Source organism: Callionymus lyra, chromosome 5, assembly GCF_982586985.1.
Source record: "Callionymus lyra chromosome 5, fCalLyr1.hap1.1, whole genome shotgun sequence".
In the NCBI taxonomy this organism is placed as follows: Eukaryota; Metazoa; Chordata; class Actinopteri; order Syngnathiformes; family Callionymidae; genus Callionymus; species Callionymus lyra.
This window is the reverse complement of record NC_141822.1, coordinates 33,730,879-34,019,236: the sequence shown is the minus strand read 5'-3', so window position 1 is coordinate 34,019,236 and position 288,358 is coordinate 33,730,879. Positions and strand designations below refer to the sequence as shown.

Here is a 288,358-nt window from a genome sequence, read left to right as displayed (position 1 = left end):
TCCTGTCTCCACTGGGCCATTCGCACAGAGTATGCATTATTAGGTGGGTGATCCAAAGATTGACGGGCAGTGCTCAGAGAGTTCCAACCGTTCAGTAAGTTTCTGCAACATCCCATTGTGCTTCCAAGGTCACACTTGGCTTGTTAATGTCTGGTTTATGGCTGTAAGCTGCAGGAGGGTGTCTGAAGCCGTGTATTTCAGAGGATATTGTCACAATGATTTGTGTGTGGTGGCCTTTCTGACGCCACCATAGCCTGGCTCCCGCTTTTGCCTGCCCCATTTTTGTCTGCATCCCCTATCTCTGAAAAATAGAATTACTGTATATTTTGTGATAAGGTTAAAATGTACAAGGGCAATAATTTACCTTGATTGCACCGTAGACTAACAAAGTGTAAACTACTTGTGCATGCACACTTGTCTTAATGTGGTCTGATGGAGACTCTGTCCCATGACATACAAAGAAGAACTTCTAACTTTTAGGTGACACATTGTTTTGGATGTGCGTGTAATGAGAAGAATGTTTGATCATTATCAAAGCCAAATAAAATACAATTACAAATACAAAAGGTCTCAAACAGGATACAAGTCAAGGAACTCCCCCCAAGTACAGGAGTTTTGTTAGAGGTAACCCAAGAAAAATCAGCTATATCTAATGAAGGCTTAGTCTGTTTTCTCATTTTAAAAATAGTCTCAAGTTACAACTTCCCTTAACTTCCCTGGCAGATTGTTTATGAAAGTGGCCTAAACCCTCTTTAAATCAATAATAAATAAATAAAAAAGACGAACAATAGATCTGTCTTACTTTTAGAGACGATTCTGAGTCAGCTCAAATTCCTCTTGTTTTAGGGTTTATTGACAAAATGTTTAAAGATCAAAAGTTTAACCCTTTAATGAAATAGTTTTGATTTTATGATAGATAGATGGATAGATGGATAGATAGATAGTTGGATTGATGAATAGATAGACAGATGGATCAAACCACCAAAATGCTGTCCTCTGTGTTTGATTGTTAATTTTATTAAATAGTAATGGAGACATGAGGAAAAATGTATATCCAAAAAATGACCAAAAAAATGTTCGACAGTCATTGTCAAATGTAACTTCTGTTAATTGATCTTAATCCGAACACATTTGCCAATTTTTAATGTAATTATTACATCAGGATAAGATCTTTATAGGAAGTGTATCCCAATCTTAATGCAGCGTAATAGGTATCTAGGTAATTAACTGTGATAACAAAATTAATAAATAACCATTATCAGAAGCCCAACTTTTAGTTTCAACCTGAACACTACATCCACTGGGTTGACTCTGTCTTCCCCTATGCTAACTAGCACCATCAGGGATGTTGTGTTCTAATTGTCGTCGATATCTGCCACTGTTGTCCTACATAATTATTTGGATCATCAGTGCAACGATACTAGCTTGTGTTCCAACCTCTCCTGGCAAATACCATAGCCCTTAATGTTAGCCTGAGGGTATTGAAATAAATAATGTAGTGGACGAGCAGTTTGTCGAGCAGGTAAAGGACAGGAGTGATTGGATATTTATGCCACAAATCATAAGGTCAGTCAAGGCCTCTGCAGAATTCACACAGGATGAATAATCAGGAGATGAGAAGCCATTTCCCTGTGACATCCTTCCACTATTCTTAATGTTAACATATATGAGCCAGAAACACAAAGCATACAGAGGGGACTAAATCAAATTGCGGTTTGGCTAAAAATAGTAGCAGCACGAGTGGGGCAGATGTGGAGTTTCATTTCCAGCTGATAATGAGTTTGACTATCTAATCTAACCTCTTTTCATCCCACAGTGATTGACAACTCACTGCAAAGGGTGAAGAAAAATTGAGGAGGAAAATAAAATACAAACTTGGTATAGGGAATTCCAAGTTTGTTTTTAGGGTCAACACCCCATCTACATGCAGAGTTATTCAGCAGGTTCATTTTTTTCCTCACAAAATGGGCCATAAAAGCCATTACCGACCGTCTTCAAGAGGGATGAAATTGGTAGAGTAGGAGAGTAAACACAAAACCATCATTAAAGTATCTCTTAAAAAACATTCTTTGAACAGTTGTTAAAGTTTGATTACAATTGAAAATTACATAAAATTGTATGTGTAAGGTTTAATAAGGTGTGTAAATGTAGTAATGCGTTTTAATAGTAAGAGCCGGAGACTAAACTAAACTACACTCTGTTGTATGCAAACATTTATTTATGCTTTCACCTCCAGACTGGGAAAAGTATCCCGTCACAATTGTTCAAGATGATTACATTTCTACTTCAGAGTCAGTGAAACTCTCAACATTCTCATATATATAATGGGTTCATTTTAGTTCTCTGCAGCTCTCAGATCATCATCACATTTTCATTTTCATCCTCATCTCAAATAAAGTAAAAAGATAAATATAACCGTGGTAAAGTTAGTTTGATATTGGATATTTGCCCTGGAACCAGTAGTCTTTGACCGCTTCATTCCCGAAGTTAGCTCACAGATCACAGCTGGTCGAATTTCTAAGCGCCTCCATTGCTCTGTTAGAGATCTGATAGGACTGTTTATCATCTGATAGTACAGTCAAGTAAAGATGATCAACGGCATCAGTCACCTTCAGCTCTTTGTCAGAGTGGAACTGCTAACAGAATACAATTTAAAAAAATCAGACAGAATTCATTAAATCCTTTTTCTTATCATACACACCTTTTTATGATCAGCTTTTTTGGCGTGGATCATGAATCCAGAGTAGTTTTTTAGTAGCACAGACTTTTATAGGCAAATATGCCCTGGATTTGCTCTAGTTTCACGAATGAAACCCACTGACTCAGCTTTACAGGAAAATGACAAGTTTATTCTTGCTAAATGGAAATATAGCATCAGTCTTTTAATTTAAAAAGTTAATTCATGTACTGACTAACTGTATCAAACACAGCAGTTAGGTGGAGTGTGAGAACATAGTATCCCACACAATCACAAGATTAGAAATTCAAACCAGTTAAAAAAATGAGTTTCAAATAAAAAGACTGAATCTTAGAAATTGGCTTATATCCAATTCAAAGTGATCTAGACCAAGTTTATTGATCAATGCGTTTTAATGCTCTTTGGGCCAGACTAGTATTTGCAATTTGGACAATCAAATGTCCAAGCATAGGAAACAACTCCTCTTTTAAGAGACACAAGGGGATCCAGCCGATTTCATATCTGATTCTGTAAATGATTTAGTCACAGGTTCGATCTCTACTGTCACTAATCAACATAATGAACCAGCTTTAAGACCATAAATCATACATACTATTCATTCCCTTTCAAATGTTGTTTACATAATAGAGCCATATTTGGAGTATTTACAATTTCCAAATAGTGGCCTACTGCTCAGTGACTAGTGTGTATAATGAAGATGGATTGTGTCTGGATCCCGCACACAGTTGAGCAGATGGACTCCTCCATAAATCCTGTCTGCTAGTCTCCTACCCTGTTCCTGAGCCAAGTGGTGTGCTGCAAGGTGTGTGTGCTGTATGTAACATATCAACATATTGTGTCATTGTGTTATAGTGTTGTTATAGAAATCTCTGTGGCAACGCTGCAGAATATATATATATTATTTCGGCATTGGATGAGTTTTTGTAGCTGCTGCTTTCTGCTTGTTTCTTGCACACTGAAGCTGCACCTTGGAGTCCGTATGAAACAATAGAAGACAGGTTTTATGTTCCTTCATCACATTTTCGGTCTGGCTTCAATTCTCTGCTGGTGTTTTCAGAAGATACTGTCCAGTAACTGTGCAGTTAAGGATTTGACATTTTCCCTTAATTCATTGGATCTTCTTTCGTGTGGCAAATCAAACACATCATTTATATTAAAATTTGTGTTTGAATATATTTTGGACGAACTATACGCCTTAAGATCAAATAGATGAATAAACTGGACAAAGTTATTTGATAAGTTATTTAAGAGAAGCTGCAGTAACAAGAAATACACGTTCATTTGAATTTAAAGTTTGATTGAACTTAAAATACAGGGAAATTAATATTTGTATGATATGATTTTTGATTACTGTTGTATACTTATAATTATGAAATAATGTATAATTTTAGTAATTAGTTATTATTGTAAGTTGTTTCAAGGTGTTCTTTCATCGTTGAAAATTGTAAAATGAGCATTTTTTCTCATGCAACAAGAAGAATATTTGATTTCCTAAATGTCCCAAAAAAAAGCAATACATTTTTTATTCAACCATGATCTTGTTCTTGTAGCAGAGTTAGAAGGACTTTGAGTGCAAACTGAAGTTCTTTTCTGTCCTTTCCATTTTTTCCCCCATTTTTCTTTTATCACTTTTACTCAGACATGATTGATTATGCCATGATAACTTTTAATCAGATTTTATGAGCACACGTCCACATCTTTTGACTTAAAAGTCCTTTAAAACTGACTTCATGCCTTTTCCCCCTTTTTCTTTTCCCTAATCGTCAATCATAAGAGTTTTATGTCAATATCTCACATCTTGCTCACAGTGCTTTGGTATTACAATAGTAGCTTACATTTTCAGCAGGGAATTTATAAAATGTGTTTGCAAGACTTTAACTTCAACCGAAACTGTAAATTTCCAAGTTGTTTACCAAAAAAAAGGACATAAATGATTGTATGTTGTTTCTAATGAAACAACATATTCTTAAAAAAAAAATGTTTTTTTTTAAAAACCTACTAAATTATAATTTTATTATAATTTTTATTTTCAAATTTGACATGAATACGCATTTTGTAACCTTTAAAAATGTTTGTGAAATATTAAGTTGGCGTACAAGTTGTTATTTTATAATTTAAATGCACTGCATTCAATTAAGACACAAGTATTACATCATTATATTTTTTTTCATGGCCCAAGGACATTAAGTGACAAAATGTGTCACAAGAATGAATCAGTTTCAAATTTGCAATTCTAAAAAATTGCGAAACTTTGTATTTAGTTGCATCACAAAAACTGTTTGTGCAATGAGAATTGGAAAAAAAAATGCAGTTAAAGTGCAATTAGAAAAATGATTTATATTTACATTTTGTTTTTTGAGCGTTAAAATAAGATTGTGCAAAGATAATTGTCAGAAATTTGCATGTGAAAAAAAATAGTTTTCTTTTTCCAAAGAAATTTTGTTTGATAATGTTGATACGGATCAACCTTGTGAGACTTTTTTCTCTTTCAAAATGTGGTATTCGATTTGAATTTGATCAATCTATATTATACATGAATTTCTTAATTTTTATAGAGATTTTCATAATATTTTTAAATGATATAATTAAATTTTCTTTAAAAAAAAATTCTTTTAAGCTTTTCCTTGATTTTCTGAGTGTTAACTTGACCTTTTAAGTTTATATTTTATTGAGTTTTGTTATGATTGTTTAAGCGCTTTGTGACCCTGGTCTGGAAAAGCCTACAAATATAAATTACTTAGTTACTAACTTACATTCAATGTCCACGGTTGTTTGTTTTGGTGTGAATTTTTGGTTTAACATTTTACTTTTTGGTTTGATTTGGTTTGAATTAATGAAGCATTAATGATTTTAGTTCAGATTTTATGGAGGTCAGTGAAGGCACCACAAGTCTTGGTTCTTGAATAAGAACACGGAGAGGTGTTGTTATTTTTGACGTTGGCTATTGCCAACAGCAGTCTGTAAATCAATCAATAAAGTTAGTCAACGTCACACTGTCTCTCTGCGAAACGCTACACTTCAGTTTTCTTACAGTTACAGTTTTTTCAACATTTTTTTTTTTTGACAGCTTTATATTATACTTTTGTATTATATCTATATATTTTTTTGTTTATAATGGGTTATAGAATAGAATGTTCACACTTGAGTGGGTGAGTGAGAAAAAAAAAAAAATCATGACTGCTGCCACACGTTGTCATTGAGCCACAGATAAATATAACAGAAAAATATGGATAGGCATTCTCCCCTCATAAACTCTTAATGGGAAGAGCGAGTCTCCCTTGGCTTTCAAAAGGAGCAAAAAGGGCATACCTGGACGCAGAAACAGTGAAGCTCACAGCTGCAGTATTAACTGTCCACAGTGAGCAGTTAAGACTCAAAGGCCAGCAAGGAACAGCTTGTCTGAGTGAGGTCACTTGATGAACAGGCAGAACATGCACACGGTTGCTTGGGAGACGCACAGGAGCAGGAGCAACACTGCTGTCACCTTCTTCTTCTCCTCTTCTCCTCCTTCCTATTTGTACTCTGTTGAAAACAAAAACAACTTATTTGTTATATGTATATAAAGTCTTTGCGTCACCTCTGAAATTCAAGATTTACAATAATTTCACTTCTTCTCAATATTTTTTTTTTCTGCAATGGTATTTCTTTGTTCTTCTTCCTTTACTTCCTTACTCCTATCCGATACCCCTTTACTATAGATTTTACTTCTTAAAGATATGGGACATTTAACTTGCACACAAGATCAAGATCCCATCTTTTATCGTCAGGAGGCCAAGCCACCGGAGAAAGTTATTTGGGTGTTAGGGCTCTGTGACCAACAGGATGAGCTCATAGCCAAGCCTTGTTACCTCCCATATGAAGATATTATACTTGTTCAGTTAAATCTCAGAATGTGTCAAAGAACCACACTTCCCAGAGTGCGCCAGCAGCAGCAAACCAGCTGCTTTAGAAAATAAAATGTTATTTGAGTCTTGAAAATTAAAGGTAAAATATTCAAAAGAATAGTACAAAATTAAATAGCAGAGCTTTGTGAAAAAGGTTTTGGAAAATTCATGAAATTCGATTTAGTGCTTATTAATTCATTTTAAATATTTGATTAAGTGTTTAAATTAATTTAAAATATTCAAATGTTTAAATAAATTTAAAATGTTTGAATCTTTAAGTTAATTTAAAAGTTTAATTGTTTGAATGAATTCAAAAGTGTATTTCAAATAATGGTTGGTTCTCTAATTGTTTTTTCTCTTGTTTTTCATTTTTGTATTTAGTCATTTCTTATGTTTGTTTCTGCTTAACATTTTTCTCCCTTTCTTATTCCCTTTGCAGTTCTCTTGCCACCCTCATATATTTGCCCCCACTCTCTTCTCATTCCCTCTCTCTTTACTTAAGGATCTACTCAATCTTTTACAGTAGAGTTGTATGGAAGAAATATTCTACTCCACATTTTGTGTAAATAGAGTGTTCCAAGAAACTTTCTTCAACGTTTAAAACGTTCCTTCCTACCCTTTCAACCTTTTTTCTCTCTTTCCATAATGCATTGCAATAGCATGTTGTATTTATATACCATTCAATTCTCTCTGTGTGTTTTCAGGAGATACTGAGGAGTAACTGGGCAGTTAAGGATTTGACATTTTCCCTTAATTCATTGGATCCTCTTTCGTGTGGCAAATCAAGCACATATTTTATATTTATTTTCAAATTTGTGTTTGAATATATTTTGGAAGAACTATACACCTTAAAATCAAATAGATTAATAAACTGGACAAAGTTATTTGATAAGTTTTTTAATATAAGTTGCCATAACGGGAAATACACGTTCATAGAATTTTTAATTTTGATTGAACTTAAAATACAGGAAAATTAAAAATGGTATGACATTTTATGAAATAATGTAAAATATAGGTAGTTAGTTATTATTGTTAAGTTGTTTTTAAGGTATTCTTTAATCGTGAAAATTGTAAAATAGGCTTTTTTTTCTCATGTAATATATTAGCAAGAATTTAATTTCCTAAATGTCCTAAAAAAAATGCAATACATTTTGTATTCAGCCATGATCTTGTTCGTGTAGCAGAGTTTTAAGGACTTGTGTCAACTGAAGTTCTTTTCTGTCCTTTTAAATTTTTTACATTTTTCAACCCCTTTCCTAAAGTAATTAATAACAGTAATGCTAATTTAACATTTTCTGCAGTAGTTCTTACTATTAGAAATTAATTTTCTGGAAATGTGATTCTTCTAGTAAAAAGTTTTGTCTTTTGTCTCCTGAAAGAAACCAATTTTTCCATGCAAAACAGACTAATCCTGTAAACCAATCCCTCAGTTATGGAGGTTCTTTGGGGTGTGGTTTGTGAAGCACTTTGCATTATGAACTTCCGCAGTAACTGTAAATGACTGAGAAAATAAATAAGTAAATAAATGAAAGGTCAACGATAAAACAAGAGGATGACTTGTGCCTGACAGGGAATGGACAAAAGTCAAGCCAGGCATATTTTTCAGCCTCACTCGCAGGCTGTTGCATTTTCCTGCAGCTAAGAATATGCAAACAGGCAACAGCATCCTGGAGTTTTCTGATGACACTGCAGTGACAGGATGCATCACTGTGGGGTACGCAGCAGCATACAGGACAGAGGTTGATAGTCTAGTGTCATGGTGCGAGGACAGATAGTGGTAATAGTGGACATGAGGAAGGAAAGGAGACCTCATGAACAATTACTGTATTTACAGTGGATGCTAAAGGAATTTTGCATGTCTGCAATTTCTACAGCTGTAAATGCCTGCAAAGAGTAGAGAGAGGATCACCAGGTCTCCACTGCCATCTCTGCATGGTATCTACCACCACATAGTCAACAGGAGAGCTGCCACCATCATAAAGGACAAAACCGGCCCACAACATGGACTGTCTACACTCCTGCCCACAGGAGGTAAAGGAGTGTGAAAAGCAGGACGACCACTTTAAGAACTCTTTCTACCCCTCTACCATCAGAATCCGCAATAGTTGAACAGACCACACTAATGTCCTCTGTTTACAACACACAGTCTGTGTATATGTATGCACATATTTTTTGTCTTTATGTGTATATTCATATACCGTTTCCTTTTCTATTTTCTTGTTTACTTGCTGGTATTTTTAATTGTACAGGGAAACATGTTTCTTTACTGTGCATATCACAGAAGCAACAGCAACGTTTTCTGTTCCCCATGGTCAAACAGCAGAGACTCTATTGTGTAAAAAGACAGAAATAATGCAAAATGCTCATCAAAACAGGAGCAGCAGAAAATCAGCTGAACAATTGTTGTTATTATGGTTTTTCATTGAAATGGCTACACGCCTCTTTATTTGTGTTTCTGGACCTCAAGAAAGTTGTTAGATTAAAAATGATTATACACTATACGTATACGCCATACTTGAATTAATGCTAAAAGATAATCAAAATATAAAGTATAAATTACTAGCTTCATCAAAGAGCTTAAACGTTTGAATACACCTTCACAACCAACATTTCACTCCAGACTGATACACTGTTTCAAGAAAAGCTTGGAGCAGTCTGCCCGTTTCACACCTGGGGGCGTGAAACAAAGAGCAAGGCAGTACACACCCAAAAAAGGGGGGCTGGAAGACAAAGGCATCCGCCCACGCAACAGGGAAGCAAGGAAGTTACTCTCCAGGTGACCCAAGACATGAACAAACTCAAAAGAACCACTGCCCCGGAAGAGACGACCCCCTGGACAGGAAACTTTACCTTAAATATAGCTAGGCTCTATAGTACTAGTCTATCGTCTTTCCCGGAGCTATTGACCTGAAGAGCTGCCGGCAATGAGCGTGGCCGATCGATCGTAAAAGTTTGTATCTCTGTTTGACTTGAAGCAGTGAATAAACGACCCGCTACACTCTGAATTGATCCTTTTTTCTCCATAAAGCAAAGTTTCAAGACCCGGAGGTGACGTCATGTTGGAGCGATGGAAACGGACTCCAGTTTTAACCGTTTTAAAGCATTTGATACAGTAATTATCTATTCTTCTTACCAAGCTTTCAAAATGTAACTTCTCCCAAAACGCAGTGAGAATGATTGAATCATATCTGCATAATCAAATGCAATCTGTATCAGTTAACAACTGCAGATGTGACTCTCTTAAGGCCTTGGCACACTGTTGGGCACCTGTGCCACTGGGCAGTCCTGTGTGGTCTGACGTAGTCTGGCCCTGTCCCTCTAAAAAAACAAAAAAAATAGGGCTCATACACACAAAGGGACTATCAGCAAAAGTGTACATTCTGCGCATGTGCAACAGTGGGCGACGATGCACCATGTTGATGTCAGAAAACCGGAAATTTTCTTACACTACTCCAGAACGGTCGGTGTTTTCACCCGTTGATTGAAAGATAAAATTAAAATACAATGGATAACGACACGAAAATGAAGCAACTGGCATTGTCATGACTTCTTGTTGTGGAAGACAGACGTCGCAAAAAAAATGACTGGATCTCACAGCGGTAGCTCTGAGGGCTTTTCCTTATGTAACGAGCAAGATATAGGGAAATAATTTTGATTATCTAGAATGATCTGTAATGAACTATAGTCAATGGAAACCGTCTTTGAGAGCTAATCCCCCCCCAGGATCTGTGTCAACATTCTTCCTCGTTAAGAAAACACCAGACCAGTTGAGATTGGCATTTCACAAACTTTGCCTGAGTAATCACAGCAGGAAGGGTGATAGTTCAAGGCAATGAGTTCCATAAGCCCGAGTTCCCAAAGCAAGAAGTGTAAGAAGTTTGACGAATGGTCAAGCTAAACCTTCAGTGCGGAGGATTTCAAAACTTCATGCGAGATTCTGACCAACCAGAATCAGATAAGAGTAACTTTATGGCTTCCTCCAGATGCAGAGTCTGTAAAAATGCTATTCACCACTGATACCATTAACAGATGTCTTCACAGGCAAAATGTTTGTGTGTGTGTGTCTTGAATAATATTAATTGAAATGTTTATTACCTGCTTAAAGAAATATACTTGTGAATAAAGTGAATGGAGCTACGTGCAAGCTTTGAAGTTATCAAAATGAAGTAAGAAATCACATATGAAATATAATAATTGAATTAATCATTATCAAAACCTTCATTTTGTTAATACTTATCCTAAAATTGTCATGTTTGGTGTTATTTTAATGTCCGCGCTCCGTGGGAAAAGAATCTAGAAAGAACAAATCGATTTAAAGCATTTTTAATGTACATTTGATTTTTCTTGTGTGACGAGAAGAAAAGACCACTGGGAAGGTGAGAAGGTGAAGGAGGAGGGGGGTGTCAGTCTGAAGGATCCTTTTCCCGCAGAAGAAACGGCAACCAATCATAACGGTTTGCCCCTTTTTTTACGATCGTTGAGTTTCAGCATAAGAACTGTGTTCAACTTAGAGAAAAGATAGAATGCTGATAGACTACTGATAGAAACCAGCATCCTTCCAGACTCCGCAAAGTTTTCGTGAGACTTTTTCAATCTGGACCAGACCGGTCCGATTGTTCTAATATTCGCAGCACGTCTCCCCGACTGTGAATCTCCATCGAGAAGCAAGCAACCCGTGAATCATCCTTACCTCCCGTAAGAAGCAAGTGTTCCTGACCTAAAAGACTTTCCCTCAGCGAAGTGAACATTCCAGGCGTTCAGGACCGAACGCAATCGCTTGGTGGAGGAGGCAAACGGTCTCAAGAACTTTTTCAACAGGTTTGAGCAGGCCACCTGACCCTCACTGCAGCCTGCTTCAAAACCTGCCCCACCTTCCTCTGCCTCCTTTAGCTCCACATAACCACTTCCCAGCATCACCTCACTCCAGGTACGCGATGTACTTCGTAAGATTCGTCCAGGAGAGGCTGCAGGTCCTGACAAGATGTCTGCTCGGCTGCTACACACATGCGCTGCTGAACTAGCTGAGCCGCTCCAGCATGTCTTCAACCTCAGTCTACGGCTGGGGCAAGTACCAACCCTGTGGAACACTTCCTGTATCATTCCAGTCCATAAAAAGATCCGGCCGAGCGAGCGGCTTGTCCTCAAACATCTCAGGCCACAAGTCCAGCACGCACAAGACCCCTTGCAGTTTGCCTACCGGCCCGCGGATGGTGTAGAAGATGCCATCCTTCACTTCCTGCATTGGACATACTCCCACCTAGATAAAGAGAGCGGCTCATTAAGGATCCTGTTCCTGGACTTTTCTAGTGCCTTTAACACCATCCAGCCCACTCTGCTGCCGGATCAACTGACAATGATGCATGTGGACCCTGGCCTGGTCTCCTGGATCTCAGACTATCTAACTGATCGACCACAGCATGTAAGGCTGAAGGACATCACGTCTGACACTGTGGTGTGCAGCACAGGATCATCTTAGGGGACAGTACTGGCCCCTCTCCTCTTCACCATATACACTTCAGACTTACAACTCCGAGCTGAGTCTCGTCCAGAAGTATGCTGACAACACTGCCATTGTTGGATGTATCAGGGACAACAGCGAGGTCGAGTACAGGAGTCTAAATCGTGACTTTTTGGACTGTAGTGAGAGGAACCACTTGCAGCTTAACACCTCAAAGACCAAAAAGCTGGTCTTGGACTTTGGGAGGTCCAGGACAAAGCCATGTCCAGTGTCCATCAGAGGCAACGAGGTGGGGATAGTCCACAACTATAAGTACCTCGGTGTTTGGATGGACTGTAAACTTGACTGGTCCTGCAACAGACTGTACTTTCTGCGACGGCTCCGATCATTTAACATCTGCAGGAAAATCCCCTGCATTTTCTACTAGTATATGGTGGCCAATGTCCTGTTTTATGCCGTGGTGTGTCGGGGTGGGAATGTGTCCAGGAGGAGTGTCAACAGGTTGGACAGGTTGATCAGTCTGGCTCTGTGGTTGGCATGAAGCTAGACTCACTGGTGACAGTTGCTGAGAGGAGATCACTCGACAAACTACATTCCTTGTAGCTCCATCCCAGATGCAACACTAATAGACTCAGCGAACCATTAATTCCTCATGCTATTAGGCTGTTTTATTAAGTTCGGGGGCAGGAGTAGAGCGAACAGATGATTCTATTCTATGTTAATCTTTGTATCCTTTGTCTTTGTTATTTTTCTTTGTTATATATGAACTTTATCTGTAGATTTAGATTCTGTGGTCTTGCACTTTCTCTTTATTGCACTTTGTTCTATCGTCTGTGTTGCTGTGTGCTGGAAAAACAACATCTCGAAGCGGACTTCCAGAGGGATCACTATTGTCTGTCTGTCTGTCTGTCTGTCTGTCTGTCTGTCTGTCTGTCTGTCTGTCTGTCTGTCTATCTAATGGAGAAAAAAATACAAATTGTCAGCAAATGTAAGTATCTTGGAATAATAATAGATTCAGAGCTTTTCTTTTTTTTAACAAAGTATTTTTATTGATTTTTTTCAAAGGATAACAAAATTGGAGATGCAAAGCACAATATAAACACTGGACAAGTTCAGCATGTTCAGACATAGTCAGCCTTGCAAATAAAAAAAAATTGATACAGACAAAACATATATCCAAAAGAAAGTAGAAAATAAAATAAAATAAAATAAATAATAATAATAATCAGTGTCGGACCTGCAGCTCAAACACCCGAACTCTCTCCTGCTCATTAACGGGGATTTCAACCATGCCTCACTTTCCTCCATTCTTCCCACCTTCACACAATACGTGAAGTGCCACACCCGGGAGGACAAGACTCTGGACCTTTTATATGCAAATGTAAAAGGTGCCTACACCTCCACCGCCCTGCCCCCCCTCGGCCGCTCTGATCACAACCTGATACGTCTGCGACCTGAATACACTCCCATGGTGAGGAGACAGCCTGCACAGAAAAGAACTGTTAAGATGTGGAATGATGAAGCCAAGGAGAGGCTGAGAGACTGCTTTGAGTCTACGGACTGGAGCGTGTTCTCTCATGGTGATGACATCGACACCTTCAATGACCATTCCACGGATTACATTAAGTTCTGTGAGGGCAACGTCACGCCGACCCGCAAGGTGCGGTGCTTTGCCAACACCAAGCCATGGGTGACCCCTCAACTTCAAGTTCTGCTGAACAAGAAGAAGAGGGTGTTTGCTTCAGGGAGCAGAGAGGAGCTTAAAGAGGTCCAGTGAGAGCTCAAGAAGGCGATCAGGATGGCCAAGGACGAATACAAGAGGAAACTGGAGGAGCAACTGGCGCAGGGCAACACAAGGGGTGTGTGGAAAGGCCTGAAGAACATCTCAGGTCATGGCCAGAGTGGAGCCAGAGCCACAGCAGGGGGAGACCAAAGATGGGCCACTGAACTGAACCAGTATTTCAACCGGTTTGATCAGGGCCCCCCTCCCCCCTCCACCTCTGCCCCCCACTCTTCACAAAGCTGTTTTTCCCCTGCTTCAGCCCCCTCCCCCCAACTGTTCTCACCTCCAAGCCACCTTTCTCCCCCCCAACAAGCCCTACTGCCTCAGCTGCCCAACCCCCCACAGCCACCTCTCTCTGTTACATCTGAACAGGTGAGGAGAGAATTAAGGCGACTGAAGATCAGGAAAGCTGCTGGACCAGATGGACTCAGCCCCAGACTGCTCAGGGACTGTGCTGATCAACTTTGTGAGTTGGTCACACACATCTTCAACCTGAGCCTCAAACTGGAGAAGGTCCCGGTCCAGTGGAAGACCTCCTGTGTGGTTCCGGTTCCCAAGGCGGTACACGCGAAGGAGCCGAGCCACTTCAGACCAGTCGCCCTGACCTCCCATCTGATGAAGACCTTGGAGAGGCTGGTACTCCGCGAGCTACGCACGGCGGTGAGCTCTGCATTGGATCCGCTGCAGTTCGCCTACAGGCCAAAGATGGGGGTGGACGACGCCGTCATCTACCTGCAGCACCGGGCACTGTCTCATCTGGAAGCCGCCGGTAGCACTGTGAGAGTCATGTTTTTTGACTTCTCAAGTGCTTTCAACACCATCCAGCCGGCGCTGCTAAGGAAGAAGATGGAGGACGCAGGAGTTGGGACACAGCTGGCAGCATGGACGATGGACTACCTCACCAACAGGCCGCAGTATGTGAGGCTGCAGGACTGCAGGTCTGAGGTGACCATCTGCAGCACCGGGGTGCCTCAAGGGACAGTGCTGTCACCTTTCCTTTTTTCCCTCTACACGGCGGACTTTACCTATGACTCCAGCAGCTGTCACCTCCAGAAGTTTTCTGACGACTCGGCCATTGTGGGCTGCGTGTCTGGGGGGGGCGAGCTGGAGTACAGGTCAGTCATCAAGGACTTTGTTGACTGGTGTGAGAGCAACTACCTCTGCTTAAACACCGGTAAGACAAGGGAGATGGTGATTGACTTCAGGAAAAAGTCTCCACCACATCAACCGGTGAGCATCCAGGGCTCGGACATTGAGCTGGTGGACAGCTTCAAATACCTGGGTGTTCACCTCAACAATAAACTGAACTGGTCCACACACATCAACGCCGTGTACAAGAAGGGCCGAAGTCGCCTCCACCTCCTGGGGAGACTGAGGTCCTTCGGAGTGTGCAGACCACTTTTAAGGACCTTTTATGACTCTGTGGTAGCCTCTGCTATCCACTACGCTGTGGTCTGCTGGGGAGCAGGCAGCACGGACCGGGACAGGAAGAGACTGAACAGGCTGGTCACGAGGGCCGGCTCTGTCCTGGGCCGCTCGCTGGACTCGGTGGAGGAGGTGGGAGAGAGGAGGACACTCTCCAGACTATCCTCCATCAGGGACAACACTCTTCACCCACTGCACCTGACCTTGGAGGAGCTGGCCAGCTCCTTCAGTGGCAGGCTCAGGCACCCCCAGTGTAGGACGGAGCGTTATAGAAGGTCCTTCAACCCAACTGGTGTCAGGATATTTAACTCTCTACTTTAAATATCCTGATGCTAATCCGTAGTGTGTTTTTCTTCTCGTGTGTTTTTTATTTTATTTTTTTCCGTTTTTATTTCTATTTTATTTTATTTTTATTCTATTTTATTTTGTTAATAGTGTCAATTTCTAATTTTTTAAATAATTTGTATATTTTTAAGATCGTTTTTATTTTATTTTGTATTATCTCTTTTATTATTTCTTTCCTTGCACTTTATCTTTTTCCAACTGCGCTGTTGTGAAAGTGTGTTTCCCCTCTGGGGATGAATAAAGCTTTTCTATTTCTATATTTCTATTTCTAATAATAACAAAGCAATAAAATTACAAGACCCAAACAATAAAAAACAAAAATAAACAAAATCCACTTATAAAACCAGTACCGCCCACCCTCTCTCAGGCCAACAGTCCACACTACGCTGTAACACAGTCAAAAGAACATTGGAGCTCTACAAAGTCTGTGAATCATGAGCTGGTCAGGCTTCACACGACAATGCACATAAACACAGAGGAAATAGAAGAGCAGAAACAGAAACAGACACACAGCCATGTTGTTCATCGACAGGTCGAAAAAAGGTCCTGAAGTATTCAAAGAGACTTTAAGGAGTGAAAGAATGAAATGAAAGGTTCCCAGACATTATTGAACTTTGTTTTTGAAAAGACTGACATACAAATTTTTTCAATACTCAAACATGACATCACATCATTCAACCATTGAGACATGGTGGGGGGGGGCAGCATCTTCCCATCTCAACAGGATAGCACGGCGAGCAAGAAGGAGAGTAAAGGAGAAAGTCCTACTCGTGGCTGAGTTAAGATTTTCACAATCTTCACCAGTGGTACCAAAGAGAGCTAAGAGAGGGTTAGGCTCAATGTTCCTCTTCGTCACTGTAGATAAAGTTTGAAACACACTCCTCCAAAATACCTCCAGATGTGGGCATGACCAGAACATGTGGATGAGAGTGCCCTCTGCCCCTCCACACCTGTTACACAGTGGGCTTAAGCTTGGATAAATTTGGGAGAGCCTGGCTTTGGAAATGTGGACTCTATGCACAACCTTAAACTGTAACAGGCAATGACGAGCGCAGAAGGACGTCTTATTGACAAGCAACAGAATGTTCCTCCATTTTTCGTCGGGTAGAGAGATGTTTAGGTCCTGTTCCCAGGCATGCTTAATTTTTTCAATTGGAGCCTGTCTCGTGGCCAACAGTTTGTCATAAATTACAGATGTAAGGTGTTTAGATGAGGGTTGAAGGGCCAATACCTCATCCATCAAATTAATTTCCGGTTTACTTTGAAAGTTTGGAATTGCTGATTTCAGAAAATGTCTAATTTGGAAGTATCGAAAGAGATGTGATTTGGGAAGGTTATATTTTTTAGATAGTTGCTCAAAGGTGCTGAAAGTGTTGTCGATGAAAAGATTCTTGAATTTATGAAGGCCCTTTCTATTCCATTCTTGATAAGCCTTATCCAAGATGGAGGGCTGAAAGTTATGGTTATTTGTAATTGTGCCAGATAGGGAAAAGCTGTGTAATTGAAAGAATTTCCTGAATTGACGCCATATTCTTACCGTGTGACAGACGGTTGTATTGTCAGATATTTTGCTCGGAGGGAACGGGAGAGCTGATGTCAGTAAGGCGGGTAAGGAAATATCTTTGGCAGAGTTCATCTCCATTTGAACCCACATGGGGCAGTTAGTTTTGTACCTATAGTGTAATAGATGTGTTATACAGCGAAGATTAGCAGCCCAATAGTAGAACAGAAAATTTGGTAACCCCATGCCCCCATTATGTTTGGATTTCTGAAGGTGGACTTTGCCTATTCTTGGTGGTTTACCCTTCCATATGTATGATGAGATGACAGAATCTAACATGTTAAAGAAGTGTTTTGGTATAAATACTGGCAAGGCTTGGAAAAGATAAAGGAACTTGGGGAGAATATTCATTTTTATTGAGTTTATTCTCCCAATCAGGGATGTAGATAAGGGGGACCAGTGCGCAAATTGTTGTTTTACCTGATTTAATAGTTTCATTATGTTCTGTTCAAAAAGGTGCTTATGTTTCCTTGTGATTTTTACGCCAAGATATGTAAAATGATTGTTGACTATTTTGAAGGGGAGATTGCTTGTGATAGTTTGCTCTCCGTTAATAAGGAGAAGTTCACTTTTGTGCAAGTTGAGTTTGTAACCTGAAAAGCTTCCGAACTGGGTTAGAAGTGACAGCAATGAGGGTATGGACGAGTTCAAGTCTGATAGGTAAAGCAGAAGGTCATCTGCGTAAAGGGAGAGCTTGTGTTCGACGCCATTCCTACTTATACCTGTGATATTACTGCAGCTACGCAAAGCTATAGCTAGTGGTTCTATTGCCAAATCAAATAACAAGGGGCTTAAAGGGCAGCCTTGTCTAGTTCCTCGTTTGAGATTGAAGGGTTTAGATCTCTGTGTGTTGGTTAGAATTGAGGCGGTGGGACTTGTATAAAGTAATTTTATCCAGGAAATAATAGTTGAACCAAATCCAAACCTTTCCAATATTTTGAATAGATACTGCCATTCCACACGGTCGAATGCCTTTTCTGCATCCAGGGAGAGAATGCATTCAGTATCAGCGACAGAGGGGGAGTACAGTATGTTAAATAGTTTGCATGTGTTGAAATAAGAGTGTCTGTTTTTGATAAACCCAGTTTGGTCTTCAGAAATGACGGTGGGGAGAATGTTTTCTAATTGTTGAGCCAAAATCTTTGCTAGAATTTTCGCATCAACATTTATCAAGGAGATTGGTCTGTACGATGAGCATTGCATTGGATCTTTGTCTTTTTTCGGGATAAGATTGATATACGCTTCATAATAAGAGGCCGGTAGTTTGTTGAGCTTAAAAGAGTCAGATAGTACCAAACTTAATTGTGGTGTAATAAGTGAGGAGAATGTTTTATAAAATTCTACGGGGAATCCATCAGGACCTGGACTTTTTCCTGTTTGTAAAGAAGAGATGGCCGCTGTTATTTCACTATCAGTAATTGGTTTCTCTAATATCGTTCTGTCTTCATGTGATATGGTTGGAATATTGATCTTAGAGAGGAAATCATTAATTGAGTTGTCATCACTGGGATATTCAGATGTGTACAAATGTGAGTAGAATTTTCTGAATTCATCATTGATATCAGTTGGGTTTAAGGTGACATCTTTAGATGTTCTAATTTTAGTGATATGTTGTCTCGCGCTGAACCCTCTTAGCTGACTAGCCAGTAATTTCCCAGTTCTGTCGCCATGTATGTATAACATACTTTTGTTTTTAAGAAGCTGCCTCTCAACTTGATGGGTTGTGTGAAGATCGTAATTTGTTTGGTATTCTACACGTTTTTTATATAATACAGGGTTTTTTGTTTGCGAGTACTGCAGATCCAATTCCTTTATCTTAGTGCTGAGCTCATGTCGCTCCCTTTGTGACGTCTTTCTCATATTCGCTGAGAAAGATATAATTTGTCCTCTCAGGTATGCTTTCAGGGTATCCCAAATTATTAGGCTGGATGGTCCGGATGAGGAGTTAATCTCAAAGAATAGTTTTATGTGTTCCTGAATAAAGTTAGTAAAATTATCATCTGAGAGTAAGTTGGAGTTTAACCTCCAGTGGTTCCTTATTTGAGGGAGACATGGTAAAGTCATGCACAATACCACAGGTGCGTGGTCAGATATTATGATGGTTTCATAATCGCATGAAACGGCGAAGTGTGTCAATGTGTTGTCTACTAGGAAGTAATCGATCCTGGAATATGTGTGATGCACATGTGAGAAAAAAGAATAGTCTTTTTTAGTAGGGTGCAAAAATCGCCACATATCGACTATTCCATACTTGGATAGAAAAGACTTGATGACTGAAGCAGACCTTCTCATGTTGACCGGGGTTTGAGAGGATCTGTCCAAGACAGGATCAAGCCATGTGTTGAGATCACCTCCGAGTATTAATGAGTATTTGTTCAGATCCGGCAGAGAAGAAAATACATTTTTAAAAAAGCCTGCATCATCAGTGTTCGGAGCATATATGCTAGCTAACATAACATTGGTGTTATATAATTTACCTGTGACAATAACGTAACGCCCGTTTCTGTCTGCTATTGTGTTATGATGTTCAAATTGGATGTTTTGATGGAGAAGAATTGAGACCCCTCGAGCCTTTCCCTGGAAAGTAGAATGAAAGTGCTGCCCCCTCCATCCACTCATCAAACGCAGATTGTCACATTCTCTGATGTGTGTCTCTTGTAAAAATACCACCGAACTCTTCATTTGTTTGATATATGTAAACACTTTTCTTCTTTTAACCGGGTGGTTTAAGCCTTTAACATTCCAGCTCAACATGTGTAAGGAGTTATCCATGATCCAAAATTGGAAGAGTAGGATGAGAATGAGTAATGTTAAATAAGCTCCAGATGTAAAAACAATAATTTAAGATGACAGTTGACTCTTCGAAACATACAAAAACACTAAGACTGTTGACCATGAGCCCTCCCTTTAAAATCCCACCCTGAAGAAAGCTGCAAAAAAAAATAGCAGCAGGCTCTTCTTGAACGCACACATAACACCCCAAAAACCTTCCTCTAAAATAACTTCTAAATCCTCTGCTCCATTTCTTATTGATTGTCATTGAATGCACTTTTTTTCAATAAGGTATATTGTTAGAACTTAGAACACAACATTGTTGATACCAAAAAAAAAATACTCACAGAGTGATATCAAGTGGCTGAATGATGTCACTACACCAGCATTATAACTGTCTTTGTTGCGTGGCTAGAGTTCTGTCCACATATTTCTTAGCTTCATCCGCCGACCCGAACCGTTTTCTCTCACCTTCGGGAAGAGTGATGGAAAGTCGAGCAGGGAACCACAGCGACGGTCTTAGTCCACGGTTGTAAAGCTCGGCCATCACCTCCTTGTACTCCGCACGAAGGCTCAGGACTTCGGGAGTGTAGTCCTCCACCACTCGTATCTGTTGTCCGCGGTACTCCAATTTCCCCCTACGGCGAGCCTCGCGGACCAGTAGCTCTTTCACCTGGTACCGGTGGAGGCGGACGATGACGTGTCGAGGCTTCAACGCGGTGGTCAGTTTCGCCGTAGAGACGCGGTGGGCTCGGTCTATCTCCGGGGTAGCAGGTAGCACGTCCGGCCCAAACACCTCGGACAGGAACTCTTTGAAGAACTCGGTGGGACCTGCGGCCCTCAAGGTCGACAACTTTAGCGGTTAGCTTGTTGTTAGCTTCCCGGCTACCACAGACGTTCTCCAGGTCAGCGACACGTTGGCTTAAGTCCTCTGTTGCAAGTTCGACTGACGAGAGCCACTGGCCGTGGTTGTCCAGTGTAGACTGTATTTGGCCCAACTGTGACTCGAGCGCGTTGAAAGAGGCTTTGAATTCGGCCACAAGTGATTCCTTCAGCCTGTCCAGCATTTCGGCAATGGCGTCCATCGTCAAGTCTTCTTTCTTCGAATGTTTGCCTTTTGAAGCCATTTCAATAAAAATATGTTACGCCAGTTGTTTGGTCTGGTTTTTGTCTTTTTTGTTGCGTTCAGAGGTTGGTAAAAGTGCAAAAGTGTTCAAAAAGTTGTGGAGCGAAAGTTTCTGCCGCTACTCCATGCGCCGCCAAACAGGAAGTCCAGAGCTTTTATTTAAAGCCCATATTGGCAAATTGTTGAATCTGGTAAATATTTCTGTTCTAGAGGGAATGTCAACAAAACAGTCAGATAAATTCAAACTTTATTAAGTGTTCTGACAACTCCGTTCACTCCCATGGTAACAATGTTCAAATGATGTTTAAAAGGCTTCAAGCAGCAGCGTTGCTAGACTGGTGTTGTGAGCAGACAAATGTTGAGTGCGCAGCAGAGAAGTTGAGTCCGTGTAAGACAGCTAGAGCGCGTGTGTATGAAATGTTGAATGCATTTGTATGACTGGTTGAGCGCGCAGCAGTGATTTTGATGCAAAAAAAATGTTTTGAGTGTACAACAACCAATATACACTCGCTAAAACTGGTGGCAGTAATCTTACTCCATAAATGTCCGCCAATACGTGACGTGCTTCGTTAGTCCCACCCCGTGGTGACGCAATGATATAATCCCGCCCACGGCGTGTCGGCTCCGTCAGCGCAGAGTCATGAAAGTGTTTGTAAACAAGTCACCCAATGTTCATAAACTGTATAAGGCACTCTGGATTATGAAGTGCACTTTTTTGAGAAGTTTAAAGGCTTTTGAGTGTGCCTTATAGTGCGGAAAATGCGGTAATTCATATTAAATCATCGTTGCCTTGCATTAAAAACGATTCACTGCAACAACCCAATTTCCTCACTACAGGTCACGTTGACACTCACACTGAGAAAGACAAAGCAATCTCTCAAATGGTGCCAGAAAGTCTCTGGGAACCAAGGACACATCTGCTTAATTCAACTGATAAACAAATTCTAATCTAATTCCTAATCTAATTCCAAATGGCACCTCCATCTTAGAAGTCAAGTGTTAAGAGTGTCTGACAAATCATACATGCACTAATGACTGGAGGCGTTAACCTGAATTTTCACACTATAAAGATACGCCATTTTCGTTAGAACTTTGCATCTTGGCATTCGAAGACGTCTGTTACGATACGATCAGGGCAGGAGACCCATATGCGGAAGAGTCAATACATCCACAGAGGAATAGTTAAAAAAAAAAGTCTTTAATAAATTCAAAGCGGTCCGTAATAGGAATGAATAGGAACAAAAACAAAACAGGCACTCAGGACGAAGGCAGGGCACGGCTGGAGACTGGGGTCTCACCGGCAACTAAAAACCAAAAGACAAATGGACTCACGTGAGTAAAATAAAGCGCTGACAACGTCAGGAGGATCCACTGGATAATCAAAGTTCAGATCAAAGGCGAGGAGCGAGATCGAAGGGATAGCCAACCTGGTCTGGAAACGAAATACTCTGGCGAGTTCTTCCGGGTAGAGATGCTCCTTATCAATGGGAAGAACCCGCCACTCAATCATCCCCAGCCACGCACCTGCCAGCGTCTGTCAACGGAAAGTACAGGACACGAAAACGGAAAACCACCTTCAAAATAAAACAGGAAGAACATAAACTGGACAACGTCTCTACGATAGTCTGCTTGGTTAGCGTCCGTGAGTTTGTCTCTGACTTCTGCATATTACACTAAACAAGCATTTTCCCTTAAACTCATTCCTGTGTCTATGTCTTTCGTACCACCACCACTTACCAAGACTGGGGAGGGGCCGGTTCGTCGGAACAAAACCCCAACAGCTTGATGCCGTGACCCTTGGCGTAGTTTGAAGGCCTGTGTGATTCTGAGAACTTTGAGCTGATTGTGCTCCAGTCAAACAGAGGCGCCACTATACCTTACTTCAGGAATCAGGTGTGGACGTGTTTTGCTTATTTTTAAATAGATTTTTCTTCTGTTAAAGTTTTATTTTGAAGAATGGTTTGAAGAACGCTTTTGGTTGTATTGATAGGCAGAGGAGACGGGGTTACACGACCTGGTAACCCCTGGAATTCAGAGTAGGGGTGGAAGCAAAGTGGCTCCCCCTACAGGGCATCTGATATATTTCGAGATTCTTAACCAACATAGTTAGGATGCTTTGGCCTATGGTTGATTAATGTAAACATACTTTTTCAGTAAGCCAAGTAGCTATCATACATTTGAGGATATTTGGGATTTGAGGGGGTTCTCCCGTAGAACATATCTTGGTTTGGAGGCTCTGCCACCTGTGTGTGTAGGCCAGTGAGATTTCATTGTTTCTCTGTGTTGAGGGGCTCCACAGGTATTTGGCAGTGTAGTCAGGGCTAGTTAATCTTTGCGAACATCACGGTGATGAATAAATTCTCATTGGTGATTAGTTTAGAGTTTGTTCGATGGGTGTGGAAATAGTTGAAATAGTTGAGGGGTCTTCTATCTCTCGCAGGGTGTTGGAAGCGTATTGAGCAATCGAGTGGTCTCTACTCAATATTGTCTTTGACACTTTAGACACGACATGCTGGCCACGTAGCATAGTGTGTCTCTCTGTTGTTTTGATTTGGCCTCTTCACCCTTCATGTTAAAAATTAGACTTGTGAGACGTCATATCGACTTCTCTATTTGTGTTGTGTCCAAGATTGGGCTTCCTTCTTTTCCTCACTGAACCTCCCATTGTATTCTTATCTACTCTAAACGCACACACATTTTGTCCTCATCTTATCTCTCGTTTGTTTATGAAAAAATTAATATCAATAAAAGTTAATTTGTTTTTTGATCGTTCTTATTTTTTTATTTTTTTTATTTATTACATTTTCTCTTACTTATATCCATTAGTAATTTCTATTTTTCAATTTTTTTTATTGATTTCTATTATTTCTTGTTATCAGTATTATTGTCTTCAATTCTTCTTTATTTTCTTCCCTTCATTGTTTTTCTCTTAAGTATTTTAGGCGGGTTTGGTATAATTATATTTTGTCTTTATTAAGTAACATTCTTTGATGACAATATTGATTTTACAATTATTCCTGTTTCTTAATTAAGGTATATATTTGTCTAGCTAATACTGCTTATCTGAAACATGTTTGTCATTGACTGCTTGCATGTGTGTAGGTGTGTACGCTTTATTGATATATAGTTCCTGTTTTTGTCTATTCTTCTACTCTAAATTTCTTCTTTGGTGTTGTGTTTGCTGTGATGTCCCCTGCTGATTTTCTATTTTCAATAAGTCATACATTTACTATTGCTTTATTATTAGTAGTAAATTAGTGATTGGATTTTTTTTTTTTAATGTTTGGAGCAATATTAAGTCTGATTCATTATTTTTTTTAAATATATATATTTATTTATTTACATTTGTTCTTTACTTTCCTTTTTATTTATTTATTTTTCTCTCTTCTCTTCTACTTGCTACAGGTCAAAATTTTAATTTTGCAATTTTTTCTGGTTTGATATTTCCCTTCTTGAGGGTCCTTCAGTATTATTTTTAAAACTGGTTTGTCCAACAAGGAGCAATCTCAAGTCCACTTTGGTTGATGATTAAGTGGAAAGCTCGCACTCATCTTTACCTTCCTAATTTGCTGCAGCCGTTTATGGTGCAGTCATGATAAGAGGGACTTCTGTGGCAGGTGACAAGTCAAAGCTCCCCGAAAGGAAAGAAATAAGGGCGAAGAAATCCTCTACAATGGCTGCTCAAAATCCTGACCTCCATGAATAGGCTAAAGCTGCGATATCACAACACTGTTCCACAAATTTTGATACAGATTTGAGATCAGAGACAATGGTAAACCAATGTCCTCGGATAAACAATCAGAAGGTATCTGACATTTAAGCTTCACTTTCCAACATTGTTTCTGGGGGGCTTGATTTGGTTAGCACTAATGACAAAGGTCCAAACTTGAGACAGTGGTTGAATACTAAGACGCAGAGTTGACTGAGGAAATGTCAAATCATGATCTGATTATCCATACATGTGCCCGAATGTATGTCTTGCAGTACTTGTAGTTGTTTTGAGTATCACTGCGTGGCTCTGTTTAATGCTAACAGACGACAGTTTCCTGTCTGCTACACTTCTGGAAAACTTTCTGATTTGCCACGAAGCCAATGGAAGATCCTGGAGAGCAGATACATCGGTGTCTCCAGGTGTGGCAAGACTTAACTGGGGCTGATCCTTGTAATGATCAGTCCTCCCAAACAGTGTTCCGCATGAAATCTGTCAAGAAGGTTCTGGATTCAGTGATTAGACTTAATGGTTAACCTTATGATAACTGGGTTACTTACATCATTCATTTTTTGAGAATCCACAATAAGGAGGAAGCTAGGAAAAATAAGTCTTATTATGACATCCAGACGCAGTTAGCCAATTCCTAACTTAAAAACATGAAAAAAGACTCCTCTAAAAAGAAAAAGATGGCTCAGACTTCTGTTCCTAGCTCTGCCACTGATAACGCTTTTGAGGGCCCTATCATGGCTCAACAGTGGCCATCAGCTGGAGTGCGTGGGTGTGGCAGGGAAAGAGGACGAGGGTATAGAGACAAATGAAACATGCCAGTCATTAAAGGCTGCTTCGATAGTGGTGATCTCGATCACTGGGTGAATGATTGCTCTTACTTTGTACCACCTCAGTTGTTGGCATCTCTGGGACACCACAGGTCCTCCATTCCAGCAAACCTCCTCCTTGTGAACTATCTGGGATCAAGTTGATATACTTTATTGAATATTGTTTTGATTGTTTAAGTGCTTTGTGACCCTGGTCTGGAAAAGCGCTATACAAATAAAAATGACTTACTTACTTACTTACTTACTTACTTACTTACTATTGATTTCTTCTCAATGTCCAGTTGGCCTTTTTCACTTTTTATCACTCACTGGCACATCTTTGGTTTTTACGCCCTCTGGAACTTTGGTCCAGTTCCCAAAGGGTGACATTTACAATTGCAGCAATTATTCTGAGCTGTACAAACAAGAACTCAACCTCGCCCAACTCTCAACCAAGAATGAACTTCTGCGTGCTCCAGAGAGGGAGGCTGCTGTGTACTGGTTCAAAGCGATTGAACCACACAATGGTTTTTCTAAACTTGAAAAGACTTTTGATACCTGGATGACAAATGGCACGAGCTCGTCAGAATTATAAACTTGACTTTTGTCTGCAGTGACATTTTTTTATGGGACAGAATGGTGTGGCTGCTGAAGTTGAATTAAGAAATGAAAAAAGGTGTTCTCTGTGCTCTCTGACACCTCTGTCCTTCGTGTTGCTCTTGCTGTGGTTGCTGGAGGAGAAGCTAGGGCCCTGGGACACATAATTAAGAAATGCAAAGTTGCTTGCGATTTGACGAAAAAGCAGATATATCTCATTTTATTTTAACAAATTAAAACTGACTCTGTCTAGGGCTGCTGACTTGTCACCTCCAGACAATACTAAACTATCGCATCTTGATGTGAGTGAAATTGATAGACTTTAGACAAGATGATATTGTTCTTTGGGAATTAGACTTAAATAGTAAAAATAGTAAAAAAAAAAATAGAGACTGAAATACAGTAAGAGGGAGGATCAAAGAAAAAATATCTGATTAAGAAATAATTAGAAACACTGAGATAAATAAAACAAAAAGTTGAAGAGCCTTTTAGTCCCACTGCCTGAACCAAAGAAGCCACAACTGCATACGAATAAGAAAAATAAATGACATTCTTCTCTCTAGTTGAATAAACCAAGAGGAAATATGCTTGAAATGAATATTAATTAAAGGAAATAGTTAAGAATAAGCAAATGAGTAAACTAGATAATAATAGATACTGTTTTTCTGTTGTGGGTAAATTTGTAACATGTCAACACTCATTGATATTTTTATTTACTTTTATTTACTACGTATTGCTATACATACATATACTGTACATACCTTGAAATATATCAAAGAGAAAGGTTAAGGTAAATCTACCATGGTAATGTGTAACATACCTGCGATGTAAGTAAGTAATTAAGTAAGTAATATATTTGTAGAGCGCTTTTCCAGACCAGGGTCACAAAGCGCTTAAACAATCAAAACAATACTCAATAAAATATATACTTAAAAGGTCAAGAAAACACCGAGACAAACACAGGAGTCTCAAAAAATCAAGGAAAAGCCTGCACGAATCAAAGTGTCTTAAGATGTTTCTTGAAGGAGTCAGTAGACTTCTGTACCAGAGGAGAGAGATCCTTCCAGGCTGTTGCTCCAAAGCTTTAGAACCATCTTCCTCTCTCAGTGATATACATATTTCAATGGCAACAATAAGCATTTTTATATTTGATGCTCTTAACTGATGTCTGTGTATATTCTGTTTGTTCATGTGTGTTTTGATGGGCGGGAAAATCAGCGGGAAGTTTATAAATATGTTGATGGGAGGGGGAGCAAGGCAGCAGGAATAAATGTCGACAGTCTGTCTGCTACTACATACAGCTTTCCTGGCACCTGCTGAGCTCTGAGAGAGAGCAGGTGACAGTCTGCCCACAGCAAGATCTTCTTTCTCAGAAGGACGGGATCTGACTCCACCCTGGCGATTCAAATACAGCACTAGGACATTGAACTGTGACAGTTGGGGAGAGAGGTAAAGCACGACGTTTTAAAATATTTTCAACTCTAGCCAGTTGATGTGTAACGGGTCTGTTACAAACCCCACTGGTTTTTATCTGACCCAAGGTGCCTCCCAAACCTGTCAGGCTTGCGTCTCTGAATAACTGAGTGTAACGAGGATGCAACCTAATTGAACTTTTAGCCTGAGGTTAAGAATTCCAAAAAACTGTCCTGCAAAAACCCGGGCGGGAACTTTTTAACCTTGGTCCCGTTTGTGATCCAGTTTGACACGACCAAACCATCTCTGGAGCTCCCTCATTTGCAGCAAGCCCAGCTGCACCGCCATGCGAGCTGCTGCCACGAGCTCCAGGAGGGACTTAACAGCACCTGCTGATGCCACATGACATCGACCTTCCAGCAACTGTGTTGTCAGTCGGAGAATGGGCCAGGTACACGTGTCTGGGAGGCATGCGCATCCTTTCTCCATGTTCAGCGGAGGAAGGGTGAACCAACCCAGGTGAACCAACTGCTGGACTGGAGTCAGAGCGCCCTTTCTGAGGTTCACCATGAACCCAAGAGTGGCAATGTGGCTCAACACCTTCTGTGTGTGTGAGTGTGACTCTCTGCTCACCTGGCTAGGATCAAATATTCATCCAGATGGGTACTTCTTCTCATTGGTTTCAGTGCTGCCCCCACAGACTTAGTGAAGATCCTGGGCTCCAGAGAGTATCCGAACGGGAGTGGAGTGTATTGAAACATGTGATCTGTGAGAGCAAAACATTCCTATGTCTCTTGACTATCAGAACGTAAAAAGTACGGGTCGGTCAGATCGATAGATGTCATCCAGTCTTCTGGCTTTACACCTGTCAGCAGTCGTTTGACCATCAACATCAGAAATGGGCAGGTAGCTATAAACTTGTTCAAATAGCTAAGGTCCAAAATGGGCCTCCATCCTCCAGTCTTCTTAGGGACAAGGAAGTACCGGAAGTAAATCACCCACCCCCTCCCATATTAGTGCATATAATCTAGCTTGGAGAAATGCGTGAGCTCGCATGGAGAACCTCAGACAAGCGCCACGCATGAACTCCTTCCCCCCGGAATCTCCTTCAGCTCCCTGAGAACTCCTTGGTGTCATTGGAGCTGATGAAGACCCAAGATACGTGAAGGAATGTCCTGGACAATTTCCACGGAGCTGATGCGAGTTGAAAACAGATCATGCACGTGCTGACCTGCTAGTCTCTTGTGAGATCCGATCACCACGCATCTCTACAGATAATCAACCCAAGGGCTCAGAATGGCGAGAAAACCTGTGCGTAAAGGTGCCATGTTACATCCGTTCAATGGCGTTTCTCTGCCGCCAAACGTTACACTATCCACAGCCCGGTCTTTCTTGACATTGCTGTGGGAGAAGGAACAACCTCTGGTCAACATGCCCGGTCTATTTTCACTTACCCTATCAGCTGTCAAACTCTGTCGCACACCGGCACATATGTCAACACAGAAGTGAAAGTATACACAGCAGATTTAGCCGGACATCTGTAACTGAACGGGCAATAAAAGACAGTGATTGGGGTCTGTCCCTCATATGTGTGAACAGACCTATTAAAGAACAGACTAAGGTGTAAGACAACACTTTAAGACATTTTGTGAGAGAAAAAACCTTGCCTGCTCTGAGCGGCGGAACATGATCTCGACCTCGATCTGGTCTGCCCTGGCGGTGAAGTGAAGAGGAAAGATGTCGATTGGATAGCAAGAAACCGGCCCTGGTTTCCTTTTCTGCTCCAATCACTCCTTGCTCTGATCCGCACAGGGTGCTGGGATCCATTTCGCAACACCGCCAGTGGTCATCCTGATCTCAGAGGATGAGGCGGCATGGGTTGACAATCCTCGAACACTTCCCGTCGCCATCAAGTGCCTTGGGTAGTGCTCAGCAGGCCACACATCAGTGATCGTTTGATTTGGGCCTAGGCAAACGAAGGAGAGGATATGTGTGTGTCCCCTCTCCAGGGGGCATAGCACGTCAATATTAGTTACATCACATTCGGCATCATTACATTTCACTGTGATCTTTTCACTTTTATCAGGAGCTTTCTGCTGAGTTGAAAAGGATGAGGAAGTGCGGTGGGTATTCCCCACCCCTTATAGGAAGTGGGCTGCACCCAGTTGGGTGACGAGTTCATTGAGCTTTCTCATGGACGATGCAGGGCCTCGAGGATTTACCAATAGCGAAGCGGTTAAGAGGCGTAGCTTTAAAAGTAGTAGAACCTGAAGTAGAAGCTTTCACTCATTATCATATCATTATCATAACCTTTATTGTGTTTGTTTGGATTTTCTTTTTACAAAACATCACACAAAAGCTAAAGGCATCTTGGGGAAAGCCAGATGGATTTTAAACATATGTGTTCAAAATTAACAATAAAGCGACTTTAATCTGATAGTCATATATCAGACAGCACATACTTCCTAGTAGAGGGAATACATGACCCGAATAACAGTTCATGTTATATTAAATGCCATTTTTCACAGCCTGTAGCCTTCTTCCCCCTATATAACTGTAGTTTATTCCCTGCAATCAGCCCAGCGTACATACATTCACCCCAGTTGCTAATTGATGCAATTCATTCCAGCAATTCCCTTTGGACCGATCACCTGTTTTGTCCCTGTCCCTTCACATGACTTGCCCTCAGAAATGTCTCTAGATTTCGACCAGATCTCTGACCATGTCTGCTCGTCTGATCCCTGGCATACCACCTCACCATCTGCCACTGACTTTCAATGTTCAAATTGTAAGTCTTTTAATTATTTTTATTCAAATAAAAAGGAATTGCTCACAAAGAGAATATTATAAAGACATTCCTGACACCTGCAGAGGGATGGAAGAAACAAGAAAAGTGTTATATAAAGCACTTGTGACTCTGGAAAGTTATATATAAGTTAAGATGTCTATCATAATTGTATAATCCTCATTATTATCCTTTTAACAATGCAGAATACTAAATAAAGCAGATTAAACAATATATAAATAAAAATGTGTGTGTAAAACGTGAACGGTGGAAAATGTAAAGGATTTAGCCATTCATCAATATTTTAGTTATGATCTTGCGTACAATATTTAAACCTGCTCCTGAGCCTGTAAAAAGTTTGTGTTAATTAAAAGATTTCAGAAAAATGATGTTTATCAGTATCGAAAATTAACATTTTTTATTAATATTGCACATCACAAAAACATAAAATAAATAACTTTTTTCATTTAATTAAATTAGTGGACAATTAGCAGGTAAATAAAAATCATATTATGTTTATGATTGTGAATTATCAATGTATAGATCACATGATGATGTATCAATATCAAACTTTTTAACAGACACATGGACTAGTCACTCGGTCATCATCGGCCTCATTTTTAATAAGCGTCATCTCTCTTCCCTACAGCTTCTTCTCCAACTCATCTTTACTATCACTACAATCAACACCAACTCTCACCTTTAATCCCTCCATCACTCCTACACCACATCACACTGTCTCCCTGTCTCCTATATTTCCTGCACAACCTTCTACAATACTTCTTTGATACCTTTAAAACCCTTCTGGTACTCACTGACCAGTGTTGGGAAAGTAAGTGAATGTAACGCAGATGTTAGTAAATTATGGTTATATATACTACTGTGTATAAAATGTTACTTTCTGTATGGCATATAAACAATTCATTTAATAAAATTGCTACTGAGGGTGAGGACATACTCTGAATATGAACCACCACAAAGACATGTGTTAAAGATAAAGAAGTAACTTTGACCCCGTTCATACTAAGCCTATCGTAACCGTATGAACGCAAATCAACCTGTTTTAACCGGTTGAACAAAAACCACCACGGGAGTAGGTTTGGTAAGGGTTTTTTGGTCAGCCAAAGGCTTCAGTGTAGTCGGATATGTCAAGCGTGTTTAAACACAAGAGGTTTTAGCTTGTTGAACCCCGCTAATTATGCAGAGACTTTTCAACTGGTTACGATAGGCTTACGATAGTATGAACAGAGTTTTCAGTGTATCAAGTCTGAAGATGAGGAATAGATGAGGACAATTTACCAATCTTGTTAGCTACATTAGCAACTATCTTAGATATGTTTGTTGAGATATTTGTTTGAAGTCTTTCAGTTGATCAAATCAGTTTGATTTAATATAAAGCATTTCATGTTCTTGTTTTCCCATTATAATGTGACATATCATCTTTGTTTGGTCTGAAGTTTTACTTTTTTTCTAAGATCTTGATAGGAATTCTATAGGATAAGATGAAAATCTAAAAAGAAAAGCTTGTGTATATTATTATGTGAGTTTTTAGCTTGCTCCTACTCACTATCCACATTCACACCTTTTCCCCCATTCAAGTCATGATGAAGGTTTTAATAAATGTTACTAACTTTAGTTCTATTGATTTAATTTGTTGTATGTCAACAGTTACTATGTCACAATATTATGGTGCTATGAGCCATAAATGATGAATCATATTTGAATAATATGTTTATGTTGTGCACATTTTTAAAAACAAAATATTTTTAAGAAAGTAATGTAAACATTATATTTGAAACAAAAGTCTTTCAAATTAAAAACTGTAGAGAGGGCTCTTTCATCTACATTCGACAAACACATGCAAAACAAACATGTCTGAAAGTCACTCATTCATCATATTTCAAGAGAACGTCAACCTTACCTGGCTGTAGAGAAACAAGTCATCTCCGATTTCGACGTAAGCGCTGCATCTAGCCTGTTGCATTCTAGAAGACGAATAATTACTTTAATAACTTTATTTGACTTATTTTGTTAAATTACATCCAGATTTACGTTATTAAATAATTGATGACAAATCGTGGGGAAATGCTTTGTAATGAAACTCTGACTGGTTTAACAAAACGAAGATGATGTTAAAAGATCGGTGATGTAATTGTAATTACGCGTATATAAACTGCAACATTGAAACATGTTTCATGTTTTACTCAAACTCGTCTGAATATGTATTTTAAAGAGTTTAATCATTGATTAATTTACTGGCATTGCAGGCAGGCAGGCAGATAAACTTGACGTGTATCAAGGATTGGGTCAAGGACACCTTGTGAGTATCAATGTTAGGGATTTTAGCAAAGCGGTTTGTAAATAAAATGCGGTTGTCCCAGTTTGGGCCATAAATCACCAGCGGCAGCTGGGGGATGCGGCGGCCCCTCCAAAAAATATGTTTGGGGGACATACTTAGCTAATTCTTTTTAATTTAGCTAAGTATGCCAGCAAAACTTGCCCCTCGAAATGCAGGAAATAACGTTTCAGAGTGTCTATATTTCAAAATTTTGGGAGTTATGGGATTGTGTTGTATAGTTGTAGAAAGAAGTCAGTAGTTTACTTTTTCCACTTTATTCAATGCAGATGAATCAACAGCCAGAACCTAGTCTTTAGCAGTAGCATGTAGCATCACATTACAGTTTCTTCTTATTATACATCTAGTGTACTACTAGCACCTCTAGTATTCAGGTGGAAACACCACAGATTGTTAAATAAAATACCTGATAATATATCAACCATTCAAGTCAGAAATACATTTAGACAACACCCTGGCACCCTGAGAACAAGGTGGAGAAATGTCTGGAAAGAGTAGGCCCAAGGCCAGATTCAAAATGATAAAGAGATTTTATATATATATATATATATATATATATATATATATATATTTATGAACCAGTCTTTCTACAGTGAAGACGGTACCTATAATTTAACTCTACAGACTGTCATGCGAACAATTTTCCTCTCTGCTTGCTGCTCTCTGTGAGGTTCTCTACTGTAAGTGTTTAAGAGTCATCTCCTCAAACAGGTCCAATATATAGCTAATATCTTTGATAACCTGCTTTGAATATTTAGTAACATTAATGAAATTTATTTTTCAACATTGACTCAGCAAAATGCGCTTTATTTTCAGCATCCAAGAAACAGCCCCTTTAAGACGACTCCAGGATGAGATTTATTGAAAAGCTTGCATTCTTTTCATCTTCTGTTACAGTTCTACAGACCACACTACTCTTCACCTCTGGGTCTTCAAAAGGTAAGTTTCAGAACATTTTGGCCTTTGAAAATAAAAATGACATTCCACTTGCTGTTTTGTATTAAAGGGTGGGGGCCCCTGCTCTAAGTTGTCCCATGTTGGATTAGTGATGGGTTGATGACGCCAAAGGGAGCAGTATCCTTTACCAGAGCCCTCCTAATGGCACTCTTTCCTTTATAATGTGTTTATTTGAACACTTACATAACTGGATTCATGGATTCTCCTCTTTTCTTTCACTGTATCCTCCCTCACTCTTCTCTTCGCCCATCGTCCATCTGCATACCCCCCAACCCCCCACCCTTCCTCCCAGCCGTTCACAGCAGGAGGCTGTCAACAATGGGTCTAGTTCTGCTCGAGGTTTCTGCCTTCGAAAATAAAGTTTTTCCTCACCTAGCCACTACTCATTATTGAGGTGCTGGATCCGTTTTTCCTTTCTCCACTATAGTCTTACTTAAACTGTAAAGTGTTTTGCGATAACTTTGTTTTGATAAGACACTTAAGTCAAATTAATTTTAATTAAATTGAATTATGCAGTTCATCAGCTCTTTGCTAGTCGTGAGTGTGTTTATTAATGTATACAAAACACTCTCATAGTATGCTAGTATGTGGTACAGTAGTGATGTCAAGGTGTTAAGCTTTAAAGTCATTCAGGATTGTTCTTTGCATGCATGTTTGTGTTTTCATGACGACAGTATGATTCTTACTATTTCAAGAAATCATTCTTGCGACAACAAAAAAAAGGATTCAGTAAAAAACAGGATGTCTTTTCTTGACTTAAATCCTTAAGCATTCATTATTGAGAAGCCCTTTCTTTCTGACACAGCGTATATTTGGTCGTCTTTACTGCCACAGAAGGGGAACGTCGCCTGAAAAACCATGTTCCTTCTTCTGCTCTGAAGCAATGATCCATGTCACAAATGATTCATGTGGGTCTGACAAGTAATGTTTTATGCGGCTGTAATGAAACTTTCTGAAATGTCACAGACCAAGAGAGATTGGGCAGTACAGAGACTTGAAGGACATGATGGGAGATTAAGGAAAGGTGACTAGCAAATATATCTTTATTTATTATGCATCAACAATCACAAGTAATTTGGCAACATAAACAAATCCGTTGATTATGGAAAATTAGAAGCTTCTGTACTTTATTTTTAAAAAAAGCTCCATTGCAACATATTTCCACATCAGATGATCCACAACTTCCACTTCTTCTGAGGTCTGCATTCACATTTGTTTTCCTCACATCGATTTCCTCTCCACTTAATGTTCCACTTTCTGTCTGTAATCTGTCAAATTGTTGTAGCTGATACATCCAAAAACTGCTGATTCATTTGCAAACACTGCAAAATATGACTTTGAGTTCTTGGCAAATCTTGGCAAATCATTGTTGTATTAAAGGTGAAGATGAGTTGGATCCTGACTTACTGTGGTCTGCTAAATAAATAAAAATCCAGGACCCAGTTACCCAAAAAACATTCAGGCCACGTTTCTGCATCAGGGTGTTTTAAATCATGTTGTTCAGAGCATGTAAAGAACATGTGCAAGAGTATGTATGCTTCCAGTGGGCGAGGGGCAATTTGGACCGCTGAACATTCTGTCATGAGTTGAGGAATTCCTCCAGCATGCATAATGATGATTTAAACTTGCATAGCACGTTCTCGTTGGCCATGGCAATCACTTAAAGCTCTTGGTGACAAAATGACAATCGTTGTGAACGCCACATTTAGCCCTTTCTCTATGGAGCTCTTGGTAGCAGGGATGTTGGTTGAAAAAAGGTCTGTTTTTGCATGTGGGGGAGTTAATGGCACTTGTTCACAATGCATCTCTTTTTTTAGTCTCTGCACTTCATTCCTCTCCAAAATGTCATTCCTGAAATAAAGGACCTTGCTTTATCAGAGCATCAGTGCTCTAGGCAGTCTTTTTTTTAACCCTACATATTTGGGATTAACAAGAAATGGAGGTACAAATGACATTTTAGTCTAAAATGTGGAAAAATTATCTTGAGGGGCCCCTCTCATGTTGCAGCCAGCCCAGTCACTATCATTTTAGGCAGCAGACATAGGCCCACAGACATAAGTCCTTTTAACATATTATTTATTGTTATATTTATATATAATATGTATTATTATTCTTGTTGTTCTACTCATAACTTGCATATTACTGTACCATGAATTCATGTTTTCTTAGGTTTAGCTTGATAGCATCACTATTCAATAGCATGTTAGCTAAAACCGCTCATTATTGTATCATCTTGCTTTCATTCTTTTGTTCCACTGAACGGGGATGAGTTGTAACACGTTTTGACTGTAAAAGTTCCTCGGAATGATCACCGTTGACCATCGAAATCAGAAACAGAAAGATGCAGCGCACCAAAGAAATAACGATCATTTGACTTGAATAATATAGTGGACCAAAAGCGACACCATTTTATGAATAAATACATACTTTAAAATCTAATAATAACATTACATTTTTATTTCACAAGGCCAAATCCTGTGTACTTGGAGTCGGAGGGGGAGTACTGCAAAGAGACGATTTGCAACCAGCTATTCATTTTCCAGGTTCAGTCAGTAGTGACCTTAACTGCTTACGCAGTACTTGGAAAACCAAACCAAGATACCTCCATTCCAACCCCTGATTCAAGTACACATATACAATTACTACAATTTAAAAGCTTTTATAGTGTTTATGTCATTTTTTAACCTCCGGAAACTGCCTAAAAACTGCCCAGCACTATGGCCAGCATTATGGTGTTTACTGAACAACTTCACTTCCTAGGTGTGTTGTCCAAGTTAAAACATTTCATCTTGCATTTTAGGCTCAAGTGGAAGCTGCCTGGCCAACTCAGTCCAACTGAATAATGATGGTAGGTAGACAAACTTGGGTAACATTTGGATATGTGTCGTCTAGAGTTGTTGTTGTTATATAGGTTCATTATATTTTGTTATTTTTGAAAAAAAGATTTAAGTCTGATAAAAAAATTGTAATAATGTATTTCAAAACTTTACGTGCAATTTTATTCTGTGTTTTTAAAGTTCAGCTTACATCATTCATTCATCAGTACATCATTTTGGAATGGAACTGTCTTATCTAAATAATGGAACAGCCCTTTGACATTTTTGTTTTGTTTTTCAGTTTCTGCTTGCCAATTTGACACATTGATTCAATGTGAGAATTGATTGAAAATCTTTTCTTTTTTTTAATGTTGATCATAGCGAGCACTTTCACTGTACGTTTCAATATCAGATATCAATGTTGACAGTAACCATCAGCCTGACAATATATCAATGTTGATTCAATGTAATTTTGCTATCTGGGATGCCACCCATCATCTCTTAAATAAAAACATTTCATGTAGCAGGCCGTTGAAGACGGGTGCCACACACACCTACGACAACCAATAACAGACAGGCAAGAACACTACCCAGAAAATGTAACCTGCAGAACAGAACTATGGCAGTACCCCAAAAAGGTATTGCAATTGCCAAAGGTAGTGGAAAAAATATTTAGCATTTTAAATGTCATATGGCTTTTCTAGAACATAATCTTTGACTTGACCATAACCAATACGTTTTGTCAGTATTGGTATAATCACACATTGGTTACAGAACGTTATGACTTTTAAATGTCAAAGAATGAAAAAAAAAAGGTGGTCACTATCTCTCTCAGGAGGGACAACCCAGTGCATGCTGACGATTCTAACCAGAGCCTCCAGCCACTGTGAGGTCAGATAGAGGGCAGTACGTGGCCTCAGGGAGGCGATCACATCTTGATACAGTGTCCAAGAGCACCCTCAATGAGACTTTCTTCTGACATGGATAAGTGTACTCTTTCTTCATCTATTACTATATTTGAACTGACCCCAAACTTTTAATGTTGTGCACACCTTAAAGGTTACTTTAGTAAGTTATTGCTTACTTGATAATTGTTCAGACAGTGACCTACAGAAGGAAACAAAAGAGTATTATATTGATACCTGAGGTAATCCCAATTATAAACTCTGTTCACTAGTTAAAGTCATAAGAATAGATTCATAGTATTACCAATTGAATTTTTTAAAGTTGAATATGTAAAAAGAACAACTAGTGGAGATGCTTATGGGTTCACTGCTACAAAGATGAATTTAGTTTTCAAAACAGCTGAATTTAGCTCTTGGTCAAATTTCCTGGATAACTGTTCTCAAGTTGAGAGGAACCAGCCAGGGCTACTGAAAAACTCCCAACCTCCACTAAAGAAAAACAAATGTATTGGCTAAAGTGCCGACCTAAAAAAACAATAATAACAACTTCGGAAATCTTAACTAATTCTCATGGCATATATTTGTCAGGTACACATTCTCTTGTTCTGCATTATCTACTACTATTGCCCTGTGAAAAAAGACTGTTACCTAGACAACAAAAGTGTTTTTGTTAAACCGATTGCTTGGACAAATTCGTAGTCCATTCTTGTAACCCAGCAAACTGGGAATAATACTGCCTGGAACATGAAAAGTTGTTTATACAGGAGCTTAGCTTCTCCCACTGGCTTTCTGTGATAACCCAAGAGAAGACACGACTGCATTAAAGCCATAGTCCTATATTTATATTCTTAATTAAACCAACTTCCCGCATCATGCTTTTCAGAGCTAAATATTTAATAGACTATATGTCTCTTGTTATTTCAACTATGAAAGAAGCTGTATCTATCCAGAGCTTATCCAACCAAGCCAGTTAAAATGGGAGGTGAAGTTACACCTCAATCAATGGTGCTCCAACTATGAGCTTCTTGTGTAGTCAAAGGGAAGCTTTTCTCTTAGTGTTGTGTCTTTCATGTTAATTTGAACCAATCTTCACAATGACTGTGACTGAATGAGTCGTCTCGGCGATTGACTCATTCATTTTGCACTTACGTCGATAATGAGTTCTATCTATCAATGAGCAATGAACGAATGAGACCTGTTGAGTGGATTGATTTTAGCCTTTAGTGTTTTGATTATAATATTGTTTTAATTGTCATTTGGGACAGGATCAGTCTACGTGACTGCTGCTTTGCCGTACCTTCAGCTTCATCTGACCTGTTTTCAAGCTTTGCCAGCTTTTACTAGGGCCTGCTGGCAAACCTGCGTTGAGTGGGTGCTGAACCTGCAGGCCACAAAACATTTTTTTCGAGCCACCAGGTCACCTTGACCCAGAAATAAAAAAACGGTTAAATAATTGTTAAAATTCATGTGCAATTGAAGATAATATGTTTATATGTTTGGATATCATTTGTTTTGAGTGTACAAGGAAAAGTTTCCCTTCTGGATGTGGAAACGTATACATTTTTCTTCATGTTTTTTGTTCATTCTGTAATGTGAATTATTACCCTTTCCATTTTTTTATTGAATATATATTTTTCAATACATTGAGAATAATTTGTATCACACACTTGTACAATAATTAGAAGATTTAACTGAAAGCAAAATGACCAGAATTTGAATGAATTTTGCATTTTATTTTACCAACTAAGCTATGGGAAATGATTTCTTGGAGTCTGGTTTAAACCGTCTTCAAATTATTATCAGATAAACGATCACCATCCACTACAGACATTTTCATTGATGCATTTACGACCGAACTCAAAGATTGGTTGCACAGAAAAAAGAAAGATCCAGTCTCGGATTTGGTTTTGTCTTTATTTAAAGCGGATGACATTTGTGAGAAGGCAGTAGCAGTGAATTTTCACAAACCAGGGTCACAAAGCGTTTAATACAACAGCTTACATCAACGTACGATCAAGATATACATTGTTCAAGTTTTGCCATTCATGAACTCATGAGCCGCACTTTAATCTAGAATGTCATCCCTTAACTTCACGGTAAATTCCACACAAGTAATTTAGAAGTAGGAAATAAACTTCCAGGTTTCAAATTAAGAGCAATGCGTCAGCTCCGCTCTGCCTGCCTTATAATCCTTCATTATTAGGGTCATTCTCTTTACTGTTTAAAATGCACATTTGATATTCAGAAATGTATTCATTGTCACTAATTCATTATTTTATTCATGAAATTATTAAGAACAAATTTTATATCATCACTCAGTTTATAGGTTTTATATCATTTAAAAGGAAATTTTAAGATTGTGATCAATCAATACTTTCCATGAGTAACAATCATGTACTGTCATTGGTCTCTTCTTGAAGATATGGACTATCCCACACAATATCACATAATTTGAATGTAGAACTTGAAATTAATAATTCAATCATAATATTGTAGCTTGGACGCGTGTAATAAATGTCAAAGATGACTGGTTTATGATATAAATCCATAATTATCCCAAGTTAATATTGAATGGATGCGATACTGGTTTGATGTTAGTACGTCATGTTGCTCACAGTGGTACAAGGGGCCGCTCAGGGAGATGATTTGTTTGCCCCCAGATGCGAAAAAAAATTGAGAGAACATTGATTATAATCAGAGTTAAAATATGATAAACAGTTGCACACCGTATAGATGTGTGTGTATGTATAATTTGTAATAACATTATTTACAATGCTTAAAGTTAATTCATTTTTGCTTTTTTTCAAAATTCATTTTTCATTATATTGTTACTTTTTTGTCATAATTCAGAAAGGTAAATTAACTCATACAGTGAGATGAGAAGTTATATTAAACTGTAAGTAATAGTTGTATAAATGCTGTATTCATAATGATTTACATCTGCAACATTACTACTTTATAGACCTCATTAAAGATTGCCACACATGACAAGTAACAGCATTCTATAAACACTGGTATAGAAGGTGTTACCCTTCTTTCTTTAATAAGCAGAGTATTTTCCCTGCAGATAAGTAAAACAGAAACAGAGTGTTCTAAAAGGAAGTTTGCTGAGCAGCTTCATGTCCAAATGACAAAAGAGTGTGTCAAAAAGGTCTCTCTCAACACCAATGAAAATGTAAAAAATCATCTGTGTTGTTACATTTTGTCTTGTTGCCTTCTGTATTTTTCCTCCAAGATAGATTGCTTGTCACATAAGCAATGTTACTGGCGCACTGTCATTTAGAGAAGCTGCTGTCAAACCGGTTATCTTGTTTTTTGATTTAAGTGATTTGTAACATAAGCTTAGTAAAAGCTTTTTTTTTTTTTTTCTTTAAACACACAAGAATGCATTACTATCCTTTTCATCAGGATATTCAACATGCATCTGAATTAATTTATACTGTACTTGATCAATATATGATAATGAAAGTGACCCATTCTTTTTCGTGATGAATTCCTTAACGTGTCAACAATGATTTGTTATACTGGACAATTTCTCTTCTGTGCTCATTGACACTGGGTACTGAAACAGGAATTCATCTTCCTCTTCTGTGGAGGGTTAAAAGCAGACCGTCAGTTAGAGCCAGCATACATCAGAGTTGGCAAGAAGACAGCTGTATGTTTCATGTTAAACAAACTTTGGCCACCACTGGAAGTTACTATGCATGCTGAGTGGGTTGAATTCATATTATATATATGGTTTGTATCATCGTCTGTTTACCCTCATCAAGTCAAAACAAAGATTTACCCAAGGGGAAAAATGAACATGAACAAAAGAGGCAAGGTTTTATTTTCAGTCCATGAAAAAAAAAGATGGAAAACAAAAATATAAACCATGAAAAGTCTTTGTATAATAAATATGTATCAAAAATGTCGATGTTAAAATGTAATATTAAAAAATGTAGACTTAACATCTAAGAAACCGAGGACAAGCAATCGATCTGTGGCGGCAAATTGGAGTGAACCATGTTAAGCAAAGCTTCGATAAGTTTGTTTAGTTGTTTTTCATGTGTTCGTCGTAATGTTGATTATTAGAGATCACTTGACACATCACACATAAACCAGATTTAATTAGAAATGTCTTCACTCAGCTTAAAGGATGCGACTGATTGAACAATGAAAGTGTTTACTCTTAACTTTTTCAGCTAATTACAGCTGCTAATTACAGTCTCTTTAACTAGGATTTTTAGATGTATGCACTGACATATATAAAAGGAGTTATGGGTAGTGAGTGTGATGTATCTGTGTTTTTTCTGGTTTGACTTATTTATTCCTCTCTTTCGGTGGAATCATAGACCAATAATAAAGATAATAATAATAATAAATAATAAGGACAGCATCCTCGCAGTTTAATTGTTTAAAAGTGTGATGCCAGTCCTGACTTTTTTGTTCAAGTCCTCTGTATCGACTCCTACTTAGTGTGTGGGATTTACTAACAGACAATTCCTCTGTGAACAAAAACACGTTAATCCTGCTAATTGTAAAAATTAAAATAAATATTGATAATAAGCTCCATATCTTTTCATAAATGAACCCCTTTGCCATCAGTTTAGACATATACATGGTGTATTAGTAAAAGGGACAATAATAATAATTAAACATGTTAAATAGGCCTCTCTATTTGTGTCCTTTCCTTTAAAGGAAAAAAGAGAATTTTGTTCAACTTAATAACTTTTGTTGTGGTTGTCGTTTAACTCACTAAGTGTAGGCGTCATGTGTCTTATCATAGATTTGTTTGTCAGTTGGTAAATTTGTATTGTTTTTTTCCTTTCTAGGAGCAATTGCTGAATCACCTTTAGAACAACTTTGCTCTCGATTGGAGTATGTTCTGGGTTACCTGCCTCTGGCCTGGCTGTATACTGTATACTGCATATATATATATATTAGTACAATTATGTCAAATTTTCATCATACATGCATGAATGAAACTTGATCTAATTCTAAATGTAGTGGGTTATGCATAGATGTTAAAGAACTTCATGTTCTAAAATTGGTAGGGTTCAAATGTTGTCTTATTTACAGTATATTTGATTAAAATATTTAAAAACAATTTTTTAAATATCTATTTTATAATCAAACATTTTACAGGATTGAGCAGCTGCTACTGGTACCTACCATAAAGTCCTTTACTACCTTTAACAAGAGGGCTAACTGTACTGTTACTTCATGAATCTAAAATACTCTCCATGCCGTTCAATTCAGTGAACAAATTATTGCAGCTTGAGTAAAGTGATTGGAAAGTTTTGTGTTGATCTCATTTTTAGTTTTCATTTAACCTAAAATCCTCAAAATGACTTTCAATCAACTTAAAATTCCTGCATTAATTATTAATTCATAGCTTGTATATATTATATATTTATTTTTGGGAATTTAGAGTGTGTCTGACCTTGAGATGCTTGGTGTAGCTAGAACACAGTGTGTGACCGGGTTTCTGTTCAACTGAAGGCTGAGAAATAGGGACAGACAAAAATTGTGACAAAACCTTCCTACTGCATCTAGTATCTATTTTAACATCAAGACTAATTGGAGCCCCCAAACACTCAGGTTCTTCCGTGATGGCCAACTGGTCCTGAGCATAACTATTCAAACCCTAAACAAATGTGGTGATAAGGGCAGGCTCATTCCAAACACTCTGTGTGACTAATACCGGGAAATTAATTAAATATAGCTTAACAGATCTATTTCCCCATTTTAAAATGAGAGATGGAGAACAGGAGAGTTAGACTCCCACGAAGACGTGTCCCCATTCTCCTACTCTACCCCGGAAAAGATTAATTAGAAATGTAATTTCTAACCTGTAGAATATGATAAGGGCTTTCAGCAAAAAACAAGCAAACCCTTCATCTCCCTACAATATTCTGGAGTAGAAAAATCAGGCTCCTGATGCGCAGACTGTCAAGCTGCGTTGATGCATGCAGGTGAAGCTGGTGCATATGCGGAAGCGCCTGAGACTGAATACGGTGCGGAAGGGGCCACATTAAGAGCTACAACAGCAAGGCAGCCACTTTTAGCCACTTTGACAAGGACTCCACAACTGTCCTTTGACGCTTTTTCCACAGCGCACAGTCTCGTACCATATGATCTGAGAACTCTGAAGAGCTTGCGAGTACCACTGGGTCTGTGAGTATTCTGTCAAGAACGATTGACAAAAGACCCAGGAGGGGAAACAGTCAATGAAGTATCCCTTGAAGAAAAGTAAAAAAAAGTCTTTAATAATAATGTCCAAAATAGAAAATCACAAACGTATCCACACAGGAAATAAAAAATAAAAATAAAGGCAGACACTCAGAATGAAGACAGGGAAAAGCTGAGGATTGGGATCACACACCAGCAACTAAAAACAAAAAGACTCATGTGAGTAAATTAAAGAAAAAATGACACAGGAAGAATACAACTACAATCCAAGCAATCTCAAACTATAACAGGGTGAAACCAAACCCGGTCAGGAGATGCAATAATCTGCTGCTCCTTATCACTGAAAATAATCATATCCAGCTGTGGGAGCCTTAACAATGTATTGTTTTTATTGGGTGTTATAATTCAATCAAAGTAAATAAGAGTGTGTGCATATGACTTTGTTTAAATTTTAGTGTAACAAATGTTGACCTATATTTCTATTTCTATTTTAATGCTTTACTATATTAAAAACCATTGGTGGAAATATATTTTTTCAGTTCGTTTTAGATCAAGGTGCTCTCCTGGCCCACTTTTGATATAAAGACATGCCAGGATGAGAAGAACTTTCACGCATTGAAACCTGATTCTGTTTCTGCATGTGCTTGTTTGTCTCTGAAGATATTCTAGTAATGAATAATGCATCTTTTTTTAATCCAAAATAATCTTTTATCAGGAATTCTGCTCAGTAAAACTCAATAATTAGATTTGGTTGGCATCAAAATCCTTTTACAAAAAGATCAAGTGTCGTCTGTTTGAGGTTTAAAAAACATAAGTGCCAGCAAAAACAAAACATTCATGGTGAAGGTATAAATCCAAAGTAACTAACAAACAAACCCCCAAAACAGGTCACTACTTTCCCTACTGGGGTAAGAAGAATATCTGAAAGTATGATTCTGATGTTGAATTATCTAGTTAGCTAAACACTTTAGCAATCTACAAAGAAATAGGGCGTAAAATCCCTTTAGAAGATAAACCCAAATCTTGAGCGGCTGCCCAAAGCCACTCTTGGCAGCACTACAGTCTTAATTGGTATTTGGCTGAAAGTATTTATTAAGCCATAACCTGCTATCAACAGAAGTGTTTGGATGAAGAGCAGCCCATTCAGTAGACTGTAGATAGCAACTGAATGGTCTGCCCTGGGTCTGCAGTTAGAATAAGCCTATATTCCTAGCAGGAGAAGCCTCTTGACAACATTTTACACTTGGCAAAAAATATATTGCGTGCCTTGGGGGAATATTGTATGAGGACATTACATTTCTTTGCAATCCACTACCACAGCACTTAACTTTGAGCCATTAGCCACTGTATTCATCTTCATACCACCTTACATTGTGAAAAAACAAGAACAAATATAAAAAATAATGAGAAAAGATAGTGAACTACTGCTGAATTAAGGTGACATGTAATATAAACATCTTTATGCACTCCTTTTTCAATCTAGGCCATTATCCAAATCTCTGTCTCTCCTGACTCCGGTCTCCTACTTAGTACAATTTGTCCTCTTGGAAGGTGGTTTTAGTCATATTTTTCCAAGTAGTAAAAGCCTACTTCCGACCAAAAGACCATGAGCATCCATGTGAGTTGGGCCTTTAAACTAAATTAAATACAATTGAATGTTCTGGATCCAACATCAACAATCAAGTCTCATTAATTATTACAACCTTTTTTTTAGTTATTTTTAAAACATCAAATAACCTATTCCATTGACAAAAGCTAACCCACATCACATTCATATATTATTACAGTCAATGAGATTCATTGTTGAGACTACAGGGGAAGATGTATTTGATTCACACCATAAATTTAAACAATACACATGTAAGGTAAATCACAAAACTGATTTAAGATGAAATTCATTTAGGAAGGTTTCAGTGTTTCTTGTCACAAATATTTCACTTAGCTGGGACTTTATCAACATTTAATTCTCTTTACCTTTATATCCGCTTTTCTAGCGCCGTACCCTCCTCCTCATGCAATCACATGATCACAGCTCCTCTGTTGACCAATCGTCACTGACTTTCAAGTTTAAATATGTGTCACTTGCTGACAATTCTTCCTTGCAGATGCACAACACATCCCTCCTCCTCCTCATACTCCTCCAGTCTTCATGATTCAAGCTCTGATCCTTATCACTGCAGTCAGACCCCATTGTCTCAGAATCTGCTTGTCTCACTCTCCATGGTCTGTCTCCTCCCCAATGATCTCCCTCCGTCCCATGTGGTTGCAGCAAAAGGCTGTGGTTCGAGGTTTCAGGTCTCAGATAGCAGTTTAATTGCCACTGTAGCGCTTGTGATTTACTTTGACCAGTTTTCTCTATCTTATATCAGTGTTGGTTAAATCACAAATAACTTTATTTTACAAAATGATGATTGAAAATCATTACCAAGAAGCAGCAAACTTACTACCAGGGTCAAGACCACATTAAGGGGAATAATTCTCACATCTTTAACCACCATTCATCAAATTTGGTCTAACTGTCAGATTCCTTTGGAAGCTCATAACATAAAAACATTTTTCAAAATTCTGAACTGTGTCTAAATCTCTCCTGGTTTAACTATTTTGTCAGAGATCCAAGCATGCAATGATAATCTCCTGAAGCGAATAGGATTACTTGGAATACAATTAAAATTATAAAATCCCTCAGTCATGACAACAGCTGTAGGATAACAAAGGTCCTTGGGCTAACACACGTGTCAAAACATTTTGGAGGCTTTCGAAGATTTTCTGAAAGAAAATGTAATGAGCCAATCAGGGAATATCATATAGTGACAGCAAGATGATGTTGATGATAATGATGATTGTAATTGCCTCTTTTCAATTTCAAACATTTCTAAATATTCTTCCATCAAAGCACTACACGGTAATTGTTGCCGGAATGTAATTCGTTTTCTCCAAACATTTAAAAACATTTTACTGATGCAAAGTTTAGTTACCTTACAATCAGAAATGAGTAAGATGAGTCACCAATTTGGTTTTAAATTACCTCAAACTTTACATATATCAACATGTTATGTAAACTGGCTGCTTCTAATGTATTATTTATTTATTTTTCTATTTCCAGGTCTTGTGAGAACTATACCGTTTCTTATTTTTAAGTAATAATTATTTATGAAAATGAGAATACCATGGATATTTGTCAAATTCAATTAAGCTCAAGTCAGCCCAGTGGTTGCATACTGTACAGAAGTCTACACCATTCATAAGGCAATACAGAACACAAAATGTAATCATCTGTTCCCTTTTCCTGACATAACATTCCAGGGGAATTTGAAATAGCCAGCCATTTCAAACCCAGGGTTCAGGGGATTTCAGAATTAAGCAGCAATTTGTTTTGGGGCAGGCTGGACCATGTTTTGTCTGTCTGGAGTCTCTCAGGGGTCTCAATGGTGAATCCAATACAGCTGAATTGGGAGGTCAAGTTCTATCAAGAATGGGTGACAGCTGGACTCCACTCTACGGACAAGGTCAGGAACCGTAACCAGCCTGCCAATATGGCTGAAACCACAATGACAAATTTCAGGCAATTTGCCAGTTTCTGCAGAAAGTTTAAACAATTTTGAACCAACTCTCCACATTATCAAAGGCATTGTTAGTGGTAAGAAGAACACAGACGCAGAGAGGATCATGTACCAAAGCAAAGCAGATTTCTAGTGCTTTCAAGTCTCAAGCTGCTAAGGGTATTATTATAACAAAAAGTCCAATATACAGTAGTGTACACACTTCATGGTATGTGGATGACTGCAATAAGTTCTGAGCAGCTGAGAGTAGATAAAACCAGAGCAAACAGGATGTTGTACTTGTTTTTTAGTTCACATATAATACAATCACAATCAAGAAAAAAAAAAAAAAGTTTATTGTTGTTATTAACAATTATTCATTAAGAAAAAAAGAAAACAAAAACATTTTCACATGTCTTTGTTTTAGTCAATCTCATTTGCATTTGGCCTTTTGGATCAATGGGGCAACTGATAGGGGCAGCAGAACAATTTAGTTTGGCCTTTGCCAAGTTTCAACGAAGACAAATATTATTTAGATTACATTTTTTAATAGTTTTCAGGCAGACAGTTTATTTTGGGACATTAGCTCTCTCTTCTGCAAATACTCATATCAGATCAATGTGCAATTAATTTTTTTACTTAAGAATGATTTTTTGGGATCAACACATATAGGGCACATCGGAGGGCTTATGAATAATTCTAGGGTTTTAAGAAGCACTGTACTTTGTGGGACACATAGGGTGGTAATACCTCAGTCATCCATGTGGTATTGTAGAACAAGGATTGCATAATCCATATAAGAAGAATGTCTCTCAAGGTTGGTGGACCTTCCTTCTCCCACTTTATTTCACTTTCAATGCAGAACCACAATATACCCTAGAAATAAAACCTAAGTATACATGCTTAAGTGAAGAATAAGTGCCAAAATAATTCACTGTATTTACTGAATGTTTAAGTATGTCAGCTGGGGACTGTGTAATTAGTGGAACTGAGCTGTTTTGGCTGAGGTCAGCACTCGTGATTTGGCAATTATGTCCTCATTATCAATAAAACTACAATCTAAGCAATCTCAAATTACAATGGGGTGAAACCAAACCCGGTCAGGAGATGCAATAACATCAATGACAGTGTACTCTTTTGGGTGTATTGAATGAACAGAAATTTGAAGAGTCAATGCACATTGGCAATGTAAAAATATATTAATTTAACAAACATGCAACATTGCATCTTATTCTTATGCTGCTCACACTTCAACTAGTAATTATCTCAAGTCAAAATGTACTGTAAAAGGCAAGTTCGTATTTAATCAATTCATACGATATTTTTGTTCTTGGTCATTATTTTGTGACAGAAGTACGGATTGTTTAAAACAAATTGAGATGTATACCTTTATCATATAGTTCAGATCGTTTGTCAGGGTTTCATTGTCAAAAATGACAGGTTTGAGAAAATTGAATCAATAAATATCCCAAGTTCAAATCGATGACTGCCTCAGATGTCTTCTAGTGGATGTATACTACTATCCTATAAAGTATCACAACATTTGAATATGGGAATTTAGAGATATTAATCATTAAATTTGATAACATGTCAAATATGAATGGTTTGAGAGAATATAAATCAATAACTATCCAGAGTTCCAATCAATGACTGCTATGGATGTCTTCTAGAGGATGTACAGGAGGTTACAGTATTTACAGCATGGTTTATATTGTTCCAAAGACTTAAGAACATTTTTGTTTCAGACTAATAATATAATAATACTAATTATTACTAATAATAATAACTAAGACTAAGTGTATGTGTTCCTCGTCCATGACTCATATTTTGATTGTGTATGTTCATTGTCCCTTTTGACTTTTCGTCCACTATAACCGGACTAAAACTATCACATATAGATCTGACAAAAATTTGACTAAAACTAAGACTAAGACAAAATCTAAGATGGTTGTCGAACAGCGTTGACAACACTGTCTGGCAGTACTATGAGACCTATGATATTCTGAGTAACAGTGGGTGAATCTACATGCAGATTCAATTCAATTCAATTCACACATAAACTTACCAAGGGTTCATGAACCACACAGAAAATTCTGATCTAATCTAATATACTGTACGTGTGTATGACTATGAAAGCCATTCACTCATAAGGTGAGAACAGCTGATGGTAACCTATAATTAGCATAAATCCCCTGCCATGAATAGACAATGACCACCATATAAGACAAACACATGAGTATCAGAGAATCAAGGAAAATCCTGCAGGAATAAAATTGTCTTCAGATGTTTCTTAAAGGATTCAGTAGACTCCATCAAGCGCAGTGGGAGAGGGAGAAATGTGAGTTCTTCTACTAGAGCGGGTCAGAATTCTTCTGTCTTGTTAAGACATGAAAACAAACTGTTGCAATAGTCCAACACCACCAGACTGAATCGTTGATACAAGGCAGGATGGATCCATGCTTTTATGTTGTGGGAGCCAAATTATGACCCTATCATCTGAATGTCGTAGCAGAAATCGAGACTGGCAATCGAGACCATGCAACATTTTTCCAATCTTCTACTGTCCAATTCCAGTAAGCCTGTACAAATTGTAGCCTCAATTTCATGTTCTTAGCTGACAGGAGTGGCAAAGTATGTATGGTGATGACGTTCCACAGTTCTCGAGTCAACTGGAAGTGTCGACCGAGGCCTTTAGAACCATGTAGGCCGCTTTTAGATGAGTAAATGATTAATTAAGGTGTTATTTAATAAAACATCCTACTTTACAGCAGCTTCCTTCTAACTCTATTGTTTCCTCACCTAGTCTAGTGTCACAACGACCTACGTAGTTTCACACATCTGAAATCATTTTCCTTCGCATAAAGTGAAGATTGATGGCTTATTGGGTTATCTTGGAGTGGCTTTTGAAAGTGCAACAAATGACAGGAATGTCTTGCCCTCCTGCATTGTTGACATTTGGGACACCTATCCATTTCCCACTCGACTGTATGTGGGATTACAATGAGCCGGAATTAGCATTTGAAGATCTTCTTTGATGACCACCCCACGACCACCACTACCACACACACCTCAACATGGATCTCACTACAATATTATTTGGACACTGTTACATCTTAGACTTGTTTCATTGAATACCATTGAAAACGACAAAAAATTGTTGCTATACTTTTCAGGACAGTGCTATGCCAATCAAAAAATTCATTATTGTTGCAAACTAAAATTAGTTTTATGTTTAACTATCATTTCATCTTTGTCAGGCTTTTTGTTTTAAAGCAATGTTAGAAGGCGGGGTGTGTTCTTTTTGACATAGGTTCCTTGAAGGTGACAGAAGGATATATGCATTTATGCAACCAGCTCTTGCACCTCTGACAAAGGATGCTGTGAAGCCTTTTGTTCTCCATCCTCCTCCCAACGATGCACCACGTAAATGTTGTGTAGCAGTGCTTGTTTTGCCTGCAGTAAAGGTTTATAAATATATGTTATTTAAAAATATCTATTACATACTTAGAAAAAATCATTAGGAAGGTATTTGATTCATAATAGGACAACGCACAAAAATATTTCTATTGAAGAAATTCAGATGTGACAACTTTTGCCAATTTCCACCTGTAGTGCCTATGGTAAGGTAAGATCATGGGATAAGATAATAATATTAAAACTATTCAAATGTGACAGACCAAGTGATATGATTGCTATAATAACTAAAATAATAATAATTATAATTATATACAGTATATATATTATACATTTATACATTTTACTTTAATGTGTTCTTTGTGATTGATGAAAGTGTCTGGACAAGGTATAGTTTTCAGTAGCAAAAAGGCAACTATTCTTTTTTTTTCAACAGAAAAACTGCTCCTCTTGCCTGAACCAAATCAAACAGGATCATTTCCTTTGTTGTATCTTCCACGAAGCTGTAGGTATTGTATTTCGCAGAGTAGCCTTGGCTGTAAGAATTTGATAAAGGATTCAATTTGAATGAACGAGAGGCTTGATTGATTACTTACCTGTCTGATCTCCCATCTCAAGACACATGCACCCAAGTATGTCTCTGAAGCAGATGTGTCTTGATGGCCTTGTGTTGCTCCTGGTACTTTATATCAATGGCAGGATATGACTGTATAGAGTAAAATAGGTTATTTTCATTTAGCATTTGAAGGTCAGGGAGTTCAGATCGATCAGTGTATTTAACACCAGTAAAAAGTGTCAATGCAGAAAAGAGAATTGTTTAGGCTCTCATGGGAGGAGACACCAGGCTGGAAGATATTCTCTTCACAATAATTGCAGTTTTCTGGACTCACAGCTCAAATCTCATCCAGTGAAAGCTGGAACTTGTGAGCCTCAAATCATAATATTATATATTTCTTAGAACCTTTGGGCTAACCTTGTTTCACACAGGCAAAGAACATGGGGGTGTATGGTATATGTTGTGAAAATATTGTAGACAGGACATGTACCAGGTGCTTGCAAATCCAGAGCTGTATCAGTTGGACTTGACTATGAGCAAGACTAAACAACAGTGAGCACCATTTAAAAGGGGAATAAAACAACCTTCCCACGTTATTTTCCCCAAGAAGCATTGTCACAATACAGAAATAATCAACAAACAAACGGACATTTTCTTGCTGTTTGTGTCGTGTTGATATGTAATATAAGATGGAAAACTGTTGGAAAAAAAATTGTTTACAAGGGAAATATCCCTTTGTTTTAGCGGACGCTGGTAGGCCAACATCCTACATATGCCTTGTCAGTTTAAATATCTGACACAATAGGAACACCATAAAGCAATGAAGTATCTTGGATTATAACTTGTAACTTTGTTCGGAAAAGGGTTGGTTAAAGAAAACAAACTATCTTTTAATTCTGACATTATTATTAACTCTAACATTAGGTTGTGAAATGATTAAGACAGTTATGATTTCCCGCAAAAAACAACAATTTTTTTACCATTTTATTTAGTTTATTTTGCCCGAACGTTGTCTGACAAATATTTCAAAAGTACCTCTGAGATTATAATAAACATGTTGAAAGAGGATGACCTTTTTTAACCTCATTCAATCCAGAAAATCTTCTGTTTGAAATCAAATGTATATCTTAAGGTTCACATATGCTTTTGTTATTTTCCTTAAGATGTCATAACTGGATACAACTATCTCATGATCAAAAACTACCTATACTTAAGTTTAAAATAAAATATTTTAAACATCGTCCTACCATCATGTGATAGCACTTTTCTTCCACACTGGTTAAAAAAAAAAAAAATTGTATTGTCTTATCTGGTCATTATTAAGGAAAGATAAATCTCTTAAGAAGGGTTAAACACTGAAGTAGCAGTGCTTTAATGCTAAGGCTGACTTTAATTGTGTTCCATAAACCCAAGATTGTAGGGCTGGCCTGAGAGGAAGAGTTGTAAAAGGCAGACTCATAAGGCATTGTGAAGTTGTCAAAAAAAAAATCAAGTTCATTGTTCCAAAAAGTAGAAAATGTAATTGTGAATAAAAAAACAAAAAAACAATGTTTCAATTTTTTTTTTTACAAATATGGTTGAACCAGAATTAACTTAACAAATGCACCCTCCTGCACATCTTGTGTCCTCTCTCCCCCTCAGCACACTATCTACTGCCATTTTTATGACGCTAGGAGACCAGAATCCACCTGGACAAGACCAGCTCACAGGGGAAGTCGAATTACTTCCCTTAAAATATTATAATATATATACTATAGATGTATAAATGTAGACACATGCTTGCAACGTAAACATGTAATTCAACATTTTTTCACAGTACATTATTATATTTTTGAATATTTGTGGATATATATACAGGGTATATATATATTTTTGAGTTTGCAAAAATGCAATTCCATTTTAACATAGTGACGATCAGTTCTCTTAGTCCTCATCTAAAATGACACACTTAAAAACTTGCTCAAAGGCCAACATCCTACACAGACAGAAACTATTCCCGGTAAATATTGCAAGTTCCTTCAAGTGTAAAGTGGAAGACCTTGCGATATTTACCCTGAGTACTTTTTTTCTGTGAAGGATGTTGGCCTAGCAGCGTCCTCTGAAAACAAGCTTAAAACAGAATTTTTCCCTGTGGACATTCATTTTGTTATGTAAACGAAACAATCATTGTCTCACCACAGGAAAGATTAGGATATATAAGAATCTTCTTCTGTTTGAGCGCATACATGTCAGTGTGGCACTAGTGGTTGAAAACACGTGAGTGGTGAATTCATCGTGGCCCCTCTGTCTAGTTGACTGTGTTGTTTTGTAGTGAATCTTCTGGGTGTCTGAGCTGTCATCAGATTAGATTTCATTTTATATTATTTCCCATTTTATATTTCATTTCCGGCATGAAGGTGGAAAGTGTAGAGCACATAGCACCATGTGAATATAGTTTTGGGCCTTCTTGAGATGTACTGGAATTATTATTAGCTTCAATGCATGCATCTGTGATATCATTTGACTTTCCCAACTGCCCTCCGCCCTCCGCACTCCCTCTCACCATGTTCCCTCCTGTGGTGCTGCTAAGAATGTAGACAATTTCCTTCCATTTGGGCGCATACACGTCAGCGTGGCACCAGTGGTTGAAAACACTTGAGTGGTGAATTCATTGCAGTCCCTCTGTCAGACGATTCACTACAAAACAACAAAATCAACTTGTCTGTCTGTTTGTCTGTCTACCCCGTTACTGTCTTTACAGTTGTCGGCTGTCTTTCCAGCAGTTGCCATAATGTTCATGGTCATAAACTGGCCTATTCCTGGAGGTCCTTGGTGCAACTTTCATACATCATCAGTGTTGTATCCTGGGTTCTTAGGGTGTTTCGGGTCTCACAACAGACATCCTCAAGGTGACCCAGCCAGCATTGATCAGGCCCTAGCTTGTGTCTAAGTAGCTTGTATAGTCGTCGGATCCCCCCGCTTGATCCACAGTAATCTTGATGCCTTTTCTTCCGCGTCGCTGAAGTCTCTAAAGGCTTTTCTGTTTTGCATTCCCTTCACTCACAACATCTTGAGTGGCCTGATGAGAGACTGGCCAACAAACCCTCTGTACCCTACCTCGATTGGGTTGCATCGGGTACTCCATCACCTGTTTCAGCATTCTCCTGCCAGCTCCTCTTACTTGGCCCTCTTCCTCTCGGCCTCGCTTCAAAAGGCCTCCTCCATAAGGTCTTCCCAGGGGTCAGCTACAGAAACATATGTGGCAAATGCAGAAGAGATATACCATGGCCAGGATGGTGAGTTGGCTAAAATGTACTAAATCACTCACTGCCACTCTCTAACACTGTATCCGAATGTGTGTGTATACAGGTATATATAAATATATAAATATATACATATATATTTAACTATTTGTAAATAAGGTTTTTGTACTATGTTTTATCAATAAAACTCATGTGTGTTGAGCCCTTCCTTCTTGTTGATCCTCCCCCATAAGCTCTCTGGGCCCACTCCCTCTCACTATGTTCATTCCTGTGGTGCGACAGATAGACAGACAGACAAACAGACAGAAAGACTTGATGATTCCTTTGGAGATCTCCTTCAGGAAATTGTTTAGGGTCCTTTACATGGCTAGATGCAGGAGGAGCCCGGCCCGGATTCAATTCACAATGCCTAGACCATCCATGCTCCACAAGCCTCACCCCATGTCAAGCTCATGTGGCCTGCTGCCAACAAGGAAAGCGAGTGGCTCCAGTTTGATGATTACCTGGATCAAGTCCTTGAAGCTACTGCAAAATAAGATGTCGACCATAAGTTGCGTACGATGGCTGCAATGATAATCAGCATTGGTGCGGAAAGTTTTGGCATAAAGGAGCAACAGCAAACCAGAGGTCAAGGGGAGCCAAACAGAAGGGAGGTGAAGATTAGCCAGCCTCGACAGGACCTTAGACTGCTTGGGCGGCAGTTTAAGTAGGCAAGGTAGGAGGGGAAGGCCAGGTTGGCAGTGCTACGCAGCATCCTGAGGAAACAACTCTCCATCCTCCATCTGTGTGGCATAGGAGGAGCGGTAGGGAAAGAGCCAGGAAACGTGCAGCCTTCATCTCAAATCCCTATGGCTTCACCAAAAATATCCTGGAGCAGAAAAGTGGCCATCTTGCCTGTACTGAAGATGAGGTTAACCTCAGTGCCACCTACAGTGACAGTGCAAGAGAGGAACATCTTGGACCTTTTGCTAGAACCCACCTCAGCATTCAACATCCAGGAGCTTGTGTGGAGGTTGTCAAAGCTACTAGAACCAGTTCAGCCCCAGACTGTGCCATATGTTATTTACAAAAGATGCCCCTGACTCTTGAAGCGACTGTGGACAATCCTTAAAGTCAGCTGGTAAGGGGGGGAAGGTAGCACACCAGTGGAGACATGCAGTGGGGGTCTGGATTCCAAAGGAGGAGAGCTCAAGTACCATATTGACAGACCACATTGACAGACAAGTCACATAAGGCCAATTTCAACTGGAGTACGCGAGTTTCACTGTTGTGAGAACCAATACCACACATTCACTTGATTTTAAGATGTGTATCTCCAGTACCCAATTTGCATATGCAGGACAAATCACTGATGCATTTAATTTTTCATTCTTTGGCCGTGAGGTTAGAGAGACACAAGCACAGCATGAGATATCCACTTGCCAGATCCTCCACACGCAGATAGATGTTTATCTTTGTGGATAAAGTTTGGATTATGGAGTTTAACTACTTTAGTATTCTCCCTAAAACAGTTTTAACATGACATAGTAAAGGCTTCTGGAACTCAGGAAAAAGTTAGTATCTAAGAATGTATTACCAAGAACACAATAATAAAAAATGCAAAGGATTGCCTTGTAAAATTCTAACCATTCTTCATCCTAATGTAGCTCCTCTTTTTGACCACAATAATATGAAGTGCTGTGAAGCGGTGGACCCGAACACAGAATGAGGAAGAGTTATTTACAAAAACCAAAACCGAAACGGTCGGGGGAGAGGTGCAGGCTGCAAGTCTTATATTTAGTTATCCTGTTGTCGATTAATTTGTGTAATTTCTTTTTTTTCTTATACTGCAGGTGTCCGATAAATCTGTTTAACTATTCTCAACACAAAGTATTAAGAAATATTTTAATGATTCTGATAAAAAGGTGTGTCGTTGAAGGTGGTCATTTTCCTCTGTTACTGGAAAGAACATTTCCCCTGGAGTAATTCCAACCATTCATCTTCTTGATAGAAGACTAATAAAGTATGCTTGGAGAGTTCCATCTGCATATGGTAGCATTTAAAAACTACATTTTATGTGGTTATTTTCCATAAGTGATTGTTTTTCATTTGTCAGTCTGTCACCACAAACATATCAGAGATAAGGAGACAAATCATGCCAACAGTGTGCACTTTTAAGAGACATTCATGACTGTTTTGGTGTTATGTCAGAGTATGTTTCCCTTGTTGTGATTGATAGAGCACTGAAGCAATTACTGTTGTTGAAGTTGTGGCACAAAAAGCTGGCATCGATCAGTTAATGAGATGAGTTTTTTACACATTTAACCTGGTTAAACAATTGTCAGCATCATCCAATTATCTTAGCATAGGCAGTGCAATATATTCTAATAAGGGATTCGAGCATTCCACACTTTTTGTTAGTGAAAAATCGAATGAGTTGGAAACTATTTGAAGTTGCATATTTACTTGTTTACTGACTTGGCTCTTTATTTTAAATCAGTCTATTTGAAAGTAAGTAAGTGAGTAAGTAATTTGTATTTATATAGCGCTTTTCCAGACCAGGGTCACAAAGAAAGGGTCATTTATAAAATCAAGGAAAAGCCTGCACAAATAAAAATGTCTTAAGATGTTTCTTGAAGGAGTCAGTAGACTCCATCAAACGCAAAGAGAGAGAGGAAGATCGTTGTTGTTGTTTTTTTCCAGTAGCCAATACATACAGCAATTTTTTATAAAAAAAAAAAAATCAAAATAAAATAAGAACAAGAGAAATAAAGAAAAAGAACACAATTACAAGAACGGTGAGCCTTTGATCGGCTGCTTGAACGTAAGCTCCTGCAATAATTGCCAAAAACAGTCGTTTTAACGACTACTTGTCCGGATTTTATGCTCATATCACTTAAGATATGTATCAAGCATCTATGATCTATGATCGTGATGCTCTTTTCAACATCAGAGAGTCGATGGAGGACTTCACTCGCGACAGTTACCAACGTCCGGTGAACGTGTTTCCGGCTCCGCTTCTCATCGACTCGGACTCTGTGGAATATCGTTTGATCTCTCGGGTACCGGGCGATTTCCACAAGCGATCGAGTCGGGCTGGAGTACAGGTCAGGATGAGACGCGCAGTCGCGATCGCTCGGAACAACTCTATCGTCATCGAACGTCATCGATATTTGATCGACATTCCTCTCGCTGAAGAGAATGATGACACATCAGCGCTGCCGTCTGTCCAGACCTCAACGAAAGGTGGTAAGATTTTTTCATTTCCTCTCTTTAATTCGGCTTTTACTACGGAGTTGAAGGTCAGTGACAGCTGGTACCCACGTGACCGCTGTTCGCTTCAAAAGATCCCGCTCTGCGCGCCTGTCAGTGACGCGGCGTCGTCAGTTACGTCATCGGTGCTGAATGTGGGACTTCTTAATGTTCGCTCCATTACTAATAAATCCTTTATTCTTAATGATCTTTTCACAAGAGTTAATTTGGATTTATTATGTCTTTCTGAGACTTGGCAGAGAGAGGAAGAGTTTATTCATCTGAACGAACTCTGTCCAGTAGGGAGCGCTGTTCTGGGGAAGCCTCGCCTCTCTGGTTGTGGGGGAGGTCTTGCTACTGTTTTTAGGGAGAGTTGTTCTTGCAAAGTGATTCAGACACAGGAATTCACTTCTTTTGAATCTCAGATGATCTTGGTTGGTTCTACAAGACCTTTCTATTGTGTGTCAATCTACCGCCCGCCTGGTCTCCTGTTCTTGAAAGACTTTAGTGACTTCTTATCTTCCATTATTCAAATGGAATCTGTTCTTATTCTTGGAGACTTTAATCTTCATGTTGATGACGTCACATCTTGTTCTGCTAAAGAACTTTTAACTTTAACTGAAGCCTTTAATTTTGAGCAACATGTTTCTGAACCCACTCATCAAAAAGACCACATTTTAGACTTAGTTTTTACTCTTGGCCTGGACATTTCTAATGTATCTGTACATGATGTCCATCTGAGTGATCATTCTCTTGTCTTGTTTAACCTGGACTTCATCCCTGAACCTAAGCCTTTGAAAGTTAGGTCTCAGAGGCGTGTCATCTCAGCCGATACTGCAGACAGTTTTTCTGCTATGTTTGACGCTCTTTCCTTTGATGACTGCACAGACGTGGACAGTTTGATTCACTGTTTCACTGGTCATTGTGTTGAAATACTGGATCAAGTGGCACCTGTTAAATCGAACTTGAAAATTCAGAAAAAACGGTGCCCTTGGACTAATGTAGATCTCCTGAGTCTGAAGAGACTTTGTCGAAAGACTGAGCGTCTCTGGAAGTCTACTAAACTTGAGGTGCACAGACTTCACTTCAGGAATCTGTACTTCTTACAATAACTGCTAGATCTGATTACATCAGAAAACTGGTAGCAGCAAATAGGAAAAACCCCAAAGTTTTGTTTGACACGATTAATTCTCTTGTGTCTCCTGCTCCTCAAATCATGCCTGTCTTCTGTGAAGCTGACAGCAATGCATTGTTGAGATTTTTCATTGACAAAATTAAATTGATCAAAGAGAAAATCTCTCCCCCTTTGTTTGGAACCCCTACTGTCTCTGAGCCCATCTCCTCCTCTTGGTCCTCCTTCACTGCTGTATCTTTGGGTGATATTTCAGCACTAGCGAACAAGATGAAACCATCCTCTCACCCACGCTCAGATGACGTCCCTCCTTGTAGGATTTTTATCAAAGTATTTGATGTAATTGGCCCCTGGGTTACCAATATGGTGAACCTCTCCCTTTCCACAGGGGTTTTTCCCAATGCATTTAAACATGCCATTGTGGAGCCTCTGCTCAAAAAACCAGGCTTAGACCCAACTGACCTCAGTAATTTCAGGCCTATTTCTAAGCTCCCTTTCTTGTCCAAGATCTTGGAGAATGTGGTGTCTGAGCAGCTGTCTTTGTTCCTGGATCAGAGTGACATCCATGAGAAGTTTCAGTCTGGCTTCCGTAAACATCACTCTACGGAGACAGCTTTATTGAAAGTGTCCAGTGACATCATGATGTCGGCTGACTCGGGTAAATTCACTGTTCTGGTGCTCTTGGATCTGTCCTCAGCCTTTGACACAGTTGATCACCAGATCCTGCTGAGAAGACTAAGGGATGAAGTGGGACTGTCTGGGTCTGTGTTAGAATGGTTCTCATCTTACCTTTCTGGGCACAGTTTTAGTGTATCTGCCAATCAAATGAGGTCTGAATCGGCAGATCTGTTGTGTGGAGTCCCTCAAGGTTCTGTTCAGGGTCCTTTATTGTTTTTGCTGTACTTGATTCCCCTCGGTAAAATCATTCAGAGATTTCCAGATGTTTCTTATCACATTTTTGCTGATGACATCCAGCTCTACTGCTCTTTTAAGAAACACCTTAAGACGTTTCTATTTGTTCAGGCTTTTCCTTGAATTTCTCGAACTCCTGTGTTGTTCTCAGTATTATCTTGATCTTTAAAGTATGTACTTTTTTGAGTATTGTTTTGATTGTCTAAGCGCTTTGTGACCCTGGTCTCGAAAAGCGCTATATAAATAAATATTACTTACTTACTTACTTACTAATTACACAATCTAAGTCTAAAGTACGGTGTACATTTTAGGACATCGTCATGTATCAGACCAAACGGCTTCATCCTTCAGACGAAGCAGCCTCAGACAAACATCCGTCAGACGAAGCAGCCTTAGGCTTCATACAAAACAACATTAGATAGATAATTAAATAGATAATTTTATTTATCTGAGTTCGGAAATTCACAATTCAAGCAGAAGATTTACAGATGAACACATTTAAAAAAAAATAAAAAGCAAGAATACAAAGTTTTGCTAACTTTGGGAATGTACATAGTCAGGTATCAGACCAAACGGCCTCAGAAAAACCTCCGTCAGACGAAGCAGCCTCAGAATGAACAGCCTCAGACGAAGCAGCCTCAGAAAAACCTCCGTCAGACAAAACGGCGTCAGACAAAACGACCTCAGACGAAGCAGCCTCAGATGAAGCAGCCTCAGACAAACCTCCGTCAGATCGAACTTTGTCAACCTTCAAAATAAAAGTCCCCAGACAAAACTACATCAGATAGCGCCTGGAAAAAATAAGCTAACCATTTTATTGCAAATTGAACCGGAAGTGCATGTGATAACGACGTGATATTAGACAAATCGACATCAGATAGCATCTGGGAAAAAAATCACCGGACCATTTTATTTCGAATAAAACCGGAAATACATGTGACGTCACACGTCAACATGCCATCGGATTTTGTAGTATAGTTATCACATGAATTTTGGTTTTCATTCGAAATAAAATGATGCGTTTATTTTTTTTTCTATATGCTATCCGATGTCCTTTTGGCTGATATCACATCGTTATCGTGTGCATTTCTGGTTTCATTCGCAATAAAACGGTACGTTATTTTTTTCCCCAGATGCTATCTGATGTCGTTTTGTCTAATATCACGTCGTTATCACATGCATTTCCTGTTTTATTTGAAATAAAAAGGAGCGATTTTTTTTGTTTCTGATGTAGTTTTGTCTGGGGACTTTTATTTTGAAGGTTGACAAAGTTCGATCTGACGGAGGTTTGTCTGAGGCCGTTTTGTCTGAGGCTGCTTCGTCTGACGGATGAAGCCGTTTTGTCTGACACCTGACGATCTCCTAAAATGTACACCGTACTAAAGATAAAGACAAAGAACATAGATCAAAGAAAAACAACAAAGACAAAGGATACAAAGACTAACATAGAACAGAACATCCAGATACTCTCACTCCACTCCTGCCCCCGAACTCAGAATTGTACAATTTAATAGCCAGAGGAATGAATGAATCCTTGAGTCTATTTGTTTTGCACCTGGGAAGGAGCATTCTTGCACTCATTCTGCTTCTCTGCTCACTGATGACAGTGTTCAGAGGATGACTGTCATCATCCATGATGGACAGTATTTGTTCAATGATCTCCTCTCAGCAACTGTCACCAGTGAGTCCAGCTTCATTCCAACCACAGAGCCAGCCCTCCTGATCAACCTGTCCAACCTGTTGACACTCCTCTTGGACACATTTCCACCCCAACACACCACAGCATAGAACAGGACACTGGCCACCACAGACTGGTAGAACATGCAGAGGAGCTTCTTGCAGATGTTAAATGATCGAAGCCTCCTCAGAAAGTACAGTCTACTCTGAACTTTCTTATATACATGGTCTGTGTTGCAGGACCAGTCCAGTTTACTGTCCAGCCACACACCGAGGTACTTATAGTTGTCAACTATCTACACTATCTCCTGCAGCAGAGTGGGCTGGATAGTGTTGAAGGCACTAGAAAAGTTCAGGAACAGGATCCTCACCGAACCGCTTCCTTTATCCAGGTGGGAGTAGGTCCGATGCAGGAGGTGAAGGGTGGCATCCTCCACACCAACTGCTGGCCGGTAGTCAAACTGCAGGGGGTCTTGCGCGTGCTGGACTTGTGGCCTAAGATGTTTGAGGACCAGCCGCTCCAGTGTGTTCATCAGCTGCGAAGTCAGTCTGTAATCGTTCAGCACGCTCGGTCGGATCTTTTTTGGGACTGGAACAATACAGGAGGTCTTCAACAGAGTTGGTACTTTCCCCAGCCGTAGACTGAGGTTGAAGACATGCTGGAGTGGCTCAGCTAGTTCAGCAGCGCAGGTCTTTAGCAGTCGAGCAGACACCTTGTCAGGACCAGCAGCCTTCCCTGGATGAATCCTCCGAAGTACATCAGTACATCAGTACTTAATGTACATCATGTAAGGAGGAGCTTGACCATGAATAGCTCTGAAAGTAAGAACCAGAATTTTAAAGTTGATCTTGAAGAAACTGGAAGCCAGTGAATTGGAGAAATGTGAGTTCTTCTACTTGAGCAGTGCAGAATTCTCGCTGCAGAGTTCTAAATCAACTGCAGGCGAGACAGCTCCTTCTTGTTAAGACATGAAAACTGTTACAATAGTCTAAATGAGAAGACACAAACGCATTGATTACAAGCTCCAGATCATGTTGTGACAACATTTTCCTAAGTGTAGAGATTTTTCTCAGTTGAAGGAAACAGTTTCTGGTCAATTTTCTACAGTGTTGAACTAGAAACATGTCTTTGTCAAATACAAGGCTCAGTTTGACAGACTGACCTTAGTCACCCAAGTACTGACTTAACCCTGGAACCTTATCATAAGGAGCAATCACCAGAGTTTCAGTTTTAGAAAGCAGTGTTATTGCATCATTAACTGGATAATGTTCTCAATTCCAGGTATTTTTTTCTATTCTCAGTTCAGTTCAGTGGAAAGTGTATAGGTGTCCAATCTTTGGTTGTTTGAGATTTGTGATTATTTATCTCATCATATCCTTAAAAGCTGACTGTTAAACATTATAAGATGATACAGATGGTGCTAAACATCGATATTAAAATGTGCTTGTAGTTTGCTTTTGGTCTCTAACTATGAAATACTCATGAATTACAAACAGTAACAACACAAGCTTTTCCCTGATTTTCTGGGACTCCTGTGTTTGTCTTATGTGTCTCAGCCTTTTAAAGTATATATTTTAACTGTGAATTGCTTACTTACTTACTAAAAAAACCCAAATCAATCAAAGAATGTGTTATATTTTTTAAAGAATCCCAACAGCATCCACATAAACATTTGGACTACAAAAAGACAAAGCTGTTATCTACATTTTAACATTAAAACATAAAAATGACTGTCACACAAGTCACATCTATACTGTAAGCTAAATGTTTAAATGCATTTCTACAGCAAAAGGTTTTTGAAAACCTGGTTTAATCAAAGAGAACCAAAGTCAGTATTTTCACCTTCTTTACCAGTTTATGGTTATCGGACAAAGATAGTCTTAAATACATACGATGCTCAACACTGGCAACGGGCATGTCCTCAATACTTGTTGCTGATAAAGTGGTCAATAGAAGTATTTTAATTGTTTAACCAAGACACAACTTGTTACACACTACTAAAATTTCACAGTACACCATAGTGTGTTGCAATGTTCCCTCTTAAACTGTCATTTGGACCATCTTCATGCCACTGCTGCTTATTTACATTGTACCACAGTTCCTCTAATATGATGTTTTGCAACCTGAGGAAGCAGCCAAGCAAGTGATTCATTTGTGACTTGTTGAAAAAGTATGCCATCTCTCTTCAGCCCACTTGGACAAGTAAGTAACACAACAATGAATTATTTTCCCTCTTTACAGACAGATTGTTTGAAGAATAAGGTTCCAAGAAGACAACCATTTATTGATGTCTTTGGAGCAGTGCTGGACCCAAATGTCAGGCAGTTTGGAAGTATGTGTTGATGAATATAAAAATCTACATAATTATTTTCATGGCTGTGATTGCCTTAAACAGGAATAAGGAGGCTTTTTCCAATCTAAATGTGTGTTTGTTTTTTTCTGGGGATTGCACACATTTATGAACCGCGAGTAAATCCCTGTGCAGATTTGCTGATATAAATATATATTTTTATGTCAGTAGTGTTGTTGTGACAGGGACAGGAGAAGCAAAGGCCTGGAGGGAAGTTACATGTAGTTATTATTGTTGTAGTTGAACATTAAACAATAGCTCATGTTAGGCAGAAATAGTTTGACATGAAATTGGAGATGAAGTTACACATAAGTATAAGACAAAAAAAAAAAATGTTAGACACCAGAGACACCGACATGCCTCCAGTGGAAACTAACTCGGATGGCAAAAACATCCTAATACAATAATATAATATAATTGTTCCAAAAAAAACTTAAACATGTCTACGTTTTGAGTTTGTTAGTAGCAGAAGTTATTTGTCGAGGATTCAATAAAGGATGGACATAATAGTTTATGAAGGAAAATGAAGACGGAGACACCTGAGCTCCAGTCACGTTAAAATAGCTATAAAAAGTCTGTGACTGTATGGCTTTTATCCGCTACAGCCAGGTGTGCGACGAGTGCTTCTCTCCCCTCTCACATGAGATCTGAACCAGCTGATCCATAATCATGGCTCATGACCACCTGCCTGTTTCCTCAATTACACTGTTGAATAAGTACTTATTCAGTTTCATTATTGTTTAGCGGAGACTGACAGGTAATTTGAAACAGCTGACGGAAAGGCTGCTATGTTTTTGTATCGTCTGCTTTGCTGGTCTGACAGGTGTCAGGTGTCTGAGGATATAACTTTAATTATTTGATGATTACGTTCTGTAATGATAAGAGTATTTTATGTTTTTTAATTTACTGTTGTTATAATTAGGGCTATTGTTAGCATTAAAATGGTGTTCAGATTATCTGTTCTTGAATTATTGCCTCTTTTATATTAGTTCAGCTTTTTAGTTCAACCTTAATATATTTTTACCTTGTTTAGGGCTGAAAGCTGACAGTGGGGGTCCTGGTGCTCTGGTGGTGGTGTACCCTTCCTGTGTGCTATGTTACCCTGGGTTAAGCCTTTGATTTTTTCCATAAATGTATGAGTATCACAATTACCAAGGGTGGTGCATCTTTATTTTAATATAAACCCCCTCCTGGGTAAATGTATCCTCTAATGTTAAGAACCAGCCCTGTAAATTCACTCACACTTGTTTATTACCCTCTTATTAAAATAATAATAACACATTTTAAATGTCATATTTAAATAAAGTTTTGTATGTTTCTACTCGAACAACGCCTTCTGCTCTCTCTCTAGAACAAAGATGAGTGCTTTCATAAGAACCATACATATTTCTTGTCTGGCTGGTATAACAGCTAAGCTAACCTTTGACTATTCAGCAACCTGTGCCACCACATATTGACTGTTGCCATTTCGGAAGTGATACAGAAAGATTAAAACATAAATCCATGGTTGGTTTAACCCATAGTTGTTTTAACTGAATCGAGTTTGAATTTTAGCAGCTTCCTCAAAATAAATAATTATAAATATAAACATATATAAATACTGTAAATTAAATAAACAAAATTGGGAAGAGGAGGTGGACGTTAAAGTGTGCCTTGGGGAACGCCTGCTTGGGAGGTGGTAGATGATGTGATGGTCGTGGCAACTTTGACTTGTTGGAGTTTAGGGTTTTAATTCAGAAGTCTGTATTTGACTTGCTATTGCCATACTTTGTGGAATGCTTTTCAATGTTGAAGGATATTGCCAGGGTCATTTATGTTTTGTTGGTGTGTCTGTGGATCATGTCTGTTGAAAGCTGGAGGATGTTGTCTGCTGTGGCTCTTTTCCGGCCCTGACTTGCACCACCAGACTCAGGGACAGTTTCTTCACCAGTGGTGTTAGTGATATTGAATCTCTCTACTTTTCAACCTTCTACAGTGACTGCCACTTTAAATCACTATACTCCATCTCTTATCTTTGTGTTGTATTTACTGTTTTGATGCAGGAGTCTTGACAAAATGTTGTTATTGTGCATTCCCAGTGTTGTTAATTACAAGAAAACTTGAGTCCTAAATAAATATCAATCAATAAAAAAAAATCGAAATAAAACTGCAAGATGCTTGCTTGCTTACTTACAGATTTAGCATTGGGTAGACCGAAGACCTAGGAGCAGAACGGTCAATAAACAACCCGCAGAGGAAAGTTCCGAAACATCCCATAATAATTACTGTATGTCCAAAATAGAAATAGTTGAAATCCAAACTGATCCTCACAGGAGAAAAACAAAACGTCAGACACTCGGATTTGAGGCAGAGCAAGGCTAAGGATAAGGGTCTCGCTTCTAAAAATGGACCCACAACTTCAACGCTGACAACTTCAGGGACAGTCCACAGGGAGATAAGAAAATGATCCAAGATGACTTCAAGCTAGAATGGTAAGGCCAAACCACAGGAGACAATATGCAGTGTGTCTGCATATGGAAGAAAAACAACACAAACCCACAAGAACACTATCAAAGTAAAACCACAAAAAAGACAGATTTCAATCTATTCCTCTTGGTTGATGGGATAACAACAATAACTTGAATTTTATATGAGCCATTGAAGAAAAAAAAAAAAAGGTAGACCAGAGAATTTTCTTTTGGAGGAGTATTTTCCAGTTTCCAGGAGGAACTCTCATGAGATTTCAAAGCCATCTCATTTGCTCCTCTCAGCATGGATTATTGTTATCTGTCTTTTTAAAGGTTTTATGTTTATTGTCACTGAACGGCTCCAGCTACTAGGAATTTGCTTTGGTTGTTGTGCATTAAAAAAAAAAAATTGAAAACGAAACATGAAAATGTTTAATGTTAAGCAAAAATCAAACTGCAACTTAATTATTTACATGGGAGAGTAAAACTGAAAGTGTGTTACAATAATTTTGTTTTCATGAGTCTAATTGCTGAGGGGAGGAAACCGTTGTGGCAGGAAGTATTGGTTTGCATTGACTGTAGTCTCCTGCTCGAGGGGAGAGGTGCAAATATTCTGTAACCTGGGTGAGGCGGTTGGGCTCATAGGGGACCAATCATTGCATAGTTGTCAAGTTTAAATCTGCCTCCTCTGCTGTCAGTTCATTTTACAGGCACGCAACACAACAATCCTCCTACCCACACACCTCCATTTCTAGTCGCTCCAGTTCCCATTCCTCAGCTATGCAGTCCTCATCAAGATACAGCAGGCTCCACTGCAACCAGTGTCAAGACTCCACATCCAGGAGGTGGGTGATGTTATTCTTTACACTAACCTTCTCCCAATATCATCATCATCTCTGCTCATGCAGATTAACCACCAAAATCTGTTAACGTATAATATATCTTAAAATAGGTCCCCAAATCTAACCAGTCTATTCTTATTGTAATAATAATAATACACATATGGGAATACCTAGGAGAATTGTAGTAGGTGTAGGAGGACTATGTTCTGGCATCTGCTTGCAAATAAAACAGGAGCTACATCTTATTAGTGAAATAACGGGCAGCTGAGCGGCCTTTAGAAAGAAAAAGAATGTGAATGGGAAGTGACATTACAAAAAAAAACTCGTAGCACATTTTGAGAATTACTTTACTAGTGTCAGGAGCCGTGTTGCTAAAATAAATTAATCTTGATCTTGAAAGTAACTAAGTAAGATATAAAAACAATATAAAACAATGCCTATATAAATACATTTTAATAATCACTTAAACGTCTCACTTGAAAAGTAAGAGTGTTTCTTGGCTTCACAGCAAAAAACTAATTTAAATAAAACATAAAGACAGATTACACCTTCAAATAACATAAACACTTGTTTTTTAATAAAGACAAAAAATGTGCAGTATTTCTTGACATAATAAGATAATAAAGTCATATATGACCTCACTTTTTAAATTCAAACTGGCAAAACTGTCATTTTAATGCAGTATTTCATGGCTGAACTACTTTGACAAGGAAGAATTGTTGTAGTTAAGTAGTTATTACAAACTATCGCGTGAAAATTTTACAAGTGTATTGACGTCATATCAATGAAATGTGACAAACACCCGAACTATGTAGTTCACTTCATAGGGATATTATTCATGAATGCAAAAATTTGGTGCCCATCAGAGTTGTTGTTAACAAGTTGTTAAATCACATGTAAAAATAAAGGTGGTCCCTTCAACGGTGTCTCTCACTTGCCATCTGCATAAAGATCTGTGTATCTTTTCTGAACAAAACCATATATGATTTTCGGCTAAAATGTCAATACAGCAAGTAGCTATGTCTAGAAAGAGGTAAGATCTTTGTTCCAACACGTCAACCTTTTCCCCCTTAATGCGAATAGATCAAATTTGACAATATTCAGCCACTTTAACAGAAGAAACAACACAAGCACAGCGTGTACAACTCAACATTGTGTTGAAGGACCTAAACTTGAATTAGTGATTAGTGTGTTTCTACCTTGAAAACGCTCTTGCAATCTGCTCTAGCCCTCCGACGTCGTCACTCGCTAGGGTCTTCACACAAGAGTAGTGAAGGGTTGATGAGACCTCCCAAAATGAAGACACTGCATCCTGATACAGCATCAGCTGTGTGACGCAGTATCAGGATGCAGTGTCTTCATTTTGGGGGGCCACTAGATGGCACTCTCGGCATTATAATATTTGTCTCTGAACTATGCCTCATGCTGCAAACGTGATGTGTTCTGCATGTACTGTCACTCCCTTAGATGCGAGCCAACGACTTTGTATTAAGTAACTTCAAACTCAATACTTGGTTTTGAAGAAATTAAGTGTTAGATTAGTTGTTACAAAAAAAGAAATGGGGTTATACAAGGCTATAGTGCTGTCCTGCATTTAGGAACAATTGTAAAACGGACACAAGAGCAACAACAAGCAGAAGTCAATTAAATGTAGTGCAAAAAAAAAAAAAGAAGTACAGAATATGACCAGGAGATGGCGAAATGGGTCCAAACAAAAACAAAATCCTAAAGGGTCCAATTACAAATTTCTACATTAAAATAGGACAATTGCAGGTCAGACGAGCGAACAACAGCATAAAGCAAAGAGAAAAGTCGAGAACAAGTAAAACTCACCATAAGGGAAACTCCGGGGAACAGACAACTCCACACAAAGATTAATTTACTATTTCTTAATAGTTAAGTTGTTTGAAGCTTAACTAGGACTTTATATGACATGTATCAATGAATATGTGTGTCAACCAGGTAGTAGTTTTGGTGGCCTCAAAAGAAATGAATTTACCTTGATTATTTTTCACCAAATAATTTGGCCTGGTCTATCCTTCCAAATAAAAAACAAAGATTGTAGAGCAATATTATTCAGCTCCGTCAGAAAATTTTGTATATTTTCTCTCATCTTTTTCTTCTGTCTCTTAATGTTCAGAAGAAAAAGGTCAACTTTTGTGGATGTTCTTAGCAATAATGTCTTTACAAGAATTTTGTAAAAGTCATACTTTGGTGGAGTTTAAATTACGTGAATTAAAGTGTATTCTGGGAGGGCAGTTGGGGTACCAGGGAATGGCTGTACAATACTGTACAGAACAGAAAACCACAGGATTGTTTTATTTTCTAATTATCCTTTTAGAAACACACTGGCAATGCGAGCACACACACAGGATCTAATATCATTGTATCTCCAGATATAAGGACTTCTGACTTCTACACATCAAGAAGGGGAGGGTCAGGTTTGAAGGTTGGGGTCTGATGGAAGGTATTATCAGCTCCAGAAATTGATAAGAACGGCTTTGCTGAAGAAAAAAAACAAAAGGTCACTCGAGCTTAACAACTTCATGACTCGACACAGCCAGGCAGAAGGTCAATTTTGATTCCCTGAGAAAAATTCACTTTTACACTTAAAGAAATTAAGTTTTATATGGCTTTTGTTTTATTTTAGTCTAATGTTATATGGTGGAGAAATGAAATGCTATGTAATTCAAAACCAAAGATTCATGCACTTACCAATCCTCCACTTAGGTATTAATTTCAACAAAGGTAGAAACTGGCACATTTTTTTCTTTTTGGCTTTTTAAAAGGTTTGGCTTATAAGTGTGAATAAATAAGTTTGTACTGATTGAAAAACATGCAACAATTGTTAATATATCAGCCTCTGTGCAAACTGTTCTCACAAACTCTCTCTACACAGTACAGGCCAAATGAACGAAATAAACGAATTACAAGGTTGTCTTGTATGGCTGTATCAATCTGATTTCTGCACAACAGAACTAATGGTCCCTAAAATATTAATAAGAAATTTCACTAAGTGACCCTGAAAAGACACATGTAAAGTAAAAACCATTTCAGGTGACTATATTTTGAAGGTCATCCAAAGAATGCCAAAGGTCTGCATAGCAGTCATCAGAGAAAAAGGTGGCTTCTTTGAATAAACTAGAATATAATACAAGTTTGCAGTTATTTCACACTTTTCAAGTACATAATTATGCATGCGTTATTTTATAGTTTAATGCATTCAGTGATAATCTATTGTGTTAATAATCATGAAAACAAAGAAATAGCATTGAATGATAAGGTGTGTCCACTGGCTTACTACTTCATGAGTGCCCTCTATTGCTATGGTTACTCTATGGAAAAGCATGTGGACAAATGTGACCCACAACAGAGGACCAACACACTAAGTACATGTATGACGTAAAACACTCAATAAAAAGTGCTTGAATTTACATTATTTTGTGCTATTCGTTGTTGTTGATGGGTGAGCCTTTGATCGGCTGCTTGAACGTAAGCTCCTGCAATAATTGCCAAAAACAGTCGTTTTAACGACTACTTGTCCGGATATTATGCTCATATCACTAAAGATATGTCTCAAGCATCTCGGATCTATGATCGTGATGCTCTTTTCAACATCAGAGAGTCGATGGAGGATTATAACCGCGACCGTTACCAACGTCCGGTGAATATGTTTCCGGCTCCGCTTCTCATCGACTCGGACTCTGTGGAATATCGTTTGATCTCTTGGGTACCGGGCGATTTCCACAAGTGATCGAGTCTGTCTGGAGTTCAGGTCAGGATGAGACGTGCAGTCGCGATCGCTCGGAACAACTTTGACGTCATCGGACGTCATCGATGTTTGATCGACATTCCTCTTGCGGAAGAGTATGACGACACATCAGCGCTGCCGTCTGTCCAGACCTCAACGAAAGGTGGTAAGATTTTTTCATTTCCTCTCTTTAATTCGGCTTTTACTACCGAGTTGAACGTCAGTGACAGCTGGTACCCACGTGACCGCTGTTCGCTTCAAAAGATCCCGCTCTGCGCGCCTGTCAGTGACGTCATCGGTGCTGAATGTGGGACTTCTAAATGTTCGCTCCATTACTAATAAATCCTTTATTCTTAATGATCTTTTCACAAGAGTTAATTTGGATTTATTATGTCTTTCTGAGACTTGGCAGAGAGAGGAAGAGTTTATTCATCTGAACGAACTCTGTCCAGTAGGGAGCGCTGTCCTGGGGAAGCCTCGCCTCTCTGGTCGTGGAGGAGGTCTTGCTACTGTTTTTAGGGAGAGTTGTTCTTGCAAAGTGATTCAGACACAGGAATTCACTTCTTTTGAGTCTCAGATGATCTTGGTTGGTTCTACAAGACCTTTCTATTGTGTGTCAATCTACCGCCCGCCTGGTCCTGCGGCGGTGTTCTTGAAAGACTTTAGTGACTTCTTATCTTCTATTATTCAAATGGAATCTGTCCTTATTCATGGAGACTTTAATCTTCATGTTGATGACGTCACATCTTGTTCTGCTAAAGAACTTTTAACTTTAACAGAAGCCTTTAATTTTGAGCAACATGTTTCTGAACCCACTCATCAAAAAGGCCACATTTTAGACTTGGTTTTTACTCTTGGCCTGGACATTTCTAATGTATCTGTACATGATGTCCATCTGAGTGATCATTATCTTGTCTTGTTTAACCTGGACTTCATCCCTGAACCTAAGCCTTTGAAAGTTAGGTCTCAGAGGCGTGTCATCTCAGCCGATACTGCAGACAGTTTTTCTGCTATGTTTGACCGTCTTTCCTTTGATGACTGCCCAGACGTGGACAGTTTGATTCACTGTTTCACTGATCATTGTGTTGAAATACTGGATCAAGTGGCACCTGTTAAATCGAACTTGAAAATTCAGAAAAAACGGTGCCCTTGGCCCATCTCCTGAGTCTGAAGAGACTTTGTCGAAAGACTGAGCGCCTCTGGAAGTCCACTAAACTTGAGGTGCATAGACTTCACTAATTTCAGGCCTATTTCTAAGCTCCCTTTCTTGTCCAAGATCTTGGAGAAGGTGGTGTCTGAGCAGCTGTCTTTGTCCCTGGATCAGAGCGACATCCATGAGAAGTTTCAGTCTGGCTTCCGTAAATATCACTCTACGGAGACAGCTTTATTGAAAGTGTCCAGTGACATCATGATGTCGGCTGACTCGGGTAAATTCACTGTTCTGGTTCTTTTGGATCTGTCCTCAGCCTTTGACACAGTTGATCACCAGATCCTGCTGAGAAGACTGAGGGATGAAGTGGGACTGTCTGGGTCTTTGTTAGAATGGTTCTCATCTTACCTTTCTGGGCGCAGTTTTAGTGTATCTGCCAATCAAATGAGGTCTGAATCGGCAGATCTGTTGTGTGGAGTCCCTCAAGGTTCTGTTCTGGGTCCTTTATTGTTTTTGCTGTACTTCCCCTCGGTAAAATCATTCAGAGATTTTTCTTATCACATTTTTGCTGATGACATCCAGCTCTACTGCTCTTTTGATCCAGCTGAACCCCAGAGGGTGAACAGCTTAGTCAATTGTTTGCTAGAAATCAAACAATGGCTGAGTGAAAACACTTTACAGCTAAATGTGGACAAAACTGAAACTCTGGTGATTGCTCCTGATGATAAGATTCCAGGGTTGAGTCAGTACGTGGGTGACTTAGGTCAGTCTGTCAAACTGAGCCTGAGAAACCTGGGTGTTGTATTTGATAAAGACATGTCTCTTGTTCGACATTGCAGAAAACTGACCAGAAACTGTTTCCTTCAACTGAGAAAAATCTCTAAACTTAAGAAAATGTTGTCGGAACATGATCTGGAGCTTGTAATCCATGCATTTGTTTCTTCTCGTCTGGACTATTGTAACAGTTTGTTTTCATGTCTTAACAAGAAGGAGCTGTCTCGTCTGCAGTTGATTCAGAACTCTGCAGCGAGAATTCTGACCCCCTCAAGTAGAAGAACTCACATTTCTCCGGTCCTTAAAACTCTTCACTGGCTTCCAGTTTCTTTCAGGATGAACTTTAAAATTCTGGTTCTTACTTTCAGAGCTATTCATGGTCAGGCTCCTCCTTACATCACTGATCTGATCCAGCCTTACACCCCAGCTCGGGCTCTGAGGTCTGTGGATCAGAATCTACTTATGGTTCCACGCACACGGCTCAGGACCAGAGGAGAGAAATCTTTTCAGGCTGTTGCTCCTAAGCTTTGGAACGATCTTCCTCTCTCTTTGCGCTTGATGGAGTCTACTGACTCCTTTAAGAAACATCTTAAGACGTTTCTATTTGTTCAGGCTTTTCCTTGAATTTCTCGAACTCCTGTTTTGTTCTCAGTATTATCTTGATCTTTAAAGTATGTACTTTTTTGAGTATTGTTTTGATTGTTTAAGCGCTTTGTGACCCTGGTCTCGAAAAGCGCTATATAAATAAATATTACTTACTTACTTACTTACTTACTATTCTGCGCCTTTAACTGCAGCATTGGAAAGCTGCTTCTCAACACAATTATATTCAGTACTGAGAGGAAATTTCAACTTCCCCTTCATGACCTACTCTCCAATACTAAACCTATGCACATACATGGGGACATCAGCATGTCTTCAATTGATGTCATATATGTGTACATGCACACTCACAATTCTTAGGAATCTAGCATGACGTCTCAAATCGCTTTAAATCCTACTGTATAATTGAGGCAACAGCAGAACAATTAAACCGCAAATCTTGCCAGACTGATGTGATGATGGATTAACAGGATTAAGAGGATAATCTGTCAACCCTCTGGCCCCAACTCAGTATGAGGCAGGGAAGGCAATTTGACGCAGTGAGGAATATATAGACGGCTTTAAGAACAGAGCTGTCAGACCTCACTGATTATTGGGTTGTGCCTGAGCTGCTGTGCGACTCCTGAAGGAGTTTGAGACAACAACAGGTAACAATCTTCTGTGGACATCAAATGTATGTTTGACTGCTTGCTCAATAACCAGCATTGTTCCATATTATACAAAAACACAGTCATTCAAGGTGTTTATTTGCGCTTGTAATTTCAACAAATGCTACACCTGTTTAAGGCCAAGTCATCGTATGTTCATACCCTCTCCCACATCACAAGTTGTGGACTTCTGACCACAATATACGTAAAACTTAAAACAGGTCAAGTGATGGCCTTTTTGAATACTCTGTAACATTTGTTAGGTTTTGTTTATCTGAATGCTAAAATCACTTGTGATGAGAAAAGATTGTGGATTTAAATAAATTAATTGTTCAGTGAAACTGTGTATTAATGCAGGAGATAAATGATGATGATGATGATCGATTTCATTTTTTAGTTTGTAGTCCTTACAGACTTCAACTGGTTTATCCTGTAATTTTCCTGGGAATAATATTCCGGAACACCAGTTCCAGCTTCAGAAAGACATCAGCTCGGCTAAGTAATGTGCAATCTTTCTCTTCAAGGGCCTCATTCACATATTTTACAGAACACGGAATAAGAATCAAGGGAATCAAACAACTTGTGTGATGGAAGATGTGCAAAGGTGTAAATCTCTAACTCAAACACACCCATTAAAATTTAAAATAAATCTTGAATTCACATATATGACAACTGTTTGAAAATGTCATTGTCAAGCAAATAACTCTTCTCTATTCCTGTTTGTTTATTCCATTTCTGTTCACAGAAAGGGAATCAACTCAGCACAATATACTAAACTCAATGAACTCAATGCTATATATATTTTGTTTGTTTTTGTCCTTTAGTAACTATAACAAAAATATATAGTATTTCAAAGGAGAACATACATCCTCTTCTTATCACTCTTCCAGGCTCAGGTTGTGAAACACTGCTCCACAACTCCTATACAAAAATGTTGGTTCCTTCCCAACTTAATTTGTCAGTGATTAAGATGCTCTTATCCAGCTAAGACAATAACAAGACAGCTGTAGCATATTGAACCCTGGTATTCTGCAAGAGGGATTTAGCCCAATTGGAGAGGAGGGGGTGTCAAAATGATATATATATATATATTTATTTTTTTTCAATTTATTTTTTAATTCAAACAATGTTTTAGGGGTTTCATAGATATGGTAGAGAGGCCATATTCACAAATTCAGAGGCTATCAAGCAACCATGGCACTTACCACATTAAACAGCATTGATCTGATTTTATGATTGTGAAGCTGAAACAAGATAAAGTCAAACTGGATCAGAGAGGCGTACAAAGGTGTGTCGCCTTTACAAATGTTTGACTCTGAGAACTGACGGTGAAACTAAATAATGTATGTGAACTTGACCTCTCGTAATAAATTAACCTCTGGGTGTCTTGTGATACCAGAAATTCTATCGTGGAAGGATTGGCCAAAGAGACCAGAGGAACACAGAATCAGTCACAGTTCTCCACACACACGGATAAACACAGTTTATTATCAAGCAGCATCATCATAAGCATCATCATCTGTATTTCAGACTTGTGGGGAAATGACAATTTTACTGTTATTAATCATCTAGATTTAGCAGACATTTAAAATAATCATTTGATTAACGGGTTATGTTTCATATTAAAGTTGAATGAAATAGTCATTGCTTTGCATTACGTGCTCAGCTGTACTTCAGGTCAGCTCAAGCCTACATACTGAGGTAAACATAAAAAATCTTTAGATTGTGCCAGCTAGTCTCTGCTCAAGGACAGACATCTGCAAAAGTAAAGTGATAAGATGCAGAAGATATACAACCCAGAGTGAGTATAATACTGCATGATTCTGGACACATACATCTGTATTTTGGTATTGGAATTTGGAATTTAGATAGAACTTTGTGCTTGGCACATGAAGACGTATCTCAGATAGATCTCTGCTTTGCCAAGGGCCTATGACCATGTCATTTTTTTTTGACTTGCATATTTCACTAATCTAGCATTTTCTCTTGAACTCATTTCTGTTTCTGTGTCCTTCGTTACCACCACAACGTATCAAGACTGGGGAGGGTTTTATTAATCGGAACAAACCCCAAAAGATTCAGGTAGCTTCATATGAATTCACAGTGTTATATGATACCTATAAATTATGTGTTATGTCTCGTGTGTCTTTCTCGGTGTTTCCTGTTTTTATTTTGAAACCTGCTCCCTTCTGTGTCTGTGTGAGTTCTACTTCATATTGGTGCTCTTCCCTCTAACAGCTTCGCTATTGGTTTACCCCGAGGCACCGCCTCGTCTCTGAGAAAGCTTAATGAACTCGCCACCCAGCAGGGGGCAGTCCACTTCCTATAAAGGCGGGGAAAACCCGCCGCACTTCCTCCTTTACAACTCAGCGAGAAAGCTCGTGTGACACCCCCCTGGGGAGGGGGGACACACATGTTTTCTGTTTTCTCTGCCTAGGCCCTGATCACGCGATTGCTGATTGTGGGGCCTGCCGTGCGCTTCCCGTGGAGGTCCGACGGAGACGGGAGGAGTACGAGGCCTGTCGACGCACGACGCGTCCTCCAGCCAAGTCGTGGGCCGACTACGATGAGGAGGACGACCGGCGGTGTTATGAGGCGGATCCGACCACCCTGTCCGGATCCGAGCTTGGAGATGTCGAAGTGGGCGGGGGAACCGGACTGGTTCCTAGCTACCCGCTTGACGTCCTCCCGTGCATCGCCGCGCATCGCCGCGGTAAACCGCATGGAGGTCGAGCTACCCCCCGCACCTTCACTCGCGCCACCCCGGTTTACATGTTTACATGCGGAGTGAAGGTCGAGCGGAATGAGGCGCGTAGGGCTGCGGTTCCGGGGGTTGTTCCACAGCTCCGGCATCACCTGCATGGGCTTGATGACGAGGAGTGACGGGGATACGGCGCTCGGAGATGGAGATTCCGTTCGTCGGCCTCATCATCTGGTGCTGGGGGGAAGCGTCACCAGAGCCAGCCACCCCAGCAGCACCAACAACATCGGCAACAGCGGCAGCGCCAAGATCCGCAGCGGGAGCCGGGGAGCCAGCAGCCGCAGCAGAGTCGGCAACCGAGGGACCAGCAGCGGCAACGCAGAGGCGGCGAGGCATCTTTTCAGGGGAGTCCTCCTTCCCCCTATTCATTCAAGGGCATTTATGGAAATAAAACAAAGAGAACGTATGGCGTTTCTTTGGTCCGTTCTGAGAGAGATGTTAGTAGTGTGCATGTGTTTCCGCCTGTGTGACGTATTCACAGGCGTCATTAGAAACTTTCGCCGCTAATGCTAAGCTAACATGCTCCGCCATTCATAGACGCCGAGAGTTTCCTCTCAGAACACAGTTAGAAGGAGGTTTTAAACCCCTTTGTCCGGGTCATGCCGAGACTGTAACAACGGAGTCTGTCCACACGAATGAGGGGTAGACTCCAACCACGTGTTTTATTTCCAGACGGACAGATGTCTGCGAGGCCGGCTTCAGCGGTGTTTGCTCCCGCGTCGACAAGCGCTCGTGCCCGACAGAGCTTGACAGCTGATGAGGTGAGTGTAACTAGTCCGGACATGTCTATGTTGACCGTAGGTTGTTCCTTCCCCCACAGCGCTGTCAACAAGCACTGGCACCGTGTAGGACGTAACGTATGGCGGCAGAAAAAAGAAAACGCCATGGAACTGACGCTTTTAAGCACAAGTTTTCTCGCCGTTCTGAGACCAGGCGAGGGCGAGGAGCTTTCGCCCCTTCTGGTCAATCATCTGGAGAGGTGCGTGGTGGTCAGATCTCACGAGTGATGAGCAGGTCAGGACCGCCAGCGGAGCTTGAGAATGTACTGGACGCGGTGAGTGATGCGGTGCCGACGCGAGAGACCTGTTCTGAACTCACATCAGCTCCGGGTTATTTCTCCAGCACATTCCTCCACATCTCGGGTTTTGTCAGCTCTGGTGACACTAAGGAGTGTTCGGGGAGCTGGAGAGACTTCCGGGGGGAAAAGGCTACATGCCCGACACGCATCTGAGGTTTCTCACACGCACTTGCGCGTTTCTCCCACAGAGCCGGATTTTATGTATGAGAGTGGGGGTTCTAGTGAATTCAGCTTGAGTACATGCTCTGTTGATTCAAGAGATAGAGAAGCGGCTTGTGTGATGCCCTTTGGTCAACGGCCCGCTCTGGGACGGTCGCGGGGGCGGGCCGGAGGACAACCGAGGAGTCGGTTGTACTTCATTCCAGATGGCAGAGGGAAGTAATCTGAGCTATAGGCTCCAATTTGCCAGTCAACCCCCGCATTTTTCAGGGATTCTCTGGACATGCATGGCGGAGCAGGAAAAATTATCCTGTCTAAGAAATGAGGTCTCTACTCTGCTGCAGAAGGAGGTGGTAGAGCTGGTTACTGCAGCAGAGATGATGAAAGGGTTTTACTCCTGGTACTTCCTTGTGCAAAAGAAGACCGGGGGTTGGAGGCCCATATTGGACCTCAGCTATTTGAACAAATTCATAGCTACCCGCCCGTTTTGCATGTTGACGGTGAAGAAACTGCTCACAGGTGTAAGTCCAGGAGATTGGATGACATCTATCGACCTGACCGACGCGTACTTTCACATACCGATAGTCAAGGGACATCGAAAGTACTTGCCTTTCGCCCTCGAGAATCGTATATTTCAATTCACTTGACTCCCATTCGGCTACTCTCTGGCACCCAGGCCCTTCACCAAGTGTGTGGAGGCGGCACTGGAGCCATTAAGAGTGAGTGGGGTGAGGATCTTGACCTATCTGGACGACTGGTTTATCCTTGCCAAGTCAGAGGCAGAAAGTTACACTCACACACAGAAGGTGTTGAGCCATATTGCCACCCTGGGGTTCACGGTGAACCTCAGAAAGAGCGCTCTGACTCCAGTTCAACAGTTAGTTTACCTGGGGGTACTGTTGAACACGGAGTAGGGATACGCGCGCCTCCCGGATGTGTGTTTCCAGCCCATTCTCCAACTGACAAGACAGTTGTGGAAGCTCGGCAGCAGGCACTGTTATGTCCCTCCTGGGGCTCATGGCAGCAGCTCACACGGTAGTTCGGCTGGGCTTGCTGCATATGAGTGAACTTCAGAGATGGTTTGGTCGTCTCAAGCTAGACCTCAAGCGGGAACAGGGTCGAAAATTGCGCCTTCCCGCTCGGATTTTGCAGGACATCCAGTTATGGAACTCCCTACCCAACCTCAGAGAGTTCCATTGGGTTGCGTCCTTCATTACACTCAGGTGTTCACAGACGCTTCTCTGACAGGTTGGGGAGGCACCTCGGGTCAGGCCTATGCCAGCGGGGTATGGAACAGACCGGTGTACAGACACATAAACTGGCTAGAGCTAAAGGCAATTTACAACGTCCTGCTTCATCTCTCTCCCGTCACGGTCCAACATCCTAGTGCTATCCGACAGCTCCACCGCCGTGGCGTACATCCCAGGGAGGAGTCAGATCAGACCTTCTGAGTGTGGCAAAGAAGATTTGGCTGTGGGCAGACCGTCACCTGCTTTCTCTCAGAGCTCAGCATGTACCAGGCGAGCTGAACACAGTAGCGGACAGACCGTCGAGGGGGGCCATCCAGGACGAATGGGGTCTGTCCGAGGCAGTGGCAGCCGAGATATGGTCTCGGTATGGTCACCCGGTGGCAGACCTCTTCGCCAGCAAGGAGAACTTTAAATGTCCTCTCTGGTTCTCCTTCAGTGCATCGGATTGCCCCCCACTAGGCGTGGACGTGGCAGGACACTTCCATTCCAGACACAGTATGTTAACATCATAGATTCAAATAACTTATATTTTATTTAAAAGTTTCAAATCATAACGGTCAATTATAGACACTTTACAGTTTATATACAGTAAACACATAAGAGAAGAGAAAAACTGGTCCAAGTGAATCACAATTACCGACAGTCGCTTGCAAGCAATAGAGGGATGAATAGAGAGATGTGCTATAGAGTAGGTAAAGAGGTGGATCAGTGTATACAATAGTACAATGTGAAATAACTTCAGTATTATATTCATCTCAAGGATAATATATATATGTGTGTATTACATTAATGTGTCAGTATTTGGTCTAACAGTAATGGTGTGAATTCGCAATGGAGAGCTGCCTATAATATCTGACTGATCCAATACAAAGTGACGCTTGTGTGGTGTATAAACTTTATACAGCGTGAATCTTTACAGTCAATGTCTCAAATGTAAGTAAGGAGGTAATTAGTATTTATAGAGTGCTTTTCTAGACCAGGGTCACAAGGCGCTTAAACGATCCAAAAACACCTAATAAAATAAATACTTAAAAGGTCAAGACAACACAGAGACAAACACAATCGATCAAGTGCCGAGAAAACAGAAGTAAACTGCACTACCTTTTCTCACCACAAGTGAATAGTTATTTCTAGCAATCTATAGTTCTTTTTTTCTTATCATTCTTATAGACGACCTTGTTTTTTTTGTTGTTTTTTTTAAATTATGAAGCAAAATAATTTGAAAAATAACGTCATTTACAGAAGGTGAAAATGTAATGTGTGTTGTACACTTTTGTACCATGTTGTTAAGGTAAGGTAAAACTTTATTGATCCCTCAGGAGGTCTCCTTCGGGAAATTGTTTTTTTCCAATAGCCACAGAAAAAACAACAATTTTTCATAAAAAATAAAAAATAAATTAAAATAAGAACAAGAACATAAAGAGAAAGAACAAGATGACACAATCTAAGTCTAAAGACAAAGAACGGGCTGTAAAGTTCTTATAAATATGACTCCACAGGAGTCAGTCCGTCACCAGTCATTAATCTCACACACGTCACCGAACCTGCACTTCCTGCTACACAAATCAATCCGCGGAGACTAAATTTAAAAAAATTGAAATATAGAAATTCGAGGCGTTTCTCTGAAAATGATATAGAATGAACGGAAGGTAGACGGACCCAAACTTATACGGAACACTGGAATACTGAAGTTGAGAATGCATTAGATCCTATTTAACTACCATGTCTTTAACCTTAGAGTGACTCAACTGAGTTATTCGTCAAAGATCTTGCAGAGTGGAATCATGTCACTGGAATATTAATGTGAATGTCATTTCAAATAGCGCTATCTGGAGTTTTAATTTCCTGTAAGCAAAAAGATTAATTTTGTTTAATTTTTTTTTTTGCTGTAGACATGCCCTTTTCTTTCACATCCATAACCAACAAAAATGAACACCTGCCACGAACAAATCACACCATTTTCCTAAATTAATCATAGTTGTAGTGCATCAACGAATGCTTCCTTAAAATATATAAAGTTTGAATTCAACAGTAGCTTGCTTTAAAACACTTCCACCACTCTTGGCACTGACCATAACCATCTGTCTGCAGAAGATAGTTATCCATTCTAATACAATTAGCCAGGGGAATTGAAAATGATTAATGTCCTGGATTTTTGAGGGTATAAGTGCTATTGCACACCACAGAGAGGAAATAAAAAAATGTTTATTAAGCTGCAGGAAGAGACTAACACAATCTCACTTCACCAGATTCAAGTCATGGTATGATCATATAATCATTAGACAAATAGCAATATAGCATCTTTTTATTAGAACAAATAATAAAAAATAATTTTTGGGCAATAAGTATGTGATGGATGTGAGGAGGTCAACATTGAAGTTCAACGGAGGAGAGGTGACTTGTGGGATGATGTCAGAGAGGTGGGGCCAGTTAATGAAAGAACTTGAAGAATGACTATGAACACAATGTGTTGGGAAACAGGGAGCCAGTGGTACTCACTGGAGCCGGCATGTGTTTGGAGGCGGGTGCCCAGTTGTGAACGTGTGACTGAATTTTAGTTGAGTGGAAGTGCAAACTTTTTGCAATTATCAGTGCATTTGTTGTTGTAAAGACCTACAGTTAACCTATAGGAATTCTTGTTAACAACTATGGTGCTGATTTTTATTTCAGCAGTTGTTCTGAAGGCACTTTCTATAAATGTTCATTACAGAGTAAGTACTATGTTGTACTGAACAAGAACGGGATAAAAAAACACTGAACAACAAATGAATATAACTTTTTACCTAATAGTTTGGTTGAAACTGGCATGTACCACTTAGTCCGCACTTTAAAAGTCCATTGCAACAGGTGCATATCAAAAGGGAGGGCTCAAAAAGGTAAGTAAGTAAGTAAGTAATATTTATTTATATAGCGCTTTTCGAGACCAGGGTCACAAAGCGCTTTAACAATCAAAACAATACTCAAAACAGTACATACTTCAAAGATCAAGACAACACCGAGAACAACACAGGAGTTCGAGAAATTCAAGGAAAAGCCTGAACAAATAGAAACGTCTTAAGATGTTTCTTAAAGGAGTCAGTAGACTCCATCAAGCGCAAAGAGAGAGGAAGATTGTTCCAAAGCTTAGGAGCAAGAGCCTGAAAAGATTTCTCTCCTCTGGTCCTGAGCCGTGTGCGTGGAACCATAAGTAGATTCTGATCCACAGACCTCAGAGACCGAGCTGGGGTGTAAGGCTGGATCAGATCAGTGATGTAAGGAGGAGCCTGACCATGAATAGCTCTGAAAGTAAGAACCAGAATTTTAAAGTTGATCCTGAAAGAAACTGGAAGCCAGTGAAGAGTTTTAAGGATCGGAGAAATGTGAGTTCTCCTACTTGAGCGGGTCAGAATTCTCGCTGCAGAGTTCTGAATCAACTGCAGACGAGACAGCTCCTTCTTGTTAAGACATGAAAACAAACTGTTACAATAGTCCAGACGAGAAGAAACAAACGCATGGATTACAAGCTCCAGATCATGTTGTGACAACATTTTCCTAAAAAGGTTTCACTTAACAGCTCATTTATCATTTTCCACAATCTCCAGATAAAAATATCAACGTTGATCCTGTATTTATTCATTTGTCTCATCACTTAGTACAATCTTGATGAGAGGGCAAGGAAAGCATTACATTTCACCATAACTATAATCCTACTATAACCACACCCACTCTGATGTGATTAGTCAAGCATCAAGGTTTATCACCTCGGTTAATCAATCCCGGAAGTACAAAGCGGGGCGTGATCACAGCTGGAGGAGGGGTGAAGACCATTATTACATCATAATGAACGAAAGAACAAAATAGCCTTTCGTTCACTGAGAATTCACAGGGGAGACCTTTATGAAGTAATCATTTTAAAACCGAGCATAGTCTCGATGGGGAACATACTGCATCTAATTCAAGTACTTGAGGTAAGACCCCAATGGATATGTTGTCAAATTCACAAGACTGCCAAAAGGAAAGAGCTCTTAAAATGATAGTGTTTGTAATAAAACCCAGTTCAATAAAACCTTTTTGTGTTTTACAGGGACTGGAGCAAAAATACTTAACTATCAGCACTATACATGTACTGCAAACCACTGACTGTGTCACGTAACACTAAGTTAGAGAACTGTTGCATCCTCTAACTAGATGACTCCATTCATCTTCATCAGTGCAGACCATATGTACACAAACAATGGCGCAGAATCTGCTCCTTCTCGCCATCTCACAGAATCTTGAAGATGCACATTTATCCATGCTACAGCATGTCTGCTTATCTACATAACGGCGAAAATCTTCATAGCTGCCATCAAAGCTGTTGGTTGGCATGGCGACTGTCGGTGGCCACAGTGATGGAGCGATCACAGACAGCCAGACACCAACAGAAAATAATTCCATTTGGGGCTTAACTCTTTTGGCAGGCAGTAGATAACCGGAGGAGTTCATGATACTGTAATAAAACTTAATTATAGCAACATAAACATTCTGTCAGGAGACTTCACACAACGATTTTATCATCACTGTTTGGCAACTTTCCCAATTAAAATAAAATTGTACTTATTTTACTGTTATGCCTATCATCTACATCCCCCAATGTAGAAAAAAATAAATGTATTAGATAGATTTGTCCTTTGGGAAATTGTATAACGTCATAACTAGAGTTTTAAATGGGTACAACCAAACCTTACAAGGGTTCAACTATCATTACAGCTGATCGCACTGATTTCTTTGTTGTTCTAATGCATTGCTTTAATTGTTACCTAAAGTTACCCTATTTAAGAGAGTTTGAAGAAGACTAAATATCAACTGTTAGCTATGTGTATTTTAAAAATACAAGTGAAGTTTAGATAAAATATAAAAGTATATTCAATTATGTATTCATCATTTCGTCATTCAAGTTTTTGGTCCAGAGGGAAAGTTATGAGATCAGTGCTTCTCTTTCTATCAAACAATTGAATTGGAAACAGTAAATCTTAAAATAAATGTGCTTATTTATCAGAGTTAAAGATTCCCCATTTATATAACTTTGCAGAATAAATATAACTAGGCTGTCAGAGAGAGAAGCAATTTAATTAGCATCATGCTTTACTTATGTAACCGAATGGTTATTTTCATTAGGATATAGAAAATAAATAAATGGTTGGTATTTTCTTTTTTACCAAACCCTTCTCATTACAGGTGGCGTCACCTGTTAATGGAGCGGAGAATTTAAAAAGGCTGTGTCAATCAGTCTGCCCTTCTCCTCTGTATCATGACGGTCAGCTGATCTGGTGCCGTGGTGAACATGTTCTGGGGTGTGTGCAGGGGGAATGTTCAGGTACGCAGGATCGCGGTTAGATTTAGATTTTTCTTTTAATGCGTTGTGTTTTCAGTTCAGTAAGCGGTCCTGCCTGTGTGTTCCCTGCTATACTTTACTGACTCGTGAAATCAGGTACCATGACCTAAATGAGTTGCTTATTTTTTTCTTTGCTAACAATTTGGTTATTTTTTTCAGGTGTGGCAAGGGTCACATGGACGGGGCTAGTACGCCTTAGTTTAGAGTTTGTTCCACAACGCCACCCTGGATGCACCAAGGAAATCATTTATATAAGGGCACTTAGGTTCATTCACAAGTTCTAGAGACGCAGAAAAGTTTATACAAAAATACTTTTATAAATCATAATCTTATTAAAAATACATAAACAATAAAAGACACCTAGTCGAAAACAAAGAACCACCACCACCTGGACACCGATCCACCACTGTGAGCTCAGCACCTAAAGAGAAAGAGAGGCAGGTGAAAAACAAAATAAAAAAAATAAAAAAATAAAAAATAACCAAACAGATTAACAAAATACAGAAAATCTGTTTAACGCTTACAACTTAATAGAAACAAGGAAAACAAGTGTTACAAAATGGTTAACAAAAATAGGTTCAAAACAATAGGGAAGTGCTTAATCAGTTGCACTGTCTCCTGGTGGTTCAAACTAGTATCGTGCTTTTTTGAATCAACAAAGCTTTTAAATAAAGCACGATAGGAATAACCAATGTGGGCAAAGCAGCAGCGGGTTCTTAGAGGGCAAGCGCTCCAGTCATCCACCAAGAACAGAAGCCCTGTTACATATATCAAACGTCAGACGGTATGGATGAAATATGAACCAGACCATCGCGCACCGATCAGTCTAATCCACCACGAACCAGATGCATATCACTTGGGGCGAGCTGTAAATACAGGTCGCTACATATGTTACACATTTAATTAATTTGTGTGCAATTCTTAGTTTATGTCCTTGTCAATTATGATTAATTCCAGCCTACTTATGTTGTAATGAATTCACTGCTTGTTTTGATCTCACTGTTTTGATAACCAAATAAACATAAATATATTTTTCTGCTACTTGTTTTGGGGTCTGTATTCATTTACCGGATGTTCCTAAGCGGAGTAAGTAGTTGTAAGTCTTTAGGTGCAAGTCCTAAGGTCCTAAAACCAGCCACTAGTGGGATTTAAGGTCCACCGTTACTCCCCTGGCCAGTGTTAAGGAACGGTTACATATTTTCTCGCGTTGTTGTCAGTATCCGGCAATCAGGCAATTGTACCTTTTATAGTTTTTAATAAGAATAATTTTGTGTGTCAGAACCACATGAATAGTTGGTAGTGTAAGCAGAGTTTGTTTACAAGTCAGCTTGGTTGTTTCTGTGTTGGCTGTGGTGAGGCTTATGGTAAATAGAGTTTTTTTTTGTTTTTTTAAGCAAGGTAGGGTCCGGTATCTGATAGCCCCTTCTGGCTGCCCTTGCTTTTGTTGGTGTTTTGTCCCGATGAACCGGCCCCTCCCCAGATCGATTCGTGGTGGTGGTAGGAAGGACACGGACACAGGAATGAGTTTAAGAGAAAATGCTTGTTTAGTGAAATACGCAAAACTCAGAGACACACTTACATGATTCATGGGCCAGGGCAAAGCAGAGACTATCGCAGAGACTATCGCAGAGACTATCGCAGAGACTATCGCAGAGACTATCGCAGAGACTATCGCAGAGACTATCGCAGAGACTATCGCAGAGATGTCTTGGAACGAAATGGCGGATCTTTTATAGTATGAATATTCAGGTATATGCCTCTAGTCATTTGTGCATGTATGATTAGTCAGTGATTCTAAACACTTGACTTCTAAGATGGCCGTGGGTTAGGGTTAGGGTAAGGGTTAGAGTTTGATCTTCCAGAGAGAATCTGTTTATCAGTTGAATTGTGCAGATGTATGTCCTTGCACAGAGTCTAGCTGGCAGCAGCGAGAGATTGTTTTGTCTTTCTCAGTATGACCTGATCTGAAGAATTCTAAACAGAGGCAACGATTATTTAATATTAATTAAATATTAAAGATTATCAGTTAATCAAGGGATTATTTGAAATGTGTGTTAAATCTAGATGATTGATTGCAGTAAAGTTGTCATTTCCTTACATCCCCCCTGATTGCATCATGAAATAATGATGCAATAAAACAAAGACAAGTCTGATTACAAAATAATAATCGCGAATCTAATCACAAGCTGAACATGCTAAGCTATCTTATAGTTATACGTTATGAGCATTTTTCTTAAATAAAAAACAAAATAAAAACAAAACAAAGAAAAATTATATATATATATTGAAGTAAAGATTTTATTTAAATATATATTGATGTAGAGCCAGTATCCACTTCTTTGAAAAACCTCTTTAGCGAGGTAAAAAAGAAGGAGCAACCCCGTTACTTGTCGGCTCTTCATGTGAGGTGTTCTTGACGTACTCCCCCGTCAACAGTGCATCATTGAGCTCGTCCTGCATCATAGGAAAGAGATGAACATCATTGCGTTCTCTGGACAAAACAGAAACAATACATCTTTAAATCATACTTCATATTCATAATTGACTCATACTTCTATGTAGACAAAATAAACCCCTTCCTATTTACTAAATAGTGCACTGCACTCTAAGAGATAGAGAGATAGTCAAACACAGTCGTACCTTATTCACAAGCTGTTTTCTACACCAACAATTTCAACTAATTGAATGCAATCTGGACAGAGCCCCCTTCAGCAGTGTTGTTGGGCACAGCCGTGTAACACAAATCACCAAACATGAAACACACACCCTTATTACCCAGCTAAGTCCTGCCCCTGAGGGACAAATAAACCAACCTCATTTATTTTTATTTATGTTCTTTTTTAAATATGTTCTCTTGACAAACTTTATATTCCAATATATTTTCAAATTGTTCATTCATAATAATACCCTTGGTATTGACAGAGCTCAGTTGAATCAATACTATTCCCCTTAGATTTGGTTTGAAAGTCTATTGCTGAAGTAAAAGGTTCAATGGATATTATCTATAGATAAAAGTGACTATGATCAACCATTCCTGCAGCCGTTTATTTGTTTAATTATGTTCTTATTGTTATCATTTATGTTGTTGGATTTCTGTGCCTAAGTTTAACAAATTAATAAAAGACTAACTAAGACATATTTTATAAAAAAAAAATTAAAAGTAAAAATCTACTCTATCAAATATTTTTCCAATTATAATGATTCACATTGGTTCATGTTTGCGACCAGATCGTGCCATTTGTCGTCAGAAACTGGTTCATCGTCATCCCAGACATAGTTCATAGTAAAGTATGAAGGGGTCCACGTTTGGATCATGGGAGTGCAGCAGCATAATCCACTTTTTCCAGGTTTCAAAAGCCTTTTCAAGTTCAGAAATACCATCAGGTGGTTCAATCACTTGAACCAGTACAGCTGCCTCCCTCTCTGGGGCAGGCAGAAGTTCATTCTTGGTGGAGTTGGGGGAGGTTGAGTTCATGCTTGTGCAGCTCAGAATTTTTGCTGCAATTGTAGGTGGCACCATTTGGGATTTGGACTTAAGTTCCTAGGGGACAAAAATCTTCGTTTGTTCCCATACCCTCGTCCTCATCTCTTGCCACACCCATGCACTCCAGCAAGTGGCCAATAGGGAGCTATGATAGGACCCCAGAACTATCATCATCTCTCTATTTTTATAGAAGCTCTTTCAAGACTTTAAGTTGTTAGTTAGCTGTATCTGGAGCTCAATGAGAGCACCTTGTTTAACCATTCTATTTATTGTGAATTCTCAGAAAATCATTGATGTCAGTAGCCCACTCATAATAAGATTAACCATTAAGTTAAAAACAGAGAAAAAGTTCTAATTTTTTTTCCCCAGGGAGCTTTAACTTTTCCCCTGCAGTAAAAGTTACTTTTCTCTTGAAAAGAGGAGGTCAATGAATTATTAGAAAAAATGAATAATAATAATAATAATGCTAAAAATAATAGTTAGAACAAAAGTAAATAATTAAAAGAATGAGAATATGAAAGAGAAAGAAAGAGCAAAAAACATTCTTAATAGAAAAACTAAAACTTTAATTAACTAATTAAAGTCCATTATAATATCAGAGATCAATAAAACAAAATAGTGAATAAAGATATGAATAATAAAATCAATAAAATTAAAATCAAATGGAATAACTTGAAAATGGTAAGTCATAATAATTACAAAGATAAATGCAAAGAGATCTAATCAAAATATTATACTAATGAATTAAAATCATTCAAGTCAAACAATAGTCAATTAAGAACGCGTTATTTTTTGTTATTTATTTATTTAACTCTGGTTTTTTAAATCAACAAACGACTGATATAGAAGAAAATTCAAGATGAAGAAAGAATGTGTGGGCGTTTAGAGAAGACATGAATACAATGGGACGGTAAGTCAGCAAAGGAGCGGAAGTATTAAAAGACCAACCCCGAAGTGAAACCACTCCCACAAACAAGGAAAATTTCTTCCAGCTCAGTTGAACTTCCGGCGGCTGACAAGACAACAACGTCTGCCAAGAAACACGTGTTCTCATCGGCAAGAGATAGTGTCCACAGACACATGAACTCTCAGTCGAGTCACAGAGTCAGAGAAAACAATTTCACACAAATTTAATTTTTAACAAATACATTTCTTTAGAATACCACCAATAAATGCCAATTTTACAAGTTCTGCAGCAAGATAAATTCTCCAAAGATGTAAATATACAGACACAAACAATTTTAACAAAAAGACTGACAACGCAATGACACAGAAAACACACCTTCAAGGATTGAGCCCAATCTTGGACACAACACTCGAAACAGAGAGGTCGATCTGACGGCTCAAAAGTCACATTTTCAACATGAAGGGTGTTAAAATTAATCATCCAGAGGCGAAAGCATCCTAAATATCTTAGTAAAGAATCTGGAAATATCACAGAAGCCCTCTAAACTAAATTAAACTATGAATTCCAGGGGTTACCCGGTCGTGTAACCCTGTCTCTTCTGCCTATCAATACAACCAAAATTCTAAACAATTCCTCGAGATAGAACTTTAACCAGGGAGACGATAATGTTGTCTACACCCAAAAACAAGCATCATGTTAAGAAAGCACTATTGAAAAATATAATCTTAATTTGTGAGAGAACCATATACCGACTTTATTCGTTCAGGCAACCCAAAGATAACTTTAAAATCTATCCTAACAAAAAATCACAAACTAAAAAAAATCTAACGAAGAAACAAGAAAAAATCTTTCTCGCCTCATTCCTGAAGTAAATTATAGTGGGGCCCCTGGTTGCCTGGAGAACAATCAGCTCAGAGTTCGTCTCGGAAACGAATAGGCCTTCAAACCGCCAGTCCCACACCAAGGGTCACGGTATAAATTGTTGGGGTTTTGTTCTGATGAACCGGCCCCTCCCCAGATCGATTCGTGGTGGTGGTAAGAAGGACACGGACACAGGAATCACTTTAAGAGAAAATGCTCGTTTAGTTTAGTTTATAAATATGCAAAAGTCAGATATACACTTACATGGGTTCATTGCCAAGGGGCAAAGCAGAGGCTATCGCAGAGACGTCTTCGAATGCCAAACGCAAATACTAATGAAATGGCAGGTCTTTTATGGGCCTGTATTCATTTGCTGGAGGTTTCTACGCGCAGGTTCCTGGGATGTGATCTTTAGGTGCAAGTCCTAAAGTGGCGTTGTTGGATACCGATTAAAACCAGTCCGCCGTTACTCCCTGGGCCAGTGTTTAGGATCGGTTACATATTTTCTAGCGTTGTTGGTAGGATCTGGCAATCAGGCAATTGTACCTTTTATAGTTTCAATAAGAATCTGTTGTGTGTCACAACCACAGGAATAGTTGGTTGAGTAAGCAGAGCTGTTTACAAGTCAGCTTGGTTGTTTCTGCGTTGGCTGTGGTGAGGCTTATGGTGAAAAGAGTTTTTATTTTGAGGCAAGGCAGGGTCCGGCAGCTGACAGCCCCTTCTGGCTGCCCTTGGTAACAACGTCGGCAATTCTCCTAAATGGCGGAAGAGCTCCAGGATCTGCGGGAGCAGATGGAGCACCTGCAAGCTGAGAACAATCGGTTCCGTCGAGAGCGTGATGCCAGCGAGGTGGGCCCAAGTTTCCGAGGACGCACAGAGAGCGCTGCCATTTCAGAGAGAGTGGTGTACCTCCAACAAGAGCGACGATGCCCTGTTTTCACGGGCAGTCATGGCATCGGGATTGAAGAGTGGATGGAGGAAGTGGAACTCAGTATGAAGACCAGACACTTGGGACCAAGTGATCAAGCTTGGTTTATTTATGACCATTTTGAGGGCGAGGTTTGGGACGAGATCAAGTACAGACCACGTGCTGAAAGGGAGAATCCGGAACGGGTCTTTGAGATCCTGAAAGACTTGTATGGGTGTGCCAAGTCCTATATTGTGCTACAGCAGGATTTTTTTCGGTAGGAAACAGCTGGAGGGTGAGTCTCTTCAAGAGTTTTCCAATTCATTGAACTGCCTAATGAAAAAGATTGTTGCCTGCTCTCCAATGAGTGTCCCAAATGCTGCACTCTTACTTCGTGATCATTTTGTAAAGCATGTAAGCAGTTCTGATTTGCGCAGTGAATTTAATTTAATTTAAGAGCGAGGGAGGAGCAAAGGGTAGTCGGCCCACCATGTCTGCTTTTTGTGCCCCTCAAACTGTGACTAGACATACTGATGTTAACCCTGTAATCATTGACTCTACTTCTGAACAGCTTTCAGCCCTTACTGCTTTGGTTAAAAAGCAACAGGAACATCTTGACCGGATTACCCAGACATTGGCTGCGATACAAAGGCCTCCAGTCCCTCATTCTAGCCACTCTCGTGTAATTTGTAGACGGTGTCAACAGCCTGGTCACTATGCTAGCCACTGCGAAAATGAGCGTGTTATTCCCAATACTGTCTCTACGCTTACTGCTTCCCAAGTAGTCCTTACAGATCCTCCGCTGCCGGAAAACTAGCAACCCCTGATGTTTTGAGCCAGGACAACAGGAACGATTGATTGCCCCTTCCCCTCAAGTGGTCATTAAGATGGTGGGTGTTAGTGTCAGGTGTATCCTTGATACTGGGTCCATGGTGTCCACTATTTCGGAGAGTTTTTTTCAGAAACATTTTAAAGACAAACTGCATTCTTGTCATTGGTTGGGGTTAAGGGCTGACAATGGGTTAGAAATTCCCTACCTGGGGTACTTGGAGCCAGACATGGAAGTCTTTGGTCGTGTAATACCTCTGCGGGGCATGTTGGTAGTAAAAGATGTTCATGAGCAGGTGACACCACTTGGGGTGTCGGGCATATTGAGGATGAATATTATAAAGGCTTGTTACCAAGTGTTCCGCATATAGCTCCGAGTTTGATGATTCGGGTGAAGGGTTAGCGCCCTCTGAACCTTTGCGGTCCGCATTCCAATTTTGCCATCACGCCGAAGTTCAGCCCCTCGTTTTCCGCTCCTCGCTAGCCAGACTAAGGGGTAGAAGGTGCGTATCTATTACCGGGGTGTCCACAAAAATATAGTGGCAACAACTTGTTCCTCCTTAGTAGCCTCGGCTGTACGTCCTTAATCTCTCATGATATTCCCCTCTTGGATGAAACGCCATTGAGACAGAGGTACCGACGCATCCTACCTTCGGAATACGAGCCGGTAAAGGCCCATATACATCAACTACTGGAAACTAAGGTGATACGAGAGAGTAGGCTGGGTGCGACAGAGCAATGCTGGGTGGCTGTGTTTGACTACAATGTGCACTCTCAGCCAGGGTGCAAGAATATGGATGCCTTATCTAGGCAGCGCTCCAGCATGGTCCAGAATCTAGAGAAGATAAGGTCAGGCACCGAAGTACCCACCGTTGTGCATGGGGCGGCTAGAGAACATCTCTATGTATGGTTGCAAGCAGCTACAGTCGACAGACGATATCCAGGCACTTGCTGGATATAAGGTTGCCCAGCCAAGCAGAGAAGGAGCGACTGAGCCTCCATGTACGTGGGCTGTTACAGCAGTGGGACCGTACAGTGGTGAAGGATGACCTGCTGTACTGCAAACTTCAGCTTCCAGATGGTGGGTAAAAGAGAAGTGGGGAAGCTGTTTAGTTAGTTTTGTTCTGATAACTTATGTGTTATTGGTTTCCCTTTTTTTTCTTTATTATAATCAGTAACTTTGTGCTTTGACTTTAATTCATTTGTGTGCGAGCCTTAGTTTGTTATGTTGTTGTCAGTTATGATTCGCCGTAATTAATTCACTGCTTGTTTTGATCTCACTGTTTTGATAACCCAATAAACTTAAATATATTTTTCTGGTACTTGTTTTGGGGCCTGTATTAATTTGCCAACCACAGGTGGTAGATAAAGTCCACCGTTACTCCCCTTGCCAGTGTTAAGGAATGGTTACACTTAGTTTGGCCTATCGACAGGTCGAATATCCTAGTTTATGAGGTGAGTGTTTTTGATTATTTATATTCTTGAGTTTTCAGCGAGCGGTAATTCTAATTACTATTTAATAATGATAACTTGTGGTTTGGATACTGATGGTGTTTTCTTTCTGCCTTTCAGTTTTAATCAATGTCCTACTTTTGCAAAACACAGCAGCCCCTTGCTAGATACCAACTTTAAAAGTTATAAAGTTAAAAGTTTTTGTTACAAAAAATAGTGTGTCAACCAGCAAGGCCGTTTTAGGACATAATGAGCAGAACTGCAATGGTTTTAGCAAGGTTTCGGTTGCTGTTTACCCTTTGTTCTATTTGCTTGCTTTAACTACGTTTAAGAAGATTGTGACCTTTTGATAATGAAAAGAAGTTTATGTTTAAAGTAGCAATTGGAACGCCTAGCTGGACCCATGTTGAACATTTTTTACTGAAATGGAACATTGGCACCACATGTATTGGCTCAATGGACTTCTGCATAACAAAAATGATCTTTGTTGGTAATAAATGTGTTTCATACAAATTTGTCAACCATTCTAAAAAATATATAGGTAGCGTGAAGTGTAACAAACTGCCAAATGGAAACATTTATTCTTCTTTGTATATTCTTAATCACAAACAAACTATATCATTTCTAACAAAAGACATTCAGTGTACAATAAAGAGTTTGCATGTAGTGCCACTTGCTTTGGGCTTGCCAGTTGTAGTTTTGCAATGTGGTAGAAGCTAGGGTCTAAAATGGTCATTAAACTGTGTTACATTAAATTAATGACAACATAATATAAGTTTGCTATGTCGCAAAATGAATCAGGAACTGAAGCCGACTTTAGCCGAGGCCAGTTCGCATAATCACAGTGGTGTTACATTAAAAGTTGGGTTTAAGGAGGTCGTAGCCTAAAAAAACAATGTTGTTACTGATTTCTGGACATTGTTGTCCAGAATCTGCTGATATTGAGAGGAATCCATGTGCCCCTCAACTTTAACGAGATTCCCCGTCCCTGCACTGGCCACACAGCCCCACAGCATGATGGAACCACCACCAAATTTTACTGTAGCCAACAAGTTATTTTCTTGGAATGCTGTGTTCTTTTTCAGCCATGCATAACGCCCCTGGTTATGCCCAAATAACTATTTTAGTTTCATCAGTTCACAGCACCTTATTCCAAAATAAAGCTGCTCTGCATGTTGTGGCATGTGCAGAGAAAAGGCTTTTTCTGCATTACTCTTCCATAAAGCATCTCCTTGTGTAAAGTGCACTGAATAGTTGAACGATGCACACTGACACCATCTGCAGCAAGATAATGTTGCAGTTCTTTGGAGCTGGTCCGTGGGTTGACTGTGACTGTTCTCACCATCCTGCTTCTCTGTTTATCTGAGATTTTCCTTGGTCTGCCTCTCTGGGCTCTAACTATAACTCTGCCCTTACATTTCCTCACAATGTTCCTCACAGTTGACACTGAGAGCTTAAATCTCTGAGATGGCTATCTATATCCTTCCCCTAAACCATGATGTTGAACAATCATTGTTTTCAGGTCATTTGAGAGTTGTTTTGAGGCTCCCATGTTACCACTCTTCAGAGAAGATGCAAAGAGGAGAAACACTTACAATTGGCCTCCTTAAATACCCTTTCTCATGATTGGACTCACCTGTGTATGGAGGTCAAGGGTCACTGAGGTTACCTAACCAATTTTTAGTTCCAATAATTAGTGCTAAAGGTATTAAAATCAAAAAGATATAAGGGTGCCTAAATTTATGCGCATGCCTAATTTTGTTTAAATAATTATTGCCTACTTTCTGGCTATTCTTCCTATAAGATATATTTTACTGGATTTTTAACCAAACAACCAATGATTTATAAAGGAAAATCATGAAAATGTAAAGGGGTGCCCAAACTTTTTTCATACCACTGTATACATGGTACTTACAATTGCAAAAAGTAATTAAGGTATTGAAAAAATACCTTACTTATTATGTAATACATAAAAAAGGAATTTTTAAATATAAAAACATTTTATTAAAATTGTAAATGAATTGAATTTTCATGGGGCCCTTTCTCTAAAAGTGTGATTTCTGCAGAATAGAGTTTAATAGAATGAATTAAAAATAGGCTGGACTCAAAAAGACACTTTTTCTCGTTTACTACGTTTACTCACGACTCCTTGCTCCTATTCCTTGACGTTCTCCTGTTCCAAGACTCCGTGCTCCCTTTTCTCTGTGCTTCATTTCCTTTAGGTAGATTGTGTTTTGTTTTTTGAATTTACTAAGTTGTGTCTTTAGTTGTAGTTATTTGGCATTAGCGTCCTTAGTGCCCCTTCCTGCCTGTTCCTGACCTCTTTCCGTTATTATCAATAAATAATTTTCTTTATACCCAAAGTTGTCTCGAGGGTTTTGCTTGCGCCTGGATCTCAGTGATTTTCCGTAATGGCGTTCAAAACGTCTCAAATACTTGCATACATTTCCCTAGTTGAGAAGCTAAATGTTCTTACTTCAATTGTATATTTACTCCCTCAACTTTGACAAAAAAATAGATTCTTCAAATAGAAAAAAAGTATTATTGGTAATAAGTGAAAACGCATGTTTCAGTCGTATGATTGTTGGTGTAAATTAAAGATGAAAAAATATTATGGAAAAGGCACAAACTTAGTGATACTTCTAAAATGGCCAGACACGTTAGAACATTGTATTGCTCCTTGGTTTTACCCACACCTTTTATATGTGGTAATAAGCACACACAAATTGTTTATAAAGGCTTGGTTATTAAATAGTTAGTAGTCTGATGATATAGGCACTGTTGGTAGTGTACAGAACCAAAAATTCAAACCTTATCTAAACTTACGATAAAGAGCAAAACAGAGATAGAGGGTATATCCATCAATCATATGTAAAACCTATTCTACGCAGATGAAACCTTCAATAAAAGGAATTACAAGGTGGAACACTCAACATACTCAAACGAAAAACCTTACCAGTGTGAAGGTCTTCAAAGACATGTATTTATGTCTCACACTCCATATTTGTTTTTTTTTGTTTTTTCTCATATTTCTCTCATATCTGCCTTGGAGAACATTCAAGATCCAGGAGAATAAGTTGGAGCAGAAATGTTTCCTCTTCGGACTTTGACAAACTATAATGATCAAGTGGAAGCTGCTTCAGCTGACAGCACTCAGCTCATCACTTCAGTGTTCCATCAGTGACAGATTGAATTATGTTCATTGCACATAAGCTGGGCCCCTGACACTTTACATGACTTGCTTGAGGATATTTTATCTTTCGAACTGGTACTTTGTCTCAATGCCATTATTGAGTATAAAAATCGATTCTAGAGGGAGTGTCTTTCTTCACCAACTGTCAATAGTCCAGTCCTGTGACTCTTGTAGGTCACAGAACACTCATGAGAATGGCTGGAGCTATTTCCCTTCATGATGTGCAATAAAGTACCTGAAGAATGCCGAGCCTTAAAACAAGTTGTTGTGAAGCTCGTTGTGTCTCCTGTTAACACAGCAGAGACTCTAAGATACCTGAAAAGCAAGATAAGTAAACATGATAACAGGTACTTGGATGTGTTTCAAGAGGTGAATTTAAAACATAAACGTATAACAGAGCAAGGAGGATGAGGACTTAATTGTAGACCACAGGGCAAGCTTGTGAGAGAGCAAGTATTTAATTGTGTCTTAAAGAGAGCTATCTACTCCCGCCTTCTGGTTGGTTATGTCAGGCATTTCAAACACAACAAGCAGTGTCTGCAACCTGTAACAGCTGTTCAGCTGGTCATCCAACCCCTGACTGTTCATTAAATAAGCATATATAATTTTAAAGCGATGTAACCATTAAAATGAATACAAGCAATGTCAGAAGCAGGAGCTGTTGCTTGTGGGTGAAAGTAAAGACGTCACATTGATTTGTTGTGCATGATTACTTTAATAGGTATTTAGTTGTAACAACAAAAGCGTATGTTGTTAGTGCAAACAGTGATTTTTTTTTAGTTAATAGAGAGGTTTGTTCATGCAGACAAATACCATGTACAATAAAGATACATTTAAGAGACAATTAAATTATTAATCACCCTTTAAGTGTCTTTTTGGACAAAGATGAGGACCAAGACAGGTGAGCTACGCTATATTAACATGGACATGCATTTTATGCCTGTCATTCGAAAAAGACATGGATTACTAAAATAATCCCAACCCTTAGTCAGTAGTAGTAGTAAATTTGCAAAATTTTGCGTGAACTATAGTTTAAACGGCAACCCACAAGTAAAGTTGAAAAGGAATGCAACAATTCACAAACAAAACATTTTTAAAAAATGGGTGCTATTTTATTATGTGTTTTTTTTCCATGAAGTCTATCTATGCAAATAGAATTCATAGATCCTTATTATTAACCAAGCTTCATATATTCTAGTGCAGGTCCCCGTTCTGTCTCCAGACATCCTTGCAGCTGCTGACGCTAAGTGACATGTACACGCATATACCAATTACAATTCTTTGGTCTGGAGTGAATATTTATGGATATATATTAAAGCAGCTTCTCATCCCAAGCAGCACTGCAAAATAAAAAACAATTTGTTATTACTTTTACTTGGGTCAGTGTTTTACCTGTGTGAATAAAAACACAGATTTTGTATATACTCATGGCAAAGCTCAACAAGCAAGATCAATCATCCAAGGGGGGATGATTGATCCAAGTGGCAGGCTGAGCAAACTTAATAAACGGATAATAAAAAATGTGATGTGTGTGGTTGTTGTTTACTGCTGACTCTGCCTCATAACAAAAGAGACCCACAACTGACAAATAAAAAATCTCTCTTGCTAAGATAAAATAAAAAAATTAAAAAAACTTATTGTAATGCATGTGGTACTCTCTGTTTTAAAACTATGTGAGTTGTTTATTTCGAATCCATGAGTAGTATTTATTTTATATTTCTGACTATCGAGTGCCATGTGAAAAAATGCATGGCCTACACCCTCAATCTATATTAGTGCTATAACTGTTCTTGTTCGATCGATGTTTTGATTCATTGCAGAAATCCAGTACGCTGACTAACAGTTGAGCCTGCTTGTTTCTAGCCTCTAATTGGTTAGTTGTTCATTATTGAGGCCTATAGTGACTGAGTAGAAGTCAACTTTGTTTAATATATGCCTTTAATCAAGTTTTATTGGTGTTATTCTGTAGAAAACTATGGCATCTTTAGGGGAGTTTGTTCAACCATAAAGCCAGTCAACCTCTCTGGACATAATGATAGAACCAAAATAAAGATACAGTATAATTTTTATGACAACTGCCACATTAGTTTTTTATTTACATAATGCAAATGTCAAGTTAAATAATAAAATAAAGGTAACAAAATATAGGCTATAAAATATCCCAAATACAACAGTGCCATAAAAGGCAAACCATTCTAGTAAGGTTCTATTGTATCTACTGTATTTAGTTCCAATGTTTTATGTACAAACCAACATGCGATCGCACAACTTATTTATCCATCTCTAGTGACCTCTAGAGTTCAATTCAGTCAAATGGGCAGGATCTCACTCTCACAGTTGAGCTCACCCTTCACTCACTGCCTTTTTGTTTATTCTTATATGTTTGTCATGAGAAGCGTATTGTAGAAATTCTAGAAATGCCAAAGTAAAGAGAAAACCTGAGACTTAACGAAGCACATCTCATGATTTAACACAGTTCTTTAACAAGAATCCTCCAGAGTGAAGGGCGATAGAGGAGGTAATCGCTGAGTCTAACTTCTGGAAAGACTGTGAATGATGTACTTAGATACAAGCTTATTTATTTTTTTGTGAAGCTAGATTCACTTGAGATCTTTTGCCCTATTAGGAAACCCACATCCAACTAACACTTCTTAAAAAAGCAAGAACCAGCATTTCATAAGTAGAAAAATGCGAGTTTCACCAGTTTTCTCACTCATTACTTGGGTTTGTGCTCACAGAGGACATTGAGAAGGTGTCAGCAGTTCCTGGTAACTGGAAGGAGGTACAGAGGTTTGTTGGGTTTGAAAACATTAACATGAATCATTTCAGAAAATACAGAACTTTTACAAAACTTTTCATTTAAAATGTACTTCTCCTAATATATAGTAAGTCCATCATCATGATATTTAAAAGTAGTTACTTTATTAATGTCTCCCCTAAAATCACGGGAAATGAGAGGTGATGAAAGCAGAGAAAAGACTCATTAAGACATAATAATAAGCTTCACTCATCCTCCATATACGAGTATGTTGGATGTGGTTATGGTAAACAAGAAAAACTGTGTTTTCAGTGGGCGGGGGCTTAAGCATATTATCACATTTTTAATTAAAATAGACACGTACTGATGAGTACAATAGAGGTCCAAGATCAATTTAAGAGACACTTAAATCAACACATTAGTTTCCCTTTAAGGGGAGCTTCAGTGCCTATCCATTAGTGAATCCTTTGTTGGAAAGCTGCGCACACATGAATTAAAAATGCAGGTTTCTTACAAAGGGTGAAAATACACTGCAATTCCCACTTACATGGAAATTGGAAGCTTCAGCAATGGCACCGTCAAAGTCAACCTTGGCTCCTTCTCACACAGCAGCATCCTCATTACTGCAACATACATTGCACTTTAATTGGTGTAATTGTGTAGTCTAATAAACAGTTTTCGAGAAATATATTTAACCAACCTGGTTCAGTAACCATTAAGTATAAAATGTTAAATTAATAAAACAATGAAAATAAATTAAATCTACATCTAGATAATCCTGTTTAATATTAATAAGAATATGAGGGAATTTCAAACATACAACAGATAAACAAAAAAAATGCAGTTAAAATGTGACACAATATCAACTGAAATTAAAACCCTGTGTACCCAATGTAAAGGTCTTTTCAGTTTATGTAGTACACTAAACAGCTGAGATGACAGGTAACGATAATAAACGGAAAAAAACCCCTACTTTTGCAATAATAATAATGATTATTACTGCAGTTTTTGTTACTCATCTTGTCAGTGTTATTCATCTTGTTAGTGTAACAGCAAGAGCCAAAAAGGGACTATAAGCAGAAGAAATTCTGGTAAAAATGTATTAATTGTAACCAAGCTATGTATTGTCTAAAAGGATGAAGCGAGAGCCTTTAAAACTGCCATGAAAGGTGGTTTCTAATTCAAAGCACATAGGCTAAAGATATTAAGTGATTCTGACAGTTGCAGTAAGATGTAGATGTGATTTTAGCTTAATTCTTACCACATAGTTTAAAGCCAAAATAAAGTTGTATTCTAAATGATTGCCTATCCGGGTAGGTTGCATGTCACTATTGTAATGTAGTCCAAGAACATATAGGATGCAAGACCTCTGCCCTACAGGGTGAGTATCTTATCTCGGGCTTTAAGGCTACTTTTGCTAAGATTTACTAAACAAAGACCCAAGTGAGGAAGATGATAAAAGAACAACGGCAAAGGTGATGATAAAATACACAGTTTAATTCAACACAGTGTAGAACAACAGCAGTGCTCTAGAGTCCATTATCTCAGTCCAACAACAAGAGTAAAGTGCAAAGCGAGTCCGTTTCTCAGTACAATCACAATTGTCCATGAAGTCCAACAAATGTCCGTGAGAAAGAAAAAGACAGTTCACGGCTGATGTGGCTGCAAGGAGCAAGCTCCACAGGGTATCGAAAACAACCTGTTGACACTGATTTTCAGGAATGTCTGTGATTAATTCTGGTAGTTGACTCCCTGATTGTCAGCAGCCGGGGATCTTGCGGAGCTCAGTCCTGGGAACTGTCTTGAGAGAGAGAGAGAAGGGCTGGGACCGGAAACAACTTTAACTCCTCTAAATAGTAAATCTTTACACTAGATGTCACTCTCTACTCGCATTATATTTGGCTCTGATCTACTAACTCAATAAAACCTCAAAAAAATAATTTTCTATCTGACAGTGACATCTAGTGGCCTTTCAAAATTAAAACACTGCATCATGATACAGCATCGAACAACTGATGGCCTCATCAACCCGTCACTGCTTGGCCCTAAATAACAAATTTCAAAATAGGGAAAGACATAATATGGGTATTTGTTTAACATGAATAAACATGAAAGTTCCCAGACTCTACTGATAAATGTCCCTTTAACCACAAAGACATTTAAGCCAAATCATTTTTTTTCTCGAGTGTTCATGAACAATATGTATAATAAAAATAATTGAATAATTGATTTGCATTTTCACATATCCAAACACGTACATTCTCATTTTACTGTAAAAAGTTAATATATCCAAAGTGAGATATGTGTAATATGTGTTGTTGTTTCCAAACAGTCAAATAAACTCTCACCAAAATATATTAGCATTTCCAATGCTGTAGGAATTCTCTGTTTACTGTTCACAGATCATTTATCAAGCAACACAAATATTTTCTTGTGTAGTCTTAAACAGCAGACTATTTGCATAATAAAGGTTATGACATTCAATATTTGTGTGGGTGGTTTGTGTTTCACTAAGTTTTCGTGGAATCTTGCAGCAGCTATTTCTGATGAGATGTAGAGGCACGAACAGAGGATGTTTCAGGTGTTTCTGCACTTTTGTTTTCCTCCCCTAAACACGGAAATAAGGTGGGGAGGTGGGAAGGGGGTGAGTGTAAGGAGGGGGGTGGCTCAGGAGCGCAGAGCAGGGGACGAGCATTTGCGGGAGCGCGCGTACAGGAGGGACTGCGAGGCAGAGGCTTTTGCAGCAGAAGACAGCGGATGCTAAGAGTCCAGAGTGCGTGTCGACCTCGTCCTCATCTCTAACAGCTGTAAGCAGCCTCGGAACCTCCCGGAGCCATGATGCTGCCACTTCTGCATCTTCTTGGAGTTCTCGTCTGCGGCTGCCACGGTAGGATGGAGAGCCTGGCTCGTCTCCCTGCGCGAAGTCTTCGCAAATCCACTTGGCTGTTGTTCTGCGTTCTTTTTCTTCTTATTGCTGATCTGGAATGATGCGAGGACAAAGATGAAGGGAGAGAGGCAGAGGGAAAGCATGAGAGAGAGGGAGAGAGAGAGGGGGGTAGATGGAGGAGTGGGCTGGATTGTTTAAGTGGACATTATTTTGTAGTTGGATCACGTCTATGGGATGGGACTGCTCTAGTGCTGGCCCAGAGGGATACGGTGTTTTCTAAGAGGTCTAGCTGTGAATATGGCTGAAATAATAGGAACACAAAAACTTCAAGACAAATCCAGTTTTCTGCAGAGCGCTCTTCATTGATTGAACGGTGTCTCTGGAGCGTTAGAGATTTAGGCTCATCTTGGAAAGTTTGGCTCTTGCCCGCGTACTTGGTTTTGTTTATGCGATAAAGCCGATGTGTTTATGCTTTCAAGATATGTTAAATTTCACTAAAACACTCAAGTGTCGTTTAAGATGACAGCAGACATTTTATTAACTCTGTATTCGAGCAGAACCATCAGTTGCACCAAGTGATTCATCAGTCGTGCGGCTTCATGACAGTCTTCTGTGGATGTCATTGTATTATATTAATTTAGATACAGCTTTAATTCTGTAACAGACGCTGAGAAGGCGTACAACAGTAGATGGTGGTAGAGAGCTGCTGCAGTGGTGCTCAAAATGAAGCCATCAGGCATGGTGGGTCATCTCTTTGCCACTGTCCAGCAGGTTACTCTTGCCACTCTATATTTAATGACAATATACTTGGATTGTATGCTGACAAAGTCATCCTGTCTGACTGAGTGCCATTATTCATGGTAAACATGCAACATTAAACATTACAGAGAGAAACAATATATCTGAGCAGTTTCTACTCTTGTTGCTGACATTTATTTGAAAAAATATGACGTGTCATTTGAGACCAGCTGTTGAGCAATGTCTTATTGAGAGGTGAAAACAGAGGCAAAGGTGACTTTTATACTTAATCTTCTGGTTCAAAGAATACCAGGAAAAGCAGGATGAATGTGAATCTTAGCTTATGAATATTTCATGACACACATACACAGAGAATGTAAGAACCCCCAAAAATTGAAGTAGTCTCGTACTGAAAAGCGTCAACACTAGAATCATTGATCAAGAATACTGTTTGTTAATCCCTACTGCATGGACTGTAGAAAGACAGTTTTTTGCTTTTAGGGTAAAAATAAAATTATATATATTTTCTTCTCCTCCAAGAAATCATCAATCTGTTTAATGTTTATAGGTAGCTCATATTTGGAGACAATCATTAACATTTTTACTCTTCTCTAAAGCTTGAGAGAAACACATTTTTGGGAAACATTTGTGTGGTTTTCTTTGTTGCAGGCAGGTTTCATCAGCTCCAACTCCAATTTCCCTGCTTCCTCCTGCTTTTTGTGACACTCAAATAGATTCGGGATGACCTATCTGCTGTTATATCAGTTGGCTTTATCAGCCTTGAATATCTCCTCTACAGTGTCTCTTCCCATGTTGCATCATTATCTTGGAAAATGGGCTCTATCTAACATTTAAAAGACACATTTTTTTTTGGCAGATATATTTTAAATGTGAGGGTTGAGGGCTAGTATCAGTGGAAGGTTTACAATCTCACTGAGATTGAGCCTTACACCCCAGCTCGCAGTCTGAGGTCTGTGGATCAGAATCTACTGATGGTTCCTCGCACACGGTTCAGGACCAGAGGAGAGAAATCCTTCCAGGCTGTTGCTCCTAAGCTTTGGAACGATCTTCCTCCCCCTCTGTGTTTGATGGAGTCTACTGACTTGACATCTAAAGACATTTTTATTCGTGCAGGCTTTTCCTTGATTCTCTGAGACTCCTGTGTTTGTCTCGGTGGTGTCTTGACCTTTTAAGTATACATTTTATTGGGTATTGTTTTGATTGTTTAAGCGCTTTGTGACCCTGGTCTGGAAAAGCGCTCTACAAATATTACTTACTTACTGTCAAGTTACAACAAAGTAACATGCATAGATTAATGTTTTATGTTTCTGTTTATTGTTACAATACAATTCTTGCTGAACTCAAAGAACACTTTGAGACATACGACATTGTTTCCAAATTAAAGTGCATTTTAATACAGTTAAGCATACTCTGAATCAAATAATCCATTCAAAATCCTATTCATTGAAATAAAATTGATTTAAGAAACCGGCCTTTCCTGAAGATCACCCTTTATTTGACCTAAAAATTAAAAATAAAAGTAAAGCAGCAATATATGTAATGTAACAGTCAGTTTTGGTATCACAACTGTGCATTCAAGTAAGAAAATTAATTGTCAAGAGCATTTGGACTTGTAATGGGACTCATTTATCATATAACAATAATAATAACGACAAGAAACATACGTTTATTTGTCCTGCGTCACATCTTCAAGCTTATTGTATTTGGCTCCAGAACTGATTCATTTACTTTCCCTAGCTCTGCGGGGACTCACAGGGACGTGACGTTAAGTGGCGTAATTAAGATATTCCTCTTCGTCTCTGGAGGAAAGTCAGCTCTTTAAAAGATTTATTGCAGCCAGCTGAAGTGTGTGTTTCAGACTAGCTTGTGTTCTGTAACCATGTGCCTTGTAATCACACATGAACAAACGCAATGTTTACTCAGATTGAAAGTAGATTTAAATAACCAGACTGAATATGTATGAGTTATATTTGGATTTGCATTTCTTTAGAGAATATGAGTCTTGCTTTTGCGTGTTACTTTTTCAAGCAACAAGAGCCCATCAATTTATATCAATGTCCTACAAAACTGAACACAGAATTGATTTGTTCTCCACAGAACATTCATTTGAGTGTCCATATATATATGTCCATATATATATATCATGAAATTATATATATATATATATTATGAAATTGCATGCATTACTACATAACCATACTAAAAATGAGAACACATAAATACTACATTACTGCTTTTAGAAGGGTGTGTTCAATTACCTGACTGATCTGCTGAGCACAGAAAATAACCTTTGACTACAAGAATCATGTATCGGCTGAAATAATCAGCTTCCTTTTTACATTTATTCACTGCAAGATCAGGAGATAACTACATAAATAGTCTTTTACATATATTATTCATTGGCTGATTTTATAAATTGATTCCTCTGAATGGACTCAGCAGACAGACAGACTCAGTGGGTATAAAAAACGTCATTGGCCATGTAGGCGGCTAAATATGAGAAATACATTACCAAAACAACTGGAGTCAGCAGGAACTGCGAGTGTACAAAGGACAACGAAAAAGAGTTATAGTATGATGTGCGATTGCCTGGGAACATTTTTTACCTCAAGTGCGGCCTTCATCGCTCAATGTATTCAGTTTACATGCCGTTTCTATTCAGGTCATAAGACACGAGGCATAAGTCCATTCAGCCAGTGAATACCTGCAGGTAAATCAAGCTCAATGCCACACACGCAGCTTGTTGAGGAATACACAGAGCATGGAAATGTTATATATTTAATTTGTGATGATAAGCGAGCTCTATCCTCATATGTTTAATACTGGAAAATGGTCAATAGTTCCCCACCACCTCAAAGGCTATCAGAACATTGATTTAACATGGATCTAAAGATTTGTATCTTTGATCACAAAAGGCATGCAAGTGTCATTTTGGTTTAGCAACCCTGGACTCCTTAGAAACAATTAATACATTTGCATTTCAGAGTTATATGTCTGTCTTGAATCAAACATTTTAAACTATATAAAGTTTAAAGATGACGTCCTGTCACCTGCTAGAAGAGAACATTTCCTAAAATATCTTGCCTCAGAAATAAATACCCCTTTTTTTTAAAAATATAACTGCAATATGTAAGATTTTCTATGTAAGTGCAAATTGCGGATTTGTCACCAGCCCTCAGTACCGGCTGATGTAGGTGGCACCGTCTGGCATCTTGCCTGAAACTCTTACACAGTGACGTGGGAGGTGGACAGGCTGTTGTGAAAAGGTTAAAAACGATGACTGAAATAGTAGCAGGTGGTGACCTAGCTACTCTTATTCATCACCAGAATGTACATAGTGACAGCTTCAAATTGAATACTACATTTGTGAGCCCACATCTAATATTAAAGTGTACAGATGCAATTCCCTAGTCATGGTGACAATAAGCAAATAATCCAAAGGAAATTAGGCAAAACCTATAACTCTTCTTGGGTGCACAAATCAAATGACCATTAAATACATCTATTATATGAAGTAGATGCAAACAGGGCAATTGGTGAAAAAATATCACTTTTAAATAGCAATTTGTGGAGAATACTGGAAATCCTTTAAATTATGCAGTAAGAGTCAAAAAAGAACCCCTTCTGTTCATACTAAAAAGCTTTCGCAATTTAGACCTTATACACGTGGGCCAGAACAATCAGTGAAATAATAAAACGATCTAAAGTACAGAAAAAGGGTTTAGTCAACTATAACACGGGCAAATTTGAAAGCATGAGGCAAATACATATATTCTTGTACATTTTTGTTCTCTGTGAGCACACTAACACACTCTTAATGGAATATATTAAATATATTATATTATATTTTGGCACACACTACTTTGTCAGTTCAAAAGACGAAAACCATTGATTGTTGTACATGTATAGTATCCCTATCCTAGCAATGTGTGTATAAATAAAAAAGATAGTTCTTCTGTCCCTTTCTCTCCTCGTGCAGTGCCAAACATTCCAGTGTCCAAGAGTGTGGCATTGGGTTCAAGGTTTTCACACATAATTTTGACACAATTTGTATAAATGAATATTTCATAATTGTGATGACAAAATAAACAGAAGCCAGAGCCAGCAGTGAGGAGTCATATGAATCTGATGAAATCCACCATATATTCTTCATTTTTAGAAAATCTAAATATGAATGTTGCTGGTGTAAACATATTGAAATGATCCGTGGCTGCACAACTATGAGGCATTTTGTCAGAAAGTGTTGGTTATTTATCGTATATTATCTGCTAATAAATCCGCTAGTATACTTAACAGCTTTGTAATTCAGTGGTCATAAGATAAACCTAGATCTAGCCTATAGATTTACAGATGAAAGAAGTGGGAATTTTCAAAGGAAAATGTTGTACATTTTTTCATAGAGCTTAGAAGCTCATGAGGTTCAGACTATACTGTCATGTGGCTTCGCAATAGGGCTGCATGATATTGGAAATAAGTTTTATATGCAATATGGGTGTCTAGTATTGCTATAATGATAATTGTGATATTTATTTTTTCTTTTACCAAAGAATGCAACCTAAACAAAACACATTAAAATATATATATTTCAAAACTTAAAAATGATGATTAAGAAACTTTTTGTTTTTCATTTAAACTTAAAGTACACTGAAAACATAAAAAAACAACCAAAGCTTTATAAACGTAAATGTCAAAGCCTTCACGGAGTGCAAATTATTTAAAATTTAAGACCTCAAAAGTAAAAGCTTTGCCTTTACCGACCTCACACATAAGGTAAGGTAAGGTAAGGTAAGGTAAAACTTTATTGACACGTGTCATACATCTCCGAAATAGCAGTTGTGAAAATAAGTTTGTAATGGAACTTGGTTACTTCTTTACCAGGTACAAAAAGCCTGTTTACAAACATCATTGATGGAAAGTGTGTACTGTATATTATTTAATAGCTGTATTTTAATCTTTGTTAGCGACAGAAGTTTTCCTTTCACTTGCTACTTCGAGTTGTCTATGGACAAGTTCTCTAACTTAGACACTGTATTTCATCATGACTTGTGATAGAACTTGCCTCGTAATAATGTGTTTACAACACAGGATTATTCACATACCCTCCATCATGCTTGGTGACTGTACACCCTCCGCTTGGTCCTGATTCCAATAGCGAATCTCGAGTCTGATTTGTCAAAATGTATGTTTTAAACATTAAGTAATTATTATATTATTACTATTATCGGAAATATTCTATATTCATATCATGCGTGCCATTATAGCCATGATCATATTTTTACAATATATCTTGCAGCCCTACTTCACAATGCCCCGTTCTGCACTGCAGGGGGATTGCAGTGGATGAAGGATCAAAACATAAGGAAGACAGAAATGGATCGATGACACACAGTGGAGCTGCTCAACAGATTCATAGCCGAACCAACCTATTAGGGCTGAGACTTAGCACAGAGTGAAATGGAGATGTCAGACTAGGGGCAGCGTATATATCTCAGGTGGATGTGGATGCTGACATGGCGAGAGCGAGAACACCGGCTGCAGGTTGTTTGTTCGCTCCATCACACTGATGAGACAACGACTCATGCTAATTGTATCAGGGCCTGCAGACTCTAATGAGAGTGCAGCAGAAGAATTCATGATTCATTGTTGGGAAACATTTAAATCCTTGGTGCGGCTGCTATGGATAAGAAAATGGTTAATTCATATAGTATAACAATCGGAAATAAAAGTGAACAATGTTAAAATACCACAAATTAATTGTAAACATTTGACTGTCATGACTAGGTCTATAAGGAGAATTACAAAAGGCTCTTCGATCCACAAGAAATTTGCAAATGTATTTGAAACACATAAAATGAGTATTAAAAAACATTTAAAATATAAAAGATTTAGTGACTATTTGGAAATTAGCAGGTTAAAAATCGAGTTCATGTCCATGGTTGTGAATTATCTGTTAAGTCACTCATTATACTTTTTATCTACATGATGACTAGTCGTTTTAAAATCATCAATTTGTTTTTTTGTGTGTGCTAAGCATTAATTTGCCTCCAGATTCATGTCAAACCATTTTCATTTCACTACGGGTCTGATTTTATGTGTTACAGACTGCGGTAAAGTTAGTTTGATATTAAATATTTGCTGATCCCAGCAGGTCGAACTTCCAAGAGCCTCTTTAGCTACAGCCGTTCGTCTGTAAGATCTGATAGGATGTCTGCCGCCTGATAGCATAGATAAGTTAGCATGATTTACGACATTTGTCACCTGACTCCAGACCTGCAATTTGCCACTAACAACTCCAATACTAACAGAAGTAAATAAAATGTACATTTTCAAACCCACTCCTAACTGAAGAAAATAAAATTCACTTCACTTACCCCATAGAAATTTACGTCTCTGTTTCATAAATGTTTCTCTCTTTCTCTTAGCTGGGCTTGAAAATATTCTGTAGTTTTTTCATGATTTATTTTTTAACGAATAATAATACATTTAATTGATTTAATGATTTCTTAGCTGTAAGTATCGATCTAAAATCTGAACGGTCACTCTAACTTACTTTAGCCATCATGATAAAGCAGTGCTTAAAAAAAACAACATAATATGTTCTTACACTATCTAAGTGTTTTTTTTCTTACCTGTTTTTCGGTTTAAACCATTTGTTTCAAGTTATACTTAAACTTATAATTGTGTTCTGGCAAGTCTAATTTGATAATACTTTATTTAAAACTGAGTATAGTGTACTCCTTTATGCAATGAGTGTCTGTCACCGAGAACAACTGCCAATATTCTGTCTTCATGTATAAACAAGCCTTTTTTTCTGGTCAAAGTTAATTTGAATCTAAAATGCCTCAAAGCGACATCACTTGAATATATTAACATAAGTGCATTTAAGAGATTGGTTAGCCTAATTTTCAGGATGTTTGAAGCATGGTTTGGTTACTTACAGTAGGGAAATTTGCTCATCTGTGCTCCTGCGTCACATGAGGCTAAGAAAAGAAAAACAATATTTGTTGAAGGAGGACAAACATCACATGATGCCCTCATCTTGGCCTCATTCTCCATTCTGCATTTAAAAGCAAATCATTTAAATCACTTTGCTTCGACTTCTGAAGATAGCATGTCCAGAGGCTTTTATTCAAACACAAGACCATATTTACTTTCCAGCTTTATTAGACAAATAAACAAGTTGCTTTCCTACCAATTACGGACACATTTTTTGACTATGTCCATCTTTTTAACCTGATATGTAGTTGCATTAAAAAAAATTGCACGTACTCTAAACATTGTAGAGTACATGCATAAATGGTTGTTTATAGTGATGGTAACTCATGATACAGCATCAAACAACTGATGCTGTATCATGAGTTACACTTTAGGGAGAAAAAAATTCACAATGTTTTATTATCAATCTGCATTAGGCACTAAAACTGGATGTTTCATGCAATCATTCATGCAATGAATTAAAGAAAAGCTTTTTCTGTGTAATGATTTAAGGTAAAATGGACAGTTTTATTTGATCTGTATGTAGTAGGATTAAACTGTATCAAGGAATGAGGTTCCTTCTCAGGTTGTAAATTCTTAATTAAAACATTTTTTTTTAATAATGGTCCAAACACTTTTTCACTGTATTAATCTGAATAGCTTGATATATAGTTAGATTAATCTCTACTTTCCTTTAAACTTTGTTCATTTTCAATTTCCCTATGTTGTGTCTTAGCCCCCAAAGGGGCAAAACATGTCTATGATGTTTGTTGGCTGTGTCGTTTCATCATCTTTCTTCAATGCTTCTTCTGCCTGATTAAGAGGAATGGTGATTGATGGATTTTATCCAGATTGCCCAGCTGTCCATCATCCCCCAGAAGACATAGATATAAAACTAAGAACATATCAGGACATCCAAGCAGATGGAATGGCTCCTGCCAGGAAAAGGATGAAGCAGGGAACTTGAAAAAGAATCCGATCTCTCAGATTCTGTGCCGACTGGCCAATACCCTTGTTTGTAGGAGTTGTGCTTGAGAAGGGAGAGATGAGAGAAACACAGAGGAAGACGGAAGCTGAGGGACACTTTAGACGTGGTGGCAGTGGAAGGTCTTGCAATGAAGATACTGTTTCTCCTGATCTTCTAATGCCATGTGGGCCAACTTGTTTCAGCTCTTACCACTGCTCTTTTTTTTTTTACTTCCTTTTCTTTTTATTCCTTTATTCTGTGAGCATGTACACCAGCGGGGATTATTTGATACTGACATGATCTGTTGAGCTTTTAATAACAGACCATTTTAAAAAGTGGTTTAACTTGTTGCTAATTATATATGTTTTTGAGTTGTTGTGGACCAGCATGATGTCAAGTGTGGAAGTTTTTCTTTGAGTCATTGTAACTTTTACACATTTTGGATTGTGCAAATGGACAATATCCCAAAATAAATGATAAAACATGAATCAATCATGTCATCGAAACAAGTTTAGAGTTCACTTGAGTCAGAGTTTATATTTTTCATCTGCAGTATATGACAGACAAACAATCTCTCTTGGGATTTAAGAAAACTTTGGCTCTCAAATTTTTGCGCAAGCATAGGTGATCTAGTCGTGTTAGAAACGTTAATTATCCGTCCCAAATGTAAGTTTTAACCCGCGCAAAAGGATACAAATTGCTGAATTTACCAGTTTATTATTGTTATTAGTGAAAGACAAGCAGAACCTGAATGCACATAAATACACAAGGGTCAAAATGTCTGAAGCGTGCTAACAACTGGAGAAATGCAAGAATTGCAGGAAAGTCAAAATGCAATTTAAAAAGAGTTCAATGTAATGGTATTGACTGTCAGGCCAGATTAAAAAGTGTAACAGGCATCACAAGGCTGATGTGAAAACTGCAGGACTGCATCTTGAATATATAATGAATAAATGGATGATGTCGGTATTCATTTTAATCGCCTAATGTAAGACACAAAGTATTAATACACAAACAAATAATAGAATATAATTTGTTTCTGCTTATGTGGTTAATCATAGAAAGGCCAGTGAACAGTGTAGACAGTGAGCCAACATTTAATAAGAATAAGTAAAGGCCTCAGGGTCTAAGTCTTGGGTGATTCATGTGATCTGGCAATTGCGTTGACTGGTGACTACAATTGTAATCATCGCTGCAGCTTCTGACTACCAGATGACGGACCATGTGAAATAATCTCTATACCGGTCTTTGTTGTCTTTATGTTTAGCTCTGGATCAGATCTCCCATTTTTAGTTGATTCACCCTTGAGGAATCAGGGAACTTTCCCTCAGCTGAAAAGATAAAAATGTAACAAAGGTCAGATTACGTTTCTAAATTAAAGATGATGAGTAAATAACGCTGTTAATAATAATAAACCGCAAAGTATTGATTTTTATTTAATTTATTTTTTCATTGACATCCTTTATTACATGGCTTCGAATTAGTCATTAATATTTTGCTATTGCATTGTATTTCTAAAAACGATCTTTTGAAAGGACCTGCATGCAGGGGACAGTGCACACATTTGTAGGCCTCTCTATTTTTTCCTCCATGTCAACAAATATATTTTAAGAGTCCTTTATATCTGAATTGTCTCTAAGGACTACATGATGTCAAGTGTGCTGAGGTTCATCACTGGCTGTAACCGCCAGGCACATCAATGTGAAAATTATGCCATAGCTGCCATGTCTGTTTGTAAGCTTTGAAAGCACTCTGGTCTACAAGGCTCTTCTCAGCTTGGTTCCCACCTATTTAAGCACTTTTCTCCAGTGAACCAACAGCCGTTACGCCTTACATTCCGGTTCGCACAAGCCTGCTCCACACGGACTAAAATGGGAGAAGTAGCTCTCAGTTTCTCTGCCCTGTCTAATGGATCTTCTCCAAACTGAACTTAACTGAACTTAAAGTGCAAGCTTTTATTTTGCTGAGATCATTCTGCTCCATCTTAACTGTGACCGCAACTCCTACTTGCATCACTAAAGTACCATTTATTCATCATAAAAACAGGTTTATATTCTGTTATGTTCTGCTTTATACTTTAATGCAACATATGAATGAGAGAAACAGAGAGAGAGTACTACTGAGAAAACTCAGAGATAGAATATAATGTTTAGTAAAAAAAAGCACCCCCCACACCCAAAAAACAAAACTTTCTGAACAATGAAGGAACAGATAATTGAATTCGGTTGTGTTCTTCACTTTCATTTGGTTTCACTAGTGATGGATCGTTGAGGCCTCACAATACTTCATCAGTCGCCTTGTGTCTTCAGTCTTCCCATGCACTGCTGCTGGAGGAACTACAGAGAACCCAAGAACAAAATCATATTCATATATTTCATTCACAAGCTAAGAATAATAATAACTTGTGGGGTTCATGAAGCTTCATGACTCTAGATGGCTCTCTCCTATTTAGTATTTAGCTTTAACAGTATTTTCTATTGAAACTTGTGTTGTTATTTGTGTGAGCCATTGAGATCTGAAAACACGAGGCACATGTTTACAAAGCTTTATCAGCCCATCCCTAGTAATTTAGACTCTAGAATTCTGTAGATGTTGATCTTGTCGTGTTGCAGTAGTGAAGACACCAATTGATTGAGTTTGTGAATTAATATCTCCATCATTCACTTATAATTGATTGGAGAAAAAAAATCGTAAATATATTGTTTTGGCCACATTATTGTTGTATAACTATATGTTACTGTTGTTTACCTTCCATTTGTAATTTAGTGGTTATGATCCAGGAAAAAATGTATCAAAGCTGCAAGCATTTGATCTGTTGCTTAAAATGCAGTGCAGAAGCATCAGCGATAAAGTGGTCCATCATGCATCAGTAGATTTGATTGAAATGTTTTCTCTGACATGGCAAAGATTAAATTCTATCAATATTCATCTTGTTCTGTTGGCTTTGCAGTCGATTTAGCTCGGCACTCTTCTGTGCTGCAATGAAACCTCAAACAGTTTCTGGTCTCAATGATCTCTCAGAAAACATAGTAGACACATGATAGTCAACGATGAAATGGTGATTCATTTTTGTTCCCCACTTTGATATATTTATTTAGCAGGGAATTTGAAATATCAAAATAACTATTTGAAGGCCTATAACCAAAATAAGGCAATGCTTGCAATGGTAAGTTTGCTTGTGCCAATCCTTAAGCTTTAAAAACTAGGTCCTATTATTACCAGTAATATGATTTCTTTCAGGGAATCTCCCACATTTTAACACATATATGTTTTTTTAATTATTTATTCGGCAAAATACAATTACTGTATGAAGACTCTGGCTTCTTGCTTGTAAGAGTCATACCTCAACACACAAACACAATATCCGACCATCAACCTATTTTGATAAGCCTTTTGGCATTTTAAAGCATGTATTTTTAACTATGTATTGTTCTCTTGTTCAAGCGCTTTGTGACCCTGGTCTGTGAAAGGCGCTTTACAAAGGAAAATTACTTACTTACTAACTTACTACTTTCAAAGATGGATGGCAGCAATTACATTTTAAGCTGAGTGAGGGTTTTCTTTTCTGACAATGTTGAATTTTAACCATCTAAACCAAGATTTGGAGCTGAGTTGCATCGTTGAGGATATCATTTTAGGTAAGGCATCGTCTTTGACTGGCATAGCATGCGGGCAATACACAGTTTCTGTGCAAGCAAACTTATTAAAAGATTCTGCCTACCCTTTCCTGTTTTCACTGCTTTTGTTGTGACCCTTACTCAAGGCCTCATATGAGTGAAGATGTGGCAACTGTATCTGCCAGTGTCAGCACAATTATATGCAGAACAATAAAAACACACAATTCCAGGCAGGCATAGACACACATACACATTTACACACAGACAAGAATGCTATAGCAGTTATATGCTCAGGGATATTAGCAAACTTGCATTCCTTAATCATGAAGTGGCAATGAACATCAACCTGGAGACACCAGAAGGTCATAAAACAGACAGCTTTATTCATAGTTGGGAATCAGTGTGTCATCATCATAATAATCAGCGTTATAATGATTATCTCGTTCCTATGCTAACACTTCTGATGTTCTCACTCAGTTTTGACGTAGGGAAATTTGACAAGTGAAATTGCAAAGTCAGATTACCTGCTGAATTCACTAGAAGGTCACTTGATTTGATGATGTGTGAGTTCATTTGTTAGCAGATTTGCAAGTCCTTCTATATACTTGACTAGAGTCCTGCTTATTTCAATTCAAGGAATCTAAAACATTTCTTGAGGACAAAGAATGTTAAAACAATTAAGAATTACTCGACATTGTCACATTGTAATACATCATACAAATATTATATATGTAATATCACTTTTAATAGGGGAAATTTCCAGGTAACGTGAGACTTAATCTTATGCTAAACATTTCCTATTTTCTCCTTCATCTCGGGTGAGATGCAGTTTTTAAAATTTAAAATGATCCTAATGTTCTGAAGCTATTCAATAAATGTCAGGATGCACATAAATGCTGATGAACACAATATGCTCAGTAAAAACAGAAATGACAAAAAATGCCGCTCCAACATGTAAGCCGTTTTCAATAGTTATCTGCATCTACTTTACAGATCACTCTTCATTTAGTCGGCAAGCATGTCTGTGCGCTCATATAAAAACAGAGGGAACAGGATATCACTTTTTTTTTTACAAGTAGGCCATACCAAAACACCAAGTCTGCTGCATGTAGCTTTAAAACTCAAAAGTTGGCAACATACTCAAGTAAAAAAAACTCAAGGAATTTTCCTGTGTTGAATCTAACATGTGAAATCTGAATTACTTGAAATGATCTTACTACTCACTACTTGATTTATATTTGTCCTATTTGCAGAAATTAATAAAAAAATCTTGTATTGTCGTGTTTTCTTCAGCTTATCTTGGTTATGGTAGTGGGACTGCAGCTGCAGCAGGGGGGCCAAGATTTTTCCCGCCCCAGATACATCATATAGCTCTTCAAAGTGTGGATGGTTAAAAAATACTGTTGACAAAACCAAATATATATTAATCTCTAAGAAAGTCTGCATCACATGAAGTCTTGCTCATCATTTTCACCTACAAAGCTTTTGTATAATGTGTCCCCTCCGGAGTTAAAAATACAAACAAACATCCTTAAATATATCAACACACACAGAATAACTTAATACATACCTGCACTTGTAAGACAAAGGTATATGACTATGTATCAAAGTAAGCTCGGTGTGTGCACGCCTGGATTCATGGGTCGTATTTAATCAGCTGCTGGAAAAACAACCAGAACTTCTCTCTCCCCTGGTGTGCACTTTGAAATCTTGCTGTAATTACTTGTGGGAACTCACCTGTTTCTGAGTGATATGGAGGTGCAGGGGGAAGAGAGGAAGGGTCCATAGGGTAACAAGCAGATGGATAAACAAACCTGCAGTAGAGTGAAGAAGAGATCTGAGGTCAGGACAAGAGGTTGAGAGAATGAGGGGAGTAAGAAAGTAACATCTTCACCTTCAAAATTGATGATTTGCAGTGGATAATAAGAGTCATACCCTTTGAGATCAACATGAATATACATGATGCCTATTTGGAATTGTCCGTAGCTGAGATGGGTAGATGATGATGGGCCAAATGCATGGAAGAGTAAAAATACCTGCAAATGGTTTAGATTACCTTTTCTTTTTTCTTTTTTTTTAAGAAAATAGAGATTAACACAAAGTCTTTTTTTGTCTGACTGTCAATAAAAATTAAATACCTTTTTTTCGCTTTTCAGTCTAGGAAGGTAGGACACAAATATCTATCCAATGTCACCTGACTGGTGTTTGAATAGCATATTAAATGTATTTATTCTGATTCAGAACAGAAAAGACAAGATAAAGATTAAAAAACATGAATGACAACATGAATGAAGGAAAAATGGTTTTATATACTTTTTTTGTGCTGTTAAATTTGACTCAACATTCATTTGAATTATTTATTTGAATTATTGAAATACTATTTTCTACACTTACTCATCAAGCAACATTTTTTTTGTCACATTGAAGGAATCCATTCATTTTTGTCTAAATTGGCTAGTCTGAGCCAACCCAGCCCATCAAGCAACCCTTAACCACTCAAATAAACCCTTTCAAATCTCTATCTGGGACTATCTAGATTAACTGGACATTGCCTTAACCTGTATAGACATATAACATCTTTTCTGATAATTTAAATTTGACTCATAAGTTATTTTGTTTTAAATATATATATATATATATATATATTTACTGTATGTGTTATGAAATTAATATTCAATTTCACCATTGCAATCATGTATTTTGTGCGGTGACAGCAACAGCAAATCGAACATATGAGGGCACAGAATGAGGGCTGCATGTAATGCACATTTTTAGATATAATGCCTGGTAAAATAGTGCATTTTACAAAAATCTTTTTTTGGTTTTGTAATTTTTGTTTGAGTTCCATATTTGAGTTCCATTCTCAGTAGGTGGCACCCTCAGTTTCAAAAACGACTTCAGGTTTTAATAGAACAGCAAAAGATTAAACAGGAAAAACTCATCTAGTGGGCTCCAGAGATAAAAGACATCGGTTCATGAAGCTTCTTACTTTCTGATAGATTTTGATACAAAAAAGTCAGCCAAATATATTTTTTAACGATGGCTCAAAACATTAAGTGATTTTTTTCTGCGTGAGCCCATGTTCTATTAAATAAAGATATTTGTTTATTTTAACGTCATCTTCCCATATCATCTGATTATAATATCTTCTGTTTTTTACAGAAAAATACATTTTCTTCAAACTTAATTTATTTTATTATTGTTTTTATGCTTTTGTTTCTCTTCTTAACCTTATTGACAATGCTGTTGTTTTATTAAAGTTATTGTTTATGTTTTTGTCCTGTCTTGTTATTAACCATGTACTTAATAATATAAATTATGATTAATGTCAGTGTCATAACTTGTTATTATTTTATTATATACTTGTTTTAAAATCACAGTCAAAAGAACACTATCATTTATAAATATAAATGAAATAATAATATTTAAACTTCAAAAATTCAAATTAATTATGGTGTATTAGGATTTTTTTGGTGCATCATGATTATTATGATGAGTATTACTGTATATTTAAGAAGTGACAATTATTACTATTGCTTGCTTAAAAAACAAATCAAAAGTGTATCCAAACAAACAAAATAAAACAACATGATTCAGGTTTAAATCTTTACCCTTTCTTTTTTCTCTGGTTGTGGTTGAGGAACAAGTACTTCAGACATCTATGTTTGCTTTACTATTTAACACAGCTGAGCAGAGATTGCACAGGTAACTGGACACTTGGACCCATAAACATCGATCCACACAGAACAGCCAAACCAGGTGTCTCAGTACTTTGAGTCTAATGCATGTGAAAATGTGTGAGAAGCTCCCGTCTGCTTCCATCAGTAATCACATACTCTCTTGTTGTCTCACTGCCACTGTTCATTAGTCGACTAACTCTGCATCTCTGACGTTTAACTCTGGTGAGATCCAGGACTTTTATTCTGTAGAGTTCAGCTTACAGTTTGGCCATTGCAAGTTTTTCCTCCATACTAAAAGTCTGTTTGGGGAAATACAACTGGATTGATATGGCCAAAAGATCCATTTTAACGTAGCCACTAGTAACTGACTAAAATTGAAGGTTAAAAATGCTTTAAAACTACTCAAATTCTTAATGAACTTAAAGGGCAACTAATGTGAAAACCAAACTCGTCCCCGTCTGAAATCTCAGGGAACGATAGGTTACTAGAGCGGAGCCCATTATGACATTATTTAACTCCTCCAGCCAGCTGTAATCACGGCCTGCAAGGTTTATACAAAGTGTCCCTTGGAGATGTAAACTTGGGATTGATGAGGCTGGGTGACAAACCTCAATGAATGATCAATAACAGCAGAGTGGGTGTGGTTATGGTAAACAAGATATAATCTCCAGAAAATATAGGTGTTTTCAGTGGATGGGGCACATTTTCTTATGTTAATATTAAAATTGAGCTTTGAGTTTTGCTCAGACACATACTGATAAGAGCAATATAAGTCCAAGATCAATTTAAGAGACACCTAAATCCACACATTAGTTGTCCTTTAAATACAGAAGATGTATGCAGCCACTTTCAAAGCACAATTGTATCTGCAACCAGATCTTTCTTCGCAAGAAGTCACATATTGTTATGGTGGTCATCAACAATGCTTTGCTGTCTTTTTTGTTTTATAATCAGTTATGTAATATATGTAGTATATATGCATTTATTTATTGGACAAGTAATGCATATTTAAGTTCATAATTTGGCTTAGCAAAAGATGTGTAATATTAACCTAAATATAAAGCTATCCAGAAAAGAAGAATTTGAGAGATATTTGATACACAACACAGAGCATTCCATGTATAGATCAAAAAGGGATTTTTATTTTTTTTTAATCTGATAGGACTCCTTGCTAATCAGATTCAAAATAATTTATGAAGCTGTCAAAGCATAGCTTAGCTGATAAAAGAAAGACACTCCTATGAATATTTCAACTCCTTACTAATCATTGACGCACATAACCGTTTATCAATGAATTCATAAAAGGTAATGTCTTCCTTTTTTATTTTAAAAGGAGCTTAGGAGATCTAAATGTTACTACGGTCCTAGATTTGTGAATCCATTTTAGGTTGAATAATAAATACATTGTTGTCGTCAGAGGTTTTTCATGACGTTGGACACAACTGTTTAATGTTTGCAGCAGCAAACACAATAAATGTTTTTATTCAGACATTGATAAAACTAGTAAAATGTCAAAGACAGCTGCAGTGTGAACAAGTCTGGTTTTAGTTGAGAAGTATTAAATTGCTGGGAAGATATAGGAAAATCCATTGAAGTAGAAGCAGAAATGTGTTATTTATTTATTTTTACTTCAAAAGATTCATGTGCTACCGGTTCATGTCAGACTGTCCTTCTGTTTCCTTTCTCTGGCCTTGACAAGTTGGATGTTCACACATTCTGCCATCCTGCTGTGCCTCCGGTCAACCAGCAGGATGTGCAGCCCACATAACGCTGTCCGTGGTGCTGAAGCGGAGAACAGCTGAAACTCCTGACAGGCAGAGATGAGGGAATCGTTGCTGTTTTCATGTAATAAGGCGCAGAGCTTTCAAACCAAAAGTAAAGGTAGAGGTGGAGGGGTAAGCTGTCAGATTTGATGGATGCTTGGCTCTGGCACATTCCAAGGGATGTAGGTGAAACGTGTGGGAGAAAGAAAAAAAAAAACATGCCAGTGATCTGGAGCTGAAAACAATACTCAGGGCTGGAAAACATATGTTGCAGAAACAAAACTAAGTGATATTGGCCCCATTTATTTTATTTTATTTTATTTTCTTTACTCATGACTCTAAAAAGGAATGGAATACTATTAAATATTCCCAACATTATTATTGGACATGAAGGAGAGTAGAACATGAGTGAAGATTTGGGTGAACTACATAACTGCTTTGGCTGTGTCACCGTTTGAAATACTTTTATTTAATGGATCATTTGTAATTTATAAGAGTCAGATCATTGTATCTAGTTCCACACCAGACATTCTGTATCAAATAGGTCTGACATTTTTGGGGATTAAAATGGACATCACAATGTTCCAAAATTAGAATTATTTTAAATTGCTGCAATTTTGAAAAGTGGTCTACAGTATGTGCAAGATGCACTTTCAAAATAACCATTGCAACCGGTCAACAACAAACACACAAATTGCTGCTGCTAAAGGGACACCTGAGAAACATGCAAGTGAGAAAGGGCAGGGAAGTTTTTATTCTTGTTGTTGAAAATGTTGAAATGGTCCCAGCACAACCAAAAGAGGACATAACACAGAATAAGGCATTGTGCAGAAGCTCCCTTGCTGACGTAGCAAGTACCAAGATTTCTGTATAACATCTCTTAAAGCCATGTTGGAGAGTGAACAGCCTTTATTTTTTTATCCTTCTTTAATTTAGCCTGCAATCCAAATATTTACCTATTGAAGTTGGTAGAGCCAATAATTTGATCTTTTTTGTGTGACATTCCTTTAATACGTTATTCACACAAAAATACTTTAACACATTCATATGACCCATTCAAAATAATATTAACATGAAATTGTCCCATTAATGAGTCACATGAGATAATATTAAAATAGAAATTATAAAAATAATGAAATGTTCATTATTTCTAGCTTAAAAAAATACCACAACTTACAGGAGCATGTTCATGAACATGAACTCAATCTGATTCTTGGCAAAATCTGACTCAAAACTAGTCTATTATGGCGCCGATAGACCAATCAGTTGATCGATCAGTGCAGCCTTAGTTTGTTGAGCTGCCTTCTGTCGCACTGGGCTACAGAAAAACCTTGCAGTGTGTAGTCACTTACTGCAAGTCTGCCACCCCAACTCAAAAAAAGGTCCCTTACTACAGAAGAAATTACTCCTGTTGCTATGTCTAGATATAACTTATCACTCTGTAAAGTAAATGAGGAGGTTGGACATCTGTGATGCAAATATTGCATCATAAAAAAAGAGATTAATACTCATTTTATTTATTTAACTGTTAACATAAAAAAACTCAAATTATAATCATTTTTTTCGCCCAGGCCTTATTTAAAAAAGAAAAAAAAGGAGTGTAAGCTGACAAACTAATGACCAATTCTCAGGGTTTTATTGATAATATACTAATGCAGAGTTTTGTAAATATGTTAAAACTGGATGAATATTACTTAAGAATATACCCTGCTTCTACCAGCTGGTAAATCAGGACCATAATACGCATTGAGGTCTGACTGAAATTTAGGCCTTACACTCACTCAAGCTCAACCCTCAATCTTACTCGCCCTCACAACCAATTGTTGAGGATTATTTGGTGACTTTGAAATGGGAAAAACCCTTAAAATCAGATATGTAATCAGCAGTCATCCAAATCTGTTGATGTGAAAAGACATAACGTTTGGTTACAACAGAACCGGATTTAGGCATGTTCTCATGAATATCAGCTCCCAGACGCAAAACTGTTCATCAGAGAAGTGTGTTTTTTTTCTCAATTGTGTTAAATAAACTGCAAACACATATTCAGAAACAGAATCAGAAAATCTTCATGGCCAGTGATGTCAGAATAAAACAGGAATTGTGTGAAAGCAAAACAGGAATTTATTGTGGTCAAACGGAATATTAAGTAAGTAAGTAACAAAGTAATATTTGTATAGCGCTTTTCTAGACCAGGGTCACAAAGCGCTTAAACAAGTAAAACAATACTCATAAAATATATGCTAAAAGGTCAAGACAACACTGAGACAAACTCAGAGAATAAAGAAAAAGCCTGCACAAATAAAAGTGTCTTGAGATGTTTCTTGAAGGAGTCAATAGACAACGTCAACGTCATATTGCATTAGTTACGTTAAAAAGGCAATATTGTATCGATCCTCATTAATCAAGTAAACATAGACTTATTTCTTTGTCTGACATATAAATATGATATACATGCATTCTATGGCATAACATCCGTTTTTCTGACGAAAGGCAGATTCAGAAGTGGTTTATGTTATATGTGATTATTGTTTTAAAACAAACTACCAAAATCTTTCGTGTGAAATTTCCAGGTTGGTCATTCAACAACTTACTGTAACCAGGATGTTTCGTTGCTGTTGAATTTGGAGGCTGAGCTGCAACAGGATGTTTGCCTCAGCAGAAGAGCCATACAGCGTTGGCTATTTCCTTGTTTTAGCCACCATATACAGTATTTCAGTCTTCATGTGCAAGGCATTCTGGGATACCACCTACTACCAAGAGATGTCCAGACGAATTTTACTATTGAGGGCGATAAAGCCCATACACTTTTGGTTTTAGATAATGTTAAGGGGGTAAATGGGATTGGGTCTTAGTTTTATAGCACCCTGTTAAATTAGTCCATCACTTGAAAGCCAAATCAAAGAGCACTTTTCTAATACAAGCAACATCAACTGCACCTATAAATGTCCTGTAATGCACACAAAGCACAACCGGTGTTGTAGATCTGATGCAATAAATGTATTGCAGGAAGCTTCATTAAAGTGAGAGAATTTAATGAGAAGTAAATTACTGCGTTATCTTACAGTGGCTACAACAGGGCTCAAAAGTGAAAGTGTCTGTAAAATATGTTCACAATGTTGGAGTCATTCTCTATAATTCAATAACATAATAGGGGTTAGAAGCGTCAAGTGAAAGATGACATTGAAACAAAGTGAATTGTTACTTTCTGGTGATGCGGAACATATTTCACCTACACTTGACTTCTGGCAAACACACACACACACCCACAATACGACGACGACTGAGCTGCTCATGGAAGATAATGCTGGCGTCACACTTTGCTTTGACCTTGTTCCAATTGAGGCTAAGCACTCACACTCAGTTAAGCTAGTTTTAGATCACATCATTCAACTCTGCCTTGTTCTCCCAATTCACTCTTCAAATGTAAATGAAAACCTGCACAGTTGCAAAATAAAGACAGAAAATAAAAGTTCCAGGATTCACTGGAAGAATTTGAAATAACATTTGATCAAAAAAAGTCAACATAAGGAAAATAACGTTTTATCTAAAAGTCACATAAACATTTTAAAATAACCAAGAACATCAGAGAACATGAGAACCTTAACTCAATGTGATGTATGGCATAGAGAGGGCTCACCCGCAGCTCGGCTGCTCAGAATGATGATACACCAACAGCATCCAGGTCCACATGCTTCAGCGTCAAAGGTCTCACTGTTTCCTGTGTTTGATAGTCTCCTTTATACACCTGCTCACAGGTAGGGGGGTGGGCCAGTTCGTCTTGGACATCTTTGTGTGGGAGTCACACATGAGGTTGCTCAGGGTCAGCTTTTTGATCCAGCTCCAGTTACCTGATTCTGGACAAGGAATGAGTCACATGACGTCTAATTTGATTTATGATCATGGGATACATAACGCATCTTCTAAATGATCACAGATCACTGATCAATACTTTTATAAAGAGAAACACATTGTTGGATGACTTTCAATTTCTCAATCTCAATGAGTCCCCTTTCTCTGACTTGTTGCAAGGTCTGTGTTAGATTTAATGCTGGTTTTGGTCAGTGTGTGAGTGAGAGGTGAGAATAAGCTGCAGCTGGCACGGTGCAATGTCAGACGATGACACCGAGCCAGCGAGGGAGAATCGACTCGGGCCACGGCTGAGAAGGGTTCGGGTTCCTAGAGATCCAAACAGAGGAGAATAAGTTGATAAGATCATGTGGCGAGAAACCTGCCCGACCCAGTCCAGGACAGAGCTGGGATTGTAGTTAATGATGATCAGTGACAGCTGCTGGTCAGATGATGCAAAGCCCTGAGAGAGAACGGGATGGTGATGCAACCCAAACATCAGCTGAACAAAATGAACAAGAACTTAATGGCACAGATTTGCATTTTATAATTAATAAAAGCTACATTTATTTTCAGACTCTTTATTTGATTCCACGATTCTGTTACTATCATTTATTCCAATCAAATGTAGCTGGAATTCCTTAAAATGGAGTAAAAAAACAAGTCCCAAAAATGTTGACTTTTGGTGCAATCTTGATTTGTCAAACTAACTATACACCCCACCGTTACAATATTTGAATTCTAGGTTTATGATTCTACATCTAAATCCTCCTGTATGAACACCCAATGTAGAGCTGCATGCTTTGTATGCTGATTAGGTGAGTGAACATCAAAGAACTGTGTGTGTTCTGTGTCACCTGCTGCTCGACCCACAGCTGCACACAGGCCTCAGAGGAAGATGCTAACTGTAGCTCAATCAGAAGAACATGAACATGTTGAAAAGGAGTTTTTCGAGTGTAAATAATCTGTGTGAGAATAGAGAAAGGAAATAAGGGATAATGTGGTATCGACATGTATTTGAAGAATTCTTGATATGAATTTTGAGATGATATTTCGTAGATTGTTTATTGTGGGATTTATTTTTATTTTTATAATAACACTTACAGGAACTTAATTTACTGATATACTACTATGGATATGAGTAACTAGGTTATTTTTATATTTTATGTTCACACATGAGAAACACTAGAACTTATTTCAGCCTCAAGATGTGTTTTGTGATTAAAGATACACACAATCTAGTTTCATTGAAAAAGTAATCAAGAGTAAGAGAAAATGAATAAGGAGAGAAAATGATGAAGAATGAGAGAATAAGTTTTAGTTGCAGCTATAAATATATATAGTGTTTTGGACTAGTAGAGGAGGTGGGCTGCAAATAGTTTACAGAGGAAATCACATCCCTTGAGCTCAGTTGTTGCTCCTATTATTTCCTGCACAGCCAGATGTTTAAACTGAGACTCTAGAGGTGAAGAATGTAGCTTCCACTGGAGTCACAGAGAGAGCGGCTTGTATTAGGCCTGATCCTTTTTTTACCAATTTAAATCCATGTTGTAAGATAATCACTTGCAGTTTTGAAAACAAAAAAATAATAATGAGAAATTTGCAATGGGAAATTCTAAAAACTATTTAGAGTAATTACTTAAGTTTTGTAGTTCTTTACTTTTGATGTACTGGAATCAAATTAGAATCTTTTTTTTTTTCAAATGGGAGACAGGGGCTCACAACAGTCTGCATTGATTTTTCATGACCAGCTCAGCCTGCTCATCTTCAGCGTCCATGTCTGCCACTGTTCTGACCATCTGCTGAGCGCGGGGAAGTGGCTTCACCCACGTCCGCAGACAGCTTGCTTGTGACAGTGACATGAAAGCAGCTCAGTGGAGCTTCAGCAAGAGTGACAAATCGCAAATCAAACTTGCGATTACTATTATTATTATGGTGTAACATCACCATTGATAACCTAATAAGATGTCTTATTCATATCAATTTCGGCATCGATTTCTCTCATTTTATGAAATTTAATACAAGTTATGTAACATGGTCTACAGAAGGAAAGTTGTTTTTTTCATGTCGATTGTGTCAAATACAATCGCAATGACATTTTCTTCGCAACTCGTTCAAGTCATAGATCAGATCACTCAAAGGAATGGTTTGAAAGGCTCCGGTGCTGTTATCCCCTCTGGTCTAGATGACTTTTAAAAAGGAATAGAAAAAAAAAGTCTGATAGTTGGATCAGAATTAGATGAACCTCTATTCCTTTGTTTATCAACATAAGTGCAGACTAATGGCTTATCCATTAGAGTTAAAGTTACCACAGAGCATTGTTGGAACAGAAAGAAGCAGCAGAGCGGAACTGCTGAAGGAAAACACAAAATTAGCATTTTCTGCATTGATGAAATGGAAATAGTGGACTTTATTTTTGCATTAATTTTTTGAAGGTTTTGGAAACATGTTGAAGTATTTTCATGTATCTGTATGTTGATTATACAGTTAAATAATCATCTCATAATTTAAACATCAAACTCTTTTACTGCTGTTCTTGGAGTTGATCATACTATCAACTATTGCCTGTGGAATAATGATAAACTATTTTTTTTTAAGAAATTAGATGGATTTGTAGCTTTCACAAATTGATTTATGCCATGTTAAACATTACTCGGTAAATTCTAATATAGTGCTTTTTCTAAACAATCCTGCGTTGTTGTATCCTGCATGGTCTGAAAATAGTCATGGAATAATGATAATCTTTACATTATGTTTTCTGCAAATTCTGCGAGTGGTATTGCAAGTTATCATTAAATAATTTGCTGGTAATGGCAAGGTGAACATGTTTATTTATATTTATTTCAAACTGTTTAAAAAAAAAAAAAGTTTATGATGTTGATGCTGGTGTAAGTGGCTAGTGCAATCTGATCAGGTGAAAAAGGTTGCTGGTCCATTTCCAGGTCAGGAGGGAGCCAACTTGTGACCTTTCTGTCTAGAGTTTGTATGTTTTCCCCGTGTTTTTATTTACTCCCACAGTCCAACACAAAGAGCGGTTGGGAAATTGGGGAAATTGTCCGTATGTGTGGATGGTTTCCCCACCCACTTGACCTGGACTAGGATAGGCCCCAGCCCACCACCTCCACTATAAGGAATTAAGTTGCACCGAAAATGAAGGAATGAATGTACTGGTGTGTTGTCAGTCCCAAGGCTTTTTTCCATTCAGTAATTGAAAAAAAGGACAATAAATCGATTGGATCTTTGAATAACACATTTAGGTAAGTAAAATTGTATTATCTGGGATGTATTAAGGTCAGAAAAAGACACGGATAGATTTGTTGGCTTTGTAAATCAACTGAAATCTTAGTGGATTATTTGCTCATGCATACCCTCATAGTGTTACTGCTGATTGTATCAAAAGTGTCAGTGTCTTTAGGAGTATTCAGCTTTGTTGTATTTTAAAAGATAAGTTCCTTTACATGGTCCATGTAGACATTAAGGTCAAAAAGGCGTGTGTTCCTGTGGTCAGTTCACAGTGTTTATAGCTCATCAAGAACCTACCATTCTTGTTGCCATTCATGGGGTTTGGTGAAACTGGTTAAGCAGCACCTTTTTGCCCTTGAGTCAAATTTTTTTGTGGTTTGGTCACATGCTGTTTTGACATCTCAACACACTTATTTTTATTTTATTATTGCAATTCATTGGTGTCATGACATGTTTCCTTAAGCAGCCCAAACCTCTTTTCTACCTCCACAATCAAATGTGACAGTTGGATAAACGTTTCCAGTAGCAGATAGTCTTGTCATTGGATTAAAAGTAGCAAATACGAGGGATTATATTTTACACCTTGTCAATAAACATAATGCAATGACATAAAATCCAAGCACACACCATGTGTTACTCCTCCCACATGATTTCAGGCCTCTCTTCATGGTTCAGTAGATGACACATTGAGAGTGTGACTCATTCAGATAAAATGCTTTGGATCCTGCAACTAGAATCATCGTGTACTTTGGAAAAAAGGGTGTATAAGAAAAGATGTTTCCCACTGCCTCTGACATTTTAAACTGGCAGTCCTCTTGCCATCACACCTTTAACCACACCTGGTTAATATAGATGCGCTAGTGAAACACAATTCTGTGTGTAATAACCTGGACTCTGGTCAGGAAGGTCAAACACTCAAGGTTACCATTATCACAAAGAAGCTGGGTCCCACACCAGCTCATATCAGCACAAATAGACTTTATTCACTGCCACATTTAGCAACACTCTGTCAAACTATGCTACATTGATTTTTGACTTCAGTGCCACAAATTGTCCCTGAGTGCGCTGGAGTGTAGGTGCAGAACCGTCTGTGACCGACCCGATTCTCTTCCTCTGACAACCAAGACTTCGCTTGTGCCTCGAGCAGTGAACTGAAGGGAAAAAAATGCTTAAGTTTTCATGAGTGACAGAATGTTAATACCGAGTTCTAAGAGGAAGAAATACACATTTTTTTATGGTTGTAGTTGACTTGTAAAAGCCTCTGTAATATGGGGTTTTACAAGTCGATTTTGGTCATAGTCATCTATAAGTCCAATAAGGGAACTTATTATTATAGATTTCCGTCGAAATAGACATAGATGGATACATGAATTCATTAACAGTTACGACAGAATCACACATTAAGCAGATTACCCAATTCTCCGAAGAATATCTCCAGAGGGATTAATAAATAAAGTCAATCAATCTAATCTTTTATCTCATTTTGCATAACATATACAGGCAGGAAAGCGTGAATAAAAAATAAGTGCATCAACTACTCTTGTCTTAGTGTCAAGCAGCTATAGTAAACTATATTATAACTAATAAAACAGTAAATGTGTATTTTGATAAATAGTGAATGTGTATTCCTCCAAAACATGTATTACAGTATTAATATAACTGGGTTTAAATGCACAAGGGCTGAAAGATTATTTGCACTTGCGATATAATCATGATTTTCATAACGCAAAGGATGTGATTTCATTGAATTTTGAGTTAATATGAGAGACATAAACACATGTACACTGGCGTCATGCTCAGCAGAAGCTGACAAGACGACGTGCAGTTTATGAAAACTGTATGACTAAAATGCTACCAGTGTTTCAACCTAATGGATCAACATGTAGTACCAGACGTCACAACCCAACTCTTTGAAACCTATGTATGACTGCAACTGAAACAACACGCAGGAATAACGAAAAATGGATTTGATAACACAAAAACAACAATTCTTATATGATAATTGCAGCACAGATAAATGAAGGAAAACTTATATATTATTTCACTGGAGACTGGAGCCCCCCTGACAACGCCATAAGAGAAACAGTGGTAGAAAATGGATAGATGGATATGTTTTGAGCACCAGTCACATCCTGACAACGGTACGATAATAGCTATTGTGACGTGTACCCCAAATGTTCTTACCTTGTACAAGCACACAATTCAAATTATATAAATTACACTCCAATTATTACATGAGTTTCTATAAGATGACAAGAGACAAAGAGTGACAAGAACAATGTATAAGCTTGAAGTAAAATGCATTGCATTTTTGTTTATTCTGCACTAAAGTTTGTGTGATGTATGACTGACTGATACACATAAATGTTTACATCACAATTTATCTCTAGTCTTTGCAAATGTTTACAAGCGTCACATTTTAAATTATGTTAGTTTGATACAGTATATAAGGTAAATAAACGTTTTATTTTAATGTATGCTTAATTATCTTTATCTAACAATCACAAATAATTATTTATTCTATTACAAAAAGAAATACATAAAAAGGACATTCACATTAATTGCTTATTTAATCATAATCGCAATATTGAGGAAAACAATAGCAATTTGATATTTTGCCCTAAAAGTTAATTCGTAAAATGAACCGAAATTGGGTGAAAAAAAAAAAAAAAATCTGTATTCAATAGTACCGAGACAATGTTTATTGTATTATTATTCAGTTTTTCAAGACCTTTTGACCTAGCATGTAGGTCAACTATTTAACCCAGCAAGCAGGATATTGTTCTGGCTGAACAATTCTGTTATGCTTTAGGGTTGCATAGTCAGTACAGGCAGTGAAAACATTATAAAGGTGAAATTTCACGTAGATTTGAAACAATATTAACAGATTCTGAAAGGCAAACATCCAAGATTCGACTAACAAGCTGTTGTTATGGTAGAGGTTGGGCTTTACAACATGACACTCATCCTAAGAATTGTTCAAAATCAACAATGCCTGATTTTCGTTTATTGTTTATTGTATATCCTGATCAAACTAAAGCTTTATATGCTTCAAAAGCATTGGCTGGAAATACGTAAGAAACAATCCAGATGTATATTTATCTGATATGTCCTGACCTTCAGTTCGAGGTGGTTATACTGAAACTCTCCATTCTACCTTGATATAAAAACGTCTTAGCCTGGCCAATCTTTTTTATATCTAATCAGAGAATGGATTGCACTTAAAGGCCTTTTCATCATTTTCACTTCTTCCTTCTAATGCACTGTCAATGCCCGTGGTCTCAATTCAAGATCCTCCTACAGTATGTGGGGCACATGCTGCTCTCCTCTGATGAGCTGTGAGATGAGCCTTGTAGGGAATACAACATCTATAATTTGTCTTTCCAATATATACATTTTTGTTTTCTAAAAAGTGATACATGATTGCGTTAATAATTTTAACTGTGTGCGGGAACTTCAGGAAAAGGGGTGCACAAAACCCCCCAAATGTATTTATAATTAGATCAGAAGAACAACAAGAATACTAGTAAATAACACAAGTTAAGTTTAAATGGAAGTATTGCAGTATCCTGTAGAACTGACCAAATAATTCACAACACAAACGAGTTAAACCTGAAGTGAAAGTGAGAACTACAGTTGTCACAGCATCTAAACTTTTTTGTGAAGCTATATCAGCATGTCTGTTTTTGAACAGGATTTTTTTCTGTTCATAAAAAGATCATGGGAAATGTGTACTTCACTAGGATGCTAACCTTTGACAACCAGACTTTATGTTGATAGGGTTGTTATATTGATGATCTTCTGAACAAGTGATGCTTAAATTTGCACTTTCAATCAAACTGAGTGAATGAAAATGGCTCACACATGGTCTGTGACATCGGATCATGCCCAGATGACTTCATTTTAGGATGATCTATCAGGTTTGGCGGCTCTTAAGCAATGTCGAGTTTATATGTTGTCATTCCAAACTATTACACATTCTGTTCAACATTAAAGTGGCAATATGTAACATTTTGAATGAATTTATAATTTCTTTCATTAATTCTGCAACTTAATTTAAAAGAGCCTTGGTTCATAGAGTAGACATCTCTAGCTGTTATTTTCACAATGCTCTGCACTGCAACACTTTACCTCGATGACCCGCCTTAAGTACTTGGGAAGAAACTGTATTTTTAATCTCACAAAGCTTCTCTAATTGAGACAAAATGTCCAATGAAGTTGATCTGTGTTTTAGCTGCAGTATTTCACCATGGTCTGGAACTTTCTTTGAATTTGACTGCAGCCTCTCAGCGCCATCCCATCAGGCCTTCTCTTACTTGTGTGGTTTGATGTTGAGGGAAAATAAAGCTTCTCTGTCAGATCAAAGATATTTGAAGTGGTATAAAAATCATATGCTGTCAATGACTATAACCTCAGGTAAAAATAACTTATATACATCTATTTGATTTGACAACTACTGTTCTTTTAGGAGATGTGTTCATTCAGGGTGAGATTTTTTTTCTCATGACAGTGAACAGAGTTGTAAAAAAATACAATCTTTCTATCCTTGACACATGTATGATTGACCGGTTTGTTCTTGATTCATGATTCCTTTTAGGCAGATAGAAACCATTTGTTTTGCAAAAATATAAAATGCTGTACTCTTTGGAAATATTCAATCTTTGAGTTTCAATCTCTTTATTGATTTTATACCTAAGCTTTATGTTGAGACGTCAAAGGACTTCAAAAAGGAGACAAAATTGGTTACTTGTAAGAAGGTTTAGTTTGTTTTGGAGATCAGTGAGTGGCTCTCTTTTTTGGTCAATTTTCCCAACCCCTGTGAGGTTGTAATTTATTCTGTTTCGTTCACACAGAATTCCATTTGTTCAGTGACTTGTCTCCACATTAGTGTTTCCAAAAAATAAAAGACCCAGAAGCAGAGTGAGAGGATTTTAAACTCTGAAAGGTTTTTGAGAAGTTGGGTAAAAATGGTGGTCAGTTCATTCGCTTTATAGAGTGGTACAACTTGGGGAAATTGTCCATAGGTATGTGTGTCTGTGTGTGAACGGTTGTCTATCTTTGTGTGCCGTGTGACAGAATGGCGTCCTGTCCAGGGTGTCCCCTGCCTCTCGTCCAATGCAACTGGGATAGGCTCCAGTCTCCCCGCGACCCAGATAAGGGATAAAGCAGTAGAAAATGAATGAATGAATAAGAATTATGGAGTTACCGTGCAAAAAAAGTAATTTGACAACACAGTTGTATGTAATGAATGAGTTCATCAGGGTGGAGTCAGAATAACCATTATACTAAACACTTCTCAATTAGAATACAATTAAAAACTGATAACTCACAGTGGCAAGGAAAAACTTCCTGTAAGAGGCAGAAACCTTGGAAGGACCGGACTCGAGGCAGGCAGTCTCCTTCGCAACCGATCCATGTCAAATGTATAAAATACACAGGTATACAGACTCCGGTGACGGGTGAAGATATAGAGGGGAGAGGGAGAGGTTGAAATGTTAGAGGTAGGTGTGTGTGTGTGTGTGTGTGTGTGTGTGTGTGTGTGTGTGTGTGTGTGTGTGTGTGTGTGTGTGTGTGTGTTTGTGTGTGTGTGTGTGTGTGTGTGTGTGTGTGTGTGTGTGTGTGTGTGTGTGTATGTGCGTGTGTGTGTGTGTGTTTGGTTGTGTGTGTGTGGTTGTGTGTGTGTGGTTTTGTGTGTGTGGTTGTGTGGTTGTGTGTGGTTGTGTGTGTGTGGTTGTGTGTGTGTGTGGTTGTGTGTGTGTGGTTGTGTGTGTGTGTGGTTGTGTTGTTGTGTGTGTGTGTGTGGTTGTGTGGGTGTGTGTGTGAAGAGAGTGCAAGTAGGGACCCAGAGGCACCAACCACCCAACCCTGCATGGTGGGCAGGCAGAACCCAGTGACACCAAGAAGCCACCACACCCCCAGCCAGGCCAGAGGGCACATACCTAGCACAGCAGGATCCAGACATGGGGGCCCAAGCCACGGCAGGTACCCGCGGGAGACCAGGACCCGGCAGGCGAGATAACCACCAGAGCCGAGCCCGACCCCAAACACCAGCGAGAAAGCGGACCACCACCGGGGGGGCCCCGGCGGCGCGCAAGGGCAAGCACCAGCGAGGACGACTGAGGAAGCAAAGAGGGGGAGACACCAGGCGCAGGTACGGAGGCAGAGGGGCCAAGGGCCCGCTCTCCAAGGGAAAGCCAGAAAACCAGTCAGGAGATAGAGCTCCGGGGCCAGGCCGGGCCACGGAAGACCCCCAGATCGTCAGACCGCCACCAAGTCCATAGCAGGGGGCCGCGAGAAGACAAGCCAAGGAGATAGGGATCCACTACAGCAGCGGCAGCGGAGCCCCCCCCCAATACCCCGTGAACACGGCCAGTAGCCGGGTCGAGCGCCACCGCATGAGCCCAGGTGAACAATGGCCAAGTACCGGCTCAGGTCTTCCGTTGAGAGTCCCCGGGTCACAGGGGCGCCACGGTTGTGTGGGCAGGGATGCCATTAAACTTTTTTTTTTTTGGCAGGGTGGGGGTAATGGGGCTGCAGCCCCAAATCTTCAAACTGTAGACCGTCCCCAACAGCCACAGCCCACCTCCTCCATGTCATGAGGGAAGTTGGGGGGCCATAAGTATAACATGGGCGGTCTACGGTGCCAAGGCCCCGCCCATCATATGTACTGACCCCCACCCACCATGCAGCACCTAGGGGGACAGCAGCACTTGCATGGGAGTTACATGGTCTCTATGGTAAGATGGGTCCGCCCGATGCCTCCGGCGTCCCCCTACCATGTCCATGCCCAGTGTGCGGCCCCACCACCCGGGAAGCCCCCGAAAGACCGACCCCACACACCCCCAGGACCAAGGGCGACAGACTCCCCCACCACAGCACATACCACACAGGGCAAGTAGAGGTCCACAGCCACCGCTGCAGCAGACACCCACCCCAAGACAGGCCCCCACAGCCCCCCACAACAGACCAGGTGAAGCCATCGGGCCGGAGGACCATCCAGAACACCCGGCCAGCCCCAGCCCCACCCCTAACGGTTCACCCGCAAACCCCGTCAGCCGGACCAGCAACCCACCAGCCCCAGCACCGCCCCCAACGCAACCCCCCGTCCACCGCCCCAACCACCCCCGCCAGCACCAACCCCCGCACACCACCAAAGACCCCCCGGAAGCGGGCCACCCCCACGCCGGCACACGGGGCCATCGCGGCACCAGCGGTCACCGCCACCAGGCCCAAGGTCCCACAGGCCCCACCCGCCGGGCCCCTCACATCAAATCAGCCAAGACAGAACGGCCCCGGCGAGGCCAGAGGCAAGCATGACCCCCAGCGCCACCGACGGTCCTAAGAGGAGACAACTGCCTCCAACATGCCCCCCACACAGAGACGGGAGCGGCAATCTCCAAGTCCCGTCGCACTCCCGGGTGAATCAGTAATGTAGTATTGTAATTTATTGTAGTTTATGTATGTGTTTGTTATGTATAAATGTGTGTGCATGTGGTTGTTTGTATGTGGTTGCGTGTGCATAATAGTATGGGTGTGTATGGGAAGATACATCAAAGAAAATAAACATTAAGGACAGAGGGAAGCCATTGATGTACACGTGACGCATAATTTGTTTGTATAATTTGGAAGTCAGGCAGTTGCGGTTAAGAGGGAGATAATATGGTCCCAGGTTTGATTGAAATTTGGTAATTCATAATTTAGAGACGCCAGAAGTTTTTCATTTGATATATAATCAAGTAAGAGGCCTTTCCAAATGTGTATGTTGACCTTTTCCTTATTCTTCCAGTTCAGAAGGATGGTTTTCTTGGCTATGTTAAGACAAATTAACAATACGGCCTCTGTTCTTCTCTGCATGGGGAGCCGAGAAGTGTCTCCCAATATACAAATCCTTGGACAGTATGGAATGGTTAAGTTCAGAAATTTTGATATATTACTTGTAACATTAAGCCAAAATGATTCGACCGGTGTGCAAGTCCACAATGAGTGGAAGTAGGAGTCTTTTGTGTCAAGGGAGCAGCTGGTGCATCTGTCTGATTCAGTGAAGCCCATCCTGTGTAGTCTCGAAGTAGTATAGTGACTTCTATGAATAACTTTATACTGGATAAGCTGTAAATGTTTGTTTACATTCTTAAAGAAAATATTGTTGCATATTTGACTCCAAAAATCAGGGTTTGTGCTCATAGCCAGGTCTTCTTCCCATTTTGAGGTTGGTATGCATATGGAGGTGTCTGCCTGAGTACATGATGATACTAACGTTAAAGCGCTATATGGAAAAGAAGATATCAGTGAAACTTGTTGTAGGACTAGAAATGTAAATTAACATAACATAACATCACACTACATTTATTAACATCCATGCATTTATCTGACACTTATTTTCCAAAGAGACTAACAACAAGAGAATGTAAAATAAAGGGCCGAAGAGTAATACTTTTCAGGAGATGGATAAATACGGTTAGGGCTATGATAGGAGGTGCTGACTAAAGAGCTGTGTCCTTAAGAGCTTCTTGCAGACAGAATACGATGCCCCTGTTCTGACAGCGATCGGCAGGTTTACTTTCCATCTTTGGTTACCTCTCTTCTAAAACCATGTTTCCAGTTTATCTGCTAGTTGGTTTTAAGACTTCCAGCCGGCACTCCACCAAGATCGGCAGGTTTGTCTGGGTGTAGTCATAAACAGGCAAGGAGTAAACATAAAAACAAAAACTTTCTATAAAAGCTGTTACCGGCCCAGGATGAAAGAATGAGGCTGATAAACACAAGAAGTAGGAACATTATGGAAGGTAATGAATCATCAGGTAAGGAATAAAAAGAAAAGAACGAAAGTAATTATTATTTTTAAAACAGCATGTGACAGAAAACTAAACTATGAAGGAGTATAATTCACAAATCTCAGTGTTATATGGCAGGAGAGGATGAAGTCAGTCCCTAAATATATATAATGATCAATCTATTTCTAACAGTTCTTTATAGATGGCTATATTGACAAGGTACTTCCTATTAGCCTACTGTATTTACTCCAAATTTACAATCATGCTTCATTGAAAAACCCATGAAGAATTTAATAAATTATATCATACTCACGTGAGATGCTTTTCATTCAAATACACAAATCCTTTACCCTTTCCCTGTTCTGTAGAGAGAGACTTGAATTAATTTTCTAGAAAAAAGATTTTTAAGTTTTCTTAGACCAAAACAATTTATCATGAGAGTTAACCATCATGACATATGCAATCACATGGAACCTTCGTCAGATTGAAAAAAAATAGCTCAGCGCTCCTGGGAGTGTTTAGGTCAGTAGAGACTGCCAGCCATTCACAACATTTGTGCTACGATAATTTATTATATGTTGTATATTTTACTTATATTTTCCATCTTTGGTTACCTTTCTTCTGAAACCATGTTTACAAACTAAGTTTCCATACAAATATATGGTAATGAATTGCGCTCCAACTTACTGTCCACTGATCCCTCTCCACGCCTGAAATCGTTAACTATTTTTGAAATTGTTTATTGAGGATGAGAGGGAGTTGGTACATTCCAAAAAAAAATTGAGAAGTTTGCAAGAAAACATGCGTAGAATAATTAATTCATCCTGCACACAATTTACACTTCCTCTCCCGACAATAGGAAAGTAAACCATCAGAGCTTATTAAAGTGCAAAGTAATATTAGTAATGTTGTGTGGAGACTTTATTAAAATCTTGCTGATTCAGCTGAGTCTAGGGGGATCTCATTTTCCTTAGCCCCAGAGTGCTTTGTTCTGAAACATGAGTATCGCATCTGGCACTCGTTCAAAAAGTTTGATTAGGCAAGATCAGCATTACAGTGAGAGACTTCACACAAAGATCAGCATCTAATGAAACATGTTACAGAAAACAAATTATATGCCTCAACATAAGGTTGAAAGGATGTTAAATACAAAATACTAACTGTCCTCTATTTCATTCTCCCTCAGCAGTCCCTCACACTGCTTAACACCACAATGCATCTCTGCTCAGTTAACCTTCTGAAAACTGTTTTAGAATTTGAAATGTGTTGCCGTTAAAGGACTCAAATACAGTGACGCCTTTCAGCATATATTATGGACACGCTTGTCTCGTTAAAAAAACGAGCTGAATTGCTTCTCTTTGAAAGTCAATTGTAACTTTTAAACGCCGTGACTTGCCCTTAGCTAACTTTCTCCAGAAAAGTGTTCCTCAACTTCTCTGATTAGTAGATGAGAGCCAAATATTATACTTTAGAGAGTGCCATCTAGTGTCCTTTAAAAATGAAGACACTGCATCATGATACGGCCTCAGCTGTGTGATGTCAACACATTATAATACACACAACAGTTGAGAGATTGGGAACTTGTTTTCTTATTTATCACAAGTGGTATTATCTTGAAATATTAAACAGTGTCTCTGCAATTCGCACATTTTGTTTATATATAAAGGCATACTAAAAACGCATCATTAAAAAAGTGAGACTTGAAGGAACTTGCATAGCTGTAGCAGATGGCTTATTGATAGGATGAGGGTAGTTACAATGGAAGTATCTTGTGTGGATTTAATCTTAATCAGCTACCAAATCCTGAAAAACCTTAGCGCTGTTTCCTCATCTATCAAAGAGGAGCCTAATTGGATCCTCTGTCATAATACACCATCCATAACAAGGCGGCAGAAAGCAATGAGGCGTTTGAGGGAGAAGGAGAGTCTCTTGCATCTGAATCATGCTATTGAGTGATATAATTACAATAAGTGGAGCTGACACTTTCATGAGACGTCTTTTGTTCCTCTTTCAGTTTGCCATGAAAGTTTACTATTTGGTGGTTGCTGACATGATGGGATGTCATCAACGCCACAGAGATGGATAGATAAGAGACACGACAGCTTTGCAATCAGCCTGGCACTCCATGTAATTGAAAGCCTCCTTCAGGTCTCTCTGAGATCTACCTACAGCTTTATTTCCATCATAGAGCCAATTATCCACCACAATCAATAGCTGCATGCTCTAGTTAAATACTGAGATGGAGGAAGCTGTTGTCTCAGGTTTCCAATAATAAGCCCTATGGCGAGATCAAGCTCCTGTGTGCCCATTCTCCCACTTAAGACTCTTTGCAAGCACCTGGAAGGAAAACAAACATGTCAGTGGAGGTGAATAGCACCTTGTGTGAAGCACTAAAGGATGAAGAAGAGCCTTCTTTGAACACTCTCCAGTAAACCTCCATGTTAAAAAAAAATCCTCTAAAGTTCAGATCTTGTTGGATCCTTTTATGTGAGAAATAAATGGAAGTGGTGCCACTCATCTCTTGGTCATCTCATGATCTTGGAACCAAAGTATTCTGGAGTACACCTCAATGTGTCAGAAAAGTCAAAACAAACTCATAACCTGATTAGTAAAAGAGAATGATATAATATAAAGGACTTCTCCAAACTGAATCTCAGCATCACGCTTTGATGTCTCACTAAGTGTGTGAGTGTGTGAATGTGTGAGTGTGTGCATGAATCCTTGACTTTGTGGGATGGAAAAGCACATGAAGTGCTATACAAGAGCAATTTAACAAAAACTATATACATGGAAGCAAACACTATGTGCACAACAACTTCCCACATTACACAAATGCACATGACCTAATATGCTTAAACCCATTTAGCATTAAGGTTAATTCAGGTGGGAATTGAAACGTATGCATCATATTTATGATGTCTTTAAAATAATCACTAAGCTAATGGTTGTGCACACAGTGTTATGCCACAAAACGTAAATCACATTGTCAAAAAAAAAGCCCAACCAGAAGTAGAAGGAGTCAATGTATTTCTGAACAGTATTTTGCCAACCTCAATAAATGGGTTTCAATGATGGCACAAAATCCATACATTTCATTTTCCAACAGTCAGAAGATCGATATGTAATATATCCAGTCAACAACAAGCCTTGTCAATGCAGATAGATGCCTAACTTCCTCTTAAGGGGATTTATTTTATTATTTTCTTTGTAATTTAGGTTTTGTGATTCTTATTTTTTTTGGTTGCATTTTGCAATTTTTTTTGTAATTGTGCTCTTGTTTTGTATTGTATTGGGGTTAGGAAGTAAACTTTTGTTTTTCTTACTCCCTGAATACCAGATGAATGCTGCTGTTGGGGGAATTCTACCAAAGATGCAGATTTGTTCTTGAATAGTGAAGAGAAAATCATTCACGAGAATACCCTTCGGGGGAGAGTGAAAAACAGGTTCAAGGATAAAGATAAACTACCTACTTGTGGTATTGGAAGATTAAAAGCTTTGGTTCTCATAGCGTGAGATTATTTGGATAAATCTAATGATATGCTTTTCTTTCTTTCCCCTGCTTGCATGTGGATTATCTACCAAAGGTAAGTCAGACACTGGTTTCCCTTAAAACTGCTTTAGCTACTGCTGATGCTAGTCCTAGTCATTTACGACCGCCGCACATCTGGACGGAGTTGCTGCTGAGAATGGGAAATGCTGTTCATCGGGATGAAAGATGTGAGGACAGTAACTCATGCTGACAACGGTGACACTGGCGGGTGCCAGATCTTGGATTTTGTCTTGTGATGTTTCCAGCGGCTGTCTTAAGTCGTCTTTGCACACATAGTTAATCAATTCATTATGGAAATGCAATCAGAGAATTCCCGGTGATGCATGAAAAGGTTGGAAGCAGTAGCTTCTTCCATAAGGTAATCACGGTCTGAACAGATTCAGTAAATCACGTTTCCATGATTCATCAAAATGTTCACATTTGCATAAGTGAGGTTTATTATTATAAATATTTAAAGGACTTTCACTTATCTGTTTAACAAGGTCTCCACGGAGAGTGAATGATTTAGTCACAGCATGTGGCCCTTTTCTTGTTATTGTACACTGTGACCACCCAGACGGAAGATTAAAGTCCTCTTGTAGATCAGTTTATTTAATCCACATTGAAACGTTATGATGCTCCATAAAAGAAAGGTTTTTTCGACCAATCAATGTCTGGAGCTATCCTTTGGAGAAAGGACTGTCATGGCATATGGATATAATAAGGTCATACCATTTCAATTCAATTAATTTCAGAAAAAAATCCCTTGCAACATATCCAAAAACATTGAATATAATGTGGATTTAGTATCTGCGACTTCACCCATCTGTTACTGAACTACGGTTTTAAAGCCAATTGGCAGTCACGGCCTTCTTGGAAATGCAGTCTTCTAATTCAGCCAGACACTTGTCAAGAAATCGCACCATTTAGTTGAGGCTACTGCTGCGTTTATGCAAATTTGGGGAAACTGATGAAGAGGAATATAATCAAAAGGGAAATATTGGAAGAAAAAACATCCCCCCCAGTACAGTGTGCTTATGAGGAGTCCCAAGACTTTTTTCGAACCATGCTTTAAATGTTTTAAATGCTTAAATGCTAAATGTTTATTTTTTTGTATGTGTGTGGTTTTGTTACGTTCTTTCTGCAGCCTGCCTTAAGCGGACACTATTTGCTCATTTTAAAAACAGATGTTACTCCAAACACAACACAACCCTTGACTCTCAAAAATGTATTTTATTTTCAGTTAAACAGTAAAACATAACATAATAATGATATTATTAAAGCAGCTCAGCAGATGGACTTTGTAGTTCTTCATAAATGAGAATACAATGTTAGGCCCTTTATTCACACAGATTACTGTACTGGATTACAAACTTTTTGAAACGACTTCCCAGATCGTATACAGTTGAAATCTTTGTTTCCTAGTTTCAGAGACAAGAGTTTTTGCTCTTTTCATTGCTTAATGGAAAGTTAGACACCAATTCTGAGCTCCTCTATCATGTTCATATTAGGTATGCCCTTGTATTGTCCAGTATTGTTACATTAATGTCAGGAAAATCCTTTTTAAATGTCTGATATGTTGGCTTTTAATAAATGATTAATTTATATTTTTGCACAGTTTTTCACTTGACACTCACACTGATTATAATATCTCGAGATGGAGGTGTTTTTTAAGTCAGAGCACACATCTCAATGCAGAGTTTTTATTGTCAAGAGATTTTGCACCAGATTTACTGCCTTTCTGATGAAGCTGTTTTGAAATCAATTTAATCTTGATTTTATTAATGTGTATGCTCTAAAGGGAGGAAGTAACGTGTTCCTCCGAGAATAAATGAAAAAAATATATATATTTTGGGTGACTTTATGTTTATGATTTTGACTTTATTTATTTTATTTGCCGTTGAGGTTTGAGACAGAAACCATACAGAACCACATCCAACTTTCCAACAAGCTCTGAAACAGCTGGTCTCATCCCATCACCTCTTGAAATAGGCTGTGCTTGATGTTCTTTTTACCCTTTAGTTTTAGTGAAAATGTGATTTTACATTATAATAATATATATAATAATATAAGAAAACATTTAAGAAAACTTCCTAACTATGTCTGCTGCTAGGCTGAACTTGATACAAAGCACTAGAGTTGTACAGAAATTGCTTTTAAATACTTTCCAGGTCTATGCTGTGGCGAACAAAAGACAACAAAAATCATATTGTATATTAAATGTGAAAGAACATTAAACTGTATGACACCTGCACACCAAAAGTCCTCTCTGTAGAAAAACAGGAGAATAGGGCCCACAATAGGGGTTACTATACATTTTAATCAAACAGACCAGTGGAGGGTGATACAGAACAACTCCTGTAAAAATAATTCTCAACCTGGGGTTTTAAACAACAGTAAGGAGATGTATTTAAAAATGTATATATATATATATATAACATTTTGTAAAAGGTCGAGAGGCTGGCTGGGATTTATTTTATTTTTTTAAACTAATTTTTAAACTTTAAACATCTTTTATTTATATCCCTATTTATAAAGTTGGGGTCAGTAAAACTAGAGAAGAAAAGTTGAAATGTCAGGCGTTATTAACCTGGTAGTTTAGGCAAAAATTAAGTAGGGTTAGGGTTAGGGTTAGGGTTAGTTAGGGTTAGGGTTAGGGTTAGGGTTAGGTTAGGGTTAGGGTTAGTATTAATTAGTATTAGTTACTATTAAAATGATTGCCTAGTCACCGAAAATTGAAACAATTAGTTCACTTATTGGATGATTTTTAAATATTTTCTTAAATTTAGTAGAATGTTGCTTTATGTGCAGCTATAATAAACACAACGAAGGATTGGTACTTATGAAAATGATCCTTTAGTCAACTTTGCTGCTGAAAGGTTTCTTCATACAAATATGAACCCCTATCATTAGGTAAAGAAAAGATGGTCTACATAAAACAAATAATTAAATATAAAGATAAAATAAACATTAGCAGCATGTCTGCTAATTTTGCAGAAAGAGGAACCATCGTCATGGCTTTCTTTGTCAGACTCCATGCATAAAATGTAAAGGTAGTATCTCACCAGAGTTGTCGCCATGACAGCGACTGGCAGACTAAAAATCCCTTGTGCTCTCACCAGGACAAATAGAGACTTGAAAAATTCTCCAACTGAAAATATTGAACAGGGAAATCAACCCTGAAATTCCATGGCGACTAAACTTGTGTCGAGGAGATGTCGCCGCCTTCAGCATAGACGAACTTGTCTCCAGGCTGGTGAGATAGGCCAGGCATTAAATTAATCTTTTAAAGCAAAAAAGTGCTTATAAAAATGACATTTAAGTCAATATGTTTTGTTTGTGCTGTCTCATTTAGCTCTCTCAGTGAGTTGTGCATCCCAGACGTGCTGCTTTTTTTTGCAAACCTTACAAAGGATAATTTCTTTCGACATGTTCATGGTATTTTTTTGACGACTATTTTCACAACAGATTTTTGTCAACAATGTTGACCAATCGTTGCAGCTTTTAACTCACATTGAAAAGTTGCAGAATGGACACTCAGTGGATGTGGTTACCAATTATGCCTTGGGAGTGAGACTGTGTTAGGTTACTATGTGGAAGCTGAACATCGAGTTAAGACTGTAGCTGAGGTCCTGCTTCCACAGAGTCAACCCAGACATTGAGATGTTGTTGAGAAAAAAAATCATACTAACGAACGTAAAATATCCTTATCAATGCCTTGTTTTGTATGTATAAATTAGGCCCAAAAGTTTCTGCTTGCTTCCATTAATACCTAAAAATAAATCTAAATTCAGATGAAAAACATGTTTTGGTGAGTGATAAATTTTGATGTTCACTGAAGCATGACTGGGGTTCAGGGGATTGTTAAAGACACCTATTTATAAAACAATAATATATACAAAATAAAAATCATATATTAGCCAGTAAGTGCTCTTTCTCTGGCACACAATGTCCTCCATGTGTCTGCTGACCTCAAATATATGTGAAGCCTCCGGTGAGTGTATTCAGTCATTTGTGGAGGATTTAACTGCTCGCCCTGAAAAATTGAAGAGCGGTGAGCATAAGCTTAGTGGTTGCTCATAGACTCTGCTCATTGCATGTTTGGTTTTTCCAATACAGTCCTTGTAAGATAATGATTGGGGTATTATGGTTATATTCCATTAATCAATTTCTGTTGAATAATTGTAAATATATCCCCTCAATCAAAATAAAAAAACATTATATCGTTGTGTAGCTTAACTTCAAAACATCGTCATGATGATGATCTTACTGCATCTTGGAGAGGAAGACTTCAACATTTGAATCATGTGAGTGAGTCAGGAGAGTTGGGTTTTCACATTAGATGCCCTTTAACTTTGTGTCATCATATAATTTATGGTCTTTCTTTCACTTTTCACTGCTACTTTCCAACCCTCTCACTTCTTCTACCCACACAGAAGCCTTACCTTTGTATTATGTAAAATTGGTTAAACCACAGAATCTGTTGCACCTAAACACATCGGCTGGCAGGGAGTAACAGTAGTAAGCAGTAGTAGTACAAGTAGTTTATAAGACATTGTGATAAAGTGTTTAGATGGTTGTCCGTCTTTATATTTGTTAGCTCTGAAATACTAATTAAGTGGAACTTGTGGGCCTTTACCTGTATCATGATACAGCACCAGCTGCCTCATGAGGCCTCATCAACCCATTGCTCGTAGTTAGTGTGCCACTGTTAGCACTAAAAGAGTTAGATAAATAGGCCATAGAATATCTGACTTAAAGAAAGATGGATGGATGAATATGAAGATTATGAGATGTTTTACAGAAATTGTTGGCTTCTATCAGACAACTTTACTTAGCTCAGAGAAACTACCTTCACTATTCTTACTGCTGTGTTTTCCAGCTGCAGTCTGGACAATGTCTCTTCACTCTCTGGGACAAATATTATTCTAAAAGGAAGCCATATTTGCCTTCACATGATGAAAGTGCTGGGGAGGAAGAAAAAGCAATTTCCTGAATCCCCTTCTGCCTCTATCGATTCTGTTCTCAGCTGGAATGTCCTCCTGTTGCTCGGATGGTTTATGCTTCTAGTGATTTTAGATGTGGAAGGTTATCGTGGCATTGTGGAAGAAAGTTGGAAAAATCTGAACCTTCACACTTTAAAAGTCATTAAGAAGTGAGTAAAGTTTCAGAGGGAAACAATTCCCTATCTGTAAATGTCAATTCAAGGTAAATCCAAGGCTTAACTTTCTAACCATAAACACATCACAATCTTTATTTGTTTGTAGTTGCAGTATTTGTGCAGTAAAAATAGGGTATATTTATCACATAATTAATGTCCTCTGGTCATAAGGAATCATCAACAGGAAATGTATGTCGAGTTATGGAGCACCATTTTTGTTTAAGTTCCAAAGAAAACTATAAAATATAGGGTTTAAATGAATGAATTGGCCTAATTAATTATTGTAAAAACAATAATTTGAATAAATATCGTTTTCAGAAGTGCTTGTGTTGTTGTGTTTTCCCTAATGACAATTAATAAAGTAATCCTTACTTTCAGATCTATTCATGGTCAGGCTCCTCCTTACATCACTGATCTGATCCAGCCTTACACCCCAGCTCGGGCTCTGAGGTCTGTGGATCAGAATCTACTGATGGTTCCTCGCACACGGTTCAGGACCAGAGGAGAGAAATCCTTCCAGGCTGTTGCTCCTAAGCTTTGGAACGATCTTCCTCTCTCTTTGCGCTTGATGGAGTCTTCTGACTCCTTTAAGAAACATCTTAAGACGTTTTTATTTGTTCAGGCTTTTCCTTGATTTTCCGGAACTCCTGTTGTGTTATCAGTTTTATCTTGACCTTTAAAGTATTTACTTTATTGAGTATTGTTTTGATTGTTTAAGCGCTTTGTGACCCTGGTCTGGAAAAGCGCTATACAAATAAAAATTACTTACTTACTTACTCACTAATGATCAGAGTCTATTCAATTTATTAATAGACATACTAAGATGAATATTGATGTAATTTATCAATATTTATTAAAGAAAAGAAGATTGGATTAGATCAACTTTATTGATCCCTAAAGTTGATCTAATCTTTTCTAAAACCTGACTCGCCCATGTGCTGAGATCATGAGCCTCAACACCTCCTCTATTCATTCCACTACTTATGCTTTGGGGCCATATTTCGATCCATTCCCCATAATTTTCATATTTGACATCAAAACATGATCTGAGATCAGTGAATGATGCTCATTAATATATGTTTTGCGTCTGCCAGAGTTAATGCCTGATTAAATTAGCTCAGGTCGGAGTCCGAACACAAGTCATTGCTGTGACAGCAGAACATCAATCATCTTTCCTGATTACATTAAACAAAGCGAGAGTTGAGCTGTTAATTATGGTGATAAAAATGCCTACCTTTGTGTTTTATAGATGTTAGTTTAACTGTGGAAATTTAAGTAGTAGGAATTTTTGATATTGAATCAACTCTCATCTGCAGACGTAAAGCATTAGGAAAGCAATGATGGTGCCTGTTTTTTTTTTCCTGATAAGTAAGTAACTCTTCAATCAATATGATGTGTCATACTGTCAACTGTCATAAGACTAATGCCTCTGAGTCAAAGAGACTCTCATTCAAACCTGTTATAATTTAATATCATTAAAAATGCAAAGCAGCTGAAAGTATTCTGGCATTTGAATCACCAGTATAAGAAAATATATATTATAATTGTCAAATAACACAAGTATGCATGGTGTAACGAACCTTGATGCATTCGCACAAATGATATAACATTAGTTTGTACATTTTAAAGTTATATCTGAAATATAAATACACATGAAACTGAAACTGAAACATGATGTGGGTAACTATGGTTAATATGAGGTAAATCGAAAGATACAATTTTTTTTTTTCATTGTGTGCACACTTTAAATGTTTGAGGCTAAGTATATTTTCCGGTGTCATTATAGTTATACGTTTTTTGTCCATAAGAACAATATTTAGCTGGGATAGAAAAGGTCATTGTACTAGTGCTACACCTTCATAATGAGCAAGTTGTAATTTAATCTTCTATCTTGAATCCTTCACAACTAATCGCTCCTGTATACAAACATATTATGTCGCGGTAAGAAACTCTTCTTTGATACATTTTTGTTTTTGCATGGGACTTTAAACAGATCCATTTCAAATAAACAAAACCTAGAGGTTACACCTTCCCTGTGTTTTGTTTCCTCTTCTAATTAGGCTCACTTCTGCCACTCAAGCAATATAATGATTTCACTGGTTTTGAATTGTATTTTCTCTCAAAGAATCAGAATAAATATCACCTAAATTGCCACTAGTATGAGGAAGAAAAAAACGGAAGAGTGATATTATGTAATTCATTAAAACTAATAATTTGTTTGATTTTGAGCAGTCATAACTCATCTAGATGGAGATTCAATGTTCACACATGATTTTCACATAGGTGAGTACCAAAAACTGTTTCCCTATATAATATTTTATTTATTATAAATTAATATTTTAACATATTTTTTTTAACCTTTGTGTTATCTCAAGGTCAGGGTGACCCAAAGCTCCGGAAACAAATCTGTTTGTTCAAGTTAAAGTTAAAGTTATTTTATTATCAAATATACATGTATGAAGACGTGCAGCGTAGATGAAATTGTAGACCTCTCAGACCCACAATGCAAAACATGAAGTAGACTTTTGAAAGGACATTAAATAAAGCATTAAAAAAAGAAAAAAAAAGAAAAAATACAAATCAACAAAATGAAATAAATAATCAACAATACTTAAATAATCAAATATTAACAGTATATAAACAAAAAACAAAGAACATAGTTAAGGCAAAGGTAGTGTAAACGGAGGTGAGACTGATGGTAGGACAGGGAAGGAGTTGAGTCTACTGACAGCCTGGTGGAAGAAGCTGACGGCAGCAGGCTGAAGAGGCTGTTGGAGTGAGGTCACCAGAAATCCTGATGGCCTTGCTGGTGATTCGGTTGTTATAAATGTCCAGAAGGGTGGGAGAGACACACCAATGATCCTCTCAGCTGCTCTCACGATGTGCTGCAGGGTCTTGCGTCAGGACACGGTGCAGGCGCCGTACCACACAGTGATGCAGCGTGACAAGATGCTCTCGATGGTGACTCTGTAGAAGATGAGCATCATGAGTGGTGGGGCTCTTGCTCTCCTCAGTTTGCGGAGCGGAGGAAGTACAAGCGCTGTTGTGATGCTGTATTTTGGCTCCAGGACACATCTTCAGAGATCTGCACACCCAAGAACTTGGTGCTGCTCACCCTCTCCACTGCAGCTTTTTTTGTAGTACCCCTTGTGTTGTTTCTGGGTCAAGGTGAATGTCCTTCACTACTGCATATGTTAAAAACACACTCATACTCAAGAATAAACAGTATTTCCTTTTTACTGATGAGGTTGCTAACATCATAGTTAAATGTAAAACGTGGACAAGATATCAATGTGTGGTGAATGCGAAAAGGGAAGATGGTTATAAAGTCAGCATTTGTTGTGAGATCTGATATTTCTGGAGTCTGGTCTAAAAAAAACATCGAGCTAAGTTGTACCATGACTGCAAATTGATAATTAGATGTCTGAAGTTTTTATTCTCTCTGTCTCTGGAGGCCTTAGCGCAGTCTCCGTCGGAGGTCTGTGTTTCTCATCTCCTCACCCTCCACGCCCCCTGGGAGAGGTGAACTATATAATCCCACCCCCGGGTGTGCTGAACTTAAGTGTGAGTCGTGCGATGATTAAAGAGACTCCAGGATGGAAATCAGGGAACAGGAAGTAACACGATCAGACAATGAGCCTTCTATGTTTCTCATGTTAACTCTCTCGGGAGTTTAAACCAGGGATCTATCCTCTCTTCTCTGTATTCGGTTCCCTCGAGTGATGAGACATGTGAGATTTGTTTTTTTGATAAATGTAGACCAGCAAACAAGACAAGCATTACAATTCTATTCATTTAAGTGACATAACATGTGTCACATTACTTTGTGACATCATTGTCACAGTCACAGCAGACTGACCAAACCCTTCACAAACAGTATTTCCATTCTAGCACCTTCCCACAAATACAATTTTAACACTGAGCACAATCACCGCTGTATTCAAATTCGTTAATTCACTTCATACTGTTCCAGCAATATTTATCTTTCCACAAACAACATACTGCTTGTGCAACTGTGAAACAGTAAGTGTTATTGAAGACTTATATTTACAACATAAAAACAACAGAGTGAGTTAAGATTACAAAGATTAAGAATAATTGTTCAGGTGCAAAAGAGGTACACATGCAAGGATTGAGGAGAGCAGATTCAGTCCTCTATACAAATGCATGATGATTTGTATGTCTGTGATCTGTAAAAAGCATTAACTAATAAAACCCACATATACAGATATGGCCTTGGACAGTTTTCATACCACACGCATACAATTTACTTTTTGTGTGGAACTCATGCCCATTTCAGATGACTGACTCACAACGCTTGAGTATTTAATTTCACATATCTGCCTCTCTTTACACACTTGCATAAAAGGGACTCACAAAGGGGAACCTTCTAGAGATTCCTGTTAAGTAACTCGTACTTGTGGTTTATTTTGTGTTGCATTGTAAAAGTCTTACATAACATATATGTGACAGGTGGTTTACGCAAATATGGAGTGTTTATGTGTTTGCACATTTATAGTACTGGCACACATCTTATATTACAGGTGTGTCAGCTTTTTGCGCCTTTTACCTTCAAACAGAGAGTCATAGTAGAATGTTCATTGACGTTTCTAAATGTTCCAGTTTTAAATTGTTTGTCCTTCCACTCTGTGAAGATGAAGATGCAAACTTGAGATTGCTTTAATGGTGACAGTAAAGCCTGTAGAAAATACTCTTTGACCGTAACTGAATGCTTTAGTGTGCAATCTTTTGTTGTTGTAGCCTTGCTTGAGGAAACATTACCTTGCTGTGGTGTTTAAAATGAATTCCCTTTCGAATAAAACAACTCTATCAAAGCCCCCAAACTCTTTACTTTATTACCAGGTGTGTCGTCGGCTAAGAGAAAACTTCTGTCTTTTTTCAGCAATTAACTGCTTCTATTTTCCTAAATTACAAACTTTTGCAACTTTTACAACATTTGAAATTGAAATACATTTCAAATATTATCACCAAATGTAGTGAGCATTGCGACAGACAGTTTTTTATTCTATTTTTTCAACTGTTTATTAATCCGATTTTGTAAAACAGACAGTACAAAACCAAAGATTGGGGTGGTGCAACAATCCATTGTAGTCACAGTTTATTTGAAGGTAGTTATTTGGTCCATCTTTTCCTATGTGTACCAGCTTTCATCCTTAGTTCTTCATTTTAGTGAATCTCCTTAATATTTCAAACAAACAGTTTAGTGTCGGGGCATCTAAATATTGGTATATTGACCTCAAATTGCAAATGTAAAAGGAATCAAAAATTAAATTGAACAATGTATAAGTGATGTGAAAAAACTAAACTAAAACCAAGCACACCCGACAATGTTATGGGACACCATTGAAGCTGTGATGAGAGGAAGGTTGATTGCCAGAACTGCTTCCATAAAAAAACAAGAACATTATTAAATATGACGAACTCCAAAAGTCATTGAGAGAAAAATACAAAGAGGCAAAGATACAGAGCTAGATGATCGAATGAATTTAAAGACAACAATGTTATTTAATGTTATGGGATTTGTTAATTATAGTCTTTCCCTTGTTATTATGTACAGTAGGTGACCTGCATGAAATTATTTTAAATTAAAAAACATTTACATGTGCTTTAAAACATATGGTGCTTTCATCTTAGAAGAGCTCATGCTTGTTTAGTTTTGAAAATTAATTTATTATTATTATAGTGTGCCAGAAATGTTTCCATTTGATTTTATGAAATGATGGTAAGACATTAGTAAGATAGATAATGCTTAAAGAGATTTAACTTAATTGGATGAGATAACTAATTGCTTATACAAACAAGAAAAGGATTTTTTCTTTTCAATGACATTGATAATAACTAAAAACAGGCAGCTTCTCAACTTTGTGCTTTCTTTTGTATAGCCTCAATGCCTTTGATTCCTAATAAAGAGGACAAAAGTGCCACCACATGATGTGATCAAGTAGAGTAAAAGATTAATGTTCACTAGATGTACCTTATTCTTCCGTTCATCACTAATGCCAATGTGAATACCAACTTTAAACAACAATCTTTGCCTCAAACTATCACTATTTACATATGCAGGCAACAGAAGAGGTGAAATTAAAAAGAGAGAATTATTAGAAATGTGGAAGGAGGGCACAGTCGGAAGATAGACCCAAGTGAATGATACAGTTTTCATTTCGCTGCCTGTCAAATGAATTGTGGCCTCGGGTGACCTAATTAAGCTGCTAATAAATCAGAGCCCCTTGCAGGTTCAAGAACTGTGGCAGAGATGTGTCTGTGACCCTCTGGGGGGCCCAGGGCTGCAGTTAACAACCCTCTGAAACAAGATTAGTTACACACAAGGACATCCATAGCTCTTTAGCAGACGGTTGGAAGTGGAGCTGAGGTGGGAAGCATGTAAACGTATTAGATATTCCAGATCATTTCATTTTTATAAAATACTTTTTCTATGTCTCAATGACATAATGTAACTAATGTGTTGATTTTTGTGTCTCTTAAATAGATGTTAATATATACTGCGGCTTGTCTTTATAACACTCATGTTAGACCATTTGCTTTAATATGTATGGGAATACTATTTCTGTTGATTAATAGGAATTTAAATTCTGATAAAAAAAAACAAAGACAACAACAGCAATCAAAGGATGGCAATTACAGAAGTATTATCTATAACAAGATTAATAATGTCCTTGACAACAATGTTGACCAGACTGACACGTTCCATGTCAGCATAAACGATGGCGAGACATCAGTATTCCACAATGCTTCCCTCTGGGGTTGGAGTAAATTGATTGTACTTGTTCTGACTGCTCAATAGTTATAAACATTTACATTGCTTCATCTTTATGTTTTCACTTCTGGTGTTTTCACTGTATGGCCTGTGATAGACATAATGAAATTTAATGCTTAGTAAATTTAGCTGGAACTGGAACTTCAGCAAAATGCAACATAGCACATACAGTAATGATGAGTGTTTATCTTTCTCTCTGGATGACAACAAAAGACACATTAAGGAAGACAGACAAAGAGGGTTAGGTGTAAGCACTTACAGCGTATGTCATCATTATTCTTCGTTAGTCTTTCACATTTTGCAGCTCTGCAAAAAACAAATGTAGGAAGGTGAGTTGTGTGAAGGTAAAGTTATGTTGATGAAGTAAGTTGCTCAAAAGCTCCAGCAGGGGTTTAATCACATACTGTATAAGAAGGAGTAGAATCTGCAATTTACTTTGTATTTGTAGAGGGGATATTCCTTTACAAATTGCATACTGTGTGTATGTCAATTAATTGCAAATATACATCAAAGGCTGCTTTTTTAACATCATGTTTTCATCATTAACATGTATTACATTTTATGGAAAACGAGAGCAAATGCGTGTTGTAACTTATTTACTTCTTTTCTTTATTGAATAGCTACAGTCTCTTGGCCAATTCATAATGTTACTAAACCTTCAAACATCTAAAAAAAAAAAGTAAAAATTATGTTTTTGCTTTTTCTACCATTTGTCAACTATTTGTGTGCAGATTTTTTATGTGATATAATTAACATAGATGCCACTTGTTTATTGTCACCTATTAAATTGTGAATAGTAAATAAACACTTCTGCAAATTATAAATTAGTGAGCAATATAGCCACTCTTTTTTTGAATAGCATTCACAAATGATGACATCCAGCTCTACTGATCTTTTGATCTAACTGAGCCCGAGAAGCTGAACAGCTTAGTCAATTGTTTGCTAGAAATCAAACAATGGCTGAGTGAAAACACTTTACAGCTAAATGTGGACAAAACTGAAACACTGGTGATTGCTCCTGATGATAAGGTTCCAGGGTTGAGTCAGTACTTGGGTGACTTAGGTCAGTCTGTCAAACTGAGCCTGAGAAACCTGGGTGTTGTATTTGATAAAGACATGTCTCTTGTTCGACATTGCAGAAAACTGACCAGAAACTGTTTCCTTCAACTGAGAAAAATCTCTAAACTTAGGAAAATGTTGTCGGAACATGATCTGGAGCTTGTAATCCATGCGTTTGTTTCTTCTCGTCTGGACTATTGTAACAGTTTGTTTTCATGTCTTAACAAGAAGGAGCTGTCTCGCCTGCAGTTGATTCAGAACTCTGACCCGCTCAAGTAGAAGAACTCACATCTCTCCGGTCCTTAAAACTCTTCACTGGCTTCCACTTTCTTTCAGGATCAACTTTAAAATTCTGGTTCTTACTTTCAGAGCTATTCATGGTCAGGCTCCTCCTTACATCACTGATCTGATCCAGCCTTACACCCCAGCTCGGGCTCTGAGGTCTGTGGATCAGAATCTACTTATGGTTCCACGCACACGGCTCAGGACCAGAGGAGAGAAATCTTTTCAGGCTGTTGCTCCTAAGCTTTGGAACGATCTTCCTCTCTCTTTGCGCTTGATGGAGTCTACTGACTCCTTTAAGAAACATATTAAGACGTTTCTATTTGTTCAGGCTTTTCCTTGAATTTCTCGAACTCCTGTGTTGTTCTCAGTATTATCTTGATCTTTAAAGTATGTAATTTTTTGAGTATTGTTTTGATTGTTTAAGCGCTTTGTGACCCTGGTCTCGAAAAGCGCTATATAAATAAATATTACTTACTTACTTACTTACTTACAAACCTTCTACTCCTTGATTCTGTCATTTCCTTGATCTGGGTACTCAGTGATGATTCACATTACACTGTTCAGATGTGTACTGCTTTTCTTCCCTTGTTAATTTACTGCTTAAACATTTACTTTCGGCCTCTGGGTCACCTTGACCCCTCGATAACAGGGAGTTAAGGGTTAAGAAGGTGGAGAAAGGTTCTCAATCAGGTTTCAGTCGGTTGAGGAAGGGGCCATGTCGTTATTCTTTCATGTCTAATGGTCAGCCATGCCATTTTGATGAATGTGAAGTTGTGGTTGTGTCAAATTTCAATTTGAAAAAGGTCCAACTAACTCATCCTAAATAATGCTAGCCCATACCAGTATCCCATCTCCAGCTTGCTCATCCATCCGGTCTGTCAAGAGTCACTCTCAACAGTACATAAAACCTTTGAAAATTCTGTCTTCAGATGTTTCTTGAGAACCTTGTAATTCACTCCAGGTGACTAGAAGACGAAGGGTTCTTGGTAGCTTCAAATAAATGGCAGTTAATTTGCTTTTTATTGTCCACATGTTTTTTTTAGCCTGTTTGCAAAAAAAACAAAGAAACGGTTTTGATTGTTCTGTGATTATGTCAAATTATTTTAACAAATGATGCATCCCTCTGAAGTTATTTTTACTTTTCATGGTCAGTTAAATCCGTTTTCTGGCCTGTTTTCTGTATTTTTCAAATTATGCCAGATCAATACCTTGTAGATTTCCTTGGCCACAACCTCCCTTGTCACACAACTAAATCTGATTGTATTGAATCCAAAAAGCATTCATTTGTTTACAGCCTGACGTTGGAACATAAGCATAGCAATTATGATATGTTCCGAAATCACTTTCCTTATAATTGTGCATGCAGTGAAAATATAATTTACATAATACAATGTCAGATTGTCTTGTAATCTTGTAATGTATTCCTTTCTCATCCTTCTGTTTCTCTGCTAATTAAAAGTTGTGCACTATATCACCAACGCAAACCGTTATGTAACTTGACAACCAAATCATACAGTGGTCAACCCCAAGAACAAAACATAAATAAGATATCTTGTGCTACAGGCAGCAAAAAATGCACCTCTGTACCCCATGTTATTGGATTTTAGTGCATTAAGTAGAAAAAAGAAACCAGGTATGAGACAGCAAAATGACTTAATAAAGCTCACTGGTTAATCTTCTTTTTTTTTAGACACAATGAGGCTCCGAAACAACGTAATAAGGTATCAACCTCTCAAAATTATTTAGATTGTGGATATTTGGCTCCTCAGGGTCTACTTGGCCATAAACCATGGTTTGATGAGAAATTATAATTGCTTTTCTTATCACTTGACAATATCTCAACACTTCCAGAAAAACATTAAAGAACTAATAAACCAAGGTCACATTTTGGTTTATATCTAGTGTTCAAGAGTAATTGCAGATCTTATATATGGACCATTGCATATTGACTTCCACAGAATCGCACTTAAACACAAGCGCCTTCTAACATCTTCATAGAGTGCAACGCAAAATAAAATTTCAGTACAGTCCATTGTTTTGTTTTGTTTTTTACAACCATGTTTTGAAAAGATAATTAATGTCTATCAGAGCACTTACATCAACTCTACTTTCCAGGAACTTTTAAAACTGATTCATTAAAATGAATTCATAGCTGATGAACAAATACTAACATTTCCCTCTATGTACACAGTTAAGAGAGAGTACGCAAAAGAATTTTTTAAATGTATCCAATCAAAAGCTTGACCTTCACAAACATAGCTTCTGGGACTATTTAGTGTCAATACATTTTGAATTGTACTTATAATAACAGAAAAAAATACCAAAGTGAAAGTGCAACGGACAAAAATGCAAGAATTTCCAACAATAATGTGATTTAATGAATGTTGATGTCCGCAACCTCATCACTCTCCGGAGAGGTGAGAGTACCAGAAAGGCCTGATTTGCACACTACAATCAGATTTAATGTTGGTTACACAGAGAGTAAAACTTTACATCTCAAGGCTAATTAAAGTTATTTGAAACAAGTCAGAGTGATGAAGTAAGTGGCTCTGTGGTTATATAGCTTTTATGGCTCCAATGACCTTGGCTCTACAACCACGTTTTTGAAAATGAAGCATGATAATACAGTTTTTACATGAAGATATTTTCTTGGCTCTGCAGAGAGAGCTAAGAAAGACGAAATAACATTGACAGTAAAAGGCTTGGAAACCATATCATTCCAAGGACTACTAGGTCCACCTAACAGCTGTGTGAAGTGGACAAAATATTCAGGATCGAATACTTTTTTCCATTATAATGCATGTTTGTATTCACAATGCATCTTCAGAAGTCTGAGAAAGAAAAGTAAATACATATTGATTCTAGTATTTTGATCAGTTTATTGCGAGTTCACAGGTGGCAACATTTATTTTCAGCTCTCAAGTCATTCTCTTGTGCATGACTGCTCCTGGTGGTGGGAGGGCTGCGGGTCCACAGTTGGAGGCAGGTTGCAGAGTACTGAGCCCAGCAGGAGCAAGGCTGTAACGGCATAGCTGATGCACACACGCACAGGTGTCCTGTTGACATTTGTACTCAGATTTGCCCTCTATTCCATCTTCTTTGTATGAATATCGATGCAAAAATACAATATATATTCTTATTTAATTGTATTGTGCTCTCTTTTTCAAACAGCTGAAATATGATAATCTAAGAGAAAATGCCCATTTGTTTTCTCAGCTGCTGATACTTGTCTTTCTTTGTGGTGAAATGTATTGTATTAGCTGCTTCGTCTTCACAGTTACCTACAGACGTCTGCAAAATTTTGGTGCCCCTCTGAGCCCGCAACATAATTAACTCTGTCTTCGCTTAGAATGATCACAGTGCCATGCCATTCTTTTTCTAATAAAAACTGTACCGGGATATTTTCCAAACAGAACATTTTTGTTTAGCAATATTGACTTAAATTGTTATTTTTCTGCTCTGAAGAATGGCAACAGGGGATCTCAAAACATCCCACAAATGACCTGAAAAGTAAGATTGTTCAACATTATAATTTGGGGGAAGAAAATATAAATAATTGATTTCAACTGTTGAATTCCTCTGTGAGGGATATAGTGAGGAACTGGAAGGGCACCGACACAGTTATTGTTAATGCCAGATGTGGGAGACCAAGAAAAATATCAGATAACCAAAGGATGCTGACAAAGGCCATAGTCAACCCACAGAACACCTCCAACCTCCAACACCATCTTGCTGTCGATAGTGTACATTGTTCAGCAGGTCATTGCACTTTGCACAAGGAGAAGCTGAGGGTGACACACCACAGAAGGGTATAGAGGTTCCATTATTCTGTAGGGCTGGCTGAAGTTGAGGGTTGCATGCATTGCAAACAGGTTCGGCACAGTATCAGAAAGCGATGCTCAAGAAGATATTTCAAAAGACAACCATCCCGGAAATACAGCTCAAAATACACATAATGTATTTCTGGAATGGCCATCATAGTCCTAAGACATGGACATTCAAAATCTGTGGGATTTGTAGTGAGCCGCTCTGAACTAAGAGAGATTTTATAAAGAAGAATACATGTGTTGGACGCTATAGGAAGTGTTTTCAGTCTATAATCTCATCAAAAAGAGATTTACCACAGCTTTTTAAAAATCTGAAATAGATCGTTAAACTGATACATGTTGAATGCAGAAATAAAGTAAATGAAGCATACTTGAATTAATTGAATAGAATAGGCTATTAAGTCTTTATACATGTTATGTTTGTCTTTAAAGTAGGTTATCATTATTGGTCTGGAGAAGTTTAATCAAATAATTTAACTTGCTTTAAATGCAAAATTGAGCCAAATAACTGATTTTCAATTTTCAACACTTAATCTGTCATTTCTTTACAAATAAAAACCTATTGATAAAAAAGTTTTGCTAATGTCTAATAAATCATCTTTGAAAAGTGACATGTTAATATGTGCAAAATTTCAGCGCCTTTTGAATCCATTGTGAGTCATTCCAGTGTATAATAGAATTCTCATTTCAATGACATCTCATTGTCAAAAGGGGGTCCAGTTTAAATGTAGCGAAATAGATTTCTCATGGAGGTTTTCAACAGCAGTTTGTCAGCAGTGAAGCGTGGCAATGGCGGCCTGCCCTGTTGTGCAGAGTCACCAGCCATGCACTTATCATTGAAGGTAATCGTCTCTGTGCTCTGTCGCGTTTGAGTCAGACACCATTTGTTCAGTTACCAGAGAGACCAGCTGAGTGACATGTGGTCATGTAAACACACTTCCCCATCAAGATGAGCACTTGTGCCAAAGTGATGTCACAAAAAGGAACCACTGTCATGCATGTGTTGAATAGAAATCTGCGGAACATAGATCAGTTAAGTGACAAAAGCTCAATAACTTAATAACTAGTGTTATACATTATTTTCATTAGTGATTGCGTTTTATAAACACACATTTACACAATCCTATTGAATGTGTCTAAATATGTTATTGTGTCTATATAAAAATAACAAAACTCAAATAAAAAAAAACACCGACAAACAACCATCATGAAAAAGTGAAAAATAATTTATTCAAACTGTCACACAAAGTGAAAGTGCAATAAATATAAATGAATGTGCATATTGAAGGACAGAACCACAATGAGAAGTGCAAAATGCAATAGAAATAAATGAACACACACGTGTAAACACACAACTACAAAAGTGCAAACGGCACAATGTCTAAACTGGCTACAGTTTTTTCTGTCTCTTTTCTTGTAGCCAGTCTTAAAGGGTTTTGCCGTTGGTGGCACGCTCGCAGAAAGTCTCGGTGCCATGGCGACTGTGTCTTTTGTCTTCCACACTGGCTACAAGTGTTGTACGCCACCTTTCTGGAATATATTCTTTTCTGGACACCACTCGCCTCCTCCTTGGCCTGCCGCTTCCGCTTAAGAAGTGTTGACCGCGGCAAAGAAAATGGGCGCGACGGGGCCCCCCCTCCTTGCAGAAGCTGGCCGCGGGACGGGGCGCAGAACAGGAAGGGCTCCTCCCAGATTCAGAGGAAGAACAAACTCGTGCCTTTGGCCGGAAGACGACGGGACTCGATCAAACTTACGCTCTGGGAAACGGGCGCCACAGGAAGGCGGGTCGTCTGTTGGAGTCCCTGAGACAGGACACTCAACTCCTGGTTCTTCTGACGCCGTTGGAACCTGAGAGGTAATTATTGTTAGATGTGTTACTTTGTCATATTACTAGATCACTATTTCGTCAACGATTTGACTGACTTACCACTGGGTGAGTGTCCGCTGATTCACCTCAAACAGCTGGATCGACGTGCCATCCATCACCCGACGCCTGTCGAGAACCATCTCCCGTAGTTGACCGTAGCTCCGGAGGATCGTGGACCATCTGGGGGTGGACACTCCAGCCTTCTTGGTGTCATTTTGTGGATGTTGCACAGCTTGATGCACATCGCTTGCACCAAGCGGCTGGTGCTGGGCCACTGAGCCGGTCCCAGGATGGCCAATGAAGCAGCGCTTGACGCTCTCGGCACCTTCTGTGACTCCCGCCCGCTTCGGAGCTTTGAAGCAGCCGCTCGCCAGACGCGCCTGTGTACTTCCCAGGTCTGCGGTACCGCTCATCCTGACCAGAGGCGTTCCCTCGACCGCCGCCTCCATGCGGGCGTCGTTCCAGCGCATCAGCCCCTCCAGAAGATACGCCTGGAAATGCACATCACTGAGACTGGTTCCTCGAGATTAAATAAACATGAGTCAATGGGTTTAAGCTGTGCAATGATCCTGAATAATAATGCCAATGGTTTTTACAACGGTGTCTTGTCACTGAGAAGGACGGTGGTGTCATTGTTAAGACTCGTAGCTTACCTGGGATGAACCTGTTTAGGTGGAGGTGGAAGAACTCCAGGGACGTGGAGCCATGGGCACACCTGTAGCACGGCAGCTCCACGCCTTTCCTCAGATTGCCCGTCTTCACGTACAAAGACACGCCCTTGGGGTCCTGGATAAACGGCACGTGTCTCCCACCGTCGACAGCGTCCATCGAGACGTGACCGGCCCCTTGACGTCCGGAAGGCGCCCCAGAACATCTCTGGCGTAGACAGTCAAGAGCCACTTGGGCTTAGGCAGGGAGTCCGGGAGGCGCCTCCGAAGGTGCCATCAGAGTTTGTGGGTCAACTGCCGCCGAAAAACCAGATATGCATACATTATACTGAAAAGAGAAAAGGGACTGTTACTTCTGGTGATAGTAGATTAGATTTGATATACTTTATTAATCCCTGTTAGGAAAATGGAGTTTCCAGTACACAGCAGGCAGAGTTAGTGAGACAGTGGAGACAAGAGTCTGTCCTGAGTGAATGCCTTCCCTTCCCCCCCAGCTTTGTTGTGCAAAACACTGGCCATCCAAGGTGTGAAAAAACACACCTGAATGGGCAACCCCCCTACACACACACCTCTGTAGACAACACCCCCAGAAGTGTTGGAAAAACAACAATGGAAAATGGACAAACTGGCAGAAAAAACTAAGTTAACATTATACCTTAGTTATAAAGTTACACTTTCATTTTTGAAAGTAACAAGTTAAAGAACAGTGTACTGACTGCAACAACTCACAGGCCCAGGCCACAAAGCCTTTCACACACTTAGAAAGATTAAACAATCCCAGATTCCCAGCAAGTCTGTGGGAACCTGTTTGAGAACTCACACTGAAACACACAACAACCTTTGGTGAATTTCCACGACGACCACGTGTGGTGGCCATCTTAGAATCAAGTGTTTACAGGTTTTACAGGTCAGGAGCAAGCCAACTTGTGACTTTTCTGTGTGGAGTTTGTATGTTGATGCCTGGTCAGATTTTAACACAAGGCAAATGAAAACGGTCTCTTAAATTGATTCTTAAATATTATCAGCTGTGATGATGTTTGGGGAGATAAAGTGAGAGACAATAAGTATAGTGTAGGGCAGCAGGGTCTTGAAGGCCTGGCTCCATATTTTCATTTAGAGATTTGTGGTACAACTAGTATATCTGAGTTTAAGGATCGTAACATCTTAAAAGAGAGTTACAGTAGTCCAGTCTGGAGGTAACAAAAGCATGGTTGAGCTTCTCAGCAGCGTCCAAAGAAAGGAAGTCCCTGATTTTTTAAATGTTACGAAGGTGGAAATACACAGTCCGTGAGATTTGTTGTATGTGTCAGTTAAATCACATCATATTATTCAGGCCATGTAGAATAAGAAGGAAGGTTATATGTTGATTCTATCAAATGTTGTGCTTTGGTCACACTGGACAATGACTTGCATTACCAAATACATTGCATGCTGTGATGTCAACTTTGGTTAAAAAAATACATAAATTGCAATTTCCCCCCTAAATTGTTCACCTCTATTAAATACAATACCCATGTTTATTGAGCAACAGATATGTTTATTGTTGTAAATTACTTAAAGGATGTGATTTAAAATGCTGACTGAGTTGTTATGTATATTTAAATCATTCTGATGTGTCAGTGCATCGGTTACACAGGGTCACAGCTCTTCTTCCTTCTGCTTCCTCAGAATAATGAGCCGTAATATTCTGCTGGGAACTACTCTGAACAAAAGTGGTGTGTTGCGCTGTGGGGGTGATAAAAAGCCTCACTTAGGTTATGAATCTTTCTCTCTCCTGGGGGGCAGTCACTGTGGTTTATAAACCTACCACCCAATTAGGAGAGTCATTTCAGAGTGCTCATGGAGACGATCATAGTGTCATTACCTTGGACCAGCCTATGAGGTTAAATCGTGCACACACACGTAGACACACCACTGGAGAATCACACTGTGTTTGACCCCAGGTGATTATGTAGATTTATAGGTCATTCATTGTGTCTGTTAGCTTGTGAGCCTAAGTGAGCTTGTGTGAGTGTTCAAAACACTTCCACTGATCGCTTATAACAGTTGATGGGTGAGTAATTATTATTACTATCATTATTAACTTAAATCACACCTCTTCACACTGGCTTATTCTCTGTAATATTTTAAATATATGTTACTGTGGATTTTAAATGTTTTATTGTGTTGCTTTTGACCTCTGTAAGGCGTCTTTGGGTGTCTTAAAAAGGCACTATTAAATAAATGAATTGAATTATTTAGAAAATATATATATATTATAACACATCAGTCTCTGTCTCCGCATGTCCCTTTTTTACTGCTTTTACATTCTTAAGCTGTGTGACACAGTCCCAAACATGCTTTTCTTTAACATACATTTGACACATAGTGGCATTACCTTGATTTTATTCATGCTGTGAAAATACATTCAAACACAGTATATTCAAATGGGATCAGGTTTTAGTCTAATCAGCTTTGGTCTGTATCCTGCTGTGTGATTCACTTTAGCGCTCAACTTAGTTTTGAAGGCAGCTGATGCTAACCACTTACACGTTTTTGGGTATATAAAAGAACTGAAGAATAAAATGGAGATGTTCATCCTTTAGCATCTACCTTAAGATGGCACCACTGGTCTCCCAACGTCTTTCACATAAATCTGAGTTAGGCGTAGATTGATAGATTGATAGATTGATTATCTATGAAGAAGGAAGGAAGACCAGGGTAAGTTATTGTTTTAAGATAATTGAACTAAGAAAATTTCTTATTTAAAAATAAGAAAAATGTGTGAACATAATTGAAAATTTCTAGGAATGCTGATAATTTGGATCAGGTATCAGTGAGGTCGGCTCAGATTCATGACTTCGATCCAGGCAGTTTAATAAATATATTTGCACTGAAATCAAGCGCTGGTGCCTGTAAGTAAGTAAGTAAGTAATATTTATTTATATAGCGCTTTTCGAGACCAGGGTCACAAAGCGCTTAAACAATCAAAACAATACTCAAAAAAAGTACATACTTTAAAGATCAAGATAATACTGAGAACAACACAGGAGTTCGAGAAATTCAAGGAAAAGCCTGAACAAATAGAAACGTCTTAAGATGTTTCCTGTGAAGCAGCGGCTCACAGCAGCAGCAGCAGCTGTAGTGTGGATGTGTCTTGGTTGTCTGGAAGGGAGGGAATCACTCCACAAGATTCCAGTCGACCGTATGAAAGTAAAAAATAAAAGGAAACGTTATAGGTAGCTGTGTTTATGTTGACTTTATCATTGGAATTCGCATCAATTCAAATAAACATTGTTACATAACTCTCATTGCCCTTCAATACATATATTATTTACTTCTGAACTTTTTATGTCCACTTAATGAGCTTCAAACTTGCAGGTTTGTTTGCACTATTTTAAAAATTGTATTTTGTTTAACCAACTTGTCTTGTACAGGCCAGCTTCATTAATTTCAGGTTATAGGGTAAACAAAGTTAACAATTTAACAGTTTTTTCTTTATGTTCCTAAAATGCTCGAAAACATCTAAAGCTTTTATTTAAATGAGTACCATGTAGAATAAAATATATAGTAATTTATTTTGCTTTTATAAAAACATGACCTGTCTTTATCTCAGAGTAGGGCCAGAAAGTTCATATTTTAACTCTGGTATTGGATCGGTATCGGCGGATACTCAAAGCCTAATATCAGTAATGGTATTGGAACTATTAATTTTGAATCAGCTGGGGCCTCATGTACTAAGAACTTCGTAGATCTTCTTCTAAATATGTCAGGAAACTGAAATCCAGAAGATCAGCACCAAGATGTATACATCTGTGCGTGACACAATTTAGGCACTTTTCCTTCGTACATCCCAATCAATGTAGAATTAATCGCAGACTTGTTCGTCCCTTTCCACGCCCTCTTTTACATATGCAAATCATATTTAAATGAGCCAGAGTCCAGGATACATGGACAAACATGTGACAGTGTATTTATATAGGTGTGTTTTTCAAAGGGATCGCTCAGATCACATGATCACACGGCTTCAGCTGCTTTCATTCTGCAGCTTCACTTTGATCAAACGTTGTTTCACAAAATCTTTGTGACTGTTGTTGACTTGATGCATCAGACGCGATCTTATATTATAAAAACAAGCGAATAATTTCTTTAATTTTTTTCTGAATAGCTTAAAATAGCAGATTAAAATATTAATTATAAAATGATCAATGTTGTCTTAACAGATCATACATTTGGTGAATGAGAACATATTAATAAGTTTGTGAATAATTTAATATCCACTTGTGTAACTACAACTACTTTGTATTAATTTATGATCAATATTGATCAATGTAACTCTAATGTGAACATCTCAACGTGAATAGTGAGGTTGACATTCATCATCTTAAGACACTTTTATTCGTGCAGGCTTTTCCTTGATTTTCTGAGACTCCTGTGTTGTTCTCGGTGTTATCTTGATCTTTTAAGTATATATTTTATTGAGTTTTGTTTTGATTGTTTAAGTGCTTTATGACCCTGGTCTGGAAAAGCGCTACTAATATGATTTACTTACTTACTTACTTACTTATATGTATCTGAGCAGCTGATCCGGGCGTACGCCACCTACAGACCTTGCGGGAATTATGAACTTTGTACCGCTCTTTTCAGTATTGAAACATATCGACTTTGTTGAAAAAATGTGGCTAAGCACGTTTTTTGTGCGTAAAACCCCTTAGTTCATGAGGCCTCTGATCCTTAAAGATTTCTCTTTGAAACAGGACTGAAAATGTGAGGGTGTTGTTTGTATACTCTAGAGAAGAGGTAAAAAACTGCTGGGATACCAAAACAGTATGTAAAACTGGATGAAGGGCACATGAATAGCTGGTTAAAGTTTGAAAAGAACTATAGTTGTTTTTCGAATATAATGCTGATGCTAAATTATATATATTATAGTCTTATTAGATCATATCTAATGAACATTTCATCAGAATGGAAAATTAAATCATGAAATAAAAGTGTGTTAATTGAAAACATTATTTTAATAGAGCAGGTCCGTAGTCTACTACTCCCTGAAGGCTCATGAGGCCTTCAGGCACTATGTTGGAGGACCACTGCTCTAGAATATATTATTACTAAGTTTTCTTTCACCTTGTCAATGTAATTTCATGCGAGCACAAGGCTGTGCAAACCTAATTCTAGTCATCGTCTACTTTTCAGAGTTGCATTAGTTTTGTGCAAAATACCACAGAGTCCATTTATTGCCTTGAACATCTTGGATTTCTGTCAATACATGTCAGTGCATAATTATCATGAATGGGTGTTTCATGGTGGGGCTGGTGAGTGCAGATAAAAAGTCTTAAAGATACACATTGCAGGGCACACCGGACATACCTGAATACCCATTAATTGTAAGAAGGAATAGGACTCTCACAAATACACCCCAGGGTAACAATTTAGGTCAGTCATCGTCAGAAGTATTTTAAATAGTCCATTAGAGGGAGGGGTTCTACCAACCTAAAAGACATATTTGAAGAAATTGCACCTGAAAAAGAATCAGGAAAAGAGCGTTAGTGACTATGTTATTTGTCCATCCATCCATGCCGCCGCCTGCTCTGCTGTCTGGCCTTCTGACAGTGACATGTTCACTTTTTTTGTTGGCTGCAGACATCTCTCACACACATAACACAAACATTGTAACAATAAACTCACAAATACTGTGTCATGGGTGGAAGAGGAGAGTGGGACGATTTTTGTTGACATTTTCATCGGTACCAGTAGTAATTTATGTAAGGTTAGTCTGCTCCCCGTGCACTGGGCCAGAACGTTGTAAAAGCAAACACAGGGAGAAAGAACAAATTGCTTTTTTTAAATTGCCCTGACAAGGCTTGCTCTTTTTGCTCTATTAGGACAAAGTGCAAACACTGTTTCAAAGCATGGGGGCAGACAAACCACATGAGTGTGACTAAATCTAATAGAAACAACATTTGCCAACCAGGACACTAGTGTGCCATTGGAATTAAGGCAGAACAGGTCTGATATAGCTGGCCAGAAGTATAATGGTGCAGAGTGGCAAGTCAAGTAATCAATGACATCAGAGACGGAAGTAATTAAGGATATTTACACATGTAATTATTTAAGTTACTGTAGCAGTGTTGTGAAGATTGGTTAATCACATATGCATGAATATATGTGTCTCTGTGGTGTCTTGCATTGACCACATGCTGTCGCACACAATACAGCTACTTACCAACCTTTTACTGCCTATAATTAAAGAGCTTAAGAAAGACTAATTGTTTAATGATATAACAGCTTATATAGTGTCATGCTAACCTTCTCTATTTGCTAATTAATATATTGACCGATATACAATTAGCCAGAGAAAGAGTTGAGATCCTAAGAATATATTTAAGATGCATGACAATATCTGTTACAATATTTAGAGGTGAAGTCTTGCATCATTTACAAACCAAAACGCCACCTAATTTGCCTCCAAAAAACCGGGAACTTCTTTGTCAAGCTTTATCAGCCACTTATTGGATTTAGAAGATGAAATATAGAAAAAAATAAACAAGAAAAATCAAGAAAAACCAACAAGTAAATATCTTCATAGTATAATATGAAGGCTAAAGCTTTTTTTTTAAAGAAAACATTGTGACATGTTTACAGTTCAATTACTATAGCCCACACAAACTTTATTTCTACATAACGTTGGTGCTTGGTCATTTTCTTTTCTATTGCTTAGAAAACTAACAAACAGAATCACACCTTTGGCATCAAGCACAAGCCTGAGTGTTTTTTTCGACAATCAAATAAATATGCAGACGATTAAAGTGAAAACTTTTCCAAGACAAACTTGTAAAGAACTTTGCTATACTGCAATAGGGTTTTCTCAATAAATATATATGTATATCTGTTTCCTGTCCAGTTTCGGAGAAGGTAGATAGCTAAGCCAAACAGAGAAAAATAAAAATGAAGAAAAGTTTTGGTCAATCTGGTCAAATGCTGCAGGGAGGTGACCCAGTAGAGTTCATGACTTTCACTAAATGACCAACAACTAATATTTTTACATTTAAAGAGTGGGGATGGTAAAATTTGTTTTCCTATAATTGTGCAAATGAACAACAAAACGTATTGTACATCCAGTGTGTTGAGCAGAATTCAAGTAAAGTATCAGCCTGAAACATTTGTCTTAGACATGTACTCGTAAAAAACTTAAAAAAAACTACTATACTATTATTCAAACAATGGTGATGTGCAGACTTCAGGTAAAACAAAAAGAGAATAAATTAAACATATCTTTTTTTGCCTTTCATATATTTCTGTGAATCTTTTGCTTCTGGTTAGTGTCATCTGACAGATACTCTAAAGGAAAAAGGATTAAATATATTTTATCATCAATAAATATACAGTATATAAAGTTCATTAAATATGTGTAATGTTCGCAACCAAGCAGGTATAAAAAACATGTGCACGTCTGTAGTGAGTATAGCTTTAGTGAAGTGTCTCTCTAAAACTACAGAATGTTTTTTCATCATTAGTTTAACGTGACATACATTATAATGAACTGAAATTCACACACCTTGAACTATTCAAACAACCATAATGTCTTTCCAGTGTTTTTTGTTTCAAAGTGTTTCCTCTGTTTGTTTCCTAAAAGAAGTTTGAAGGACATGTTTTATGAGGATTAATATTTACTCTACACTCATCTGTCTCAAATCTGAAGTATTTCCAAATTTGACTCCGAATGGAACATGCATATTTGGTACTAACAGTCCCAAAACAAGCTGGTATTGTTCTACAGAATTGGTACCGAGGTATAGATTCTTGTGACCCTATTTCAGACTCAAAAACTTATAAACAACCTTCAACCAGGGTTTGCATATAGTCTGAATTCACAGAGGCTTTTCTTTGTAGTTATCTCTCGACTATTTGTGCTGCATCGTTGCACTTTTGGAAGCATACAACAAGGTTGTGCTTCACATTGATACATGCATTTTATTCAAACAAGCGCTCCCAGATTTACTCACACACCTACGCAGTCATCAGGCTTAGTTGTTTTGATGAGCTATGTGTGAAGCTCTGCCATGCATGGACGAGCAGAAGATTAGCAGCACCCTGTAATTCCTGTGTTGTCTCATGCTGGAAGCTTTCATCCCCTGTAGCACACCAGCTTTTCTTATTCTAAGTGCTACTGGTCCTGTGATCTTCCAAGATGAATACTTATGTAGGGGAACCAATGTGCACATGTACAATTTTCTGATTAAGTCCTACATTTGCATGGGAAAACTTAAAGTCTTAGTTAATTTTTGTCTGTTGATATGGATTCCAGTAATAATTGAAATAGTATACATGTGTGTGCTAGTGGGGCTGTAGTGTACCCTTACTACACCTTAAGACTATCATAGTCTTCAATTAATGCATCCTAGTTAATGAGATTCCTTAAATTAATTGTAGCAATTCAATCTGAAAGGAATATTCTGTAGGCTTCATGAAAAAAATAACTCTGGCTGGAGAACTTAGATTAATTGAAAGTGGCAGTAAGTCAATTGTTAAAGTGATCAAATTTTTCACTTATTTTCTACTCACACAGAAGATTGGGATTTTTTTTTTTTTTTTTAGAATCCCTTATTAGTCCCGCGAGGGGAAATTCAACCATTCACACATACTGATGGGAGTAGGCATGCACACTTGCGCCAAGTTCACCATCAGGAGCAATCAGGGTGAAGTGTCTTGCTCAGGGACACAACGACACAAGCTTGTCTGGAGCTGGGATTGAACCTGCAACCTTTTGGACTGCAGGCAACCACTCTACCATCTGAGCTATGTCGCCCCATTTAACATTTAACAATGGTTATCAAATACGGTGAATTGAATTGGTATTGAATGCTTGTGGCTAAACTTGAAAACAATAACCACCTAAAGAACTGCTTCAGAAATTGAAAAAATAGACAACTGTGTTTTTAAAAATTCTGTGATACGTGTTACGTGTGGAGCGTCAGAGGACCCGAAAGCAGTAATAGAGGATAGATCATTTAAAAGTCACTGTCTTTAATTAGACAAATCCAAAATGGGCTCCAACATGGACAAAAACAAAAACAGAATCCAAAATCCAGAACACGGGAGGCTGGGGCACGACTTGAAAGGAAGAACTAAAAAATGAGAAGAAAAAACGTTAATTTAAAACAGAAAACGCTGATAACGCAGGATCAGTCTCAGTAATATCCAAAAATTCAGGTTCTTAAAGCAAAGAGGGTAGTGTCAAACTTGGTTGGGGATATGCAAGCAACGGAGGTCTCTTGCTGTTTTGAAGCTCCTGTAAGTAGGGGAGAGAACCCCACTAATCAGCTCAGCCCTGCGAACCCGCCTCCTGCTAACAAGGTAGAAAAAAACAAATAGGAAGCAAACAAAGAAAATGGACAAAATGTACAAGGATCACAACAATATATTCTGAAATATGTAAATTGAAATCATGAATTGAGTCTTCTAGTGCTAAATTGAAAAGGAATCTCAAACCTTAAACCTAATCCTTTTAGAGAGCCAAAAAAAAATAAAATCTACTTGAGGTTAGGAACATCTCTGCAGCACACGCTTGATTGACTTGAGTCATTGTGATGCTCGGTAGCAGAAGTGTAAGATGAGATAAGGTAATGTCTGTCATCAATCCCCTGAAACTAAAGTAAAATAAAACACCCTGAAATATAATCTCTGTTATTAACACTCTTCGTTTTTCACATTTGAAGTGCGTAGCCAATCATATTATCAGAGAGTTTTGTCGTTTTGTAAAAGACTGATCTTGGCTTAAGAGGTTGCCATTTACATTTCACGCAGAGAGAATTTTCTGCCAAAGATCTTCAAGGGGCTTTATTCTACATCCGTTAAACCAAATCCTCAGCCTAACAAGGGTTATTATCCTTCTGCTGCATAACCACAGCATAGTAATCCCTGTGTGCTCGCCTCTCTCGCTTATTCTTCTCTATCTTCATGTCATCTTGTCGATTTTTCTCCTGCCTGGGAACACTGCGTTCCTCTCCATCCGCAGAGGAGATTGTTGTCAGCCTACCTGTGTCTGAGAGGTGCTGTCAATGGTGGCTTGTGGAATAAATTTCAGTGTTGGTCCAATAGCAGTTACTTTTTCTATGGGCTTTACCCTTACTCCTTAAGGGTAAAGCGTGTCCCTAATGCTGTGAACATTTTAATGTCTTGTGTGAAATTCTTTCCAAAGTGTCCAATACATTCCTCACTATCCTCATAGAAACAAGTTTATTGCATTTTTTCTTTCATTGCCATCTGTTTTGCGTGAGCATAATATGCATTAACAATAATGCAGGATATTTTAAAGTGTCACTAATTACTTATGTCACTACTGAAGTCCTATATGAAACCTTTAAATGTCCTTACACTTATAATGAAAATGATGTTTGATTATTCAAGTGGACCACACAAAATTAAATGAATTAAAAGTAATTATTATTAAGTAAATTGCTTAATACTAAACCCTTGCATATGAGTTTCGGAGCTGTACTTGTGTGAAACCAAAAATTAATATGGACAACCCTAATTAAATGTTTATATGTGCTTTGTATTCGGGTGCTGTTTTCCTGAGCTTAAAACAAAGTAAGCTCAAAGCCGCAGTGAACTTTTATACTATGTGTTGCGCTGCTGCTTTGATGGATTGCAGCTTTTAAACAAGCCGGTGTCTCTGTGAGGTTTCTGTGTCGGAGCAAAATTAGAAATGTGATCACGGAGGAAAGCAGAGTGGGAGGAAAACACTGCTGCGTTTTGCTCTGTCCTTAACAATGTTGCTGCAGGGAGGAATGAAATTGCATTCATTATAAAGCTGCAGGTAATTTGATTTGTGAGTAAACCCTGGAAACAAACACTGCAAACAGCATCAAAGCGAGATACCATTAATAATACATTAGACTATTAATACCTACACTTTATTTATCTGTAATGAATAACAGTTAATACACAATATAAAGCTAAAGCGTTGATCAAGAGCCCTTCAAAACATGAAGGTTTTAAACACCCACACGCTTTGATTATACTCTATGGACCCTTTGAAACAAAAGTCTGTGCCACTTGCATCATTCCGGAAAAATCCGACCATACACTTGCAGGCACAGTCGACATTAGCGTATACACATTATGCATTTGTTATCAGTAGCCCTATAACATCATCAGTTCCAACTAGTGTTAGAAAGAAGCGTTATAACAAGATAAACCTAAACAAATAAAATCCAAAACACCACTTTTATTTAGTATTTGCCAATCCTATTGGGACATGGACCATGTAGAGACCACAAGAAATGTGCAACATAAATATTTTCATGCATTTGTTTCCTCTGTGTACAGACTCACTTATAAAACTCCCCAGCAGAGAAGCATGCGTCTCATGGGTCAGGACGTCAGTTAGGGAATATGTTATTGTGAGTTTAATACCAACCAGGCCAAACACTAGGTATACAACTTGGCTTGCTCTTAAAACATAATAGTTACAAAAAAAAAAGTTGAATAGCGACCAATCCTTCATGGTTACAATTATACCTATTGATCATGTAATGTCCACAAAAAATAATAGTCGGTCAAATTCAGAAAGCGCATGTGTAGCTTGAAAAGTTAAACAATGTTCGTTTTCATAAGTTGCTTGATTATCTGTTCCCAAGGTAAGATCAATCAAACTTGGAAGCAGGAAGATTAGTTTCAAATCTGAATTGTGCTCAAATTGAGCTCAATCTCTTAAATGTTCCTTTCTGGGATTAGAGAAGCTCCATAGCGGATACGATAGCACATGTATGGATGCCGGAAAGGGGGAAAAATGCGAAGAAAAGAAAGAACGCTGTGTTACTAATCCCTACCTATTCATTTGTTGTGCCTTCTCCAGAAAACAGAGGCGGCTAATCTCATTTGGAAGAACGTATGCCTCTCAAACAGCCTCCGGTGGATCTTAATCAGACACAATGAAAAGATGAATTCGCGCAACAAATCTTTGATGTCTGGGTTTTCCGTATCTAATTATACAATATTCGGGGCGGGTATGTCAAGCATAAACTTGTCCATTCATGAATGTGGTTAATCAGAACAATGTACTTTTCTTACTTCCAGAAACAAACGTGAACCATGGTGAGGAAAACCTTCCTATTTTGTTATAATTTTTGCTTTTAATTGAATCCAACACGCTTAATTTAGCTACTTGAATAGAAGTCAACAATTGTGCTAGTTAGAGTTGTGTCGTTTCTACCTGCATAAATCACTTTTATTTGTAGATAAACAGTTGTGAATAAAAGATCAGAAAGACGAAGAGAACAGATAAAACCAAAAATGAGTTCACCAAGGCTGCTTATCCGTGAGTACTGAAATAGATAGACATGTTGGTTAGGTAAATGCTGACTATTGCTAATTTCTATTTTCAAATACTTAAAGTATTTCGTTTTGAAGAACAGGTTTACCTTGTGTGTTCAGGTGTGTTCGCGTTGACGCACATATGCTTGGCCGGACTGTCTAGAGTTTCATCTTGTTTATTTTTTACTTCGATCGCTCTCTAACACAAACTCCTATTGGCACAAACTAGTTATGAGCATGTGAGTAAATCAGGGGCCCTTGGAGGGATACGAAGAAGGATGGATCACCACAATAAGAGAAAATGTTGTTCTTAAACATTTGGCCTTTGCTTCCTTTAAAGAAAACATTTACTGTAGGAATCAGCTATGACCAAGCTTTTCTAGACTTGCTGAGACAGAAGAGACTCATAAAGTTCTCTTCCAACATTTCTCCTGGAGCAGTGACCCCAGTGTGTTGGAGCTACTCAGCCGGCTTTTCATTTCAGCTCTTATACTTTGATCACTTTGGACTATGACTTGCTGAATGTTATGTAACTCACAGAAGTTATATATTCTATTATTGCGTCTCTTTGGAGAACCGGTTCACTTTGTGTGAGAGAGCATGAACGCACGTTGGCTCGTCCTGAGCGCCTTAGTTTTCATCCTATTTAGTTAATACCAACTTGATCACCTTATAATACCTTTTAATTGTTGTTATTTGGTTAAGTTTATAGATGGTTTTAGGGTATGTTAAAGTATGTTCTGTAGTGTCATTTTAGTTTTGTATGCATGATAACCAGCAGCAGAGGTGGTGATAAAAAGGGTGAATCAAAGGAGAGAGGGCGAGTTAAAAATATAAAGGACATGCTGCAGCAGAGAGACAGGTGTATCAAAACTCCTCCAGCAAGCTAAACATATAACAGCCTGACTACGGGCAGGTAAAGACAGAACCTGAGTCAGTCCTAAATATAGGCTTTGTCAAAAAAGAGTGTTTTAAGATATTCTTAAACACAGAAAGGGTTTGTCCCCTCCAGAATGAGGCCAATAATTGGTTCCACAGCAGATGAACTGAAGGCCCTGGCTCCATATCTACATTTGGAGATTTGAGATACAACCTGGGCTGATATGTTAGACACTTGATCTAACACATTTCTTGATTTAGTAAAGTAAGGTTTTCTAGTTGTCAGAGCACTGTTATAAATTCATTCTTTTGTTTAGCGCATATTTTTTCATCCTCTAAATACTTTCCTTTCGCAGTTTGAGTCAAGAAGCAATTAGTCAGTGGAAGCTCATCTGGTTGGTAAAGTTTCAAGGATGACTACAAATAGAGACTCTCAAGAAAAAAAGTTGATATTCCTGGCGTGTGAGCGGACCTCCTTGGGTCTCTTCCCTTTTTAACATTTGAATGTTTGTTAAATGTGCTGCTGTTGTTGAAATCTGTTCATTTTTGTTCTCTATTTGTTTTGTGATTTATCACTTCGCCATGGCTGTGCAAGCCCCTGGTGACAAGTCCTGTGAATAAAGTGTTGACCTTGTCCTGCCAAAGTGAGTGGGCGGACAAGATCGGCTCTCCTGATCTGGCTCAGGAACAACATTTTGAGCATAGCCTCCTCTCACTTTTGTATCCAGAAGTCGCAGTAGTTTTCTGTCCACTACAGTGTAATACATGGATTTCTAAGCACTGAGATGCATAAAGTGCTTGGCCACATGTAATTTACGACTGCTGTAGCAGCACTCAGAACCACAGAGATCTTATTGATCACTACACTTTTCACAGAACTGTCGCAAAATAACATTGAACAAGAAACCACAGCTTTTTTGGAGTTTATTGACATAATACGGTCACAGTGGCGTATTGTAATGTTGTGTTAATAGACTTTGGGGCTCATTTACTAAAACACACTCATTTGCACTTCTATAAAAATAATTTTCCTTTTTAGCTTTTGGTGACTGTTGTTTAGTTTTCATTTTTTTTCCATGAAACTAGCTGCAAAAAAGTGTTGTACACAACACAACACAATTTTACATTTTGAGTCTACTGAATAAAAACATAATTTTGTTACATGCTTCTTTCGGTGAAATTCTTTGAACAACTTTATACTTTAGATGTGTTGCTGAAATATTCAGCAAGTTGCCCAGATCCACTTCCAGTTGCCAGTCATTGGTGAAGGGGAGGAGGTCTGAATTGTCATTAAGGTGCATCCTATTCTTTACACATTTTCAATATTGATTATATAATCGTAGAGAACATAGCCGTGAAAACAAAACATATTTCTCCATTTGCATTTAGCTGGTACTGTTTCAGGACAGGTCTCAAGGATTTTTTTATTTCCTGACATTTGAGGAGACCCATTTCCTTGATTGAGTGCCTCATGTCTCCGATGAACTGGATCCAGATCTAATTTTAATTATTAATGATAAATGGCAGCCATGAATTTCACTTTGTTGAAAACTGTCGATGTAACTGGGTACGTGGAAATACATTTGGTTGAGTCAAGGAGCTGACTCTAGTGGTGTAATTGTCAGATGGCCACTCAAAGTTATTTTGGAAATAAGATTGCATTATTTTCAAGATAAAAAATGTGTTTTTTATTATCATAGTACAATCACCATGTTGCTCAAAGAAATGAACATGCAACCCTTTTTTATCTTCAGCATTATTTTTTACAAGAAAATATATATATATATTAAAAATGTATCTATGTTTTTTTTGTAAACGATGAACTGAAGTGTATCAAGGCAAATCAAACCATTGGGATCAACATTGTTTTTTAATAATTACTAGTGTTTTCTCGTAATGATCTTATTGTGGTAACACAACAGTCATCCATATCCCATGTTAAATGGGAAATTAGATGCAATGTATTGCTAAGATCCTGTTGAGCAAGTGTAACTGTCAATGCATGGATGGTTCACATTGATTTTACCCTTTTATAATTTAAACAAACCTCAGGTCAGACTTAATCTCACATCATGAAGGTGAGATATGTATGTAAGTGACCTGTTGTCCCTGAAGTCCTCAAAATTGCAATTTGCAGAGGATGAGTGATTGTGACAAAAAAGAATACTAGTGGACATGTTTACTAGTTTACTGTGTCACTCTGTCATCAAACTCCATTCTCAGTGGCCTCTGGTGTCTCAGGAGTAGTTTGAAGTGATGGATGTTTGCAAGAAGCCGTTGTTAAACTTTATTTTTACAACATATTGACACACTCAATCAAACCGAGTCCATCTTGTGTTTTGCTCAAGTGAGTTAATGTAGAGCTGATGTTGCTGTCCCAGGGGTTTACAAGCTGGTTTCTTATGTTCTGAGTCCTCTGCTCAATGCAGCTCCATTGATCTGTCTTTGTTACAGGTCCCTGCAGGCCGCCATGGATCACTTAATTGGGCTGGGGCAGTGGTTATTGGTCGAAGAACAATCTAGCAACTCTTCGATCGTATCTAAGCTCACAAAGTTGTGTGAAGGAAAACAAAAGCCTCGCTCATTGACTCCTGTCCTATCCCTCAGTAGTGATTCGATCACAACTTTTTTCACACCTTAAACATTCCAGCACAGACTGTTGGTTTTGAACATTGACTGAACAAACAAAGTTGAACATATTCATGTATTTATTTGCACGACTTTCGGAATTTCAGCACAAGAAAAAATTAAATGAATTAAAAATCATTCTGAACATGAATCGTTCCTAACAAGTAAGTTATAAGAGTGAATTTAATTTTAGAAACTTCATTGTTCCCCCTAGAACATATATAGAAGAAATATTTAGTATGCCGATTTTCATAGTAGAACAAAGTATAATCAATAGTAAATATCCGCATTTAATTTTTCTTTAATTTACCTATTATACCAACTTTTGGAAAATAAAATGTACAATATATATAATTCCATTTTGTTGTATTTAAATTATATTTTGATACAAATAAAACAATTTACTGAAGGAGACCTCCTGAGGGATCAATAAAGTTATATCTATCTAAATACTGTGTTTCACTATTTTAAATTTTGTTTTAATAAACAAATATATCATGTGAAAATGTAGCTACAAATTATATGTTACTAATACACAGGTTTTGAGAAAATTATACTTGTTAACTTTTATTGTTTCTATTTGTGTAAATATTGGATTTGTATGGGCACTGTATCGTCTTCTATCCCCACATTTCAATGAAATAGGTCAGATATGGAACAATTTATGACCGACCCTTGGACTACCTTAAAAGCTAAAGTCAATTTCAACAAACTGATATGTGTCTTTAAAATAACGCATAAGCAATTGATGAGCTGTGTCCTACCAAATTCAAATGTATATATAATTTGACAAGGACCAGAAAATAACATTTTCTTGGTTTCTTTGAAGTAATCACTGTGAAGGTAATTCACAATTCACAGTTCTAGTGAAGCAACAAAGGCCAGCTGTCTCCTTGCCTGATGGAGGTCTGCGTCTCTGGGTGGTTTTTTAGTCTGCAAAGCGACCTTTTCAGTAAAAAGCAATTTCCTAGATTGAACTCTACCCTTGAACTTTTTTTTATTTTTTTTTATTTTTACGACAATGAACTTCTTACTGTATTGCCTGCCTGCAGAGATTATCAGCAATTTCGTATCCGTCACTGTTTTGCTGCTGATGCTTGGATTCATTGAATAAATTCATTGAGGTGGAACATCGCCATCAATCATCTCTGGAAATCGTGTGCTCTTGATTGCTTCTGCCCTTAGGCCAGATACGTTTTGGGTCTCATAGAAACATCATAATTAGGAAATCACAAAAATATTATTACCCAATATTTGGTATATTTAAAAATATTGTGATACAGAAACGTGATGTTGGTGGATCCTGAGATGGGTTCACCTTCATGAATGTTCCTCTCATCTCACTGTGACATCATTTGATTTGAGCGCTTTGAGATTCAGCTGCAACATACAAGTGTTTTGGGTTTTAACTCCAGATAAAGCATTACAATAAAAGTTTAGTATTCATTTTGTGATCATCTACAGTATAAGAACTATCAAAGATGAGGCTGTCAACTCCATGCTCCAGTTTGTTCAATAACTGGTCAGAAGATCCAGAAGCGACAGTTGATAAAGAGACTGCTTTTCAAGACAGCGTTTTTATGGTAAGAAAAGGACCATGGAATAAATGTCATTGAACAATACTTCACAAGCTGATACAGTCACAGTGGAAATGTTGCTGTTAGCTTAACATCACAAGTATTTCTCTGTGTCTAGTTATTTTTGAAAACTCTGACCAACAGACACTTGTTAAATCACAGCATATTGCTGAATACCATTATATTGTTCGACAAAGAAAATATGACCACCATGGCATCAGTTTTCAACAGTTTATTGTCTTTAGTTGGCACCACTGTTCAAATGCCTCTTAATAGGAATTCTAGTATCTGCTGCAGTTTTCTCTTAAGAAGAAAAGTCTGTGTTTCCTGTCAATCTTCATGCTGCATCCAGCTTGCAAACAAGTATGGAAATTGTATACGCTTTCTGATTTACACCTGTTTTACAGTTAGATCTAGATGGCTCAGATTGTCCGTCACAAATAAATAAATTTGCACTGGTTGTTGAATGTCATAACAATGACTTGTTTTGTTGAATTAAAATGACATAAGCGATGATAAACAGTGATGTCATGATGTCTATGATGCCTTTATCTGCACATTTCTTTAATGTTTAATGTCTTTAATTTCCTCTAAATCTTGACTATTTCAGTCGAACAGAGATCAAATTAATCACTTATTTGATTCTCCACTCAACAACCTTCATTGCACATATTTCTTTAAAACAAAATTGGACCTATACAAAATGGAGCAAACAATTGCTTCCTGATGTTGATCAGCTCACGTCTTGTCAGGCTCAATATGTCAATTAAAATGCGTTTAGTCAGCTAAACTTCTGTGCTCTTTAACCTGATCATCATTGGTTTATTCAATTTTAAATAGATAATAGGTGTTAATAGGATGAGGATAGGTTGGATAAATGTGCAATGAAACAAACAATAGCCTAGATGGAAGATATTGTGTGACAGAATTTGTTTGTTCTGATGACATCATCATTGAAATTCCATTGATCTTTGAGATGTATTACATTGGTAAATATAAGTCTTTCCTATATTAAGACGGAGAGAGCAATCATGGAATGGATCAGGCACAGCACCTGAACTCCTCAGTCTACGAAACCACTGCCACCACGTTACAGGATTGAGCTTACAGCTGACAGCCCTGGGCCTGCGGTCTGCATTGCAGAGCTGCTGATGCTGCACCAGTTTGTCCAGGACAAAAAGAGTCAAATTTCTCAACTTTCCAAAGAAAGGGATGACCTACTTCTTCAAGTGGGGCTCTTGGAATCGAGGTTGGCCCTATTGATGGTGGAGAGTTCCAGGATGAAGGATGCTCTAGCAAAAGCTGAAGAAAACATGGAGGGGCAGAGGCGTGTGCTAGAGAGCCAGAAGCATCAAGGAGAGGAAAGGCTAGAGAGACCCAGAAACACCCTGGAGAGGTCCACGCCCAGTCGAGAGAATGAGGGAGAAGTTAATGTGTTGGAAAAGTTGGATTGCCTTGTGTTACAATGTGATCAGTTTCTAAATCAAAGCTCTAATCCATCTATCTGGAAAAGACTCAGCAACATTTTTAAATAAGCTTTTTCTGCATTAAGACTTTCCATCAGTGATGTCACATGTGAATAATATAAGTGGTGGATGGCTTATTTTACATTAAAGCTCAAGTTTGAAGCAAAATGGAAAACATGATCAGTATTGCTTGATTTTCCAATGTTTGCATATGTTTACAATAAACAGCTACAACATTAAGGTAGGATGTCTTTGTTGGCTTGTGTAAACTTTACTGATTCACTTGAGAGGAAATTAAATTTGGCCTCTGACAAGCGTTCATTCAAGAGCCTAAAGCAATAAGGGTTTACTAATTCAGCTCAGGGACACATTGACACATAACTGTCTGTGGCAGGGATCGTAACAGTGACCTTCTAGTCAAAAGGTTTCCATAGTAATCATATCTGATCAATGCCACCACATAAAGAATGAAAGATTTTCCATTGAGACCTGGATAGCAGTAGGCTGTACTGCAGCACACCAACTACAGGGGAATGTCTTATTCAGGGACAAGATATCGGTCACATTTAGGTCGGGAGAGCAAGCACTCTTGCCACACATGCTTCAGCAACCTTTTTTCCAGATGTTGTTCTGGAATTTAAAAACACAAGCTGGTATGTTTTGGTCTTCAATGTATAACTCTGGAAGTGGTAATCTAGATGTCCATAGTACTAAAGGTACAGTACCTTACATACAGCACGAATGTAGCGTTTTCAGAAAAAAACACAAACAATCAGATGAAAATCTTTTTTCTTCTGTTTTCTTTTCTAGCTAATACTTTTTTGGCCAAACTTTTTTTTAATCCTCTTGTTTCCTCCTTCCTCCCACATTCTGACAGTAGCAGGGTAACTGAAAAGTACAAGGAGTTCAAGACTTAATTGTACGTGTATTGGTTTATTCTGATGGTTACAATAAGAAGGAACTCTCTACAGGTTCTCTGATCCCCAAACACACAGCATGAAATAGGTGCAGTGCTCCATTGTCGAGTATCTAAAGAAATGCCTGCCTGCCAAACACATTGTTAGGTCCTCTGATTGTTCTCCACACATCCATACTCTCACCTAAGGGAGTCCAGCCTGATACCAGGAGAGAACCATTTCACTCCTCAGGTCTTTTGTCATTGCCTGAGTTTACACTCTTCCTTTATCCTGCTCTCAAACATCCTCACTGTTTCTCCCTCTGCTAGCGATCCTTTCTTCCCTTGTCATAATAGCCTGGGGTTGCTTTTTAGTCTACAAGCATAGTGAAGGAAGAAGAGTTCATGCTAGTGTTCTGAAAAAAAAGGAACTGCCGTTCTTAATGTAACTATAAAAGGAAAATGGCATTCATTTAACCTAGAATAGATGTGTCAAACTCAAAGCCTTGGGGCCAAATCCTACTCACAAGTCATTTTATGTGGCCTGCTAGATGGTTGTCTCAAAATCAAAAGAGAACAATGTTCATGCTAGAGACTTATAAAGTTAAAGTGTTTTTTGATTGTGAAAAATGGACATAATTAAGATGAATTGAGCCTCCAAGAATGGAAATAAATTCTAATCATTCTACCTGTTTAATTGGTATGTTACATTTGTTCTACCCAATTGTTGCCCTTTGTGTGACTTAGTTGACACCCCTGATGAATGAAGAGCAACGTTTAGGTAATATCAAGATGTGTGTTGTTACTTTTTATCATGTCAAACATTGGTCAAATGTGGCATGCATGGTGCAGAAAAGAAATATGAGAAAGCAAAAGCATGGCAGAGGATACAGGGAATGAGGTGGGGATTGTTCTAATGGTACAGTATTGCTTATTTAAAAATACAATTGCATAAGATTTTTGGAATGAAACGTTTACAGATAAGATTCTCAAAATCTGGATTGTCAGTGTTGAAAAGTATGTGGGGTTACAAGGTTCTATAAGGCCTCGAAGAAATGGAATAAATAAATAATTGCGCCTTTGTAGTGCAGCAATTGTGACACAAAAGACAGATGATTGGCAGAATGCTATGACAGTCAGTGATAAAATATTGTGACACACTTTCACAAAAAATAATGTCCATGTTTATGTTCTCTGTCTGTCGACAATAAATGTCTAAAGGGGGTAGACCATGCATCTCTAAATATATGTAATTGTTTTCCTGCCCCTTTTTATTTCAGTTACTTGTAGGTGGTGCATTTCATATGCAGTGGATATGTACTAATATATTTGTGTTTTATGAATTAAGTCATTTAAAATAAAGACACAATTTGACAGCACTTTTATTAGTTCTGATAAAACAATCATTCTTAACTTATATGTATTATGGTGCAGCATCATACTGTGCGTTATCTTGTTTTATATATTTTACTGAGTAATCATTTTCATTGCAAGACTTTGAAACATTTAAATGTAATATCTTGCGGTCAATTTGAGATGACAAGATAAATCCGGGCTAACTTTAAACTTGACACCGAAGCGCCTCTCTTAGGGGCCTCCACCATTTGCTTCTTAAAAAGAGATCCTATAATATAATAATATATGATTTGATTCATCATTTCTCCAGAAGTCTATATTGAATTGTTTTGATATTTTATGGGTTGTTATTTTAATATTTAAAATTCTATATTCAAAATATTTAACCTGCTATATTTAATTATCTGAAAATCTAAATTTGTTTTACACAATCAATAGATATAGAAAAAAATGAATGAACTGATAAATCATTTCAAAAAAGTATTAGCAAACATGGATTTAAACAGTAGGAAATATGACAGTGATAATAAAGGATTACAAGAAAGATGCAGTTGATTAAATGCTCTTAGTTTGAAAGCCGAACATTATGATATCAGCGCTGTATTTGGATGAAAATGTTAAGTTACAATGACTGGATCCCAAGTTGTTATCAGTGTTACCTATTAACGAAAGATAGACCCGCCTTGTGTTGCTTCCGATTGGTTAATATTGCGTGGTGCCTTGGCGGTGTGATTGGCTAGAGTTACGCAAAAATGACTTGAGTTTATTATCATGAAAAGATAAGGTAGAGTATTAAATGGCTCAATATAAACAAAGAAAAACAAAGAATATTTCATTCAAGGCCAAAATGTAGTTTTTAAACATTCTATTGTATTTTTCTTAGTCTTGTCTTTTTTGTATACGATTGAGATTAAAAACTGTTCTGGTCTTAATTTTATCTGTAGATAAAGTCCATGCAACTGTCCTTCGCCACACAAAACTCTGTTACTTAGATTCACATTAAGTTCACATTATTTTCTTTAGTTTTATTAGTCTCTCTGCCTCAATGGAGATGTGACGTAGTTTGAGGAGTTTTGGTGTGTGCCTCAAACTTTGCCTTTTTACTGTGGTTGTATTTTTGATCAACAAAACTAAACAAGACTCTTACAAACATTAAACTTTAATGGTTTAAGACATCAGTCAGACTGTGGAAAATCAAGGCCAATAAACATATCTGTGAGCATTATCTTGGCAACATTCAGAGATACAGCAGCTGGCATGCGTCAATTGCATTTATGTGTTTTGTGATGGATTGTGCATTGAGGTGAGGCACTGCCTCACCTGCCTACCCTGACCTTACTTCCCTGATAGATACGTTTTTTGAAAAATTCGCGAAATGTAATTTGTGGACACATTTATTGTGTCATATAACTATGTTGTCAATGCGTTTCTAATATCATGTTGGAAAAGTTTGTCACACCACTCTGGAGTCACATTTCTTTTATAAAAAGTAATTTGCTTCAAAGTTGTCTCTGAGCCTGTACTAAATCCATTCACAGGAAAACCATTGTCTCCCTGGAATATGTTTTTAAACATTCCTTTCTTGGTTGTTTTCACAAATCCCTAACTCCTGTTGAGCAATCTGTCTTAATCAATTAATATTCTGCAACATGGTGTGATTGTACAAACAGATGGACTCCCCTCTGTGAGTGAAGGGCATCATATTGAATTTTCATTGGATTTTTATTCCATCCCTTGTTCTGTTTAAACTGAGGACATGAAGTGCCTTATCGGTCATCTTTAAAGGTATTCATGTTAGAAATAATGTTTGTATTTCTGTGAAAGATTCTAGCTGATCGAAGCATTTCCTGTTGATATTAATATAAAAAAGGGCAGATATATGGTTATTAAGATGAGGCTATATTTTGCACTATATTAAAATCTGTAATCAACAAATAATCTTATGTTCACATTAGATCACGATTTCGTTATATAATTTATGGACTGCTGGTTCAATTTAACAACGGCTCTAGTTGCCATTAACGAAATAGTAAGCGCCTTTCTAGACCAGGGTCACAAAGCGTTTGACTCCATCAAACGCAGAGAGAGAGGAAGGTTGTTCCAAAGTTCCAAAGGAGCAACAGCCATGAAGGCTGAGATAATCTTTTCCTTGTCCGTATCATACGATATTAGATATGCAGTGTTTGTTTAGGGTTTCTTGCATGCGGAAAAGACAACGTAAATAGCTGAGGAAGATTGCTTATGTGACGGTATAACCTAAATGTTTGTTTTATATCCAAAACAGTGTGTAACTGTCTGACAAACTAAAAGTATTTGACTGGAAAAGCATGTGAAGAAAGCGATTTTTTTTTTGTTTTAATTTAAATTTTAAGTAAGTAAGTAATTTTTATTTGTATAGCGCTTTTCCAGACCAGGGTCACAAAGCGCTTAAACAATCAAACAATCACTAAAGTATATACTTTAGGGCAAGATAAAAGTGATAACACAACAGGAGTTCCAGAAAATCAAGGAAAAGCCTGCACAGATAAAAATGTCTTAAGAGGTTTCTTAAAGGAGTCAGTAAATCCATCAAGTGCAAAGAGAAAAGAGGATTGTTCCAAAGCTTAGGAGCAACAGCCTGGAAGGATTTCTCTCCTCTGGTCCTGAACCGTGTGCGTGGAACCATCAGTAGATTCTGATCCACAGACCTCAGAGCCCGAGCTGGGGTGTAAGGCTGGATCAGATCAGTGATGTAAGGAGGAGCCTGACCATGAATAGATCTGAAAGTAAAACCCAGAATTTTAAAGTTGAAACTGAAAGAAACTGGAAGCCAGTGAAGAGTTTTAAGGATCGGAGAAATGTGAGTTCTTCTACTTGAGCGGTTAGAATTCTCGCTGCAGAGTTCTGAATCAACTTCAGGCGAGACAGCTCCTTCTTGTTTAGACATCAAAACAAACTGTTGCAGTAGTCCAGGCGAGAAGACACAAAAGCATGGATTACAAGCTCCAGATCATGTTGTGACAACATTTTCCTAAGTTTAGAGATTTTTCTCAGTTGAAGGAAACAGTTTCTGGTCAGTTTTCTGCAGTGTTGAACAAGAGACATGTCTTTATCAAATACAACACCCAGGTTTCTCAGGCTCAGTTTGACAGACTGACCTAAGTCACCCAAGTATTGACTCAACCCTGGAATCTTATCATTAGGAGCAATCACCAGAGTTTCAGTTTTGTCCACATTTACCTGCAAAGTGTTTGATTTCTAGCAAACAATTGACTAAGCTGTTCAGCCTCCGGGGCTCAGTTGGATCAAAAGAGCAGTAGAGCTGGATGTCATCAGCAAAAATGTGATAAGAAACATCTGGAAATCTCTGAATGATTTTACCGAGGGGAATCAAGTACAGCAAAAACAATAAAGGATCCAGAACAGAACCTTGAGGGACTCCACACAACAGATCTGCCTATTCAGACCTCATTTGATTGGCAGATACACTAAAACTGCGCCCAGAAAGGTATGATGAGAACCATTCTAACACAGACCCAGACAGTCACACTTCATCCCTCAGTCTTCTCAGCAGGATCTGGTGATCAACTGTGTCAAAGGCTGAGGACAGATCCAAGAGAACCAGAACAGTGAATTGACCCGAGTCAGCCGACATCATGATATCACTGGACACTTTCAGTAAAGCTGTCTCCGTAGAGTGATGTTTACGGAAGCCAGACTGAAAATTCTCATGGATGTCGCTCTGATCCAGGAACAAAGATAGCTGCTCAGACACCACCTTCTCCAAGATCTTGGACAAGAAAGGGAGCTTAGAAATAGGCCCGAAATTACTGCGGTCAGTTGGGTCTAAGCCAGGCTTTTTGAGCAGAAGCTCCACAATGGCATGTTTAAATGCATTGGGAAAAAACCCTGTGGAAAGGGAGAGGTTCACCATATTGGTAACCCAGAGGCCAATTACATCAAATACTTTGATAAAAAGCCTACAGGGAAGGACGTCATCTGAGCAAGAGGAGGGTTTCATCTTGTTCACTAGTACCGAAATATCACCCAAAGATACAGCAGTGAAGGAAGATCAAGAGGAGGAGAGGGGCTCAGAGACAGTAGGGGTTCCAAACAAAGGGGGAGAGATTTTCTCTTTGATCAATTTAATTTTGTCAATGAAAAATCTCAACAATGCATTGCTGTCAGCTTCACATCAGACAGGCGTGATTTGAGGAGCAGGAGACACGAGAGACTTAATCGTGTCAAACAATACTTTGGGGTTTTTCCTATTTTCTGCTACCAGTTTTCTGATGTAATCAGATCTAGCGGTTTCCACCATCTAATTGTAAGAAGACATGAGATCCCTGAGGTGAAGTCTGTGCACCTCAAGTTTAGTGGACTTCCAGAGACGCTCACTCTTTCGACCAAGTCTCTCCAAATGGGTAAAGTTACCATTGTAGATGCGGCGTACAGTAAGAGAACACTTAACCATTATGTCCAGATTTGGCTACACAGCAAGGTCAATGTCATTTGAAAGAGAAACAATGTGGTAGGTTATTTGCCCAGTTTCATCTTAAAAATCAGTTACCATGCTTTATTCTTTCAAATAATGAGAGAAAAAGTGGTGTGACCTGCATTACATTAGGCCGTTAAAGGACACTAAAGCTTGACTTGTGAATTAGTTTGAGCTCTGATCTGTGCAATGTTCCCAATGTTTGTAGCACTTTTACACAATTACTTAACAAACCAATGTGCTTTCTGAGCCTCTTCACTGGTCACCGGTTACAATGGTAATAAGAGCCGCTTTGTTTTACATTTCAAGCTCAGAAACAAATTGAAAAGGAAAAGGCCCATTAGAAAATAGATTAAAAAATATATAGTAATGGGAATATCCTCCACAAAATTAGTGCTGGCACAAAGCCTCGACATAAATGCTCCTCATTGTGCCAGCACTAATTTGGTGACATTACCGGGTAAAATGACATTGTGATTCTCTACTTAAGGTCCAAAGCAATGTCATAGATTTTGGATTTTGCTTTAATGTTTACTTTGTAAATTGGGATTGTTTTCAAAAGCTGAATGCATATGTGTCTATATGTTAAAGGTTTTGAGGGGGAAAGCAGAAGGGATTGAATTATTAATAAGGAATGTGATTTTGTAGAACGTGTTGGCAGCAGGAGCCACTGATATCCTGGATTAACAGCGTTTATGAGGCAGACAGAGCTCATGAGATTTATAAAGTGTCAGTGAAAGAAGCACAGGAATGGAAATGAGGGTGAAAAGAAACAAGGTAAGGGAACTGAAAATAATGAATCAGTGATGTGAGGAAAAAGATCTACCAGAGTTTCATAGCTAAGTGGATTATAAGAGGGAGACAATGTTCACTGACCTGCTTCTAATTTTATTTCCCCCATGTTTAATTTCCTATCTTGTTTAAGAGTCATGCAAACTTTGTAACAGTTTGTCTTCAATTATGTATTCTCAAAGTGTCTGCAGTACGAATCTATATCTGCACCACTAAGGTCAAGTTGATATGCATCTCGATACACTGCCACTGATAATTGCGATACACTAAAACCTCCTGACAATACAATATGATAAAAATCACTTTGCTATGTGTGTCTTTTTTGGTGCACTTAATATCCGGTCGTTGCTAATGTGGCTCTCATTTCCCGACCATCTTTGTTGTGTACCACTACTGCATGCTTGATCAGTGCACGAGGTTGCAATGGTGCATTTATACGTTGCTTGGAAAATACATTATAATAGTTAGATACCGTAAAACAAAACAACCGATTTAACCATGTTATTTGACAAATGCTAAAGGAGATGCAGTGAAAAATCCTGCAAGTTAAATCTGAAGCACCTATATTTGTATAGGACCATCATTGTGAATCTGTGAGTCTCCTTGTCCATATTCTGTGGCATGTTCGTTTGTAAGGTAATTTCAGAGTTCTTTTCAGGGAGGGCTGTTCTCTATTTCTCTTTACTTTTTTTGCATTACCTGCCGAACCCATAGCCTCCAGACTTCAGAGACTGTGTCCTTCAGAGGCCAGATACACATTGCACTCTGTCTGCCTGAAACTTCAAGCTACAGGCATGTTTATTGACACCAGTGAGTTTGTTAATGTCAGGATGTTGGAACTGCACTTGCTGTTTCTGAACATTTAGGTTAAAACTGCTTTGGGCTCCATGTTGCTTAAAAAAAAACAATAAATAATTATCAGTACACAAGGTTCGTTTTTAGAGTTTTGTTTTCTCTTCAAAATTAACCGACATTTTAACCAAGATTGAGAACAATGCCTAAATCAAGACTCCGAATGATATGAATTTAAGAAATGGTAAACATATCTATTGCCTAAAGTATGTTTGACAGATGGTGAAACAACAAGTTACCACTGATTTAATTTCCACAATAAGAATGATAAGAACATCCTACAGACAAATTCAAAGGACTGAAGCCAAATAAAGACAGACAAGCATCTGCAACAATCACTATGAGGAGAGACAGCAGTGTTGATGGAGAGTGTTCTGCATCTAAAAGCTCCCTCATTAAACACATTTCTTACTCCACCTTCAACCAACATTAAAGTCATGAAGGCACAATTGCTGCTGGTCAGCTTATTCTGCCAAATCAGATATCAGAGCCTTAGATCTCCTTCTTGCATCTCTTAAGATCATGTGGCATTTCAGGAAACTAGTATACCAAATCTTTGTTCAGAGCCTCTTACAAGACCACCTTTTCACTGTAGAATAAATAGTATAAATATTTTTTATTCAAGATAATAAATTCAGCACTAACCGCCCACTGAAACACTACACACACTTACCCTTTCATGCTGGGTCCATCAGAGATTAAATAAATATGTTGCAGACGAGACTTCTAATTGCAATTTGCGCTGTTGGAGGTTTCTTAACAGGGAAAAACACACACAAGTCAATAAATCTATCAAGTCAAAGGTCAAACTCAAGCTCAGGAAATGTCAATGTTTAGATTAAGACCTATTTGAACAACAACACCAAAACACCAAGGGACAATTAGATTATTCTTAAGGTAATGAATTGAAATCACAAATAAAAATGTAATGTTTATTTAAAGATTGTGCCTACAAATTAGTCTGTGGCTTAAGGTACAATCTTCAAAACAGTGAAATAGAAGTTGCTGTGATCACCCAAAAGAGAAAACAGAGGTCTTTAGTAGAAAGTCGAAGTCTTAATAAATACACAACTAGATCCACAGGTAAAGTTTGTAAACAGGTTTACCTCCAGAACACCTACTACAGGTGATCCGAACGATCCAAACGGGAGGCAACAAAAGGAATCAAACGGTAACCGAGGAGGGTGCAGGCTGCAGACAGTCACTGGCATCGAAGACAGGCGAGAGAAAAAACAAAATCAAAAACTAGAATTACAGACAGAAAGTGCTGACCATGTCAGGAAAATAGTCCAGGTAGCAATAAACAGTATTCCAATTTGATCGGAAAGCGTGAGGCCGTTACTAGGGCTTTTGACGCGATCCACTGGAGATGCCTTCAGGGAACCCTTGTTCTTTTCAGCACCACTATGTAATTGCCAGAAACAAGTTCCTGAAAATAACACTCAAATAAGACAAAAATTAGAAAATGAGTACAGAACTATGACAATCACTCCATCAACTATGAACAAGATTACATCAACTTGACATATTATGTTACAGAAGCATCACAATTCTCTTAACTAACACTTTCCAGTGAAACATTTAATATAAAAAAAGTGTGTGCTTGTGTGCGTGTGTGTGTTTAACATTGTATTATATATAAGAATGCTGCTCCTATGTAGAGGTCATATTGCTAATTGATGCCCAAAGGCCAGATTGTGGTGATGTATAGCCTCATTATGGACTTTAATGAAGTTTATAATTGTGTTAAAAAGTGGATTCAACACAAGGAAGGAGCGTTGTCTGCTGGTCAGTGAGCTAAAGGTGTTTGGGTCAGAAGCTGTTGCTTAGCAACTAGAGACTGTCATTGAAGGAAGCAAAGCTAGAGTTACGAGCATCATGAGATGTTACTATTGAAATATTCAGAGGTCTTCTTCCCTTCTAAATCCAATTGGATACTGAAATGTACATACTTCACTTGTATTCTCATATTCAAAAAACCCAAAATAGTTGTTTGTACCTGCAAATAACAGCAACATAGCACAATTAAAAGATTGAGCAAAAACATGAAGTGGGATAGAAGTCATGAAGTAGTCATGCGTCCGCAGGTAAGAGCTGTAGACCGTTGATCTGGAAGACTGAGTCGAGCATGTTGAGAGCAGAGTCATATGACAGGAAGAGAACTCCTTTTTTTGCTAGCCTCTGTTTTATCTCTGTGTGCAATGCTTTATTTTTGTATTACCATTGTGTTTGTATCTTTATTTCGTCAGGTTTCACCTCCTAATCATACTTTCATACCCTCATACATTTGGCTACTCTTCTCAGCCAACAAAATGTTAGACAACAAGAGACATTAGAAGAGAGTCAAATTGAATGTAGGCACTATGACAGAAAAGAGTAGGAGGTTAGTGGATATGGAGCGAGGGAATAATGTGTGTGCAGGAAACCAAGCCAAATTGAAGAAAGATATGTTAAAATGGTGTGAGAGAAGGAACATTGTAAATAGCATTTAGAAGAAAGTGTATGTCTTTGTTGTATCGGAAATTGCGAGTGCCTTTGCCACACAGGTGGAATGTCAGGAATAAGAGAAAAATGAGTTCTGGAGAAAAATAAATGAGGTTTTGGAGGACATTTCCCAGAAGGAGAGTATTACCATAGTAGTACACCTCAAAGACTGTAGGTAAGCGAACAAAAGAGATCGGGGGGTGGTATTTCCTTTACCACCACCAGGGAATTATAAACATTAGATATTTATTATTTAGTTGATTTACTTTAGTTCACTATATTTGTGCTCTGTAACATGAAATGCAATTGCAGAATGGTATAACACATTTTTTCTTCTCTAATTATGTTCTTTCTCTCCTCTTCCATGGCCATGTTCTCTTGTGATGACCTCTACGTTATTTTACTCATCTTCAGGTAAGAAAGAAGAATATAATTGATGCCTTGCTTTCATATTAATTCATTTTATATTTGATGCTGACCTATAAACCTTCATTTATCACAGAGATGTTGCATGATTTGATCAGGAAAAAATGCAAGTGCATCTCCTTATGTAACATTTTTTTGTTGTTGTGCACAAATGTCCGTTATTAAATCTATTTATTGTGGATAATACGAGTGATAAGCGTGCAGACCGCTTTGTTTGACTAACTCTTGGCTGAAAAGAGTTGCAACTACCCTAGGCTCTGTACAAAGTTTTAGCAAGAAACCCTATTGTACTTTTTATTTCCACATCAAATCTTATTTCTGGTTCAGTTTTCTTGTTAACATGTCGAAAACAAACCAAGCTGGTCGACAAACAGTTGCATAAACACAAAGGTCATGAATAATGCAGAATCTGAATCACAGCGTCTGCAAATCCAGCTGGAGGCTGATTGGAGCTCCATCATGTGATTGATACGCACTGAACTGGAAGTCTGTGCCGAGCTAAAATGAAACTAGAACGTCCTGGCGTGGGCACTAATGGGAGCTGGAGTTCAAGTGGAAGTTTCAGGAGCTGCTGGCGTTGTCACCACCCACACAACTTTCTACTCCTCTGATCCAAACACCAGAGACCTTCACAAGCTTAGGTTTGTGTTCTTGCCACAGGCGTCAAGAGTGACGCTCTGTTGCTGCCATTTCTGATCATTAAAACCAGTCAGAGAACTTTGGACCTCATCCACCTCCAAGTACTCGTGTGATGACCAAAGGGCTGACAAGGGGTGATCTACCAAGTACCCTCGGTGTCTGCTGCTAAATTCAAACCTCATGTGATTTATTTTCCAAGTGTTTTTTTTTTTGATTTAGTGGAAAGTGGATGCCAAAGAGTTTAGCAGTGACACATTGATGTCCCAAATAAGTGGGATGTCCAACTGAAGCTGATCTGCCTGTCCTGACCTGTTTTTCTATATATATAAAAAAAGCTCTATTTTTTACATCATTGCCTTTACTTTCTTTGTAGAAAATGTCTTGTGTGCATTCACCTGCAAGACCCATCTTGCAGTACGACTGCTCCCTTAACTGAGACAAAGTGAACATATTAGAGCAGCTATTGTTGCTCCTAAAAATTGAATCTAGCGTTTGCACTTACAAGAGAAATCAAGCTATCACCATCACACATGTCGGTCTGATCACACACGGTTGGTGTGTTATCTCTGTTTGTACACTCTATTTTTATGTGTTTTAAGGTGCTATATTTGTATTGTTGTTTTTACATTTTTGGTGTGTTTTTTTTCTGAATGTGAGGGCAAATAATAAAACTAAATGCAACATGTTGTGCTAGTCTTGATGGTTTTATGGAATTAGTGTACTTGAATGGACTGTGACAAAATGTAGTTGTAATTATTGGTAGAAAGAAATGGGAATGTGTGCATAATATAAGAGCAAAGGAATGTTGATGAGATGAAGGAATGTTTCAATTTACTTTATTCATAGAATTTAAAAAGTACTCTTTATGGGCTAGGTCTGTGAAAGATTACCAGACGTAATGAAATCAACCAGTCATTTTAGGAGGCAAGGCTGAGCACTTCTCTGTGCAGCAGGCCAGATAATGGGATGAAGAACTGACTCTAAACTGTTACTATTTGAATAGTTCAATGTCTTTGTCCCAGCTTTATTGAGCTACTCCTGCTTCATCATTCTAACTTCAACCTGCAACACAGAGAGAAAACCCCAGCTTTCCTTCAGCCACCATACTTATCTTCAAAAAATACATTTAAATTATTTGGCACATCAGTCCTGTCTCGTAGCCCAATTCGCTCAGACTTTTGTTCATGCTTACACAGAGAATTTGGCAGTTGGCATGGCTCCAACAACACTTATTATGTTATGACGCTGTTGTCATTTGTGGTGACCAGACTGCTCCACAAGATGATCAGTGCCTCAAAAGTGGTAGTCCTTTTTAGTGTGTTTTTGATAATTATCCTCAAATACTAAATTACTACTATAATCACCTATGAATAGAAAGGAAAACACTGTAATATTTAAATGAGAGCTTAAGTAACTCTAACTTGGATTGGACTTTAAAAGTCTGGCATCAGGTAATTCAACTTGACTGACTTTGCAATGGCCAGATGGACAACTCCTTGACCCAAATAAGTCCCCAGGCCACACACTGTTGTGATGTATCAGTCTGTATCAGAATCACAGCTGTATGAACTCCCTCACGAATATGCAACATCTCTCATCTTCTCCAATGAGAGTTATTTATTGCCCCTTCCGAAACCAAGTCCCCAAAGCATTAGTGGGAAGATGCAGTTATCCGGCTATCCAGTATTCCAACGAGGGTCTGATCCAGTGGACAGTGACACTGACCATGACTCTAATCCAACACTTACTTCTGGCCCATCATCAGCACTAATGGTCTTCTCATAATTTTAATTTTACACCGTGAATTTTAATTGAAATTATTGAAACCACATATTAAACTGCAGCCTCACACCAATCGCCAGATTATTTACCCCCAGTGACACCAATTTCCTGGTGTAATTAGCTTGGTTGAACTTTGGTTTAATCAATATAGCATGATTGCACTTTCTGTGATCATTTGGCCTGACACACTTCTCTTCCGCTCCTCCCTTCTTCTTCAGGATCTCTTTGCAGTTGTGTTAGTTTGTGGTTTCTTAATAGATATTTAAGCCACAAATTTGCTGGTCACAGCCTGGAGAGAAAATGTTTTGCGGTAATTGAGCGAAACCGTATATTAAAGGCTCAGGCATAATGCTCCAAGAAAACAAAACAATAGAAAACACCTTCCAACTGCAACTTCATTGTAAAGCAGTGTCCGGACACTATCCAGTAGCAATTAAAAAAAAAAGGTGTTAAATTCTTGGTTTTCAGTGACAGTATACGGGCACCTCCTTTTATTGGTATTTCGTTAAAAGGCCAACTACACCTCCTGAGGGCATAACAACAACAAGTGGTACAAGTTGGTTTAAATCAACCGGCATTCTCTAGTCCCAGTGTTTTAGATGGTTCCTTTTATTTTTTCCACATGGCTTTGTTGGGAGTTGTCCTGCTCTCGTTTATTCCCCTAAACCATTAGCTTAGGTTCTTTGGTGTGGCAAGAACATCATAGATGGCTCTGGTAATGAAGCTGATTTGGCTTCCTTCAATTCAATTCAATTTCAATTCAATTTTAGTTAAAGTGTCTTATCATAACAAAGTTATCTCAAGACACTTTACAGTTGAAGTAAGACTATAGTTGATTAAGGAAAAACAGATCCCAGCAATTCAACAACCGAAATATTCTTCCATGAGAGCTTAAGATGCTCCTCATTTTCCCAGCGTTTCCATTGGCCTCGAGACTGCCTTTGCACATCTGTCTGCCTCCTCATGTTGCAGCTTTCTCCTTTGGTTTGATGATGCTTCTGCAATTAGTGTGAACTTGTCATGTCCAAAGCCACATAATTCATGCTGCACCTGTCCTACCAAGTCCGTATGTAGGTGTAGTATGTTTTCATTTCATACCATAAAATTCCTGCTTCCATGCTCTCCATAGATCTAACATTTCCCTGTACTGAACTACAGTGTTCAATCTTAGAAGACACCTCTCAACTTCCACTTCAGAGACGTTGCTCTTAACTTTTCTAAACACAGCTAAGGAAACAGTCAAAGAAGAAGATGAATATGTTATTACTTGATCATATACCAACTGTGAAACCCTGTCGCTCTACATTCTACACAATTGGCCTTGACTGTCCCAGAAAAATGCAATTTCAATGGTTTATTACTTTCTTTTTTGTGTTCTAAGCCCATACTCTACTAACAGTCCTTACATACACATTCTACATTCATACACACACAGGTCCTCACAAACAACATCTATGCCTTTCACTAAGCATTTTGTGTAACCATTTCTGTGATTCGTCAGTTGCTTTCACATCATTTTGTATGTAGTCTTCTGCAGGGTGGCCCGCAATACCTCACTGCATTCCAGTGTGCTAGTGCAGGGCCACCTGGGACGGAATGTTCTGCTTTTGCATGGTTGCACAAGAGGTATGACTGTGCAATTTCTGCTGTCACCAAGGTGCTTCCATTTATGTGGATCTCTACACAAAACCGTCAAATGTTAATATAAGATCTCCAATGAAAAAATATATATAGCTGTAGGAATAATTGACTTAATATGAGGCGATACGGTTGAGATGATTCTCACAGGAAACATTTAATTTATAGAAAATTCCATTTTTTTTCTTGCCTTGTATGTTTGTTAAAATGAAAAAAGTATGGGAAATGATTTTTTTCGCTAACACCTGGAATCTGATCCCCCCCGCCACCCCTCACATTGTTGTCATGGCAACGGATGTCTCTGACTTTAATCAACATGAGACTTCATTAGCTGCATGCTGCTGCCTGAGTGTGTAAATGGTGTTGGAATTAGATAAAACCAGTTAACATATTGTTTCTCTAATAGCTTAGAAGGCTGGTGAGGAGAAAGGCATGCAAGAGGAAGGACAAAAAGAAGCAGTCTTTTGCTTCAGCAAGAAGTGTACTGGTGCAGTAAGGAAGATGGAGGTCACTTGACAGGATCGATATCACCTTTCAATCAACTGTCTTAGCCAGGACCACCATCTTTGGCAGAACCGCTAGGAAACCCCATGAGGATCTTTTTCAAAGAGTGCTGTGACAGACAGAGTCTGATTTTAGACAGTCTGATTTTATTCACTTTGATCTTATAAGAACTGATGTTAATGTGAATTCTTCTTGCTGTCTTGCCTCGTTTGATGAGATCACTGGCAGTGGAGGTTTTTCTCTGTTCGAAAGATCATATCCAACGTTTTATACATCTATGAATAATGGTAAAAGCAATAGAGGTAACTAGAGTTCACCTTATCATATTTTTAGTTGTGATTGTGCTTTGTGTGTGTGAAACATGGAAATACACACATTTCAAACAACAATATTTGGGAAATCTATGTCATACCTGATTTACTCATGGTATTTTTCAGAATGTTGGTCAGTGAAGCCTCGGTTCTCTGTGGTATTTTTTTAAAAAGCAGGGGACAAGACCTACTGTACAAGTTACACTGATTTTTCAATGCTTTCCCCTACTGAAGTATTATAGTCATATCATAAATAGAGCACACAATCTCTTGGATGAGGTGTTTACCTTTCCCTCCACTAGGAAAGGATGCAACAGCGTTACATAAATCATGAGGTCATCATCTCAACACGATTTATCCAGTGTAGATCATTTTACACACTAAATAACAAATCCCAATGTATTTTATGCATATGTGAATCAAATACAAATGCAAATACACCTGATGTCAGTTCAGCAGCATCTTGGCATACATAAGATAGCATGTGAATCTGGACATCAGAAGTGACACCTTAACCACTGCCAGCAAACTCAGCAAGATTCAGTGTGCACGAACCAGAGTCAGAGCCATCTGCATGAGTAGACTTCAGAAAGTAATCAAGTAAGTAATTAATTTTTATTTATATAGCGCTTTTCCAGACCAGGATCACAAAGCGCTTAAACAATCAAAACAATACTCCATAAAATATAAACTTTAAAGGTCAAGATAAAACTGAGAACAACACAGGAGTTCCAGAAAATCAAGGAAAAGCCTGAACAAATAAAAACTTCTTAAGATGTTCTTGAAGGAGTCAGTAGATCCATCAAGTGCAAAGAGAGAGGAAGATCGTTCCAAAGCTTAGGAGCAACAGCTTGGAAGAATTTAACACCTACATGATTCTCTACTTAATTTATAAAGGATAGTGTCAAGACACGGCTTTACAATGTAGTTGCAGTTGGAAGATGTTCTCTATTGTGTCGTTTTCCCTCTCCCCTCTTTTGGAACGGACATTCTTTATCTTCATCTTACACATTGACCTAAGAGCGAATCGATCACATCAGAGAAGGCTGTCTTGATTATTGATAGTCATACTTGCTCTCTCATTATAAATGGTACTTAATACAGTCTATCTCAAATAACCCAACTGATCGGCGGAACATCACCAGACCACTTTAAATGAACAAGTCTTCACCCTGGAGGCAGAAATGGAGGTCATACTTTAAAACTGTTAATGAGACACATTACGCTGGAGCGCTAACATGGATTTAGAAACCTTGAAATTGGCTCCACTGATGCTCATGAATGTAATTGCGTGGGCCTTCATTTATTTTTGAAACCTTTTGTGGCCTCGAAATGCCTTCAAGAGTGCGAACAAAAATGGACACAGCGATCCAAATAGTGAATATTTACATGAAACATAAGGAAAAAATAATCAAATACATATTTTAATCAGCGTAAAGGTGTTTAGTAAAATATAGAAGGATCTATTTAAATCTTCAAATAACCTCATTCCTAGCATTCCTTAAGAGACAGAGAATACAAACTCTATTTAGAATATGCTGAATTTTGCTGAATTGTGGTGTTGTATATTTAGTTTGATCATTTAAAAAAATTGTTACCTTGTCTCTATCACTAACAATTTTTGTTCTAAGGCAATACATTCGATTTTATCTTTTTTTCTATTTAAGAATAGCAGATGGACATAAACAAAAAATCCCAAATAAACTTTTTTTTAAATGAGTTTGAAGATGCATCCCCATAATGCAGTTCAGAGATGACAATTACTCCAGTAAGTCAAGTGCAGAGCAGAACCACCAAGAACAGACACATATGTTGTAAGAGTAGCCATCATCTTTAATCTGTGGCTTTGAGAGTCTACATCATGTCTAGTTGAATTGGAAGAAACAGGTGAATTGTGCTAAATGAGGCAGCAATTACAGTGAAGAAGTGTTTCTGCTGTGGTACCTGTTTTCGGTGTGTCCTCCTGCTGCTGGAGACTTATTATTTCCTTCTTCCTGCTGATCCAAGAGCGGAACTAATGAGTCTTTTCATGTTTAATCACGGATCCTTGTCCTCCTGTCAGAATCATGTAGAGGCAATTTTTTTCATGTGTATTTAAAGATCAAAGCGCTCAAAACATATATACTGTCTCTGTAAACATACACATTGTGTATACATTTGGCTTTGGCATTTTTGTATCAACCAAAAGGTTTTTTGTTACCAGCATAAAAAAAGAAAAACAGCCCACAAATGTGACAGTGGCACCACAAGACGTTAAAGACAGAGCGGGCTGGTTTGTTAAAATTGAAGTGAGTACAACCTGTTCCTTTGGAGTGCTGTTGTGACATTTTTGGTTGTTGTGTAAACCAAAATTTTATTTTCCCCCCAAAAAAAAAGTTACAAAGTCCCTAATTCATCATATTGTATTTGAACAACTGCTGGACAGACAGAGCGGACATTTTGTTGATATTTTTGGGAGGTCACTGACCATCATTGCTTTCTTTTGATGTCCCAACATGACCAGGATTTTTTCCAGCCACTTATTACATTACTTTTTAATGTATTATATACATCAAAATAAGCCTGTTTGATCTAAAATAAATTCAAAATTGTGTCATGAAAAAAGTGAGTTTGTTGTGTGTGCATTTTGTCTGTAGTTTGATTATCGAAGGGCTGATTAGAAGGTATAACCATTGTTATTATTAAGGTCGTCATTTTTGTAGCTGGCAGCAGACTGTGAACGAGTGAAGTGAAGCTTAAAGTGAACATCACCTAAACTTGCAACTCTACTTTTGCTTCTTGGCCTTTCAGTTCGTTATGTGTCAACAATGTTCTTTTCTGATAAAAGATTTATAAAGCTTCAACAGTATCTTTACTTTCTATTCATTAAGTTAATACTAAAAGCCTAACCAGTCGTTTTTTTGTTTTTCCTGGTAAAACAGAAATGTTAGACAGCAAACTTTGACACATACAACACTCTTACACTTATTAATTCTTATTTTTTGTGTCCAAATTTCCTGTGTTTTATCCCTCGGACAATCATAGTGCTCTTTCATAACAGATTTTATTTGCTGCCATCTAAAGTCTCTGTGTGTTTTAAGTGTATGGTTTTCAAGTTCAAATTATTTTATTTGCCAAATATAAATGTATGCAAGACATATAGCATAGATGAAAATGTTGTCCTCTCAGACTCACGATGCAAAACATGAAGTAGACAATGAAAGGACATTAAAAATAAATAATAAATACAAATAAATAATCAGCAAAAGAGAGAGGTATGAGAAGTATGGGTCTCATTTTTCTCTGTAAAACTTCTATTTTATTAAATATTCACATTAAAGTTAACGTCAAATTCTGCCGCTTAAACAATATGATCCATTAAATACAAGCATTAATATATAATCAAAATTATCAAATAAATGCATACCAACAGGGCTATTGTATTGTTCATTAAAATCAATTAATAAAAAAGCAAGATAAAGATCTTCATGTTCATGGAGAGACATGACATGGCTTCATTGGTACTATTCTTGTAGTCCATAAGACCACTTTTAATTTGTAGTGTTTTATTTTACATGTCATTGTCAAAATGCTTGAAAGATTAACCAGGTTTGAAGAAAGATTACTCTACAAATATAATGTCTTTCAGCCAGTTTCCATGTTCATCATTAGAACATGAACAAACATCTGAAGAGCTGAATTCATGAAACAGTGACAGAGGGGTTAGCAATGCTTTCAACACCAGAAGCAATTACTTCTCAGTGTTAGTTTTCCAACAATGACAATAAACTCCAGATCCCAAAAATAGGAGGATTTCTTCAAAGCTCATGTCTAGGGGCAACTCAAAGCTTTTCACAGTAAATTGCTGATATGAAATAAAAATATTCACATACTTTGAAGTACAAAATAGCTCTTATCAACTTCTGCCAGCTGTTTTAAAGGCTCCTTGTGCCGCCAATGCCGTGTTTAAGGTTCTTCAAATTCCATGTTCATTCATGCAAATCCCCGTTGTTGTCATTCAGCGAGTGATCAGAAAGTGAGGGACGAGTGGATTTCTGCCCTCGGAGCAATCATAGCACAGAGCAAGGATTTGATTTTTACTCTGGTGAAATGATGAAGAATTGTTGCTTCATGGAAATCTTTTTTATTTTATTTCAGTGCTCTTTGACGCTTTGTCAGAGAAAGTAGAACATTTCCTCCAAATAGGAAATGGAGCAACAAAAGCGAAGTGGAATTATCAGCGTCGTTAGAGGTAAAATGGCTTTCTGTCGGCTTCATTCCCATCACTGATGAGAATGACGAAGGACCACAGATCGCACTCACCTTCTCCATTCAATGTAAACTAGATTCATTACTGTTTGTCTGCTCCAATTCAATCACAAACTATCTCAAGGAGGTAAGCGTTTACATGTGATTATGAGGGCTTTCAGTGATGCTCGGTTTCTTCTCGATCCCCGAGTGAACCCAGGATGAATTAGCAATGTTTGGCGTCATCAAGTCATGCTGCCAAAGCAAGTTACTGATGCAGATCTAGATAGATAACCACAACTGCTACCTCGTTAAAGTTTAGAGTTTGATCTTTGCTTTAGCAGTTTGAGGTTTTACGGCTTGAGAAAATAATGAGAACTTCTCAGACACAGTCAAAATAAGATAATCAACTTTAATGTATCAGGCGAAACTATCATAAATGGTCTGATCATTTTCACTTGCCTTACTGCAGAAAGGGAAAATATATTTCTATATTATATTATTTTTAAAAAGGGTGCGGCCAATTGCTTCCATTATTTCGGGTAGCCTCAGCTTGACCTCGGATTCCAGCCTTTTATACTGAGTCTAGGTATAATTATAAATATAATAAAAACATGTGGAATCTAAATGAATCTCATTGACACAAACATTTCAGCACCTACACTAGAACCATGAAAGAAAGAAATATTGGTGATACATACTGTAGTTGTTTTCTTAAAAATAATTACATGATCTTTTTTCTTTTCTAAAGGGGATTTTTAAACCACCCACCACAACCTATTACATTTCTTGGTAACACAGTATGAGAGAAACAGTAGCTCAGGTAATAGAGGAACTTTTTAGCTTTGAGGCTTATAGTTCAAGATCTCTGGTGTCAACGGTTGGTTTGCTCGAGTTTGTGTGAAAAGTTTTCTCAAGAAGTTTGGCACAGTTCCACAGTATTTATTATTTGACACAGACTTTCAAAACTTTCCTTTGGTGTTATGCTTCATTGGAACAAACTTAAATCACTGGCCCCACAGCAGACTTACAAGTCCTAAGAACACTCTGTACAATCTGTCTCATGAAGCATTCACTGTTTCCCTTTGCCAGGATGGTTCTGAATGAAAAGAGATTTTGAAAAAGTTCCTCGGGTGGCTGCAAAAGTACATCACAGTACTATAGAATGAATAACTGAAGATAAAGCCTGACACACAAGTCGACGATGATCAATATGTCTTGTTAGAAGATTGAAGGTGATGACGCTTAAAAAAACTATTTGATTTGTTTGTCTACTGGATCATGGGAGCAGAGCGGTGTTTTGATTCCTGTAAAGACTACTGAAATCACCTTCATACATTTCATGAAGCACCTTCTTCCGCTCAGCTCCAGGAATTGTCTTGTTCCATGTTTATTCTGATGTTTTGTATAGTTTTGTGTGCAATTGTGTTGCAGTCAATTCCCAGGTCTCAAAATAATTTAACATTATTTGTAATAAATAGAACTACAATGACATTTAAACAATATAAATAAAACAGATTTTGATTTGACAGAACATTGAATGTCCAGTTCCAGTTATGTTCTCACTTATTGAAGAGTATGTTTAGTTTGGCAACATCACAAATGACAGAATACAACCATTCCCAGATTATGTGTGATGGTTGCCAAATTATATTGACATTAAAAGTATTCATGAGGAAAAGAATGGTGTGATCTACTAATGATCAGTGCAAATATAATAATAATTATGATAAACATTTTCCTGCTTTAACAGAATCCTGACCAGAGAATCAGTCATCAAACAGATGTTCCTCTTGCCGAGTAATCATGTGTTTATGGATGGTTGAACGTACACAACAATCATCTGTTCAGGTCAATAAAGATTACATTTTCTACTTCAGTTTGTGCTCATTTACATATGGTTTTCATCATATTTTTTAAAAAGCACCTTATTATCTGCCAAAATGTAACCAACTATGTGTCTCCACAACCTGCTGACTCTAGTAAACAGTAGCATCCTGCCTAATGAGTGTTGGGGAGTGAGATGAGGGATTGTGTTGAATTCTGCTTTACCAGTGCAGCTGTCGATTCAATGGTGCTGATCAGCCATGCTATTGGATGGATTCATGCCTTATATATATCCTAGTAACATAATAATAAGACATCCCTACCAAAAGATGAGAATACATCAAAGGGGAAAAACTAATAGAAGTGGTGTTCTACTTCTACCCCTGACTTTTTCTTTTTTGTCTTAAACAACTCTGATAAAATAATTGTTTTCAACATGAGCTATACAATAATTAATTAATGTAATAGCATGTTTCAGAATAATTAGTGAGATTTCAGCAGAAATGTTTATTTCAAGGTTAATTAGTGTTGAGTTAAAGGCACTTGTATCATGTCACATACACGAACATGTGCAGCAAACAACGTGCTTGAAACCAGCCCCGATTAAGTTCCGGCACTTGTTAATTTAAAGTTCAATTTCTACTCAGTGTTACACTTGAAAGTTAAGAATGTGACAAGGACCGAACAGTCAAAGTGTTTCTGAGAGAGCATCTCAGGTTTAGTTGAGCTAAAAACGGAAAGAAAACATGCTGTGCAATTATCATATTGAAGCTGTGTGGGAGGAAGTGGAGACATATCTGTCAACACATCACACATCTTTCCAAAAACTTTTAGTACAGTCAGGGTTTAATAAGGGTTAGAAACGCAGATTAACTAAAAGCCTCAGCGAGTCAACCAGGTGGCAAACAGGAGTCATTAAAATCTGTCTTCTTCCCCTATTATTACTTTTTCCACAGAAAAGATATGTGAAAAAATGAATTACAAAGATGTATCTAAAATGAGGATTGTATTGAATTGATTCTAATGATGAATAAATCACTAAGGAATGATCACGTTCTTCTTCATCCCCTCCATGTATTCGCTCTTATCCTTTGCATCTTCTGTTTTATCTCACTTGCATCTGCTCCTTTTCTCTTACCCCATTTTCCTGCTTTGTATATCTACTTTCTTTCACTCACCTTCTGCTCCTCATTTCACTGTAAGCACTGTGTGTCACTATACACAACTAGAGCTACTCTGCTCTACTTTTTTAGCTATATTTACTTGAGTTATCCATCAATCCTGGTATCAAGTATCAACCCGATCTAGCCTCTCAAAGTTGGATAGGGCATAGGTGGAAAAGGGCAAATCCGTAGAGCTGGATTGGTGCTGCGTTGGTGTTCGGTTCTGTTTTTCTTTTGCTTATTTTGTGTGTTTCCTTATTTCATTATTTTATTCTGTACTGACACCCCAAAACGGCTCTGCAGTGTGGATATATTTCACTCTCACCAAACAGAAAACCACAATGTTGACATGCCATATATGCCAAGCAGATTTTTCAATGGGGAAAGTCACGCCACAAGAATCAACAGCACTAACAATATTAAGTATCTAAAGAAGCCTCACGTCATAGAATATGAGCAATTCGAACTGACAAAGGCCGACAAAATGTTTTAGATAGACAGTCCTCAAAGTGGTCCGAAGCGAGTGCTTTCATTATCTTGTTCAATATTTAACTAAATAAGTAAATAAATAAAATGAATAAATAAAGTAAATGAAAAAAAACTATCAATGCTCAATGCACCAGCGTAGAAAGTGAGAGACTTGTCAACACATTTTCTGACATTGTGGATGAAAAATGAGAACATGGAGAGATAAGCTGCTGTAATAATCAGGAAATTATAGTCTTTTGGATTTGAACATTGTTATTCAATACTGGTAAATGTTTGATTACGAAATTGTTTCTTGTTGTTGTTCCATGCAATATGTGTTTCAAATAATTACACCGACCACTTCTGAAGTAACTCCTCTGTGACGTTTTTAGAAAACTGATTCTGGAAATATGAGGTCTCTATTATAATATTGTTCTGACACACTAATACCTTTTTAGTTTTTCAATTATTGTCACCTTACGAAGACAATCCATCTTTAGTACTCTGTGGAAAATCCTGGAAAACATCTATGACTGCGCAGATATTATAGCGTCTCAACTTTATCTTTTGACTGTAAGCTGACAGGTCTTTATAGAGTTTGTGACACTATTCTGACATTTTGTCAGGCACATGACATGACTAGGTCGTGTTGCCAGTGTCCTGACGCTATCAGCATTTGCGTCCACGAATCTGAAAGGTTCACCAAAAGGCTGAAAAAAGATTCCCCAGGGGAATCGAAAAAAAACCTTGTGGTCTGACCTCATTACCAGCACAAACATCATCTCTGTCCGTCAAGAAAATAATAAATTAAATAAATATAAAATGGGAGACAATAAAGGTGGATTTTAATTGAAAATTATTGATTGCACTGTCAGTTTTTATTTTGGACTCAAAAGCCACTTTTTCTTTTCATAAGCGTTGAACCCTGCAGCCTATAGCGAGATGGACAGGTGGAGGAGATAATGCACCAAGGAAGGTGACAGTTCTGGAACAAGAAGTGACGGTAATGCACAAAAAGCAGGATGCCAACCTTCATTAAACAAGATAAACAAAACAGCTTTTTAGTTTTGAACGGTAAATTTGCCACCCTCACAATGCAAAACAAATTGTAAATACTTTTAAATCTTAATTACTATTAATTGTATTATTAATATATCATTTCAAATGTAAATGTATTTTATTCTGTTTGAATATAAGCATTTAATCATATTTTGAAAATTCCAATGTCCTCCACAAACAGCTTTGTGGGTCATGTGACATAATTTGGTTAAATAGGAGACATTGCCAGAAGGACTTGTATTGTCTTGCCTCTGCAGAATTCGCTCGAGCACTTCACTGAATTTCTGCACCATCAGTCAAATTTAATGACATTTACAAGTGATCCATTCTCAAGCTTTTCAGGGTAAAATGTTATTTGAGCATTTTTTTTCTATTTAAATACAGCCAAGTGTAACTGAGCCCTTACATTTCTTTACCCACACATACGTATTCAATTTAGAACGCACAGAGACTCCCATTATGAGGAGAGTTCATGTCAGGCATTTCTTGTGTAAGCGTTCATTTATCATGCTTCAATTGACATGCCTGATTGAATACATCCTGCAGGAGAGTTAATCTCAGATTTAGACACGGAGAGGCTTTTTCTATCTCTGTATGAAGATATTGTTTGCATTTTCTTTGTGTATTTATAAAATATTTGACTCCCTGTTAGCAACCACAAGAATTGATGTAATGTTTGTTTCCGTCTGAAACCTTAAGCTCACAGAGTTCTCTTTCCACACAGTATCTGCCTCTATAAGCTGCTCTTAGAGGCTGATGGATATTTAATTTGACATTCATGAATGTAAAACAGGTTATCTAAGTTGTCTTGCCTGAGCAGTCTGTTGGTTTGTGACTGTTAGTGAGGGAAAGCTGTTAGGAATTGAATACACACAATATAATTCGCTCATCTGCTTCGTAAGGTACACTATTCTGACTTCTAAGTATTATCCTATTAATGTTTTCTTCTCTAATAATCTTGGGAAGGATGGATAGATTTTAATTCTTAGAGAATTTGTTTAGGAGAGAGGCTTTGCCTCATCCAACATACTTTTGTTTAAAATGTTTTTTAAGACATTATTAAAAAAGTGACCATCGACATTCATGTGCTCTGGATCGTTAGAAAAATCTATTCCTAGTTTACTTTTGGATTATTACGATTTATTTTATTTTGTTATTTCAGCTCATTCAGCCCTGTCGCCCAACTCATTTTCCAAGTCTTGAGTGAGTACAGAGTCAGCCTTCAGGCACGAACTTTCAACCTACCACTGCTTAGTACTATTGATCCTCTTATGAACAGCAGATGAGAAAAGCAACTGGAGATCGATTATTTTCATAATATCTGTTCATGCAGTGCAGCTACACAAAAACACATTTCGATACAAACATACACTCCCACATCTACTGGGACAGCCACACAAACGCATGCTTCTTCAACAGAATGACAACTGAGTGGCAATAGAAGTAGCTCCAGTGGCTCAGGTAATGGGTGTGCATCGGCAGTCTGAAGAGCTAGGAGTGGTCACCATTCTTCTCCAACAGCTCCCTGGACATGATAAGGATGGACACACGCTGGCTTGGACACATTCTCTGGCTCCCATGCTAGTCAGGTAGCTCAGTACAAGTTGCAGGCACACACAGTTTTTGCTGATTTAGATTGAAAACCTGAGTGTTGAAGTATGTTCTAAAAAGAAGACCAGACCAGAGAGGTTTGGAGGTCTCTAAATGTGCAACCATGAATCTGTTTTTTGAATAGTGAGTTCGCAATCTTACAACCAAATACAGGAATAAATGAGACCTAACAATTGAAATAATAAAGCTGAAGTTCTGTTGGCAGTTTTGTGCAACAACTGGAACATGATCTTGGCATGTATTTCACAGATATCATTCGAGAGAGAAAGGCTGCTAATTTAAGCTGGTAAAAATGAATTTAAGTCTGTAACAATCTATCTATCTAAAAGAAAAGCATTAGAATCCCTCATAAAGTTCCCAGTTGTATATGTCCACCATACTTGACTCAGTTGGACTCTCCTCTACTCTAAATGGTAATGTGTTCCTGGGGCTGCACAGCAAGATGCTCTATTTTGAGCCAGAACCATCACTGGTGGCCAGCAGATCTTTCCTGCACTCTTCAGAGTATTGAGCGTCCAGAGCAGATGTGTCCAGTGACTTCAGCAGACAGTGACTTCAGCCAATCGAACTTGAAATCTAATGCTCCGATAACTCAGTAAGCTGGATTTCCATGCTTCATCTGCGCCATCTTTCCGATTGAAGAGTTTTGATTATAAAAACATCAGCAGCAGAGGCGCAGTTAAGTTTCTACTTCACTCAGGTGATTAGTTTTATTCTCTTCAACTCTCAAACTAAATTGATATGAACCTTTAGTATAATTAATTACTTTTTTAGTTTTTTTTTTACTTACTACTAATTTTAGTACTGTATTGTGGCTAAGTTGTGCTTTTGGGTTGTACTCTCGCTCCATGTCATTGTCAACAAGTTTTTTTTTCTGAATGGGAGATTTGAACATCACACAGGTCACTGGGTCCCCTGAAAATATTTACACTTTCAGTCATAACAACTACCTGCATAGTCTCAAGTGTATGCACTTTAAAAGTTGTTAGAAGACCTTATGAAATACAATGTTTGATGATAGATACCCTCGCACAGTGGTGGCCTGAAAATGTAAGGATTTTTCATTAGAACCATGGGGGGTAAAGTGTCTTTGAGGCTAAGTTAAGATAGTGAAATAACACACAAACACAATGCAATAAATAATAATAATAAACTAAGACCATTCACTTTCACCCTTGAAAGAAGTAAACAATATAGATCGCAGCATATATTTATTGAATAATGAAGGTGTTAAACCTTGACTTTCAGATGAAAAATGTTCTGAAAAAGTTGCAGCCAACTACAAGTTACATTATCTAGAACTTTACAGCCTGTTGCTGCAGATCGCTGTTTTTGTCTAGTCACTCCAAAGTAATATTCACTTCTAGACACAGATCTTGAATTTATTGTTCTCACCTCATTATAGCAGCAGGTCATCGGCTGGCTGCCGAGTGGTTGACTGGGAAGGATACGCTGCTTCTCTTCCGTTTCACCAGCACCCTAATGACCTCATTTGTGTCACTAAACACACACACACAAACACACACACGCAGACTTGCAGATGCTTTACCTCACACAACTGAGAAATTGAAAAACCAGTTAGAAGGCAGACTGAGCTTTTCGGAGAAGGGTTTCTCTCTGGAGGGACTTCTTTAGCTGCAGACAGATGGTGAGCGAAGATCCGCTACAGTACTTGGCTTGTTATCTCTATATTCTTATTTGCATCAAAACTTTGTTGGAGCTTCTTGATGTCCCATATTCAGAACAACAGTGAGAAGATTGTTTGATGAGCCAAAATTGAACATAGCCAAGACATCTGTGTTGCCGTATTGCTGAACATAAGTGTTCATCATTCATTACTTCGATTAAATAGATTTATTAAATGGTAGAAATTAAAAGAAAAAACACAATAATAATGTTATTTTTATTTAAATTATTAATACAAATAGATCTTAACTAGATCCACCAAAGCATGACAAAAGTTGGAGCTTTCCTTTTGATCAGGCTGGAACTAGGTACCAGAAACGCGATGCCAGCACCACACGTCATCAGTTGTGTGCCGGACGTCATTGGGTGTCTCAGCTACTTATCACAAGACACTGTGGTTGGCCCACCACAGGCTGATCAGACCTAGTTGCATCCCGTGTTCATTTGGCAGCCAATGTTTTGTCTCACCGCTTCACCCCCAGCCGTTGGCAAAAAAAAAAAAAATTGCCTTTCTTAGCCTTTTTCTGGGGCCTATTGGTGGACCTGGATGTGAAGCCTTTTTAGCCCAACTCGTTTGGCCACACTTTAATATTTAGCCCCTTAACACCGCCTCAGCTGCTACGTGTAAGTCGGCATACCACAGCCACTTCATGCTTCATTCATGCTCCACCGGTGGCATAGCCCCATGGGACATACAGTTTAACAATGAAGAAACAGCAACAGTTCTTGCGGATCCATTGCTTCCATTTTTGTAAGGAAAGCAATGCTCCACATTTTTCGATACCGGGCTGTGGTCAGTGCGCCCAGATCTGGAGGTTATGCCTTGGTCCACTATTTCTTAGGTATGCTGGGCATTGGGAGGGAAGTCATTAGTGGTTACCTTCTAGGTAAAAAATGTATTTAATTTATTAAATAAAACATTTATTATAACTCTGATGCCATGAGGGCAATGCTAATTTAGAAAATGGCCCTAGGCACAAATCTTTCCCAAGAAAGGTGTAAACCAATCTGTAAACAACCTTTATGTCATTAGGGACATAAGAGTTTTTCTGAGATTGTAAAAAAGTAATCCAGACAGACTGTACATAAACTCAACCAACATCTGTAATCATGATTATGTGCAATAGAAATTTCTTCACTTTTAGGAAAATACAAATTAGCAAAAAATGTAAACAAATGGATTTGCTACCATCTATCATTTCATCAGATTCCCAACAGCTCCAGTTAAAGAAAAACTAAATTATGTTACTAGCAGTGGCATTTTCACATGATCTCATTAGCCTGCAGATTGTTGTTGTAAGAAAGAGCAGCTTCAGTCTGTAGGCGTTACTCTGTTGCTGTTGATGCTGGACTGTGAGTGTTTAGTTTGAAAGTGCTGTGGATGATCAACAGTGTGAGCTGGTTGTATTTTACGTTCAAATGTTCTCTGTTAAAATAATCCACAAAACAAAGCTGTGCAGCATCAATGTACAGAAAGGAAACAGGATTAGTAGGAAAAATGGCTGTTGATTTGACATGTCACTAAAAATTCAATGTGAACATGCTGGTTCAAATGATTTAACATTGAATTGTTTTTTATAGTTCCTCACCCTGCATGATGACAACAATAGTTAGAATAGTTCATGCTTGTGTGATAGTATCCAACCAACAGACTACTGACATGTTTTAAATTGTGATGTTAAGTGAATGTCACCTCTACCCAACATTAAACATTTAGACTGTTTTAAAACTCAGAGCCAACCGCCACCCCAATAAGGGATTAAGCGGTAAAGACAATGAATAAATGAGAGTGGCCTTGTCATATTTTTAAAAAAAAATTGTGATTGTGAGATTTAAAAAATACTTTGTTGTTATTTTGGGGGGGTTTCAGATGATAATGATTGTGCTTAATGCAAGTGGATAAAAAGATAACATCTGTTATTGAGTCTTGTTGGATTAAACCGAGACACTCCTTTTAGTGTTAATCCTAGACATTTGGTTTCAATGGTAGATATGATCTGGAGGGACGAGAGGAGACACAGACATCAGGTCACAGGGGAGATGTTGGAGAGAAACTCCGCTACAATGTTTGTCCTGCATGCATTAGTCCTGTGGTGACATTGACAACCGTCTGTCATCTTATCTCCATATTCCACAAGGAGAGTCCAGTGTTTGTCCTTACACCACAGTTTAGGAGCGAAACACACTCCTCTCCATTATGTGCTATCAGACCAGAAGGACAGTAGCTATGTCATATTTAGCTGTAATGAATCCCCAAGTAACTGACCCCAAACACCAAGTCTCATTGGACTACCGATCCGCTCAGTTCAGTGATAACAAGCCCTGTGGGGGTCTGACCAGTGGGCAAACAGAAGCCCTGTTACAGAGAGAAGCAGGTCTCTGCTGATGTAACGAAGGGAAAAAAGGTGCAGTAGCAGGGGTCATCATGAAGAGAGATGTAGGTTTTTTTTTACAAAGGACACACAGTTGAACACTGGTTTCTGTCCAACAACCTTAGATGGGCCTCCGAAATATCTTGTTTAGTCATTTGTTTGAATTGATCGGGCTTAATGGAGAATAGCTAGTTGACCCCACCCGGAAGCCTGCTAGCTGTATCATTAGAAACACCATGAGATTACATTAAATAAGAGGTTAATGGAGGTCTGACTGCAGCATTTTTCTCTGTGAAGAAGTGATAAGAAACGAGAAAATCAATACCACTAACAAAACTTGGCACAATTTAGCTACAGTAGATGTGATCCCTGTATAGGAAAATTGTGTTTTCAATGATTACTTAGATGAACATTGCCTAACAAGATGACAAGGCATATGGAACAGTGAGCATCAACTGCTGGCTTGCGGGTCAAATCCAGCCTTCTTTTCTTTATCTGGTCTGCAAGCAAATGTGAAATAAAACAAACAAATTATATGAAATATATATATACATACTAAACATTGTATCAGGACTTGTGCCCATAGTTAAGATATTTTCTCAATTTCATCATGGCATGCCTCTAGATGGATATTTTATTTTATAACCTGGATGAGACAACCAATCGGAGAAAACAAGGATGTTGCTGATTTTTAGTGTCTCGGGCCACGAGGGAAATTTGATCCTCTGAATTAGAATAAAATGGAAAGCCATCTTTTTGCTTGTTATCCACTCTCGCCGACTCAATTGAAGTGTGTAAATGCCTCAATAACCTGGGTAAATCCCTGCTGCGTGCTGCCAAAAGGCACACAGGTTCTGCTGAGACAAGTGCCAGCTCAGTAAATAATCCACAATAATCAGCTGCAAATTTAATTACGGCTGATTTAACTGATGCTGAGGCAGGAGTTGGTTCAAAACAAAACAGTCATTTACTGGTACATGTACATAGATCTGCTCTGACAAGTGATAGGTTGATAAGGTTTCAATAAACAGCTGCTGAGGCTCAATGCTACATCGTTAAAAGCAGGTAAAAGGAGCAGGCACAAAAACTTTCAAAATGTTGGGAGGTTTTGTAGAATTAGTGCTTCTACCCAGTGGCCTTTAAGAACACTGTATCGGAAAGCTCCATCATCAGTTTCATATAATCTTTACCAAATAATTATCAGTACTGCCAAAAAGCTGGTGGGGTTTAATTTTAGATATCACTTGTGAATATTGAGGGACATCCGCCTAAATGTGCCAAATTTATTTTTCATTCATTTTCATCACATTCATTCATTACTACTTTAGTTATTGGTTAAGAACCACAGTCAGAAGTTATCATTACTCAGGGCAGACACATTTGTAGAGGTGTGGTTGCAGTTATTACTTTGTAATTCATTATTCTGGTTGAGCTCAGATTGAAGATGTATCGATGGTGAAGCTGAACTCTCCCAGGTTCATGTTGAGACTGATTATTACTTCCTCATAGAGAAAAGTCATTTGGGCACCAACAGGAAATGTATTGTTGGAGCTAAAGAATGAGGTGTGAAATAATCTCAGTAGGAATAATACGATCATCTTATTGAGATGCGTCTGACAGCAGTGGCCTTTGAAGGGGAACGAATGTGAGTCCGCCATTTAAATATGAGCATGTTAATTAATATGAGCTTCCTCTTCTGTTGGCTCAGAAGAAATTGCCCACCTAGTTCTGTGTCTCGTTTGCACAAAGAGCGTGAACAAACTAAGAAGTTGATTAATTAAGAGGAAGTCCAAATCATCTGAAAACTGTACATCCATGCACTACCTGCATACGTTTTTATTTTAATAAAATGCAATAGATGTGCAACGGAGGGTTTAACATAATGTCATCTTTTTAATGTAATGCACATTTATATGCAGGATCAAGGAAGAGGTTTGTCAAGTGTCTTTTTGACAAAAATGTAATTTGATATATCAATTTGACGCATCAGCTTTTCTTTATTTAGAGCACCGTGCAGTTGGTAAGCTCGTCTTTCTCATGCAATGGGTTGCAACACTGAGTGTTATTAATGAGATCATTTCATTGATGGTGACGGAGGAACTGAAGCATATTATTGATTAAGGAAGAGACAACCTCAATGACGCTTTTACACTCAGAGACGCTAAATATCTATTTTCACGCTGTTAGATGAGGTACATTATGACATTAATTGGTGCATCTCTCCACGCTTTATTTTAAGTTATGGGTTTGCAGAACTCAGTATGAAGAATCAAATCAGAGATAGCAATGCTCTCATGCAAATCTGACACAAAACTATTTATTTAATCAAATAAAGAACAGAAACAAAAACTCTGTTCCCTGAATATTCCTGAACAGCTACATGAGTAGCTGAGCAGCAATAACCTAACCAAGGATATAACTTTTAATTAAGCCAAGGTACATCGCACAAATTAATTTAGTACTTCCAATTACCATTTAATGTGACCGTAAGGCTCACGATGCTCGATGTGCTCACGCTGGCCAAGACAATTGGACTGTTCTGGGATTTTCAAATCCCAGGTTCCTCTATTAATTGAGAACACTGACACTTAGTCCATTGAAACAGCAGTTCATTAAAATAATGACCCTTGCAGTACAGTTGTATTTGTAGAAACACCTTCTCATAATCGCACAAAAACACTGAAATCTACTTGACTATTTTATTCATCAGCCTTTGCTTCTCTAAATTATATCATGACTATTTCCTGGTTCACTCCAGGTCTGTTGAATAAAAATTGGCTTCTTATGTGAATATTACTCAGACCATTTGATTTGCCCATTATCCAGCTGCTCCTCTGTTAAATAATGAATATGCTAATTTAAACACCAGAGGACGATTCATGTCATGAAAAAAAAAAAGCTTCAACCATTGTTCATCAGACCTGCAGTGTTCTAAATACACAATTTTCTTTTTGTATCTTGTTCTGTAAACGTTCTGTGCTTTTTAATTAGTTAGAAAATCAGTAAGAAAGTCAAAAATGATGGGCAGATTACAATGATGACATGAGTCTCTGGCTAATGCAGTGTTTGAACCTGAGTATCCCTGAATGTCAATTTTTCGCCCACATTTTTGGTCTAACTTGTTGAGGTGTAAACGACTTAGCCTGGGTGCCATCCTATTTCTACCGGGTGCTCCTACACTTGCCTAGTCTGGGATCGCTTGACCCGCTTCAGTTTGCAATTCGAATATTCGTCCAAAATCTGGACGAAGCTTGCTGATTGGTCCCTGATATCCCCGCCCTACCCTCAGGGCTTCACATCATCATCAACATGGCTGACACGGAAGCAGACGCTAGCGATACTAGTTGCTTGATCGAACAGGCAATTTCATCTGTTCTTGCTGATTTAGACGGAGTTTCAGAGCTGAAACGTTAACAACACGAGTCACTGAAAGCTTTTCTTACTGGGAAAGACGTTCTCGCCCTCGTGGCAGATTTCTAACCCACAATAGTGTTGTGTCACTCATGAACGATTCATACGAACAAACTAATCTTTTAATGTTTGTTTGCGAACGTCTACACACAAGAGGAGTCTGTCATGTTAGGCTGCCACTGATTCGCGTGACAGTGATTTGCGAACTAACAGTGATTCACGTTAGGCTGTCACTGATTCGCTGCTACTCACTCGCAAACCTACTGCAGTGAGTGCACACACCCAGATCTGCTCTATTAGCTGTATTTCCAGCAGATGTCTGTGTACTGGTCTTTGTCTGTTTTTTTGTTTTTTTTTAAATTGTCCCTCAAGTTCAGTGAATGTGAACTTCAGGTCTGAATCATTAACCTATTAATGGATTTTTTGGCTGTGTTCAGGAAGTTAGAATAATAATGCACTTTGCAGTCAGGGCTCCATAAGCACTGAGTTATTTGGTGTATCTTTTGAACAAATCATTTTAATGAACTGATTCTAGTGATACAGTACAGTCAAAAGAACTGCCGATCCCATCACTACAACTCAACAACACGGTCACATGAATAATAAGGCGATCTGATTGGATCGCGGTATGGAAGGGTCATCCAATCAGAAGAGGCCCCGCCCAGTGTGCACCACATGATGCCTTCATCACCTGATTTCGAATTCCAAACGGAAGCGGTCCCAGACTATCTTTTTAGGGTAGTGAAGCCCCAGGAAGAAATAGGATGGCACCCAGGCTAATTCAAACTAAGTGTTCTGTGGGTCTTTACCCAATACTTACCTTTGATTTGAAAGCTGAGCACACATGGAGAACAAAGACAGTCGCCTTCATGGTCAGAAGCGTGGCAAAACTTCAGAGGGAGTACCCAGTTGTGAAGCATACATTCGAGGTTTTGTTTCCTGTAACCATCTTTTAGATAACTTTGTCCAAATCTGTCAGTAGGAAATTAAAAGTTCACTGTGACAAAGACTTATAGATGAAAAAGCAGCCGACAGACAAAGTCTGATGAACCAGCAATCTTGTCATTTGATCTCTTTCTTTTGTTCTTTAGATCTGGATACAAAAAAATGATTCCTTTAATTTAAAGGTGTCCTGTTCGATTGACTTTCAATAGATGTCAAGCTTTTATGCTAAGTTTCCCATTCCCTGACATACTAAAATGAGAAAGATTGTCGATCCAACAAGCTCCTTTTCTCTGCAATAGACTGATGATCTTTTAAGGATATCCCCGCCTTTTGCCAGAAAAAGATGGATGCGAGCCCCTTGCAACCCAAAACAGGAAATCAACATCAACAAATGAGTGAATGAGTACTGCCCTTCTTCCACAACACCTCTCTTGGATCAGCATGTTTTTTGACTTCTCAAGTGCTTTCAACACCATCCAGCCGGCGCTGCTAAGGAAGAAGATGGAGGACGCAGGAGTTGGGACACAGCTGGCAGCATGGACGATGGACTACCTCACCAACAGGCCGCAGTATGTGAGGCTGCAGGACTGCAGGTCTGAGGTGACCATCTGCAGCACCGGGGTGCCTCAAGGGACAGTGCTGTCACCTTTCCTTTTTTCCCTCTACACGGCGGACTTTACCTATGACTCCAGCAGCTGTCACCTCCAGAAGTTTTCCGACGACTCGGCCATTGTGGGCTGCGTGTCTGGGGGGGGGGCGAGCTGGAGAACAGGTCAGTCATCAAGGACTTTGTTGACTGGTGTGAGAGCAACTACCTTTGCTTAAACACCGGTAAGACAAGGGAGATGGTGATTGACTTCAGGAAAAAGTCCCCACCACATCAACCGGTGAGCATCCAGGGCTCGGACATTGAGCTGGTGGACAGCTTCAAATACCTGGGTGTTCACCTCAACAATAAACTGAACTGGTCCACACACGTCAACGCCGTGTACAAGAAGGGCCGAAGTCGCCTCCACCTCCTGGGGAGACTGAGGTCCTTCGGAGTGTGCAGACCACTTTTAAGGACCTTTTATGACTCCGTGGTAGCCTCTGCTATCCACTACGCTGTGGTCTGCTGGGGAGCAGGCAGCACGGACCGGGACAGGAAGAGACTGAACAGGCTGGTCACGAGGGCCGGCTCTGTCCTGGGCCGCTCGCTGGACTCGGTGGAGGAGGTGGGAGAGAGGAGGACACTCTCCAGACTATCCTCCATCAGGGACAACACTCTCCACCCACTGCACCTGACCGTGGAGGAGCTGGCCAGCTCCTTCAGTGGCAGGCTCAGGCACCCCCAGTGTAGGACGGAGCGTTATAGAAGGTCCTTCATCCCAACCGGTGTCAGGATATTTAACTCTCTACTTTAAATATCCTGATGCTAATCCGTAGTGTGTTTTTCTTCTCGTGTGTTTTTTATTTTATTTTTTTCCGTTTTTTATTTCTATTTTATTTTATTTTTATTCTATTTTATTTTGTTAATAGTGTCAAATTTCTAATTTTGTAAATAATTTGTATATTCTTAAGATCGTTTTTATTTTATTTTGTATTATCTCTTTTATTATTTCTTTTTTCCTTGCACTTTATTTTTTTCAACTGCGCTGTTGTGAAAGTGTGTTTCCCCTCTGGGGATGAATAACGCTTTTCTATCCTATTCTATTGGGTTCTTGGATTGATTTCACAGTTATCAGACAGCATACACACTAAGATTATGATTGTTACCCTCAAGAAAAGTAGTTGTAGTAGACAAAACTAGGATTATAGATCACAAAAGAAAAGAAAATCTTTAGTTAGTTAGTGGAATCCCTGTGTATGTTGGACAATTAAAAAACATGTATCTTAAATGGCAATTTCTGATTGTCAGTTCATTGATACCAATCTGATACCAGATTTGTTAAATACCAGTGTGTTCTGTTTCGGAATCCTCAGACTTGGATTATTTGATAAACTTCCAGTTTAAAGTTAGTTAGTAAAGTGTTCAACTTTGTTGTGACGTAAAGTAAACTCTCACTGTGTTGTGTATTATTCATTGTTGATCAGTGTTAAAGTCCATTTGGTTTAGCAAAGCAAAGCATAAGCTGACAAGCTAAAGGTTATCTTTGCATAAAAAAAAAAAGTTAAATCTTTTCTGACTTACCCTCCCCTAAACATTCGCACATAGCCGCAGAGCCACTGTGGCACATTGGCACAAATGAAGAGTTATTAAACTGCCTGGACCAATATCAAGTAACAATCTAGCACACGTTATGAGTTTACAGTGAAAAACATTTGTTGTGTCAATATTCTTTAAACCTTTGGCTGCACAGAACCATTTAGTATTTACAATGAAGACATCTTTTTTCAGTATAGTCTAGTACATTGTTCACTAATTCATCTACAAGTCAGAGATACAACTGAGAATGTTGCAAAAAAATAATTAGCTCACCTTATTTGTCGTTACATTTCCAGCAGCAAAGATCACCTATCAGAATATTTCCCTTCCACATCTCTCTATAAATATAACGATTTTGTAGGCAGTTTTTATCCTGACTGAACTACAACAAGCAACACAAAAACATAGATCTGAAATACAAGCAGTGCACGGGATTCAAACATATATATCGTTTTTATCTATCAAAATATATATATATATGTATATTCTTTATTCTACACCTCTTTCAATGAAACATGACCCAATTTAGCCCAATCTGATGAGACATGTGTGGTGTTGTTGCCAACAGCACCCCCTGTTGTCAGAAAATGTATTATCAGATGTATAGATAAGCTTCTAGAGGGCTGGAAGAAGACACCTGCTGGGCCGGATATGGCTTGCAGTCCACCAGTTGGTAATCCCTGCTTGATGGGATTAGATTAAACATGCAGTGTGTAGAAATGGAAATTGATCGAGTCTCCACGGTTGTCATCCACTTGGAAATAGTACTTGGCTGTTACTATTTCCCAATCAATAGTTCCCAATCAATAGTAGCTGCAGCCTTCATGCATTCTCGGACCAGCAGTGTCAGGCCGGAAGTAGGAGAACAGAAAATGTTGTTTAAAAAAGCAGGATCAATATAGAAATCATCAGCAAAACTTGCCGAAACACATTTAGCTTAACACTTACAAAGCTCTTAAAAGGTAGTAAAATTGCTCAATTTGTGATTCAGCACTTGTTTTACTTGGAAAAAGAACCAAAGTATTCTTAAGAGATCACTTTTCCCTACATCTAGTTTAGTACCATACAATTCGAGATTCTAATAGTGTAATTGCATAATGCCAATATTATATATTGCAGCTTCTTTGCTCCAAACTCTTCACCTAGTAAAAGAAGGAACAATTTTGCCTACTTGATGACACCACTTTGCTTCTTCTGTAGAGTTCAGACAAGCAAAATAAAGGAAATGCAAATTGGCAACAAAGTGGCATCAACAATCCTGCTCCTTACTTGATTCTGCTAAATCTACGGAAATACGTTTTGGCAGACATTCTCTGCTGACAATAATAATTCCTCTTGTTTGAAGCTGCCGGGCTTCATTGTGACAACCGTCCTATATTTACTTCTTTAAATGCTTAGAACGGACATTTTTCTTTAGACGTAGCAATTAAGCAGCTTTTTGTGAAATAAGCTGTTTTTCTTTGGCGACTAAGCCGCCTTTTTTCCTCACTGAATGTTACAGATTTTACTCTTCCTGAGCATGTCAGGGAGGGTGTCTGCCTCAGAGGCCTTCAGCTTTTATTAGTGAATTCATCTTTCCCTGGCCCAATCTAGCCTCCTTGTCCCACAGCAGACTTCCATCACACATGGCTTTGTCTCTGTCACTGTTCAACATTGATAGGAGGCGAATTCTACAGGAAATTTGACTGCGGCAAAGATCAGATGAGCTATGTGACTGCACTCATCTGACCTAAATGAAACACTATGACCTTCCACCATTTTCTGCAGTCTATAAGCCATGAGATGTGTTAAGTGATGAGAAAAGTGTGGGATAACTTTATCACATCACGAGAATACAATCTCTTCTCTTCCCATCTTTCCAAAACACACCCTAAGGTTTTATTTTTTAAATTGTCACTATGTCAGATTCTACAGCTCAGTTTAGTATCTTTTTTAATCAACTATCTTATCTAATCTTTGGTTGTAAAAAAAATATTTTTGCGATTGGTGGTCAATTTATTTTTTAATTGTCCTCTCAGCCCAGGATGACCTTGTTAGAACAAACTACCTCCAATCCAACCAAGCCTTAATTGCTGACCTAGAAACTCCTACGTACCCTGAGGCCCAAACAAAAACCATGAGCAGAAGTTTGCAAATCAGTAAGATATTGACAGATTCACTGAAAACACATCAGATAACTGCTTACAAAATGTGTTATTGTGAACTGAAGTAACTGCATCTCAACATAGAGAATGAGACCCTCTCACAGTTTAATTCACAAATATCTGCAGACCAGGAGAAAAGGGCAACGATTAGTTTCAGTTCAAATAATGGAACAGAACTTCTTTCTACTTTATGGGGAGACACGGTCTTCTCTCGAAAAAAAAGGATTATAGATAATAGAGCTATTCCTCCTTGCTGTTTACTGACCCCATTTTTCTGATTTCCCCAAAAATATAAAACAGAATATCTGAGAAAATGGGATTTACAGAGTCCTGGTGTGGCGATCCAATTTCTGAACAATTCAAAATCATTTTTGAGATGGAGTGTGTGTCTGTGTCAATAGCATTAAAAAAAAGGAAAGGAAAAAGAAACTTTAAGGGACCTTGCGACATCTAGAAGCTGCAATTGTGTTGTAGTGATTGAAAACATATACGCTCTAGCTGCGTACATATACGCTCTGGCTTCCACTGCTCTGATTGAATTGTAGCACAGTCATTTCTTGGTGCATTTCTGGAAAGTAGTTTCAGTCCCGGCAGAAATAAAGTGTTAACTTGGAGAACATTTTTAATGCTTTTAACTTAGATTGAAAGTGGATTTGATATGGGAAGTGGTTTTACATGATTCCTAGTGGATTTGATGAATAAACATTATTTATATAGCCAATAAATACAGTGATAAATTATGCAGTTTTAAGCTGCAGTAAATTGAATGGGATTAATATGAAACGTAAAATAATTAACTTAAAAAAACCTGTCGATAAGAGGCTGTTAGACAGTAGTTTCTCAAGAGCAGGGAATGCCTTTTTATCGAATAAATAGGGGTTGTTGTTATTATTTATGATTTAAAAAACATCCTGTTAAATAAAATGAATTTGTTTTAACATATGAAGAAATTGTTACTCTATTGTTAAATTATTTTAAACATTAAATGAATAAATTACCTCCGTATTTTTTTCTGATCAACAGAATTTGAAGTGAGCTTGATGTTCATCTGATCAATTTACATTTTTAGTCAATATAGACTTGTCTGTTAATGGCCTGTAGAAATGCTTAAAGGCTCCTTCAACATTTGGTCTGTGTAAAATTAGGTGCTTTGTAACTTGTAATAACATCTTTGATGATTTTTTTGTCATTGCAATAATGAATTAGGGATTCATACTATATTTCTGTCAATGTGGGCAGTATTTTTCATTAAAACACTATTCACAGATTTCCACAGCTATTTGTTAATTTTATTTTATTCTATTCAGTTTATTTAGGGCATCAGTAGGTAGGCATGCAAATGCATGAAAAGAAAAAAGAAGGGGGAGTCCTGCCATGGTCACAACTGCCGCCTGAAGCATAACAGGATTAAGAAAGACAGGTATCACAAAAAGAATGAGGGGAAATAATGCAGAGATGGAGTGGAATGTGTGAAGGACTGGAAGGACATGTGCTCTGATACTGTATGTCAGGACAATTGGATTTGCTTAGCTGAGTAGAAAGCTGAAATCTTTCCTTCGTAACTCCAGCACACTGTGAAGCAGCTGAGGAGCTCTAGAGTTCTACACTCACACATCAAATGGAAAAATGCAGAGCTACATCAGAAGCCTTAACTCCAAATATAGGACACACAGTATGCACTTCATTTAGAGTCAAAACATATTTTTATTTCTATGTGTTTGTTTGCAGGCCTGTCAGTTAACGTCGACTTCAACATTCTTCTGAGTTTAATTGATTTGGTGTTCTAATTTATGACTATGTATAACTTGATCGCACAAAAAAAGTGCACCTTCAATGTAAAAGTAATTCCTCATTTAAGAATTGTAAAAAAAACAGTCTATTAGAAGATCAAAATGGTATTATTGGAAACGTTAAATAAGAAAACATTATCAGGTAAGAAATTGGTGCTGGTCTGGCTATTTAATATTTAGCTTTTATTTACTTAAATAATAACTTCATTGAACTTTACTCTTATAGATTGTATCTATTGGTTCTATAAATGGACGTTTGACTTAATTTGATGGGCTGATCAACTTCATGATTTGGGCACCAGGCTTTTTCAGAAGTTAAATTATGGTCAAACTTATTGCAGTGTAATTATGGTCAGCAGCTTGGTCATGGGATTTTCTGGCAGCATTTATAACTGCAAAAGGAATACAGCAAATCTAATTGTCAGGTCTGTTGTGTAGACGAATGGCAGACAGTTGAATAAACAGGTTCTCTCAACTCATACATCACCACATCTTATCATCTATAACTCTGTGGGTGTTAGTTGTATTCCTACCATAAATGTCACCGTGCAGTTAATTCTCCAAGTGTAATATAATGATCTTATTTACACAGATGATTATATAGGCCATTTTTATGTGTGTGAGCATCGTTCTGTGTGATCAGTCATGTCTGCCATTAACAGAGCTCAGATTGGTCCAATATTTGGAGTTCAGTGGAGCAGCTGGAGAGTATTTAGCTAAAGTCCACCAATATCGGCATATTTTTGGTTTTAAATTGTTCTGTCCATTGTGTGATACATTTAATCAGAAGTTGTGATTAAGTCAACAAAGTTGTTCCAGGGTAATCTCCCTTTTATTTTAATATTATTTTCAAATAACTCATTTTAATTACATAAATATTCCAAATACAACGTGACTGTGCAAATTATGGTTGCTCAACTTTATTAAAAGTTATCGTCAAGACAAAAATAATTGACATTAAATTGATTTTACACTCAAAGGTTTTCTAGGCTTTATTACTCACACGATTAACCAGGGAAGCTTTGAATTGTGCCTTAAGAAATGTTCAATTGATCGTCACTATTCCTCAGCTGATCTTTTCAGATGTACCATTCAACTGAAAAATTGAGCCCCACTGCAAAGACTTGGACAATATTTCTCCAATCACGTCGCAGCTTTCACTAGGACATTATGTGCGCTGCCTCACTGAGCTGTCACTGCAACTTCATTTTAGCTAAATACCTCTCCTGTCAGTCTAGCTCTGCGAGTCAAACAATTCCTCCTTTTCTGGCAGTAAAAACACACAGCAGCCCCTGAACCCCTATTGTGACCAAAGGTAATGTGGCACTTAAGAACAACAAGGCTGAAGAATAAAGGTTTAACTCGAGCCTATCAGCTTTGTGCCGCTGCTTATGCTGACTTATTTTTCTCTCTGAAAGAATGTGTTCCCATCATGTTGGCAAAATTGTTTAGACAGAACTACATTCTGGTCTTGAGGAGGGTTGACTATTGATCAGAGTGAACAAGAGTCAGAAGGGAAGTAGGCTATGGTTTAATATTAATTTCTAACAAATATGGCATTGCATTCTTTCATTTCAACCAAAACCATGTTCTTAATATCTTGTGTGATGTTCTTACTCAGGGTCTGTTTGTACGCAGAGGGATAAACAAATAGCTTTCCATGATGGTGGCCACCAAATCACCTAGAGATCCTGATTGCTAGGTTTTGAAGTATATAATTAAGTTTCTTTACATAACAGTTGTAATATAAAGATTTCCACAGGTGGAACTGTCTTGTAAATATCGGTTTTAAAATATAGGCTCCCAAGATCATTTATTCAGCATTCTCTTTGGATTTTTATTCTTATTAAAATGGTCTATGACAGTAACAAAACATACTGTTTGTTACCTCTTGCAATGAAAATTAATTAATAATGGTGCGACACTGAAAAGCTTGAAAATGCATTGCTTGAATAACTGATGGAAGAAAACACATCATGTCATAATTGTGAACAGAAATATTAAAAAACAAACATACATTAAAATGGGCTCATTTTTTTTTATTAAAGTAACCATAACTTAATTGTGCCATGACAATGTTATGTCGTTTATTAATTTACTCTGTGGTATTAGATGAAAGCCTCAATGTTGCAGAAAGTTAAAAGTTCCCTGCTGGTGTGCTGCCCAAAAGAGATTGGCTGTTCCTAAGACAGGACTACTCACATGTGCATAGCTGTGTATTTGATAAATGTTGATTGTATCTTGGGTTCATCGTGCATGCATGCTTGCTTACAGCACACACTTAGAACAGCTGAATGAAATGTCTAAGATTCATTTGATTTTTTTTGGTGATCAGTCTTTACCTAAAAGTGAATGGAGACAGCACTGACATTTTAAACCGTCATTGCAACAAAATGAATTAAGATATTTAGTCACTCATGCAATATTTGTTGATTCTGTTAAAACTATCCCAGAGTCTCTCAGATCTTAGGTTGAATGAAGGCTTGAAGAAGCTGTTATTGATCCTGAGAGAATCCTCGTTCTACTCTTCAGATGTTGTTCCTTTGATGGTCACTTTATAGGTGTGGAACTAAAAGCATGGACATGCTAAAATACTAGAAGGACACTGAAGTTTTGACAACTGGGACAAGTATATATTTATGTGAAAGGAAGTAACTATCACGCCATCATCTCTGTAAAACATTGCAACAGCTTTGAAAGAAGGTTGACTAAAATGACAGTACATGCTAAACTAATACTAACTGGTATGTTTGTATTTGACCAAGGTTCAAAAGTTCAAAAACAAAAATGCCAACAATATTTGGATTGCTTTGCTTTGATAAGAAACTATCATTAGAAAATGCTCAAACATATATAAAATGTCCTCATAGCCTTCTACAATTACCTGAAGAGGATCATAATATCACTTATTTGCATCTGAAAATACAAGTTTATCAGATACATACACCAGTTCTCAGAGCTTTAACACGTGATTTCACCAGACGACAACATGAGCCATGGAGTGGTTTGTATGTTATCCGTCACTTTGATTCTTAGAGTCACTCCCTGCTATTTTATTGAGCATTTATGGGAGCAAAACATACAGCTTTGTAGTATAATATCATTCATTGAAACAGTACTAAGCGTGTCACATAACACGTGGAGAAATAAGATGTGATGTCCTGGTCAAAGTTTACATTATTTTCTTTACAGCACTGACAATCACTGTTGTGTTGCAGCTGAAAGCCCTTCATGCTCATTAACGGGCTGATAGGTGTATTTTGTTCTGTTATTTTAATAGGTGTTCTTTTTTTGTTTGTTTACAATGTCTGACGATGTTGTCTTGTTTTCTTTCAGCTGGCCTGCAGGTTTCAATATCTCTGAACAAAGTGGAATTAAGTGTTGGAGAGTCAAAGTTCTTCATCTGCACAGGTAAACATGCGTGTTTTCTTACATTCAAGGCTCATTCTTAAAGGCCCTGTCTCTGATGGTATCGATTGAGGGTAGAATCCAGAGCATGCAAAAAAGACAGCTGCATTTAAATGGTCTTTAACTAGGCAAATGTTTTCTTTAGCAACCCAACAGCAAGCTTCCAGAAACGTATCCTTTTTAAATGTTTTTATATTGATCTAGTTGTATGGCATGTTTCCATGTTAAACCCCTTAATAGTGTCCTGCAACCAGATGGTTTTCAGAAACACCACTTGATCTTAAAATGTGTTTGTTGTCCCATAATCACTATCTCCTGAAATCTAGATGCTAAAAGACAAACAGATGGAATAAAAAAACAAAATACAACCTTAATAATGATCATTCCTTGTTCTAAATTGTGAAATATTCTTTGACCATCCTTTCTTGTCTACTCCCCCCTTGTGGTATCCCCATCTAATGTGAGATACTCTGTAGGGTGGTAACCCTCACAAGTAGCATCAACCCACCTTGTGCTAGACCACCCATCAATCCTGCCACCTTTTCCCAGCATGGAGCTGAAGCTGGGAAAGTGGAGGCCTGCTGAGGAGGGAATAGGAGAGGGTTTCTTATCCAATTAGTACTTAGTCATTTAAAAGGCAACATTAATTATAGCGGAAATAAAACTATATTTAACACCTCTGCTATAATTAACACTTTGCATTAATTTTTTTGAGTAAATAAGCTTTAGTTTTCAGAATCAGTCACATGGTAATTGTCAAACATCTCTAAATAGGTGTGATTTAAATACATTTCCAGCTATAACGCCTTTCTAGGTAAGATGATGTTAAGAGGCGCTCCCAATTAAATCCTAATGTTGGACATAAGTACAAGGTTTGAATTAAGGTAAGGTAAGGTAAGGTAAAACTTTATTGATCCCTCAGGAGGTCTCCTTTTTTTTCCAGTAGCATATACATACAGCAATTTTTTATAAAAAAAATAAAATAAAAAATAAAATAAGAACAAGAGAAATAAAGAGAAAGAACACAATTACACAATCTAAGTCTAAAGATAAAGACAAAGAACATAGATCAAAGAAAAACAACAAAGACAAAGGATACAAAGACTAACATAGAACAGAACATCCAGATACTCTCACTCCACTCCTGCCCCCGAACTCAGAATTGTACAATTTAATAGCCCGAGGAATGAATGAATCCTTGAGTCTATTTGTTTTGCACGTGGGTAGGAGCATTCGTGCACTCATTCTGCTTCTCTGCTCACTGATGACAGTGTTCAGAGATGACATTAACTATTTACATGTAATAGCTCATTTACAGAAAAATGTATCAAATGAAATAGATAATCCAAAGCTAGTGAAACATGTTTTGGCAAATAGAAATGGTTGAAATGGATCATTCATTATTGTAACAAACCTTATAAAAACAATGGTTTAATTGCTGTCTCTGCTTCACTTTTGTATTTAACTAACATTTTCTAATATATAGCGAATTAGAAAATGAGGTAATCTTTAACATAAAATATAATGACAAGCATAAAACAAGTTTTGTTTGACACGATTAATTCACTCGTGTCTCCTGCTCCTCAAATCACGCCTGTCTTCTGTGAAGCTGACAGCAATGCATTGTTGAGATTTTTCATTGACAAAATGAAATTGATCAAAGAGAAAATCTCTCCCCCTTTGTTTGGAACCCCTACTGTCTCTGAGCCCCACTCCTCCTCTTGGTCCTCGTTCACTGCTGTATCTTTGGGTGATATTTCTGCACTAGTGAACAAGATGAAACCCTCCTCTTGCTTAGATGACGTCCTTCCTTGTAGACTTTTTATCAACGTATTTGATGTAATTGGCCCCTGGGTTACCAATATGGTAAACCTCTCCCTTTCCACAGGGGTTTTTCCCAATGCATTTAAACATGCCATTGTGGAGCCTCCGCTCAAAAAACCAGGCTTAGACCCAACTGACCTCAGTAATTTCAGGCCTATTTCTAAGCTCCCTTTCTTGTCCAAGATCTTGGAGAAGGTGGTGTCTGAGCAGCTGTTTTTGTTCCTGGATCAGAGCGACATCCATGAGAAGTTTCAGTCTGGCTTCTGTAAACATCACTCTACGGAGACAGCTTTATTGAAAGTGTCCAGTGACATCATGATGTCGGCTGACTCGGGTAAATCCACTGTTCTGGTTCTCTTGGATCTGTCCTCAGCCTTTGACACAGTTGATCACCAGATCCTGCTAAGTAGACTGAGGGATGAAGTGGGACTGTCTGGGTCTGTGTTAGAATGGTTCTCATCTTACCTTTCTGGGCGCAGTTTTAGTGTATCTGCCAATCAAATGAGGTCTGAATCGGCAGCTCTGTTGTGTGGAGTCCCTTAAGGTTCTGTTCTGGGTCCTTTATTGTTTTTGCTGTACTTGATTCCCCTCGGTAAAATCATTCAGAGATTTCCTGATGTTTCTTATCACATTTTTGCTGATGACATCCAGCTCTACTGCTCTTTTGATCTAACTGAGCCCGAGAAGCTGAACAGCTTAGTCAATTGTTTGCTAGAAATCAAACAATGGCTGAATGAAAACACTTTGCAGCTAAATGTGGACAAAACTGAAACTTTGGTGATTGCTCATGATGATAAGGTTCCAGGTTTGAGTCAGTACTTGGGTGACTTAGGTCAGTCTGTCAAACTGAGCCCGAGAAACCTGGGTGTTGTATTTGATAAAGACATGTCTCTTGTTCAACACTGCAGAAAACTGACCAGAAACTGTTTCCTTCAACTGAGAAAAATCTCTAAACTTAGGAAAATGTTGTCGGAACATGATCTGGAGCTTCTAATCCATGCGTTTGTTTCTTCTCGTCTGGACTATTGTAACAGTTTGTTTTCATGTCTTAACAAGAAGGAGCTGTCTCGCCTGCAGTTGATTCAGAACTCTGCAGCGAGAATTCTAACCCGCTCAAGTAGAAGAACTCACATTTCTCCGATCCTTAAAACTCTTCACTGGCTTCCAGTTTCTTTCAGGATCAACTTTAAAATTCTGGTTCTTACTTTCAGAGCTATTCATGGTCAGGCTCCTCCTTACATCACTGATCTGATCCAGCCTTACACCCCAGCTCAGGCTCTGAGGTCTGTGGATCAGAATCTACTGATGGTTCCTCGCACACGGTTCAGAACCAGAGGAGAGAAATCTTTTCAGGCTGTTGCTCCTAAGCTTTGGAACAATCTTCCTCTCTCTTTGCGCTTGATGGAGTCTAGTGACTCCTTTGAGAAACATCTTAAGACGTTTCTATTTGTTCAGGCTTTTCCTTGATTTTCTGGAACTCCTGTTGTGTTCTCAGTTTTATCTTGATCTTTAAAATATATACTTTATTGAATATTGTTTTGATTGTTTAAGTGCTTTGTGACCCTGGTCTAGAAAAGCGCTATACAAATAAGAATTACTTACTTACTTACTTACACTTTGTTGCACACAGTTACTATAAGACATGTGAATGCCTGGTCACGTAGTTACACAAGTCGCCTACTTGAACACCTCTTTCGTTAAATCAGCTGAAACAAAAGTCTCTATTAGAATGAGAGCTTGACATTATATTTGATGAAACAATACATCTTTTGAATACTATATGTGGTCATTACATTGATATATTTATTTGATTTAATTTTGAAAAGAACTTCCACTTTGAAGCTACATTCAAACTCTGAAAGAGCTACATCAACACTATTCAGAGTTATAAAAGGAGAAGAAAAAAAAAAGATTCCACTGGGGGAACTACTTTAAAGGGTTCTTACTTCTACGGAAAAAATAGCTGGCAAACTCAATTAAATTAAAGGCGTCAGAAAGAAAAATATGCTAAGATAAAATCTGTCTCAGAATTTAGGATATGTCAGCTGAATGAAATGTGATGTAAAGGTTTTCACGGTATTGACTTTTTCCTCTGAAATTGAGTTATCTGCTTCAGTTACGCACACAGAAATACAGTTGGATCTACTGCTTCAATCCCTGCTTTTTCAGCAATGTTATTCCAGGAATGGCTGCAATGTTTAGCCTGATGAACTAGACATGAGATTGTGTTGAAAAAAGGCGAGATAGATACGGTGCAAACTGCATTAAACAAGATTTGTACTTGCCACGCTCTGGTCAGTGTTCATTTGTTTTCAATGAGTCTCTTTAATAGTTTGTCACAGGGTCAGAGATGTACTGATAAGAATAAGCGCACATCACAACACAGCTGTCACTTCCTTTCCATTCAGGGTTGCGATACAGAAACTGAGGAGGAAACAAAATGTATTCAATCGTCATCTTTAGTCAGGTTCAATAAATCCTGGAGGGTAAGATTGAGTTTTAAACCATCTAAATCTCATCTAAAGAGCGAAAGAGAAACAGAAGCAGAATCAAAACGAAATAACAAAACCGAATCAGCATAATGCATTCCTACAGCCCACACATTAATTCCAGTTTATATAGTTTTCTGTCCCTTCCCTTCTAAAATACTTCTCAGTCCAATTGCCTCGACCTTCAGAATAACCATGACCTTGATGTATGAGCATCTACATCAGTGCTATTTAACTCGTGCCTCAAAGGGCAAGTATGGTGCAGGTTTCTGATCCAACTAGTCAAGCACATATAGTTGAAAAAATCAGGGGCCTCATGTACAACGAAGTTAATGAATCTTCTACAAAATACGGTCGGACACTGAAATCATGAAAATGGGGCACGTACAAAAACATTCAGATTTATGAATCTGCACTTACACACAAATAAAAGCTATTTTCCTTTGTACCTCCCATTCAACTTAGAATGAATCGCAGCCTTGTTCATCCCTTTCCATGCCATAATTTACATACTTATAACTTTTATAAGTACAAAACTGTAAATCAGTGACTTAAAGTGATTATTGATGATGTTGTGAAGATGGTCTGATGGTCTGAGCTTCATATAAATGTGGCCCATCTGTGCAACACACGCGCAAATTCCTATTACATTTTCAAGATAAAAGCGTTTTGTTTACAAATTACAAATCATGTGACGGTGTACTTATATAAGTGTGTATTTCAAGTAGATCGCTCAGATCAAGTGATCACACGGCTTCAGTTGCTTTCATTCTGCAGCTTCAGTTTGATATAACTTGATGTTGTTTGACAAGACCGTCTGTGACTCTCATAGAAAGACTTGAAGCGATTTTTTTTCTTATATTATAAAACCAAGCGCTCTATTCCTTTACATTTTTTCCTGAATTGCGTAAAATAGCGGATTCAAATATTCAGTATAAAACGTTCGATGTTGTCTTAATAAATAAAGATGAACCATTTGGTGAGAACATATTTATATGTTTGTGAATAATTTAATATCCACTCAACTACAAACACTTGTGTGTGTGTGTTAATTTTTGATCAATATTGTCTGTTAATGTAACTATGATGTGAACATCTCACCATGACCAGTGAGGCTGACATGCATCTGAGCAGCTGATCCGTAGGCACGTGACCTACAAACGTGTCGGGAAGTCCAAACTGTTTAACACTTTTCCTTATTGATAGATATGGACTTTGAAATGGAGTAGTAGGTCCCCACGTTTTTTGTTCGTACGACCCCTTAGTACATGAGGCCCCAAGTGTCTGAAGACTGTAATCAGTGGATAGTCAGTCAGGTGCTGCTTGTAACAGCTGACAAATTAGTTGTCAACGCATGTGTGTCTCACTGGTTGGAAGAAAAACCTGCACCATCTCGGACCTTTGAGGACTGAGGTAATTTGAAGGGGTCTACATTGACGTTATGGACCACCTGTAACGACCACAGAATTTTTTTTTTATATATAGGTTGAAGAGACTGTTCCTGAGTCTCAATTAATAGTCGCTCACCAAGATTGTCCTGGGAAGCCCGACATGACACCCAACTATTTTTTTAATTCTCTCTTTAATACTTGTCTGTTTTTTGTAATACAAATATATGAGTAAGATATTAAGAGATAGATATCCTTTTTTCCATTTTTCTGCAAAAGAAAATTAAATTAACAAAATAAGTAAAAAAAAAGAAGAAAAAAAAGAATTAATTAATTAAATAAGAAGAAAAATACTTTATAAACAATTAATTCACTCAAATAAATTAACCTTCCTTCCACAAAAATGACAAAATGTTCTGTTAATAATGATTAAACATAATAACATAAGGTTCAACTGGGACTAGATGGAGCTTTTAAGAAACATTTATATTTCAATATTTACTTTGCACATCAACAGGCTTTGATATTGCTTTCTAAATTCGAATGCAGATGTTGTATTTTTTTAAGTTTAATTTATTTTATTTTTCAATTAAATTATATTGAAAAAAAAGCATTCATTCACAAACGTTATGTTCACCTTCACCATTTGTAATGTATAGATTTGATAGATTTTTATTTCGATTAGTTTTACAGACAATAACATTTTCTTTTAAAAATATGTTCATATATTTGCTAATTATATAGAAGGTTTTAGCTGGTTTGCTACATTTTGAGCAAATTTAGACTTGGGACCAGAAACCAAAAAGAAAAAGAGAAGTAAAAAAAAAACAACACCTGAAATGATTTTAATGTTTAAGAAAATGAACATTTCCAAAAATATCATGGCCATTGGGAATACTTATATTTATTTCATGTAATTTCTAAATTAACTTGTTGTTTTTTTGTTGTACATGTATAGCTCAAGATTTCCAAAGTTCTTGAAAAATACAAAAATGTAATTGTTCTTTCATGTGTTTCCTGTAAGCAATTGGCGAGCCAGTAAGACTGGACTGGTACAACCCTCAGGGCGAACGCATTGTGCCCTCCAGGCGGATGGCGCTCCACTCTGAGACGTCAAGATCGAGGCTAATCATTTACAACGCCATCATCGAAGACGCCGGCATCTACCGTTGTCAGGCCACAGATGCCAATGGTCTTACAGAGGAGGCGTCAGTAGTTTTGGAGATCTACCGTAAGTTTGGCACCTGACATGCATGCCGATTCCTAAAATCCCTTTTCAGCGTTTGCCCCCTGAGGAGACATGAAGGCCTGAAGAGAATAAAATTCCTGCATTAGACTTTGATCGGAGACGGTTCTGCTCATTCATATTCTAAACCTCACCTTCACCACAAGCTGTTAGAGAGACGGAACAGACCTGTCTGTGCTTTTTCGGATTCACAACACGCCTTATTATCCTTCGAGCTGTGTATGAATGTATTAAATAGATGGAAAAATCCCCAACATTCTGTTTATCTTTGACTTAAAATAACATCATTAACAGCTACATTTTGGCCACAGTCTATTAAGCTGAAGGTCATGACTTAAATGAAAGTTATGTTGCTACTTCACATACCAATATTAGGTACTTCAAAAAGTTACATTTTACCATGGATGGCTAAACTTACTATCATTCTAATTGATTTTCTTAGCTTTTATTTTTTAAGAAGTTTTCTTATAAATATATATATAAAAATCTCCTTATTTAACTCTTTACCTAAAACTCATGAAGATTAAACTAAAGGTAAACATGTACTAATACGAATATTGATTGCTCACTTTTTAAAACATACAAAATGACCAATAAAAACATTATGCAATGATTTGCGTATTTTACGCGTGCAACGTACTGTGAACATTGTTACTAACACTAGATCAAACTCTGCAACACTCTGAGGTAGAAACATCCAATTTATTAGAGAGACAAGCCTTTTTCTTAACATAGCCTACACAAAGTGGTGTGATCAGTGGTGTTAGACTGGTTGACCTGTATGTCAAAAAAGTAATATTGTGGGTTTGTAGTGTTCACCTATGAGTGATGCCAGACATTTTGCTCATATACATGCATTAGTCTCTTGAGTCTGTGTTCAAGTACTGTGTCTGTGTTTTTGTCCTGACATGGACATAGTGAGAAATAGAAGTGTTGTTAATGTATGTTTTGGTCCATCATTTTTCCAGCCAAAAATAATCAAAAAAATAGTTTTATCCATTAAATAATATTAAGCTTATAAATATCGTTGCCTTACTGATAAAGCCCATATAAATATGGGCAGAATAACCCATTCCTAATAACCGCATAATTTGTGGCCACTCCATTCTTTTGTTACCCAAAGCTTTGAAATAACCCTTCAATAAAAAGAAAGCAGGTTTTATCTGGGGTTTTTTTTCCTGGTTTATTTCAAAACCATTTGAACACCCCTGACGGATGCAGTCATTTTCTTTGGACACGTTAGAAATTAGCTTTTCACAACTCCCAGTAGCCTGTTCTCTTAAAACAAAAGATGAGCACAAGCTTTGATGCAATTGCCAACTTCTTTTGTAAAGGAATGAAAGGCTACATATATGTGGAGAACTGTATTTTAAATAAATAGAAAAAAGGGAAGAATAATAAAAGTGTGGACAGGCCCTACTTTCAACTCTAATTTAAGAGTTTTGTGTTAACGTCAATCGGAACTTGACATTCTAACCCTTACAGACACACTCCTCCTGTTGCTGCAAAACCTCACTCTCAGAGGTTAATAAAAACCATTAAATCAGGAGTGTGAGTGGTTGGTTCAACATGTGCGCAGCAATGGACTAGCACACAGTCCAAGACGTCCTCTCGTCCTAGGGCTAGGATTTATACAAGCCTCTAGCAAACGTTAGAGAGTGGGAAAAAAAAAAGTCAACTACTCTTTAATGGAGTTCAGCAATATATAGATTTATATCTAAAGGTTTGCAAGGAACATGCAACAGAGATCTGTCAGAGACCTCAACAAGTTTAATTGCAGGAAACATCAAGGAACAGATTTCTGACTTCAGGACACACACACCGACACACACGTATACACACTGAGGAAATCAGCAACAGCCTCCCAGCAAGTCATTAGCAGAAACATCACAGCGTCTGTCTAGCCTACCACAGCTCAGCTCTCGCCTCATTCACCAAATAACAGACTCTATGTTTCCATGGCGACAGGATGTCACTCACTGGATTTCTGTGAGGATTTCCTCCACAGCATGTTCTTTAAAACCTGAGGGCAGCCCAAACAGAGAGTCCAGCCGGAACGGTTGAGGAATCCTGGGGCTGTGACTTCTGTGCTACAACATGTTAACATGAGATTTGTTTCCTGTGGCAGAAACAGGCAGCGACCGAACTGTTGACGGCTCCAAATGCCATGGAAGTAAATGCAGCCATACGGACTACCGTCATAACATGGTCACATTGTTCACTGATTGAATTCTTGATTTGCTATTATTGAATTTACTATTTACCGAATCTGCCTGGGTTAAACACAGATATGAAAAGATTGCAGAACAGTAATGCCCTTTTATGGTTTTTATATCATAGTACCTAGTTGAATAATGTAAGATAGAGAACTGAATCGAAATTACATCTCATAATATTAAGAATTCATGAATATTAAATTAAATGAATGAAATAAAAGTTATACATTGCAAGGTGTTTTGGTGAGTTAATGAGCTCTGGGTCTTATTGTCCCATTAAAATGTTTTAAGAATCCAATACAGGTTCCACAAGTGAGTAGAGCTCAGGAAAAAAAAGTATTTCTCTAGCAGTGATATATCAGCTAATGATAGAAAAGGAGACTTTGCTGTAAAGATTCAAATTCACTAAGAAAAGAGGTTTCCTCTGCTGACTAGGGGGGGTACTGAGAGCAGAAATTAAACTGGGAGGTGGAGACTCCAAACACCAGGAGGCTCTGAAGCGGGAGAGTGGGTTGCAAATTAGAAAAAGAATGCTGGATGAATCTATTAGAGAGTTGGTGAAGGCATACTAAGAATGGACAGGTTTTCCCAGAGCTAATGAAGACACGAGGCGCCACATGCCAACAGAGGGGTCAGCCACAGAGAGGAGGGGCACAAATCATCGACTGAATATGAAATGACCGTGCCTCAGCAGCAGAAGCTTCAAAGCAGACGTGACACTGCACTCATCAAAGTATGGTGTGCAAATAAGACTGACTTCCAGATCCCTTGCTGTTTCTAGACATTTGCTGCTTCATGATTTGTAAGGCTCAGTGTCAATGGAGTGGGAATCATAGATACTGGTAAATGTGTATTACTCAATTGTTGCCTATTCAAACAAATATCTTTCAAAACAATTAAAAAGCTACTGTAAAAGATAGAGGATGAGCACAAAAAGAAGATTGGAAGATGGAAACCACCATCGGATGTGTGTTTGTAACCAGTAGTAAACTATTCCCTGGTACCAAGCTGATTCTGTAGAGCAAAGGTCACCAAGGCTGTGCCGTGGGCACATGGGCGCCTGTAAATAAAACACTGATTTTGCCCATGAGGCATGTTCTAAAAACAACAATGAATTATTAATTAAAAAAGTGCTCAATACAGTTTTTTTATTTTGTATTGTGTTAGTGTTTGTGTCCTGTTAACCATTTGTAATACTCATAATGTAGAACAGAGAACACACAACATTGAATGAATTGACCTTCAGAAAAGCTATTAAATGTGTTCAATCTTCGTCAACTTTGCTCCTGCAGAGAGGCTGACGTTTCAGGATGTTCAGTCACCACAGGAGTTTCGTCGTGGCGAGACAGCAGAGGTGGTGTGTGATGTCATCAGTTCCCCGGTACCAGCAGTGGTGTGGTATTACCAGGAAAAAGAAATCACAGAAGAACATCATAGTAAGTCTAATTTTTATTTCCTATTTTTTTTCGAATTCCTGCAGAATCAGGAACTATCATAATCAATTGCGTGGTTCATATAATTCCAATAAAATGTATTTATATTTGTACATTAACTATTATATATGAAGTGTCTGGCTGGGTACTTATTTTGATCTTTGATTATCTGGAACTCATGTGTCGTCTCTGTGTTATCTTGATATTTTAAGTGTATATTTATTATTGAGTATTGTTTTGATTGTCTAGCCGCTTTGTGACCCTAGTCTGGAAAATAACTCTATAAATATAAATTACTTAATTACTTACTTACTGCAAAGAAAACTCCATTCTAGTTATTGCAGTTAATTTATTTTGTACCCAATTAGAAACTGTTTAACTAAACAATATAAATGTGAACTATGTTTTTAAATTGTCACATTTTTCTTTCTTTTCTTTTAACTTTTTCATCTGCACACGACTACACCACTCACAGAGCAAGGCCAAGATGCACTAAAATGCCCAAACCCTTCTTAATAAAGTCCAAGTTCCATTAAATGCACAACAGCACCCCACAATTTAAATGGCAAAACAGTCTTATTGTTCAGGTCTCTTTAAAAAAAACTTCAGTTAAACCACATTTCTTGTATATGTGGTTTGACCCACTTTTTGAATGTTCTGTTTTAAAATGTCCCCCGTAACTTAAAATAAAAAACAATATTTACTCAGTTGGCTGACAAAATAATAGTTTATGAAAACAGATTTTTTCTATGCACTGTGTGTTCTTTTTTCCCACGCTCTGGGAATGACAAGCTACTGTTAAACAGGTCATTCACAAAACTCTAGGAACTGAACCAGACACTACAAGACGGTTGAAACTGAGAAAAGACAAAAAAGCGATGATTATGAAACAGTGGCAAGGTGAAGCATCCAACGGTTGCAATGTTAGACTCAGGTCTTAACCTGCCTGGATGAGTGCGCGGTGCTGTGGATTGAGGGGAGGCGTGAACAGCGTTCGCCCCACTTAAATCCAGAGTGTTCACTTCGCACGTGGGCAGAGAAACCATGACTTCCCGTCAGACACACACGCGTGGTCGTAAATCCTGAGTCATCAGGGATCATACAAACAAGCAGCAGAAGCAGCGTGAAGACCTTCAGCTCTGAAAGCTGTGTGCCGTCAGGGGCTATAACAATATGAACCATTTCCTGGTTGGTCGGCTCCTGTAATAAAGGGAAGCTGGGCTCCCGATCCTAATCCGTTCACAGACTCACACCATTATAATAATCCAACACAATTGAGCTGAGAACAAACAATTCCACTAGACTTGGTACACAACCGAGAAGATCCAAACCTTATTTAGCCCAGATGCTCACTGACAAAGAGACTGTATTTCAGTTGTGTTTCAGCCAATTCCCAAAGCCAGTATAAAAGATCAACCAATCACGTCCCCCAGATTGCATTACGATGTACAGTAAATTAAGTTAAAAGAACAGACCAAAAGTTATGCAAATAGTGATCATAAAGTCATCATGCAATAGGCCTAATAAAAATATATATTGTTTAATTGTAATTGCCAACAGCTGACTACAAATGTACATGATAAATCAAATATTATAAAATTTCTGATATAATTCACCATAGTGTTGTAAACGTGTGAGCGACACTCAGCAGAGGATTAGAGAATAAAACTGTCCGAGTAACCACTGATTACTTGGTGAAAAAACAAGTCTTAGCTACTCTCATTTAACAAAGTAATAGTGTCCTCCACCAACATGCTCTCCCTTCTTTTGTGTTGATCCACAAAAGACAAAGTGGATTACAGCTTCTATGAAAAATAAACCTCATCTCTGAAGAAGGCACAAAACATGGAAGGATTTATTGTTTTCAGAAGATTTGAAGGACTTTTGGAGCAAATTGGCTTGTGCTGATATTATATAACTGATATTATTATACAATATCTGGTAGAGGGGAAATTGTCCATAGGTATGAGTGTGTGTGTGAATGGTTGTGTTGTTGCTTTGTGTGCCCTGCGACAGACAGGCATCCTGTCCAGGGTGTCCCCTGCCTCTTGCCCAATAAAAATGGGATAAGCTGCCAGTGTCCCTGCGACCACCATAAGGGATAAAGTGGTAGAAAAGGAATGAATGAATATCTGGTAAATGCATATTGATTATTTTTCAAACAAGCTCTACCAACTATTCCAACTATGCAACCTAACATAGACTCACGTTAAAACATTAACTTAATCTTCATCACAGTTGAGACAATGCAGTGAGGTTATATATCACTCGTCATCATGTTCTGTTTCTATTGACACACCAGACAGTCGGCTGTAGCAGCTGGAGAGTCGACCAGGGAGGATGTTATCAGCTTAATGGGCTGAAGTGAAGAGTGACAGTGGAAAGGACAACGATTGGAGATGGAAATATTCCCCTGTTGTTGTTTTTTCTGACGTGCTTATCTCCTTTCTCTGTGTTTCCATGATTTCTCTCATTTCCTCCCTCTTCATCCATCCTAATGAAGGCCGCTTCCAAGTTCTGCCCAACAACAACCTACAGATCCACCAGGTTACCAAAGCTGACGAGGGAGTATACCGCTGTGAGGCAAGCGTGGAAGCAAGAGGAGAGATTGATTTTGTTGACATCGCCATGGTGGTCAATGGTGAGTTATGTTCTCTTTACTACTGTTCTCTGTGCAAAGCAGCATCAGCAGTTTAGCTGTGGACCCTTCTGAGTAAATCAATGATCCCAAGATGATGACACTACTTAAAACTCAAGACAAGATTTAGAAGTTAGCTCGTCCAAAAATGTTTATCCTATGGAAATATTCTGACCTTGCCATAGTACCTTGCCTCTAGCTAGTAAGCTGGTCTCAAACTTACTGCTAGCAAATATTTTCAAATGAATGTTACGTCAAAATAAAATAAAAAATATCTGCTGATTTAACATCAAAGTATGTTTTTTCTTTTGACCTAAGGGCAAGATTGTCTAGGGAAAATATGTTGAAGGGTTCCAGGGAAAATATCCTGACTAAGATGTTGACTGCAGATTATAGCAGATGGAAATACGTTTTTTGGTGCTTTGAAACAACCCAATCTTATGATTGAATATTCCAAAGTTTCAATTAAAAATGAGTTATGATGGGGTGAGTTTAGTTTTCCCAACATCTACTCAATGAAACTTGGCATCATTTTCCAACTGAGAGTTCCATCTAGTGGCCTTTCAAATGAAGACACTGCATCGTGATAAAGCAACAAACAACTTATCACTTCCGCTTCCGGTGAGCCTTTGATCGGCTGCTTGAAACGTAAGCTCCTGCAATAATTGCCAAAAACAGTCGTTTTAACGACTACTTGTCCGGATTTTATGCTCATATCACTTAAGATATGTCTCAAGCATCTCGGATCTATATCGTGATGCTCTTCTCAACATCAGAGAGTCGATGGAGGACTTCACTCGCGACAGTTACCAACGTCCGGTGAATGTGTTTCCGGCTCCGCTTCTCATCGACTCGGACTCTGTGGAATATCGTTTGATCTCTCGAGTACCGGGCGATTTCCACAAGGGATCGAGTTGGGCTGGAGTACAGGTCAGGATGAGACGTGCAGTTGCGATCGCTCGGAACAACTCTGACGTCATCGAACGTCATCGATGTTTGATCGACATTCCTCTCACTGTGTGTGACGACACATCAGCGCTGCCGTCTGTCCAGACCTCAACGAAAGGTGGTAAGATTTTTTCATTTCCTCTCTTTAATTCGACTTTTACAACCGAGTTGAACTTCAGTGACAGCTGGTACCCACGTGACCGCTGTTCGCTTCAAAAGATCCCGCTCTGCGCGCCTGTCAGTGACGCGGCGTCGTCAGTGACGTCATCGGTGCTGAATGTGGGACTTCTTAATGTTCGCTCCATTACTAATAAATCCTTTATTCTTAATGATCTTTTCACAAGAGTTAATTTGGATTTATTATGTCTTTCTGAGACTTGGCAGCGAGAGGAAGAGTTTATTCATCTGAACGAACTCTGTCCAGTAGGGAGCGCTGTCCTGGGGAAGCCTCGCCTCTCTGGTCGTGGAGGAGGTCTTGCTACTGTTTTTAGGGAGAGTTGTTCTTGCAAAGTGATTCAGACACAGGAATTCACTTCTTTTGAGTCTCAGATGATCTTGGTTGGTTCTACAAGACCTTTCTATTGTGTGTCAATCTACCGTCCGCCTGGTCCTGCGGCGGTGTTCTTGAAAGACTTTAGTGACTTCTTATCTTCCATTATTCAGATGGAATCTGTTCTTATTCTTGGAGACTTTAATCTTCATGTTGATGACGTCACATCTTGTTCTGCTAAAGAACTTTTAACTTTAACTGAAGCCTTTAATTTTGAGCAACATGTTTCTGAACCCACTCATCAAAAAGGCCACATTTTAGACTTAGTTTTTACTCTTGGCCTGAACATTTCTAATGTATCTGTACATGATGTCCATCTGAGTGATCATTCTCTTGTCTTGTTCAACCTGGACTTCATCCCTGAACCTAAGCCTTTGAAAGTTAGGTCTCAGAGGCGTGTCATCTCAGCCGATACTGCAGACAGTTTTTCTGCTATGTTTGACCGTCTTTCCTTTGATGACTGTCCAGATGTGGACAGTTTGATTCACTGTTACACTGATCATTGTGTTGAAATACTGGATCAAGTGGCACCTGTTAAATCGAACTTGAAAATTCAGAAAAAACGGTGCCCTTGGACAAATGAAGATCTCCTGAGTCTGAAGAGACTTTGTCGAAAGACTGAGCGTCTCTGGAAGTCTACTAAACTTGAGGTGCACAGACTTCACCTCAGGGATCTGTTGACTTCTTACAATGAGATGGTGGAAACTGCTAGATCTGATTACATCAGAAAACTGGTAGCAGCAAATAGGAAAAACCCCAAAGTTTTGTTTGACACGATTAATTCTCTCGTGTCTCCTGCTCCTCAAATCACGCCGGTCTTCTGTGAAGCTGACAGCAATGCATTGTTGAGATTTTTCATTGACAAAATTAAATTGATCAAAGAGAAAATCTCTCCCCTTTGTTGGGAACCCCTACTGTCTCTGAGCCCATCTCCTCCTCTTGGTCATCCTTCACTGCTGTATCTTTGAGTTATATTTCAGCACTAGTGAACAAGATGAAACCCTCCTCTTGCTCAGATGACGTCCTTCCTTGTAGGCTTTTTATCAAAATATTTGATGTAATTGGCCCCTGGGTTACCAATATGGTGAACCTCTCCCTTTCCACAGGGGTTTTTCCCAATGCATTTAAACATGCCATTGTGGAGCCTCTGCTCAAAAAACCAGGCTTAGACCCAACTGACCTCAGTAATTTCAGGCCTATTTCTAAGCTCCCTTTCTTGTCCAAGATCTTGGAGAAGGTGGTGTCCGAGCAGCTGTCTTTGTTCCTGGATCAGAGCGACATCCATGAGAAGTTTCAGTCTGGCTTCCGTAAACATCACTCTACGGAGACAGCTTTATTGAAAGTGTCCAGTGACATCATGATGTCGGCTGACTCTGGTAAATTCACTGTTCTGGTTCTCTTGGATCTGTCGTCAGCCTTTGACACAGTTGATCACCTGATCCTGCTGAGAAGACTAAGGGATGAAGTGGGACTGTCTGGGTCTGTGTTAGAATGGTTCTCATCTTACCTTTCTGGGCGCAGTTTTAGTGTATCTGCCAATCAAATGAGGTCTGAATCGGCAGATCTGTTGTGTGGAGTCCCTCAAGGTTCTGTTCTGGGTCCTTTATTGTTTTTGCTGTACTTGATTCCCCTTGGTAAAATCATTCAGAGATTTCCAGATGTTTCTTATCACATTTTTGCTGATGACATCCAGCTCTACTGCTCTTTTGACCCAACTGAGCCCCAAAGGCTGAACAGCTTAGTCAATTGTTTGCTAGAAATCAAACAATGGCTGAGTGAAAACACTTTACAGCTTAATGTGGACAAAACTGAAACTCTGGTGATTGCTCCTGATGATAAGATTCCAGGGTTGAGTCAGTACTTGGGTGACTTAGGTCAGTCTGTCAAACTGAGCCTGAGAAACCTGGGTGTTGTATTTGATAAAGACATGTCTCTTGTTCAACACTGCAGAAAACTGACCAGAAACTGTTTCCTTCAACTGAGAAAAATCTCTAAACTTAGGAAAATGTTGTCACAACATGATCTGGAGCTTGTAATCCATGCGTTTGTTTCTTCTCGTCTGGACTATTGAAACAGTTTGTTTTCATGTCTTAACAAGAAGGAGCTGTCTCGTCTGCAGTTGATTCAGAACTCTTCAGCGAGAATTCTGACCCGCTCAAGTAGGAGAACTCACATTTCTCCGATCCTTAAAACTCTTCACTGGCTTCCAGTTTCTTTCAGGATCAACTTTAAAATTCTGGTTCTTACTTTCAGAGCTATTCATGGTCAGGCTCCTCCTTACATCACTGATCTGATCCAGCCTTACACCCCAGCTCGGTCTCTGAGGTCTGTGGATCAGAATCTACTTATGGTTCCACGCACACAGCTCAGGACCAGAGGAGAGAAATCTTTTCAGGCTGTTGCTCCTAAGCTTTGGAACAATCTTCCTCTCTCTTTGCGCTTGATGGAGTCTACTGACTCCTTTAAGAAACATCTTAAGACGTTTCTATTTGTTCAGGCTTTTCCTTGAATTTCTCGAACTCCTGTGTTGTTCTCGGTGTTGTCTTGATCTTTGAAGTATGTACTGTTTTGAGTATTGTTTTGATTGTTAAAGCGCTTTGTGACCCTGGTCTCGAAAAGCGCTATATAAATAAATATTACTTACTTACTTACTTACTTATGCTGTATCACAAAGCCTCATCAACCCATCACTAGAGATCACCATTTTCTTGGTTTGAGCGTATTCCAGGGTAAATGATTTTAATAGATCTAAAAATCGTACTTGATGAGATGCAACCCTATTGTTGCTGCACTAACGTGTGGCTCTGGGATACGACAGATGGCTTAATGTTTTGCGAAATGTGGGAAAGCTAGTTAGGCATTTTCACTCATGCTGTTAATTTCCTGATCATTCTTTGGCATAAAAAAGTTAACATCAAAGTTCTCTTCCATGAGTCAGTTTTAGTAATCTCTCACAGCGCTGTCTCTTCCTTGATATGTCTTTGATCAATAGGTGAAGTGATGGATGAAAGTGATGCATGTGTTCAGAACAAGAACAGTCATGTTTCACCTTTTCCACTTCAAGTGATCCTCTGGTTATTTCATGTTTTACTGGAGCTGGATATTGAATGAAGTTTGTCATGCATCAGCTCACGTCCTGAGCTGAAAAAGTGTGTCGCTTCTTCCATTTGTAATTCCTCTGCTGCTACTTCTTGTTCATCTTGGATGTGACTATATCTCATTCATCATGAGCTACCCCAACATAACATACCCTACATCATCTGCAGTTTGCCTATTGGACAGCAGTTGGTGTGGAGGATGCCGTCCTCCATCTCCTACATTTTTTCTCCCAAATTTCTCAAATGCCTTTAAATCTATTTTTCATTGCATGCTGAGGGACTAACAAAGAATAGAGGCTGACACCTCCGATTTCCTGGATCTCAAACTACATAACTGATAGACCACAGTGCATCTGGTTGAAGAACATCACATCTGACACAGTGGCCAGCAGTATAGGATGAGCGGAAATCCAGAAGTTTTCTTCATAGGATATATTATATATATATATAGAGAGGACATAAAAGATGGTGACAGAAGCCTTACGAGTGATTTTTGGTATAGAAAAGCAAAACACCTCAATGACCAAGGAGTTTGTCCACGTACAGTGTAAATCAAAGGTGACTTCCTGGTAAAAGTTTCAGTAGGAGATCCTTGACCTGGGTCAGTGAAAGGTTGCTCCTCCCCAAGAACAGCAACAATTCACTTAAAATCTCATTCATCCCATTGTGTCATTTAAGTTTAGAACTCTACAAGGGCAGGGTGGGGGAGTGACCCCCAGAGTGCTCATAGAGGTGACCGAACATCAGGATATATATTTTTTTAGTGTAAACTGCAAGTTATATTGTTATTCATACTTTTATTTATTTATAATTTATACTTTATCGATCTGTATGCTCCCCTGTTCAAATCTAGTGTTTCTAAACCATACATCAGGGACCAGCTACTTTCCGGTCTAAGATCCTCCAGGCCAGCCGTCAACACCCATTTCAGCCCACCAGCCTCCCCCTTTTCATCCCTCTTAATCTCTGCCCATTACTTCGCATGACTGACCCTAAATACTTGAACTCATTTGTTTTTACTACCTCTACATTCTGCAACTTCACTGGTCTTCTTGCTTGTATGAAATTCAGCCTCGTAAGCCACAAATTGATTACAGCCTTTCAATTTCTTACCAGCGGGACAACTAGGAGAAGCTTAACGAAAGTCGTGAAAAATGGATGAATACCCATTTACCAATTTTTATCTTATCTTAACTTTTATAACTTGAGTATGTGCAACTATACAGTATATTATGAAACTATTGATCAAGTGTTTAAATTTATTTTTGTTTTATTACATCCAGTTCTTGTAAGCGACTCTTAAATAGTTAATTTTAGTTATAACATTCTTGAGGTTTTTTTTTTACCTAGAAGCTCTGCTGAATTTTGTCTAATCAGTCTGTCCATTTTTCTCAACAGTGCCCCCCGTCTTGTCAGTGTCCCAGCGGTCTTTCAATGCCACAGCTGACTACCAGGAATCAGTTACTTTTGCCTGCATTACTTCGGGATCTCCGGAACCTCATGTCACATGGCACAGGTACTTTTAGTTTTAATGTATTGTTGAGAGGTTTATAAATGGAAAGAGAGACATAAACATCGTTCACAACACTTTCATATCCGTCTTGTAGTTAAAACATATTTACACTCATAGGTAATGCTGTTAATTATAATGCATCTATGAAACACATTTTACATGATAAACATTGATAAATTATTTTAAATAACATTACAAACCAACGTTGTAAAAACATCGACTAAGGTTTTCTAAAATAGTGTAAAAGTAGAAAACATTGTTATACATGGCCTTGTAAATTTGTATATACAGTATAACAATTGTGAAAATTATATCATGTTGTCGACTTTGATTTGATATAGAAATATGTAATTTGTATAAAGTCAATATCTTTATACAATATATTTGCTTTTTAATACAGTGTTTAATTAGTTTTTAAGAGATTTGTGTGATCAAAAGAAACATAAAGAAAAAGTGATTTTTGTGTGTATTGTGTGCAAGTATTAGCCTTTTGCGATTTTGTCAATCTGCAGTCTGCTTAATAATTTATTGTTCTTATATTTTGTCTGAATTGTTTAATCACAGCTTCCAAACTTACACTGGCCCGAGCACATTTTGCGAAATTCAAAAAAGATACTTTCTCTAGTAACTAGCTACCTTGAAAGTACCTTAAAGTATATGACCTTCCAAGTAATTTACCCAACACTGCCACACATAGATCACATAAAAAGGCACATGGCTCTTTATCATAGTCTTCTTTTACCGAAGACTATGATCTCTTCTATATAATTTCATAGTCACTCACTTTAGAAATGGAGACTCTAAATATCATAGTTATGTATTCTTTTTCTTGCTCTGGAACCTGGCTCTAACAATATTTATGAGAAGATGAGCAGAACTTAAATCTCCCTCAAGTTAAATCCACGCTGAACAGCGGAGAAAGATACGTTTCTAAACATAATCCCAGGTGTGGTGTAGTGTTCACTTCCTGATTTTGAATTCAGGTTTAAAAAGGTTAACTGGAGGCCACAGTGACAAAGAGGATTTCACGCTAATGGAGTCTCAATACTTGTTCTCCTCTGTTCAGGGCTACTGTAGCTCTTCAGTGTGTTCAATCAATAAATATGTTTATTCTTTTTATTAACATCTCATTGACCAAAACTAATCATTTAAGACTTGCTGTAGTTACATCTTATTTGAACTTTAAAGCTCTATTGAATTAAATGAATATACATGTAAAATGTTTAAAAGTAATTTAACTTTCTGTTTATCTTTATAATCATACTATTTTATCATAATTTTGTAATTCTAAAAAAGTGCCATGACCTTGATGTTACGCATTTTAACAATAGTTTAATTAGATGATGAGACATGGCCTTCAGCAACAACTCACTTATTCGCTGGATTATCTCCAAATATTTCATTGCAAATTTAAAGTAAGCATTTTGCAAACATACAGTAATTATCAATCTAGTGATAAAATATATATAGTTACAATTCTAAGAGTAAGAACCTTTTACTTCTCAATTAAAATCTAATCTAAAGAAATGATATTATTTAAAGTGTCAAATCATGACAGAGGTATCTCAACAAATTGTACAGTTTCAATAACACTATATCGGAGAAAAGAACAATTCAATCAAAATGAGCAATCGCCGGGGAACAGTGGCGTGAAAAGACTTTTACAGAAACCTTGAGCAGAACCAGACTGTGTGGATGGAATTCTGCTGTAGAGAGAGAGGAGAGAAAAAGGAGAGGGCAGAAAGGAAGAGACAGGGAGAGAAAAAGACAGTTTAGAGAAGGAGCAGCAAAGTCATGCCAGAAGATGGATAAGATCCTGGATCCAGCAGCGCTGGGGGAGATGGAGAGGAAGAGGAGTGTTACGACTCTACAGGTGATGGAACATGATGCAGGAAAGAGAGACACGGTGGGAGAGAGAGCTTGGTGTTGAAGAACTCCTCCAGCAATCTAAACCAATAACAGCAGGTTCAAGAGTTGGTAGCCTTTCAGGACTGAGGTCTGTAATTGTTTCCACAGCAGAGGAACTTGATTACTTGGGCAGTGGCTACCTGGACAGATTTGGACAAGTGTGAGCCGAAAATTGCATAGTCTTGAATTGAGACCGTTTTTCTTAATAATCACAGTCATTTCAAATTTCAAGATAAAAGGTTTAAACTTAATTGTTACCTAAAAGCAGGGTTTCATTGACAGTTTGTCACATTTCTTAAACTGTTAAAATTGCACACACACACAGGACACACTCATTTCTTTCTTTGTAGTAAGAACATGCCAGCAAGTAACTGACACTAATGGGTTTGTACAAAGAGTAGGTTAATTAACATGTCATTTTAAAAGTCTGACCAATTACAATTACAAGATTAATACAGGCCATTGTTATTCTCTTTTTTAATTAACGTCAAAACAATGTATATAAATAGTCCTTAAGGTTCAGAAAAACTATACTTGTCAATACTTTTAAGATACTGAAATAAACCTCCTAAGCATTGGAGAATATGTTGTTTGTGTTTGGTTTTTGCAGGAAAGGTCAAATGCTGGAGCCATCTGAGCAATACTTCTTCCATAGACTGGATGAAGGACGGAACACCTTGTTGGTCCGAAACATCCGGCAGGGGGATGGAGGAAGCTACTCCTGTAGGGCCACCAACAAGGCGGGATCTGAGGAAAGAGAGATATTTCTCCAAGTTTTTGGTAAAATTAAAAGCAGTCATGCATATGTTTGTTATCGAGAGAAAATAATATATAATTCATGTTATACTGGATTGTTTCCTTTTACCCGAGCATATCCACCAAGGTTTTTGTAAAATCCACTTTAATCTGCCTCATTTTTGGTGGATAAAAGAGCAAGTGCTTGCTCAGGAAATCTTTAAAATTGTAAAAGCAGTTAAAAGACTGTCAGACAAAAGAGCAAAACTAAAGTGAATCTTATTTGGATTTTAATTTATGAATGGAGACTGGAATGATTATGTGACTGTAATGTAAGAAACATCCTAAAGGGATTTATTCAAAAAAGCCACACAAAACATTAGGACGTAAGCAAGCAACAAGGTTAAAATGGTTTGGCTCTGTTCTTATTTGAATTATGAAGAGGCCTTTCTGAATTTAAAAAAACATGGCCACACTCATTAAGGAAATAAATATATTTTTAAAGTATTTGGGAGATGGTTGTCATTACATCTTTAACACATGCACAAGTTGACATTGGTATTTTGGACACTCTTCTTATTAAAAAAGTGGGGCTGATTAAATCATGAGATCTCTACAGAATCAAAAACTATGCAAAGCGTTCCTTTAAGAATGACATGTCAAGGTCTCTTTTTTTAAATTACATTTTTTACATTTAAAAAAAAAAATTGGAAAGTAAGCCAAAACCCTCAAGCTTCAGTGCTGTTCTATACAGATGCTTTACAGTGGACTTGTTCGAGGAAAGTGCACTCAGCCAGAATGTCTCTTCAGAATAACGGTAAAAAATAAGTAATTGACACATCTCTGTTGTGTCTATAAACCTTTCAGTATGCATGTGAATCTTTATGAAATGGAACACAATGAAGCAGAATAAAATTTAAAAATGAAAGATAACTATGCACAAATAATTAACTTAAGTAAATGAAATGCAGAGGAACTAAAAAACTTGAATTCATTATTATACAGCAATGGAAATGACACCAACTAAAGAAAAGTAAATCTTACTTGACATTATTATATTGATGTTGTGGTATATGTAGTAAACTATCCACGTGTTTTCTTTTTTTATGTTTTTTTTACTAATTTTCCTGCTTCCAATCTTTCTTTTTCCAGTATTTGTCATTTTATGAAAAAAATAAGTTGCTTTGTCTTTGACCATTTCTGAAAATGCATAAAGTTTAAAGTGAGAATCTTGTGAACATCCTCATATTGCACAAGCTCATGATCTTGTTGTTTGACAATAAAAGCAACAACTGTTGCCATCCACATAGAAACAAAGACTGCTATTAACTTGTTTCAGGTATTGCAGGCCTCATGAATATCACAAGATTGATGTTTTTTTCCGTAAGCTGCTGTCTATTTCCCCTCAGATCTATGAGATAGTATCCTCATGAAAATGTATCGACGTTTTTTACCCCATCAACATTATTTCAAGAGCAGAGAGAAGCCAGTTTGTTTAAAATGCACATTTAAATGAAGGAATTAGTGAAGAGAAAGTGCAGCATTTCACAGTGGTTGTATGGAAATGAAGTTGGAGTGTGTTGTCTTGACAGCAGATTCAGAGGACAGACATTTCCGGAGCTTCAGTTCTTTGACCGTTAACCCTCCAGACAACCTTCAGCGCTGGAGTTAATAAATAAATCATTTTTAGAAAATTGATACGAAAAGCCTCAAAGACAAACTTGTTCTGTTGAAAAGACGGAAGCTTCTTGCATGAGATGCACACACATTGATAAAGCTGATTGTTCAAACAAATTATTTTAAAGATTCCTATCTGGCTGCTGTATTATTTTCAAATACATAAAGTAGTGGTGGCTTGCAAGAATCATTTTTGTCGTCATCTAGAAAGAATCAGCATTGAGGTTTGAAAAGTATACTGTGTAACACACTTCTATTTATGGCTCACAACAATGATATGAAATTAAAATGACAGGAACCTTTGTTGGGAGATTAATGAGCAATCATGTGGATGCATTAAAAACATTTAACTCTTCTCCGCCTTACAGTTCAACCTCATATCACAATGTTGAAGAACGTGACAGCGGTGGAGGGGAGCGCCGCCATGATCTCTTGTGTTGCTGAGGGGGAACCTCTGCCTGACATTTCCTGGAGAAGAGCAAGTGATGGAAGAACCTTTAAGGATGGGGATAAGGTGGGACTTGTTTGCTTAGGAAATGAATTACTAGGTAATATTGTGATAAGGGTAGGGTATTTCAAGCAACACAACAGTTACCAGGATAGGTGTGGGATTGCAATTAGGATTTTAGGATTTACAATTATAGACTTTCTTGCAGTAGTATTCTTACTGTGCAGTTTTTTTTTAAATGAAAAAACTGGATATAAGAGACCAGGCGCGACACTGTCACCACGTATGAATGGTATACTACAGGACCACGTTTTGGTCTCAAGTGGCCTAATTCAGCTAATTCTTTCCAAATAGTGTGATGTGTATTTGCCGGCCTCAGTGTAAATTGGTATAACTTGCTAATATAGGGTTGTTCTATGCTATTTCCAGCAAAGAGTTTTACACTAAGTTATGCATTCACACACACAATCACACACTGATGGGAGTTGGCTGCAACCCAGTGGCCAGCCCACCACCAGGAGCAGTCAGGGTTAAGTGTCTTGCTCAGAGGCACAACGCAACAAAATCCTTCGGAGCTGGGATTGAACCACGCAACGTCATAGTCCACAAGCAAACCACTCTACCATCTGATCTAAGACAAAGCATATGAATAGAATTTGTCGTTTGAAATAATTGTATAGTTATATGATCTCAGTGTACATCTCTCTTGTTTTGTATTTTTAATTTTCAAATACATGATTTAGACTCAAAACTGTGGTTTTTGATATTAAAATGCTACCATAAATGAAATATAATCGTATTGTCTTTCTGAGGTATCGGGAAATTTAAAAAAGAAAGCCGTAACCCTGTTTGCTCCTTTTTCTAGTCATAACTAGATCATCTACAAGAATAAAATACAATATAGAGCAGCACTAATCTCCATCTTTATCACAAACTTACACGCTTCCATCATTAATTAAATGGTAAACAATGATGGCTGCTGCTCTCACTAGTGGATACAGACGTGCGTTGAAGGTGACACTGGATTAAAATTTGATCTATCCCTGCTGATCATAACAGAAAGTTTGAGTATTTCTTAAAAACAAGGCACATCATGAATGTTATCCAGGTTTCGTGCAGGATGCTTAGGTCTATTCATTTTCCAGACACACAAATAGAGGCCAAGAGTCATATTATTTCAATTCAAGCTATCCTCTATCATACAGACTGTTTGATTGGTGACCTTCATTTTCTCACTTGTAATTTCTGTTCCGTACATTTTAAACTGTTTGCACAGTCAAATGCAGTCTTCTTGCCAGGGTGCGTATGTGTGAATAAAGTGTGTGTGCTGCTGCTGCTGCTTGGTCAAAACTGCTGACCTGCATATCAAGTAGGAAGGTCTTTCAGGACTGACTTGGTCTCCAGACAGTCTGACAGTGAGGTGGTGAAGAGAGGAGGAGGGTTAGTGAGTCATTTTGTGAAAAATCACCACTATCTCTCTTTTCCTTTTATTTTCGTACACACAGGGGCTGCAACAAATTATTAATGGGATCAATATCTAATCTCATAAAGTATTTCCTCTAGATATATATTGTTGAGGTACCGTGCCTACCTATTGTGAGCTGCAAACTCCCAAATGTCAAGTTTACAGAGGTCCTGATAAAACAGAGGATGATAAGCTCCAAGAAGCATGAATAAAACTCGATAGTCATCCCCGAACCTTCTTTTATCGACTCAATCTTTTCTATATCCAACCAACTTTTTATTTAGCTAGAAGTCATTAGTCCAAGAATAAATACCTTTCAATGAGTAGTGCCTCATGAACTTTGCAAATTCTTGTAACACCCATAACAATTGGGTTCATTGACTGTTAGATGGAATGTTGTATTAAAGATGATCAAGCAGAATTTAGCCAACTATAACAAAGCTTCATCTTAAGCGTCATATCTCTATCAAACTCTTACAGTTCTTGCAATAATATTTTACTTTTTGCAGAATGGCATAGTTGCAAATACAATAATGAAATACATACACCTGGCTTTTAAAAGACATTCATACTTAAATATATCAAATAAATGTGTATTTTAGAAAATACAATTCAACATCATTTCTTGGATGAGTAATTTAAGGCTCTTATTAAGCAAAGGAAGATCAATGGATGTTTGTCAAATGTTCCCCCGCATCAAGTTTTCAGGGACTCAAAGTCGAGAGACTCAGATGCAGAAATAGTTCCAGGTAATAATCCAAAGCGGTTTGATCCCAGTCGGTAAAAAGAACAGAATGCAATCACAAAAAGGTACAAATCCAGAACGTGCCCAAGAACGGGTGTCAAAAACAAAAAACGTATGCACATTCGAAAACAGGTACACAGGAACTCAGGATGGAGGTAGGGGCGCAGCTGGTTGTCAACTAAAGAAGATCAAGAAAAACTCACATTAGGAACTAAGAATGCTGGCAACGTCAGAATAGAAACAGTCTGGTGAATTCTTCTGGGACGAGACTCTCCTTAAGAATGGGAAGAACCCACCTGCCTGCAACTGTCACAGAAATAAAACCAAAACAAGGGCATCACATGGTCAACATGACACAAGTTCCATCAAGTTCAATAAGAAGAGACGAATTTTAATATAATATAATAGTTACATCATAGTAATTGATTATATTTTTTATGCATATGACTTTTTATTATGTTGCGGTTGTTGTCATTATATTACTTTTATTCATGTTGTTGTAAATTGTTTTGTGATTTTTACTTTTAGTTTGGTTCACTATTTTATTATGTTATCCTCAATGTTGTTTTTTTGTTGTGAAATTACTGCTGTTATTTTTGTCATCTTTAGTGTTTTTATTTTTTGTCCTTTATGTGATGTGTTTTTGTATAACATGGTGAAAACTACTGCTATGTATTTATGATAAGCTATTTATCATAAATAAATGATAAATTGTTAAGAATAATAATAATAATAATAATAATAATCTCTATTTATATAGCGCCTTTCTAATATTCTTATGACTATTCTGCTGGAAAGATGCATCAGTTGATATTCAATTTGTGTTATAAATTATCAGTGTCATAAAAAAATGATTATTTTAGGGGCAATTTAGCTATTACAATGAATGCTCATGTTTCAATCTCAATAAAACAAACTAAAACATGAATCCATTTTCTTCTCCAGAGTCAGGATGGGAGATTTGAGGTCCGTGGTCGACATGGAAAGTCAGTGTTGACCATTAGTGGCGTGCGACTAACAGACTTGGGTCGATTCGACTGTGAGGCTCTCAGCAGGATTGGAGGTCATCAGAAGAGCATGTTTCTGGATATTGAGTGTAAGTTTTATCCTCATTTACTTTGCTTTTTTGGCTCATACGTCCTCATACACCTGGGAAAATATAGTACTGGGGATTAAGCCTAATGATTTGTGAAAAGTAATGTGTAACACCCTCATTATTCTCATTGTTTCAAGCGTGTTAGCACAGCAACAAACACAGGTCAATGAGGGGTTTTATTTTTTATTATCATTCTGCACGTCTGTCTGTCGGTTTGCAAAATTATCCAATATAATTATATGGATCTAAATTCATTTTTCACTTAATACTGATAGTAGACCAAGTTTGGGCAGTGATAGTAAGAACAGATTGGGCAAACAATTGGTCAAAATTTGTATTTTTCTGAAGAGTAGCCTGATTCTCCCTAACGGAAGGTAAATAGTAATTCAAGAGCTTAGTCATTCAAGAGACACACAGAGTAGAACTGGTGCTCCTCCATAATGAAAGAAGCCAGTTGCGGCTTGGGCAACTACTTAGAATTCCTCCTGGACACCTCCCTTTGGGATGTGTTTAAGGCATACCCAACTGGGAAGGGATCTCTTGGGAGACACATAGGATGGGATCTTTGTTGTCATTCAACCAGCAATAGAATATACCAAAGTTATTTTCAGTACAACCCGTCCAAGAGTAGACAAACAGATCTATAAACAAGGATCAGTCAGCCACCTCTTGCAGTGCACCTTTTCACAGATGAGAAAGAATAAGTGAGGGAAAAAAAACAGGCATCCCTGCTCTGCTCCTACAGGGTCCAGTGCAGGGATGTGAAGAGAAAAAACACAGAAGCAGATATTCAATAGTTACAACATGATGAAAACACATAATGTGGACTCCCAGCACAGCAGAGCATGGAAGCAGCTACGCCATCACATCATCCAACACTGCTGTCTGGAGAAATGGACGACATAGTCACAGTGACACCAGAGTCCGTAAACTTTCTTCCAGTTTTTTTCCCAGTCTCCGCCTGCAGGAAATCCCATTGGAGGACACAAGGGTGTCAGAGCATCAATCGGCAAACATTCCAGAGGAACATGAGATAGCCAACCTTCCAAGGCCAGCGTTCAGGGGAGTTTAGATTGAGATAACATTCATTTGTTTTGAGTCAGGCTACAACATTTTCTTCTGCCTTTAGTCTCTCAATGGTCTCATGACGACTCCAAAAATCCGAATAATCCATCAATTGAGCTGACAACTTCTCCAAGTTGGTATCCACTGCACAAACGACAACCCACCTGCCTTTCTGGACAAAAGTGATTTCCAATTTTTGGTATAGCTTGTGCAAAGCTTGAGTCTGAATGCAGTCAATATGACATGTCCCATCAGAAAGACCAGGCAGTTTCCAAACTTTGCAATACACCATGAAACTACAAGCTCCAAACAGCAGAAATGCAATTATCTTAGAAATCCAAATAAGTAGACATCTTCCAGTTCCTCAACAGAAAGACACTCGCCCCCGGAAGCCACCATGTATTCAGTTGAGACATTCCATCAGTACATGAGCCAGATCTTTGGGGATAAAAGATTTTATCTATTGTGTTTGGAGACCAGCTAACCAGATCCATTTTGGTGTTTTTTGAGAATTGGGAAAGAATTGTGGAGGCTCAGGTAGACGACAAAAAGAGAGCAGCAATGCAGAGTGGGAGCTGGACGAAGAGGGATACATGGATGGATCAGATATAAAAGTCAAGGGAAAACAAACCTAAACATGTTATACTACTATAACTAGAATTCTGACCCGCTCTAGTAGAAGAAATTACATTTCTCCGATCCTTAAATCTCTTCACTGGCTGCCAGTTTCTTTCAGGATCAATTTTAAAATTCTGGTTCTTACTTTCAGAGCTATTCATGGACAAGCTCCTCCTTACATCAGTGATCTGATCCAGCCTTACACCTCAGCTCGGGCTCTGAGGTCTGTGCATCAGAATCTACTGATGGTTCCTCGCACACAGTTAAGGACCAGAGGAGAGAACTCCTTCCAGGCTGTTGCTCCTAAGCTTTGGAACGATCTTCTAAAACCATTTAAATGTCTACCTAGATGCAATTCAAAGGCTGCATAATTGAATACATGTATTTATATATCAGGTAACTTGAATATTATGTAAAGATAAATATTCCATACAATTATTTTTTATGGAAAAGAATGAATGTGAAAAGTACAATAAGATCATTTCAATGCATCTTGATACATTTTGTGACAAATAGATATGCTTCAGAACATTCATGTTATAAGGTCAATAAATAAAATGAACACAAGATATTTTACTCCAGTTACAGCTTACATTAATCAAAATGGTAAAACTGACAGGATAGAGATAGTATGGTCGTTATTGGTGGAGTGATAGGTTCACTAACCATGACTATGTGAGAAACCCTGACAATTATTTGTTTAATGTAAAAAAATCATGAAGAAAATATTTTTTCTACAACTTGAACTTGAACTTGATTTGAAAACCATAACACACAGCACCACTGACTTCCTTCACTGAGCAGAAAGAAATGTCTAAAGATTAATAATTACACACAGGAGTAGAACTTCTACTGGATTTTAGTTTCCCCTCATCCAGACTGTGACAGATACATATTTCTCTAAAGCAGGATAGAAGCAGATGTATAAAAATATTCATATGCATGAAAAGATAAATATTCCTTTCTCTGTTGTCGTGCAGAAACTAATTTCTTTTCCTCAGTACCAAGACGACTCGTGAGTTCATATGTCTTGTTTTGCATATTTGACAAACAGTAATGAAGTCTTTCTTTACAAACTCTTTGCACTTGGATCCATGACCATGGAATTGCATTGTGTCCGCATACATGCTTGTGTGTGTATGTTGTTTCTGAACTAATGAAGTCATTTACTCAGTCACCCTAGGCTGCAGCAGGAAAACACTCTGAAACAGAGCTCAGCATCAATCTCTTTAATAGAATCCTGCAAGTAAACATAGAAACAGCATAATGCTGCCCTGACTGGGCTGGCTGGACCCAAGGAAGCAGTTCGGCCTGCATTCATCCATAACTTCTATTTGCCTAGAGAATGAGCTGTTGTGCTCATCCTCTATATTTACTCTGGAGGAGATGATCTTAATGGAGATCTGCACCCTGGAGCTCTTGGGTGCTCTACTGCAGCTACAGCAAAACCACTTGTCAGTCTCGGGAAATAACCAATTAATATTATGTTAAAGTTTTCAAGAAACCAGTGTCACAATATACTAGGGACATTGGAGGATCCCTAAGCAAGATCCAGGGCATGTTGATTAGACACTTGTTAATGAGTAGGATGGGAAACTTTTGATTAAAAAATAGTTGGTGTGTGTTTTTCTTCCTAAAAATATATAAGTTTGGTCCAGAACTTAATTTATAGTTTATCCCCTGTCTGCCTACAGTCTTTTCAACTGCAGCAAATCAAATTGAAATAGTCCATTTACTTGGTTCTGGCACAAATGACCCTGTAACAATATTTATATTTATATATATATTTGTATTTATACTTTATATACATGAATTATTATATGCAATATTTATAATGTTATTTATTTATTCTGTTTATACTATAATGCACTATTTTTAACTTATTAATATTTATATTTTTACTTTTTATACATAGATCTCTCTTCTGTGTTTTAACGGTTGCCAAGCAACACAATTTCATTGCACGTTTCACTCCAAAAAAATAAGTAGTAGGGTTAAAAGTTTCAAAAAAATTCAAATGAGTAATATTATGCTTTCCATTACGCTTTGATTTATTTTTTAGAAATTTGAATTCCAAGTTTCCAGCAAAATCCAGCCAACTACTTTGTGAATTTAATGTTCATGCTAATATAGCTCTAATATAGAACTTAATAAAGTTGTTGCATCTTATAGAAGATTTGCTTATATCAATGGAAATTAAATGCTTTTTAATATGTAATGTCTGGTTGGGTAAGCAACACAATCAGAGCTGGAATTTGTTCAATGAATCAAACTGTTGTTTGTTTTAATTTCAGACCGCTTTAAGCTAAGTTTTCTTGAGTTCTCTGACTTCATTGGCAAAAGGCTTTAGCAACGAATGCTTTTTCATACTTTCTTCACAGATATCCCAAAGTTCCAAATGAACCACACAATCTTCTACTCATGGGAGGGGAATCCAGTAAACATCAGCTGTCTTGTCATGTCCAACCCTCCTGCCACAATGTTGTGGAGAAGAGACAGGTTCACCATCTCTGCAGAGGCCACCTCTAACACTCGTGTGCACAGCGGAGAGGGGAAGTCGATACTGGAGGTGACTGTTTGATCATTTATCTATAATTGATTTCCGTTAACACATCACAAGTATCCATTTGTAGCCTACGCTTCAGATCAATGTTCTTCATTGCCTAAGTCTATTGCAAATATCTGCAAATATATTAATGAGTAAATGAAAAAAAATGCAGTGTAGCAGGTGCTATCTTTTGCTCAAATATCATCATCACTTTAAAATGTATTATAGATCCCAAACCTGCTCAACAAAATTGCTTGAAAAGTAGCATGTAGGCAACCGAAACTGAGCTCCCATGTTTTTATTTGTATGTATATATTTTTTTATGAATGCTTTCAACAGAAGTGGACAATATGAGGTTAAGGTTTAGTGCTAATTATCTCACGTGGAGTTATGGACAGAAGTTTGCCCTGTAATGGGTTAGTGTGAAGAATCAAGACCTCTGTTTAGTAAAGGGTTGCTAAAGGTTCCTTATTATTGTCCTAAAGTGGTAAACTGATGCTTTTTCTCTTCCATCTGATCACTAATGTAAGGAATAATAATATCAGTATAATTTGAATTTGGTCCATTTATTTATTTCCAAAATATATAAAGATGCATAAGTAGTATTCATCCTATTTCTTTTAACTGCACTCTTCAAGAGAAAACATTGGTTAACAACTTGATTTCTTCAAAAGCCTACAATATGCAAAACAAACAGGTGTTAACACTATAATTTTTTGTCACATTCACAGGTGACACCAATGTCTGATCGGGACTTTGGACGCTACAACTGCACTGCTCGCAACAACATCGGTGTGAGATACCAGGAGTTCATTTTGGCTCAAGCTGGTAAGCATCGGAACAAACGTTTATGTCAATATAGAAACAAGATCCAACCAATGTATCTGTGCCTGCTACTCTGTAGCTCCACTGATCCTAATGGGATTAAAGTGTTATAGTAATATAATAATATGGGTTTTTCCCCCAAGATTCTTGAAATTACACATTAGTAAGTAAGTAAGTAAGTAATATTTATTTATATAGCGCTTTTCGAGACCAGGGTCACAAAGCGCTTTAACAATCAAAACAATACTCAAAACAGTACATACTTCAAAGATCAAGACAACACCGAGAACAACACAGGAGTTCGAGAAATTCAAGGAAAAGCCTGAACAAATAGAAACGTCTTAAGATGTTTCTTAAAGGAGTCAGTAGACTCCATCAAGCGCAAAGAGAGAGGAAGATTGTTCCAAAGCTTAGGAGCAACAGCCTGAAAAGATTTCTCTCCTCTGGTCCTGAGCCGTGTGCGTGGAACCATAAGTAGACGAGACAGCTCCTTCTTGTTAAGACATGAAAACAAACTGTTACAATAGTCCAGACGAGAAGAAACAAACGCATGGATTAGAAGTGCACATCTATTGACATTATTCTAAAATCACAGAGTTATCATTGTGTGAGAAAATGTACTTGTATTTTGATTGTCATTACAATACATTAGGGACCTCTTCCTTGAGTAACCAATATTCATGTTGTTTTAAAGTATGTTTAGCACAACATACCAAAAGGTACATACAGCTTCATTGTAGTCACACAATAAATCACCCAAAACACCAAACTGACCCATTGATGTGTGTCCATAGATGTGAACACATCCTAGATTATCAAATTTAGACACACTGATTATTTGTTTATGCGTATAACTGTTAGTTGATGTGTTCTGATATTCTGATGATATTCTTCACATACCCATCATATGTTAAACTGGGTCTTGCTTGGAATTGTGATTTAATGTTGAAATGTGCAGCTACTTGTATTTGATGCAACTGGCTGACATGAATGTTCTATTGTGTTCAACATGACTGACATGGCTTGGCTCAGTGTAGCCAGATATATCAAGCGTGTATGAACGAAAGAGGTTTTAGTTGGTCGATCCCCGCTAATTATGCAGAGACCTTTCAACTGGTTACGATAGGCTTAGTAAGAACGGGGTCTTAGATTTTATTGATGAACATCTTTAGTCCTTAGTGACACAGTTTTCTATGAGGGACTCCAAGGTCTCAGAAACATGCGTAAATCAGTTCTGAAGTTTAAGTTGGAAGCACAAACTTTTCCATGCTCATTTCATTTCTGATACAACTGAACTTTGCCATGACAAATTGACATGCTTTATGTACTTAAGGGGCCATGTCCTGAATTTGTTAGGCTCATATGAGTTGCTAGATATACTTAAAATTTCATAATTTAATTCAACTTAAATTCAACGGAGGTACGGTGCCTGTATATAGACACAACATCTCCCCGAGACTTTTGAACAGATCTCTGTGTCTGGTGTTACTTAACCTCTCTCTTGCATTATCTTATGTTGTGTACACGCAAGCTGAAAAATACAACCTTAGTTGAAGAATATAATAAAACTTTGATGGAACAACTTTCAACCCTTCACCAAGCAAACACCATGTTGCCGTTTAACGTTTATCAAGTAGATAAGAACAAAATACTTTCTCCATTTGTTTTATTGCAACAAAATGTGACATTTACTGAATACGCAAAATGATGTATTTTTACCATGGGGAACAACAAATATAAGATGTATTATGATGTGTGTGAGATACTTTTTATGATAAAAATGCGAGCATAAAATGTGCTTTTGTTTACTCTCTTTGCTTTGTGTTTCCAGATGTACCTTCAAATCCCTACTCTGTACGCCTGTCTGCAGTCTCACAACGACTGGCAACAGTCACTTTTATGAAGCCAGATTCTCACGGTGGAGTACCCATCAGTTACTACCTAGTCCAGTACAAGGAAATAGGCTCCCAGGACTGGAGAGAGGTCAGATCACACAGTGTTCAGAGTAAGTTCCTCTGACTTTTGTTCTGAAACTGACAAAATCCCAATTAATGAAACCATTTATTATATTTTTGTTCTAAAATTAAATAATACCCTTAAAATCACACATGTACTTAAAAACGAATACATGTATTAAATAATCACATTTTAAAATATTTCAAAATTGTTCATGGTTGCTTTTAAAAAAAAAAGCATGTCCTGTCTATATAGAGCACATGCATATATGATCTTTTTATATCTTTAAAAATGTTTTATCTTAATTATTCCTGAAAACCTGTTTGTTTGTTGTTGAAGCTCTGGATAGTATTGATTTACTTTTTAAATAGCCTCATTCCACAGGTATGGCCAGGACACCTGTGCCAGGCTGTGAAGTGGCATCTTTTCATCACAGAGGCCACTCAAGACTCCTACAATGGAAAACATTGTTATCTATTAACACTGGTCTAATTAGAATCCCTAAAGTGCAGTGACCTAAAGTGTGCATGTAGTCAATGATGTAACAAAGAAGCTACCACATGACCTCATACCTTAATGTGGGACTTTATTACTTTTGTCCTTTAGACAGATTACGCTCACTACACCCTCTATATGTGTCTCCACTGGGAAGTTTATGTAAATATATTCTGGGGTTTAATCCTGCAATGGTGATAATGAGATTGCCTTTAATAATAAATGTCATGTTAGACTGCTGCTGCAGAACTAATACGTGGAATTATAACTCATCCAGTGCTTGCTGCAGCATGTTTGAGGGCTTATTTTTATTCATTTGTCACTCATACATCTCTTTATTTATTTAAATCTACTCCAATCGGATGACTGGAATCTTTAATTATAACATTGTTATTCCTCTTTATCCGATTCCATCCAAACTAGAACTGGATATGTGCCTTCGGAAATGATTTCCTCCCCCTGATCCGTTTTTGCTGAAGATTTTTTTAATGTCGATCTCCCAGCAGAAATTCCTGTTTGTGTTTCTGCAGCTACCGTGGTCCTGACTGGATTGGAACCAAACACCACTTACGAGGTCTGGGTGGCAGCAGTCAACGGGAAGGGTCAGGGAGAATTCAGCCACACAGAGTCCTTCCAGACTTTACCAATCAGTAAGTTTCAAGTACTTCCAAGATTAGAGGGTTATATTCATTAAAACATTTATAAGGGTATACAATTAATACACAATACGATTGTCTTTTTCTGGACTGACCTGAAAGCCATTTATTTTGACAAAAACATAGCTGTCCAAGATCCCATTTTTTTCCCAGAAAACTAGCAGAATATATTTTTTTAGTGTCCATGCATGCAAAAAGATAAATTAGTTGTTTAGGGTAAAATGAATACTCCAACAACTTTCTAAAATGTAGAATATTCAAATCTCTCCTGTTGGGTTGGTTCAAACCTTTCCTGCAATCTATTTTATATTGATACTATATAAACTTTTATCTGAAAATTATTAATTATGTTTATTATTCTAAACATTTTCTTTCAAAAGTAGGAGTCCACGACTGTGATTAGATGATTTTCTCAAACTAAACTCTTTAATCAGCCTTGTGGGGACTGCACCAGTCTGGGTACTATGCCTCAGATCAGATTCTTACCTTTGATGAGACCTATTTAAAGAAAAATGGCCCTAATGATATAATGTTACATTAATTTCATATCATGAGTGAGTGTCAAGGTTTTTCTTCTCTTTTTGCACATGACTAAATTTACAATCTTTAAAAGGTGACTAATGTGAAAACACAACTTTCCTGACTTTCTCACATGTTTCAAATGTTCAAGAGGCAGTAAGTCTCTCATCATGATGATCCGTTTTAGAGTTATAACTTCATAAAGTTCTCCCCCTCTAAAACATCGGTGAGATTTTACGAGAGCGTCGCCCATTGTGACATAATTATGGTATGCACTGCTTTGTTTAAACAACAAGTCACTTGGAGCTGGAGACTTCTGGGATTGATGACAAGCAGTGAAAAACCTTGATTGCTTGACCAATCACAGCAAAGTGGCTGTGGTCATGGTAAATCAATTTAAGACCCACTTAAAATCAACACTTAAGTTGCCCTTTAATGATTCAGTTTTTATCTATTACATTAAAACATATCTTTCCCTCAATCTTGTGTATAAAGGTAAATGTTCATTTTACGAGCAATTAAATAGAAATAAAAAATAATTAGTAGCATAAACAAGCCATTAAAGTGAATACAAAACACTTTTGTTGTTATTTGGTGTCTCGTAAATCATTCTATTGCTAAGCAGAAACCCCTGCTTGTAGATTACTGATAAAAGATCAAGTTATTGCAGCTGCAAACCGCGTGTGACATTTGTGTCTAAATGTTTTACTACTGCATTAAAACTTAAACATCCCTTCCTTTTTATTGGGATACTTTATTACTTCTGACAGTCTGGTGGGGTGTCGAAATAGGTAGTAAATTTAGACAAGACCCCGGGACTGATGTGAGAAAAAGAAACGATTAAGGAAATTTCCTTTTAATAGGACAGTAATTCTTTCTCTCTCCTTGACCTGAATGCTGATCTTAAAAAAGCTTTAGCTCGGCTGTTGTATCACCAGTGAATCTTTCTCATCATGATTCCCTCAGGAGAGCCAAGCCCACCAGCAGTCCATGGCCAGAGAGGCGTGGGAAAGGCCTACAGGCTAGGTCTGGTCAAGCAAGACGATGGAGGGATGCCTATCGTAGAGTACATTGTTAAATACAAGACAGTGAGTGGTCATAATTATCTTACCCAAGTCAGGTATCGCTGAGAAATCTTACATGTTACACAAGCATCAATGCCAAATGTGATTAATTGTGCAGATGGAAACAGAATAGTGATTATAGATTCATAATATTTAAAAACTTCATAAATAGAATTTTCTTTTTTCATTTTATTCTCAGAAACTACTGATTCAAGCATAACATTAAAAAAAGAAGTAAGGAGTTCAGAACAGGAATCCTGTTCTTTGGTGTTTAATCCTTGAATTGCATAAGCAGCTTATAGCCACACAACCAGGTGGGGAGAGGAAAAAGTACAGGCAACATAATTATATTATTTTTTCTTAGGTTCTGTGTCCATTCCTTCTTTGATGAAAGCTGTCATGTTTAGTCTTTGCTTCTTAATGTTTTTTCTTGTCTTTTAGGATGATGAGTGAGAAAATATGTACTGACACTACAAAGAAACGTCAAACTGAGTCTGTGACAAAAAGGATTAGCTTTTCCTTTTTTGCAAAGTCAATACGATTAGTGGCTGAGAATTAGAGATCGGCCAACTACAAATCCTTTTACTCCTATGTTGAGGAAGATGACTGACATGGTCTTCCAGAGTTCGAGGTATTTCTCTTCCTCCTCTGATCCCCCCCCCCCTTTGTTTCTTGGCAGGATAAAGAGGAACAGTGGATGACCAAACTTGTACCTGGAGTCAATGACTTTGCGATGCTGCAGCCCCTGCAGTGGAACACACGATATGAAGTGGAAATCACCGCTCGCAACGTCAAAGGCCTCTCGGAACCAACCTTCTACCAATTCTTCATGCCTCAGAAGCCTGACATCACAGGTGACAAAGACTGGTTGAGTATGTTTCTGTAATGTACACTAGTGCAGAGACTGTGGTCCACTCCTCACAAGGATCAAGTATAGAAAAACAAAAACTGTCATTGAACAATTTGGATCATCATCAATTAACACTAATTAGATCTTATACATTTTGTATTTAAGCTTTTAAGTTGATGGTTTCCTTTTCTACTTTGAACCAGAAAGCACCACCGAGTGAAAATGCTTCCTGATCTACAGTAATTCTTTCATTGCTCCCCATGTGCACTTGCCTCGGACCAGAGTGAAAATAAACAAGACAAAATGATTCTGGGATTCCTCTGCAAACATACCACTTCATCCATTAGTTCTGTTTCTGAACCAGTGACTTTTGGTGGTAGTTGTTTCCGTGCGGCCCAAATTCTATCTTGATGGCTACACATACACACACGCGTTCACACACACACCAACTTAGAGATGCTAGCCGGTAAAGCAGGATGTTGCTCTTAGATTGCCTGTCTTTTGTTGTTAGCAGATAGGAATGCATGATGGAAATCAGACCAGCGAGAGGAGGAATGGTGAGAAATGGGTCTCTTAAACGAAAATGAGATACCCAGCAACAGGACTGTTAAGTGTTCAGCTGGAGAGACAGTTCTCCACAATTCACACAATTGCATATTGTTTGGTTGTGGCAGGAGTTATGTTCCTGACTGAAGAAATTCAGGTAAAACTGCCATCATCAAGAATTATCCGTTTGATAATGATAATCTAAAAAAAGGATGTTTAGTTTTCGATCATCTCATTATTTAAAAAGGGTTCACCCAACCAGTAATGAAATGTTGCCAATCATCAGGTCTGCAGCTAGAGGTTTATTCAGTAAAACTCTCATATGATAATTGTGTGTTTTTGCTATGCTTTTTTTTCTACAAAAAAAAGTCTCTGTTAAAGGCAGAAATCTGCATGTGAATGTTCCCTCTGTGGCTCTGTTTGTTCTTGCTGGTTTTATTTCTGTCCTGGCTCTTTTCCCTCTTTCATTCTGCGGCTCATAAAGATCCTTGATTGAATCTTCCATCAGAGATTTGCTTTGATAATCCCATTAAAGATGGAATAAACGAAAGACCCGATTCTTTTGCCAGCGCCAGAAAACCTTTTTCTGGAAATCCTGTACAACTTTTTTTTAGTAACTGTTGCAATAAGTTGCATCTTTTATAATTTAAGTCATCATTCTCAAATCCACAATGAAATAAAAAACTGTAAATAGAATAAGATGAGACCAAGAGTCATCACTATTACTTTTGTCATAATTTATCTATAGGGGCATAAAATGGATTGGGTATGTTGCAATATGTTAAGCTACTGAATACTAGTTCGGAGAAAAAAAGATTTTGAAGAAGAGGGCTCATCCAGTCTAACAGTAATGGCTGTGGCCTGGTGCTGTACCTGCTATGTGAAGAACGTTAACTGACACAGACTGAGTTTGATGGCCAGATGCTTATTCTGATCTGTTAACTCTCAGGCACTGTTTGGCAAACAGGGTTAAATGACAGCCATGTTTTTGGACCACATCTTTGTGTGTGCCAGACAGGTCTGGTCGCAAGCATTTAGGACGTTGACAGTTATCCCACATGTGGACTAGAGTCAGCTTGAGCCCTGCTGACAGCTAGTGGAGCGAAAACTTTTACTCTGTCCGCAAGAAGCGTCATCCAGAAGAAGCAGGTTCCGGCCTCTCATTTCTCAGTCGGGTTTTGAGTCAAGGGGTAGATTAACTCAAGGCCGGAGTAACTCAGATGGCCAGTGTCCTGAGCGTTCCAGTATGTCCCAGTGTTCTTAGATTCATCTATAATGGGATCGGACAATACCTTGTATGTATTCTGGATGTATTCTGGATTTTGTAGCAATATACAAGGTGCTGGCCATTTTTTTCCAATCCCTAGATTTGTGAACTTAAATGCAGACAGACAATCTGTGGGCACAATGTGAAGACTGGGCTTTGTCCGCAACATTGATACTGTAGCTCTTGTAGAGGACTTATTTGCCAGCATTGGACCTTTTAAGTGTCCTCAGATGTTGTCTCTGCATCAAACAGACAACCACTCGACCAGAGTGGTTATCCAACCTCCAGAAACATGAAGAAAATTAAAACTATCCAAGTGAAACAATTTATTCAAAATCCAATACCATGAGTGATGGTGTTGTCCTTTTTATTATGTCAGTCGTTCACTAAGGCAAGTTAATGGCGTTGCATCTAAGCATCTAAATGTGAAGTCGTTTAGGATCATAATAGAGTCGAGTATGTTTTTGTTTTATCAGTCAAGGCCCTGCTGAGATGAGACGACTGATGCCAGCTTGAAACAATCAGATTTGTGATACTGTGCAGGATTATAAAGCTTTCTTCAGAGATCTGTGTACAAGAAAAAATATTAATTCCTACTTTGTTAGTGCTTTACTAAAAAAAGAAAATGTAATAACCTGAGCATTTATAATCAGTAGATAAAATGGGATTGAGGAAACAAAGTAGGAGAGAAATGTCAGATAAATACATGTATTTACTTACATTTAGGTGGCATTCCATTGAAGATGTCATGTTAATTTTGGATTCCCCATGTATTTTTCCATATGATAGCTGTTATAAGTGAATACACAAAAACTCAAACTAAAGTAAACATGTTTTGCATTCATATTCAAGAAAAACCTACTATCTATACATCCATCCATCCATCCATCCATCCATCCATCCATCCATCCATCCATCCATCCATCCAATCATCCATCCACCCATCCATCCATCCATCCATCCATCCATCCATCCATCCATCCATCCATCCATCCATCCATCCATCCATCCATCCATCCATCCATCCATCCATCCATCCATCCATCCATCCATCCATCCATCCATTCTTCCATCCATCCATCCATCCATCCATCCATCCATCCATCCATCCATCCATCCATCCATCCATCCATCCATCCATCCATCCATCCATCCATCCATCCATCCATCCATCCATTCATCCATCCATTCATATATGTATCTGTGTATCCATCTATGTACTGTGTCCAAAAATCTTTTTTTGAAGTTGCTAAGTTGCTTTACACTTTTCGGAATTAGCATCAACACTTTACTTTTGTTGTGTTTTCTTTTGACTAATGATGGTGTGAAAAGCAAAGTTTATGTGACATTTAAAACGTTTTATTTTCTGCAATTAAAATTGTTGCGTACAATTTAAACTCTCTGGTTTTACATCAAGGGCTTCGGACCTAACTTTGGACATGCTGGCTCACAAATTTATCAGAATTGAGCTCTTGGGAGTTGGATAAACTGAGATCAAAAATCTTTTTTTAAGTAATCGACTTAATCGAAACCTTGATGGCCAAGGTTGGGAAAAGCTTGTGTCATTTTTTTTAAAGTTTTTGTATTTGACCAGAGGATGTTCAAGAAGATAGTTGACCTTTAGTCGGTGGTCAATTTGTCCGTCAGAGGAACTGTGTGCTTTGAATCTGATTTTAACCTCCTCATGAAAACAAAAATGTACTAACAGTGTTGTCTCTGTCCTGTTTCTGTGTCTATATCTGTGTTTCGCCGACTCAGCAGAATCCCTGTTTAGCGGACTTGGACTCGGAGCGGTTGTGGGCCTGGGATTTGGCGCCCTACTGCTGCTACTGGTTGTGGTCGATGTCAGCTGCTTTTTTCTCCGTCACTGTGGCCTGCTGATGTGCATCACACGCTCGCTGTGCAGCAAGAAAACGGCTACCAGCGGCAAGGGCAAAGAGCTAGAGGAGGGCAAAGCTGCATACTTGTGAGTGTTTGATTCCTCTTTCTACAACTAATGCCTACTCACCACAGTCGGGTTTCTCTTGTCAGAGATGGCTCATTTTTTGTGCTTGCAGAACCAGAAGTAGTCTGTGGCTATTTATCCAATATTATGAAAGGTGAAAATAATATTTATCTCTTATCTAAGAGAAACTTTCTACCATCTAGGTTCAGCTACAACAGCCGTCCAACCTCCTTTGCAAGCACAGTATGTCTCTGAACCTGTTTCTTCACTCATCTGTCCATTCATAGTGTGTGACCTTAGCCCTGTGATGTACTAGTCATCTAGTACTACTAGTCACTACTTTGTGTCTGTGGTTGATCCCATGCATGATGTCTATCAAGGGGACAATGCAATGACTTCATGCTTGTGTGTGCACATTTGTGATGAGATTCTTAGAATGGAGTCAAATAAGTGTGAGAGGATTTAAAATGTATGATGTTCAACTGTTTTGTAGTGTGTTATAATATAATAAAACACATACAGTGGTCCCTCTCAAATCGCGGTTATTTTTATCGTTTTCCATTCTCTTTATTTTTGCATTCATTTGAGTGTATTCAACGCCAGCTGCGTCTCACACTGTTCAACAACAACAACGTTTCTCTCTCATTCCCCTTTACCCCTGAAACAGATGTCCTTCAATTCAGTCAGTCACTCAGTCTAATGGCACCTTCACTGACCTACCTAAAACCCTGAACTAAAATACTGTGTACCACACCTTTACAATATTTCAATCATAGGTCTATGATTCTACGTCTAAATCTTACTGTATGAATCATCCCACAGTGTTTTGTACACTGATTGGGTTTCAGACGAGGGTAGGGACACAATTCAATCACTAATATATTTTCAGGAGTTGGAAATCCTTAAGAATTTCATGTTGAGATGCATGAACTGTGTGAGAATGTGGCAAATGTTAATTGCCAGGTATAATGGCTAAAATATTTTAGGGAGTGCTTTTTAGAACTTTGTGAAAGAAGGATGCTCTTACCTTAAGACCTTTAACTTACACGGAATGTAAGATCAAGCTGACCCACTCTTAACAACCTTGTAAGCGACCAAATGCTCAGTAATCATGCCGTGTCTGGGAAATGTATATCCTCCACTTTGCAAATGATAAAAGAATATATTTTTTTAATTTGACGTTTAAGTTAAGAGTTATTAGTACTACATGTTATCACTTGTGTGTTTGATAAGTCAGTCAGAACACCCCAAGTTGAATTAAAACTTACTTGTTGGATTAAAATAAATAAAACAATTAAAACTGCATGTGTGCTGTATGTGACTTATACGCCGATAAAGATAGATGGATACACTTTATAAATCCCTCCTTAGATCTCCTTCGGGAAATTGGATAGAAGTAGGTGATCAATTTGCCTGGTATCGATTTGAACGCTTTAAGTACCACCGAGGTGGACAGCTCCCACTAAGAGCTTCTTACAAAGCTTCTTTGGCTTGATCTTAAGGTTTTCCTAAGAAGGCAGATGAGAAAGCGTCTGTGAAACACCTGTATCTTAGTGCATCTTCATAACATAATATGGGAAACGCTGCCAGTAGGAAAGATTTCTAAATTGAGCAAGCAGGGATTATGAGACTTCAACATATATTTGAATAGTGAAGAATGAAATGGTAAGTACCTTCATAAGGTTACATCCTACAAAAACTTGTAAAACTGAATGTGCAAAAATAAAAAAGATGCATTTGTGAATCCTCTTGTTAATATTTTCCGGAACTGACTCCATATTCTGGGCATGAGAATAAAAACATTACATGTTTATTCGATAACTATTTAGTTGTAGCATGTATTTTTCTAAATGGCTCCAGTAATATTTACCGAAAAGGCTATAAACTGTAAAAAAAAAAACTTACATTTTTCCTCTTTCAGTCAACTATTGTCGAGTTATGTGTGAAAAGCGTGCAATTTAAAGACGCAAATGTGAACAAAAGATGTGTGCATCAACTTCAGTGGATCATAGTTTTGTGAAGGTCATTAACAGATAATGAGGTTTGATCTCTGACGAAACCTGGACAATCTTATCAATAGCACTCTTTGTGTAAACATGATGACAAGATACATTAACAAAGAAAAAATAATAAGCCAGAGAGTATAACGCAAAGAGTGCCATCTAAGGGGTCAGTTGATGATTGCACTGCATCGTGAAGCTTTATCAGCCGATCAACACAAAGCATGATTGTGGGGGTGGGGATTGTAGTGAGGTTAACATACCCCTTTGGATGTACGACGAAAAGTCCCTTGCTTTTAGCATGTATCTTTTTTGATGCACCCTTTAAAATAAATGTTTTGTAGAATAAAAAATGTTAATTCTTAGTTTTGTTATTGTATAAATTACCTACCAAGGGAGATTATGTGGTCCTTTATGTTGTGGTGGAAGTGGTCTGTCTGTTAGAATTACCATCTGGATCCATACATCTTTTAAAGAAATATACAGTGTGCTATATATACAGTATATATGTTATGATGATGTTGAAATTATACTGCAATCTGTAAGTGCTTTTCTAATAATTATTTGCTAATGAAAATCTCATGACAGACTTCACTTTACTGTAGTATACTAACATCTAGTGGTGAAATGTGAATGTATACAGTAAATAGTTTTTTTTGTTAGTTGTTATCTCCTGTAGGAAAAGCAGATCAGTACATTTGTTCAGTTGTTTTCAAAGCCATGTGATGGATAACAAATACCCAGTTGTAATACAGAAGAAATGTAGCCGATATTGTGCTTCCACTTAAATGAGAAGCAGTAAATCCAGAAGTTTGTGAAAAAGTTTGTCTTTGGCTCTCTGTTGATGTACTGTCTGTACTAATACATATCTACATGATATCTACATACCTATGTGCCATGTTTATTTCAATTTATTGTTCAATGAGAAAGCTGACTGTAATTACATTGAAATTAATGTTTAACTGACAATCTGCTGAAATAAGTTTCAAAGTTAGAAATACAAAGAGGTTGAAAAGAGAACTAACGTCGTGCAAAATAACGATTTAACTAAGTGGGCTGAGACAAATCAAATGAGGTAAAAAAAAAAAGGATGATGAAACACTTTTTAAACAGTTCTTTAAGCAGGTATTCTGAACACTTCAGGCCACAAGAAATGAGTTCTATTGGTGCTAAGATTATGTGAATAGAGTTCAGAGAAGATATTTACCTGAACAAAGTTTGAGAACGTCACTATTAATAAGTCATGCTTTAAAAGCAGTTTTTTATTCTGAATGCTAAATATTCTGCAATAAAAGGGAGCGTGGTTGACTGATGCTGCAGCAATCTGAATCCTCCTGGAAGTCATGGAAGTCCTCACTAATGATGTTTGCTAGGATTATAAATGTGCACAAGAAAACATCACTGCTTCAAATTCGAGGAGTGCATAGAAGGGCACATCACAGTGAACTTCTCCAGGAAACAACATCTTTGATTTGAACTGGTGTCAGTTATAGATATCACTTACAACTTTCACTTTTGCATGGGGAAAGACGGTGAGAGAGAAGATGCTCAGAAAATGTTTTTATTCTTGAGAACAAGTTTCCTTTCCTCACTTGTTTCCATCCCAGCTGCAAAAAAAAAAGAAATCAGAACGAAGACCTTTAATTATATTTGACTACCTATAAAACGTTTGACCTTAGTCACTGAGAGGTAAATTGCATTATTTAAACCAGGAGACATTTATTTGTTAAAATAATTATAGGAAAACAAACTGAGGTCTGCAGTAATATTTATCTGTTCAGGAAAGTTAAATTGACTTTTTCAAAGCCTTCTATCCTCTAGATGTCACTGACAACTAAGGTTTGGAACAACTATTTTGACAAAACCTTACATAATTTTATATATATATATATATATATATATATATATATATATATATATATATATACTGTATATATATATATGTATATATATATTCATATATTTTTTAATATAAAATATATTTCTCATGTTAACCATTCTCATGGTACATTGTACATCCGTAATTGTACAACTCATAGTAATCGAGGAACAAAGTTTGTGAAGCTTTCACTGCAATCATTACACTTAAAACAGAATGACAATAAAACGCAGAGTTCAGTTTTAAGTTTCATCTATCACTGACTGTTGCTCTAACCGATACATCAACACTGAGACTTTTAAAATGTGCTGGAGGACTTGCCAGAATAGGACCATTTATAATTTCTGGGGCGATGAAATCATGGTCATGGTTGTATGAGAAGCAGTTCGTCACGAGCAAATGTTGAGAGGATTTAGAGACACTCCACTGAACTGAATCAAGTAAACATTTACAGGTTGAGATGCTTCTAAGCACTTACAGTGTGTCAACAGTGAAAAAAAGCTTTTTGGGCCATCAACCAGACTATTGATCTGTGTGTCCTTCATCAAGAGAAAGATAAATTAACCTTCTTTTTCTCATATATTTACGGAAACCAATGTACAATAATATATATTTTGCCTTTTTTTTTGTGTTTTATTCATAAACCCTGTTTTTAACAAATCCCTCATGAATAATTATTTTCTGCAGAAACGTTTACCATTGGTCCTTTTTATGACCATGGTTAGTGAGATACAAATCAAATGATGACACAAGAGCGTTGATGCAGCAATGTCAGGCTGCTACTTTCACAAGTTTAGATGGCCAGATGTTGGAAACAGGGCTATTTGTTTTCTTTTACTACCCAATTAACAGCTTCATTATGGGTTCTCATCCATGTTGTAAACTATAGTTTTAATTATAGACGACACTCAATTACTGGAGCGAGGTCAGTGTTGGTCACTTCCTAGATCGGATCGTGAACATGAACTCTGAATTACTTCTATATTATCTCAACAACTAAAATAAAGCAATGGTGCCCAAAGTCAGTTATTCAGCATTACAGCTTTAAATTCACAATATAAAAATGTATTTTATTAAAATATGTACTATAAACCTTATTGTTTCTCAAAATGTGACAATGATGTGTCTAGCAAAATTTCCTTGCCTTGAACAAGGGATGCACAGGCATGAGGCAGAGCAGCATTTTTTATTTCTAATCGTGATTTCTTCCTGAAGGCAAATAAAAACAAAGGCGTTCATGGCAGCTGTGATAGATAAGATTCAGTATGGCAAAGGCAGGATGAACGTCGACAGAAGGAAGCTCAGGAACAGAGTAGATAGAGGAGAAGAAGAATTATATCTCCATGTTTGTGATTTATTGGAAACTGGGACCATGTGACTTTGTTATCCCTTAGAGGAAAAGCCTGAAAATAAAACAATAAGAATCTCACCTGCACACGAGGACTGCCATCCTCACTGTGTCACATTTAAGCTGCAAAGTGAGTTTTGCTCGGAGGAATATTCTAGTTTTTATGATTTTCTGAAATGAGGGTGAGAATTATTCAACACATTAAAATTGTGGTTTCAAAATATGCTTAAGCATATTCTTCTTAGTGTTATGTAATAAATATTATTTGTAATAATTATTAGTTTATTTTCCTTTTTTTAATTATTATTTTAGGTATTTTTTCTGTTACATCCCTGTTCTTGAATTCCTTTGTGCCTTGGGTGTTGTGTAAACTATTCATTTTTGTGGGTTTTCTGGAGGTTGCTTAGTTGTGATTTTACTTTTAAATTTATTTTTATTTGCTTAATTTATTGGTTCTTATCTCCTTTTTTTGATGGGATAGAGGTTTCAATTAGGCATCAGGTCTTTTTTCATTCTTTGTTTAGAGGGGCAGCATCCTGTTTTTTTTTTAACAAAATCATATTGTGACTTTACTTTTATAACTAATTCTTTATTAGTAGCTGACAACCTTGGTGTGTCCCAATTCTGCACTTACACTTTATAGTTTTAGTACACAAGTACGTTCACACTGAGCAGTGTGCGAAAATGTAGTGTGCTATGCACACTTGATTGGAACACTTAAACAGCCAGAACATTTTGCGTGGATCGATGGACACTTTCCTCCATCAATGTCTCTTAGTGAGGTAGATGACGCTAAACAGAAGATCCGTCACTGACAAGACGTCTTCTGAGCAGATACTTGTGTAAATATCTTGAGAAAACACTAATTTTACTACAAAACAACAAAACAAAAATAATAACAAAATGACACAACTTATTTCGATTGGCGAAAAGTGCTGTCAAGTGTTGGCGATAAAGTTCCAATGGCTGGATGCAAACAGTGTTAAAAAGTAGTAGAAGTACACACTGTGCAAGTTAGTACATATAATAGTGTTGAGAGAGGTGTGTGATTTGAGATACAGCAGCTGTGCAGGATAATAATGACAGAAAACTGTGCTCTGTATTAAAGTCCTGATTAACATTAATACACAGTTCCCCCTTAGCATATCCATCTCTAAATGCATGTGTAATGAAAATAATGATACCAATTGACAAAATGGATTCCAAACAAAAAGGCCCATAAGGGATCACTTAAAAATAAGAAATCATGTCAAAAGTGATAAGAACATTATCCCCCATCGTAAATCGACATGGAGCTAATGTTTCAGAGACAGAGAATCAAAGGAAAGGACACCAACCCACAGAGAATGTATTCAGTAATCATATCAAGAGACAGTTGTAGACTCGACTACGCAGTTATAGTTTCCTATGTATTCTATGTACTCTGTCTCTTGCTGCTGAATAATTCCACACACCACATATCCACAGCAACTCAAGAGCGGAATTAAAATCTAAAATTACTTTTTGCTGATACGAAAATAATGTTATTCAGTATGTACAGTACATATGTATTTATTTATAATGGCATCTGATACCATTATTGTTTTTTCTCGCTGCGGGCCAACGTGTGGAATCTTGGCTAGTTATTGCTGAGCCTCACACTGGCTGCAGTTTATGAACTTCCTACCATTCTCACAATAGAAATTCAGATAATTTCTGGAAATTATTGTTGAGGTCTAAAGGAAATCTTGTGAAGTGATCACATTGATGTAAATGCAGGATTGGCCATCTATAAGATTATGTGGTGTTTCTTTTGTTTTTCAAGTTGTTGCTTTAAATTTTGTTGATTTAGTTGTTTTTTTGGGGGTGGGGAATTCATTTTTCCCCCTTGATCAGTCTTGCAGATCAGATTGAGAGTATGTAATCTAGTGTCTCTCTCCAATCTTTAGGTACAGTTAGACACTATGTGGTTCAGCCTTTTCTCCCCATGCTGCTGTTCTTTTCCTCTGGCTCATTGTTCAGCATTGCAACGTTTAATATGCCTGCTGTCTTTTCAATTAAGCTCAATCAGGTTTATGAATACCGCCGGGACAACTTTGTCCTGCGGCTAATGTGAGGATCACAGCTGGACCTCTCACAAACACTCATCCCTCCTCTGTGCTTGTGTCTCGGCAGGAAACTACCACTGAAGGAAGAGAATGGGAAAGAGTCTCTCAAGCCCGACACCATTGAAATCAAAGTGCACAGCGACAACAGCCTCCACACAAAGCCCGACCACAGCAAAGCATAAGAGTTGCCGCCAAAATAACATTCAGAGACCAAAATCCAGAAGGGCATTCCCACACTGGATCTGTTTATGACAGAAACCTCCACTGATTGTATATGATCTTGTTTTGTTGCATCCAGTCACATTTTATTTGCTTTTGTTTAACAAAAATGACTGTTGTCTCCAGAGCGCATCATGCTGATGAGATTGGACTTTTCCTGTGAGATATCCAAGATATTTAAACTGCCTCTTTGTTTTCTGGTCAGCACAAAAACTTTAGCAACCCCTGCTGCAGTCCAATCATATGGTCATGAAAAACTAAATTAACTTAAAGGTCTAATTGACACTATGAGGAAAAAAATGGATAGAAGCTTTTATACACAAATTAACACCACTTTCCAATTATTTAAATTTGTCTCATTTTCTTTTCTTTGTCCTGGAGATTACAGGCCAGGGTGATCCAGGTATCTCATCTTTGAATGTTTTCACGTGAATGTTTATCTTTAGATCAAAATGGTGTATCAAAAATGTCAGCCAAAAAGAAATGCTACTGATTTATGTTGTTATTTTTAATTTATGTGGTCTCATCTCCGGTGTTGTCATGTGTTGTAAATAAGTGGTGGGGAAAAAAATAATATTTTACAGAGTTTATGTGAATATTAACTGAAGAGACATGACTTTTCTCAAAAAATGCAAAATGCTTTTTTTTTTTTTTTCATGAAAATTTTATCTGGATTACGAAGTCAGGTTTTATGCCATGGTTCAATGGAAGCAGTATGAACAGCATCGGTGTGCCTTCTCTTTCTTCCTTTATTGCAGTGTCGAATATCACATGCTGCCACTACAATTTGATTAAACAATGGAAGGAGAAAAAGAAGATTTTTTATGTGCAGTTTCTATGCATGTATTGATCGAGGCTTCTCAACAAATCTGGTATCATAATAAAGTCACAAAATGTCTCGCTGGGAAATTCCGATGTTAATCATGGGACTGGGAGAGGGTTAGTTTAAGGACCACGCAATACAAGTTTAATCATACTTCATATTTTATTACAATCGTCAAGTGCCATAAAATGTTTTACTTGTTGTTTATTGCTTGTTCCACTAAGCCACGGTGGTGGATTGGATCAAACTCTACGTGGGACATCCAGCACTGATCAATCGTAACAATCATTGAGCCTTACACCTTTTTTTCTGCCTGAGAACAATATTGACTTTTTGACATATTGCTACACCAGAGTTGTAGTGCAGAAATGATTGTTTGAATTCCACTGGAGCTGGTCATCCAAACGTAAGTCTCCATTGACTAACAGTCATGTTTTAAGAAAACATTGGGCAAAAAAAAACAAAAAAACCTTAAGGGTTGAAAATACATTCCATGTGTCATAAAATATGCCACAACTTGCATCCTTTAAAATAAAGTTAATTATGTAGATGGAGTCAACTTACATTGCATGGGAAGCTGTTAACCTCCTGTTCTGTCATCAACAAGGCTTTCTTTTACTTAAAAGTGTTTAAAATATATATTTTTATACATTACATTCAAAGATTTAATCATTCATCTACTGTCAATGATCTTATTTTTAGAATTATTTACTTCTGATTTGTGAGCTATATTGTATTGTGAGGGAGACCCGCTATGAATTTCTGTATTTAAAAAAAATGAAGCTGAAACGAAGAGGCCAATACAATTCAAAACCAATGTTGGAATAGTTACATTATTTGGGTGGATGCAACCATTTAATTTGATGTTGAGTGACTCTACATTTAGAAAAAAAGTACATATAAAAATGTACTCGTAAAAAAATATAATACCTTATTTATAAGATCAGCAGAAATTTATATTTCACATTTACTTGGATTGCACCACATTTTTATTTCCCTTGTAAGTAAAAAGCAACAAATAAGCAAAACCCTTTTGCAGCTCGTCTCACTGATTTCATCCAACAATCTTTAGTCTGAGATACACAGACACATTTTCAATGAGTGTAAATATGGGGGCTCAGTGCCTGAAGGTCTCTTCTTTGTACATGTTCTTTTTGTATCAGACTTTAGGTCTCCCCTCCTTCTCCCCTCCGTCCTCTGTGGAGGGGGCTCAGTGTACAGTTCGATGTCTCTCTGTATGTACCTGTGCAACAGTTGTGACTGCTGTCATTTGCCGCTGTAAATAAACATCTCCTGGTGAAAGAGTAAGACATGTTAATCATTTATTTCAAGCTATGTGAAATTAAATGAAACCTTAAAATAAAAGGTCAAATTATTTGTTCATTCTCTAAAACCAATAAATAAAGTTGTCAGAGAGCTTTTTGTCGGAGTGAAAACAGGAGAAATATTGTGCTCATAGAATGTTTTCTGGATAGCAGAATCAGTGATCGATGTAGAGATGATATAACATTTTGTTTAACCAGAAACGTCTCTATTTCGCATATTTTCGTTTCCATTCAATTAAATGTTATCCAAAGGGACTTGTCATAAAAACTGTATCTCAAGCAGTTTACAGTTTAAGTAAGACTATACTGGAGAATAGAATCCCAGCAACTCAACAATGAGTGAATAACAGCGTGGCGAAAAAAACGTCCTTTTAAAAGGCAGAAACCTCGAGCAGAACCAGACTCAGTGTTGACGGCCTCCTGCTCCTGATGAATATAATGCAATAAAGAAGGTTACACTGAGAGACAGCTCAGTGACTAAAAACTCCAACAATCTTAACCTATAGCAGCACCCGGACTGAACCTGGTAGTTGGTTCCACAGCAGAGGGGCTTGAACTGAAGACTCCGGCTCTGTATCTATATTGAGAGATTTAGGGTGAGAAGAGGTGATCACAAATACTGATCACATAGAAGAGCTGCACATTTTTTTGATTTAGTTACGATGAGTGCTGCATGATCTGGGAAAGAAAAGATCCATGTAATCACTCAAAGCATGTCAAACTTGGCTCTTCAAGAGAAGAAACACAAATACCCTAGCAGGCACAATGATAACTGATTAACACTCACATTAGTGTAACACAATTTTTATCAGATTTAAAATATTAAGGCTCTCTACAGGCGAAAGTCTTATAAAAAAGGCTACATGTTTCACAGCTTTTCAAAAAGCTTTTTTTTTTTTTTACTTATTACTTCAACTTGTCCACCATCTGAAATCTCAGTGAACGAGAGGTAACAATAGGAGGGAGGAGGAGTCCATTATGATGTAATCATTGTCTTTCTACTTGGAGGTGGAGACTTCCAGGATTCACAGTGATACATTCTCCATCCTTGACCAATCACAGCTAAAAGGGAGTGGTTATGGTAAACACGATTTAATCTCCAGAAAAACAGTGTTTTTAGTGGGCGGGTCTTAAGCGCATTTTCTAATGTAACAAATTCAATATTTAAAAAAGAGTTTTGATAAAACAGACACATACTGATGAGTACAATAGAGTTCCAAGATCAATTTAAGAAACACTTAAATCAACACATTAGTTGTCTAGATAAAAAAGAAAAACAGAGTTGATGATGAGCATTGCTGGTAGATTATTTATAAACAAGAGGGGTTTTACAGTTATGAGTTTATTCCTGTGTTAGTCAACAAGTTATGTCCCGTGAAAAAGTAGTAGGGGAACCAAGTGAGAGAGCAGTCGGCTGAATGCGGTGTCTTCAACTGCTGAGAATGATGGTCATCTAATCCGTAAAATGGTCAATTCAAGTTATTTGCTTTGCCATCTGATTGCTAACCTCATGCTATGCTGCTAACTGTTGCTGGTGCATCTGGTCTATTGTTTTATCCCATGAGCCTCGAAAAATCACCAAATTCCGACAATTTTGTTCTGTAAATGTCAAATGAAGTTTGTTCTGCTGAAGTCTTTTTTACCAGCTTCTTCCTCTGGCTATTTTTTAGTTGAATTTGTTGCAGGACGTAAACTTTATATCACCATCACACACTAGTGGAAACAACAGCAGACAAACAAGAAGGTGTGCCGCCTCTGGCGGCTGGAGGTTGTAAAGTATGAGACGCCAGTGATTGCTTTGTGATCGGTGGTGAAAGAAATTACTGAATGCTGGTCACAAAAGTTTTCCACGGAAATCGTCCGAATATAAACAGTGGCCAATCGATAGTAGCAGCACTTGTTCTCACATAGTTTTATGTCTTGATTTTTAGTGTAAATTTGAAGAAAAGGCTTCTGCACTTCAAAATATACAAGTGATAGCGATTATCAATGACCTCTAATCTATTTGGCTGGGCACTTTGTACTGCAAGTAATGAGACAGTTGATCCAAACCATTGTTGCGTGAACCTTTGACCATAATCCTCTACCTACAGAAGCTCTTGTCAGCTGCAATCAGGAGATAAAAACTGGCTTTTTATAGCATTTAATTTATTCAGCCACTCCATAAAACCTTCAATACATCTATTCAAATAGTAAGTGGGTTACTTCTGATTGCAGCCTCTTTTAATGATATAGGAGACGTGTGATGCTCACCACCAGAGAGGGATTAGAACTGCTAACTTAAATGTGTGAAGAAGTACTCGCAATCCTGCAAAAAATTATTCATTTTCTCGTCATATCCAGGCGATAAAGTTACTTAAACAGCAAACTTTATCATCTGATAAAAAGCTTAATGGTTAGTATGAAGCAGCAAGAGCTTGTGAGAAGAGAGACAAGTGAAACTATTTTTAATCAATCACTGATATGTACACTTGAATTCATGATAAAACCAGGGTGGTTGGGTTCTGGGTTTCCATTCTATGCCTCTGTCAGTCTGTCCATGTGAAATGTGAAGCAAGCTGGATAACAATTCTCCACCTTTAGCTCTCTCCTATGTCTACTCCTTCACTCATAAACTGAGAAAGTAAAAGACAGAGGGTATGAGAGCTGTTCACTCATCACCCTAAAGTAGAGATTGTCCATTCAATTATTCTCACTTTTCACTGCCAACATGCTTGCAAATAATGCACAAGTATGGTTCCCTATGACTCTCCACACACTCTCTATAACTTATAATAAAGTCATACCATGGGGAATCTATTTGTTCTCAATTTATTGTGTTGATTATTTATATCTTTGCTCTTTGTATCTCTCCCCAATTACTCACATAACTGGTTATGTTCTTGACCTTAACCTCACCAGGCATTAAGCAAGCATGTGTAACCACTACTGATCTCTTTGGGAAAATAATTGAAGAAAAAAGTGATAGCATCTAGTTCCAATAAGTGGTTCTAAAATATTTGGGGTTCACCTTTGACAGTCACTCTTTCTGGGCACAGCAACCCCACAGACACCATTAAAGCAAACCTGTCTGGAAGCCAATCTCCCTGCAATAGTTTCCTGCACATACATAATCAATGGCATGAATCCTTTCTCAAATTCAGTGAGATTCCACAGTGGGAAGCGCACAACAATTAATGTCGGAAATTTGGCCAAAAATGTGCAGAGTTTACAGGCTGTCAGACCTGACGACCTCTTTTTGGCAGCAATAAGTTTTGAGTTTCTTAATCTGCTCATGCTCCAGAAACTCCCAGTAGAAACCCAGCTCTTCTCATAGCTGACAGCAGGCCTAATTTATGGGTGCAAGTGTGTGTGTGGATGAGTGAGTGAAGCAGTCAGCAGCTGGCTGTTTACATGTTAACAATCAATTATTTCCCATCAGAAAATCAATCAATCAAGAAAAAAAAAGTTCTAATTTGCATCCCGGTCTTGTCTTGGTACAAAAACAGGCAATCAGTGTCCTTTTTTGTTAAAGACAGATTCTTTTTCAACACAAAAAACACAAATATACACGAGTGTGGGATTGTTGAAGAATAAAACAACGCACAAATTATCAACAATTTGTGACTTCTATTGCACACTCTCCGCAAATTCCTCAATCAACTAATCCTTCAGGGCCAGGAAATTGGTAGATGAACTCATGTTTTAGAGTATTTATTAAGTTGTTTTTTTGTATGTGCTCTTGCTTATTAGATTTCTTTTCTTTTCCCCTGATGCAGCTGTAAACTGAAATTTCCCCTTGTGGGACTAATAAAGGAAATTAATGTATCTATCTTACCCTCACATAGATTAATGTATATATATATATATATATATATATATATATATATATATATATATAGGGCACCACCTACAACACTGAGCTTTCAAAAATGATCTGACATTTCCCCCAAAAATGCTGTAAACTTCTAGAGTGAACTAAGCTTAGCTCAAGATTCGTTAGCTTAAGGTCATAAACCCACTTGGTCATCATCTTCTTTGCACTTTCAGATTGATGGTCTTAAGTATTTAAAGCATATTACTGATGCCACTTACATCTGCTGACACGCTGACTCACTTTCAATCAAATCACATTAATGGTAGCACTAAGGTAAAGGTAGCACCCTTAAGCGGGCTTTTTGTATTTGTTCAAGATGGTATCTGTGTTAATGTTGGAACACAATTTTTTTTTTCATTCAACTTCATCTATTTAAAGGGCAAAAATAGATTAATTGGCAGAATAAGTGGAGTTAGAGTAGGAGTCTCAATTTTGTTTGATATTTTGGCTATTTTTGGCCAAATGATTTTGTATCAGGAAGCACAAAATCAGGACTCTCAGCATGACTGCTGATAATTCTTTATTTCCAGGCAAAGTTCGCTTCACAGGTGCTCAATCCAATCAGGAAACTGTATACAAAGGGATTGGCAAAAATCAAAAACTATGGACAGGCAAGGATTCAAGAATCAACAAGGCACTTTCTGACACCCGGACAAGAAAAACTGCTAAAAGACCAACCACTTACACACACTAAGGCTATGTTTCAGTAACAGTTTGAGTTACCTTCGCTCACTTGCCATAAGCTCTGGCACAAACGGCACTCAGAGAAAGGGGGGGGAAGAAGCAAGAGTGGATTTAAATAGATAAATGGAACCTGACTGTCCTTTTCACTCACAGCCCAAAATATCATCTATTACTGCAACTGCAGGGATGTATTTTTCAAGAAACACTGCAGTGCATTGTGGGTGAAATACAGCACTGGAGTGAACAATCCATATGCCCTCGGCAGTGGATTTCAAGTGCTGAGAATTGGAACGACCCTTAAGAGGAGTTCAGCGGCTTTTTAGTGAAAAGCTGCTGATTTAATATATGGGGAAGAAGAAACGGTCAAGCAGTGTGGTGCTGCTGACCAAAAAGACACACCATGAAGGTGCTGAAAACCCAGTAGCATCCTTATGCAAAACCACAGGAAGGCAATGGAGCACAGGGGTACTCCTGGTTTGGGTGTCATGGCGTTTCTATGAACATTAGAACAAGATAATTGTTAAATCACTTCATACAAATGCAATCATAGAACATTTTCAAATATTCAGAGAAATCTGACAAACAACAGCGTTACAAGCTGAAAGTGAATCACTGAACAAACTTAGCATTGCTGAGGTTCAAACTATGATGTGTACCATCTTTTCACCTGTTTATCATTTCCCTGTTTTGGAAGCCTTAGTCACAGAAGATGGCAGTAAAGATGAGCATGGATTAACGTGATTACATATACCGAAGAGGACTATACGGCAACATTAATGATTAAATTACTTTACTCACTCTTCGGTTACTTCATCTAGATGTTCCTTGAATTTGTATTTATTAGGTAACTGTATCTATAACACAAGAAAAAAAGGACTCAAGAACTGAATTGCATTAATTTAAGATTAATTTTAATACCAGGCCAGAAGTCCAGGAACTGGATCACTGGTGGGCTGGACATTACTATGATGCGCCCGCACTGTGCAAATTGTGTTTGCAGGTTTGTCTGCATAATTTCTTGTTTGAAGAAAGGTTTGAAAAATTTGATCTCTGCTCAGTTTTCTAGAATCAGACGCTTTCCCATTAGGAGGCTTCTTCCCCCGCCATCCCCCAGCCCCTACATTTACAGTGTCTTCTTGACATCCAGCTCGTCTCATCTTGTTCCTGTAAATCCCCATCTTAAACTTAATGCTATTTTTCCAATCATTCCAGCAAGTCTGATCCTACTTACCTCAAGTGAGGGTGTTTTGCCACCAGAGCCTGGCCAGTTTTTTCAATCTCTTTGTCACTTGGATAAGCCTTTAAATCATACATACTTTGATGCAATCTTTTCTAAGATTTATTTAGGTCTTGTGACTTCAGATGTCTTATATTCAGCAAAATTTGGCCCGAGGGCCAACTGCAAACAAGTCCTGAAGATGAAACATTCGTTAATGTTTCAATAGAAGCAAGAAAGCTTGAGTCACGTGTACAGACTTTAAAGGAGATTTATGTAAGGAACAGGGGTAGGTTTCCCATCAAAGCTTGTTTTTCTAGTGTGTTAAAAGACACTTTAAGATTCCCTCTCATTAAATAGTTGTATTGCTTTCATTCATTAATGTGGGTCGCGGGGGTGTTGGAGCCTTTCCCAGATTCTACGGGTGAGAGGCGGGGGAAACCCTGGACAGGATGCCAGTCTGTCACAGGGCACACAAAGAGAGACAAAGACAGACAGCAAAATGTCCCTACCTGATAATGAACAATAACACATATGTAAGCCTCCCAACTTCACGAAACATTTTTTTCACCACAACTAGGAGTCAAAGTATACTAGTCAAGACAGAGATAAAGTATTCCATTTTGAATTAAGACACAGGTGACTTTCGGCTGATGCACCTAATACTTTGAGACAAGAATATATTATGGCAGCATCAGAAATGCAATAATTGGTTGTTAGATTAATTTTCAACACTCAAAGGGTCTTATTCATGAAGCGCAAGCAGAACGAATGTAAACATGAACAATGGGATATTTATGGGACTTTGGGATTCATTAATATTTCAGTTTCTCCGATCTTGACTTCGTTACTCACAAAATCTACACCTGACCCTGAGCAAGTGTAGTGGAGTTTATTCAAGGATGTACAAAAATAATACTAAATAATTGTCACTCTTTATGTACGCTTTATGTCAACAATACCTGGGTGCCTTTCAAAAAGGTGATTTGAACATAACATATTTAAAAAAAAAAACATTACATTTTGTTTAATTAGTTTAAAATTAACAGGTTTAAAACCATGTTCATGATTGTGAATTATCTCTACACATCGACTCAAAAGATAACCCATTTTTCCTCCATGATAAATTTGAATAAAAGATAATAATATGAGACATGAGAAAATAGGCTAGTAATAGAGTAAAAATACCAATTTTGAATTATGAAGGTTAACTTAAGTTGTTTTATTTTTATATATTTTAAAGAATTCCCTTCTGAACATCAGGGCTGTCTTTTAAAATGAAACCCCAACTGCCTAAGGTTCAGAAATTAATCTATAAACATTTGTCCTAAGATGATTTCCTTGGGTACATTGCGTTTTAAGAAGCCATTTCCTGCTTGTTTTCAGTGTGTGCCAGTAGTTTACAGAATGCTGCTGGTGCATCAAACAACACACGCCCGCTGGCAATCAGCTGGTATCATCGCTGGTATCATTCTTATACGTGGGAATAAACAGGAATTGGTGTCAGCTCATTGCAAAGTATTGCTTGGTATTATTGACTGTGTTCGCTTCATCCGTTGCTCTCGTTTGTTCTTTGTTCAACTAGATTTTTGATTTCCTGGTCTTTCCGCTCTTTTAGTAACTTTATTTTGATCATGACTCTCTCTCTTTGTTCTTTTTTTGTAGTGGTCTGTGTGTCTTTTCTGGACTTCTATCATTTGAGTTATTTCAAATTTTTGTTATTTGGATTTGTGGACATGTAATAGTAATGTGTTTTGTGTTTTCCAAACCTCATTGAACTGTAAGATATAATTCTAGAGGAGTTGGCATTCTTTTTCACAAATCTATCCCATTTGTTCACTCAAAAACCATCTCTGACTCTTCCGGCAGATTTCTTATCATTGTTGGACAGGTTTATAACAACAGAATAGTGCTAGCAAACATCTATGCACCAAACTGGGACAATGACTCATTTTTTAGAACATTATTTTCCAAGATACCAGACTTGTCAACACACATGCTAATAATGGGAGGGGATTTTAACTGTTGGATGGACCCTAGACTAGATAGATCATCAACCACTCCAGTCTCCTTGTCAAAGTCTGCTAAAACCCTCATACACCTCATATCAGAATATAATATATGTGATCCCTGGAGAGCCCAAAACCCAAACTCAAAAACGTATTCCTTGTTCTCCCCTGTTCATCACTCATTTACTCGGATTGATTTCTTCTTAATTGACATTAGACTGCTTTCCTCAATCACAACTTGCAATTATGATCCAATCCTGGTCTCAGATCATGCTTCCACTTCAATAACTATCCACTTCCAGGACTGTGTAAAAGAGCGACCACTCTGGCGTCTTAATTCAGTCTTACTTTTTGAGAAGGACTTTGTTAAACTAATTTCTGACCAAATCAACTTTTTTGTAGAAACTAACAAAACACCGGAGATCTCAGCATCTATTTTATGGGAATCAATGAAAGCCTATATTAGAGGAGTGATTATCTCTTACAACAATTTTAGAAACCGAAACATGAAAACAGAGCTTTCCAAATTGGCTCACAACATTTCAAAATTAGATGAACAATATGCTATCTCAAAAAACCCTGAGGTTTATCAAGAACGCATAACATTACAGGCCAAATATGACGTCATACTCACAAAATATACAGCAGATCTACTTCTTAAATCTCATTCCACATTTTATGAACAAGGGGACAAAACAAGTAAGTTGTTGGCTCCTCAGCTGCGACAGAAATCATCCTCTCAGATCATTTCGCAAATCAAAACGACAAATGGCATAACATCAGACCCTGTTAAAATAAATTATACTTTTAACAAATTTTACACCAATTTCTATTCTTCGGAAATCAGCTCAAATTTAAATGACTTTAAGACATTTTTTGATACTCTTAACATCCCAACAGTGGATCAAAGTCTCGTAAAAACCTTAGAGGAACCAATCACTCTTTTAGAAATTGAGACTACAATCAGATCACTACAAAATGGTAAAAGCCCTGGTCCAGATGGCTTCCCAACCAAATTTTTTAAAACTTTCTGGAAAGAATTGGCTCCACTACTACTTGATTTATACAAAGAGGCCATCAATGTAGGGAATCTCCCTCCAACTTTGAATCAGGCTTCCATCATTGTTCTCCTAAAGAAAGGGAAAGATCCGTTATTATGCAGCTCATACCGTCCCATAAGTCTGCTAAATGTAGATTTTTAAATAATATCTAAATTATTGGCCGAAATCATCCTGCCCTCAATTATTTCAGCAGCATTTAAAACTGCGAGGATGGGGTTCATGTACATTGGCGTTTTTGTCACACAGATTAAAGAAAATCTCTTTGGGAAAAATTTCCAACCTCTATTAGGGAAAATTAAACAAGACATTGAAAGATGGTCATTGTTGAATTTATCCACTGTTGCCAGAGTCAACACAATTAAGATGAATGTTTTCCCTAGATTTTTCAATGCATCCCCATTTTTATTCCCCTTGAATTTTTTCACATCGCTAGTTGCCGTCCTACATGCACCACTGCTCTCCACAACTTCTTCTTATATAAAAAGTGGTGTAGTGGCTGACTCTTATAAAGTTTGGAAGCAATTTAGGCGACACTTTGGGTTTCAGTCAATGGCCACAAGTGCACCTTTGGCTTCTAACCATCTTTTTGTACCATCTCTGGCTGATGGTACATTTACCTTATGGGCTGGTCTAGGGCTAAGAATGGTGAAGGATTTGTATTCAAATGGCGTATTTGCAACATTTCAAGAGCTCAGTAATAAATTCTCCCTACTCAAGAGTCACTTTTTTAGATACCTCCAGGTCCGCAACTTCGTTTGTAATTCCTTTTCTCATTTTCCTCTTTGTCCAGCAGAAACTAGCTTAAAAGTGTTTTTAGAACCACGCCCTTCTATAAAAGGAGCCATCTCTGCCATTTATTCAAACATCTCTGAAATTGATGCCAACTCCACTCATACAGTCAAAGATATGTGGGAAATAGATCTTGGTGAGCAGATCACAAATGTTCACTGGGCAGAGATCTTGAAAAGGGTCCACAAATCCTCAATATGTGCCAGACATGGTTTTAGTCAATGCAAAATCCTACACAGGGTTCATTATACAAAGGTTCGCCTGGCTAAAATGTATGATGGTGTCTCTGACGTGTGTGAACGATGCAAACAACACCCAGCAAACTACATTCATATGTTTTGGCTCTGCCCTTCTCTGGAGAAATATTGGAGAGACATATTTGAGTTTCTCACTAATATCTTGGACTGTAACATATCTCCCAATCCTTGGTCTGCCCTCTTTGGAATAACACCATCAAATGTCAACCTTTCTACAATGAAGAAGAACATCATTGCCTTTTCCACTTTACTTGCAATAAGACTTATTATTTTAAAATGGAAATCTTCTTCACCGCCGACACAGCTGCACTGGATCAGGGATGTTTTGTACCACTTGAAACTTGAAAAACTGAGGCTAACATTATCGGGAGCCGCCCAGAAATTTGAGGCAATGTGGAATCCCTTCATAGAACACACTCAAGAAATCTCATTTGACGCAGTACCCGATTAACAACCATTTCAACTTTTCTTGGTTTCTCATTGTAATTGCTCTGTTTGTTTGTTTTTCATGACCAAGTACTGATTTGCTTTGTCTTTCTTTTTACCACCTTTTGATTCATGTTTGATAGAAGTGATGTATGTTTTTTTTATATATATATTTGTAGATGTGCAAAAATGTTAACTGTATTTTGGGAAGACATGTACCACAGGGGTGGGGGGAGGGGGAAGGGTTTAATTTGATGTATGTTTGCCTGTCATTCGTTTAAAAAAATGTGTGTTTATATTTTAAAAATTCAATAAAAAGATGTTTAAAAAAAAAAAAAAAAAAAGGCACCATTTTGTCAAACTTCTTATACTGTATTTAATTGTTGTTGACAGAGAACCAAGGGAATTTATACAGTAATACATGGTATGGTTATATGACAGAAATACAATCATAAACATTTTTTCCGACAAAATCGCTCCTAAGGTTTTTGTGAAACTAACTGAGTTTCTTTTGGCCCACTATAGTTAGAGCGATATTATTTATCTAAAAAGAACAGCTTGGGAGCTGATCTTGTTGAAAAAAAAAAACAAGATCAGTTATCTATTTTATACAAAAATATATATCTAGGCCAGCACCATCTTCACGCGTGACAGTTTCAGGTTGCGTGTGAGGCCACTTCTCTCCTGTTACAGAACCTGAACATTTATTTTTAACCATCTTTTGACAATGCCTGTAAAGTCTCTACATAACATAACACGTGACAGACTCATGAATAACTAATGGGAATAAAAATGATCCAGAAGAAGTGAATGCACGGCCCTGTAAATGTCAAACAGCTTTGAGTGCAGCTCTATTAGCCTAATGTGCTCTACTCTCTCCTTTCGGCTTTGTATAAATTAATATTGGATTTTTATTAAAACCTAAGTCCACCTTAATAGATAAGCCTCAAGGGAGAAGTGAGAAATCCATTTTCCTAACCGAACCAACTGACTGTGATTGTTTCGCTGGCTGACATTATCCATGCAATGTGGATCCAGCGACTGTGGAGGTACATTCTCACTAACACTGGGGTTGTTCACGCAAACTAACAGCAAACTGGTGCAACCAGACTCAAATTATTTGGCTGCTTATATATAAATATATATACATATTAATTATATATGTGAAGAAAATCGTAAAAAGGATTACGACAAGATTAATTCATAACACCCTGACATTTGTGGGAACAAAGCTTCTGCTCGGGATTAGAACTAATAAATATTTAAACACAGCTCTAGAGATGTAATATCTGTTTCCAGATCTCTGACAGAGATGCATGCTGTATTTTAACCAGACATTCAGACAAAGTCCTAAAACATCCAGGATTTTGCCCATTTATCATTGTACTTTGCGTGAGGCTTTGGCCATTTGCTATTGCAACAAGTCTCAAGGCAAAGCGTTTTCTTCTCATAGATTTGCTGATGAAAATATGTCCGACCTGTGGGCCTTGAACTCAGGGTTTACCAATAAAAACCCAATGATGGGTCATGGAAATGGAATTACACTCCATGTAACAAGTTAATACATGATTATAGAAACCAAAAAGTGATATTAAAACAAATTAGTCTTAATAACTATGCAAATATTCAACAAGTAGAGAAACAGTGTGGAAATAATGTTTTTCATTTTTGATGAATGTCCAAGGATCCAGGAAATTGTATGTCCATAGCTTTGTCATTTCAATTATCTCTAATGGATGGACTCCTAAAGGGTGAGTTCGCCAGAATTTCACTCGTCCTCATGTCGACTAAGGGTTGGGATTATTTTCAGAGTAATCTGTTCCTTTTTATGGTTAAAGATATCCATGCTAATATAGTGTCTTCATCTTCCTCCAAAATGCACTAAAAAACATCCAAATCCTTCCATGTTGCTCGTCTGTAATGTCAATCTTGTTCATATTTTAAGGTTTTATTTGCGATCTCTGCTAGGCAAAATGCTAGGCCATTGGCCTAAACCTTGCACATGTGCACTCACATTTGCAATTTGTTTTCACAAACAAACACAAAATCTACAGAATGTATTTTAAAACAATTCCTCATGTTGATGCTTCAATACAAGCTGATGTTACAGATGAGCAGTATGGAGGTATTTGGATGTTGTTTAAGTGTTTTTTTGGACAAAGATGAAGACGAAGACAGGTTTAGCTCCAGTAACTATGTTAAAATGGACTTACATTTTTGCGTATAACTCTAAAAGGGAACCGATCAGTCTGTAAATAATCTTGACCCTTAGTCGACAAGAGGGTGAGTAGAAAATGAGTGAAGTTTGAATTTGGAACAAAATAAATCTTTTTGTCACTCCTGATGAATACAGTTTTTTTGTTGCTGCAGTCCTGGTTATATTTGTGGATCCACGTCTTGACAGGAAAGAGGAAACCTGCCACATTCGTAAGGTATCTAAAAATGAAACCAAATTTGAGCTGGATGTCAAACGTGTATGCTGTCTGGATTGATCACAGTTACGGTTGCTCAACTGCCAGCCCAAAGGCCAGTTCTGATGGATCACTTATTCACTGTGTAACAGTCCTCGCTGGGGGAACATGGCAGTTACAAAAAGATGCCAGTATGTTTGTTCACATTATTTAATGAAAACAAATGCAACAAAAAACTTCATATCTAAATCAAGCAAGACACAGAACTTGACAACAGAACAACAATGTCTAACATAACACAATCAACTGTGATAAACCAAGCAACAGAATCAAAAGTGTCTTTTAAAGCAAAGGGCAAACGGCTTCCACAAAGCATCTGCCCTGAGAAAACCTTTTTTCTTTCCTCTTCAAGGAACCCGGTAACTCATGAGAGAAGCTGATTGGGACAGGCTTCTGGACATCTCCAAAAATCAAACAGTCTGGGGCCGGAACAACTGTCTGTAACATTTGATGAAGAAGCAACTGTTTTAGCCTTGAGAACCTGAAGATACAAGAATGGAAGATACAAGACTCTCGTCTGGTGCTCAACAAAACTAATGATGGCAACTCTGCAACATTTCTGATTTGAACATGGGGGGTTATGAAAACATACCCTTGAGACTGAAAAACACCCAATCAATACATAACATCTGTTTCCTTTGGATGAAGGCCAGAGTGAGAGGAGAGATGGTCAGGCTTGCTGGTAAAATCGACAGGGTCATCCTAGTTACAACTAATGTAACCAACCCAGCTGCTCCTCTCCAGATGGTCAGTGGGTGCCCAGGTCTGCTGCTGGAATAAGATCAACCAGCTCTGTCATGTTTCAGTCTGCATTAAGTTATTTAATAGAATATTTGGTTATTAAATACAGGATATTGATGGGCATATGATGCAACTTTGATCCATGATTGATGCTCAGTTTAGCAAATGGTGTCCAATGACGACACAAAAATATATTTCTATAACCTAAGGATCACATTCATACAAAGTCACTTCATCATAGAACCTTGATCCTTTCTTGCTATAGAGTTTCACTACTATAACATACGTTCTATATGGTGGACGGTTGAGAAAACCCAACTCTCCTGACTCACGTGTTTCAAATCTTGAATCCTCCTCTCAAAGATGCTGCATTTATAAAGCTATCCCCAGTTTGAAAACTTGGCGAACGGGGGACTACGAGAGTGGAGTCCATTATAATGTTGTCCCTTGGAGAGCGTATTGAGAGGAAACATGTTAAGTATATCAGTGACTGGTGGAGGAGTGCAGGATGAGGGAATGGAGATCCTATAGATCCCTCAGATGCTGGAGCATTAAAGGGGATGGCAAAAAAGAGAAATTGCAAGAAATTTGCAAGCATTGCTTTTGAATAAAAGACTGGGACCCAGGTCTGACTTGATCCACCCTGATCTGGATATCATTATTATAAATGATGCAAAAATGCAACAAAACACCAGCTTATGGGACCTTGTAAACTGAAGTCTGGCTCCTGTTTACTTTCAGATCCTCGGGGTGTTGACAATCAGTAGAGACAATAGCAAGACAAACAGCTCAAGCTTCTGAGGTTGTCACTCTCAAACCAATCAGCCAAAACAAAAGCAGCACAGCTTCCTCACCAGTACTAATTGCTAATCAGGGTTTAGGCATAATTGACTTTTCCTCCTTTCACCTCCAGATACTAGCCTGTTACAATAGTCTTTGTGTCTCCTGGGTCTAATCTAATGATTTATTGTGTCTTACAAATCTATCAAACAGCACAGAGGGGCTGCCCGAGTGAATTCACAATGTTGCAAGCTTATTTTAAAGTTCAGGTCAAATTTGATGTAAAACAATAGCAATAACTTTTGGCATTAACAATTGCATTTTAAACAAGCTAAGAATAAGGATATGAATTTATTTAAAAAGAGATTGTTGTATAGTACATATGTAATTATTGTTATTATTAATGTTTTGAATCACTTGCATCCTAAATACCATGTTTCAGTGTCGGTTCAGTATTTCTACTAAAAGTCCACTGCTGGAATGTTTGGGGATAGTTGAGACTTCCATTTGTCGCTAAATACAGCTAGAAAGTCAGAAACCACCCCAAACTCTTGTTTTTATAATTACAATAAAGGTTTTGACTGAAGCATTTTCCTGTGCAATAGTATTGACCTAACACTTAGACTTTAGTGCTTTGCACTGTATATGTGGTTGGCTTCATATCTTTAGGTATTTCCAAAACTTTATAGTCAAGCATCCGCTATCTGTGGTCCAGCCCCAAATTTTAGACAGTGCACATTACGTATTATATGGATTTCATAATCCAGGAATACATC

The 288,358-nt window shown here is 38.0% G+C and overlaps 1 protein-coding gene across 3 annotated transcripts; it reads left to right on the top strand.

The window, feature by feature from the left end:
- The first annotated feature begins 101,552 nt into the window (after positions 1 to 101,552).
- Positions 101,553 to 271,125, top strand: ncam2a (neural cell adhesion molecule 2a). 3 transcript variants are annotated; one of them, XM_087792107.1, is made up of 18 exons: positions 101,553 to 101,728; positions 221,769 to 221,843; positions 228,566 to 228,772; positions 232,296 to 232,439; positions 234,940 to 235,077; positions 241,069 to 241,186; positions 243,702 to 243,871; positions 245,872 to 246,017; positions 249,107 to 249,257; positions 253,322 to 253,509; positions 254,220 to 254,316; positions 256,145 to 256,318; positions 257,295 to 257,414; positions 258,906 to 259,027; positions 259,683 to 259,857; positions 263,425 to 263,632; positions 263,815 to 263,854; positions 270,993 to 271,125. In XM_087792107.1, exons 1-18 carry the CDS (start codon positions 101,677 to 101,679, stop codon positions 271,047 to 271,049), a joined length of 2,382 nt encoding a protein of 793 aa, XP_087648233.1. In that variant the 5' UTR covers positions 101,553 to 101,676; the 3' UTR covers positions 271,050 to 271,125. The 3 variants fall into 3 exon arrangements, with proteins under 3 accessions (XP_087648233.1, XP_087648232.1, XP_087648231.1); XM_087792106.1 differs by lacking the exon at positions 263,815 to 263,854 and having other exon boundaries at positions 101,554 to 101,728; positions 263,428 to 263,632; XM_087792105.1 differs by lacking the exon at positions 263,815 to 263,854 and having other exon boundaries at positions 101,555 to 101,728.
- Positions 271,126 to 288,358: the final 17,233 nt, after the last annotated feature.

Coding starts and splice junctions, on each gene's coding strand:
- ncam2a (XM_087792105.1), top strand. CDS start 101,677: ATGATGCTGCCACTTCTGCATCTTCTTGGAGTTCTCGTCTGCGGCTGC. Junction 228,773..232,295: donor AGTAGTTTTGGAGATCTACC/GTAAGTTTGGCA, acceptor TTGCTCCTGCAG/AGAGGCTGACGTTTCAGGAT. Junction 235,078..241,068: donor CATCGCCATGGTGGTCAATG/GTGAGTTATGTT, acceptor TTTTCTCAACAG/TGCCCCCCGTCTTGTCAGTG.